The sequence below is a fragment of the Phasianus colchicus genome, chromosome 32 (assembly GCF_987193195.1).
Source record: "Phasianus colchicus chromosome 32, bPhaCol1.hap1.1, whole genome shotgun sequence".
In the NCBI taxonomy this organism is placed as follows: domain Eukaryota; kingdom Metazoa; phylum Chordata; class Aves; order Galliformes; family Phasianidae; genus Phasianus; species Phasianus colchicus.
In genome coordinates this window covers 1,842,920-2,053,600 of record NC_143467.1, presented here as the reverse complement: position 1 = coordinate 2,053,600, position 210,681 = coordinate 1,842,920, and the positions used below count along the sequence as shown (strand labels likewise).

At 54.9% G+C, this 210,681-nt stretch overlaps 6 protein-coding genes and 1 pseudogene across 8 annotated transcripts; all 7 read right to left on the bottom strand.

Moving 5' to 3' along the window:
- Positions 1–13,720: 13,720 nt before the first annotated feature.
- SCN1B (sodium voltage-gated channel beta subunit 1) lies at positions 13,721–29,650 on the bottom strand. The gene is made up of 5 exons (XM_090128211.1): positions 27,888–29,650; positions 24,287–24,453; positions 22,096–22,336; positions 17,375–17,513; positions 13,721–13,821 (listed from the first exon to the last, which is right to left on the bottom strand). The coding sequence occupies exons 1-5, from the start codon at positions 27,931–27,933 to the stop codon at positions 13,755–13,757; spliced, it is 660 nt and encodes a 219-aa protein (XP_089984337.1). The 5' UTR covers positions 27,934–29,650; the 3' UTR covers positions 13,721–13,754.
- Positions 29,651–32,341: 2,691 nt separating this feature from the next.
- Positions 32,342–77,139, bottom strand: PSMC4 (proteasome 26S subunit, ATPase 4). Of its 2 annotated transcripts, XM_090128210.1 has the most exons (11): positions 76,985–77,139; positions 71,970–72,062; positions 63,915–64,101; positions 60,702–60,848; positions 53,835–53,944; positions 45,606–45,699; positions 41,975–42,142; positions 38,229–38,305; positions 36,903–37,071; positions 33,979–34,034; positions 32,342–32,587 (listed from the first exon to the last, which is right to left on the bottom strand). In XM_090128210.1, the coding sequence occupies exons 1-11, from the start codon at positions 77,018–77,020 to the stop codon at positions 32,474–32,476; spliced, it is 1,251 nt and encodes a 416-aa protein (XP_089984336.1). In that variant the 5' UTR covers positions 77,021–77,139; the 3' UTR covers positions 32,342–32,473. The 2 variants fall into 2 exon arrangements, with proteins under 2 accessions (XP_089984336.1, XP_089984335.1); XM_090128209.1 differs by lacking the exons at positions 63,915–64,101; positions 71,970–72,062; positions 76,985–77,139 and adding an exon at positions 62,767–62,892.
- Positions 77,140–88,266: 11,127 nt separating this feature from the next.
- APOC2 (apolipoprotein C2) lies at positions 88,267–99,403 on the bottom strand. Its single transcript, XM_090128122.1, has 4 exons — positions 99,334–99,403; positions 95,701–95,763; positions 88,458–88,626; positions 88,267–88,368 (listed from the first exon to the last, which is right to left on the bottom strand). Exons 1-4 carry the CDS (start codon positions 99,335–99,337, stop codon positions 88,278–88,280), a joined length of 327 nt encoding a protein of 108 aa, XP_089984248.1. The 5' UTR covers positions 99,338–99,403; the 3' UTR covers positions 88,267–88,277.
- Positions 99,404–106,122: 6,719 nt separating this feature from the next.
- On the bottom strand, positions 106,123–115,081 carry LOC149914035 (uncharacterized). The gene is made up of 3 exons (XM_090128162.1): positions 114,940–115,081; positions 109,505–109,631; positions 106,123–106,409 (listed from the first exon to the last, which is right to left on the bottom strand). The coding sequence occupies exons 1-3, from the start codon at positions 114,983–114,985 to the stop codon at positions 106,160–106,162; spliced, it is 423 nt and encodes a 140-aa protein (XP_089984288.1). The 5' UTR covers positions 114,986–115,081; the 3' UTR covers positions 106,123–106,159.
- Positions 115,082–126,992: 11,911 nt separating this feature from the next.
- On the bottom strand, positions 126,993–165,518 carry TOMM40 (translocase of outer mitochondrial membrane 40). 2 transcript variants are annotated; one of them, XM_090128170.1, is made up of 10 exons: positions 165,384–165,517; positions 159,718–159,953; positions 158,517–158,584; positions 151,328–151,420; positions 149,454–149,555; positions 145,676–145,781; positions 141,284–141,406; positions 137,345–137,421; positions 131,225–131,327; positions 126,993–127,498 (listed from the first exon to the last, which is right to left on the bottom strand). In XM_090128170.1, the coding sequence occupies exons 2-10, from the start codon at positions 159,947–159,949 to the stop codon at positions 127,359–127,361; spliced, it is 1,044 nt and encodes a 347-aa protein (XP_089984296.1). In that variant the 5' UTR covers positions 159,950–159,953; positions 165,384–165,517; the 3' UTR covers positions 126,993–127,358. The 2 variants fall into 2 exon arrangements, with proteins under 2 accessions (XP_089984296.1, XP_089984297.1); XM_090128171.1 differs by lacking the exons at positions 126,993–127,498; positions 131,225–131,327 and adding an exon at positions 134,927–135,058 and having other exon boundaries at positions 165,384–165,518.
- On the bottom strand, positions 159,960–165,344 carry LOC149914034 (uncharacterized; annotated as a pseudogene).
- Positions 165,519–176,711: 11,193 nt separating the features above from the next.
- On the bottom strand, positions 176,712–209,648 carry LIPE (lipase E, hormone sensitive type). Its single transcript, XM_090128169.1, is given in 10 exon segments — positions 176,712–176,934; positions 181,777–182,063; positions 183,115–183,231; positions 188,747–188,974; positions 191,844–192,062; positions 192,065–192,137; positions 194,181–194,369; positions 199,892–200,037; positions 206,531–206,621; positions 209,112–209,648. Coding segments are annotated over 10 exon segments (1,938 nt in total). The 3' UTR covers positions 176,712–176,883.
- Positions 209,649–210,681: the final 1,033 nt, after the last annotated feature.

The window sequence follows — 210,681 nt, the reverse complement described above, 5'->3', positions numbered from 1 at the left end:
CCATTTTCAGCCCCAAAATGGAGTCCCCAAATCCCAAAATTGAGATTTTCAGCCCCAAAATGAGGGAACCAAAATCCCAAAACAGACATTTTCAGCCTCAAAAAGATGGACCCCAAAATGGGATTTTCAGCCCCAAAATTGACATTTTCAGTCCCAAAAAGATGGACCCAAAAACGGGATTTTCAGACCCCCCAAAATTGACATTTTCAGCCTCAAAAAGATGGACCCAAAAATGGGATTTTCAGCCCCAAAAGCACCATTTTCAGCCCCAAAATGATGGACCCAAAACGGGATTTTCAGCCCCAAAATTGACATTTTCAGCCCCAAAACAATGAACACAAAAATGGGATTTTCAGCCCCAAAAGTGAGATTTTCAGCCCCAAAATGATGGACCCCAAAATGGGATTTTCAGCCCCAAAATTGACATTTTCAGCCCCAAAACACGGACCCAAAAATGGCATTTTCAGACTCCAAAAATTGACATTTTCAGCCCCAAAAAGATGGACCCCAAAATGGGATTTTCAGACACAAAGTGGAATTTTCAGCCCCAAAAGTACCATTTTCAGCCCCAAAATGGAGTCCCCAAATCCCAAAATTGAGATTTTCAGCCCCAAAATGGAATCCCTGAATCCCAAAAAAGGCATTTTCAGCCCCAAAAGTGGGATTTTTTGCCCCCCAAAATGGCATTTTCAGCCCCAAAAGTGGGATTTTCAGCCCCAAAAGCACCATTTTCAGCCCCAAAATGGAGCCCCTGAAACCCAATATTGAGGTTTTCAGCCCCAAAATGGAATCCCTGATCCCAAAAAAGGCATTTTCAGCCACAAAAGTGGGATTTTTTGCCCCCTAAAATGGGATTTTCAGCCCCAAAATTACGTTGATCCCAAAAATGGCATTTTCAGCCCTGCAAAATTGGACCCAAAATGGGATTTTCAGCCCCAAAAGTGGCATTTTCAGACCCAAAAGCACCATTTTCAGCCCCAAAATGAAGCCCCTGAAACCCAAAATGGAGATTTTCAGCCCCAAAATGGAATCCCTGAATCCCAAAAAAGGCATTTTCAGCCCCCAAAGTGGGATTTTTTGCCCCCCAAAATGGGATTTTCAGCCCCAAAATTACGTTGATCCCCAAAATGGCATTTTCAGCCCCGCAAAATTGGACCAAAATGGGATTTTCAGCCCCAAAAGTACCATTTTCAGCCCCAAAATGGAGCCCCTGAAACCCAATATTGAGATTTTCAGACCCAAAATGGAATCCCTGATTCCAAAAAAAGGCATTTTTAACCCCAAAAGTGGGATTTCTTTGTCCCCAAAAATGGGATTTTCGGCCCCAAAATGGGGTGACCCCAAATCCCAAAATTGCAATTTTCAGCCCCAAAATGGAGTCCCTGATTCCAAAAAAAGGCATTTTCAGCCCCAAAAGTGGGATTTTTTGCCCCACAAAATGGGATTTTCAGCCCCAAAATTACGTTGATCCCAAAAATGGCATTTTCAGCCCCCCCCAAATGAACCAAAAATGGCATTTTCAGCCACAAAAGTGGGATTTTCAGACCCAAAAGTACCATTTTCAGCCCCAAAATGGAGTCCCCAAATCCCAAAATTGAGATTTTCAGCCCCAAAATGGAATCCCTGAATCCCAAAAAAGGCATTTTTAGCCCCCAAAGTGGGATTTTTTGCCCCCCAAAATGGGATTTTCAGCCCCAAAATTACGTTGATCCCAAAAATGGCATTTTCAGCCCTGCAAAATTGGACCCAAAATGGCATTTTCAGCCACAAAAGTGGGATTTTCAGACCCAAAAGTACCATTTTCAGCCCCAAAATTAAGTCCCCAAATCCCAAAATGGAGATTTTCAGCCCCAAAATGGAATCCCTGAATCCCAAAAAAGGCATTTTTAGCCCCAAAAGTGGGATTTTTTGCCCCCCAAAATGGGATTTTCAGCCCCAAAATTACGTTGATCCCAAAAATGGCATTTTCAGCCCCGCAAAATTGGACCAAAAATGGGATTTTCAGCCACAAAAGTGGGATTTTCAGACCCAAAAGTACCATTTTCAGCCCCAAAATGGAGCCCCTGAAACCCAAAATTGAGATTTTCAGCCCCAAAATGGAATCCCTGAATCCCAAAAAAGGCATTTTTAGCCCCAAAAGTGGGATTTTTTGCCCCCAAAATGGGATTTTCAGCCCCAAAATTACGTTGATCCCAAAAATGGCATTTTCAGCGCTGCAAAATTGGACCCAAAACCGGGATTTTCAGCCCCAAAAGTGCAATTTTCAGCCCCAAAAGTGCAATTTTCAGCCCCAAAATGGAGCCCCTGAAACCCAAAATTGAGATTTTCAGCCCCAAATGGAATCCCTGGTCCCAGAAAAAGGCATTTTTAGCCCCAAAAGTGGGATTTTTTGCCGCCCAAAATGGGATTTTCAGCCCCAAAATTACGTTGATCCCAAAAATGGCATTTTCAGCCCTGCAAAATTGGACCAAAAATGGCATTTTCAGCCCCAAAAGCGGGATTTTCAGACCCAAAAGTACCATTTTCAGCCCCAAAATGGAGCCCCTGAAACCCAAAATGGAGATTTTCAGCCCCAAAATGGAATCCCTGATCCCAAAAAAGGCATTTTTAACTCCAAAAGTGGGATTTTTTGCCCCCCAAAATGGGATTTTCAGCCCCAAAGTGGAATTTTCAGAACCAAAAGTACCATTTTCAGCCCCAAAATGGAATCCCTGATTCCAAAAAAAGGCATTTTTAACCCCAAAAGTGGGATTTTTTGCCCCCCAAAATGGGATTTTCAGCCCGAAAATTACGTTGATCCCAAAAATGGCATTTTCAGCCCCCCCCAAATGGACAAAAAATGGGATTTTCAGCCACAAAAGTGGGATTTTCAGCCCCAAAAGTACCATTTTCAGCCCCAAAATGGAGCCCCTGAAACCCAAAATTGAGATTTTCAGCCCTAAAATGGAGTCCCTGATTCCAAAAAAAAGCGTTTTTAGCCCCAAAAGTGGGATTTTTTGCCCCCCAAATTGGGATTTTCAGCCCCAAAAGCGGGATTTTCAGACCCGAAAGTACCATTTTCAGCCCCAAAATGGAATCCCTGATTCCAAAAAAAAGCATTTTCAGCCCCAAAAGTGGGATTTTTTGCCCCCTAAAATGGGATTTTCAGCCCCAAAATTACGTTGATCCCAAAAATGGCATTTTCAGCCCTGCAAAATTGGACCCAAAATGGGATTTTCAGCCCCAAAAGTACCATTTTCAGCCCCAAAAGTACCATTTTCAGCCCCAAAATGAATTCCCCAAATCCCAAAATTGAGATTTTCAGCCCCAAAATGGAGTCCCTGATTCCAAAAAAAGGCATTTTTAGCCCCAAAAGTGGGATTTTTTGCCCCCCAAAATGGGATTTTCAGCCCCAAAATTACGTTGATCCCAAAAATGACATTTTCAGCCCTGCAAAATTGGACCCAAAACCGGGATTTTCAGCCCCAAAAGTACCATTTTCAGCCCCAAAATGGAGCCCCTGAAACCCAAAATTGAGATTTTCAGCCCCAAAATGGAAACCCTGATTCCAAAAAAAGGCATTTTCAGCCCCAAAAGTGGGATTTTTTTGCCCCCCAAAATGGGATTTTCAGCCCCAAAGTGGAATTTTCAGAACCAAAAGTACCATTTTCAGCCCCAAAATGGAATCCCTGATTCCAAAAAAAGGCATTTTTAACCCCAAAAGTGGGATTTTTTGCCCCCCAAAATGGGATTTTCAGCCCCAAAATTACGTTGATCCCAAAAATGGCATTTTCAGCCCCCCCCAAATGGACCAAAAATGGGATTTTCAGCCACAAAAGTGGGATTTTCAGCCCCAAAAGTACCATTTTCAGCCCCAAAATGGAGCCCCTGAAACCCAATATTGAGATTTTCAGCCCCAAAATGGAATCCCTGATCCCAAAAAAGGCATTTTTAACCCCAAAAGTGGAATTTTTTGCCCCCCAAAATGGCATTTTCAGCCCCAAAAGCGGGATTTTCAGCCCCAAAAGTGGAATTTTCAGCCCCAAATTGAAGTCCCCAAATCCCAAAATTGAGATTTTCAGCCCCAAAATGGAATCCCTGAATCCCAAAAAAGGCATTTTTAGCCCCCAAAGTGGGATTTTTTGCCCCCCAAAATGGGATTTTCAGCCCCAAAATTATGTTGATCCCAAAAATGGCATTTTCAGCCCTGCAAAATTGGACGCAAAATGGGATTTTCAGCCCCAAAAGTGGGATTTTCAGACCCAAAAGTACCATTTTCAGCCCCAAAATGGAGCCCCTGAAACCCAAAATTGAGATTTTCAGCCCCAAAATGGAAACCCTGATTCCAAAAAAAGGCATTTTCAGCCCCAAAAGTGGGATTTTTTTGCCCCCCAAAATGGGATTTTCAGCCCCAAAGTGGAATTTTCAGAACCAAAAGTACCATTTTCAGCCCCAAAATGGAATCCCTGATTCCAAAAAAAGGCATTTTTAGCCCAAAAGGGGAGATTTTTTGCCCCCCAAAAGTGGAATTTTCAGCCCCAAATTGAAGTCCCCAAATCCCAAAATTGAGATTTTCAGCCCCAAAATGGAATCCCTGATTCCAAAAAAGGCATTTTTAGCCCCAAAAGTGGAATTTTTTGCCCCCCAAAATGGGATTTTCAGCCCCAAAGTTACGTTGATCCCAAAAATGCCATTTTCAGCCCCAAAATGGGGTCCCTAACACCCAAAATTGACATTTTCAGTCCCCCCAAATTGGACAAAAATGGGATTTTCAGTCCCAAAAGTGGAATTTCTGGACCCAAAAGTACCATTTTCAGCCCCAAAATGGAGTCCCCGAATCCCAAAATTGAGATTTTCAGCCCCAAAATGAGGGAACCAAAATCCCAAAACAGACATTTTCAGCCTCAAAAAGATGGACCCCAAAATGGGATTTTCAGACCCAAAATTGACATTTTCAGTCCCAAAAAGATGGACCAAAAAATGGGATTTTCAGCCCCAAAAGTGAGATTTTCAGCCCCAAAATGATGGACCCCAAAATGGGATTTTCAGACCCAAAATTGACATTTTCAGCCCCAAAACAATGAACACAAAAATGGGATTTTCAGACCCAAAATTGGGGTCCCTGAAACCCAAAATTGAGATTTTCAGCCCCAAAATTTGGACACAAAAATGGGATTTTCAGACCCAAAATTGACATTTTCAGCCCCAAAACAATGAACACAAAAATGGGATTTTCAGACCCAAAAATGGGATTTTCAGACCCCAAAATTTAGACCAAAAAAAAGAGATTTTCAGACCCAAAATTCACATTTTCAGCCCAAAAACAATGAACACAAAAATGGGATTTTCAGCCCCAAAAGTGAGATTTTCAGCCCCAAAATGATGGACCCAAAAATGGGATTTTCAGCCCCAAAATTGACATTTTCAGCCCCAAAACACGGACCCAGAAATGGCATTTTCAGACTCCAAAATTTGAGATTTTCAGCCCCAAAACGATGGACCCCAAAATGGGATTTTCAGACCCAAAAATGGGATCTTCAGACCCCAAAATTTAGACCAAAAAAAAAAGAGATTTTCAGCCCCAAAATTGACATTTTCAGCCCCAAAACAATGAACACAAAAATGGGAATTTCAGACCCAAAATTGGGGTCCCTGAAACCCAAAATTGAGATTTTCAGCCCCAAAATGATGGACCCAAAAATGGGATTTTCAGTCCCAAAATTGACATTTTCAGCCCAAAAACACGGACCCAGAAATGGCATTTTCAGACTCCAAAATTTGAGATTTTCAGCCCCAAAACGATGGACCCCAAAATGGGATTTTCAGACCCAAAATTGACATTTTCAGTCCCAAAAAGATGGACCAAAAAATGGGATTTTCAGACCCAAAAATGAGATTTTCAGCCCCAAAATTTAGACCAAAAAAAAGAGATTTTCAGACCCAAAATTCACATTTTCAGCCCAAAAACAATGAACACAAAAATGGGGTTTTCAGTCCCAAAAGTGAGATTTTCAGCCCCAAAATGATGGACCCAAAAATGGGATTTTCAGACCCAAAATTGACATTTTCAGCCCCAAAACAATGAACACAAAAATGGGTTTTTCAGACCCAAAATTGGGATCCCTGAAACCCAAAATTGAGATTTTCAGCTCCCCGAAATTTGGACACAAAAATGGCATTTTCAGCCCCAAAATTGACATTTTCAGCCCAAAAACACGGACCCAAAAATGGCATTTTCAGACTCCAAAAATTGAGATTTTCAGCCCCAAAACGATGGACCCCAAAATGGGATTTTCAGACCCAAAAATGACATTTTCAGCCCAAAAACAATGAACACAAAAATGGGATTTTCAGTCCCAAAAGTGAGATTTTCAGCCCCAAAATGATGGACCCAAAAATGGGATTTTCAGACCCAAAATTGACATTTTCAGCCCCAAAACAATGAACACAAAAATGGGATTTTCAGACCCAAAATTGGGGTCCCTGAAACCCAAAATTGAGATTTTCAGTTCCCCAAAATTTGGACACAAAAATGGGATTTTCAGACCCAAAATTGACATTTTCAGCCCCAAAACAATGAACACAAAAATGGGATTTTCAGACCCAAAAATGAGATTTTCAGCCCCAAAATTTAGACCAAAAAAAAAGAGATTTTCAGCCCCAAAATTGACATTTTCAGCCCCAAAACAATGAACACAAAAATGGGATTTTCAGACCCCCCAAAATTGACATTTTCAGCCCCAAAATATCATTATTCACTCAGGTGCTCATTTGCATACCGCTCATTTGCATAAACTACGCCACCCTTTTGTCAGCAAGTGATAAATATATATTTGCGCGTTGTGTCGTTTGCATATCATTTGCATATCGCCCCCGCTCCCTTTGGCATAGTTTGCACGCTGGCTCATTTGCATATCGCAGTCCTCATTTGCATATCGCAGTCCTGGTTCAGTTCTCTCTCCTTCCTCATTAACAAAGTGCTCATTTGCAGCGGTGCGAGGTGCTCATTTGCATGTCGTGCTCCTCATTTGCATGTCGTGCTCCTCATCTGCATGCAACACTCGTTTCCCACGTGGCTCTTCTCTCATTTGCATATCGCTTTCGGGTCATTTGCATATCACTCCGATGCTCGCTCGCGTGCTCATTAACATAACAACGCCTCATTTGCATACCATGGCTCTGATTGGTGTGTCACATTCATTTGCAGTGCTCATTTGCATATTGAGAGCTTTACCCCAAACCCCAAAACGCCCCCAAAAAAGCACAAAAATGACCCAAAAAAACCCAAAAATGCCCCAAAATAACCCCCAAAAAATCACAAAAATACCCACAAAAATGCCCTAAAAAGCCCCAAATGATCCCAAAATCGCCCAAAATTGCCCCAAAATCCACCAAAAATCCCAAAAATGACCCCCAAATAACCCCCAAAATCTCATAAATAGCCCAAAATGCCCCCAAATAACCCCAAAATCGGCTCAAAAAAACACAAAAATGGCCACAAATCCCCCAAAATCTCCTAAATTTCCTCCAAAAAATGAAAATGTCCCAAAATACCCCAAAATTACCCCAAAAATCACAAAAATAACCCCAAAATATCCCAAAAATGCCCCCAAATGACCCCAAAATTGCTTCAAAATTGCCCCAAAATCCACCAAAAATCCCAAAAATGACCCCAAAATAACCCCCAAAATCTCCTAAATAGCCCAAAGTGCCCCAAAATAACCCCAAAATCGGCTCAAAAAAACACAAAAATGGCCACAAATGCCCCAAAATCTCCTAAATTTCCCCCCAAAAACGAAAATGTCCCCAAATACCCCAAAATTACCCCAAAATTCACAAAAATAACCCCAAAAATATCCCTAAAAAGCCCCAAATGATCCCAAAATCGCCCTAAATTGCCCCAAATCCACCAAAAATCTCAAAAATGGCCCCAAAATAAACCCCAAAATCTCCTAAATAGCCCAAAATGCCCCCAAATAACCCAAAAATCGGCTCAAAAAAACACAAAAATGGCCACAAATGCCCCAAAATCTCCTAAATTTCCCCCCAAAAACGAAAATGTCCCCAAATACCCCAAAATTACCCCAAAAATCAGAAAAATACCCACAAAAAAATGCCCTAAAAAGCCCCAAATGATCCCAAAATCGCCCAAAATTGCCCCAAATCCACCAAAAATCCCAAAAATGGCCCCAAAATAACCCCCAAAATCTCATAAATATCCCCCAAAAAGTCTCAAAATATCCCCAAAATGCCCCAAAATGGCCCCAAATGCCCCAAGATTACCCCAAAATCACCTCAAAAAACCACAAAAACACCCAAAAAGCCCCAAATGACTCAAAAAAATCCCAAAGAAGCCCCAAAATGCCCCCCAAAAAGCCCCAAAATGAGCCCAGAATCGCCTCAAAAAAATGCAAAAATACCCCAAAATGCCCCAAAATTAACAAAAAAATCCCATAAACATCCCCAAAAAAGCCCCAAAATGATGCCAAAAAGTCTCAAAAATCCCCAAATTGCCCCCAAATTGCCCAAAATAACCCCAAAATCACCTCAAAAATACCCAAAATTGCCCCAAATCCTCATAAATATCCCCTAAATGGCCCCAAATTAAACCACAAAAAAACCCAAAAAGCCCCAAAATGACCCAAAAAAGTCTCAAAAATCCCCAAAATGCCCCAAAATTGCCCAAAAAAGCCCCAAAATTGAACAAAAAACCCACAAAAATGGCCCCCAAATCCTCATAAATATCCCCAAAAAGCCCCAAAATGACCCAAAATGACCCAAAAAAGTCTCAAATATCCCCAAAATGCCCCAAAATTGCCCAAAATAACCCCAAAATCTCCTCAAAAATACCCAAAAATGGCCCCAAAATTCCCATAAATATCCCCAAAAAGCCCCAAAATGACCCCAAAAAGTCTCAAAAATCCCCAGAATTGCCCTAAAATTGCCCCCAAATCCCCAAAATCACCCCAAAATCTCCTCTAAAAACCACAAAAACCCCCAAAAAGCCCCAAATCACGAAAAAAATTCACATAAAATCCCCCAAAATGCCCCAAAAAGACCCCAAAATCACCTCAAAAAATGGAAAAATATCCCAAAATGCCCAAAATTAACAATAAAATCCCATAAATATCCCCAAAAAGCCCCAAAAAGCCCTAAAATGACCCCAAAAAAGCCTCAAAAATCCCCAAAATGCCCCAAAATTGCCCAAAATAACCCCAAAATCGTCTCAAAAATACCCAAAAATGGCCTAAAAATCCCCATAAATATCCCCTAAATGGCCCCAAATTAAACCACAAAAAACCCCAAAAAGCCCAAAAAAGCCCCAAAAAGCCCCAAAAAGCCCCAAAATGACCCCAAAAAAGTGTCAAAAATCCCCAAAATGACCCAAAATTGCCCAAAATAACCCCAAAATCACCTCAAAAATACCCAAAAATGGCCCCAAAATTCCCATAAATATCCCCAAAAAAGCCCCAAAATGACCCCAAAAAAGTCTCAAAAATCCCCAAAATGCCCCAAAATTGCCCAAAATGCCCCTAAATCACCTCAAAAAGCCCAAAAAGCCCAAAAACGCCCCAAAACGAACCAGAAAAGTCTCAAAAATCCCCAAAATGACCCAAAATTGCCCCAAATATCCCCAAAATAATCTCAAAAATACCCAAAAATGGCCCCAAAATCCTCATAAAATTGCCCCCAAAAGGCCCAAAATGACCCAAAAAAGTCTCAAAAATCCCCAAATTGCCCCAAAATTGCCCAAAATGCACCAAAATCTCCTCAAAAATACCCAGAAATGGCCCCAAAATCCTTATAAATATCCCCCAAAAAGCCCCAAAATGACCCCAAAAAAGTCTCAAAAATCCCCAAAATGCCCCAAAATTGCCCAAAATGCCCCAAAATCACCTTAAAAAGCCCCAAAAGCCCCAAAATGACCCAAAATGACACAAAAAAGTCTCAAAAATCCCCAAAATTGCCCAAAATTGCCCAAAATAACACCAAAATAATCTCAAAAATACCCAAAAATGGCCCCAAAATTTCCATAAATATCCCAAAAAAAGCCCCAAAAAGCCCCAAAATGACCCCAAAAAAGTCTCAAAAATCCCCAAAATGCCCCAAAATTGCCCAAAATAACCCTAAAATCTCCTCAAAAATACCCCAAAATGGCCCCAAAATTCCCATATCCCCCAAAAATCCCCAAAAAGCCCCAAAATGACCCCAAAAAAGTCTCAAAATCCCCAAAATTACCCAAAATAACCCCAAAATAATCTCAAAAATACCCAAAAATGGCCCCAAAATTCCCATAAATATCCCCAAAAAAGCCCCAAAATGACCCCAAAAAAGTCTCAAAAATCCCCAAAATGCCCCAAAATTGCCCAAAATGCCCCTAAATCACCTCAAAAAGCCCAAAAAGCCCCAAAACGCCCCAAAACGACCCAAAAAAGTCTCAAAAATCCCCAAAATGACCCAAAATTGCCCCAAATAACCCCAAAATAATCTCAAAAATACCCCAAAATGGCCCCAAAATTCCCATATCTCCCAAAAATCCCCAAAAAGCCGCAAAATGACCCCAAAAAAGTCTCAAAAATCCCCAAAATGCCCCAAAATTGCCCAAAAAGCCCCAAAATTCCCCCAAAATCACCTCAAAAAACCACAAAAACCCCCAAAAGCCCCAAATCACGAAAAAAAATCCCATAAAACCCCCCAAAAACGCCCCAAATCACCCCAAAATCCCCCCCCCAACTCCCCACCCTCCTCATTACCATCTCATTTGCATACCCCCGTTCGCATTGCACATTTCCATCCCGGCTCATTTGCATACCCATTTGCATACCAACCACCATTTTCCCCCTTTTTTACCCCAAAATTCAGTGCAGCGTTGGGGGGGGAAAGTCGTTAAATTCCATTTTTCCCCCCCCCCAAAAAAATCCCAAATTACCCCAAAATCTTAATAATAATAATAATAATAATTAAGAATTATTTAATTATGATTATTATTCTCATTATTGCCCGTTTTTGTTTCCGTGCAAAAAGCCCCAAAATTCGCTTTTTTCGCCCTTTTTTTTCGACCCCCCCCCCCCCCAAAAAAAAAAAAAAAAAAAAAATGGAGGCGGCGCCCATGCAGAAAAAAATAATAATAATAATAATAAATAATATTAATAATGCTAATAATTAATTCATTAAGACGATCGGAGACCCGGAATCGGAAGATTTTGGCTCAAAAAATGACACCCATGGGTGCCCCCGCCCCAATTCATCCTATTGAGCACCCATGGGTGCCCCCGGACCCCATTAATCCCACAGGAGCACCCATGGGTGCCATCAGACCCCATTTATCCCATGGCAGCACCCATGGGTGCCCCAGACACCATTTATCCCATAGCAGCACCCATGGGTGCCATCAGACCCGATTAATCCCACAGGAGCACCCATGGGTGCCCCCAGACCCCATTAATCCCACAGGAGCACCCATGGGTGCCCCCAGACCCCATTAATCCCACAGGAGCACCCATGGGTGCCCCGGACCCCATTAATCGCACAGGAGCACCCATGGGTGCCATCAGACCCCATTTATCCCATAGCAGCACCCATGGGTGTCCCGGACACCATTTATCCCATAGCAGCACCCATGGGTGCCATCAGACCCCATTAATCCCACAGAAGCACCTATGGGTGCCATAAGACTCCATTTATCCAAGGCAGCACCCATGGGTGCCCCCGGACCCCATTTATCCCATAGCAGCACCCATGGTTGCCCCCAGCCCCAATTCATCCTATAGGAGCACCCATGGGTGCCCCCCTAACCCCATTTATCCCATAGCAGCACCCATGGGTGCTCCCAGACCCCATTTATCCCACAGGAGCACCCATAGGTGCCATCAGACCCTATCTATTCTATAGCAGCACCCATGGGTGCCATCAGACCCCATTTATTCTACAGCAGCACCTATGGGGCTCCCAGACCCCATTTATCCCATTGCAGCACCCATGGGCACCCTAAAATCCCAAATCCTCCATAGCAGCACCCATGGGTGCCCCTGGATCCCATTAATCCCATAGGAGCACCCATGGGTGCCCCCAGATCCCATTTACTCCATAGGAGCGCCCATGGGTGCCCCCGGATCCCGATTATTGCACAGGAGCACCCATGGGTGCCCCCAGAACCTGAATATAAGTGAGGAGCACCCATGGGTGCCCCAAATCCCAAACTATTTTAAGGCAGCACCCATGGGCGCCCCCGGACCCAATTTATTCCATAGGAGCACCCATGGGTGCCCCCCAAATCCCAAATCCTCCGTAGGAGCACCCATGGGTGCCCCCAGACCCCATCTATTGCACAGGAGCACCCATGGGTGCCCCCAGACCCTGGACATTGCTGAGGAGCACCCACGGGTGCCCCCAAATCCCACACATTCCAACGGAGCACCCATAGGTGCCCCCAGACCCCAATTATTGCACATGAGCACCCATGGGTGCCCCCAGGCCCCATTTCTCCCATAGGAGCACCCATGGGTGCTGCAGACCCCATTTACTTCATTGGAGCACCCATGGGTGCCCCCAAATCCTGTCTCTTTTCAGGCAGCACCCATGGGTGCCCCCAAATCCTGCACATGAGCATCCATGGGTGCCCCCCAAGCCCCACCTATTTTAACGCAGCACCCATGGGTGCCCCCAAATCCTCCACAGGAGCACCCATGGGTGCCCCCAAATCCTTCATAGGAACACCCATAGGTGACCCCAAACCCCGTATCATTTAGGGCAGCACCCATGGGTGCCCGCAAATCCTGCATAGGAGCACACATGGGTGCTCCCAAAATCCCAAATCCTTCATAGTAGCACCCATGGGTGTCCCCAGACCTCATTTATTGCACATGAACACCCATGGGTGCCCCCAAAACCCCGTATCCATTAAGGCGGCACCCATGGGTGCCCCAAAATCCTTTATAGGAGCACCCATGGGTGCCCCCCAGAACCCATTTATTGCACACGAGCACCCATGGGTGCCCCCCCCCAGAAGCCCGTATCCTTTAAGGCAGCACCCATGGGTGCCCCCATATCCTTTATAGGAACACCCATGGGTGCCCCCCAGAACCCATTTATTGCACACGAGCACCCATGGGTGCCCCCCCCCAAAAACCCCGTATCCTTTAAGGCAGCACCCATGGGTGCCCCCAAACCCCGTATCCATTAAGGCAGCACCCATGGGTGCCCCCAAATCCTTTATAGGAGCACCCATGGGTGCCCCCCAGAACCCATTTATTGCACACGAGCACCCATGGGTGCCCCCCCCAAAAGCCCCGTATCCTTTAAGGCAGCACCCATGGGTGCCCCCAAACCCCGTATCCATTAAGGCAGCACCCATGGGTGCCCCCAAATCCTTTATAGGAGCACCCATGGGTGCCCCCCAGAACCCATTTATTGCACACGAGCACCCATGGGTGCCCCCCCCAAAAAACCCCGTATCCTTTAAGGCAGCACCCATGGGTGCCCCCAAACCCCGTATCCATTAAGGCAGCACCCATGGGTGCCCCCAAATCCTTTATAGGAGCACCCATGGGTGCCCCCCAGAACCCATTTATTGCACACGAGCACCCATGGGTGCCCCCCCCCAAAAACCCCGTATCATTTAAGGCAGCACCCATGGGTGGGGGGGGAGGGACCCGAGCCAACCCCCCCCCCCCTCCCCCATCACCCCAAGTGGGGGGGGGGGGGATTTATTGCAAGGGGTGGAGGGGTGGGGTGGGGGGTGGGGGGGGGCGGGGAGTGGGGGGCACCCATGGGTGCTACTCGGCCACCTGCACCCCGGCGCAGTTCTCCTTGCTCTCGGAGGTGATGGCCAGGTACTCGGAGCTGGGGGGGGAGGAAATGGGGGGGAGAAATAATGGGGTCGGAATGAAAGCAGCCCTAAAATACCCCAAAACCAACCCCAAAACCAACCCCAGTGACACCCTAAAAAGACACCCCAATGACACCCCAAAAACACCCCATAAAGTCCCCTAATGACACCCCAAGGACACCCCAAGAACACCCCATAAACTCCCCTAATGAAACCCCCAAGGACACCCCAAAACCACCCCAAAAACAACCCCAAAACCAACCCCAATGACACCCCAAAAACAACCCTAAATAAACCCCAAAAACACCCCATAAACTCCCCTAATGACACCCACAATGACACCCCAAAAATGACCCCAAAAACAACCCGAATGACACCCCAAAAACAACCCGAATGACACCCCAAAAACAACCCTAATGACACCCCAAAACCACCCCATAGACTCCCCTAATGACACCCCAAAACAACCCCAATGACCAACCCTAAATACACCCCATAAACTCTCCTAATGACATCCCAGTGACACCCTAAAAACAACCCCAATGACACCCCAAAACCAACCCCAATGAAACCCCAAGAACACCCCATAAACTCCCCTAAGGACACCCACAATGACACCCCAAAAATGACCCCCAAACCAACCCCAATGACACCCTAAAAACACTCCAAAAATGACCCCAAAAACGACCCCAAAACCACCGCATAAACTCCCCTAATGACACCCCCAATGACACCCCAAAAACGACCCCAAAACCAACCCCAATGACACCCCATAAACTCCCCTAATGACACCCCAATGACACCCCATTAACGACCCCAAAACCAACCCCAATGACAACCCAAAACAAACACCCCAAAACCACCCCAAAAACGACCCGAAAACCAACCCCAATGACACCCAAAAAACACCCCAAAAATGACCCCAAAAACGACCCCAAAACCAACCCCAATGACACCCCAAAAACACCCCATAAACTCCCCTAATGACACCCCGAAACCACCCCAAAAACGACCCCAAAACCAACCCCAGTCACCCCAAAAACACCCCACAAATGACCCCAAAAACGACCCCAAAACCAACCCCAGTGACACCCCAAAAACACCCCATAAACTGCCCTAATGACACCCCAATGAAACCCAAAACCACACCAGAAACGACCCCAAAACCAACCCCAATGACATCCCGAAAACACCCCATAAACTCCCCTAATGACACCCCAAAAACACCCCAAAAATTCCCCTAATGACACCCCAGTGACACCCCAAAAACAACCCTAAATACAACCCCAAAAACACCCCCAATGACACCCCAAAACCAACCCCAAAACCAACCCGAATGACACCCCAAAACCACCCCATAGGCTCCCCTAATGACACCCCCAATGACACCCCAAAACCAACCCCAATGACACCCTAAAAACCCCAAAACAACCCCAATGACACCCCAAAAACACCCCATAAACCGCCCTAATGACACCCTTAATGACACCCCAAAAACAACCCCTCAAAACAACCCCAATGACACCCCAAAAACGACCCCAAAACCAACTCCAATGACACCCCAAAAACACCCCAAAAATGACCCCAAAAACGACCCCAAAACCACCACCAGACACCCCGAAAACACCCCAAAAATGACCCCAAAAACGACCCCAAAACCAACCCCAGTGACACCCTGAAAACACCCCATAAACTCCCCTAATGTCACCCCCATGATACCCCAAAACCACCCCAAAAACGACCCCAAAACCAACCTCAATGACACCCCATAAACTCCCCTAATGACACCCACAATGACACCCCAAAAACGACCCCAAAACCAACCTCAATGACACCCCAAAAACACCCCAAAAATGACCCCAAAAACGACCCCAAAACCAACCCCAGTGTCACCCCAAAAACACCCCATAAACTGCCCTAATGACACCCCAAAACCACCCCAAAACCACCCCAAAAACGACCCCAAAACCAACCCCAGCGACCCCAAAACCATTACCGTAATTACCCCCCAATTCCCTCCCCAACTTCCCCATTACCGTAATTACCCCCAGCTCCCCCCAAAATTTCCCCATTACCGTAATTACCCCCCAATTCCGTCCCCAATTTCCTCATTACCATAATTACCCCCCAATTCCCTCCCCAACTTCCCCATTACCATAATTACCCCCAGCTCCCCCCAAAATCTCCCCATTACCGTAATTACCCCCCAGCTCCCCTCAAAATCTCCCCATTACCGTAATTACCCCCAATTCCCTCCCCCAAATTTCCCCATTACCGTAATTACCCCCCATGCACCCCCCAAAATTTCCCCATTACCGTAATTACCCCCAGCTCCCTCCCCAATTTCCCCATTACCGTAATTAACCCCCAATTCCCTCCCCAACTTCCCCATTACCATAATTAACCCCCCCGCTCCCCCCAAAATTTCCCTATTACCGTAATTACCCCCAGCACGCCCCAAAATCTCCCCATTACCGTAATTACCCCAATTCCCCCCAAATTTCCCCATTACCGTAATTACCCCCCAATTCCCTCCCCAAAATTTCCCCATTACCGTAATTACCCCCCAATTCCCTCCCCAAAATTTCCCCATTACCGTAATTACCCCCCAATTCTCTCCCCAAAATCTCCCCATTACCGTAATTACCCCCCAGATCCCCACAAAATTTCCCCCTTACCATAATTACCCCCCAGCTCCCTCCCCAATTTCCTCATTACCATAATTACCCCCCAATTCCCTCCCCAACTTCCCCATTACCATAATTACCCCCAGCTCCCCCCAAAATTTCCCCATTACCATAATTACCCCCCAGCTCTCCTCAAAATCTCCCCATTACCGTAATTACCCCCCAATTCCCTCCCCAACTTCCCCATTACCGTAATTACCCCCAGCTGCCCTCAAAATCTCCCCATTACCGTAATTACCCCCCAATTCCCTCCCCAATTTCCTCATTACCATAATTACCCCCCAGCTCTCCTCAAAATCTCCCCATTACCGTAATTACCCCCAATTCCCTCCCCAAGATTTCCCCATTACCGTAATTACCCCCCAGCTCCCCTCAAAATCTCCCCATTACCGTAATTACCCCCAATTCCCTCCCCCAAATTTCCCCATTACCGTAATTACCCCCAATTCCCCCAAAATTTCCCCATTACCGTAATTACCCCCCAGCTCCCTCCCCAAAATTTCCCTATTACCGTAATTAACCCCCAATTCCCTCCCCAATTTCCCCATTACCATAATTACCCCCAGCTCCCCCCAAAATCTCCCCATTACCGTAATTACCCCCCAATTCCCTCCCCAACTTCCCCATTACCATAATTACCCCGAGCTCCCCCCAAAATTTCCCCATTACCGTAATTACCCCCCAGCTCCCCCCAAAATCTCCCCATTACCATAATTCCCCCCCCAATTTCCCACTTACCGTAATTAACCCCCCAGCTCCCCCCAAAATCTCCCCATTACCGTAATTCCCCCCCAATTCCCTCCCCTCATTACCGTAATTACCTCCAATCCCCCTATTTTCCCCCCCCAATCCCACCCCCCCCCCCCCCCCGAAAACTCACGCGCTGTCTGGGGGCGGTGCGGAGGCAGCTGCCACTTTCCTGTAGCAATACAGCATCTCAGCTGCCAGCCAAAGGGTGAGCAGCACGATCAGGACGTACATCAGCACCTCCGACACGATGCTCGCCAGGTCCCGGCGCTCTGTCGGTGCAAGCCACGCCCCCTCGTGTAAGCCACGCCCCTCCTCGTGCAAGCCACGCTAACTCCCAATCCACCTTTCCCCATTGCAAAGCCTTATGTGCATCACCGGTGCTTGGGAATAGGCCACGCCCCATCTGGCTTAGGCCACGCCCCTTCCTGCATAGGCCACGCCCCCTCGTGTAAGCCACGCCCCCCTCCCCTCGTGCAAACCGCCCTTACCCCCAACTCACCTTTCCCCATTGCAAAGCCCTATGGGCAGCAGCAGTACTTGGGAATAGCCCACGCTCCCTGAACACAAAGCCACGCCCCCTCTGGCTTTGGCCACGCCCCTTCCTGCATAGGCCACGCCCACTCGTGTAGGCCACGCCCTTCCTCGTGCAAGCCAAGCTAACTCCCAATCCACCTTTCCCAATTGCAAAGCCTTATGTGCATTGCCGGTGTTTGGGAATAGGCCACGCCCCCTCTGGCTTTGGCCACGCCTCCTCTTGTAAGCCACGCCCCTCCTCGTGCAAGCCACGCTAACCCCCGACCCACCTTTCCCCATTGCAAAGCCCTATGGGGCATCACCAGTGCTTTGGAATAGGCCACGCCCCCTGAACACAGAGCCACGCCCCTCTGGCTTTGTCCACGCCCCTTCCTGCATAGGCCACGCCCACTCGTGTAGGCCACGCCCCCCTCGTGCAAGCCACACTAACTCCCAACCCACCTTTCCCCATTGCAAAGCCTTATGTGCATTGCCAGTGCTTGGGAACAGGCCACGCCCCCTCTGGCTTTGGCCACGCCTCCTCTTGTAAGCCACGCCCCTCCTCGTGCAAGCCACGCTAACCCCCGACCCACCTTTCCCCATTGCAAAGCCCTATGGGCAGCACCAGTGCTTGGGAATAGGCCACGCCCCCTGAACACAAAGCCACGCCCCCTCTGGCTTTGACCACGCCCCTTCCTGCATAGGCCACGCCCACTCGTGTAAGCCACGCCCCTCCTCATGCAAGCCACGCTAAGCCCCAACCCACCTTTCCCCATTGCAAAGCCCTATGGGGCAGCACCAGTGCTTTGGATTAGGCCACGCCCCCTGAACACAAAGCCACGCCTCCTCTGGCTTTCGCCACGCCCCTTCCTGCATAGGCCACGCCCACTCGTGTAGGCCACGCCCCCCTCGTGCAAGCCACACTAACTCCCAACCCACCTTTCCCCATTGCAAAGCCTTATGTGCATTGCCGGTGTTTGGGAATAGGCCACGCCCCCTCTGGCTTTGGCCACGCCCCCTCGTGTAAGCCACGCCCCCCCTCCCCTCGTGCAAACCACCCGTACCCCTGACCCACCTTTCCCCATTGCAAAGCCCTATGGGGCATCACTGGTGCTTGGGAATAGGCCACGCCCCATCTGGCATAGGCCACGCCCCTTCCTGCATAGGCCACGCCCCCTCGTGTAAGCCACGCCCCTCCTCGTGCAAGCCACGCTAACCCCCGACCCACCTTTCCCCATTGCAAAGCCTTATGTGCATCACCGGTGCTTGGGAATAGGCCACGCCCCATCTGGCTTAGGCCACGCCCCTTCCTGCATTGGCCACGCCCCCTCGTGTAAGCCACGCCCCCCCTCCCCTCGTGCAAACCACCCGTACCCCCGACCCACCTTTCCCCATTGCAAAGCCCTATGAGCAGCACCGGTGCTTGGGAATAGGCCACGCCCCCTGAACACAAAGCCACGCCTCCTCTGGATTTGGTCACGCCCCCTCGTGTAAGCCACGCCCCCCCTCCTCTCGTGCAAGCCACACTAACTCCCAACCCACCTTTCCCCATTGCAAAGCCCTATGGGCAGCACCAGTGTTTCGGAATAGGCCACGCCCCCTGAACACAAAGCCACGCCCCTCTTGCTTTGGCCACGCACCCTCGTGTAAGCCACGCCCCCCTCGTGCTGGACACACTAACCCCCGACCCACCTTTCCCCATTGCAAAGCCTTATGTGCATAACCGGTGCTTGGGAATAGGCCACGCCCCATCTGGCTTTGGCCACGCCCCTTCATGCATAGGCCACGCCCCCTCGTGTAAGCCACGCCCCTCCTCGTGCAAGCCAAGCTAACTCCCAATCCACCTTTCCCCATTGCAAAGCCCTATGGGCAGCACCAGTGCTTGGGAATAGGCCACGCCCCCGAACACAAAGACACGCCTCCTCTGGCTTTCGCCACGCCCCTTCCTGCATAGGCCACGCCCCCTCGTGTAAGCCACGCCCCTCCTCGTGCAAGCCACGCTAACCCCCCACCCACCTTTCGCCATTGCAAAGCCCTATGGGGCAGCACCAGTGCATGGGAATAGGCCACCCCCCATCTGGCTTTTGCCACGCCCCTTCCTGCATATGCCACGCCCACTCGTGTAAGCCACGCCCCTCCTCGTGCAAGCCACACTAAACCCCGACCCACCTTTCCCCACTGCAAAGCCCTATGGGGCATCACTGGTGCTTTCGGAATAGGCCACGCCCCCTCTGGCTTAGGCCACGCCCCTTCCTGCATTGGCCACGCCCCCTCGTGTAAGCCACGCCCCTCCTCGTGCAAGCCACGCTAACCCCCGACCTACCTTTCCCCATTGCAAAGCCCTATGGGCAGCACCAGTGCTTCAGAATAGGCCACGCCCCCTGAACGCAAAGCCACGCCCCCACTGGCTTTGGCCACGCCTTCCTCTATAGCCACGCCCCTTTCGTGCAAGCCACGCCCCCTACCTCGCCCCCCCCCTTTCCCATTGCAAAGCCCTATGGACATCAGTGCACTTGGCTAGGCCACGCCCCACTAATCCAAAGCCACGCCCCTTGCTGGCACTGGCCACGCCCCCTTTCTCCTAAAGCCACGCCCACTCGTTTAAGCCACGCCTCCCCTCCATCCCCATTCCCTATTACAAAGCCCTATAGGCATCACCAGTGCTTTGGAATAGGCCACACCCCCAACACATAAAACACGCCCCCTTCTGGCTTTGGCCACACCCCCTTAACAGAAAGCCACGCCCATTTCCTTCCAGCCACGCCCCCTAACCCGCCCCCTTCCCCCCCAACCCATTGCAAAGCCCTACAGACACCAGCAGTGCTTGGGAATAGGCCACGCCCCCCTTGACCCAAAACCACGCCCCTTTCCTGCATAGGCCACGCCCCCTTAAAGCAACAGTACCCCCTCAAACCCTCCCTTCACTCCTCCCAACCCCCCACCCATCGCCCAATCAGGCCACGCCCCCTCCCTAAGCCACGCCCTCAGGCCACGCCCCCTCCCTAAGCCACGCCCTCTTAAAGCAACAGCGTCCCTTTTTAAACCCCTCCAACGCACCCCTACCACCCCCATCCCCTGATCCCTTAAAGCGACAGTCCCCCCCTTAAGCCCCCCTGCAACCCCACCCCCTTCCCCGGAGGCCACGCCCCCTTAAAGCAATAGTACCCCCATAAACCCCTCCAACCTCACCACCCCCCCACCTCCTACTCCCCTCCCTCAGGCCACGCCCCCCCCTTTAAGCCACGCCCCCTAAGACTCTTAAAGGCACAGTACCACTCCCCCCCCTCCAGCTCTCTTAAAGGCACAGTAGCACCCTCTTAAAGGCACAGTACCACTTCTCCCCCAGCTCCCTTAAAGGTACAGTACCACTCCCCCCCAGCTCTCTTAAAGGCACAGTACCACTCCCCCTCTCCAGCTCTCTTAAAGGCACAGTACCACCCTCTTAAAGGCACAGTACCACTCCCCCCCCAGCTCTCTTAAAGGCACAGTACCGCTCCCCCCCCCAGCTCTCTTAAAGGCACAGTACCGCTTCCCCCACCCCCCCAGCTCTCTTAAAGGCACAGTACCACTCCCTCCCCCCAGCTCTCTTAAAGGTACAGTACCGCTCCCCCCCAGCTCTCTTAAAGGCACAGTACCACTTCTGCCCCCCCCAGCTCCCTTAAAGGCATAGTACCACTCCCCCCCCAGCTCTCTTAAAGGCACAGTACTGCTTCCCCTCCCCCCCATCTCTCTTAAAGGCACAGTACCACTCCCTCACCAGCTCTCTTAAAGGCACAGTACCGCTCCCACCCCCCAGCTCTCTTAAAGGCACAGTACCACCCTCTTAAAGGCACAGTACCACTTCCCCCCCCATCTCTCTTAAAGGCACAGTACCACTCCCCCCCAGCTCCCTTAAAGGCACAGTACCGCTCCCCCCCCAGCTCTCTTAAAGGCACAGTACCACTCCCCCCCAGCTCTCTTAAAGGCACAGTACCACTTCCCCCCCCATCTCCCTTAAAGGCACAGTACCACTCCCCCCCAGCTCCCTTAAAGGCACAGTACCGCTCCCCCCCCAGCTCTCTTAAAGGCACAGTACCACTCCCCCCCAGCTCTCTTAAAGGCACAGTACCACTCCCCCCCCAGCTCTCTTAAAGGCACAGTACTGCTTCTCCCCCCCCATCTCTCTTAAAGGCACACTACCACTCCCCCCCCAGCTCTCTTAAAGGCACAGTACCGCTCCCCGCCCAGCTCCCTTAAAGGCACAGTACCACCCTCTTAAAGGCACAGTACCACTTCCCCCCCCATCTCTCTTAAAGGCACAGTACCACTCCCCCCCCAGCTCTCTTAAAGGCACAGTACCGCTCTCCACCACGGCCAGCTTCACACTCTTGTTTCGGGCCAGGCTGTACGTGTAGCCCTCAAAGGTGAGGTTGCGACGCAGGCGACAGACGTAGAGCCCGGCGTGGGGCCTCCCCACGGCGGACAGACGAACAGACAGGTCCTGAATATCCCGAGTCCCACGGGAGCCATTCCACGACAGCAGCCCTTGGAAAGGGCCGGGGGCAACCCAGGCGCCCTCCTCTGGGGTGTAGTGGAGGATCTGTGGGGGGATGGAGAGCTGTAAATGTGGGGCTGGACCCACAGAGATCCAGAGGAATCTATGGGACCCCATAAGGGACGCATAGAGACCCATAGGGATGCATAGGGACCCACAGAGACCTATAGGGATCCATAGAACGCTACAGAGATCCCATAGAGACCCACAGAGACCCATAGGGACCCATAGGGACCCACTGAGATCCATAGAGACCCATAGAGACCCACAGGGACCCACAGGGACCCATAGTGACCCATAGGGACCCACAGGGACCCATAGTGACCCATAGGGACCCACTGAGATCCATAGGGACCCATAGAGACCCATAGAGACCCATAGAGACCCATAGGAACCCATAGGGACCCACTGAGATCCATAGGGACCAATAGAGACCCATAGAGACCCATAGGGACCCATAGGGACCCACTGAGATCCATAGGGAACCATAGAGACCCATAGGGACCCACTGAGATCCATAGGGACCCATAGAGACCCATAGGGACCCATAGGGACCCACAGGGACCCATTGAGATGCAGAGACCCATAGAAACCCATAGGGACCCATAGGGACCCATAGGGACCCATAGGGACCAACAGAAACCCATAGGGACCCATAGGGACCCACAGAAACCAGTAAGGACCCATAGGGACAAACAGGGACCCATAGGGACCCCATAGGGACCCACAGAAACCAGTAAGGACCCATAGGGACAAACAGGGACCCATAGGGACCCCATAGGGACCCACAGCAGCCCTTGGAAAGGGCCGGGGGCAACCCAGGCGCCCTCCTTTGGGGTGCAGTGGAGGATCTGTGGGGGGATGGAGAGCTCTAAATGTGGGGCTGGACCCACAGAGATCCCATAACCCCCTCCCACCACCCCATAACCCCCCCACATCCCCACCAACCACCCCATAGCCCCCTGCAATCACCCCATAACTCCCCATAACCCTCTCCAATCACCCCATAACCCCCCCTTTTCCCCCCATAACCCCCTCCCATCACCCCATAAGCACCCATAAACCCCCTCCCATCACCCCATAACCTCCCATAACGCCTTCCCATCACCCCATAACCCCCCTCTTCTGCCCCATAACCCCCTCCAATCACCCTATAACCCCCCCCAAATCCCCACCAATCACCCCATAACCCCCCCTCCTCCCCCTCTAACCCTCTCCAATCACCCCATAACCCCCAGTAACCCCCTCAGATCACCCCATAACCCCCCTCTTCCCCCCCATAACCCCCTCAGATCACCCCATAAGCCCCCATAAACCCCCTCCAATCACCCCATAACCCCCTCCGATCACCCCATAAACCCCATAACCCCCTCCCATCACCCCAAAACCTCCCATAACCCCTTCTCATCACCCCATAACCCCTCCAGTCACCCCATAACCCCCCTCCTCCCCTTCCAATCACCCCATAACCCCCTCTCATCACCCCATAACCCCCCTCCCATCACCCCATAACCTCCCATAACCCCCTCCAACCACCCCATAACCCCCTGCAATCACCCCATAACTCCCCATAACCCTCTCCAATCACCCCATAACCCCCCTTTTCCCCCCCATAACCCCCTCCCATCACCCCATAAGCCCCCATAAACCCCCTCCAAACACCCCATAACCTCCCATAACCCCTTCCCATCACCCCCTAACCCCCTCCAATCACCCCATAACTCCCCTCCTCCCCATCTAACCCTCTCCAATCACCCCATAACCCCCCATACCCCCCTCCCATCACCCCATAACCCCGCATAACTCCCCCAATCACCCCATAACCCCCCCAAATCCCCACCAATCACCCCATAACCCCCTGCAATCACCCCATAACCCCCCTCCTCCCCCTCTAACCCTCTCCAATCACCCCATAACCCCTCATAAACCCCTCCAACCACCCCATAACCACCCCATCACCCCCTCCCCGTGCCCCACACACCCCCCCCACCTCACCTTGGTGAACTCGGGGGCTCCCTCAGCCCTAAAGAACCATTCCCCCTCTGCCTCTGCTGGGGTCTCGCTTCGTCGCTTGCAGGCGATGCAAAGCAGTTTGAATGGAGCTCCCAGCACGGCTTCTGTCTCCGAATCCACCTCCACGCAACCCCCCAGGACCCCCGGGGCTGGAGGGGGGAAAAGAATTAAGGGAGAAGACCCCAAAAGTTTGGGGTGAAAAAGTGGGATTTGAGGGATTTGAAGGGGGGGGGGGGGGGGTTGAGGTCACCCATCCAAGGGCTGAACGGGGCGGACCCTGCTTAGCTTCTGAGGTGTTACAGGGGGGAAAATTGGGGTAAAAACCCAAAATTAACCCCAAAAACATGAATGGGGAAATGTGGGGGGGCAACAAGGGGCTAAGAATTAGGGGAGCCCCAAAACTTGGGGATTTTGGGATGAAAAATGGAAGTTTTGGGGTTCAGGTCACCCATCCAAGGGCTGAACGGGGCGGACCCTGCTTAGCTTCGGAGGTGCTACAGGCGGAAAATTGGTGAAAAAACCCAAAATGAACCCAAAAATGGACACCCCCCCAATATTACTGATGTCATTAAAGGGGGTTGGGTGAGGGGGACCCCAAAAATTCAAGATTTTGGGGTGAAAAATGGAAGTTTTGGGGTTCAGGTCACCCATCCAAGGGCTGAACGGGGCAGAGCCTGCTTAGCTTCTGAGGTGCTACAGGGTGAAAATTGGTGAAAAACCCCAAAATGAACCCAAAAATGGACACCCCCCCAATATTACTGATGTCATTAAGGGGGGTTGAGGAGGGGGACCCCAAAAATTCAAGATTTTGGGGTGAAAAATGGAAGTTTTGGGGTTCAGGTCACCCATCCAAGGGCTGAATGGGCGGACCCTGCTTAGCTTCTGAGGTGCAACAGGGGGAAAATTGGTGAAAAACCCAAAATGAACCCAAAAATGGACACCCCCCCAACATTACTGATGTCAGTAAGGGGGGCTGTCGGAGGGGGACCCCAAAAACTGGGGATTTTGGGGTGAAAAATGGAAGTTTTGGGGTTCAGGTCACCCATCCAAGGGCTGAACGGGGCGGACCCTGCTTAGCTTCTGAGGTGTTACAGGGGGGAAAATTGGTGAAAAACCCCAAAATGAACCCAAAAATGGACACACCCCCAATATTACTGATGTCATTAAAGAGGGTTGGGTGAGGGGGACCCCAAAAATTCGGGATTTTGGGGTGAAAAATGGAAGTTTTGGGGTTCAGGTCACCCATCCAAGGGCTGAATGGGGCGGACCCTGCTTAGCTTCGGAGGTGTTACAGGGGGGAAAATTGGGGTAAAAACCCAAAATTAACCCCAAAAACATGAATGGGGAAATGTGGGGTGGGGCAACGGGGGGCTAAGAATTAGGGGAGCCCCAAAACTTGGGGATTTTGGGGTGAAAAGTGGAAGTTTTGGGGTTCAGGTCACCCATCCAAGGGCTGAACGGGGCAGAGCCTGCTTAGCTTCTGAGGTGCAACAGGGGGAAAATTGGTGAAAAACCCCAAAATGAACCCAAAAATGGACACCCCCCCAATATTACTGATGTCATTAAAGGGGGTTGGGTGAGGGGAACCCTAAAAATTCAGGATTTTGGGGTGAAAAATGGAAGTTTGGGTGTTCAGGTCACCCATCCAAAGGTTGAACGGGGCGGACCCTGCTTAGCTTCTGAGGTGTTACAGGGGAAGATTTAAGGTCCTGGAAGATTTATGGGGGGGTCATGGGAAGGTTATAAGGTCCTGGAAGATTTATGGGGGGGTCATGGGAAGGTTATAAGATCCTGGAAGGTTCATAGGAGGGTCATGGGGAGGTTATAAGGTCCTGGAAGGTTTATGGGGGGATCATGGGGAGGTTTAGGGTCCTGGAAGGTTCATGGGAGGTCCTGGAAGGTTCATAGGAGGGTCATGGGGAGGTTATAAGGTCCTGGAAGGTTTATGGGGGGGTTCTGGGAAGATTAGAAGGTCCTGGAAGGTTCATAGGAGGGGGTTGTGGGGAGGTTATAAGGTCCTGGAAGGTTCATAGGAGGTCCTGGAAGATTCATAGGAAAGTCCTAAGGGGGCTTTAGGTCCTGGAAGGTTTACTTGGGGGGGGTCCTGGGGAGGTTATAAGGTCCTGGAAGGTTCATGGGGGGGTCATGGGGAGGTTATAAAGTCCTGGAAGGTTCATAGGAGGGTCATGGGAAGGTTATAAGGTCCTGGAAGGTTCATGGGAGGTCCTGTAAAGTTCCTGGGGAGGTCCTGGGGGGTCTTTGGGTCCTGGAAGGTTCATGAGGGGGTCGTGGGGAGGCTTTTTGGGGTCCTGGAAGGTTTATGGATGGGTTCAGGGCAGGTTTGAGGTCTTGGAAGGTCCATGGGGGGGTCCTGGGATGGTTATAAGGTCCTGGAAGGTTCACGGGGGGGTCATGGGAAGGTTATAGGGTCCTGGAAAGCTATTGGGGGGGTGCTGGAAGGTTCATAGGGAGATCCTAAGGGGGCTTTTGGGTCCTGGAAGGTTTATGGGGGGGATCTTGTGGAGCTTATAGGGTCCTGGAAGGTTCATGGGGGGGATCCTAAGGAGGTTTGGGGTCCTGGAAGGTTGATGGGGGGGTCATGGGAAGGTTATAGGGTCCTGGAAGGCTCTTTGTGGGTCCTGGAAGGTTCTTGGGGGAGTCCAGAGCAGGTTATAAGGTCCTGGAAGGTTCATGGGGGGCTTCTAAGGGGGTTAGAGGGTCCTAGAAGGTTCATGAGGGGGTCCTGGGAAGGTTTGGGGTCCTGGAAGGTTGATGGGGGGGGTCATGGGAAGGTTATAGGGTCCTTGAAGGCTCCTTGTGGGTCCTGGAAGGTTCTTGGGGGGGTTCTGAGCAGGTTATAAGGTCCTGGAAGGTTCATAAGGGGTCATGGGGAGGTTTGAGGTCCTGGAAGGTTCATGGGGGGGGTCCTAAGGGGGTTAGAGGGTCCTGGAAGGTTCATGAGGGGGTCGCGGGGAGGTTTGAGGTCCTGGAAGGTTCATGGGGGGGTCCTAAGGGGGCTTTTGGGTCCTGGAAGGTTTATGGGGGGGATCTTGTGGAGCTTATAGGGTCCTGGAAGGTTCATGGGGGGGTCCTGGGACAGTTTGGGGTCCTGGAAGGTTGATGGGGGGGGTCATGGGAAGGTTATAGGGTCCTGGAAAGCTATTGGGGGGGTCCTGGAAGGTTCATAGGGAGATCCTAAGGGGGCTTTTGGGTCCTGGAAGGTTTATGGGGGGGATCTTGTGGAGCTTATAGGGTCCTGGAAGGTTCATGGGGGGGTCCTGGGGAGGTTTGGGGTCCTGGAAGATTTATGGGGAGGTCATGGGAAGGTTATAGGGTTCTTGAAGGCTCTTTGTGGGTCCTTGAAGGTTCTTGGGGGGGTCCAGAGCAGGTTATAAGGTCCTGGAAGGTTCATAAGGGGGTCATGGGGAGGCTTGAGGTCCTGGAAGGTTCATAAGGGGGGGGGAGGGGCGGGGACACGACGACTTTGAGAGGTCCTTGAAGGGATCCTTTGAGGGGTCGGGGGGGTCCCGTGGTGGGTGGGGGTTATTTGGGGGTGGGTTTGGGGGTCTGAAGTCGCGCTCACCCATCAGGAGGCCGAGGAGGAACAGCGCGGGGCCGCTGAAGGCCATGGCGGGCCGGGCCCGGTTCGGGCCTCTTCGGGGAGACCCTTCAGAACGCTTCGGGATTCTTCGGGTCCGGTTCGGGTCCGTTCGGCAGCGTTCGGGTCACTGCAGATCGCTTCGGGTCTCTTCGGATCCGTTCGGAGGCGTTCGGGTGGCCGCAGATCACTTCGGGTGTCGTCGGGTCCGGTTCGGGTCCGTTCGGCAGCGTTCGGGTCACTGCAGATGGCTTCGGGTGTCCTCGGGTCCGTTCGGAGGTGTTCGGGTCACTGCAGACCGCTTCGGGTGTCCTCGGGTCCGGTTCGGGTCCTTCCGGATCCCTTCGGAAGTGTTCGGGTGACCGCAGACCGTTTCGGGTGTCCTCGGGTCCGATTCGGGTCCGTTCGGAGCCGTTCGGGTCACTGCAGACCGCTTCGGGTGTCCTCGGGTCCGGTTCGGGTCCTTCCGGATCCCTTCGGAAGTGTTCGGGTGACCGCAGACCGTTTCGGGTGTCCTCGGGTCCGATTCGGGTCCGTTCGGAGCCGTTCGGGTCACTGCAGATCGCTTCGGGTCTCTTCGGCTCCGGTTCGGGTCCTTCCGGATCCGTTCGGCGGCATTCGGGTGACCGCAGACCGTTTCGGGTGTCCTCGGGTCCGATTCGGGTCCGTTCGGATCACTGCAGATTGTTTCGGGTCTCTTCGGCTCCGGTTCGGGTCCTTTCGTATCCCTTCGGAGATGTTCGGGTGACCGCAGACCGCTTCGGATGTCCTCGGGTCCGATTCGGGCCCGTTCGGAGGCGTTCGGGTCACTGCAGATTGTTTCGGGTGTCCTCGGGTCCGATTCGGGTCCTTCCGGATTCGTTCGGAAGCATTCGGGTGACCACAGACCTCTTCAGGATTCTTCGGGTCCGATTCGGGTCCTTCCGGATCCGTTCGGAGGCGTTCGGGTCACTGCAGACCGCTTCGGGATTCTTCGGGTCCGGTTCGGCTCCCTTCGGAGGCGTTCGGGTCCCCTCAGGCCGCTTCGTGTCCCTTCGGAGATCTTCGGCTCCCTTCGGACACCTTCGGGTCCCCTCAGACCACTTCGTGTCCCTTCGGAGACCTTCGGCTCCCGTTCGGCTCCCTTCGGACGCCTTCGGGTTCCCTCAGCCGCTCCGATTCCTTTCGCCCATCCCAGCGCTGCCTCCTCCGCTCGGCCGCCCCCCCGCCGCCCCGTTCCCGGCCCATGGACCCCCCGGAGGGGGCGGAGCGAAACCCGGGGGGCGACCGGAGAAGCTGAGAATCCGCAGTGAAGAAAAAATGGGGGAGGGGGGGAAGGGACGGAAGTCACGCCATGGCCGCTCGGAGCGCTTCGGAGCCCTTCGGGTACCGACTTCCGGTTCCGAGCGCCGTTCGGGTATTGACTTCCGGTTGCCGAAGAACTTCGGTTCTTTCCGGAGGAGCTCCGCCTATTGACCCCATTATCCCCAACCCATCCGCTCTCAGACCAGCAGTGACCAACGGCTGACCGCCCCGTCCAACCCCAAAACCGCCCCACAGAACCCCAAAACCGCCCCATAGAACCCCACACCGCCCCATAGGGCCCCACAGAGCCCCACACCAACTCCAATGTTTTCACATTGACCCCAACGTTCCCATTGACCCCAACGTCCCCATTGACCCCAAAGATCCCATTGACCCCACTGATCCCATTGACACCATTGACCCCAATGACCCCATTGATCCCAATGCCCGCATTGATCCTATTGACCCCATATCCCCCAGTGACCCCAAGGCAGCAGTGACCAACGGCTGAGCTTTATTGGACCGCCCCGTCCAACCCCAAAACCACCCCACAGAACCCCAAAACCGCCCCATAGCGCCCCATAGGACCCCAAAACCGCCCCATAGCACCCCATAGAGCCCCATAGGACCCCAAAACCACCCACAGAACCCCACACCGCCCCATAGAGCCCCATAGAGCCCCACAGCAACCCCAATGCGTACCCATTGACCCCAATGATCCCACTGACCCTATTGATCCCATTGACCCTATTGACCCCAATGTCCCCATGGACCCCAATGTCCCCATTGCCCCCATATCCCCTGTTGACCCCAATGTCCCCATATCCCCCCCATTGACCCCAATGTCCCCATTGACCCCGATGTCCCCATTGCCCCCACATCCACCGTTGACCCCAATGCCCCATATCCCCCCCATTGACCCCATATCCCCCCCATTGACCCCAATGTCCCCAATGTCCCCATTGACCCCAGTGATCCCATGGACCTCATTGACCCCATTGATCCCAATGTCCCCATTGACCCCATTGCCCCCATCGACCCCAATGACCCCACATCCCCCATTGACCCCATTGTCCCCAACCCATCCACTCTCACACCAGCAGTGACCAACGGCTGAGCTTTATTGGACCGCCCCGTCCAACCCCAAAACCACCCCACAGAACCCCAAAACCGCCCCATAGGGCCCCATAGAGCCCCATAGGACCCCAAAACCACCCCACAGAACCCCAAAACCGCCCCATAGGGCCCCACACCACCCCATAGGGCCCCATAGAGCCCCATAGGACCCCAAAACCACGCCACAGAACCCCACACCGCCTCATAGAGCCCCACAGAGCCCCACAGCAACCCCAATGTGTCCCCATTGACCCCAATGATCCCACTGACCCTATTGATCCCATTGCCCCCATTGACCCCAATGATCCCATTGACCCCGATGTCCCCATTGCCCCCATATCCCCTGTTGACCCCAATGTCCCCATATCCCCCCATTGACCCCATTGACCCCAATGTCCCCATTGACCCCAATGGTCCCATTGACCCCAACGTCCCCATTGACCCCAATGATCCCATTGACCCCACTGATCCCATTGACACCATTGACCCCAATGACCCCATTGATCCCAATGCCTGCATTGATCCTATTGACCCCATATCCCCCCAGTGACCCCAAGGCAGCAGTGACCAACGGCTGAGCTTTATTGGACCGCCCCGTCCAACCCCAAAACCTCCCCACAGAACCCCAAAACCGCCCCATAGGGCCCCACACCACCCCATAGGGCCCCATAGAGCCCCATAGGACCCCAAAACCACCCCACAGAACCCCAAAACTGCCCCATACGGCCCCATAGAGCCCCACAGCAACACCAATGTGTCCCCATTGACCCCAATGTTCCCATTGACCCCAATGATCCCATTGACCCCATTGACCCCATTGACCCTATTGACCCCAATGTCCCCATTGCCCCCATTGACCCCAATGATCCCATTGACCCCGATGTCCCCATTGACCCCGATGTCCCCATTGCCCCCATATCCCCCGTTGACCCCAATGTCCCCATATCCCCCCATTGACCCCATTGACCCCAACGTCCCCATTGACCCCAATGATCCCATGGACCCCATTGATCCCAATGTCCACATTGACCCCATTGCCCCCACTGACCCCAATGACCCCACATCCCCCATTGACCCCATTGTCCCCAACCCATCCACTCTCACACCAGCAGTGACCAACGGCTGAGCTTTATTGGACCGCCCCGTCCAACCCCAAAACCACCCCACAGAACCCCAAAACCGCCCCATAGGGCCCCATAGGACCCCAAAACCACCCCACAGAACCCCACACCGCCCCATAGAGCCCCATAGAGCCCCACAGCAACCCCAATGCGTCCCCATTGACCCCAATGTTCCCATTGACCCCAATGATCCCACTGACCCTATTGATCCCATCGACCCTATTGACCCCAATGTCCCCATTGACCCCGATGTCCCCATTGCCCCCATTGACCCCATCGACCCCAATGACCCCACATCCCCCAAAGCCCCCCTCCAACCCATCCACTCTCACACCAGCAGTGACCAACGGCTGAGCTTTATTGGACCGCCCCGTCCAACCCCAAAACCACCCCACAGAACCCCAAAACCGCCCCATAGCGCCCCATAGGACCCCAAAACCACCCACAGAAACCCACACCACCCCATAGAGCCCCATAGAGCCCCACAGCACCCCCAATGTTTCCCCATTGACCCCAATGATCCCATTGACCCCAGTGATCCCACTGACCCTAATGATCCCATTGACCCTATTGACCCCAATGTCCCCATTGACCCCGATGTCCCCATTGACCCCAATGTCCCCATTGACCCCAATGTCCCCATTGACCCCGATGTCCCCATTGACCCCAATGGTCCCATTGACCCCAACGTCCCCATTGACCCCAATGATCCCAATGACCCTATTGACCCCATTGATCCCAATGTCCCCATTGACCCCATATCCCCCATTGCCCCTGTTGACCCCACTGACCCCATTGACCCCACATCCCCCATTGACCCCATTGATCCCAATGTCCCCATTGACCCCATTGCCCCCAATGACCCCACATCCCCCATTGACCCCATTGTCCCCAACCCATCCACTCTCACACCAGCAGTGACCAACGGCTGAGCTTTATTGGACCGCCCCGTCCAACCCCAAAACCACCCCACAGAACCCCAAAACCGCCCCATAGGGCCCCATAGGACCCCAAAACCGCCCCATAGCGCCCCATAGCGCCCCCTGCAGGTCACTTGTAGAACTCGTGCTCCTGCTCGTCCTTTTTGATGACGGTCTTGTAGGCCTTCTCAAAGTCTTTGGCCAACACGATGTAACGGTTCTCCCTCACCGCCAGCATCCCGCCCTGATGTCGTGACGGACATTATCGTGACATGGCGACGCCGTCATCGCGACGTCGCACCCCACGTCGACCCCGCAAACCCCCCATCGCTGCGCCGTGACCCCAATGTTTCCCTAGGGCTGATCCCAGCGATGGCCCAAACGCGGCCCCACATCTCCATATCCGCCCCATATCCCACCCCATATCCCCAATATGCCCCATATCCCCATATCCCACCCCATATCACCCCTCACATCCCCCATATTCTACCCCATATCCCCATATCCCACCCCGTATCTCCCATATCCCACCCCATATCACCCCTCACATCCCCCATATTCGACCCCATATCCCCATATCCCACCCCATATCCCCATATCTCCCCCCATATCCCACCCCATATCCCCCCCATATCCCCATTTTCCACCCCATATCTCCCCAAATCCCCCCATATCCCACCCATATCTCCCCATATCCCACCCCATATCCCCATATCCCCCCACATCCCACCCCATATCCCCATATCCCACCCCATATCCCACCCATATTTCCCCATATCCCCCCCCATATCCCACCCATATCCCCCTTCATATCCCCCATATCCCCCTGTATCCCCTCCCATATCCCCCCCCATATCCCCATATCCCACCCCATATCTCCCCATATCCCCCCATATCCCACCCCATATCCCCAAATCCCACCCATATCCCCATATCCCACCCCATATCTCCCCATATCCCCCCATATCCCACCCCATATCCCCAAATCCCACCCATATCCCCATATCCCACCCCATATCCCCATATCCCCCCATATCCCCCCCAATATCCCCATATCCCCCCATATCCCCCCCATATCCCCCCATATCCCACCCCATATCTCCCCATATCCCACCGCATATCCCACCGCATATCCCCATATCCCCCCATATCCCCCCATATCCCACCCCATACCCCCATATCCCCCCATATCCCCCCCCACATCCCACCCCATATCCCCATATCCCCAAATCCATCCCCATATCCCCCCCAATATCCCCATATCCCCCCATATCCCCCCCAATATCCCCCCATATCCCACCCATATCTCCCCATATCCCACCCCATATCCCCAAATCCATCCCCATATCCCCCCCAATATCCCCATATCCCCCCATATCCCCCCCAATATCCCCCCATATCCCACCCATATCTCCCCATATCCCACCCCATATCCCCATATCCCCCCATATCCCACCCCATATCTCCCCATATCCCACCCCATATCCCCATATCCCACCCCATATCCCCATATCCCCCCATATCCCCCCACATCCCACCCCATATCCCCATTTCCCCCCCCATATCCCACCCCATATCCCCATATCCCCATACCCCCCCCATATCCCACCCCATACCCCCCCCAGCCCCCCCCACCTCCTGGCAGATGGAGTTGATGTCGGCTCCTGAGATCTTATCGGGCCGCGCCACGTCTGTGGGGTCGGGGTGAAGGAAAGGGCTGCTGCTCCGGCACACAGGGCCCCACTGACCCCATAGAGACCCCACTGACCCCATAGAAACCCCACAGACCCCATAGAGACCCCATAGAGACCCCACTGACCCCATAGAGACCCCACTGACCCCATAGACCCCACTGACCCCAGAGAGACCCCACTGACCCCATAGAAACCCCATAGACTCCATAGAAACCCCATAGACTCCATAGAGACCCCACTGACCCCATAGAGACACCACTGACCCCATAGAAACCCCATAGACTGCATAGAGACCCCACTGACCCCATAGAGACCCCAGTATCTCTTTAGAGACCCCACTGACCCCATAGAGACCCCACTGACCCCATAGACCCCACTGACCCCAGAGAGACCCCACTGACCCCATAGAAACCCCACAGACCCCATAGACCCCACTGACCCCATAGAAACCCCATAGACTCCATAGAAACCCCACTGACCCCAGAGAGACCCCAATATCTCTTTAGAGACCCCACTGACCCCATAGAGACCACACTGACCCCAAAGAGACCCCACTGATCCCATAGACCCCATTGACCCCAGAGAGACCCCACTGACCCCATAGAAACCCCAATGACCCCATAGAAACCCCACGGACCCCATAGAGACCCCACTGACCCCATAGAAACCCCACTGACCCCATAAAGACCACACTGACCCCATAGAGACCCCACTGACCCCATAGAAACCCCAATGACCCCATAGAAACCCCACAGACCCCATAGACCCCACTGACCCCATAGAAACCCCATAGACTCCATAGAGACCCCAATATCTCTTTAGAGACCCCACTGACCCCATAGAGACCACACTGACCCCATAGAAACCCCAATTAACCCATAGAAACCCCACTGACCCCATAGAGACCCCAATTAACCCATAGAGACCCCACTGACCCCATAGAGACCACACTGACTCCATAGAGACCCCACTGACCCCATAGAGACCCCAATATCTCTTTAGAGACCCCACTGACCCCATAGAGACCCCACTGACCCCATAGACCCCATAGAGACCCCACTGACCCCATAGAAACCCCAATTAACCCATAGAAACCCCACTGACCCCATAGAGACCCCAATTAACCCATAGAGACCCCACTGACCCCATAGAGACCACACTGACTCCATAGAGACCCCACTGACCCCATAGAGACCCCAATATCTCTTTAGAGACCCCACTGACCCCATAGAGACCCCACTGACCCCATAGACCCCATAGAGACCCCACTGACCCCCGAGAGACCCCAATTAACCCATAGAAACCCCACTGACCCCATATAGACCTCACTGACCCCATAGAGACCCCACTGACCCCAGAGAGACCCCAATTAACCCATAGAAACCCCACTGACCCCATAGAGACCCCACTGACCCCATAGAGACCCCATAGACTCCATAGAGACCCCACTGACCCCATAGACCCCATAGAGACCCCACTGACCCCCGAGAAACCCCAATTAACCCATAGACACCCCACTGACCCCATAGAGACCCCACTGACCCCATAGAGACCCCACTGACCCCAGAGAGACCCCAATTAACCCATAGAAACCCCACTGACCCCATAGAGACCCCACTGACCCCATAGAGACCACACTGACTCCATAGAGACCCCAATTACCCCATAGAGACCCCACTGACCCCAGAGAGACCCCAATTAACCCATAGAAACCCCACTGACCCCATATAGACCCCAATTACCCCATAGAGACTCCACTGACCCCATAGAGAGCCCACTGACCCCATAGAGACCCCAATGACCCCACTGACCCCAATGTTCCCAATGACCCCATTCCCCTTAATGTCCCCATTGACCCCAATGTTCCCAATGACCCCATTCCCGTTAATGTCCCCATTGACCCCAATGTTCCCAATGACCCCATTCCACTCAATGTCCCCATTGACCCCATTCCCCTCAATGTCCCCATTGAGCCCATTGCCCCCATTGACCCCAATGCCCCCATTGACCCCAATGTTCCCAATGACCCCAATGTTCCCAATGACCCCATTCCCCTTAATGTCCCCATTGACCCCAATGTTCCCAATGACCCCATTCCCCTCTATGTCCTCATTGACCCCATTACCCCCATTGACCCCAATAACCTGATTACCCCCATAGCCCCCAATGTCCCCATTGACCCCATTGTCCCCAATGACCCGTGACCCCATTCCCCTCAACGCCCCCATTGACCCCAACGCCCCCATTGACCCCAATGCCCCCAATGCCTCCAATGTCCCCATTTACCCCAATGCCCCCATTGACCCCATTCCCCTCAACGCCCCCATTGACCCCAACGCCCCCATTGACCCCAATGCCCCCAATGCCTCCAATGTCCCCATTTACCCCAATGCCCCCATTGACCCCATTGTCCCCATTGACCCCAATGCGCCCATTGACCCCAATGTTCCCAATGACCCCATTCCACTCAACGTCCCCATTGACCCCATTCCCCTCAATGTCCCCATTGACCCCATTACCCCCATTGACCCCAATAACCTGATTAACCCCATAGCCCCCAATGTCCCCATTGACCCCATTGTCCCCAATGACCCGTGACCCCATTCCCCTCAACGCCCCCATTGACCCCAATGCCCCCAATGCCTCCAATGTCCCCATTTACCCCAATGCCCCCATTGACCCCATTACCCCCATTGACCCCAATAACCTGATTACCCCCATAGCCCCCAATGTTCCCATTGACCCCATTCCCCTCAACGTAACCATTGACCCCAATGCCCCCGTTGACCCCATTCCCCTCAACGCCCCCATTGACCCCATTGCCCCAATTGCCCCCATCGACCCCATAACCCCCATTTAGGATACAGTCCTCCAGGTCCACCTCCTCGGAGAGGTTCATTTTCCCAGTGATGGTGGAGAAAATGAGTCGTTTTTGGCGTCGGTCCGGTAACGGGAATTCGATTTTGCGGTCCAATCGGCCGGGACGCAGCAGAGCCGGGTCCAACGTGTCGGCACGGTTAGTGGCCATGATCACCTGGGGACATCGCGGGGACATCGGGGTGATGGGACACCACGGGGACGCTGGGGTCAGTAGGGTTGATGGGGACAATGGGGTCGATGGGGGCAATGGGGTCAATGGGGACATTGGGGTCATTGGGGTGATGGGACACCATGGGGACACTGGGGTCATTAGGGTCGAGGGGGACATTGGGGTCAATGGGGTCGATGGGGACATTGGGGTCATTGGGGTGATGGGACACCACGGGGACACTGGGGTCATTAGGGTCGATGGGGACATTGGGGTCAATGGGGACACTGGGGTGATGGGACACTATGGGGACACTGGGGTCAATGGGGACATTGGGGTCGATGGGGACATTGGGGTCATTGGGGACACTGGGGTCATTGGGGTGATGGGACACCATGGGGACACTGGGGTCATTAGGGTCGAGGGGGACATTGGGGTCAATGGGACACTATGGGGACACTGGGGTCAATGGGGACATTGGGGTCATTGCGGTGATGGGACACCATGGGGACACTGGGGTCATTAGGGTCGAGGGGGACATTGGGGTCAATGGGACACTATGGGGACACTGGGGTCAATGGGGACATTGGGGTCATTGGGGTGATGGGACACCATGGGGACACTGGGGTCATTAGGGTCGATGGGGACATTGGGGTCAATGGGGACATTGGGGTCAATGGGGACACTGGGGTCAATGGGGACACTGGGGTCATTAGGGTCGATGGGGACATTGGGGTCAATGGGGACACTGGGGTGATGGGACACTATGGGGACACTGGGGTCAATGGGGACATTGGGGTCATTGGGGACATTGGGGTCATTGGGGTGATGGGACACCATGGGGACACTGGGGTCATTAGGGTCGATGGGGACATTGGGGTCAATGGGGACATTGAGTTCAATGGGGACATTGGGGTCATTAGGGTCGATGGGGACATTGGGGTCAATGGGGACATTGGGGTGATGGGACACTATGGGGACATTGGGGTCAGTAGGGTCGATGGGGACATCAGGGTGATGGGACACTATGGGGACACTGGGGTCAATGGGGACGCTGGGGTCAATGGGGACGCTGGGGTCAATGGGGTGATGGGACACCATGGGGACACCGTGGGGACACCGTGGGGACAGGGAGGTGACAGGAGGTGGCCATGGGGCCCCACCTTGACGTTGACGTTCTGGTCGAAGCCGTCCATCTGGTTGAGGAGCTCCAGGAGGATCCGCTGCACCTCGCGGTCGGCTGTGGGGACACGGGGGGGGGACAGCGGTGGCACCCGGGGGACGACGGGAGGTCCTCCCAGATGGTCCTCCAAGGAGGTCCTCCAAGGGTCCCCAACCCCAATCCCAAAGCCATCCCATAACATAGGGACAACTTTGGGGTCCCACTTTGGGTCCTTTCGGTGCCCCATTTGGGGTCTCCCCCTCCCCAACTTTGGGTCCTTTCAGTGCCCCCTTTGGAGTCCCTTTTGGGGTCCCATTGTTGCCCCATTTTGGTGCCCCTTTTGGGGTCCCTTTGTACCCCTTTTGGGGTCCTATTTAGGATCCCTTTGTGCCCCATTTCGGTGCCCCACCGGGGGTCCTTTTGCCACCCCTTTTGCTGCCCCATTTGGGGTCTCCCCTTCCCCAACTTAGGGGTCCGTTTCAGGGCCCCATTTGGGCTCCCTTTTGAGCCCCTTTTGGGGTCTCATTTAGGGTCTTTTGAGCCCCTTTTGGGGTCCTATTTAGGATCCCTTTGCGCCCCATTTCGGTACCCCACCAGGGGTCCTTTTCCCACCCCTTTCGCTGCCCCATTTGGGGTCCCTTTTGAGCCCCTTTTGGGGTCCCACTTTGGGGTCCCTTTTGAGCCCCTTTCGGGGTCCTATTTAGGACCCCATTGCGCCCCATTTCAGTTCCCCACCGCCGGTCCTTTTCCCACCCCTTTCGGGGTCCTATTTGGGGTCCCTTTTGAGCCCCATTTGGGGTCTCCCCCTCCCCAACTTGGGGGTCCCACTTTGGGGTCCCTTTTGAGCCGCATTTGGGGTCTCCCCCTCCCCAACTTTGGGTCGTTTCGGTGCCCCCTTTGGGGTCTCATTGTTGCCCCACTTCGGTGCCCCTTTCGGTGCCCCTTTCGGGGTCCCTTTTGGGGTCCCATTGTTGCCCCATTTCAGTGCCCCTTTTGGGGTCCCTTTGTGCCCCATTTCGGATCCCATTGCGCCCCATTTCAGTTCCCCACCGCCAGTCCTTTTCCCACCCCTTTTCTGCCCCATTTGGGGTCCCTTTTGAGCCCCATTTGGGGTCTCCCCCTCCCCAACTTTGGGGTCCCACTTTGGGTCCTTTCGGTGCCCCTTTTGGGGTCCCTTTTGAGCCCCATTTGGGGTCTCCCCCTCCCCAACTTTGGGTCCTTCCGGTGCCCCCTTTGGGGTCCCTTTTGGGGTCCCACTGTTGCCCCATTTCGGTGCCCCCTTTGGGGTCCCTTTGTGCCCCATTTCGGATCCCATTGCGCCCCATTTCAGTTCCCCACTGCCGGTCCTTTTCCCACCCCTTTTCTGCCCCATTTGGGGTCCCTTTGTGCCCCATTTGGGGTCTCCCCCTCCCCAACTTGGGGGTCCCACTTTGGGGTCCCTTTTGAGCCCCTTTTGGGGTCCTATTTAGGACCCCATTGCGCCCCATTTCAGTTCCCCACCGCCGGTCCTTTTCCCACCCCTTTTCTGCCCCATTTGGGATCCCTCCTTCCACCCCATCCGCTCTCCCATTGCCTCCCCTTTCAGACACCTTTCAGCGCCCCCCCTTTTGGGCTCCCATTTAGGATCCCTTTGTGCCCCATTTCGGTGCCCCACCGGGGGTCCTTTTGCCACCCCTTTTGCTGCCCCATTTGGGGTCTCCCCTTCCCCAACTTGGGGGTCCCTTTCAGTGCCCCATTTGGGTCCCTTTTGAGCCCCATTTGGGGTCTCATTTAGGGTCCTTTGAGCCCCTTTTGGGGTCCTATTTAGGATCCCTTTGCCCCCATTTCGGTACCCCACCGGGGGTCCTTTTCCCACCCCTTTCGCTGCCCCATTTGGGGTCCCTTTTGAGTCCCTTTTGGGGTCCCACTTTGGGGTCCCTTTTGAGCCCCTTTTGGGGTCCATTTAGGACCCCATTGCGCCCCATTTCAGTTCCCCACTGCCGGTCCTTTCCCCACCCCTTTTCTGCCCCATTTGGGATCCCTCCTTCCACCCCATTCGCTCTCCCATTGCCTCCCCTTTCAGACACCTTTCAGCGCCCCCCCTTTTGGGGTCCCATTTAGGATCCCTTTGTGCCCCATTTCGGTGCCCCACCGGGGGTCCTTTTGCCACCCCTTTTGCTGCCCCATTTGGGGTCTCCCCTTCCCCAACTTGGGGGTCCGTTTCAGTGCCCCATTTGGGGTCCCTTTTGAGCCCCATTTGGGGTCTCCCCCTCCCCAACTTTGGGGTCCCACTTTGGGTCCTTTCGGTGCCCCATTTGGGATCCCTTTTGGTGCCACATTTGGGGTCTCCCCCTCCCCAACTTTGGGTCCTTCCAGTGCCCCCTTTGGAGTCCCTTTTGGGGTCCCATTGTTGCCCCATTTCGGTGCCCCTTTTGGGGTCCCTTTTGGGGTCCCACTGTTGCCCCATTTCGGTGCCCCTTTTGGGGTCCCATTGTGCCCCTTTTGGGGTCCATTTAGGACCCCATTGCGCCCCATTTCAGTTCCCCACCGCCGGTCCTTTTCCCACCCCTTTTCTGCCCCATTTGTGATCCCTCCTTCCACCCCATTCGCTCTCCCATTGCCTCCCCTTTCAGACACCTTTCAGCGCCCCCCCTTTTGGGGTCCCATTTAGGATCCCTTTGTGCCCCATTTCGGTGCCCCACCGGGGGTCCTTTTGCCACCCCTTTTGCTGCCCCATTTGGGGTCTCCCCTTCCCCAACTTGGGGGTCCCTTTCAGTGCCCCATTTGGGTCCCTTTTGAGCCCCATTTGGGGTCTCATTTAGGGTCCTTTGAGCCCCTTTTGGGGTCCTATTTAGGATCCCTTTGCCCCCATTTCGGTGCCCCACCAGGGGTCCTTTTCCCACCCCTTTCGCTGCCCCATTTGGGATCCCTTTTCTGCCCCATTTGGGGTCTCCCCCTCCACACCTTTGGGTCCTTTCGGTGCCCCATTTGGGGTCCCATTGTTGCCCCATTTGGGGTCTCCCCCTCCCCAACTTGGGGGTCCCACTCTGGGGTCCATTTTGAGCCCCATTTGGGGTCTCCCCCTCCCCAACTTTGGGTCCTTCCAGTGCCCCCTTTGGAGTCCCTTTTGGGGTCCCATTGTTGCCCCATTTCGGTGCCCCTTTTGGGGTCCCTTTTGGGGTCCCACTGTTGCCCCATTTCGGTGCCCCTTTTGGGGTCCCTTTGTGCCCCATTTCGGATCCCATTGCGCCCCATTTCAGTTCCCCACCGCCGGTCCTTTTCCCACCCCTTTCGCTGCCCCATTTGGGATCCCTTTTCTGCCCCATTTGGGGTCTCCCCCTCCCCCATTTGGGGTCCCTTTTGAGCCCCATTTGGGCTCTCCCCCTCCCCAACTTGGGGGTCCCAATTTGGGGTCCATTTTGAGCCCCATTTGGGGTCTCCCCCTCCCCAACTTTGGGTCCTTTCGGTGCCCCATTTGGGGTCCCATTGTTGCCCCATTTCGGTGCCCCTTTTGGGGTCCCACTGTTGCCCCATTTCGGTGCCCCTTTTGGGGTCCATTTCGGACCCCATTGCGCCCCATTTCAGTTCCCCACCGCCCGTCCTTTTCCCACCCCTTTTCCGCCCCATTTGTGATCCCTCCTTCCACCCCATCCGCTCTCCCATTGCCTCCCCTTTCAGACACCATTCAGCGCCCCCCCCCTTTTTGGGCTCCCAAATTTGGGGGTGGGGGGATCTTTCCCCCCTCCCTCCCCACTTTGGGGTCCCCACCTCCGGTCTGCGCGTCGAAGCGCTTGGTGGCGATGGCGTCGATCTCGTCGATGAAGATGATGGCGGGCGCGTTTTCCTTGGCCAACCTGAAGACGTCCCTCACCATGCGAGGACCCTCCCCCAAATATTTCTGCACGAACTCCGAGCCCACCACCCGGATAAAGGCAGCTGGGGGGGGGGTGGGGAGGGAGAAAGAAAGGGTCAACCCTAAAAACCCCTAATAGACATCCCGTATCATCCCAAAGGGTCCCGTAACCTTGGTGTGATTCAGAAAGACCCCAAAACCCCCCCAAAAAAATCCCCAAAGGTCCCAGAAACACCATAAGACTCCCCCGAAGATCCCATAAGACCCCCAAAGACCCCATACCCACCCCAAAGACCCCGTAACCCCCACAAAGATCCCCAAAGACCCCATAAACCCCATAAGACCCCCCAAAGATCCCATACCCACCCCAAAGACCCTACAACCCCAAATAATCCCCTCAAAGACCCCATACCCACCCCAAAGATCCCATAACCCCAAATAAGACCCCAAAAGACCCCATAACCCCCCAAAAATCCCCAAAGGTCCCATAAACCCCATAAGACTCCCCCAAAGACCCCATAAGACCCCATAAGACCCCCAAAGACCCCATACCCACCCCAAAGATCCCATAACCCCGCTAAAGACCCCAGACCCAGCCCATAACCTCATATACACCCCAAAGATCCCATAACCCCCCTAAAGACCCCATACCCACCCCAAAGATCCCATAACTGCCCTAAAGACCCCATACCCACCCCAAAGATCCCATAACCCCCCTAAAGACCCCATACCCACCCCATAACCCCAAATAATCCCCTCAAAGACCCCATAACCACCCCAAAGACCCCATAATACCAAATAAGACCCCCAAAGACCCCATAAGCCCCAAAAATCCCCAAAGGTCCCATAAACCCCATAAGACCTCCCAAAGACCCCATACCCACCCCAAAGACCCTATAACACCAAATAAGACCCCAAAAGACCCCAAAACCCCAAAAAAATCCCCAAAGGTCCCAGAAACACCATAAGACTCCCCCAAAGATCCCATAAGACCCCCAAAGACCCCATACCCACCCCAAAGACCCCGTAACCCCCACAAAGATCCCCAAAGACCCCATAAACCCCATAAGACCCCCCCAAAGATCCCATACCCACCCCAAAGACCCTACAACCCCCGTAAAGATCCCATAACCCCAAATAAGACCCTAAAAGACCCCAGAACCCCAAAAAAATCCCCAAAGGTCCCATAAACCCTATAAGACCTCCCAAAAACCCCATAAGACCCCCAAAGACCCCAGACCCAGCCCATAACCCCATATACACCCCAAAGATCCCATAACCCACCCCAAAGACCCCATACCCACCCCAAAGATCCCATAACTGCCCTAAAGACCCCATACCCACCCCAAAGATCCCATAAACCCCCCTGAAGACCCCAGACCCACCCCATAACCACCCCAAAGACCCTACAACCCCAAATAATCCCCCTGAAGACCCCATACCCACCCCAAAGATCCCATAATACCAAATAAGACCCCCAAAGACCCCATAAGCCCCCAAAATCCCCAAAGGTCCCATAAACCCCATAAGACCCCCCAAAGACCCCATAACCCACCCCAAAGACTCCCAAACCCACCCCAAAGACCCTATAACACCAAATAAGACCCCCAAAGACCCCAGAACCCCCAAAAAATCCCCAAAGGTCCCATAAACCCCATAATACCCCCAAAGACTCCATAAGACCCCCAAAGACCCCATACCCACCCCAAAGATCCCATAACCCCCCTAAAGACCCCAGACCCACCCCATAACCTCATATACACCCCAAAGACTCCATAAGACCCCCAAAGACCCCATACCCACCCCAAGAGTCCCATAACCCCCATAAACCCCCAAAAGATCCCATGACAACCCCATAACCCCATACCCACCCCAAAGATCCCATAATCCCCCCAAAGACCCCATACCCACCCCATAACCCCCCATAAGACCCCCTAAGACCCCATAACCCCCTGACCCCATAGTGATCCCATAAGGACCTCATACCCCCCCCCCATAGTGACCCCATAGTGACCCCATAGCCCTCCAACCCCATAGTGACCCCATACCCCCACCATAACCCCACAGTGACCCCATACCCCCTCCACAACCCCAGTGACCCCATAATGACCCCATACCCCCTCTACCACCCCACAGTGACCCCATAGTGACCCCATACCCCCCCCAAACCCACAGCGACCCCACAAAAACCCCATAAAGACCCCATACCCCCCCCAACCCCATAGTGACCCCATAGTGACTCCATACCCCCCCAACCCCATAATGACCCCATAGTGACCCCATACCCCCTCCACCACCCCAGTGACCCCATACCCCCTTCACAACCCCACAGCGACCCCATACCCCCTCCACAACCCCACAGCGACCCCATAATGACCCCAAACCCCCTCCACCACCCCACAGTGACCCCATACCCCCTCCACAACCCCACAGCAACCCCATAATGACCCCATACCCCCTCCACCACCCCACAGCGACCCCATACACCCCCGACCCCACAGCGCCCCCACAAAAGCCCCATAGTGATCCCATACCCCCTCCACAACCCCACAGTGACCCCATAGCCCCTCCACAACCCCACAGTGACCCCATAGTGACCCCATACCCCCTCCACCACCCCACAGTGACCCCATACCACCTCCACAACCCCACAGCGACCCCATACACCCCCGACCCCACAGCGCCCCCACAAAAGCCCCATAGTGATCCCATACCCCCTCCACCACCCCACAGTGACCCCATACCCCACCAACCCCATAATGACCCCATAGTGACCCCATACCCCCTCCACAACCCCACAAAGACCCCATAGTGACCCCATACCCCCACCATAACCCCACAGCGACCCCATACCCCACCAACCCCATAATGACCCCATAGTGATCCCATACCCCCTGCACCACCCCACAGTGACCCCATACCCCCACCATAACCCCATAGTGACCCCATACCCCCTCCACAACCCCACAGTGACCCCATAGTGACCCCATACCCCCTCCACAACCCCACAGCGACCCCATAGTGACCCCATACCCCCTCCACAACCCCACAGTGACCCCATACCCCCCCCCAACCCCACAGCGACCCCACAAAAACCCCATAATGACCCCATACCCCCCCCAACCCCATAGTGACCCCATAGTGACCCCATACCCCCTCCACAACCCCGCAGCGACCCCATACCCCCTCCACAACCCCACAGCGACCCCATAGTGACCCCATACCCCCTCCACCACCCCACAGTGGCCCCATAGTGACCCCATACTCCCCCAACCCCATAATGACCCCACAGTGACCCCATACCCCCTCCACAACCCCACAGCGACCCCATAGTGACCCCATACCCCCACCATAACCCCATAGTGACCCCATACCCCCTCCACCACCCCACAGTGACCCCATACCCCCTCCACAACCCCACAAAGACCCCATAGTGATCCCATACCCCACCAACCCCATAATGACCCCACAGTGACCCCATAGCCCCCGACCCCACAGCGCCCGCACAGAAACCCCACAAAAACCCCACAAAAACCCCGTACCCACCGGTGGTGTGATGCGCCACGGCCTTGGCCAGCATGGTTTTCCCGCAGCCCGGCGGTCCGTACATCAGCACCCCGCGAGGGGGGTCGATCCCGATCTGCGACCCCATAAGGACACCGTGTGACCCCATAAGGACGCCATGGTGACCCCACAAGGACACCGCAGGCACCCCATAAGGACAGCACATGACCCCATAAGGACACCATGGTGACCCCATAAGGACAGCACATGACCCCATAAGGATGCCATGGTGACCCCATAAGGACACCGCAGCTACCCCATAAGGACACCGTGTGACCCCATAAGGATGCCATGGTGACCCCACAAGGACACCGCAGCCACCCCACAAGGACACCGCAGCCACCCCATAAGGACACCGTGTGACCCCATAAGGATGCCATGGTGACCCCACAAGGACACTGCAGCCACCCCATAAGGAAACCGCGTGACCCCATAAGGATGCCATGGTGACCCCATAAGGACACCGTGTGACCCCATAAGGACGCCATGGTGACCCCATAAGGACACCGCAGCCACCCCATAAGGACACCCCGTGACCCCATAAGGATGCCATGGTGACCCCACAAGGACACCGCAGAGACCCCATAAGGATGCCATGGTGACCCCATAAGGACACCGCAGCCACCCCATAAGGATGCCATGGTGACCCCACAAGGACACCGCAGCCACCCCATAAGGACACCGCAGCCACCCCATAAGGATGCCATGGTGACCCCACAAGGACACCGCAGCCACCCCATAAGGACACCGCAGCCACCCCATAAGGATGCCATGGTGACCCCACAAGGACACCGCAGCCACCCCATAAGGACACCGCAGAGACCTCATAAGGACAACGCGGCGACCCCATAAGGACACCGCAGAGACCCCATAAGGACAGCACATGACCCCATAAGGACAGCACATGACCCCATAAGGATGCCATGGTGACCCCATAAGGACACCGTGTGACCCCATAAGGACGCCATGGTGACCCCATAAGGACACCGCAGCCACCCCATAAGGACACCACACAGACCCCATAAGGACACCACACAGACCCCATAAGGACGCCACACAGACCCCATAAGGACAGCACATGACCCCATAAGGACGCCATGGTGACCCCACAAGGACACTGCAGCCACCCCATAAGGAAACCGCGTGACCCCATAAGGACGCCATGGTGACCCCATAAGGACACCACAGCCACCCCACAAGGACGCCATGGTGACCCCATAAGGACAGCGCAGCCACCCCACAAGGACACCGCAGCCACCCCATAAGGACAGCACATGACCCCATAAGGATGCCATGGTGACCCCATAAGGACACCGCAGCCACCCCATAAGGACACCATGGTGACCCCATAAGGACAGCACATGACCCCATAAGGATGCCATGGTGACCCCATAAGGACACCGCATGACCCCATAAGGACACCGCAGCCACCCCATAAAGACACCACATGACCCCAGAAGCCCCACAAACACCCCATAGCACCATAACCCCCCCAAAGACCCCATAACCCCCCTAAAAACCCCATAACCCACCTGCTTGTAGAGCTCGAAGTGCGTGAGCGGCAGCTCCACCCCATAACCCCATACAAACCCCATAACCCCATACAAACCCCATACAAACCCCATAACACCCCATAACCCACCTGCTTGTAGAGCTCGAAGTGTGTGAGCGGCAGCTCCACCCCATAACCCCATACAAACCCCATACAAACCCCATACAAACCCCATACAAACCCCATAACCCCATACAAACCCCATAACCCCATACAAACCCCATAACCCCATACAAACCCCATAACACCCCATAACCCCATACAAACCCCATAACACCCCATAACCCCATACAAACCCCATACAAACCCCATAACACCCCATAACCCCATACAAACCCCATACAAACCCCATACAAACCCCATACAAACCCCATACAAACCCCATAACCCCATACAAACCCCATACAAACCCCATACAAACCCCATACAAACCCCATGACCCCATACAAACCCCATACAAACCCCATACAAACCCCATAACACCCTATAAGCACCTGCTTGTAGAGCTCGAAGTGCGTGAGCGGCAGCTCCACCCCATAACCCCATACAAACCCCATAACCCCATACAAAGCCCCATAACCCACCTGCTTGTAGAGCTCGAAGTGCGTGAGCGGCAGCTCCACCCCATAACCCCATAACCCCATAACCCCATACAAACCCCATACAAACCCCATAACCCCATACAAACCCCATACAAACCCCATACAAACCCCATAACACCCCATAAGTACCTGCTTGTAGAGCTCGAAGTGTGTGAGCGGCAGCTCCACCCCATAACCCCATACAAACCCCATACAAACCCCATACAAACCCCATAACACCCCATAACCCCATACAAACCCCATATCACCCCATAAGCACCTGCTTGTAGAGCTCGAAGTGCGTGAGCGGCAGCTCCACCCCATAACCCCATACAAACCCCATAACCCCATACAAACCCCATACAAACCCCATAACCCCATACAAACCCCATACAAACCCCATAACCCCATAGAAACCCCATACAAACCCCATAACCCCATACAAACCCCATAACCCCATACAAACCCCATACAAACCCCATAACACCCTATAAGTACCTGCTTGTAGAGCTCGAAGTGCGTGAGCGGCAGCTCCACCCCATAACCCCATACAAACCCCATACAAACCCCATAACACCCCATAACCCCATACAAACCCCATACAAACCCCATACAAACCCCATACAAACCCCATACAAACCCCATAACCCCATACAAACCCCATACAAACCCCATAACCCCATACAAACCCCATAACCCCATACAAACCCCATACAAACCCCATACAAACCCCATACAAACCCCATAACCCCATACAAACCCCATACAAACCCCATACAAACCCCATACAAACCCCATAACCCCATACAAACCCCATACAAACCCCATAACCCCATACAAACCCCATACAAACCCCATAACCCCATACAAACCCCATACAAACCCCATACAAACCCCATAACCCCAATGACCCCACCTGCTTGTAGAGCTCGAAGTGCGTGAGCGGCAGCTCCACCCCATAACCCCATACAAACCCCATACAAACCCCATATCACCCTATAAGCACCTGCTTGTAGAGCTCGAAGTGGGTGAGCGGCAGCTCCACCCCATAACCCCATACAAACCCCATACAAACCCCATAACCCCATACAAACCCCATACAAACCCCATAACCCCATACAAACCCCATACAAACCCCATAGAAACCCCATAACAGCCCATAACCCCATAAGCACCTGCTTGTAGAGCTCGAAGTGCGTGAGCGGCAGCTCCACCCCATAACCCCATACAAACCCCATACAAACCCCATACAAACCCCATACAAACCCCATAACACCCTATAAGCACCTGCTTGTAGAGCTCGAAGTGTGTGAGCGGCAGCTCCACCCCATAACCCCATACAAACCCCATAACCCCATACAAACCCCATACAAACCCCATACAAACCCCATACAAACCCCATAACACCCTATAAGCACCTGCTTGTAGAGCTCGAAGTGTGTGAGCGGCAGCTCCACCCCATAACCCCATACAAACCCCATAACACCCCATAACCCCATACAAACCCCATAACCCCATAACCCCATACAAACCCCATACAAACCCTATAAGCACCTGCTTGTAGAGCTCGAAGTGCGTGAGCGGCAGCTCCACCCCATAACCCCATACAAACCCCATACAAACCCCATACAAACCCCATACAAACCCCATAACACCCCATAACACCCTATAAGTACCTGCTTGTAGAGCTCGAAGTGCGTGAGCGGCAGCTCCACCCCATAACCCCATACAAACCCCATACAAACCCCATAACCCCATACAAACCCCATACAAACCCCATACAAACCCCATAACCCCATACAAACCCCATACAAACCCCATACAAACCCCATACAAACCCTATACAAACCCCATAACCTACCTGCTTGTAGAGCTCGAAGTGCGTGAGCGGCAGCTCCACCCCATAACCCCATACAAACCCCATAACACCCCATAACCCCATACAAACCCCATACAAACCCCATAACACCCCATAACCCCATACAAACCCCATACAAACCCCATACAAACCCCATACAAACCCCATAACCCCATACAAACCCCATACAAACCCCATACAAACCCCATACAAACCCCATGACCCCATACAAACCCCATACAAACCCCATACAAACCCCATAACACCCTATAAGCACCTGCTTGTAGAGCTCGAAGTGCGTGAGCGGCAGCTCCACCCCATAACCCCATACAAACCCCATAACCCCATACAAACCCCATACAAACCCCATACAAACCCCATACAAACCCCATAACCCCATACAAACCCCATACAAACCCCATACAAACCCCATACAAACCCCATACAAACCCCATAACCCCATACAAACCCCATACAAACCCCATACAAACCCCATAACACCCCATAACCCCATACAAACCCCATATCACCCCATAAGCACCTGCTTGTAGAGCTCGAAGTGCGTGAGCGGCAGCTCCACCCCATAACCCCATACAAACCCCATAACCCCATACAAACCCCATACAAACCCCATACCCCCATACAAACCCCATAACCCCATAGAAACCCCATACAAACCCCATAACCCCATACAAACCCCATAACCCCATACAAACCCCATACAAACCCCATAACACCCTATAAGTACCTGCTTGTAGAGCTCGAAGTGCGTGAGCGGCAGCTCCACCCCATAACCCCATACAAACCCCATAACACCCCATAACCCCATACAAACCCCATACAAACCCCATAACACCCCATAACCCCATACAAACCCCATACAAACCCCATACAAACCCCATACAAACCCCATAACCCCATACAAACCCCATACAAACCCCATACAAACCCCATACAAACCCCATGACCCCATACAAACCCCATACAAACCCCATACAAACCCCATAACACCCTATAAGCACCTGCTTGTAGAGCTCGAAGTGCGTGAGCGGCAGCTCCACCCCATAACCCCATACAAACCCCATAACCCCATACAAACCCCATACAAACCCCATACAAACCCCATAACCCCATACAAACCCCATACAAACCCCATACAAACCCCATACAAACCCCATAACCCCATACAAACCCCATACAAACCCCATACAAACCCCATAACACCCCATAACCCCATACAAACCCCATATCACCCTATAAGCACCTGCTTGTAGAGCTCGAAGTGCGTGAGCGGCAGCTCCACCCCATAACCCCATACAAACCCCATAACCCCATACAAACCCCATACAAACCCCATACAAACCCCATAACCCCATAGAAACCCCATACAAACCCCATAACCCCATACAAACCCCATAACCCCATACAAACCCCATACAAACCCCATAACACCCTATAAGTACCTGCTTGTAGAGCTCGAAGTGCGTGAGCGGCAGCTCCACCCCATAACCCCATAACCCCATACAAACCCCATACAAACCCCATAACCCCATACAAACCCCATACAAACCCCATAACCCCATACAAAGCCCCATAACCCACCTGCTTGTAGAGCTCGAAGTGCGTGAGCGGCAGCTCCACCCCATAACCCCATAACCCCATAACCCCATACAAACCCCATACAAACCCCATAACCCCATACAAACCCCATACAAACCCCATAACCCCATACAAACCCCATACAAACCCCATAACACCCCATAAGTACCTGCTTGTAGAGCTCGAAGTGTGTGAGCGGCAGCTCCACCCCATAACCCCATACAAACCCCATACAAACCCCATACAAACCCCATAACACCCCATAACCCCATACAAACCCCATATCACCCCATAAGCACCTGCTTGTAGAGCTCGAAGTGCGTGAGCGGCAGCTCCACCCCATAACCCCATACAAACCCCATAACCCCATACAAACCCCATACAAACCCCATAACCCCATACAAACCCCATACAAACCCCATAACCCCATAGAAACCCCATACAAACCCCATAACCCCATACAAACCCCATACAAACCCCATAACCCCATACAAACCCCATAACCCCATACAAACCCCATACAAACCCCATAACACCCTATAAGTACCTGCTTGTAGAGCTCGAAGTGCGTGAGCGGCAGCTCCACCCCATAACCCCATACAAACCCCATAACCCCATACAAACCCCATACAAACCCCATAACCCCATACAAACCCCATACAAACCCCATAACCCCATACAAACCCCATACAAACCCCATACAAACCCCATAACCCCAATGACCCCACCTGCTTGTAGAGCTCGAAGTGCGTGAGCGGCAGCTCCACCCCATAACCCCATACAAACCCCATAACCCCATACAAACCCCATACAAACCCCATAACCCCATACAAACCCCATACAAACCCCATAACCCCATACAAACCCCATACAAACCCCATACAAACCCCATAACCCCAATGACCCCACCTGCTTGTAGAGCTCGAAGTGCGTGAGCGGCAGCTCCACCCCATAACCCCATACAAACCCCATACAAACCCCATACAAACCCCATACAAACCCCATAACCCCATACAAACCCCATACAAACCCCATATCACCCTATAAGCACCTGCTTGTAGAGCTCGAAGTGGGTGAGCGGCAGCTCCACCCCATAACCCCATACAAACCCCATAACCCCATACAAACCCCATACAAACCCCATAGAAACCCCATAACACCCCATAACCCCATAAGCACCTGCTTGTAGAGCTCGAAGTGTGTGAGCGGCAGCTCCACCCCATAACCCCATACAAACCCCATAACCCCATACAAACCCCATAACACCCCATAACCCTATAACCACCCTATAACCCACCTGCTTGTAGAGCTCGAAGTGCGTGAGCGGCAGCTCCACCCCATAACCCCATACAAACCCCATAACACCCCATAACCCCATACAAACCCCATAACCCCATACAAACCCCATACAAACCCCATACAAACCCCATACAAACCCCATAACCCCATACAAACCCCATAACACCCCATAACCCCAATGACCCTATAACCCACCTGCTTGTAGAGCTCGAAGTGCGTGAGCGGCAGCTCCACCCCATAACCCCATACAAACCCCATAACCCCATACAAACCCCATACAAACCCCATACAAACCCCATACAAACCCCATACAAACCCCATACAAACCCTATAAGCACCTGCTTGTAGAGCTCGAAGTGCGTGAGCGGCAGCTCCACCCCATAACCCCATACAAACCCCATACAAACCCCATACAAACCCCATAACCCCATACAAACCCCATACAAACCCCATAACACCCCATAACCCCATACAAACCCCATAACCCCATACAAACCCCATAACCCACCTGCTTGTAGAGCTCGAAGTGCGTGAGCGGCAGCTCCACCCCATAACCCCATACAAACCCCATACAAACCCCATACAAACCCCATACAAACCCCATACAAACCCCATAACCCCATACAAACCCCATACAAACCCCATAAAAACCCCATAACCCCATACAAACCCCATACAAACCCCATACAAACCCCATACAAACCCCACACCCACCTGCTTGTAGAGCTCGAAGTGTGTGAGCGGCAGCTCCACCCCATAACCCCATACAAACCCCATAACCCCATACAAACCCCATACAAACCCCATAGAAACCCCATAACACCCCATAACCCCATAAGCACCTGCTTGTAGAGCTCGAAGTGCGTGAGCGGCAGCTCCACCCCATAACCCCATACAAACCCCATACACACCCCATACAAACCCCATACAAACCCCATAACACCCTATAAGCACCTGCTTGTAGAGCTCGAAGTGTGTGAGCGGCAGCTCCACCCCATAACCCCATACAAACCCCATACAAACCCCATACAAACCCCATAACACCCCATAACACCCCACACCCACCTGCTTGTAGAGCTCGAAGTGCGTGAGCGGCAGCTCCACCCCATAACCCCATACAAACCCCATAACCCCATAACCCCATACAAACCCCATACAAACCCCATAACACCCCATAACCCCATACAAACCCCATACAAACCCCATAACACCCCATAACCCCATAAGCACCTGCTTGTAGAGCTCGAAGTGCGTGAGCGGCAGCTCCACCCCATAACCCCATACAACCCCCATACAAACCCCATACAAACCCTATAACCCACCTGCTTGTAGAGCTCGAAGTGTGTGAGCGGCAGCTCCACGGCCTCGCGCACCTCCTGTTTCTGGATGTCCATCCCGCCGATGTCGGCGTACATCACGTCCGGCTTCTGCTCTGCGCCCGCAGCACAGCGCAGCGTTGGGGGGGGGGCAAGGGGGGGGGGGGAACCAAATGGGGGCACCCCAAAATGGGGGGGGAACCAAATGGGGGGGGGGGACCAAATGGGGGGGGGGGACCAAATGGGGGGGGGGGGATCCCAAATGGGAAGGATCCCAAATGGGGGGCAGACACAAATGGGAGGGGATCCCAAATGGGGGGGGGATCCCAAAATGGGGTGGATTCCAAATGGGGGGGGGGATCCCAAATGGGGGGGGAACCAAATGGGGGGGGTCCCAAATGGGGGGCAGACACAAATGGGAGGGGATCCCAAATGGGGCGGGGATCCCAAATGGGGGGGGGATCCCAAATGGGGGGATCCCAAATGGGGGGGGGGAACCAAATGGGGGGATCCCAAATGGGGGGGGGGAACCAAATGGGGGGGGGAACCAAATGGGGGGGGGATCCCAATTGGGGGCGGGATCCCAAATGGGGGGGGAATCCCAAAATGGGGGGGGGAACCAAATGGGGGGATCCCAAATGGGGGGGGGGGGAATCCCAAATGACGGGGGTCCAAAATGGGGGGGGGTCCAAAATGGGGGGGGAGCCCAAATGGGGGGGGTCCCAAATGGGGGGGCAGTCCCAAAATGGCGGGGGGAAGACCCCAAAATGGGGGGGGATCCCAAATGGGGGGGTATCCCAAAATGGGGGGGGATCCCAAAATGGGGTGAGCCCAAATGGGGGGGGGATCCCAAAATGGGGGGGGGGAACCAAATGGGGGGGGGAACCAAATGGGGGGGGGGGATCCCAAATGGGGGGGTCCCAAATGGGGGCACCCCTAAATGGGGGGGGGAACCAAATGGGGGGGGGGGTCCCAAATGGGGGGGATCCCAAATGGGGGGTGGGATCCCAAATGGGGGGGGTCCCAAATGGGAGGGGATCCCAAATGGGGGGGGGATCCCAAATGGGGGCACCCCAAAATGGGGGGGGAGCCCAAATGGGGGGGGTCCCAAATGGGGGGGGTCCCAAATGGGGGGGGGGATCCCAAATGGGGGCACCCCTAAATGGGGGGGGAGCCCAAATGGGGGGGGGGAACCAAATGGGGGGATCCCAAATGGGGGGGTCCCAAATGGGGGCACCCCTAAATGGGGGGGGTCACAAATGGGGGGGGATCCCAAATGGGGGGGGGATCCCAATTGGGGGGGGGATCCCAATGGGGGGGGGTCCCAAATGGGGGGGGGGGAATCCCAAATGGGGGCAGACCCTAAATGGGGGAGAATCCCAAATGGGGGGAGACCCTAAAGGGGGGGGATCCCAAATGGGGGGGGTCCCAAATGGGGGGGTCCCAAATGGGGGGGGGGATCCCAAAATGGGGGGGATCCCAAATGGGGAGAGACCCTAAATGGGGGGGGTCCCAAATGGGGGGGTCCCCAAATGGGGGGGGGGATCCCAAATGGGGGCACCCCTAAATGGGGGGGGGAGCCCAAATGGGGGGGGGGGAACCAAATGGGGGGATCCCAAATGGGGGGGTCCCAAATGGGGGCACCCCTAAATGGGGGGCGGATCCCAAATGGGGGGGGTCCCAAATGGGGGGGGTCCCAAATGGGGGGGTCCCAAATGGGGGGGTCCCAAATGGGGGCACCCCTAAATGGGGGGGGTCACAAATGGGGGGGGGGGATCCCAAATGGGGGGGGGAACCAAATGGGGGGGGGTCCAAAATGGGGGGGGGTCCAAAATGGGGGGGGGTCCAAAATGGGGGGGATCCCAAATGGAGGGGAGCCCAAATGGGGGGGAGCCCAAATGGGGAGAGACCCTAAATGGGGGGGATCCCAAATGGGGGCACCCCAAAATGGGGGGGATCCCAAATGGGGGGAGACCCTAAATGTGGGGGGGATCCCAAATGGGGGCACCCCAAAATCGGGGGCGATCCTAAATGGGGGGAGACCCCAAATGGGGGGCGGAGACCCCAAATGGGGGCGGGGATCCCAAATGGGGGGGGAAGACCCCAAAATGGGGGGGGATCCCAAATGGGGAGAGCCCAAATGGAGGGGGATCCCAAATGGGGGGAGATCCCAAATGGGGGATCCCAAATGGGGGGGGATCCCAAAATGGGGGGGGATCCCAAAATGGGGAGACCCCAAAATGGGGGGAGACCCCAAAGGTAGAGACCCCAAAATAGGAGACCCTAAAGGTAGGAAGACCCCAAAGGGAGGGGATCCCAAAATGGGGAGAGCCCAAAGGTGGGGAGACCCCAATTTTTCCCCACCCCCCCATTTTTCCCCCCCATTTCCCCCCAACCCCCCCCTATTTCCTCCCCATTACCCCCATATCCCCCCCCATTTCCCCTATTTCCCCATTTCCCCTATTTCCCCCCCATTACCCCCATATCCCCCCCATTACCCCCATATCCCCCCCCATTATTCCCCCATTTCCCCCCCAATCCCCCCCATATCCCCCCCCATCCCTCCCAAACTTTCCCCCCACGACTCCCCCCAATTTTTCCCCAACCCCCCCCATTTTTCCCCCCCATTTTCCCCCAACCCCCTCCATTTCCCCCCATATTCCCCCCCATTTCCCCCATTATTCCCCCAATCCCCCCCATTTTTCCCCCCATATCCCCCCCCCAACCCCCTCCAACTTTCCCCCCCCAACTCCCCCCCATTTCCCCCATTATTCCCCCATTCCCCCCCAATTCCCCCCATATCCTCCCCAATCCCCCTCCAACTTTCCCCCCCGACTCCCCCCCATTTCCCCCCACTTTTCCCCCATATTCCCCCCCAAGTTTTCCCCCATTCCCCCCGATATCCCCCCCCAACCCCCCCAACTTCCCCCCCCATTTCGCCCATTATTCCCCCATATCCCCCCCATTTCCCCCATATCCCCCCTCATTCCTCCCCAACTTTCCCCCCCCACACTCCACCCCATTTCCCCCCACCCCCCTCATTTTTTCCCCCCATTTCCCCCCAATCCCCCCATTTCCCCCCTATCTTTCCCCCCATATCTCCCCCCATTTCCCCCCTATCTTTCCCCCCATATCTCCCCCCATTTCCCCCCCATATCCCCCCCCACCCCCCTCCAACTTTCCCCCCCATTTCCCCCGACCCCCCCCCGAATTCCCAGCCCCCCCTCACCGGAGCTGAGCATCATGATGCTGCTGTCAGCCTCGGGGGGGGACCCCATTACCCCCATATCCCCCCCCATTACCCCTATTTCCCCCCATTACCCCCATATCCCCCCCCATTTCCCCCATATCCCCCCCCATTTCCCCTATTTCCCCCCCCATTACCCCCATATCCCCCCCCAACTCCCCCCCATTTCCCCCATTATTCCCCCATATCCCCCCCCATTTCCCCCATATCCCCCCCATTACCCCCATTTCCCCCCCATTTCCCCCATATCCCCCCCCATTTCCCCCATTTCCCCCCCATTACCCCCATATCCCCCCCCATTTCCCCCATTTCCCCCCCCAAACCCCCCCATATCCCCCCCATTCCTCCCCAACTTTTCCCCCACGACTCCCCCCAATTTTTCCCCAACCCCCCCCATTTTCCCCCCCATTTCCCCCCAACCCCCCCCATTTCCCCCCACTTTTCCCTCATATTCCCCCCAATTCCTCCCAAAGTTTTCCCCCATTTCTCCCCATTTTTCAACCTGATTCCCCCCCAACCCCCCGAACTTTTCCCCCCGACTCCCCCCATATCCCCCCCATCCCCCCCAACTTTCCCCCCCCAACTCCCCCCCATTTCCCCCATTATTCCCCCATATCCCCCCCATTTTTCCCCCCAACCCCCCCAACTTTCCCCCCCAACTCCCCCCCATTTCCCCCATTATTCCCCCAATCCCCAACATTTTCCCCCCAATTCCCCCCATATCCCCCCCCACCCCCCCCAACTTTTCCCCCCCCCGACTCCCCCCATTATTCCCCCAATTCCCCCCATATTCCCCCCATTATTCCCCCATTCCCCCCCCATATCCCCCCCCAACCCCCTCCAACTTTCCCCCACCAACTCCCCCCCATTTCCCCCATTATTCCCCCAATCCCCCCCATTTCCCCCCATATCCCCCCCCACCCCCCTCCAACTTTCCCCCCCCATTTCCCCCGACCCCCCCCCGAATTCCCAGCCCCCCCTCACCGGAGCTGAGCATCATGATGCTGCTGTCAGCCTCGGGGGGCACCCCATTACCCCCATATCCCACCCCATTTCCCCCATTTCCCCCCCATTTCCCCCATATCCCCCCCCATTTCCCCCATATCCCCCCCCATTACCCCCATATCCCCCCCCATTCCTCCCCAACTTTTCCCCCCACGACTCCCCCCAACTTTTCCCCACCCCCCCCATTTTTCCCCAACCCCTCCAACTTTCCCCCCCCAACTCCCCCCCATTTCCCCCATTATTCCCCCAATCCCCAACATTTTCCCCCCCAATTCCCCCCATATCCCCCCCCATTTCCCCCATATCCCCCCCCATCCCTCCCCAACTTTTCCCCCCACGACTCCCCCCAATTTTTCCCCAACCCCCCTCATTTTTCCCCTCCATTTTTCCACCATATTCCCCCCCATATCCCCCCCCATCCCCCTCCAACTTTCCCCCCCATTTCCCCCGACCCCCCCCCGAATTCCCAGCCCCCCCTCACCGGAGCTGAGCATCATGATGCTGCTGTCAGCCTCGGGGGGGCACCCCATTACCCCCATATCCCCCCCCATTTCCCCGATATCCCCCCCATTTCCCCCATATCCCCCCCCATTTCCCCGATATCCCCCCCATTTCCCCCATATCCCCCCCCATTTCCCCCATATCCCCCCCCATTTCCCCCATATCCCCCCATTACCCCCATATCCCCCCCGATTTCCCCCCCATTTCCCCCATATCCCCCCCCCATTTCCCCCATTTCCCCCCCATTACCCCCATATCCCCCCCATTTCCCCCATATTCCCCCCCATTACCCCCATTTCCCCCATATCCCCCCCATTACCCCTATTTCTCCCCCATTACCCCCATATCCCCCCCCATTTCCCCCATATCCCCCCCATTACCCGTATTTCCCCCCCATTACCCCCATATCCCCCCCATTTACCCCATATCCCCTCCCATTTCCCCTTTTTCCCCCCCATTACCCCCCCATTTCCCCCATATCCCCCCCATATCCCCCCCCATTTCCCCCCATACCCCCCCCCAACCCCTCCAACTTTCCCCCCCCCGACTCCCCGCCATTTCCCCCGACCCCCCCCCGAATTCCCAGCCCCCCCTCACCGGAGCTGAGCATCATGATGCTGCTGTCAGCCTCGGGGGGGGACCCCATTACCCCCATATCCCCCCCATTTCCCCCATATCCCCCCCATTACCCCCATATCCCCCCCCATTTCCCCCATTTCCCCCCCATTTCCCCTATTTCCCCCCCATTAACCCCATATCCCCCCCCATTTCCCCCATATTCCCCCCCATTTCCCCCATATTCCCCCCCCATTACCCCCATATCCCCCCCATTTCCCCCATATCCCCCCCATTTCCCCCATTTCCCCCCCATTTCCCCCATATCCCCCCCCATTTCCCCCATATCCCCCCCCATTACCCCCATATCCCCCCCCATTCCTCCCCAACTTTTCCCCCCACGACTCCCCCCAACTTTTCCCCACCCCCCCCCATTTTTCCCCAACCCCTCCAACTTTCCCCCCCCAACTCCCCCCCATTTCCCCCATTATTCCCCCAATCCCCAACATTTTCCCCCCCAATTCCCCCCATATCCCCCCCCATTTCCCCCATATCCCCCCCCATCCCTCCCCAACTTTTCCCCCCACGACTCCCCCCAATTTTTCCCCAACCCCCCTCATTTTTCCCCTCCATTTTTCCACCATATTCCCCCCCATATCCCCCCCCATCCCCCTCCAACTTTCCCCCCCCATTTCCCCCGACCCCCCCCCGAATTCCCAGCCCCCCCTCACCGGAGCTGAGCATCATGATGCTGCTGTCAGCCTCGGGGGGCACCCCATTACCCCCATATCCCCCCCCATTTCCCCTATATCCCCCCCCATTACCCCCATATCCCCCCCATTTCCCCCATATCCCCCCCATTTCCCCCATTTCCCCCCCATTTCCCCCATATCCCCCCCCATTTCCCCCATATCCCCCCCCATTTCCCCTATATCCCCTCCCATTACCCCCATATCCCCCCCATTTCCCCCATATCCCCCCCATTTCCCCCATTTCCCCCCCATTTCCCCCATTTCCCCCATATCCCCCCCCATTTCCCCTATATCCCCCCCCATTACCCCCATATCCCCCCCATTTCCCCTATTTCCCCCCCATTTCCCCCATATCCCCCCCCATTTCCCCCATATCCCCCCCCATTTCCCCCATATCCCCCCCCATTTCCCCCATTTCCCCCCCATTACCCTCATATCCCCCCCATTTCCCCTATTTCCCCCCCATTTCCCCCATTTCCCCCCCATTAACCCCATATCCCCCCCCATTCCCCCCATATCCCCCCCCATTACCCCCATATCCCCCCCATATCCCCCCCCATTACCCCTATTTCCCCCCCATTACCCCCATTCCTCCCATATCCCCCCCATTTCCCCCCCATTTCCCCCCCATTTCCCCCATTTCCCCAAATCCCCCCCTATTTCCCCCCCATTTCCCCCATATCCCCCCCCATTTCCCCCATATCCCCCCCATTTCCCCCATATCCCCTCCATTTCCCCCATATCCCCCCCCATTACCCCCATATCCCCCCCCATTTCCCCCGACCCCCCCCCGAATTCCCAGCCCCCCCTCACCGGAGCTGAGCATCATGATGCTGCTGTCAGCCTCGGGGGGCAGGACGTCCACCAGGGCGTTGCTGTGTTTATGGAGGGCGACCGAGGCGTTGGGCTTCAGCAGCTCCCGGTCGATGGTGCTCAGGATGCGCACGTAGTAATTGGAGCCTGCCCCAAAAACGACCCCAAAAACGGCCCTATAACTGCCCTATAGGTGCCCCAGAAGGGACCCCACAAGGAAACCCCACAAGGGACCCATAAGTGTCCCAAAAAGGCCCTATAAGTGACCTAGAGATGCCACAGAAGGGAACCCAAAAACGGACCCCATAAAGGAACCTGAAAGTGCCCCAAAAATGCCCCAAAACGGCCCTATAAGTGCTCTAGAGATGCCACAGAAGGGAACCAACAAGGAAACCCCACAAGGGACCCATAAGTGCCCCAAAAATGCCCCAAAACGGCCCTATAACTGCCCTATAGATGCCCCAGAAGGGAACCCAAAAGTGCCCCAAAAAAGGACCCCAAAATTGCCCCCAAAATGCCCCCAAACGGCCCTATAAGTGACCTAGAGATGCCCCAGAAGGGACCCCAAAAACGGACCCCAAAAAGGAACCCCAAAAGGGACCCATAAGTGTGCCAAAAAAGGACCCCAAAAGGGAGCCCCACAAGAGACCCGGAAGTGCCCCAAAAAGGACCCAAAACGGCCCTATAAGTGCCCTATAAATGCCCCAAAACAGACCCAAAAACGGTCCTATAAGTGCCCTATAGGTGCCCCAGAAGGGAACCCAAAAGTGCCCCAAAAAGGGACCCCAAAAGTGCCCCAAAAATGCCCCAAAACGGCCCTATAACTGCCCTAGAGATGCCCCAGAAGGGAACCCAAAAACGGACCCCATAAGGGAAACCAAAAGTGCCCCCAAAATGCCCCAAAACGGCCCTATAAGTGCCCTATAAATGCCCCAAAACAGACCCAAAAACGGTCCTATAAGTGCCCTATAGGTGCCCCAGAAGGGAACCCAAAAACGGACCCCATAAGGGAAACCAAAAGTGCCCCCAAAATGCCCCAAAACGGCCCTATAAGTGACCTAGAGGTGCCCCAGAAGGGACCCCAAAAACGGACCCCAAAAAGGAACCCCAAAAGGTACCCATAAAGGGACCCAAAATGACCCCAAAAGAGACCCCAAAAGGGGACCCTAAAAGGGACCCATATGGAAACCCATCAGTGACCCAAAAGGGAACCCATAAGAGACCTCGAAAATGACCCCAAAAGTGACCCTAAAAGGGAACCATAAGTGCCCCAAAACGGCCCTATAAGTGCCCCATAAGGGACCCCAAAAACAGACCCCATAAGGGGACCCATAACATCCACATCCACATCTCCCATCCCTACAGCAACCCCTGACCCCACAACACTTTCCTGACCCTATAACCCCCTTCCTGACCCCATAACCCTCCTCGCCTGACCCCACAGTGACCCCGTGACCCTATAAGCCCCCTCCTGACCCCATAACCTTCCTTCCTGACCCCATAAATCCCCCATACCCATACTGGACCCCAGAGTAGCTTTGTTCTCATCCACATCCACATCTCCCATCACTTTAGCATCGCCTGAACCCCATAACACCTCCCTGACCCTATAATCCCCCTCCTGACCCCATAACCCTCTTCTCCTGACCCCATAGCGTCCCGGTGACCCTATAAACCCCCTCCTGACCCCATAACCTTCCTTCCTGACCCCATAACCACCCCATACCCATACAGGACCCTACAAAAGCCGCGCTCTGATCCGCATCCACATCTCCCATCCCTACAGCATCCCCTGACCCCATAACACCTGCCTGACCCCATAAGCCCCCTCTCCTGACCCCATAGTGTCCCTGTGACCCTATAAACCCCCTCCTGACCCCATAACCTTCCTTCCTGACCCCATAAATCCCCCATACTCATACTGGACCTCAGAGTACCTTTGTTCTTACCCACATCCACATATCCCATCAGTTTAGCATCCCCTGACCCCAAAACACTTTCCTGACCCTATAACCCCCCTCCCGACCCCATAACCCCCCCTCCTGACCCCATAAATCCCCCATACCCGTGGTGGAGCCCACGATGGCCGTGTTCTGATCCACGGCCTCCAGGAACTGCCCTATAACCAGCGGGATGCTTTGGATCCTCTTCACCTCCTCCATCCCTACAGCATCTCCTGACCCCATAACGCCTCCCTGACCCCATAACCCCCTCTCCTGACCCCATAGTGTCCCCGTGACCCTATAAGCCCCCCTCCTGACCCCATAACCTTCCTTCCTGACCCCATAAATCCCCCATATCCATACTGGACCCCAGAGTACCTTTGTTCTCATCCACATCCACATCTCCCATCCCTACAGCAACCCCTGACCCCATAACACCTCCCTGACCCTATAACCACCCTCTCCTGACCCCATAGTGTCCTCGTGACCCTATAAACCCCCTCCTGACCCCATAACCTTCCTTCCTGACCCCATAACCACCCCATACCCATACAGGACCCTACAAAAGCCGCGCTCTGATCCACATCCACATCTCCCATCCCTACAGCATCCCCTGACCCCATAACACCTGCCTGACCCCATAAGCCCCCTCTCCTGACCCCATAGTGTCCCTGTGACCCTATAAACCCCCTCCTGACCCCATAACCTTCCTTCCTGACCCCATAAATCCCCCATACTCATACTGGACCTCAGAGTACCTTTGTTCTTACCCACATCCACATCTCCCATCGCTTTAGCATCGCCTGACCCCATAACGCCTCCCTGACCCTATAACCCCCCTCCCGACCCCATAACCCCCCCTCCTGACCCCATAAATCCCCCATACCCGTGGTGGAGCCCACGATGGCCGTGTTCTGATCCACGGCCTCCAGGAACTGCCCTATAACCAGCGGGATGCTTTGGATCCTCTTCACCTCCTCCATCCCTACAGCATCTCCTGACCCCATAACGCCTCCCTGACCCCATAACCCCCCTCTCCTGATCCCATAGCGTCCCCGTGACCCTATAAGCCCCCTCCTGACCCCATAACCTTCCTTCCTGACCCCATAACCACCCCATACCCATACAGGACCCTACAAAAGTCGCGCTCTCATCCGCATCCACATCTCCCATCAGTTTATCATCGCCTGACCCCATAGTGTCCCCATGACCCCATAAGCCCCCTCCTGACCCTATAACCTTCCTTCCTGACCCCATAAATCCCCCATACCCGTGGTGGAGCCCACGATGGCCGTGTTCTGATCCACGGCCTCCAGGAACTGCCCTATAACCAGCGGGATGCTTTGGATCCTCTTCACCTCCTCCTGGGCGTGCAGGAATTCCTTCTTCAGGTTCTTCTGCTCGTCTTTGATGTATTCCTCCTGCACCTCCAGGAACTCCAGCTCCTGCTGCAGCTTCTGCGGGGTTATAGGGTCGGTTATAGGGTCAGCTATGGGGTCAGCTATAGGGTCACTTATAGGGTCAGCTATGGGGTCGGTTATGGGGTCGGTTATGGGGATAGATATAGGGCTAGGAGTTGCTATGGAGCAGCGATGGGGTTGGGTTGGTCCTCCTGCACCTCCAGGAACTCCAGCTCCTGCTGCAGCTTCTGCGGGGTTATAGGGTCAGTTATAGGGTCGGTTATAGGGTCACTTATAGGGTCAGCTATGGGGTCGGTTATGAGGTAGATATAGGGCAGAAAGTGGCTATGGAGCAGCGATGGGGTTGGGTTGGTCCTCCTGCACCTCCAGGAACTCCAGCTCCTGCTGCAGCTTCTGCGGGGTTATAGGGTCGGTTATAGGGTCAGCTATAGGGTCAGCTATAGGGTCACTTATAGGGTCAGCTATGGGGTCGGTTATGGGGTAGATATAGGGCAGAAAGTGGCTATGGAGCAGCGATGGGGTTGGGTTGGTCCTCCTGCACCTCCAGGAACTCCAGCTCCTGCTGCAGCTTCTGCGGGATTATAGGGTCGGTTATAGGGTCGGTTATAGGGTCAGCTATAGGGTCACTTATAGGGTCAGCTATGGGGTCGGTTATGGGGTCGGTTATGGGGTAGATATAGGGCAGAAAGTGGCTATGGAGCAGCGATGGGGTTGGGTTGGTCCTCCTGCACCTCCAGGAACTCCAGCTCCTGCTGCAGCTTCTGCGGGGTTATAGGGTCGGTTATAGGGTCGGTTATAGGGTCAGCTATAGGGTCACTTATAGGGTCAGCTATGGGGTCGGCTATAGGGTAGATATAGGGCTAGGAGTGGATATAGGGCAGCTATGGAGCAGTGATGGGGTTGGGTTGGTCCTCCTGCACCTCCAGGAACTCCAGCTCCTGCTGCAGCTTCTGCGGGGTTATAGGGTCGGTTATAGGGTCAGCTATAGGGTCATTTATAGGGTCAGCTATGGGGTCGGTTATGGGGTCGGTTATGGGGTAGATATAGGGCAGAAAGTGGCTATGGAGCAGCGATGGGGTTGGGTTGGTCCTCCTGCACCTCCAGGAACTCCAGCTCCTGCTGCAGCTTCTGCGGGGTTATAGGGTCGGTTATAGGGTCAGCTATGGGGTCATTTATAGGGTCACTTATAGGGTCGGTTATAGGGTAGATATAGGGCTAGAAGTGGATATAGGGCAGCTATGGAGCAGCGATGGGGTTGGGTTGGTCCTCCTGCACCTCCAGGAACTCCAGCTCCTGCTGCAGCTTCTGCGGGGTTATACGGTCGGTTATAGGGTTGGTTATAGGGTCACTTATAGGGTCGGTTATAGGGTCAGCTATGGGGTCTGTTATGGGGTAGATATAGGGCTAGGCGTGGCTATGAGGCAGCAATGGGGTTGGGTTGGTCCTCCTGCACCTCCAGGAACTCCAGCTCCTGCTGCAGCTTCTGCGGGGTTATAGGGTCGGTTATAGGGTCAGCTATAGGGTCAGCTATAGGGTCACTTATAGGGTCAGCTATGGGGTCGGTTATGGGGTCGATATAGGGCAGAAAGTGGCTATGGAGCAGCGATGGGGTTGGGTTGGTCCTCCTGCACCTCCAGGAACTCCAGCTCCTGCTGCAGCTTCTGCGGGGTTATAGGGTCAGCTATAGGGTCGGTTATAGGGTCACTTATAGGGTCAGCTATGGGGTCGGTTATGGGGTAGATATAGGGCAGAAAGTGGCTATGGAGCAGCAATGGGGTTGGGTTGGTCCTCCTGCACCTCCAGGAACTCCAGCTCCTGCTGCAGCTTCTGCGGGGTTATAGGGTCAGCTATAGGGTCGGTTATAGGGTCACTTATAGGGTCAGCTATGGGGTCTGTTATGGGGTAGATATAGGGCTAGGCGTGGCTATGAGGCAGCAATGGGGTTGGGTTGGTCCTCCTGCACCTCCAGGAACTCCAGCTCCTGCTGCAGCTTCTGCGGGGTTATAGGGTCGGTTATAGGGTCAGTTATAGGGTCAGCTATGGGGTCACTTATAGGGTCAGCTATGGGGTCGGTTATGGGGTAGATATAGGGCTAGGAGTGGATATAGGGCAGCTATGGAGCAGCGATGGGGTTGGGTTGGTCCTCCTGCACCTCCAGGAACTCCAGCTCCTGCTGCAGCTTCTGCGGGGTTATAGGGTCGGTTATAGGGTCGGTTATAGGGTCAGCTATAGGGTCAGCTATGGGGTCGGTTATGGGGTAGATATAGGGCTAGGAGTGGATATAGGGCAGCTATGGAGCAGCGATGGGGTTGGGTTGGTCCTCCTGCACCTCCAGGAACTCCAGCTCCTGCTGCAGCTTCTGCGGGGTTATAGGGTCGGTTATAGGGTCGGTTATAGGGTCAGCTATAGGGTCACTTATAGGGTCAGCTATGGGGTCGGCTATAGGGTAGATATAGGGCTAGGAGTGGATATAGGGCAGCTATGGAGCAGTGATGGGGTTGGGTTGGTCCTCCTGCACCTCCAGGAACTCCAGCTCCTGCTGCAGCTTCTGCGGGGTTATAGGGTCGGTTATAGGGTCAGCTATAGGGTCATTTATAGGGTCAGCTATGGGGTCGGTTATGGGGTCGGTTATGGGGTAGATATAGGGCAGAAAGTGGCTATGGAGCAGCGATGGGGTTGGGTTGGTCCTCCTGCACCTCCAGGAACTCCAGCTCCTGCTGCAGCTTCTGCGGGGTTATAGGGTCGGTTATAGGGTCAGCTATGGGGTCATTTATAGGGTCACTTATAGGGTCGGTTATAGGGTAGATATAGGGCTAGAAGTGGATATAGGGCAGCTATGGAGCAGCGATGGGGTTGGGTTGGTCCTCCTGCACCTCCAGGAACTCCAGCTCCTGCTGCAGCTTCTGCGGGGTTATACGGTCGGTTATAGGGTTGGTTATAGGGTCACTTATAGGGTCGGTTATAGGGTCAGCTATGGGGTCTGTTATGGGGTAGATATAGGGCTAGGCGTGGCTATGAGGCAGCAATGGGGTTGGGTTGGTCCTCCTGCACCTCCAGGAACTCCAGCTCCTGCTGCAGCTTCTGCGGGGTTATAGGGTCGGTTATAGGGTCAGCTATAGGGTCAGCTATAGGGTCACTTATAGGGTCAGCTATGGGGTCGGTTATGGGGTCGATATAGGGCAGAAAGTGGCTATGGAGCAGCGATGGGGTTGGGTTGGTCCTCCTGCACCTCCAGGAACTCCAGCTCCTGCTGCAGCTTCTGCGGGGTTATAGGGTCAGCTATAGGGTCGGTTATAGGGTCACTTATAGGGTCAGCTATGGGGTCGGTTATGGGGTAGATATAGGGCAGAAAGTGGCTATGGAGCAGCAATGGGGTTGGGTTGGTCCTCCTGCACCTCCAGGAACTCCAGCTCCTGCTGCAGCTTCTGCGGGGTTATAGGGTCAGCTATAGGGTCGGTTATAGGGTCACTTATAGGGTCAGCTATGGGGTCTGTTATGGGGTAGATATAGGGCTAGGCGTGGCTATGAGGCAGCAATGGGGTTGGGTTGGTCCTCCTGCACCTCCAGGAACTCCAGCTCCTGCTGCAGCTTCTGCGGGGTTATAGGGTCGGTTATAGGGTCAGTTATAGGGTCAGCTATGGGGTCACTTATAGGGTCAGCTATGGGGTCGGTTATGGGGTAGATATAGGGCTAGGAGTGGATATAGGGCAGCTATGAGGCAGCGATGGGGTTGGGTTGGTCCTCCTGCACCTCCAGGAACTCCAGCTCCTGCTGCAGCTTCTGCGGGGTTATAGGGTCGGTTATAGGGTCGGTTATAGGGTCAGCTATAGGGTCAGCTATGGGGTCGGTTATGGGGTAGATATAGGGCTAGGAGTGGATATAGGGCAGCTATGGAGCAGCGATGGGGTTGGGTTGGTCCTCCTGCACCTCCAGGAACTCCAGCTCCTGCTGCAACTTCTGCGGGGTTATAGGGTCGGTCATAGGGTCGGTTATAGGGTCAGCTGTAGGGTTGGTTATAGGGTCACTTATAGGGTCTGTTATGGGGTAGATATAGGGCAGAAAGTGGCTATGGAGCAGCGATGGGGTTGGGTTGGTCCTCCTGCACCTCCAGGAACTCCAGCTCCTGCTGCAGCTTCTGCGGGGTTATAGGGTCGGTTATAGGGTCAGCTATGGGGTCAGCTATAGGGTCACTTATAGGGTCAGCTATGGGGTCGGTTATGAGGTCGGTTATGGGGTAGATATAGGGCAGAAAGTGGATATAGGGCATCTATAGACAGTGATGGGGTTGGGTTGGTCCTCCTGCACCTCCAGGAACTCCAGCTCCTACTGCAGCTTCTGCGGGGTTATAGGGTCGGTTATAGGGTCGGTTATAGGGTCAGCTATAGGGTCACTTATAGGGGCAGCTATGGGGTCGGTTATGGGGTCGGTTATAGGGTAGATATAGGGCTAGGAGTGGCTATAGAGGAGCGATGGGGTTGGGTTGGTCCTCCTGCACCTCCAGGAACTCCAGCTCCTGCTGCAGCTTCTGCGGGGTTATAGGGTCGGTTATAGGGTCAGCTATAGGGTCACTTATAGGGTCACTTATAGGGTCGGTTATAGGGTAGATATAGGGCTAGAAGTGGATATAGGGCAGCTATGGAGCAGCGATGGGGTTGGGTTGGTCCTCCTGCACCTCCAGGAACTCCAGCTCCTGCTGCAGCTTCTGCGGGGTTATAGGGTCGGTTATAGGGTCGGTTATAGGGTCAGTTATAGGGTCACTTATAGGGTCAGCTATGGGGTCGGTTATGGGGTCGGTTATGGGGTAGATATAGGGCAGAAAGTGGCTATGGAGCAGCGATGGGGTTGGGTTGGTCCTCCTGCACCTCCAGAACTCCAGCTCCTGCTGCAGCTTCTGCGGGGTTATAGGGTCAGTTATAGGGTCGGTTATAGGGTCAGCTATAGGGTTGGTTATAGGGTCACTTATAGGGTCGGTTATAGGGTAGATATAGGGCAGAAAGTGGCTATGGAGCAGCGATGGGGTTGGGTTGGTCCTCCTGCACCTCCAGGAACTCCAGCTCCTGCTGCAGCTTCTGCGGGGTTATGGGGTCGGTTATAGGGTCGGTTATAGGGTCAGCTATAGGGTTGGTTATAGGATCACTTATAGGGTCGGTTATAGGGTAGATATAGGGCTGAAAGTGGCTATAAGGCAGCTATGAGGCAGCGATGGGGTTGGGTTGGTCGGTCTGTATGGGGTGGTTATGGGGTCTCTATGGGGTGACTATGGGTACCTATGGGGGATCTATGGGGTGGCTATGGGGGATCTATGGGGTGGCTATGGGGTATCTAGTATCTATGGGGTGGCTATGGGGTATCTATGGGGCGGCTATGAGGTCTTTATGGGGTCCCTATGGGGTGGTTCTAGGGTCTCTATGGGGTGGCTATGGGGTCTCTATGGGGTCTCTATGGGGTGGCTATTGGGTCTCTATGGGGTGGCTATTGGGTGGCTATGGGGTCTCTATGGGGTGGCTATGGGGTCTCTAAGGGGTACCTATGGGGGATCTATGGGGTGGCTATAGGGGATCTATGGGGTGGATATGGGGGATCTAGTATCTATGGGGTGGCTATGGGGTATCTATGGGGCGGCTATGAGGTCTTTATGGGGTCCCTATGGGGTGGTTCTGGGGTCTCTATGGGGTGGCTATGGGGTCTCTAAGGGGTCCCTATGGGGGATCTATGGGGTGGCTATGGGGTCTCCATAGGGTGGCTATGGGGTCTCTATGGAGTGGCTATGGGGTCTCCATGGGGTCTCTAAGGGGTACCTATGGGGGATCTATGGGGGATCTATGGGGTGGCTATGAGGGATCTATGGGGTGGCTATGGGGGATCTATGGGGTGGCTATGAGGGATCTATGGGGTGGCTATGGGGGATCTATGGGGTGGCTATGGGGTCTCTATGGGGTCCCTATGGGGGATCTATGGGATGGCTATGGGGTACCTATAGGGAGGCTAAGAGGGATCTAGTATCTATGGGGTGGCTATGGGGTATCTACGGGGTGGCTATTGGGTCTCTATGGGGTGGCTATTGGGTGGCTATGGGGTCTCTATGGGGTGGCTATGGGGTCTCTAAGGGGTACCTATGGGGTGGCTATGGGGTCTCTAAGGGGTACCTATGGGGGATCTATGGGGGATCTATGGGGTGGCTATAAGGGATCTAGTATCTATGGGGTGGCTATGGGGGATCTAGTATCTATGGGGTGGCTATGGGGTGGCTATGGGGTGGCTATGAGGGATCTAGTATCTATGGGGTGGCTATGGGGGATCGAGTATCTATGGGGTGGCTATGGGGGATCTATGGGGAGGCTATGAGGGATCTAGTATCTATGGGGTGGCTATGGGGGATCTATGGGGTGGCTATGGGGGATCTATGGGGTGGCTATGGGGGATCTAGTACCTATGGGGTGGCTATGGGGGATCTATGGGGTGGCTATGGGGTACCTAGGGGGAGGCTATGAGGGATCTAGTATCTATGGGGTGGCTATGGAGGATCTATGGGGAGGCTATGGGGTCTCTATGGGACGGTTATGGGGGATCTATGAGAAGACTATGAGCTCTCTATGGGTCTCTATGGGGTGGTTATGGGGTCTCTATGGGGTGACTATGGGGACCTATGGGGGATCTATGGGGTGGCTATGGGGGATCCATGGGGTATCTATTGGATATCTATGGGGCAGCTATGGGATATTTATGGGGGATCTATAGGGGATCTATGGGGAGACTATGGGGTCTCTATGGGGTGGATATGGGGAGGCTATGAGGTCTCTATGGGGTGGCTATGGGGTATCTATGGGGTACCTATGGGGGATCTATGGTGTGGGTATGAAATCTCTATAGGGTCTCTATGGGGTGGTTATGGGGTCTCTATGGGGTGGCTATGGGGTGGCTATGGGGGATCTATGGGGTGGCTATGGGGGATCTATGGGGTCTCTCTGGGGTGTCTATGGGGTGGCTATGAGATCTCTATAGGGTCTCTATGGGGTGGTTATGGGGTCTCTATGGGGTGGCTATGGGGTACCTATGGGGTGGCTATGAGATCTCTATAGGGTCTCTATGGGGTGGCTATGGGGTATCTACGGGGTGGCTATGGGGTAACTACGGGGTCTCTATAGGGTCTCTATGGGGTGGTTATGGGGTCTCTCTGGGGTGGCTATGGGGTACCTATGGGTCTCTATGGGCTCTCTATGGGGTCTCTCTATTGGTCCCTATGGGGTCTCTATGGGGTGGCTATGGGGTCTCTATGGGGTGGCTATGGGGTATCTACGGGGTACCTATGGGGTGGCTATGGGATCTCTATAGGGTCTCTATGGGGTGGCTATGGGATCTCTATAGGGTCTCTATGGGGTGGTTATGGGGTCTCTATGGGGTCTCTATGGGGAGGCTATGAGTTCTCTATAGGGTGTCTATGGGGTGGCTATGAGGTCTCTATGGGGTGGCTATGGGGTATCTATGGGGTGGCTATGGGGTGCCTATGGGGTCTCTATGGGGTGGTTATGGGGTCTCTCTGGGGTGGCTATGGGGTACCTATGGGGTCTCTATGGGGTGGCTATGAGGTCTCTATGGGGTCACTATGCGGGATCTATGGGGTGGCTATGGGGGATCTATGGGGGATCTATGGGGTGGCTATGGGGTCTCTATGAAGTGGTTATAGGGTCTCTATGGGGTCTCTATGGGGTGGCTATGGGGTCTCTATGGGGTGGCTATGGGGTCTCTATGGGGTCGCTATGCGGGATCTATGGGGAGGCTACAGGGGATCTATGGGGGGTTATGGGGTCTCTGGGGGGTTATAGGGTATCTATGGGGTGGCTATGAGGTCTCTATGGGGCCGTTTTGGGGTCGTTTTGGGGTCGTTTTGGGGTCGCCCCCCCCACCTTATAACGGCTGTACAGATCCTCCAAATCTTCGGCCTCGGGGCCCAGGAAGGGCAGCGCAGGGTGGGGGCGGGGCAGGGAGGGGAGGTCCTCCTGGGGGGGGCAGGGCTGGGTGTGCAATTCTGCCCCAAATTCCACCCCAAAACCCCAAATCCCGCCCCAAAATCCACCCAAATTCCGCCCCAAAATCCCAAATTTCACCGCAAAACCCCTAATCCCCAAATTTCACCTCAAAATCCTAAATTCTGCCCCCAAAACCCGAAATTCTGCCCCAAATTCCACCCAAAAACCCCAAATCCCGCCCCCAAATCCCCAAATTTCACCCCAAAACCCCGAAATTCTGCCCCAAAATCCCCAAATTCCACCCCAAAATCCCCAAATTCCGCCCCAAAATCCACCCAAAAAACACAAATTCCATCCCAAAATCCCGAAATTCCACCCCAAAATCCCCAAATTTCACCCCAAAATTCTGCCCCAAATTTCACCCCAAAAATACCAAATTCCACCCCCAAAAATACCAAATTCCACCCCCAGAAATCCCCAAAATTCACCCCAAAACCCCAAATTCTGCCCCAAAATCCCCAAATTTCACCCCCAAAACCCCAAATTCCGCTCCAAAATCCACCCAAATTCCGCCGCAAAATCCCAAATTTCACCGCAAAACCCCCGAATTCCAACCCAAAAAACTCCAAATTTCACCCCCAAAACCCCTAATCCCCAAATTTCACCCCAAAATCCTAAATTCTGCCCCCAAACCCCGAAATTCTGCCCCAAATTCCACCCAAAAACCCCAAATCCCGCCCCAAAATCCCCAAATTTCACCCCAAAACCCCGAAATTCTGCCCCAAAATTCAAAATTCCACCCCAAAACACAAAATTCTGCCCTAAATTCCACCCCAAAAATCCCAAATTCCACCCCAAAAGCCCCGAATTTCACCCCAAAATCCCAAATTTCACCCCAAAATCCCCAAATTCCGCCCCAAAATCCACCCAAAAAACACAAATTCCGTCCCAAAATCCCGAAATTCCACCCCAAAATCCCCAAATTTCACCCCAAAATTCTGCCCCAAATTTCACCCCAAAAATACCAAATTCCACCCCCAAAAATACCAAATTCCACCCCCAGAAATCCCCAAAATTCACCCCAAAACCCCAAATTCTGCCCCAAAATCCCCAAATTTCACCCCCAAAACCCCAAATTCCGCCCCAAAATCCACCCAAATTCCGCCGCAAAATCCACCCAAATTTCACCGCAAAACCCCCAAATTCCAACCCAAAAAACTCCAAATTTCACCCCCAAAACCCCTAATCCCCAAATTTCACCTCAAAATCCTAAATTCTGCCCCCAAACCCCGAAATTCTGCCCCAAATTCCACCCAAAAACCCCAAATTCCGCCCCAAAATCCACCCAAATTCCGCCGCAAAATCCCAAATTTCACCGCAAAACCCCCAAATTCCAACCCAAAAAACTCCAAATTTCACCCCCAAAACCCCTAATCCCCAAATTTCACCTCAAAATCCTAAATTCTGCCCCCAAAACCCGAAATTCTGCCCCAAATTCCACCCCAAAACCCCCAAATTCCGCCCCCAAAACTCCAAATTTCACCCCCAAAACCCCAAATCCCGCCCCAAAATCCCCAAATTTCACCCCAAAACCCCGAAATTCTGCTCCAAATTCCACCCGAAACCCCCAAATTCCGCCCCCAAAACTCCAAATTTCACCCCAAAAACCCCAAATCCCGCCCTAAAATCCCCAAATTTCACCCCAAAACCCCGAAATTCTGCCCCAAAATTCCAAATTCCACCCCAAAACACAAAATTCTGCCCTAAATTCCACCCCAAAAACCCCAAATTCCACCCCAAAAGCCCCGAATTTCACCCCAAAATCCCAAATTTCACCCCAAAATCCCCAAATTCCGCCCCAAAATCCACCCAAAAAACACAAATTCCGTCCCAAAATCCCCAAATTTCACCCCAAAATTCTGCCCCAAATTTCACCCCAAAAATACCAAATTCCACCCCCAAAAATACCAAATTCCACCCCCAGAAATCCCCAAAATTCACCCCAAAACCCCAAATTCTGCCCCAAAATCCCCAAATTTCACCCCCAAAACCCCAAATTCTGCCCCAAAATCCCCAAATTCCACCCCAAAACCCCAAATTCCGCCCCAAAATCCACCCAAATTCCGCCGCAAAATCCACCCAAATTTCACCGCAAAACCCCCAAATTCCAACCCAAAAAACTCCAAATTTCACCCCCAAAACCCCTAATCCCCAAATTTCACCCCAAAATCCTAAATTCTGCCCCCCAAACCCCGAAATTCTGCCCCAAATTCCACCCGAAACCCCCAAATTCCGCCCCCAAAACTCCAAATTTCACCCCCAAAACCCCAAATCCCGCCCTAAAATCCCCAAATTTCACCCCAAAACCCCGAAATTCTGCCCCAAATTCCACCCAAAACCCCCAAATTCCGCGCCCAAAACTCCAAATTTCACCCCAAAAACCCCAAATCCCGCCCCAAAATCCCCAAATTTCACCCCAAAACCCTGAAATTCTGCCCCAAAATTCCAAATTCCACCCCAAAACAAAAAATTCTGCCCTAAATTCTGCACCAAAAATCCCAAATTCCACCCCAAAAACCCCAAATTCCGCCCCAAAATCCCAAATTCCGCCCCAAAATCCACCCAAAAAACACAAATTCCGTCCCAAAATCCCAAAATTCCACCCCAAAATCCCCAAATTTCACCCCAAAATTCTGCCCCAAATTTCACCCCAAAAATACCAAATTCCACCCCCAGAAATCCCAAATTCCGCCCCAAAATCCCCAAAATTCACCCCAAAACCCCAAATTCTGCCCCAAAATCCCCAAATTTCACCCCCAAAACCCCAAATTCTGCCCCAAAATCCCCCCCAAAACCCCAAATTCTGCCCCAAAATCCCCAAATTCCACCCCAAAACCCCCAAATTTCGCCCCCCAAACCCCAAATTCCTCCCTAAAATCCCCCCCAAAACCCCAAATTCCACCCCAAAATCCCCAAATTTCGCCCCAAAATCCCCAAATTCTGCCCCAAATTCCACAACAAAATTTCAAATTTTGCCCCAAAATCCCAAATTTCACCCCAAAACCCCAAATTCCCCCCCAAAAACCCCAAATCCGGCCCCAAAACCTCCAAATTCCACCCCAAAACACCCCAATTTCACCCCAAAAACATCAAACTCCAACCAAAAAACACAAATTCCGCCCCAAAACACCCAAATTACACCCCAAAATCCCAAAGTTCGCCCCAAAACCCCCAAAGTTCGCCCCAAAACCCCCAAAGTTCACCCCAAAACCCAAAATCCTGTCCCAAAATCCACAAATTTCACCCCAAAATCCCCAATTTCCTCCCTAAAATCCCCAAAACCCCAAGTTCTGCCCCAAAATCCCCAAATTCCGCCCCAAAACCCGAAATTCTGCCCCAAATTCCGCCCCAAAACCCGAAATTCTGCCCCAAATTCCGCCCCAAAATCCCAACTTTCACCACAAAAACCCCAAAATCCACCCCAAATTTCGCCCCCAAATCCCAAATTCCCCCCCCAAATCCCCAATTTTCACCCCGAAAAGCCCAAATTCCGCCCCAAAACCCCGAAATTCTGCCCCAAATTTCACCCCAAAAGCCCCAAATTTCACCCCAAAACCCCAAATTCCTCCCTAAAATCCCTCAAAACCCCAAATTCCGCCCCAAAATCCCCAAATTCCGCCCCAAAACCCGAAATTCTGCCCCAAATTCCGCCCCAAAATCCCAACTTTCACCACAAAAACCCCCAAATCCACCCCAAATTTTGCCCCCAAATCCCAAATTCCACCCCCAAATCCCCAATTTTCACCCCGAAAATCCACCCCAAATTTCGCCCCAAAACCCCGAAATTCTGCCCCAAATTTCACCCCAAAACCCCAAATTCCTCCCTAAAATCACCCCCAAACCCCTAAAAGCCCAAAATCCCCAAATTCCGCCCCAAAATCCCCAAATTCCGCCCCAAAATCCCCAAATTCCGCCCCAAAACCCAAAATTCTGCCCCAAATTCCACCCCAAAAAGCCCAAATTCCGCCCCAAAACCCCGAAATTCTGCCCCAAATTTCACCCCCAAAATACCAAATTTCACCCCAAAACCCCAAATTCCTCCCTAAAATCCCTCAAAACCCCAAATTCCGCCCCAAAAAGCCCAAATTCCGCCCCCAAATCCCAACTTTCACCACAAAAACCCCAAAATCCACCCCAAATTTCGCCCCCAAATCCCAAATTCCACCCCCAAATCCCCAATTTTCACCCCGAAAATCCACCCCAAATTTCGCCCCAAAACCCCGAAATTCTGCCCCAAATTTCACCCCAAAACCCCAAATTCCTCCCTAAAATCACCCCCAAACCCCTAAAAGCCCAAAATCCCCAAATTCCGCCCCAAAATCCCCAAATTCCGCCCCAAAATCCCCAAATTCCGCCCCAAAACCCAAAATTCTGCCCCAAATTCCACCCCAAAAAGCCCAAATTCCGCCCCAAAACCCCGAAATTCTGCCCCAAATTTCACCCCCAAAATACCAAATTTCACCCCAAAACCCCAAATTCCTCCCTAAAATCCCTCAAAACCCCAAATTCCGCCCCAAAAAGCCCAAATTCCGCCCCCAAATCCCAACTTTCACCACAAAAACCCCAAAATCCACCCCAAATTTCGCCCCCAAATCCCAAATTCCGCCCCCAAATCCCCAATTTTCACCCCAAAAAGCCCAAATTCCGCCCCAAAACCCCGAAATTCTGCCCCAAATTTCACCCCAAAACCCCCAAATTTCCCCCAAAACCACAGCAAAAAATCGCTATTTTCCCCCAACCCGCCCCATTTCACCCCCAAAATCCCCCAATTCCGCCCCAAACCCCGCCCCGTTTTCACTTTATGTTCCCCCCCCCTCACCCCCCTTTCCCAAAATTCCCCTCCGTGACCCAAAAACCCCGAATTTCACCCCAAAATCCGCCCCCCCCCCCACCTGGGCTTTCTCGCACAGCACCCCGATCTCCTCCATCGTGACGAGGCGGAAGTGACGGGCGCTGACCGGAAAAGGCGTGGCTAAAGCCGGAAATCGCGCGGTACTACGACCGGAAATTCCGGTACCGTTTTGCGAGGAATGCTGGGAAACAGAGTCCCATTGAATGATTGGGTGCATCGGCCAATAGGACTTCCCCCAACCGGAATGGGCGGGGCTAGGATCGGAAGTTCCGAGTTTACACCGCGGGGAATGCTGGGAAACGGAGTATCATTGAATGAATAGAGGCGTCGGCCAATAGGATTTCCCCAAACCGGAAAAGGGCTGGTGCTATGACCGGAAGTTGTGTTCTCATGCCGCGGGGAGTGCTGGGAAACGGAGTCCCATAGAATGAATGGAGAATTCGGCCAATGGGATTACACGGGACCGGAAGTGGCGGTGCTAAGACCAGAAAAAAGGCGGGGCCAAGACCGGAAGTTGCTCTATTGCGCCGCGGGGGGTGCTGGGAAACGGAGTCTCATTGAATGAATGGGACTCCAAAGGGATTTCCCCATTTCAGGGTTTTTCTGCCCAAATTTTGGGGTTTTTTCCTCCCCTTCCAGGACCGCCCCCGTTACAGCACTCCTCCGTCCATCGCATTGCCTTCATTTCATCCAATTCTCCCCATTTCCTACCATTTCTCCCCACTTTTTACCATTCCTCCCCATTTTTAAAACCATTTTCCCCCATTTTTCACCATTTCTTCAGGATTTTCCCCATTTTTTACCATTCCTCCCCATTTTTTACCATTTCTCCCCAATTTATGCCATTTTTCCCCTTCCAGGACTCCCATCGTTCCCCCCACCCCCTCACATTGCCCTCATTTTGTTAAAAAGTAGGAATGTTTGTCCTGAGCTGTATCTCTCTTCCCCCTGTTTGCCTGCCTTGCTCAGGATGACCTTTGCCCTGTATTGAGTATCAATCAGCCAGCAAGTTAGCAGCCATGCAGGAACAACAATTGTTTCCTCACACAGCAGGAAACTTGCATACCATAAAAGGGAAACCACCAGTCGGGGTTAAGGAGAGGGTATGAGGCCCATACGACCACCAGAAGGCAGGATAAGATAAGACCCCCTAGCAACAGCCAGATCATGCGCAGAGTACGCCACAATAGGAATGCGGGGGAGGACGCGAATACTGAAGATGAACTGCATAAAAGGACCGCGTACGGGTTAAAACTTTGCGGCAGTTGGTGGAACGCAGAGTCCCCTGTCGCCCAGCGCTGCATTGCCTCTTTGTTCTTTGCTCATTATAATCAATAAATTCAATTATTGGCTCCTTAACCTTTGGTCCATTATTTTATCGATAACAATTGGTGCCGTGACTCGGATAGGAATAGTGGCAGGATTCTGAGAGTTGGGGAGGCGCCCCGCCAGAACTGGCGGCCCCGCTCCTGATTCCTTGCCTTACTCCTACCGACGATCCGAAATTTAAGAGCAAAGAGGCAAGGAAGGACCGGTCGACCCCTTAAATTTTGTGCACAAAAGTCCGGACGAAGACGCAGGATGCGTAAGTAATTGCCGTTTTGGCAAGGGTTTTCCGTTCGGTCGGGGTCGGGTTTCCCGGAGTGTGACGAGTGGTGTGTGTGTGAGAGGGAGCCGGTAGCTCGGACTAACCCAAGCGAGTGTGGACCCTCTAGTAGTGCGGTTCTCATTGCCTGCGAAGGCGTGAGCCACAAACGAGGGGAAGTGAGTGAAACGCACACACGATTGAGTGAAGGCACTCCGGAAGATGGGACAGGGAAAGAGTAAGGACCCTGTGACCATGAAACGTTCCCCTCTAGCATTCAGGTTAGAAATGTGGAGGAAGACTAAGATGATTCACTATTGCATGAAAGTATGGGGAGATAAGGAGATTGGCCCCAATGTCCGGTGGCCAAAATTTGAGTCCAGTGAAGATTGGGTATAGCAACAATTAAACTTTTGTGTTAATGCTAAGACACCCTTTAGTCAGGAAGAGGGTGAATATGCAGCTGTCTGGGTTACACGCCCAGGGGGACCAGCAATCCCGATCCTTAAACTATCCCAGGCAGACAGAAAGACTGAGAAACAGAAACCTAGGAAGGAGGAGGATAGCCCCATGGGACCCCCACCATATATTCCACCACCACCGACAGCTCCTCCCCCTCCACAGCCCGAGGTAGATAACCAGGATAATTCAGATAATCAGGAAATAGACCCTAACTCGGGTCCCTAAACCAGGAGAAGGGCTCGTCAACAAAATCTATATCCATTGTGAGAAGTACCTATGGGGGGTTCCAATCCACAGATGGGATTTATGTCGGTACCTTTAAGTTCGGGGGATGTTAGGGAATTTAAGAAAGAAATGATTAAGGTACTTTTGCAGTTTTGTAAAGAGCACTGCGGTAAAAATACTCCTTCACGGAAGGAGATCGCCGCGGTGCTGTCGCTTTTAGAAGGAAAAAAAAAAAAAAAAAAAAAAAAAAAAAAAAAAAAGGGGAGCTGGACTCTTCCCAACAAGTGTTAGATTCATGCAGGTGGGATTCACTCACCTCGGCACTGTGCCAGCGTGCCATGAACAACCAGAAAGCCACGGAACTTAAAACGTGGGGTTTGATACTTGGAGCCCTTAAGGCGGCTAAGGGGGAGGGGCCGCGGGGAGCGGGACTTTGGAATCTTGCAGGTCCGGCGAACAAAGGACGGCGAGCGGGGTGGCGAACGGGGGCGGAGACATGAAGAAAGGATTAACCCTGAAGTATGGTATACAACCGAAAGTGTAGGGCGTCTAGAAATACCCCCCTTCTCCATTAAGCTCAGGGATCCTGAGATCCCTATAAAAATAAAACAGTATCCCATCTCGCTGGAAGGGAGGAGAGGCCTAAAGCCAGAAATAGAAAGACTCATAAAGCAAGGGTTATTGGAACCCTGTATGTCCCCATTCAATACTCCCATATTGCCGGTTAAAAAGCCTAATGGCACGTATCGCCTGGTACATGACTTGCGAGAAATAAATAAAAGAACCATTTCTCGCTTCCCTGTAGTTGCTAATCCTTACACCCTGTTGAGCAAATTAGGCCCTGAAAATTTATGGTATAGTGTGATTGATTTAAAAGATGCATTCTGAGCCTGCCCTCTAGATGAGTCTTGCCGGGATTATTTTGCCTTTGAATGGGAAGACCCGGACACAGGGAGGAAACAACAGTTGAGGTGGACAGTATTACCACAGGGCTTTACCGAATCCCCAAATTTATTCGGACAAGCCCTAGAACAGATTTTACAAGAATATCAACCAGCTCCAGAAATCACCCTTATCCAGTATGTGGATGACTTGCTAATCGCAGGAAAAGAGGAGGAAAAAGGGTTAAAGAGAAAGAGAGTTAATCCTTGCTGGTGTGAGAGCAACCCCTGCACCGTTCCCCCGCGAGCAGTACTTGGTGTGAGAGAGAGAGCCGGGACGGAGACTGCTGTTATTTGTGAAGGGGGAAGTGAGAATAGCCTCTGTAGAGGTCTGGGAAACCCGAAATCCCAGTGTTAGCACTGGAAGCCTCTGGAGAGGAGGAGGTAAAACTGAAATATGATGGTAGTAGTTTATGTAATGATGAGAGTTTGGAAAGTGAAAAGTTTGGGAAGGACACAGGCTGAGGAAGGCAAGGATGAGCAGGGTGTGACAGGGATGTAGAGGTGAGCGATATGAAGGAAAAACAAACAAACAAAAACTGATTGAGAAACAGAGATAGTAAGGAAATTGGGAATAACAGCAGCTGTTACTGTCGCAGCACTAGAGTAGGGCGTAGGACCCAGGAATCCACTCAGAGAGAGAGGGAAGGGGGGGGCTGGAAGAGCCCAGGGAGGGCTCCGCCCCACTGCAATGAAAGTAATGTGTGAATTACTGAGAAAGAGGGAACCGCCTCTGGTTGCAAAAATGAAGGATGGGAATTTGGGAAGTTTACCCTAGCAGATCCACTGGTTAAATTACAGCTAGGGAAGCAGAATAAAGAGGTAAAGAGATTAAATTCAGTAGAGACCCATAGAAGTTAGGTAAATCCTAAATCAGGCATACACAGGATTGCAGGCATCAGAAATGCCTGGCAGAGCCAAAATGCAGCCCAATAAAAGTTAAGTTAAAGACAGGAGCCAGCCCAACCAGGGTAAAGCAGTGCCCTTTGAGGATACAAGACTGTAGGAGGATAAAAGAAATAATAGATAACTTTATGAATTTTGGATTATTAATTGGATAGAAATCCAAATAGAACACCCTGATCTTGCAAATGAAAAATTGGATGGCAAGAGTTATAATTTGGTACAAGATTTGAGGGCAATTAATAGAAATGTTGAACCAAGTTAAGGAATAAGTAGGTGGGGTTTACCGTTCTGGATTTGAAGTACACCTTTTTCTGCCTGGTTTTGCCAAAGAAAGTCTACAGTATGTGGAACAAAGGAGGACTGTGTACAGTGGACTGAGTTTGCTGAATTTCTTGACTTAAATGGCTATCAAGCTTCTCAACAGAAAGCAGAACTGATCAAAGAGAAGGAAGCAGTTTGCTGAACACCCAGAACACCAACGCAGAGCTACCTCCAAGCCAGCAGTGTGCACTGCATGGAGACTGTTTATGCCAATTGCTCAGACCTACAGGAGGAACCACTGGATGATGCTGAGGACGGAAGCAGCTTTGTGAAACTGTAAGCAGGACATGCAGTAACTGCTACTGACAAGGTAATTGAAGCAAAACCATTACCTGTGGGGACTTCTGCTCAGAAGGCTAAAATAACTGCCTTGACAAGAACTAAATATGTTTTTGGGGTGGTACCTACTCATGGTACCATCTGGAAAGAGCGAGGTTTTCTTACACACATGGAAAACAAACTCAGTATGATGAAAATCTCCCAAAGAGCGGCGTGGCTATTATACATTGTAAAGGACATCAGAAGAGAGACACTGTACAGGCAACCAGGAATATGATGGTGGATCAGGTGGCAAAACAGGCAGCTGAAGGAAAAGAAATTGGTGAACTGGCTTTAATTCCAGACGGTAAACTTAAAATATTTGAACCTTAATCAGAACCTATAAGGTATTATGGACAGGATAGGAATTTATTGATTTAAAAGGGAAGAGAGCAAACTGACAGGTGGGTGCATACCCAGATGGACACATTATTGTGCCCTTTATTATTTTATAGAAATTGGTTCTAAGGGAACATAATAAAACATATGTGGGTACAGACATCAGAAAGTAACTGTACAGTCCTAGTACCAGGAACAGGGTACAAGTGGGGCTTGTTGGGAAAGGGAATCTTTTAGGACAACAATTGTAAATTGATTTTTTTTCAGAACTGTCAGGAAAAAGGTGGGTTTCAGTATATGCTGGTTCTAAGAAATACCCTTTTCAGGGTGACCAGAATCATTTCCTTGCAGGACCAATCAAGCCAAAGAAATAACCAAGGTATTGCTGCAGGAGATTATACCAAGGTTTGGGTGTCCTGCAGCAATACCCTTCAACCAGGGAACTCACTTGATTGCAGAGATGGTCCAATAGGTCAGTAAGCATTGGGAATACATTGGAATTAAATCACAGGTTGTAAAACTGGCCCAGGAAGCTGGACTATCCTGGCCACAGTTGTTACCTTTGGCTCTCCTTAGGAAACCTAGAGCCAAAGAGGGGTTAATTCTTTCAAAAGACTCTACAAAAGGCCTTATCTCTACCCAGGTAGGGAGTGAAATACTGAGTATGTGGTAAATCTACAAGAATAGCTTCAGGAAATAGAGAAACTGGTTCTAGGAACTAGAGCCCAAGGCCTTGGCTTGATCCCTCAAATACAATGGGAACTGAAGCCAGCTGGACCCTTAAAATTGTGAATCCAAAAACAGTAATATGGGCTCTTATAATTGTTAGAAATGTTAATTTGATTAAGTGCGGCATTTGATGTAAATGCTTATATATCTCTTCTGGAAAACATCATTGCAAAGTATACTTATATCAGTAATTGTTTGGTATGTGGGCTCTGTACATAGGTGTATATATGTATATTTTGTCTTACACGTTGCAAGAAGATCCTGCACAAGATCAAACCAGAGAACAAGGCATGGCATGCCCGAGGAAGCGCCTGAAGAAGACGGTCCGACCACAGTGGATTGCGAGGAGAAAGGACCCCTCCAACTAACAATTAAGAGAAATGTATAAACTATGCATTGTAATTAACCTTATAAGATTTGCTTTAGCCTGGGAAGGTAATAGCTACTCGGGCAGTGGCCCAAAATTTTAACCTAACAAATTGTTGGATATGTACGGCCCTCCCCAGAGCAGGGGGGTTGCCAGTCTATGGGGTAGTAGCACTTAATTGGACAATTCCAAATTGGGTGGAACACAAGGAACGAAATTTAACTGAGAGAATTTACTTTACCACAGGAATTTCCACCAAGGCAATAATGTAAAACAGATAAAAAGGAATGACTAATATAGTCCCTCCGGAGAAGCCACCTCAGTTCTGCTAAAGAAGCTAAATGGTCGGGGCATGGTTTGAACACCTACCTTTTGCTGTACAGTGCTTAATAGGATTTATAATAGCATTAATCTTGTCATTAATTTTGTATTTTTTGTGGAAGGTTGTCAAGTGCGGAAAGGGGGTTTGCGTTCACGAATAAAAGAGAGGTACTAAGTGAGATCAGCCTACCAAGTTTGCCCTGAATACAATGGGTGCACGGCTGTAAGGGTTGGCCGATTGTTGAAAAGGCTCCGGGATTAAACTCCAGAGACACTCTGTGGACAAGGGCCTGGATTACCCCAGGGGATTCAGTAGTGAATAAAACAGGCTGTGATGGGGAAAAGTCCACCTTCGAGTAGGTCCTCTGCTGCCGAGAAGATAAAGACCCCTGTAGCTGGCTGCAACCCAGTTGACAGGCGAGGCAGAGACGGACCTCAGGTGAAGGGACGATACTTGACCCCAAAGACAGTCATTTTGGTCTGTGCATCTGTTCTACTTCCAGGGGTACAGGCCAGCAATCCACATGAGCCCATGATATGGGAATTATTCAACATACAGCAAACTGACCAACCCTTGAAAAGCTGTTAAAACTGAACCTCTGTAAAAACCAAGCCCTGGAGTGGGACGAAAGGCAAATCAGGGAGGCCAGATAGGCATCAACTGCCTATCCTGTGGCTATTATGGCTAACATGTATAATGATTGTTGCTTTGGCATCACGGGCTGAGGGAGCACACCTCCTGCCCCAGCCAGGGAATGTGTGGGTCACCTGGGCAAACAGGACGGGGCAGAAGGATTTTTGCCTTAGCCTACAATCAGCAACCTCCCCTTTCCGCACCTGCCTAGTGGGCATCCCTCAATATACGTTAGGAGCTTTTGCGGGATACACCACGAACCATTCCAGTTGCCGTAATGACGGCGATCTAGCAAGCCAAACGGCATGTTTGATAAAATCTCTGAATGTATCTCTTCCATGGGATCCGTAGGAATTAGATATCTTGGGGTCGCCGCAGCAAAGAGTTCGCAGCAGATTGAACGACTAGCGTGTTGGTCAGTCAAGCAAGCAAACCTGACAACGTTAGTGTTAAATGCGATGCTAGAAGACACAAACAGTATTCGGCATGCTGTGTTACAGAATAGGGCGGCCATCGATTTCCTACTTTTAGCACAAGGGCATGGATGTGAGGATTTGGAAGGGATGTGCTGTTTCAACCTCAGTGACCATAGTGTGTCTATCCATAAGGCGTTGAAAGACCTACAAAACCATTCGCAAAAGGTTCGGGTGGAAGATGATCCTATTGGGAACTGGTTTAAGAATGTGTTTGGTAGTTTTGGGGGATGGATTGCTAAAGTTGTTAAAGTGATTGCGCTAGTATTGCTTGTAATAATTTGCATTGCGGCCATTCTGCCTTGTATAATTATGTGTTTCCAGAATTGTCTTTCCAGAATCATGTGGCAAGCAATGGATCAACGGATTCTGTATCATAAGGCGCAAGATCAGTTATGAGGAAGAAGAAATGTAATAGGTGTGGCGAGGAAGGTGGGATGTGACGGGGTCAGGCTTCAAAATAACGAACATATAGGGGAAAGGAATAAAACAAGCCTGGACAAACATTCAACGATAAAAGAAAAAGGGGGGAAATTGTTAAAAAGTAGGAATGTTTGTCCCGAGCTGTATCTCTCTTCCCCCTGTTTGCCTGCCTTGCTCAGGATGACCTTTGCCCTGTATTGAGTATCAATCAGCCAGCAAGTTAGCAGCCATGCAGGAACAACAATTGTTTCCTCACACAGCAGGAAACTTGCATACCATAAAAGGGAAACCACCAGTCGGGGTTAAGGAGAGGGTATGAGGCCCATACGACCACCAGAAGGCAGGATAAGATAAGACCCCCTAGCAACAGCCAGATCATGCGCAGAGTACGCCACAATAGGAATGCGGGGGAGGACGCGAATACTGAAGATGAACTGCATAAAAGGACCGCGTACGGGTTAAAACTTTGCGGCAGTTGGTGGAACGCAGAGTCCCCTGTCGCCCAGCGCTGCATTGCCTCTTTGTTCTTTGCTCATTATAATCAATAAATTCAATTATTGGCTCCTTAACCTTTGGTCCATTATTTTATCGATAACAATTTCATCCATTTTCCCCCCATTTTTCACTATTTCCCCCATTTTCCCCCATTTTCCCCCTTCCCCTCCCCCATTTTTTTGGGATTTCCCCCATTTTTTACCATTTCTCCCCAATTTTATGCCATTATTCCCCCTTCCAGGACCCCAATCGTTCCCCCCACCCCCTCACATTGCCCTCATTTCATCCATTTTCCCCCCATTTTTCACCATTTCCCCCCATTTCTCACCATTTTCCCCATTTTTTCCCTTCCCCTCCCCCATTTTTTGTAGGATTTCCCCCATTTTTTACCATTTCTCCCCATTTTTAACCATTTCTCCCCAATTTATGCCATTATTCCCCCTTCCAGGACCCCCATTGTTCCCCCCACTCCCTCACGTTGCCCTCATTTCATCCATTTTCCCCCCATTTTTCACCATTTTCCACCATTTTCCACCATTTCCCCCTTCTTTCGCCTTCCCCTCCCCTATTTTTTATAGGATTTTCCCCATTTTTTACCATTTCTCCCCATTTTTTACCATTTCTCCCCACTTTTTACCATTTCTCCCCTTCCAGGTCCCCCATCGTTCCCCTCACCCCCTCACGTTGCCCTCATTTCATCCATTTTCCCCCCATTTTTCACCATTTTCCCCCATATTTCCCCTTCCCCTCCCCCATTTTTTGTAGGATTTCCCCCATTTTTTACCATTTCTCCCCATTTTTTACCATTTCTCCCCAATTTTATGCCATTTTTCCCCTTCCAGGACCCCCATCGTTCCCCCCCACACCCTCACATTGCCCTCATTTCATCCATTTTCCCCCCATTTTTCACCATTTTCCCCCATATTTCCCCTTCCCCTCCCCTATTTTTTGTAGGATTTCCCCCATTTTTTACCATTTCTCCCCAATTTTATGCTATTTCTCTCCTTCCAGGACCCCTATCGTTCCCCCCAGCCCCTCACATAGCTCTCATTTTATCAACATTCCCCCATTTTTCACCATTTCCCCCCATTTTTCACCATTTTCCCCCATATTTCCCCTTCCCCTCCCCCATTTTTTGTAGGATTTCCCCCATTTTTTACCATTTCTCCCCAATTTTATGCCATTTCTCCCCTTCCAGGACCCCCATCGTTCCCCCCCACCCCCTCACATTGCCCTCATTTCATCCATTTTCCCCCCATTTTTCACCATTTTCCCCCATTTTCCCCCATTTTCCCCCATTTTCCCCCTTCCCCTCCCCCATTTTTTTGGGATTTCCCCCATTTTTTACCATTTCTCCCCAATTTTATTCCATTATTCCCCTTCCAGGACCCCCATCGTTCCCCCCACCCCCTCACATTGCCCTCATTTCATCCATTTTCCCCCCATTTTCCCCCATTTTCCCCCATTTTCCCCCATTTCCCCCCATTTTCCCCCATTTTCCCCCTTCCCCTCCCCCATTTTTTGTAGGATTTCCCCCATTTTTTACCATTTCTCCCCAATTTTATGCTATTTCTCTCCTTCCAGGACCCCTATCGTTCCCCCCACCCCCTCACATTGCTCTCATTTTATCAACATTCCCCCATTTTTCACCATTTTCCCCCATTTTCCCCCATTTTCCCCCTTTTTCCCCTTCCCCTCCCCCATTTTTTTGGGATTTTCCCCATTTTTTACCATTTCTCCCCAATTTTATGCCATTTCTCCCCTTCCAGGACCCCCATCGTTCCCCCCACCCCCTCACATTGCCCTCATTTCATCCATTTTCCCCCCATTTCCCCCCATTTCCCCCCATTTTCCCCCATTTTCCCCCATTTTCCCCCATTTTCCCCCATTTTCCCCCTTCCCCTCCCCCATTTTGATAGGATTTCCCCCATTTTTTACCATTTCTCCCCATTTTTAACCATTTCTCCCCAATTTATGCCATTATTCCCCCTTCCAGGACCCCCATTGTTCCCACACCCCCTCACATTGCCCTCATTTCATCCATTTTCCCCCCATTTTTCACCATTTTCCCCCCATTTTTCACCATTTTCCCCTTCTTTCCCCTCCCCCTCCCCCATTTTTTGTAGGATTTCCCCCATTTTTTACCATTCCTCCCCAATTTATGCCATTATTCCCCTTCCAGGACCCCCATCGTTCCCCCCACCCCCTCACATTGCCCTCATTTCATCCATTTTCCCCCCATTTTTCATCCATTTTCCTCCATTTTCCCCTATTTTCCCCCTTCCCCTCCCCCATTTTTTGTAGGATTTCCCCCATTTTTTACCATTTCTCCCCAATTTTATGCCATTTTTCCCCTTCCAGGACCCCCATCGTTCCCCCCACCCCCTCACATTGCCCTCATTTCATCCATTTTCCCCCCATTTTCCCCCATTTTCCCCCATTTTCCCCCATTTTCCCCCATTTTCCCTCTTCCCCTCCCCCATTTTTTGTAGGATTTCCCCCATTTTTTACCCCTTCTCCCCAATTTTACACCATTTCCCCCCCCCTTCCCCCCCCACACAGACACAACCCCCCCCCCACCCACCAGATTTTCCCATTTCCCCCCCCCATTCCCCCCCCCCCCATTCAATTTCAACACCCTCTATAGGATTTTGCCTCATTTTGGGGGGCATTTCCACCCCATTTGGGGAATTTTTTTTCCCCTTTAATGACATTGGTGGGGTCACCCCAATCTACGAGACCCCCCCCCAATTTAGGATTTTGGTTATTTTTCTTTTTTAGGGGGGGGGGGGTCTCAGTGCTCCCCCTGCCACCAATGATAGAGTTGGTCGGTCAGAATCCCGGTGTAGGTCAGCACCGCCGCCGTCCCCTTCTCATAGGCGTCCCTATAACGGCATCCCATAATATGTAAGGCGGTCCTATAGGATGAATAGGATTTGGGGAGGGGATGGGAAGGGGGGGGGGGGTCTCTCACCGGATGCTTTCTGGTGTTGTTGGGGGTTTCAGGCGTTCCAGGAGCCCCCCAGCCACCTTCACCCCACGACCCAGGAACCCCACAGCGGCCGACCCCAATTGGGTCAACTGGGAGGACTGGGGGGGTTGTGGGGTTTGGGGGGGGTCGGATGGGGGGCGGCTCGATGAGGCTGTAAGGGGGAGGAATGTGGGGGGTTTTATGGGGTGGGGGATTTGGGGGCGATGGGGGCGATAGGGTCAATGGGGGCAATGGGGCAATGGGGGCATTGGGGTCAATGGGGGCAATGGGGGAAATGGAGGCAATGGGGGCAATGGGGTCAATGGGGGCAATGGGTTCAATGGGGGCATTGGGGTTAATAGGGTCAATGGGGTCAATGGGGGCATTGGGATCGATGGGGTCAATGGGGGCATTGGGGTCAATGGGGGCAATGGGGACAATGGGGTCAATGGGGGCATTGGGGTCAATGAGGGGAATGGGGGCAATGGGATCAATGGGGTCAATGGGGTCAATGGGGTCAATGGGGGCAATGGGGGCAATGGGATCAATGGGGTCAATGGGGTCAACGGGGGCAATGGGGTAATGGGATCAGTGGGGACAATGGGGTCAATGGGAGCAATGGGGGCAATGGGTTCAATGGGGGCATTGGGGTTAATGGGGTCAATGGGGTCAATGGGGGCATTGGGATCGATGGGGGCAATGGGGACAATGGGGTCAATGGGGGCAATGGGGGCAATGGGGTCAATGGGGGCATTGGGGTCAGTGGGATCAATGGGGTCAATGGGGTCAATGGAAGCAATGGGATCAATGGGGGTGGGGACATTGGGGATCAATGGGGTCAGTGGGGTCGAAGGGGACAATGGGGGCAATGGGTTCAATGGGGGCATTGGGGTTAATGGGGTCAATGGGGGCAATGGGGGCAATGGGGGTATTGGGGTTAATGGGATCGATGGGGTCAATGTGGGCATTGGGGTCAATGGGGGCAATGGGGGCAATGGGAGCAATGGGGGCATTGGGGACATTGGGATCAATGGGGTCAATGGGGGGCAATGGGATCAATGGGGTCAATGGAGTCAATGGGGTCAATGGGGGAAATGGGGGCAATGGGGGCAATGGGGGGCAATGCGGACAATGGGGGCAATAGGGGCATTGGGGACATTGGGGGCAATGGGGGCAATGGAAGTAATGGGATCAATGGGGGTGGGGAAATGGGGATCAATGGGGTCAATGGGGGCAATGGGGTCGAAGGGGACAATGGGGACAATGGGTTCAATGGGGGCATTGGAGCTAATGGGGTCAATGGGGGCAATGGGGGGATTGGGGTTAATGGGATCGATGGGGTCAATGTGGGCATTGGGGTCAATGGGGGCAATGGGGGCAATGGGGCCAATGGGGGCAATGGGAGCAATGGGGGCAATGGGGGCAATGGGGGAAATGGGAGCAATGGGGGCAATGGGGGCAATGGGGGCATTGGGGTCAATGGGGACAATGGGGGCAATGGGGTCAATGGGGGCAATGGGGGCAATGGGGGCATTGGGGACATTGGGATAAATGGAGGAAATGGGGGCATTGGGGTCAATGGGATCAATGAGGGCAGTGGAGGCAATGGGATCAGTGGGGTCAATGGGGTCAATGGGAGCAATGGGATCAATGGGGGCAATGGGGGAAATGGGGGCAATGGGGGCATTGGGGTGAATGGGGGCAATGGGGCAGTGGGGTCAATGGGGGCATTGGGGTCAGTGGGATCAATGGGGTCAATGGGGTCAATGGAAGCAATGGGATCAATGGGGGTGGGGACACTGGGCATCAATGGGGACAATGGGGGCAATGGGTTCAATGGGGGCATTGGGGTTAATGGGATCGATGGGGTCAATGTGGGCATTGGGGTCAATGGGGGCAATGGGGGCATTGGGGTCAATGGGGGCATTGGGATCAGTGGGATCATTGGGGTCAATGGGGTCAATGGGGGCATTGGGGTCAGTGGGATCAATGGGATCAGTGGGGTCAATGGGGTCAATGGAAGTAATGGGATCAATGGGGGTGGGGACACTGGGGATCAATGGGGTCAATGGGGGCAATGGGGGCATTGGGGTCAATGGGGGCATTGGGGTCAATGGGGTCAATGGGGGCAATGGGGTCGAAGGGGGCAATGGGAGCAATGGGGGCATTGGGGACATTGGGATCAATGGGGTCAATGGGGGAAATGGAGGCAATGGGGGCAATGGGGTCAATGGGGGCATTGGGGTTAATAGGGTCAATGGGGTCAATGGGGGCATTGGGATCGATGGGGTCAATGGGGGCATTGGGGTCAATGGGGGCAATGGGGACAATGGGGTCAATGGGGGCATTGGGGTCAATGAGGGGAATGGGGGCAATGGGATCAATGGGGTCAATGGGGTCAATGGGGTCAATGGGGGCAATGGGGGCAATGGGATCAATGGGGTCAATGGGGTCAACGGGGGCAATGGGGTAATGGGATCAGTGGGGACAATGGGGTCAATGGGAGCAATGGGGGCAATGGGTTCAATGGGGGCATTGGGGTTAATGGGGTCAATGGGGTCAATGGGGGCATTGGGATCGATGGGGGCAATGGGGACAATGGGGTCAATGGGGGCAATGGGGGCAATGGGGTCAATGGGGGCATTGGGGTCAGTGGGATCAATGGGGTCAATGGGGTCAATGGAAGCAATGGGATCAATGGGGGTGGGGACACTGGGGATCAATGGGGTCAGTGGGGTCGAAGGGGACAATGGGGGCAATGGGTTCAATGGGGGCATTGGGGTTAATGGGGTCAATGGGGGCAATGGGGGCAATGGGGGTATTGGGGTTAATGGGATCGATGGGGTCAATGTGGGCATTGGGGTCAATGGGGGCAATGGGGGCAATGGGAGCAATGGGGGCATTGGGGACATTGGGATCAATGGGGTCAATGGGGGGCAATGGGATCAATGGGGTCAATGGAGTCAATGGGGTCAATGGGGGAAATGGGGGCAATGGGGGCAATGGGGGGCAATGCGGACAATGGGGGCAATAGGGGCATTGGGGACATTGGGGGCAATGGGGGCAATGGAAGTAATGGGATCAATGGGGGTGGGGAAATGGGGATCAATGGGGTCAATGGGGGCAATGGGGTCGAAGGGGACAATGGGGACAATGGGTTCAATGGGGGCATTGGAGCTAATGGGGTCAATGGGGGCAATGGGGGGATTGGGGTTAATGGGATCGATGGGGTCAATGTGGGCATTGGGGTCAATGGGGGCAATGGGGGCAATGGGGACATTGGGGTCAATGGCAGCAATGGGATCAATGGGGGTGGGGGCAATGGGGTCATTGGGGACATTGGGGTAAATAGGGTGTATGGGAGCAATGGGGGCAATGGGGTCATTGGGGTCAATGGGGGCATTGGGGTCAATGGGGTCAATGGGATCAATGGGGGCAATGGGACACTGGGGTCATTGGGGTTAATGGGGGCAATGGGGTAAATGGGAACATTGGGGTCATTGGGGAATGGGAAGCAATGGTGGTATTGGGGTCGATGGGGACATTGGGGTCATTGGGGTCAATGGGGGCAATGGGATCAGTGGGGTCCATGGGGTCAATGGGGGCAATGGGGCCAATGGGGAAATGGGGGCAATGGGATCAATGGGGGCAAGGGGGGCAGTGGGGTCCATGGGATCAATGGGGACAATGGGGGCAATGGGATCAATGGGATCAATGGGGTCAATGGGGTCAATGGGGTCAATGGGGAGATTGGGGTCAGTGGGGTCAATGGGGACCTTTGGGGTCACTGGGGGGATTGGGGTCAATGGGGAGATTGGGGTCAGTGGGGTCAAAGGGGATATTTGGGGTCGGGGGGGGATGGGGGTCAATGGGGTCGTTGGAGTCGATGGGGGCTTTGGGGTCAATGGGGTCAATGGGAGCAATGGGGTCATTGAGGTATTTGGGGTCAATGGTGACATTGGAGTTAATTAATAGGGGATATTGGGGGTCAAAGGGGTCATTGGGATCAATGGGGTCAATGGGGTCAATGGGGTATTTGGGGGCCAATGGGACATTGGGATCAATGGGGTCAGTGGGGTATTTGGGGTCAATGGTGATATTGGGGTTAATAGGGGATATTGGGGGTCAATGGAGTCATTGGGATCAATGGGGTCGATGGGGTCAGTGGGGTCAGTGGGGTATTTGGGGTCGATGGTGACATTGGGGTTAATAGGGGATATTGGGGGTCAATGGGGTATTTGGGATCAATGGGGTCTTTGAGGTCAATGGGGTCATTGGGGTATTTGGGGTCAATGGTGACATTGGGGTTAATAGGGGACATTGGGGGCCAATGGGACATTGGGATCAATGGGGTCAATGGGGTCGATGGGGTCAATGGGGTCATTGCGGTATTTGGGGTCAATGGTGACACTGGGATTAATAGGGGATATTGGGGGTCAATGGGGTCATTGGGATCAATGGGGTCAATGGGGTCAATGGGGTATTTGGGGGCCAATGGGACATTGGGATCAATGGGGTCAGTGGGGTATTTGGGGTCAATGGTGATATTGGGGTTAATAGGGGATATTGGGGGTCAATGGAGTCATTGGGATCAATGGGGTCGATGGGGTCAGTGGGGTCAGTGGGGTATTTGGGGTCGATGGTGACATTGGGGTTAATAGGGGATATTGGGGGTCAATGGGGTCATTGGGATCAATGGGGTCAATGGGGTATTTGGGGGCCAATGGGACTTTGGGATCAATGGGGTCATTGGGGTATTTGGAGTCAATGGTGACATTGGGATTCATAGGGAATATTGGGGGTCAATGGGGTCATTGGGATCAATGGGGTCAATGGGGTCAATGGGGACACATTTGGGTCAATGGGGACTTTGGGGTCAATGGGGTCATTGGGGTATTTGGGGTCAATGATGACATTGGGGTTAATAGGGGACATTGGGGGCCAATGGGGTCATTGGGATCAATGGGGTCAATGGGGTCAATGGGGACACATTTGGGTCAATGGGGACTTTGGGGTCAATGGGGTCATTGGGGTATTTGGGGTCAATGGTGACATTGGGGTTAATAGGGGATATTGGGGGTCAATGGGGTCATTGGGATCAATGGGGTCAATGGGGTATTTGGGGGCCAATGGGACTTTGGGATCAATGGGGTCATTGGGGTATTTGGGGTCAATGGTGACATTGGGGTTAATAGGGGATATTGGGGGTCTATGGAGTCATTGGGATCAATGGGGTCAATGGGGTCAATGGGGACACATTTGGGTCAATGGGGACTTTGGGGTCAATGGGGTCATTGGGGTATTTGGGGTCAATGATGACATTGGGGTTAATAGGGGACATTGGGGGCCAATGGGGTCATTGGGATCAATGGGGTCAATGGGGTCAATGGGGACACATTTGGGTCAATGGGGACTTTGGGGTCAATGGGGTCATTGGGGTATTTGGGGTCAATGGTGACATTGGGGTTAATAGGGGATATTGGGGGTCAATGGGGTCATTGGGATCAATGGGGTCAATGGGGTATTTGGGGGCCAATGGGACTTTGGGATCAATGGGGTCATTGGGGTATTTGGGGTCAATGGTGACATTGGGGTTAATAGGGGATATTGGGGGTCAATGGAGTCATTGGGATCAATGGGGTCAATGGGGTCAATGGGGACACATTTGGGTCAATGGGGACTTTGGGGTCAATGGGGTCATTGGGGTATTTGGGGTCAATGGTGACATTGGGATTCATAGGGAATATTGGGGGTCAATGGGGTCATTGGGATCAATGGGGTCAATGGGGTCAATGGGGACACATTTGGGTCAATGGGGACTTTGGGGTCAATGGGGTCATTGGGGTATTTGGGGTCAATGGTGACATTGGGGTTAATAGGGGATATTGGGGGCCAGTGGGACATTGGGATCAATGGGGTCAATGGGGTCCATGGGGTCAGTGGGGTCAATGGGGTATTTGGGGTCAATGGTGACACTGGGATTAATAGGGGATATTGGGGGTCAATGGGGTCATTGGGGTATTTGGGGTCAATGGTGACATTGGGGTTAATAGGGGATATTGGGGGTCAGTGGGGTCATTGGGATCAATGGGGTCAATGGGGTCAATGGAGACACATTTGGGTCAATGGGGACTTTGGGGTCAATGGGGTATTTGGGGTCAATGGTGACACTGGGATTAATAGGGGATATTGGGGGTCAATGGGGTCATTGGGATCAATGGGGTCAATGGGGTCAATGGGGTCAATGGGGTCAATGGGGTCATTGGGGACACATTTGGGTCAATGGGGACTTTGGGGTCAATGGGGTCATTGGGGTTAATAGGGGACATTGGGGGCCAATGGGACATTGGGGTCAATGGGGTCAATGGGGTATTTGGGGTCAATGGTGACATTGGAGTTAATAGGGGATATTGGGGGTCAATGGGGTCATTGGGATCAATGGGGTCAATGGGGTCATTGCAGTATTTGGGGTCAATGGTGACACTGGGACTAATAGGGGATATTGGGGGTCAATGTGGTAAATGGGGTCATTGGGGTCTTTGAGGTCACTGGGGGGATTGGGGACATTGGGGTCAATGGGGACATTGGGGCCAATGGGATCAGTGGGGGATTTGGGGTCAATGGGGGATTTGGGGTCTGTGGGGACATTGGTGGCTCAATGGGGCGGGGGGTGGAGATGGGGGAGCATTTGGGGCAATTTTGTCACATTTTGGGGTCATTTGGGGCCATTTTAGGGTCATTTTTGGGTCTTTTTGGCGAATTTTGAAACATTTTGGGGCCATTTTGTTGCATTTGGGGCCATTTGGGGGCCATTTTACAGACATTTTGGGGTCATTTGGGGCCATTTGAGATCATTTTGGGGTCATTTTGTCACATTTGGGGCCATTTTGGGGCCATTTTGGGGCCATTTTTGGCCATTTTTGGTCATTTGGGGCCATTCTGGGGTCTTTTGGGGGCCATTTTGGGGTCATTTTGTCACATTTGGGGCCATTTGGGGCCATTTTGGGGCCATTTTTGAACTATTTTAGGGCCATTCTGGAGCATTTTGGGGCCATTTTTGGCCATTTTGGGGTCATTTGGGGCCATTTTAGAGACATTTTGAGGCATTTTGGGGTCATTTTAGAGCCATTTTGGGGCCATTTGGGGCCATTTTGGGGTCATTTTGTCGCATTTGGGGCCATTTTTGGCCATTTTGGGGTCATTTGGGGCCATTTTGGGTCCATTTGGGGTCATTTTTGGGGCTGACCAGAGCAGAGCAGCAGCAGCAGCAGCGCCGTCGCCGTCACTTTGGGGTGCGCCATCCTCAGCCCTATGGGGGGAACCCAAAAAAACCCCAAAACCACCCCATTTTGGGGACAAAAAACCCCAAATTTGGGACATTTTGACCCCAAATCCCCATTTTTGACCATTTTTGGCAGCTCAAAATCCCCTTTTCTGCCACTTTTTGGGGTAAATCCCCCAATTCCTCCCACCCCATAGATAAAAACACCATTAAATCCCATTAAATCCCATTTCTTGCCCCATTTTGGGCTTAAAAGCTCCAAATTTGGGGCATTTTGACCCCAAAATCCCCATTTTTGACCATTTTTGGCAGCTCAAAATCCCCTTTTCTGCCACTTTTTGGGGTAAATCCCCCAAATCCTCCTACCCCATAGATTAAATCCCCCATTAAATCCCATACAAACCCCATTCAATCCCATTTCTTGCCTCATTTTGGGTTTAAAAGCTCCAAATTTGGGACATTTTGACCCAAAATCCCCATTTTTGAACATTTTTGGCAGCTCAAAATCCCCTTTTCTGCCACTTTTTGGGGTAAATCCCTCAATTCCTCCCACCCCAGAGATAAAACCCCACTTAAATCCCATACAAATCCCATACAATCCCATACAAACCCCATTCAATCCCATTTCTTGCCTCATTTTGGGGTTAAAAGCTCCAAATTTGGGACATTTTGACCCCAAATCCCCATTTTTGACCATTTTTGGAGTTCAAAATCCCCTTTTCTGCCACTTTTTGGGGTAAATCCCTCAATTTCTCCCACCCCATAGATAAAACCCCCCCAAATCCCATTAAATCCCATTCAATCCCATACAAACCCCATTCAATCCCATTTCTTGCCCCATTTTGGGCTTAAAAGCTCAAATTTTGGGACATTTTGACCAAAAATCCCCATTTTTGACCATTTTTAGCAGCTCAAAATCCCCTTTTCTGCCACTTTTTGGGGTAAAACCCCCAATTCCTCCCACCCCAGAGATTAAACCCCCCCAAAATCCCATACAAACCCCATTCAATCCCATACAAACCCCATTCAATCCCATTTCTTGCCTCGATTTGGGTTTAAAACCTCCAAATTTGGGACATCTTGACCCAAAATCCCCATTTTTGACCATTTTTGGCAGCTCAAAATCCCCTTTTCTGCCACTTTTTGGGGTACATCCCCCAATTCCTCCCACCCCAGAGATAAAACCCCCCAAAAATCCCATACAAACCCCATACAATCCCATACAAACCCCATTCAATCCCATTTCTTGCCTCATTTTGGGGTTAAATGCTCCAAATTTGGGACATTTTGACCCCAAATCCCCATTTTTGGCAACTTTTGGCAGCTCAAAATCCCCTTTTCTGCCACTTTTTGGGGTAAATCCCCCAATTCCTCCCACCCCATACATTAAACCCCCCTTAAATACCATACAAACCCCATAAATCCCAAACAAACCCCATTCAATCCCATTTCTTGCCTCGATTTGGGCTTAAAAGCTCCAAATTTGGGACATTTTGACCCCAAATCCCCATTTTTTGCAATTTTTGGGCTTCCCAAATCCCTCTTCTACCATTTTTGTGATTCCCCCCATAAAAACAAACCCCAAAATCCCATAAAATTCCCCAAATTCTCCCCCTCCCTTCTTCCCCCCCCCCCCCCCCCAGTTCTATTTCTCTCTCATTTTGGGTTAAAAACCCCCGATTTTGGTGCAATTTTTCCCGAAATCCCCATTTTTTTGGGGGGGGGGGGGGGCTGCTTCACTTTTTTTGGGTTCAAATTCCCCTTTTTCCTCATTTTTGGGGTGAAAAACCCCAATTTTGGATCATTTTTTGCTCCCTCCCCCCAAATAAAGACCCCCTCCCCACTATAAAAACCCTCCCCTTTCATCCCATTTTTGGGTTCAAATCTCCCATTTCGGGGCAAATTTTGGTCCAAAACCCTCATTTTTGGTAAATTTGGGGGCGCTCGTTTCATTTCTGACACTTTTTTGCCCCCCTCCCCCCTCAAAACCCCCCCAAATCCCCCCCCAAATTCAACCCCCTGCAGACGGTCCCTTTCAGCCCCCATTTCCCCCCCTCGATTTTGGGTTAAAAACCCCCAATTTTGGTTCATTTGGGGTCCAAATTTTTTCCTTTCAGATTCCGTCGTGACCCCCCCAAAATTTACACCCCCCCCCCAAAGAAAACCCTTCCACCCCACATCAAATTTGGGCTAAAATCTCCCATTTTAGGGCAAATTTTGGGCTCAAACTCCTCATTTTTGGTAAATTTGGGGGCGCTCATTTCATTTTTGACACTTTTTAGGGCCGCCCCCCCCTCAAAAAACCCCAAATCCCCCCCCAAAATCGACCCCCTGCAGACGGTCCCTTTCAGCCCCCATTTCCCCCCCCGTTTTTGGGTTAAAATCCCCCAATTTTGGTGCATTTGGCATCAAAACTTTTTTCTTTCAGATTCCGTCGTGACCCCCCCAAAAATTTACACCCCCCCCGAAAAAAAAACCCTTCCACCCCACGTCAAATTTGGGTTCAAATCTCCCATTTTGGGGCAAATTTTGGGCTCAAACTCCTCATTTTTGGTAAATTTGGGGGCGCTCGTTTCATTTTTGACACTTTTTTGCCCCCCTCCCCCCTCAAAACCCCCCCAAATCCCCCCCCAAATTCAACCCCCTGCAGACGGTCCCTTTCAGCCCCCATTTCCCCCCCCGTTTTTGGGTTAAAATCCCCCAATTTTGGTTCATTTGGGGTCCAAACTTTTTCCTTTCAGATTCCGTCGTGACCCCCCCAAAAATTTACACCCCCCCCCCAAAGAAAACCCTTCCACCCCACATCAAATTTGGGCTAAAATCTCCCATTTTGGGTCAAATTTTGGGCTCAAACTCCTCATTTTTGGTAAATTTGGGGGCGCTCGTTTCATTTTTGACACTTTTTTGCCCCCCCTCCCCCTCAAAACCCCCCCAAATCCCCCCCCAAAATCGACCCCCTGCAGACGGTCCCTTTCAGCCCCCATTTCCCCCCCCCGTTTTTGGGTTAAAAACCCCCAATTTTGGTTCATTTGGGGTCCAAACTTTTTCCTTTCAGATTCCGTCGTGACCCCCCCAAAAATTTACACCCCCCCCAAAAAAAATCCCTTCCCGTCCCACGTCAAATTTGGGTTCAAATCTCCCATTTTTGGGCAAATTTTGGGCTCAAACTCCTCATTTTTGGTAAATTTGGGGGCGCTCGTTTCATTTTTGACACTTTTTTGCCCCCCTCCCCCCTCAAAACCCCCCCAAATCCCCCCCCAAATTCGACCCCCTGCAGACGGTCCCTTTCAGCCCCCATTTCCCCCCCCGTTTTTGGGTTCAAAACCCCCAATTTCGGGAAAATTTAACTCTCAACTCTTTTCTTTCAGATTCCATCCTGCCCCCCCCAAAAAAAAACTTATCCAACCCCCCCAAACAGCCCCCTAACCCCCAAACTCAATTTTGGGCTGAAAACCTCCATTTTTAGCACTTTTCTTACATCCTCACCACCCACCCCCAATATTTGGGGGGTCCTCAAGCCGACCCCCCCCACATCACCCCTAAAATTCGGTCCCCCCCCCTCAAAATCTGGACCCCCCCCCACCCCTTTATACGCACCCATCACCACTCGATCTCGTCCCGGTTCCAAGGTTGGGGGCGACCCCGGTTATAGGGCGGGGGGGGGGCGGGGGGGGGGGGGAGGGGGGGGTCAAAGTCCGGGGGTGGGGAGGGGGAGGGGCTCCAGCGTGGCGGGGGAGGGGCTTAAATTGGGGGGGGGAGGGGATGGGGGGGGTCAAAGAGGAGGGGGAGGAGGGGGGGGGGTTTGAATGGGGTTAAATTGAGGGGGGGGGAAATAGGGGGGGGGGATCGGGGGTCTGGTGGGGTTGTAGTGGGATTGGATTGGGATTGAAATGGGGGGGTAATGGGGGGGGCAGTGGGGTTATAATGGGGTTATGCTGGGATTAGAGTGGGGTTGAACTGGGATTGAAATGGGGGGGTACTGGGATTAAACTGGGATTAGAATGGGGGGGGTAATGGGGTTATACTGGGATTAAAATGGGGGCCAATGGGGTTATAATGGGGTTATGCTGGGATTAGAATGGGGGGGCTGTGGGATTATACTGGGATTAGAGTGGGGGGGCAATGGGATTAAACTGGGATTAGAATGGGGGGGTAATGGGGTTATACTGGGATTAAAATTGGGGGCAATGGGGTTATAATGGGGTTATGCTGGGATTAGAGTGGGGTTGAACTGGGATTAAAATGGGGGGGTACTGGGATTAAACTGGGATTAGAATGGGGGGGTAATGGGGTTATACTGGGATTAAAATGGGGGGGCAATGGGGTTATAATGGGGTTATACTGGGATTAGAATGGGGGGGCTGTGGGATTATACTGGGATTAGAGTGGGGGGGCAATGGGGTTATAATGGGGTTATACTGGGATTAGAATGGGGTTGTACTGGGATTATACTGGGATTAGAGTGGGGGGGCAATGGGGTTATAATGGGGTTATACTGGGATTAGAGTGGGGTTGAACTGGGATTATACTGGGATTAGAATGGGGGGGCACTGGGATTAAACTGGGATTAGAATGGGGGGGGTAATGGGTTATACTGGGATTAGAATGGGGGGCAATGGGGTTATAATGGGGTTATACTGGGATTAGAGTGGGGTTGAACTGGGATTATACTGGGATTAGAATGGGGGGGTACTGGGATTAAACTGGGATTAGAATGGGGGGGTAATGGAGTTATACTGGGATTAGAATGGGGGGGCAGTGGGGTTATAATGGGGTTATACTGGGATTAGAGTGGGGTTGAACTGGGATTGAAATGGGATTAGAATGGGGGGGTAATGGGGTTATACTGGGATTAGAATGGGGGGGCACTGGGGTTATACTGGGATTAGAATGGGGGGGCAATGGGGTTATAATGGGGTTATACTGGGATTAGAATGGAGTTGTACTGGGATTATACTGGGATTAGAATGGGGGGCTTATTGGGGTTATACTGGGATTAAAATGGGGGGGCACTGGTGTTTTACTGGGATTATACTGGAATTACAATGGGGGGGCAATGGGGTAATAATGGGGTTATACTGGGATTAGAATGGGGTTGAACTGGGATTATACTGGGATTAGAGTGGGGGGGCAATGGGGTTATAATGGGGTTATACTGGGATTAGAGTGGGGTTGAACTGGGATTATACTGGGATTAGAATGGGGGGGCACTGGGATTAAACTGGGATTAGAATGGGGGGGGTAATGGGTTATACTGGGATTAGAATGGGGGGGCAATGGGGTTATAATGGGGTTATACTGGGATTAGAGTGGGGTTGAGCTGGGATTATACTGGGATTAGAATGGGGGGGCACTGGGATTAAACTGGGATTAGAATGGGGGGGTAATGGAGTTATACTGGGATTAGAATGGGGGGGCAGTGGGGTTATAATGGGGTTATACTGGGATTAGAGTGGGGTTGAACTGGGATTGAAATGGGATTAGAATGGGGGGGTAATGGGGTTATACTGGGATTAGAATGGGGGGGCACTGGGGTTATACTGGGATTAGAATGGGGGGGCAATGGGGTTATAATGGGGTTATACTGGGATTAGAATGGAGTTGTACTGGGATTATACTGGGATTAGAATGGGGGGGCAGTGGGATTAGAATGGGATTATACTGGGATTAGAATGGGGTTAAACTGGGATTAAAATGGGGGGGCTGTGTGATTATACTGGGATTAGAATGGGGGGGTAATGGGGTAATAATGGGGTTGTACTGGGATTAGAATGGGATTAGAATGGGGGGGCACTGGGATTATACTGGGATTAGAATGGGGGGGTAATGGGGTTATACTGGGATTAAAATGGGGGGGCAATGGGGTTATAATGGGGTTATACTGGGATTAGAATGGGGGGGCTGTGGGATTATACTGGGAGTAGAGTGGGGGGGCAATGGGGTTATAATGGGGTTATACTGGGATTAGAGTGGGGTTGAACTGGGATTATACTGGGATTAGAATGGGGTTATACTGGGATTAAACTGGGATTAGAATGGGGGGGGTAATGGGTTATACTGGGATTAGAATGGGGGGGCAAAGGGTTGATACTGGGATTAGAGTGGGGGGGCACTGGGGTTTTACTGGGATTATACTGGGATTAGAAGGGGGGGCACTGGGATTATACTGGGATTAGAGTGGGGGGGCAATGGGGTTATAATGGGGTCATACTGGGATTAGAGTGGGGTTGTACTGGGATTATACTGGGATTAGAATGGGGGGGCACTGGGATTAAACTGGGATTAGAATGGGGGGGCAATGGGGTTATAATGGTGTTATACTGGGATTAGAGTGGGGTTGAACTGGGATTATACTGGGATTAGAATGGGGGGGCTGTGGGGTTATACTGGGATTAAAATGGGGGGGCAATGGGGTTATAATGGGGTTATACTGGGATTAGAGTGGGGTTGAACTGGGATTATACTGGGATTAGAATAGGGGGGGGTAATGGGGTTATACTGGGATTAAAATGGGGGGGCAATGGGGTTATAATGGGGTTATACTGGGATTAGAGTGGGGGGGCTGTGGGATTATACTGGGATTAGAGTGGGGTGGAACTGGGATTGAAATGGGATTAGAATGGGGTTAAACTGGGATTAAAATGGGGGGGCAGTGGGATTATACTGGGATTAGAATGGGGGGGTAATGGGGTTATAATGGGGTTATACTGGGATTAGAGTGGGGTTGAACCGGGATTATACTGGGATTAGAATGGGGGGGCAATGGGGTAATAATGGGGTTATACTGGGATTAGAGTGGGGTTGAACTGGGATTATAATGGGGGGGTAATGGGGTTATAATGGGGTTATACTGGGATTAGAGTGGGGTTGAACTGGGATTGAAATGGGATTAGAATGGGGGGGTAATGGTGTTATACTGGGATTAGAATGGGGGGGCACTGGGATTATAATGGGATTATACTGGGATTAGAATGCGGGGGCAATGGGGTTATACTGGGATTAGAAGGGGGGGCACTGGGATTAAAATGGGATTAGAATGGGGGGGTAATGGGGTTATAATGGGGTTATACTGGGATTAGAGTGGGGTTGTACTGGGATTGAAATGGGGGGGTACTGGGGTTATACTGGGATTAGAGTGGGGGGGCACTGGGATTATACTGGGATGCATTGTGTTGGACATTTGCACCTCGTGCATGGCAATGCAAGCTCATTGCAACCCATGCATTGCAACCTGAACACCTCACACCCAGAGTGTTGCAATGTGTGCACTTTGCACCTCCTGCACCACTGCTGTGCATTGCAATGGGGATGCATTGTGTTGGACATTTGCACCTCGTGCATGGCAATGCAAGCTCATTGCAACCCGTGCATTGCAACCTTAACACCTCACACCCAGAGCATTGCAATGCGTGCACTTTGCACCTGCTGCACCGCTGCTGTGCGTTGCAACAAGCACATGTTCCCTCCAGCATTTGCAGCCTGTGCATCACGATGCAAGCTCATTGCAACCCGTGCATTGCACCCTGAATGCGTTGTACCTTCAGGATTGCAACGCAGCTGCTTTGCACCTCCTGCACCGCTGCTGTGCATTGCAACGGGGATGCATTGTGTTGGACATTTGCACCTCGTGCATGGCAATGCAAGCTCATTGCAACCCGTGCATTGCAACCTGAACACCTCACACCCAGAGCGTTGCAATGCGTGCACTTTGCACCTCCTGCACCGCTGCTGTGCGTTGCAACGGGGATGCATTGTGTTGGACATTTGCACCTCGTGCATGGCAATGCAAGCTCATTGCAACCCGTGCATTGCAACCTGAACACCTCACACCCAGAGCGTTGCAACGTGTGCACTTTGCACCTCCTGCACCACTGCTGTGCATTGCAATGGGAATGTATTGTGCTGGAGGTTTGCACCCCGTGCATCAGAATGCAACGTTATTGCAACCCGTGCATTGCAACACAAACACCTCACACCCAAAGCATTGCAACGTGAGCACTTTGGACCCCCTGTGTTACTCCTGTGCATTGCTATGGGAATGTAGTCTGCTGGGGATTTGCACCCCGTGCATCAGAATGCAACTTTATTGCAAGCCGTGCATTGCAACACAAACACCTCACACCCAGAGCGTTGCAACGTGTGCACTTTGCACCTCCTGCACCGCTGCTGTGCGTTGCAACGGGGATGCATTGTGTTGGACATTTGCACCTCGTGCATGGCAATGCAAGCTCATTGCAAGCCGTGCATTGCAACCTGAACACCTCACACCCAGAGTGTTGCAATGCGTGCACTTTGCACCTCCTGCACAGCTGCTGTGCATTGCAACAAGCATATGTTCCCTCCAGCATTTGCAGCCTGTGCATGGCAATGCAAGGTCATTGCAACCCGTGCATTGCACCCTGAATGCGCTGCACCTCGAGGATTGCAATGCAGCTGCTTTGCACCTCCTGCACTGTTCCTTTGCATTGCAACGGGGATGTATTGTGTTGGACATTTGCACCTCGTGCATGGCAATGCAAGCTCATTGCAACCCATGCATTGCAACCTGAACACCTCACACCCAGAGTGTTGCAATGCGTGCACTTTGCACCTCCTGCACCGCTGCTGTGCGTTGCAACGGGGATGCATTGTGTTGGACATTTGCACCTCGTGCATGGCAATGCAAGCTCATTGCAACCCGTGCATTGCAACCTGAACACCTCACACCCAGAGCGTTGCAACGTGTGCACTTTGCACCTCCTGCACCACTGCTGTGCATTGCAATGGGAATGTATTGTGCTGGAGGTTTGCACCCCGTGCATCAGAATGCAACGTTATTGCAACCCGTGCATTGCAACACAAACACCTCACACCCAAAGCATTGCAACGTGAGCACTTTGGACCCCCTGTGTTACTCCTGTGCATTGCTATGGGAATGTAGTCTGCTGGGGATTTGCACCCCGTGCATCAGAATGCAACTTTATTGCAAGCCGTGCATTGCAACACAAACACCTCACACCCACAGCGTTGCAACGTGTGCACTTTGCACCTCCTGCACCGCTGCTGTGCGTTGCAACGGGGATGCATTGTGTTGGACATTTGCACCTCGTGCATGGCAATGCAAGCTCATTGCAACCCGTGCATTGCAACCTGAACACCTCACACCCAGAGTGTTGCAATGCGTGCACTTTGCACCTCCTGCACCGCTGCTGTGCATTGCAACGGGGATGCATTGTGTTGGACATTTGCACCTTGTGCATGGCAATGCAAGCTCATTGCAACCCATGCATTGCAACCTGAACACCTCGCACCCAGAGTGTTGCAATGCGTGCACTTTGCAGCTCCTGCACCGCTGCTGTGCGTTGCAACGGGGATGCATTGTGTTGGACATTTGCACCTCGTGCATGGCAATGCAAGCTCATTGCAACCCGTGCATTGCAACACAAACACCTCACACCCAGAGTGTTGCAACGGGTGCACTTTGCAGCTCCTGCACCACTGCTGTGCATTGCAATGGGGATGCATTGTGTTGGACATTTGCACCTCGTGCATGGCAATGCAAGCTCATTGCAACCCATGCATTGCAACCTGAACACCTCGCACCCAGAGTGTTGCAATGCGTGCACTTTGCACCTGCTGCACCACTGCTATGCGTTGCAACGGGGATGCATTGTGTTGGACATTTGCACCTCGTGCATGGCAATGCAAGCTCATTGCAACCCGTGCATTGCAACCTGAACACCTCACACCCAGACCGTTGCAACGTGTGCACTTTGCACCTGCTGCACCACTGCTGTGTGTTGCAATGGGGATACATTGTGTTGGCCATTTGCACCTCGTGCATCAGAATGCAACTTTATTGCAACCCATGCATTGCAACACAAACACCTCACATCCAGAGCATTGCAACGCAAGTGCAGTGGAACCTCTGTGTTATTCCTGTGCATTGCAATGGGAATGTATTGCACTGGAGATTTGCACCCCGTGCATCAGAATGCAACTTTATTGCAACCCGTGCATTGCAACACAAACACCTCACACCCAGACCGTTGCAACGTGTGCACTTTGCAGCTCCTGCACCGCTGCTGTACGTTGCAATGGGGATGCATTGTGTTGGCCATTTGCACCCCGTGCATCAGAATGCAACTTTACTGCAACCCGTGCATTGCAACACAAACACCTCACATCCAGAGCATTGCAACGCAAGTGCAGTGGAACCTCTATGTTATTCCTGTGCATTGCAATGGGAATGTATTGCACTGGAGATTTGCACCCCGTGCATCAGAATGCAACTTTATTGCAACCCGTGCATTGCACCACAAACACCTCTCACCCTCCCCACCCCAACAACGCACGCACACAGCGCCGTGCACCGCTTTTACACCATTCCCCTCCCTCCATCCCCCCACGCTCCCTCCCCCCCCCCCCTTCCAAAGCAACTCGCTCAATCCTCCCCCATCGCCTCCTCTTCCTCCCCTTTCCTCCCCCTCCAGCGCTCCGTCCATTGCAGGACTTTGTCGTGCATCGCTTGACGGTATCGACCCCACCGGGAACGGAGCTCTTCGCCATCCCGGCTGAAGCGGCGGCGGAGCCGTTTGCCGAGAGAAGCGAAACTTTGTTCCACTTCCGCCCCGTAATCAGCAACGCGGAACCGCGCGTCCGCCGCTTCCGTGCGCAGCGCCGTCAGCATCGACCTATGGGGAGGGAGAGGGGGTGGGGTTAAGGGGGGGGAGGAGCCAATAGGATGCGGGGTTGAGGAGAGCGGGCGGGGCTTGAGGAAGGGGCGGGGTTAAGGAGAAAGCTGGGCCAATAGGATGCGGGGTAGAGGAGAGGGGGCGGGGCTTGAGGAGGGGAGTGGGGAAAGGGAAAAAAGCTGGGCCAATAGGATGCGGGGCTGAGGAAAGGGGGCGGGGCTTGATGAGGGGGCGTGGTCTGCCCCTCTGTGCGCAGAGCTGTCAGCATCGACCTATGGGGAGGGAGAGGGGGTGGGGTTAAGGGGGGTGAGGAGCCAATAGGATGAGGGGTTGAGGAGAGCGGGCGGGGCTTGAGGAGGGGGGTGGGGAAAGGGAAAAAAGCTGGGCCAATAGGATGCGGGGTTGAGGAGAGGGGGCGGGGTTACGGGGAGAGGGAGTGGCCAACAGGAAGAGGGGTAGAGGAAAGGGGGCGGGGCTTGATGAGGGGGCGTGGTCTGCCCCCTCTGTGTGCAGAGCTGTCAGCATCGACCTATGGGGAGCGAGAGGGGGTGGGGTTAAGGGGGTGAGGAGCCAATAGGATGCGGGGTTGGGGAGAGGGAGGGGATAGTGAAAAGAGAGTAGCCAATAGGATGCGGGGTTGAGGAGAGTGGGCGGGGCTTGAGAGGGGGTGGGGATAGGGAAGAGATGAGCCAATAGGATGCGGGGTTGAGGGGAGGGGGCGGGGTTACGGGGAGAGGGAGTGGCCAATAGGAAGCGAGGTTGATGAGAGAGGGTGGGGTTAAGGAGCTGGGCCAATAGGAAGAGGGGTTAAGGACAGGGGGCGGGGCTTGATGGGGGGGAGTGGTTTGCCCCCTCTGTGCGCAGAGCTGTCAGCATCGACCTATGGGGAGCGAGAGGGGGTGGGGTTAAGGAGGGGAGGAGCCAATAGGATGCGGGGTTGGGGAGAGTGAGGGGATAGGGAAAAGAGAGGAGCCAATAGGATGCGGGGTTGGGGAGAGGGGGTGGGGCTTGAGAGGGGGTGGGGATAGGGAAGAGATGAGCCAATAGGATGCGGGGTTGAGGGGAGGGGGCGGGGTTAAGGAGAGAGGGAGTGGCCAATAGGAAGTGAGGTTGATGAGAGAGGGTGGGGTTAAGGAGCTGGGCCAATAGGAAGAGGGGTTAAGGACAGGGGGCGGGGCTTGAGGAAGGGGCGGGGACAGGGAAGAGATGAGCCAATAGGATGTGGAGTTCAGGAGAGGGGGCGGGGTTATGGGGAGAGGGAGTGGCCAATAGGAAGTGAGGTTGATGAGAGAGGGCGGGCTAAAGGAGCTGGGCCAATAGGAAGAGGGGTTAAGGACAGGGGGCGGGGCTTGAGGAGGGGGCGGGGATAGGGAAGAGATGAACCAATAGGATGCGGGTTTGAGGAAAGGGGGCGGGGCTTGATGGGGGGGAGTGGTTTGCCCCCTCTGTGTGCAGAGCTGTCAGCATCGACCTATGGGGAGGGAGAGGGGGTGGGGTTAAGGGGGTGAGGAGCCAATAGGATGCGGGGTTGGGGAGAGGGAGGGGATTGTGAAAAGGGAGGAGCCAATAGGATGCGGGGTTGGGGAGAGGGGGCGGGGCTTGAGAGGGGGTGGGGATAGGGAAGAGATGAGCCAATAGGATGCGGAGTTGAGGAGAGGGGGTGGGGCTTGAGAGGGGGCGGGGATAGGGAAGAGATGAGCCAATAGGATGCGGGGTTGAGGGGAGGGGCGGGGTTAAGGGGAGAGGGAGTGGCCAATAGGAAGTGAGGTTGATGAGAGAGGGTGGGGTTAAGGAGCTGGGCCAATAGGAAGAGGGGTTAAGGACAGGGGGCGGGGCTTGAGGAAGGGGCGGGGATAGGGAAGAGATGAACCAATAGGATGCGGGTTTGAGGAAAGGGGGTGGGGCTTGATAAGGGGGCGTGGTTTGCCCCCTAAGTGCGCAGAGCTGTCAGCATCGACCTATGGGGAGCGAGAGGGGGTGGGGTTAAGGGGGGGAGGAGCCAATGGGATGCGGGGTTGGGGAGAGGGAGGGGATTGTGAAAAGGGAGGAGCCAATAGGATGCGGGGTTGAGGAGAGTGGGCGGGGCTTGAGAGGGGGTGGGGATAGGGAAAAAAGTTGGGCCAATAGGATGCAGGCTTAACGAGAGGGGCGTGGCCAGAGACACAGACGTGCTTAGAGGGGCGTGGCTTGATGGAGGGGGTGTGGCCATGGCATGGGGGCGTGGTTAGATGCAAGGGGGCGTGGCCATTAACTGGGGGCGTGGTCATTGGGTGGGGGCGTGGCTAGGGGTTGAAGGCGTGGCTAAACACTGGGGGCGTGGTCAGAGTCGGGGGGCGTGACCAGAGGGTTTGCCACCTCTGATTGGCGTAGTCAGGGTGGGGGCGTGACAGGATGGGCGTGGCCAGCGGGAGGGGGGCGTGGCCAGAGACAGAAGCGCGGTATGAGGCAAGGGGCGTGGCCTGATTCGGGGGCGTGGCCATAGCAAGGGGGCGTGGATAGATGGGGGCGTGGTCTGAAAGAGGGGGCGTGGCCAAAGACTGGGGGCGTGGCCAGGGGAATACACTGCCGGGGAGGGCGTGGTCAGGAGGGAGGCGTGGCCAGAAGAAGGGGGCGTGGCTAAAGGCGGTGGGCGTGGCCAGGGGTGCGTTGCCACTGGATGGGCGTGATCAGAAGGGGGCGTGGCCAGATTGAGGGGGCGTGACCAAAGACAGTGGGCGTGGCCAGGGGAATACAATGCCGGGGTGGGCGTGGTCAGGAGGGAGGCGTGGCCAGAAGAAGGGGGCGTGGCTAAAGGCGGTGGGCGTGGCCAGGGGTGCGTTGCCGCTGGATGGGCGTGGTCAGAAGGGGGCGTGGCCAGTTCGAGGGGGCGTGGCCAAAGACAGGGGGCGTGGCCAGGGGGAATACACTGCCGGGGTGGGCGTGGTCAGGAGGTGGGGCGTGGCAAGACGAAGGGGGCGTGGTCAAAGTCAGGGGGCGTGGCCAGGGTATGCGTTGCCGCTGGATGGGTGTGGTCAGAAGGGGGCGTGGCCAGTTCGAGGGGGCGTGGCCAAAGGCAGGGGGCGTGGCCTTCGCCCCCCACGTGGTCCCGCACTCACTGCACTGCCTGCCCCACATCGCTGCCCCACAGCCGGTCGCTGAAGTTCTTCGCCGCTTCCTCCACCCGACCCCACAGCGTTAATGGGGCCGGGGGCTCCTCCGAGTTGGGGGTCTCAGCCCCAGACACTGAGGGAGTCGGTTTTTGGGGGGTCAGCGGGGGGGGCAAAGAGATCCCAATGGGAGCCCCCGGCCCCATAGATTTCTATGGGGGACTCCATAGACCACCCTATAGGACCCAATGGAGACCCCATAGAACCCAATGGAGACCCCAGCCCCATAGATCTCAGTGTGGGACCCCATAGACCCCAATGGAGACCCCAGCCCCATAGATCCCAATGGAGACCCAAAAGACCCCAATGGAAACCCATAAACCCCAATGGAGACCCATAAACCCCAATGGAGACCCATAGACCCCAATGGAGACCCATAGACCCCAATGGAGACCCATAGACCCCAATGAGGGACCCCATAGATCCCAATGGAGACCCCATAGACCCCAAAGGAGACCTCAGCCCCATAGATCTTGGTGTGGGACCCCATAGACTCCAATGGAGACCCTATAGACCTCAATGGGGGACCCCAGCCCCATAGATCCCAATGCAGACCCCATAGACCCCAATGGAGACCCCAGCCCCATAGATCACTGTGTGGGACCCCATAGATCCCAATGGAAACCCCATACACCCCAATGAGGGCCCCATAGATCCCAATGGAGACCCCATAGAACCCAGTGGAGACCCCATAGACCCCAATGAAAACCCCATAGACCTCAATGGACATCCCAGCCCCATAGATTCCATTGCAGACCCCATAGACCCCAGTGGAGACCCGAGCCCTATAGATCTCGGTGTGGGACCCCATAGACCCCAATGCAAACCCCGGAGACCCCAAAGGCAACCCTATATACATCAATGGAGACCCCAGCCCTATAGATCTCAGTGTGGGACCCCATAGACTCCAGTGGAGACCCCATAGACCTCAATGGGGACCTCAGCCCCATAGATCTCAATGGATCCCCATAGACCCCAATGGGGGACCCTAGACCCATAGACCTCAATGGAGACCCCATAGACCCCAACGGAAATCCCATAGACCTCAATGGAGACCCCAGCCCCATAGATAACTGTGTGGGACCCCATAGACTCCAATGGAGACCCTATAGACCTCAATGGAGACCCCAGCCCCATAGACCCCAATGGAGACCCCATAGACACCAATGGAGACCCCAGTCCCATAGATCTCAGTCTGGGACCCCATAGAACCCAATGGAGACCCCATAGATTCCAATGGAGGACCCCAGCCCCATAGATCCAAATGCAGACCCCATAGACCCCAATGGAGACCCCATAGACCCCAATGGAAACCCCATACACCCCAATGAGGGCCCCATAGATCCCGATGGAGACCCCATAGACGTCAATGGAGATCCCAGCCCCATAGATTCCATTGCAGACCCCAATGGAGACCCCATAGACCTCAATGGGGACCCCAGCCCCATAGACTCCTATGCAGACCCCATAGACCCCAATGGAAACACCATAGACCTCAATGGAGACCCCAGCCCCATAGATTCCATTGCAGACCCCATAGACCCCAATGGAAACCCCATAGACCTCAATGGAGACCCCAGCCCCATAGATCTCAGTGTGGGATCCCATAGACTCCAATGGGGGACCCTATAGAACCCAATGGAGGCCCCAGCCCTATAGATCACTGTGTGGGACCCCATAGACCCCAATGCAAACCCCGGAGACCCCAAAGGCAACCCTATATACATCAATGGAGACCCCAGCCCTATAGATCTCAGTGTGGGACCCCATAGACTCCAGTGGAGACCCCATAGACCTCAATGGGGACCTCAGCCCCATAGATCTCAATGGATCCCCATAGACCCCAATGGGGGACCCTAGACCCATAGACCTCAATGGAGACCCCATAGACCCCAACGGAAATCCCATAGACCTCAATGGAGACCCCAGCCCCATAGATAACTGTGTGGGACCCCATAGACTCCAATGGAGACCCTATAGACCTCAATGGAGACCCCAGCCCCATAGACCCCAATGGAGACCCCATAGACACCAATGGAGACCCCAGTCCCATAGATCTCAGTCTGGGACCCCATAGAACCCAATGGAGACCCCATAGATTCCAATGGAGGACCCCAGCCCCATAGATCCAAATGCAGACCCCATAGACCCCAATGGAGACCCCATAGACCCCAATGGAAACCCCATACACCCCAATGAGGGCCCCATAGATCCCGATGGAGACCCCATAGACGTCAATGGAGATCCCAGCCCCATAGATTCCATTGCAGACCCCAATGGAGACCCCATAGACCTCAATGGGGACCCCAGCCCCATAGACTCCTATGCAGACCCCATAGACCCCAATGGAAACACCATAGACCTCAATGGAGACCCCAGCCCCATAGATTCCATTGCAGACCCCATAGACCCCAATGGAAACCCCATAGACCTCAATGGAGACCCCAGCCCCATAGATCTCAGTGTGGGATCCCATAGACTCCAATGGGGGACCCTATAGAACCCAATGGAGGCCCCAGCCCTATAGATCACTGTGTGGGACCCCATAGACCCCAATGCAAACCCCGGAGACCCCAAAGGCAACCCTATATACATCAATGGAGACCCCAGCCCTATAGATCTCAGTGTGGGACCCCATAGACTCCAGTGGAGACCCCATAGACCTCAATGGGGACCCCAGCCCCATAGATCCAAATGCAGACCCCATAGACCCCAATGGAGACCCCATAGACCCCAATGGAAACCCCATACACCCCAATGAGGGCCCCATAGATCCCGATGGAGACCCCATAGACGTCAATGGAGATCCCAGCCCCATAGATTCCATTGCAGACCCCAATGGAGACCCCATAGACCTCAATGGGGACCCCAGCCCCATAGACTCCTATGCAGACCCCATAGACCCCAATGGAAACACCATAGACCTCAATGGAGACCCCAGCCCCATAGATTCCATTGCAGACCCCATAGACCCCAATGGAAACCCCATAGACCTCAATGGAGACCCCAGCCCCATAGATCTCAGTGTGGGATCCCATAGACTCCAATGGGGGACCCCATAGAACCCAATGGAGGCCCCAGCCCCATAGATCTCAGTGTGGGATCCCATAGACCCCAATGGAGACCCCAGCCCAATAGATCCCAATGGAGACCCAAAAGACCCCAATGGAAACCCATAAACCCCAATGGAGACCCATAGACCCCAATGAGGGACCCCATAGATCCCAATGGAGACCCCATAGACCCCAATGGAGACCTCAGCCCTATAGATCTTGGTGTGGGACCCCATAGACTCCAATGGAGGCCCTATAGTCCTCAATGGGGGACCCCAGCCCCATAAATCCCAATGCAGACCCCATAGACACCAATGGAGACCCCATAGACCCCAATGGAAACCCCATACACCCCAATGAGGGCCCCATAGATCCCAATGGAGACCCCATAGACCTCAATGGACATCCCAGCCCCATAGATTCCATTGCAGACCCCATAGACCCCAGTGGAGACCCGAGCCCTATAAATCTCGGTGTGGGACCCCATAGACCCCAATGCAAACCCCGGAGACCCCAAAGGCAACCCTATATACATCAATGGAGACCCCAGCCCTATAGATCTCAGTGTGGGACCCCATAGACTCCAGTGGAGACCCCATAGACCTCAATGGGGACCTCAGCCCCATAGATCTCAATGGATCCCCATAGACCCCAATGGGGGACCCTAGACCCATAGACCTCAATGGAGACCCCATAGACCCCAACGGAAATCCCATAGACCTCAATGGAGACCCCAGCCCCATAGATAACTGTGTGGGACCCCATAGACTCCAATGGAGACCCTATAGACCTCAATGGAGACCCCAGCCCCATAGATTCCATTGCAGACCCCATAGACCCCAATGGAAACCCCATAGACCTCAATGGAGACCCCAGCCCCATAGATCTCAGTGTGGGATCCCATAGACTCCAATGGGGGACCCCATAGACCCCAATGGAGACCCCAGCCCCATAGATCACTGTGTGGGACCCCATAGATCCCAATGGAAACCCCATACACCCCAATGAGGGCCCCATAGATCCCAATGGAGACCCCATAGAACCCAGTGGAGACCCCATAGACCCCAATGAAAACCCCATAGACCTCAATGGACATCCCAGCCCCATAGATTCCATTGCAGACCCCATAGACCCCAGTGGAGACCCCAGCCCTATAGATCTCGGTGTCGGACCCCATAGACCCCAATGCAAACCCCGGAGACCCCAAAGGCAACCCTATAGACCTCAATGGAGACCCCAGCCCCATAGATCTCAGTATGGGACCCCATAGACCCCAATGGAGACCCCATAGACCCCAGTGGAGACCCCAGCCCTATAGATCTTGGTGTGGGACCCCATAGACTCCAATGGAGGCCCTATAGTCCTCAATGGTGGACCCCAGCCCCATAGATCCCAATGTAGACCCCATAGACGTCAATGGAGACCCTATAGACCCCAATGGAGACCCCAGCCCTATAGATCTCAGTCTGGGACCCTATAGACCCCAATGGAGACCCCATAGACCCCAAAGGACACCCCATAGACCTCAATGGAGACCCCAGCCCTATAGATCTCAGTGTGGGACCCCATAGACCCCAATGGAGACCCCATAGACTCCAATGGGGACCTCAGCCCCATAGATCTCAATGGATCCCCATAGACCCCAATGGGGGACCCTATAGACCCCAATCGGGGATCCCATAGACCCCAATGGGAGACCCCATAGACGCCAATGGAAACCCCATAGACGCCAATGAGGGACTGCATAGATCCCAATGGAGACCCCATAGACCTCAATGGAGACCCCAGCCCCATAGATCTCAGTGTGGGACCCCATAGACCCCAATTGGAGACCCTATAGACCCCAATCGGGGATCCCATAGACCCCAATGGAGACCCCAGCCCTATAGATCTCAATGGATCCCCATAGACCCCAATGGGGGACCCTATAGACCCCAATCGGGGATCCCATAGACCCCAATGGGAGACCCCATAGTCGCCAATGGAAACCCCATACACCCCAATGAGGGACCCCATAGATCCCAATGGAGACCCCATAGACCCCAATGGAGACCCCATAGACCTCAATGGAGACCCCAGCCCTATAGATCTCTGTGTGGGACCCCATAGACCCCAATGGAGACCCCAGCCCTATAGATCTCAGTGTGGGACCCTATAGACCCCAATGGAGACCCCATAGACCCCAAAGGACACCCCATAGACCTCAATGGAGACCCCAGCCCCATCGATCACTTTTGGACCCCATAGACCCCAATTGGAGACCCTATAGACCCCAATCGGGGATCCCATAGACCCCAATGGAGACCCCCCCCCCCATTGGAGGTCACTCACCCCCCCCCAGCAGCGCCGCGGCCGCCACCAACGTCACCAACAGCATGGCGCCACCTGGCGGCGGAACCGCGTTACTGCAGCGCCCGCATTGATCCCATTGTCCCCATTGTCCCCATTGACCCCATTGACCCCACTGACCCCAATGTCCTCATTGACCCCATTGACCCCATTGACCCCATAGACCCCAATGTACCCATTGTTCCCATCGTCCCAAATGTGTCCCCATTGTCCCCATAGACCCCAATGTCCCCATTGACCCCATTGACCCCAATGTTCCCAATGTCCCAAATGTGTCCCCATTGACCCCAATGCCCCCATCGTCCCCATAGACCCCATAGACCCCAATGTCCCCAATGTCCCCATCATCCCAAATGTGTCCCCATTGACCCTATTGACCCCCCATTGACCCAAATGGGTCCCCATTGACCCCACTGACCTCATTGTCCCCATCATCCCAAATGTGTCCCCATTGACTCCATTGACCCCAAAGCCCCCATTGACCCAAATGTGTCCCCATTGACCCCAATGCCCCCATTGTCCCCATAGACCCCATAGACCCATAGACCCCATTGTCCCCACAGACCCCATTGACCCCAATGTTCCCAATGTCCCAAATGTGCCCCATTGACCCCAGTGTCCCCATTGACCCCACAGACCCCATTGACCCCAATGTCCCCATTGTCCCCATCATCCCAAATGTGTCCCCATTGACCCCATAGACCCCAATGTCCCTATTGACCCCATTGACCCCGATGTTCCCAATGTCCCCATTGTCCCAAATGCGCCCCCATTGACCCCATTGTCCCCAAAGCCACCACTGACCCCAATGTCCCCATTGTCCCCATCATCCCAAATGTGTCCCCATTGACCCCAATGTCCCCATTGACCCCAATGTCCCCATTGTCCCCATAGACTCCATAGACCCCAATGACCCCAGTGACCCCATAGACCCCAAAGTCCCCATTGTCCCAAATGGGTCCCCATTGACCCCAATGCCCCCATTGTCCTCATTGACCCCATAGACCCTAATGTCCCCATTGTCCCCATCATCCCAAATGTGTCCCTATTGACCCCACTGACCCCAAAGCCCCCATTGTCCCAAATATGTTCCCATTGACCCCATTGACCCCATAGACCCCATTGACCCCAACGTCTCCATTGTCCCCATTGTCCCAAATGTGTCCCCATTGACTCCATTGACCCCAAAGCCCCCATTGACCCAAATGTGTCCCCATTGACCCCATAGACCCCACAGACCCCATAGACCCCAATGTCCCCATTGTCCCCATCGTCCCAAATGTGTCCCTATTGACCCTATTGACCCCCCATTGACCCAAATGGGTCCCCATTGACCCCAATGCCCCCATTGACCCCATAGACCCCATTGTCCCCATAGACTCCATTGACCCCATAGACCCCAACGTCCCCATTGTCTCCATTGTCCCAAATGTGTCCCCATTGACCCCATTGACTCCAATGCCCCCATTGACCCCATAGACCCCATAGACCCAAATGCCCCCATAGTCCCCATTATCCCAAAAGTGTCCCCATTGACCCCATTGTCCCCAAAGCCCCCATTGACCCAAATGTGTCCCCATTGACCCCATTGACCCCATAGACCCTAAAGCCCCCATTGTCCCCATTGACCCCAAAGCCCCCAATGTCCCCATTGACCCAAATGTGTCCCCATTGACCCCAATGTCCCCATTGACCCCATAGACCCCATTGTCCCTATAGACTCCATAGACCCCAATGACCCCAGTGACCCCAATGTCCCCCACCCCACTGTCCCCCATTGTCCCCATATCCCCCTATGTCCCCCATTGTCCCCCAATGTCCCCCATTGACCCCATATCCCCCAATGTCCCCCCACCCCAATGTCCCCCACTGTCCCCATTGACCCCAAATGTCCCCACTCCCCCCAGTATCCCTCATTGACCCCATATCCCCCAATGTCCCCCCCAATGTCCCCCATTGACCCCATATCCCCCAATATCCCCCCCCCATGTCCCCCATTTTCCCCATATCCCCCAATATCCCCCCCTCAATGTCCCCCATTGTCCCCATTGACCCCAATGTCCCCCATTGTCCCCATATCCCCCAATATCCCCCCCCCATGTCCCCCATTTTCCCCATATCCCCCAATATCCCCCCCCCATGTCCCCCATTGACCCCATATCCCCCAATGTCCCCCCCAATGTCCCCCATTGACCCCATATCCCCCAATGTCCCCCACTGATCCCATATCCCCCAATGTCCCCCCCCACTGTCCCCCATTGATCCCATATCCCCCAATGTCCCCCATTGATCCCATATCCCCCAATGTCCCCCCCCACTGTCCCCCATTGACCCCATATCCCCCAATGTCCCCCCCCACTGTCCCCCATTGACCCCATATCCCCCATTGTCCCCCCCCCATGTCCCCCATTGTCCCCATATCCCCCAATGTCCCCCATTGATCCCATATCCCCCAATGTTCCCCCCCAGTGTCCCCCATTGACCCCATATCCCCCAATGTCCCCCCCCAATGTCCCCCATTGTCCCCATATCCCCCAATGTCCCCCCCCAATGTCCCCCATTGTCCCCATTGACCCCAATGTCCCCCATTGTCCCCATATCCCCCAATGTCCCCCATTGACCCCATATCCCCCAATATCCCCCCCCAATGTCCCCCATTGTCCCCATATCCCCCATTGTCCCTCATTGTCCCCCAATGTCCCCCATTGACCCCATATCCCCCAATGTCCCCCATTGACCCCATATCCCCCAATGTCCCCCCACCCCAATGTCCCCCACTGTCCCCATTGACCCCAAATGTCCCCACTCCCCCCAGTATCCCTCATTGACCCCATATCCCCCAATATCCTCCCCCAATGTCCACCATTGACCCCATATCCCCCAATGTCCCCCATTGACCCCATATCCCCCAATGTCCCCCCCCAGTGTCCCCCATTGTCCCCATATCCCCCAATGTCCCCCATTGACCCCATATCCCCCAATGTCCCCCCCCAATGTCCCCCATTGTCCCTATTACCCCCCATTGTCCCCCATTGACCCCAATGTCCCCCATTGTCCCCATATCCCCCAATGTCCCCCCCCCAATGTCCCCCATTGTCCCTATTACCCCCCATTGCCCCCTATTGACCCCAATGTCCCCAAATGTCCCCCCCCTTCACCCCCCCACGGACCCCAATGTCCCCAACCCCCCCCTCCCCCCCCAAGTGACCCCAATGTCCCCCATTGTCCCCATATCCCCCAATGTCCCCCATTGACCCCATATCCCCCAATGTCCCTCCCACCCGTTGCCCCCCATTGACCCCAATGTCCCCAAATGTCCCCCCTCTTCACCCCCCCACGGACCCCAATGTCCCCAACCCCTCCCTCCCCCCCCAAGTGACCCCAATGTCCCCCATTGTCCCCATATCCCCCAATGTCCCCCATTGTCCCCATATCCCCCAATGTCCCCCCCACCCGTTGCCCCCCATTGACCCCAATGTCCCCAAATGTCCCTCCCCCCTCATGCCCCCCCCCCCCCCAACGGACCCCAATGTCCCCAACCCCCGTGACCCCAAAGTCCCCTCACCTCTCCTGGGTTCCCCTATAGGGCCGCTCTCCTCCGGCCCTTTAAATATTCTGGAGGGGGAGGGGGAGGGGGCGGAGCCTGGAGGGGGGGTCAAAGGTCAGCCGGGGGGGGGACAGTGGGGGACAGTGGGGGTCAATGGAGGACAATGGGGGGCAATGGGGACAATGGGGGATAATGGGGGGCAATGGGGGTCAATGGGGGGCAATGGGGGGCAATGGGGACAATGGGGGATAATGGGGGGCAGTGGGGGACAATGGGGGGCAGTGGGGGGCAGTGGGGGGCAATGGGGACAATGGGGGGCAGTGGGGGACAATGGGGACAATGGGGGACAATGGGGGGCAATGGGGGGCAATGGGGACAATGGGGGACAATGGGGACAATGGGGGACAATGGGGGGCAATGGGGGGCAATGGGGGTCAATGGGGGACAATGGGGGGGAATGGGGGACAATGGGGGACAGTGGGGGGGCAATGGGGGACAATGGGGGGCAATGGGGGGCAGTGGGGGGCAATGGGGGGCAATGGGGGACAATGGGGGGGCAATGGGGGGGCTTTGGGGACAATGGGGGGGAATGGGGGGCAGTGGGGGACAATGGGGGACAATGGGGGACAATGGGGGGCAGTGGGGGACAATGGGGGGGAATGGGGGCAATGGGGGACAATGGGGGACAATGGGGGACAATGGGGGGCAGTGGGGGACAATGGGGGGGAATGGGGGCAATGGGGGACAATGGGGGGCAATGGGGGGAAATGGGGGGCAATGGGGACAATGGGGGGCAATGGGGGTCAATGGGGGTCAATGGGGGACAGTGGGGGGCAGTGGGGGGCAGTGGGGGACAATGGGGGACAGTGGGGGGTCAATGGGGGGCAATGGGGAGAATGGGGGATAATGGGGGGCAATGGGGGACAATGGGGGGCAATGGGGGGCAATGGGGGACAATGGGGGGGCTTTGGGGACAATGGGGGGGAATGGGGACAATGGGGGACAATGGGGGGCAATGGGGGACAATGGGGACAATGGGGACAGTGGGGGGGCAACGGGGGCCTTTGGGGACAATGGGGGACAATGGGGGACAATGGCGGGGACAATGGGGGACAATGGGGGACAATGGGGGTCAATGGAGGACAATGGGGGACAATGGGGACAATGGGGGATAATGGGGGGCAATGGGGGGCAGTGGGGGGCAATGGGGACAATGGGGGGCAATGGGCGGCAATGGGGGACAATGGGGGACAATGGGGGGCAATGGGGACAATGGGGGGTCAATGGGGGGCAATGGGGACAATGGGGGGGAGTGGGGGTCAATGGGGACAATGGGGGGCAATGGGGACAATGGGGGGTCAATGGGGGGCAATGGGGGACAATGGGGGGCAATGGGGGTCAATGGGGACAATGGTGGGCAATGGGGGACAATGGGGGGCAATGGGGATAATGGGGGGGCAATGAGGATAATGGGGGGCAATGGGGGGCAATGGGGGGCAATGGGGGACAATGGGGGACAGTGGGGGACAATGGGGGACAGTGGGGGACAATGGGGGGGAATGGGGGGCAATGGGGGGGAATGGGGGACAATGGGGGACAATGGGGGACAATGGGGACAAGGGGGGGCAATGGGGGGCAATGGGAGACAGTGGGGGGGATTTCGGGACAATGGGGGACAATGGGGGCAATGGGGGACAATGGGGGGCAATGGGGGGCAATGGGGGGCAATGGGGGACAATGGGGGGCAATGGGGGGCAATGGGGGACAAGGGGGGGCAATGGGGGACAATGGGGGGCAATGGGGGGCAATGGGGGTCAATGGGGGTCAATGGGGGGTCAATGGGGGACAATGGGGGACAGTGGGGGGTCAATGGAGGGCAATGGGGACAATGGGGGACAATGGGGGGCAGTGGGGGGTCAATGGGGGGAATGGGGACAGTGGGGGGGGCAATGGGGGGGCTTTGGGGACAATGGGGGACAATGGGGGGCAATGGGGGACAATGGGGAGGAATGGGGGACAGTGGGGGGGCAATGGGGGTCAATGGGGGGCAATGGGGGGCAATGGGGTCAATGGGGGACAATGGGGGGCAGTGGGGACAATGGGGTTAATGGGGACAGTGGGGGGGGCAATGGGGGGCTTTGGGGACAATGGGGGACAATGGGGGGCAGTGGGGGACAATGGGGGGGAATGGGGGCAATGGGGGGCAATGGGGGGGACAATGGGGACAATGGGGGCAATGGGGGTCAATGGGGGGCAATGGGGGGCAATGGGGGACAATGGGGGGCAGTGGGGGACAATGGGGACAATGGGGGGCAATGGGGGGGAATAGGGGGGAATGGGGACAATGGGGGACAATGGGGGGCAATGGGGTCAAAAGGGGGGGCTTTGGGGACAATGGGGGGCAATGGGGTCAAAAGGGGGGGCTTTGGGGTCAAAAGGGGGGGCTTTGGGGCCAATGGGGGGCAATGGGGTCAAAAGGGGGGGCTTTGGGTTCAAAAGGGGGGGCTTTGGGGCCAATGGGGGGCAATGGGGTCAAAAGGGGGGGCTTTGGGTTCAAAAGGGGGGGCTTTGGGGACAATGGGGGGCAATGAGGGGCAGTGGGGGACAATGGGGGGGCAATGGGGACAAGGGGGGCAATGGGAATAATGGGGGGGCAATGGGGGACAATGGGGGACAGTGAAGGACAATGGGGGGCAATGGGGTCAAAAGGGGGCCAATGGGGGCCAATGGGGGACAATGGGGTCAAAAGGGGGGGCTTTGGGGCCAATGGGGGGCAATGGGGTCAAAAGGGGGGGCTTTGGGTTCAAAAGGGGGGGCTTTGGGGACAATGGGGGGCAATGAGGGGCAGTGGGGGACAATGGGGGGGCAATGGGGACAAGGGGGGCAATGGGAATAATGGGGGGGCAATGGGGGACAATGGGGGACAGTGAAGGACAATGGGGGGCAATGGGGTCAAAAGGGGGCCAATGGGGGCCAATGGGGGACAATGGGGTCAAAAGGGGGGGCTTTGGGGACAGTGGGGGACAATGGGGTCAAAAGGTGGGGGGTTTGGGGACAATGGGGGGGCAATGGGGGGCAATGGGGGACAATGGGGTCAAAAGGGGGGGCTTAGGGGACAATGGGGGACAATGGGGGGCAATGGGGGCAATGGGGGGCAATGGGGTCAAAAGGGGGGGCTTTGGGGACAACGGGGGACAATGGGGTCAAAAGGGGGGGCTTTGGGGGACAATGGGGGGCAATGGGGGGCAATGGGGTCAAAGGGGGGGGCTTTGGGGACAATGGGGGGCAATGGGGTCAAAAGGGGGGGCTTTGGGGACAATGGGGGGCAATGGGGGGCAATGGGGGACAATGGGGGGCAATGAGGACATCGGGGTTCTTCCCTTCCCCCCCCCCAAACCCCAAATAAGGACTTTGCCCCATAGTGACGTATGGGGGGGATGGGGAGGAGGGGAGGGGGGGGTTGGGGACGAAGGTCGAAGTTTGGGGTCAAAGGGACGGGGACAGCGTGGAGGGGGTGGGGCATCGGGGGGGGGTGGGGGAAGGGACCCAAATGGGGGGGGTGGGGGACCCTAAATGTTTGTGGGGGGGGATGGGGGTGAACACCCAAATCTGTGGGGTCTGAGCCCCAAACGTGTGGGGTCCAAACCCCCAAATCTATGGGGTCCGAGCCCCCAAATCTATGGGGTCTGAGTCCCCATATGTGGGGGGAGGATCCCCAAATCTATGGGGTCTGAACCCCAAAATCTATGGGGTCTGAGTTCCCATATGTGGAGCAAATAATGCCAGATCTATGGGGTCTGAGCCCCAAATCTATGGGGTCAGAGCCCCCAAATGGGTGGGGAGAACCCCCAAATCTATGGGGTTTGAGCCCCCAAATGGGGGAGGAGAATCCCCAAATCTATGGGGTCTGAACCCCAAATCTATGGGGTCTGAGCCCCAAAATCTATGGGGTCTGAGCCCCCAAATGGGGGGGGAGAACCCCCAAATCTATGGGGTGTGAAACCCAAATCTATGGGGTCTGAGTTCCCATATGTGGAGCAAATAATGCCAGATCTATGGGGTCTGAGCCCCAAATCTATGGGGTCAGAGCCCCCAAATGGGGGAGGAGAATCCCCAAATCTATGGGGTGTTTAACCCAAATCTATGGGATCTGGACCCCAAATGTGGGGGGAGAACCCCCAAATCTATGGGGTCTGAACCCCAAATCTATGGGGTCTGAGCCCCCAAATGGGGTGGGGGAACCCCCAAATCTATGGGGCACGAACCCCAAATCTATGGGGTCTGAGCCCCCAAATGGGGGAGGAGAATCCCCAAATCTATGGGGTGTGAAACCCAAATCTATGGGGTCTGAGCCTCTAAATATGGGGGAATGAATGCCAGATCTATGGGGTCTGAACCCCAAATCTATGGGGTCTGGACACCAAAAGTGGGGGGGAAACCCCAAATCTATGGGGTCTGAGTCCCCATATGTGAGGTGAGGATCCCCAAATCTATGGGGCACGAACCCCAAATCTATGGGGTGTGAACCCCAAAATCTATGGGGTCTGAGCCCCCAAATGGGGGAGGAGAATCCCCAAATCTATGGGGTGTGAAACCCAATTCAATGGGTTCAGATCCCCTAAATATGGGGGAATGAATGCTAGATCTATGGGATCTGAACCCCAAATCTATGGGGTTGAACCCCAAATGTGGGGGAATGAAAGCCAGATCTATAGGGTCTGAGCCCCCAAATGGGGGGGAGAATCCCCAAATCTATGGGGTCTGAGCCCCTAAATATCTGAGGACCAACAGTGTCCCTTTGGAGGACCACGATGACATCTATGCCCCTTTGGAGGACCAACAATGTCCCTCTGGAGGACCACGGTGACACCCATAGGTGACAGTGATACCCATTTCCCTTTGGAGGACCACAGTGACATCTACCTCCCTTTGGAGGACCATCAACGTCCCTTTGGAGGACCAACAATGTCCCCTTGGAGGACCACGGTGACACCCATAGGTGACAGTGATACCCATTTCCCTTTGGAGGACCAACAATGTCCCCTTGGAGGACCGCGGTGACATCTACCTCCCTTTGGAGGACCATCAACGTCCCTTTGGAGGACCAACAATGTCCCATTGGAGGACCACGGTGACATCAATGCCCCCTTGGAGGACCAACAATGTCCCCTTGGAGAACCACAGTGACACCCATAGGTCACAGTGACACCCATTTCCCTTTGGAGGACCAACAATGTCCCCTTGGAGGACCGCGGTGACATCTACCTCCCTTTGGAGGACCATCAACATCCCTTTGGAGGACCAAAAATGTCCCCTTGGAGGACCACGGTGACATCAACCTCCCTTTGGAGGACCAACAACGAGGATTCCCCTCCCCCCAATGCTGACGATGATGATGGCGAGTCCTCCAACGACACCGATGATGAAGTCCTCCCGGTCACAGCGCCCCCCAGCGGCGACAACGAGAACCACAGCCCCCCCCCTCCCCCCCCGGGGGGCCACACCGTCGTTGCCACCCCCCCTATAAAGATGGCGACGACGATGATGAAGATGAGTCCTCCAAGGACGATGAAGGCTCTTCCCATGCCTGACCGCCGCAATGGCACCCAATGGGGACAATGATCACAGCGCCACCCTGTGGCCACAATAGGAATTACAGCCCCCATAATGGAAACAATGACGGTCACAGCGCCGCCCAGTGGCCACAATAGGAATCGCATTCATGTCTATGGTGGCAATGGCAGCAGCGCCACCCAGTGGCCACAATTGGAACTGCAGTCTCTCCAATGGAAACAATGGCGGTCACAGCGCTCCCCAGTGGCCACAATGGGAATCGCATTCATGTCTATGGTGGCAATGGCAGCAGCGCCACCCAGTGGCCAAAACGGGAATTACAGCCCCCAGAATGGAAACAATGGCGGTCACAGCGCTCCCCAGTGGCCACAATGGGAATCGCATTCATGTCTATGGTGGCAATGGCAGCAGCGCCCCCCAGTGGCCACAATTGGAACTGCAGTCTCTCCAATGGAAACAATGACGGCCACAGCGCCGCCCAGTGGCCACAATAGGAATCGCATTCATGTCTATGGTGGCAATGGCAGCAGCGCCACCCAGTGGCCACAATAGGAATTACAGCCTCCAGAATGGAAACAATGGCGGTCACAAGTGGCCAAAATGGGAACTGCATCCCCCCAATGGTGACAATAATAATCACAGCGCCCCCCAGTGGCCACAGTGAGAATTACATCCATTTATGGTGACAATAATTAATCACAGCGCCCCCCAGTGGCCAGAATGGGAACTGCATCCCCCCAATGGTAAGAATAATTAATCACAGCGCCCCCCAGTGGCCGCAGATTGGAACTGCAGTCTCTCCAATGGAAACAATGACGTCCCCCCAAGTGGCTGGAATGTGAATTGCAGCCCCTATAATGGAAACAATGGCGGTCACAGCGCCCCCCAGTGGTGACAATGAGAATTACACCCCCCAATGGAGACAATAATAATCAGAGCGCCCCCCAGAGGCTGGAGTGGGAATTACATTCACTCCAATGGAAACAATGGCGGTCACAGCGCCGCCCAGTGGCCACAATGAGAATTACATCCATCTATGGTGACAATAATTAATCACAGCGCCCCCCAGTGGCCACAATGAGAATCGCATTCATGTCGATGGTGGCAATGGCAGCAGCGCCACCCAGTGGCCACAATAGGAATTACAGCACCCATAATGGAAACAATGACGGTCACAGCGCCCCCCAGTGGCCACAGTGAGAATTACGCCCCCCCAGTGATGACAATAATTAATCACAGCGCCCCCCAGTGGCTGGAATAAGAATTACATCCATCTATGGTGACAGTAATTAATCACAGCGCCCCCCAGTGGCCACAATTGGAACTGCAGTCTCTCCAATGGAAACAATGACGGTCACAGCGCCCCCCAGTGGTGGCAATGAGAATTACATCCATCTATGGTGACAGTAATTAATCACAGCGCCCCCCAGTGGCTGGAATAAGAATTACATCCATCTATAGTGACAATAGTTAATTACAGCGCCCCACAGTGGCCACAATTGGAACTGCAGTCTCTCCAATGGAAAAAATGACGGTCACAGCGCCCCCCAGTGGTGACAATGAGAATTACATCCATCTATGGTGACAGTAATTAATCACAGCGCCCCCCATTGGCCACAATTAGAACTGCAGTCTCTCCAATGGAAACAATGACGGTCACAGCGCCCCCCAGTGGCCACAGTGAGAATTACGCCCCCCAGTGATGACAATAATTAATCACAGCGCCACCCAGTGGCCACAATGGGAACTGCATCCCCCCAATGGTGACGATAATTAATCACAGCGCCCCCCAGTGGCCACAATTAGAACTGCATTCTCTCCAATGGAAACAATGACGGTCACAGCGCCCCCAAGTGGCTGGAATGGGAACTGCATCCCCCATAATGGAAACAATGACGGTCACCGCGCCCCCCAGTGGTGACAATGAGAATTACATCCATCTATGGTGACAATAATTAATCACAGCGCCCCCCAGTGGCCACAATGGGAATCGCATTCATGTCTATGGTGGCAATGGCAGCAGCGCCACCAAGTGGCCACAATAGGAATTACAGCCTCCAGAATGGAAACAATGACGGTCACAGCGCCGCCCAGTGGCCACAATGGGAACTGCATCCCCCCAATAATGTCAATAATAAACACAGCGCCCCCCAGTGGCTGGAGTGGGAATTACATTCACTCCAATGGAAACAACGTCGGTCACAGCGCCCCCCAGTGGCCACAGTGAGAATTACATCCATTTATGGTGACAATAATTAATCACAGCGCTCCCCAGTGGCTGGAATGGGAACTGCAGTCTCTCCAATGGAAACAATGACGGTCACAGCGCCCCCAGTGGTGACAATGAGAATTACATCCATCTATGGTGACAGTAATTAATTACAGCGCCCTCCAGTGGCCAAAACGGGAATTACAGCCCCCAATGGAGACAATAATAATCAGAGCGCCCCCCAGAGGCTGGAGTGGGAATTACATTCACTCCAATGGAAACAATGGCGGTCACAGCGCCGCCCAGTGGCCACAATAGGAATCGCATTCATGTCTATGGTGGCAATGGCAACAGCGACACCCAGTGGCCACAATAGGAATTACAGCCCCCATAATGGAAACAACGTCGGTCACAGCGCCCCCCAGTGGCCACAATGGGAACTGCAGTCTCTCCAATGGAAACAATGACGGCCACAGCGCCCCCCAGTGGCCGCAGTGAAAATTACGCCCCCCAATGGTGACAATAATTAATCACAGCGGCCCCCAGTGGCTGGAATAAGAATTACATCCATCTATGGTGACAGTAATTAATCACATCGCCCCCGAGTGGTTGGAATGGGAATTACACCCCTCATAATGGAAACAGTGACGGTCACAGCGCCCCCCAGTGGCCACAATGGGAACTGCATCCCCCCAATGGTGACAGTATTTAATTACAGCGCCCCACAGTGGCCACAACGGGAATTACAGCCCCCATAATGGAAACAATGACGGTCACAGCGCCCCCCAGTGGCCACAGTGAGAATTACATCCATTTATGGTGACAATAATTAATCACAGCGCCCCACAGTGGCCACAATTGGAACTGCAGTCTCTCCAATGGAAACAATGACGGTCACAGCGCCCCCAAGTGGCCAAAATGGGAATTGCAGCCCCCCAATAATGACAATAATTAATCACAGCGCCCCCCAGTGGCCACAATAGGAACGACACCCCCCCCAATGGTGCCAAAGCCGACTCCCCCCCCCCAGTGACGACGACGATGATGATGATGATGATGATGGCGGCGGCGTTATCCAATGGTGAGGCCGAAGCCGCAGAGGAATTTGTCCTTGCGGTGGTTGATGAAGGCCCCCAAAGCCAAAGTGAGGGGGAGGGGGGGCAGCTTCTTCTCCAACACGGCCCCCACCTGCCAGCTGCTGTCCACTGAGCCTATGGAGGGGGGGGATACGGGGGGGGTCAGATGGGGGGGGTGTGGGGTAAGGGGGTGGGGGGGGGATGGGGGGGTCGTGGGGGGATGGGGGGATGAGGAAATGGGGGGATATGGGGGGTTGGGGGGGTGTAAGGGGGTGGGGGGGGGTCCTGGGGGGTTGTGGGGGGGTGGGGGGATGAGGAAATGGGGGGGGATGGGGGGGGATACGGGGGGTTGGGGGGTGTAGGGCGGTGGGGGGGTCGTGGGGGGGTCGTGGGGGGGACGAGGAAATGGGGGATATGGGGGGTCAAGGGGGGGGTGGGTGAGGGGGTGGGGGGGTGATGGGGGGGTCGTGGGGGGGTGGGGGGATGAGGAAATGGGGGGATATGGGGGGTTGGGGGGGTGTAAGGGGGTGGGGGGGGTCCTGGGGGGTTGTGGGGGGGTCCTGGGGGGGTGGGGGATGAGGAAATGGGGGGGATGGGGGGGGATACGGGGGGTTGGGGGGGTGTAGGGAGGTGGGGGGGGCGTGGGGGGGTCGTGGGGGCTGAGGAAATGGGGGATACGGGGGGTCAATGGGGGTGGGGGGGTTGTGGGGGGATGAGGAAATGGGGGGGGATAGAGGGGGTTGGGGGGGGTGGGTGTAAGGGGGTGGGGGGGTCGTGGGGGGGTCGTGGGATGAGGAAATGGGGGGGGATATGGGGGGGTCAGAGGGGGGGGTGGGGGTAAGGAGGTGGGGGGGTCGTGGGGCAGGAGGTGGATCTATGGGGCAGGGGGGATCTATGGGGCAGATCTATGAGGCAGGAAGGATCTATGGGGCGGATCTACGGGGCAGGGCTGATCTATGGGGCAGGGCGGATGTATGGGGCGGATGTATGGGGCAGGGAGGATCTATGGGGCGGATGTATGGGGCAGGGAGGATCTATGGGGCAGGGAGGATCTTTGGGGCAGGGAGGATCTATGGGGCAGGGCGGATCTATGGGGCAGGGGGGATCTATGGGGCAGGGAGGATCTATGGGGCAGGGAGGATCTATGGGGCAGATCTATGAGGCAAAGCAGATCTATGGGGCAGGAAGGATCTATGGGGCGGATCTACGGGGCAGAGCTGATCTATGGGGCAGGGCGGATGTATGGGGCAAATCGATGGGGCAGGGAGGATCTATGGGGCAGATTGGATCTATGGGGCAGGCGTATGGGGCAGGGTGGATCTATGGGGCAGATCTGTGTGGCAGGGTGGATCTATGGGGCAGATCTATGGCGTAGGACAGATCTATGGGGCAGGGTGGATGTATGGGACAGATGTATGGGGCAGGGCAGATGTATGGGGCAGATCTATGAGGCACGGCAGATCTATGGGGCGGATCTATGGGGCAGGGCTGATCTATGGGGCAGATTTATGGGGCAGGGCAGATCTATGGGGCAGGAAGGATCTATGGCGCGAATCTATGGGGCACGGCGGATCTATGGGGCGGATCTATGGGGCAGGGAGGATCTCTGGGGCAGATCTATGGGGCAGGGCTGATCTGTGGGGCAGATCTATAAGGCAGGGCGGATCTATGGGGCAGATCTATGGGGCAGGGCGGATCTATGGGGCAGGGCGGATCTATGGGGCGGATCTATGGGGCAGAGTGGATCTATAGGGCAGATCTATGAGGCACGGCAGATCTATGGGGCAGGAAGGATCTATGGGGCAGATCTATGGGGCAGGAAGGATCTATGGGGCAGATCTATGGGGCAGGGTGGATCTATGGGGCAGGGCGGATCTATGGGGCGGATCTATGGGGCAGGGCGGATCTATGGGGCAGATCTATGGGGCAGGGCGTATCTATGGGGCAAGGCGGATGTATAGGGCGGATCTATGGGGCAGGGCGGATCTATGGGGCAGATCTATGGGGTAGGGCAGATCTATGGGGCAGATCTATGGGGCAGGGCGGATCTATGGGGCAGGGTGGATCTATAGGGCGTATCTATGGGGCAGGGCGAATCTATGGGGCAGATCTATGGGGTAGGACAGATCTATGGGGCGGATCTATGGGGCAGGGCGGATCTATGGGGCGGATCTATGGGGCAGGGCAGATCTATGGGACAGGGCGGATCTATGGGGAGGATCTATGGGGCAGGGCGGATCTATGGGGCGGATCTATGGGGCAGGAGGATCTATGGGGCACATGTATGGGGCAGGGTGGATGAATGGGGCAGATCTATGGGGCAGGGCGTATATATGGGGCGGATCTATGGGGCAGATCTATGGGGCAGGAAGGATCTATGGGGCGGATCTATGGGGCAGGGCAGATCTATAGGGCGGATCTATGGGGCAGGGCGGATCTATGGGGCAGGGCGGATCTATGGGGCGGATCTATGAGGCATGGCAGATCTATGGGGCAGGAAGGACCTATGGAGGAGATCTATGGGGCAGGGCAGATGTATGGGGCAGGGAGGATCTATGGGGAGGATCTATGGGGCAGGAAGGATCTATGGGGCAGATCTGTGGGGCAGGGTGGATCTATGGGTCGGATCTATGGGGCACGTCAGATCTATGGGGCAGGGCGGATCTATGGGGCAGATCTATGGGGCAGGGCAGATCTATAGGGTAGTTGTATGGGGCAGGGAGGATCTATGGGGCAGGGCGGATCTATGGGGTGGATCTATGCGGCAGGGCGTATCTATGGGGCAGATCTATGGGGCAGATATATGGGGCAGGGCGGATCTATGGGGCAGGGCGGATCTATGGGGCGGATCTATGGGACAGGGCGGATCTATGGGGAGGATCTATGGGGCAGGGCAGATCTATGGGGCAGATCTATGGGGCAGGGCGGATCTATGGGGCAGGGTGGATCTATAGGACATATCTATGGGGCAGGGCGAATCTATGGGGCAGATCTATGGGGTAGGACAGATCTATGGGGCAGATCTATGGGGCAGGGTGGATCTATGGGGCAGGAAGGATCTATGGGGCAGATCTATGGGGCAGAGCGGATCTATAGGACAGGGCGGATCTATGGGGTGGATCTATGGGGCAGGAAGGATATATGGGGCAGGGCGGATCTATGGGGCAGATCTATGGGGCAGGGCGGATCTATGGGGTGGATGTATGGGGCAGGAGGATCTATGGGGCAGATGTATGGGGCAGTGTGGATCTATGGGGCAGATGTATGGGGCAGGGCGTATATATGGGGCGGATGTATGGGGCAGATCTATGGGGCAGGAAGGATCTATGGGGCAGATCTATGGGGTAGGACAGATCTATGGGGCAGATCTATGGGGCAGGGTGGATCTATGGGGCAGATCTATGGGGCAGAGCGGATCTATGGGGCAGGAAGGATCTATGGGGCGGATCTATGGGGCAGGGCGGATCTATAAGGCAGGGTGGATCTATGGGGCGGATCTATGGGGCAAGGCTGATCTATGGGGCAGGAAGGATCTATGGGGCAGAGCGGATCTATAGGGCAGATCTATGAGGAACGGCAGATGTATGGGGCAGGAAGGATCTATGGGGCGGATCTATGGGGCAGGGTGGATCTATGGGGCAGGGCGGATCTATGGGGCGGATCTACGGTGCAGGGCTGATCTATGGGGCAGGAAGGATCTATGGGACAGATCTATGGGGCAGGGCAGGGCAGATCTACGGGGCAGGAAGGATCTATGGGGCAGATCTATGGGGCAGGGAGGATCTATGGGTCAGATCTATGGGGCAGGGCGGATCTATGGGGCAGGGCGGATCTATGGGGCGGATCTATGGGGCAGCTGACCCCGGAAGAGCAGGTTGGCTCGCGGCAGCTCCAGCTGGTAGCCCAAAGCCACCGAGGAATCCCGCAGCCGGGAGCTCACCTCCAGCTCCACCCCCACCTGCAGCTGCACACCCAAAATCCCAGCGTTTCACCCCAAAATCCCATCATATCACCCCAAAATCCGCACAATTCAACCCAAAATCCCAGCGTTTCACCCCAAAATCCGCACAATTCACCCCAAAATCCACGCAATTCAACCCAAAATCCCATTTTCTGCACCCAGGAACCCCAAATCCCATCATTTCACCCCAAAATCCCATTATTTCATCTCCAAAACCCCCTTTTTCACCCCCAAAATCCCATTTTTGGCACTCAAGAACCCAAAATCCCATTATTTCACCCCAAAATCCACGCAATTCAACCCCAAAATCCCATTTTTGTCACCTAAGAACCCCAAATTCCCATCATTTCACCCCAAAATCCACACAATTCACCCCAAAATCCGCACAATTCAACCCAAAATCCACACAATTCACCCCAAAATCCCATCGTTTCACCCCAAAATCCGCACAATTCACCCCAAAATCCCATCATTTCACCCCAAAATCCCATCATTTCACCCCAAAATCCACAGAATTCACCCCAAAATCCAAACAATTCACCCCGAAATCCCATTTCTGCACCCCAAAATTCGCACAATTCACCCCAAAATCCCATTATTTCACCCCAAAATCCCCACAATTCACCCCAAAATCCCATCATTTCACCCCAAAATCCGCACAATTCACCCCAAAATCCCATTATTTCACCCCAAAATCCACACAGTTCACCCCAAAATCCCATCATTTCACCCCAAAATCCACAGAATTCACCCCAAATCCACGCAGTTCACCCCAAAATCCAAACAATTCACCCCAAAATCCCATTTCTGCACCCCAAAATCCGCACAATTCACCCCAAAATCCGCACAATTCAACCCAAAATCCCATCATTTCACCCCAAAATCCACACAATTCACCCCAAAATCCCATTATTTCACCCCAAAATCCACACAATTCACCCCAAAATCCCATTATTTCACCCCAAAATCCCAATTTTTCACCCCAAAATCCACAGAATTCACCCCAAATCCACGCAGTTCAACCCAAAATCCACAAAATTCACCCCAAAATCCGCACAATTCAACCCAAAATCCCATCATTTCACCCCAGAAATCCCCATTAATTCACCCCAAAATCCCCATTTTTCACCCCAAATCCAACTTTTGACACCCAAGAACCCAAAATTCCATTTTTTCACCCCAGAAATCCCCATTTATTCACCCCCAAATCCAATTTCCTGCACTCAAGAACCCCAAAATCCCATCATTTCACCCCAAAATCCCATTATTTCATCCCAAATTCCCCCTCTCACCCCCAAAAATCCCATTTTCTGCACCCAAGAACCCAAAATCCCATCATTTCACCCCAAAATCCGCACAATTCAACCCAAAATCCACGCAATTCACCCCAATATCCACACAATTCACCCCAAAATCCCATCATTTCACACCAAAATCCCATTATTTCACCTCAAAATCCAATCATTTCACCCCAAAATCCCATCATTTCACCCCCAAATCCCATTATTTCACCCCAAAATCCCATCATTTCACCCCAAAATCCCATTATTTTACCCCCAAACCCCTTTTTCTCCACTCAAGAACCCCAAAATCCCATCATTTCACCCCAAAATCCACACAATTCACCCAAAAATCCCATTATTTCACCCCCAAATCCCATTTTCTCCACTCAAGAACCCCAAAATCCAATCATTTCACCCCAAAAATCCCATTATTTCACCCCAAATTCCCCATTTTTCACCCCAAAATCCCATTTTCTCCACCCAAGAACCCCAAAATCCCATTATTTCACCCCAAAATCCCATTACTTCACCCAAAAAATCCCATTTTCTGCACTCAAGAACCCAAAATCCCATCATTTCACCCCAAATTCCCCATTTTTCAACCCCAAAATCCCCATTTTTCACCCCCAAATCCCATTTTCTCCACTCAAGAACCCAAAATCCCATTATTTCCCCCCAAAATCCCATTACTTCAACCAAAAAATCCCATTTTTTCCACTCAAGAACCCCAAAATCCCATCATTTCACCCCAAAATCCCCATTTTTCACCCCCAAATCCCATTTTGGTCACCCAAGAACCCAAAATCCCATTATTTCACCCCCAAATCCCCATTTTTCACTCCCAAATCCCATTTTCTCCACTCAAGAACCCCAAAATCCCATCATTTCACCCCAAAAATCCCCTTATTTCACCCCAAAATCCCCCTTTCTCAACCCTAAAATGCCTTTTTTGACACCCAAGAACCCCAAAATCCCATTATTTCACCCCAAAATCCCATTACTTCACCCCCAAAAATCCCATCTTTGTCACTCAAGAACCCAAAATCCCATTATTTCACCCCAAAATTCTTCTTTCTCACCCCCAAAATCCCATTTCTCCACCCAAGAACCCCAAAATCCCATTATTTCACCCCAAAATCCCCACCATTCACCCCCCAAATCCCATTTTCTCCACCCAAGAACCCCAAAATCCCATCATTTCACCCCAAAAATCCGCACAGTTCACCCCAAAATCCCATCATTTCACCCCAAAATCCACACAATTCACCCCAAAATCCCATTACTTCACCCCAAAAATCCCATTTTCTCCACTCAAGAACCCCAAAATCCCATCATTTCACCCCAAAATCCCCTTATTTCATCCCAAATCCCCCCTTTCTCACCCTCAAACCCCATTTTCTGCACCCTGGACTCCCAAAATCCCATCATTTCCCCCCAAATTCCCCCTTTTCCACCCCAAACTCCTCCATCACCTCCAGCTCCACCCCCACCTGCAGCTGCACACCCAAAATCCCATCATTTCACCCCAAAATCCGCACAATTCACCCCAAAATCCGCACAATTCAGCCCAAAATCCGCACAATTCAACCCAAAATCCCATCATTTCACCCCAAAATCCGCACAATTCACCACAAAATCCGCACAATTCAACCCCAAATCCACGCAATTCACCCCAAAATCCCATCATTTCACCCCAAAACCCCACAATTCACCCCAAAATCCCATTATTTCACCCCAAAATCCGCACAATTCACCCCCAAATCCCATTTCTGCAGCCCAAAATCCCATCATTTCACCCCAAAATCCCATCATTTCACCCCAAAATCCGCACATTCCACCCCAAATCCACGCAGTTCAACCCAAAATTCACACAATTCACCCCAAAATCCACGCAATTCACCCCAAATTCCGCACAATTCACCCCAAAATCCCATCATTTCACCCCAAAATCCCCACAATTCACCCCAAAATCCCATCATTTCAACCCAAAATCCGCACAATTCACCCCAAAATCCCCACAATTCACCCCAAAATCCCATTTCTCCACCCAAGAACTCCAAAATCCCATTATTTCACCCTCAAATCCCATTATTTCACCCCAAAATCCGCACAATTCACCCCAAAATCCCCCTTTTTCACCCCAAAATCCGCACAATTCACCCCAAAATCCACGCAATTCACCCCAAAATCCACGCAATTCAACCCAAAATCCCCCTTTTTCACCCCAAAATCCCATTATTTCACCCCCAAATCCCATTTTCTCCACTCAAGAACCCCAAAATCCCATCATTTCACCCCAAAAATCCCATTATTTCACCCCAAATCCCCCCTTTCTCACCCCCAAAATCCCAGTTCTCCACCCAGGAACCCCAAAATCCCATCATTTCCCCCAAATTCCCCCTTTTTCACCCCAAACTCCTCCACCACCTCCAGCTCCACCCCCACCTGCAGCTGCACACCCCAAATCCCATCATTTCACCCCAAAATCTGCACAATTCACCCCAAAATCCCCATTTTCACCCCAAAATCCCCACTTTCCCTCCAAAATCACCCCTTTCCCCCCCAAATCACCCCATTTTCCCCCAAATTTGCCCCAAATCACCCTGTTTCACCTCCAAAATCCCCATTTTTCACCCCAAAATCTCCACTTTCACCCCAAAATCTTCAGTTTTCACCCCAAAATCCCCACTTTTCCCCCCAAATCCCCACTTTTCACCCCAAAATCCCTTTTCCCCCCAAAATCCCATCTTTCCCCCCAAAATCACCCCATTTCCCCCCCAATTTGCCCCAAATTGCCATTTTTCACCCCAAAATCCCCACTTTTCTCCCCAAAATCGCCCCTTTTTGCCCCCAAAATCCCCAGTTTTCCCCCCAAAATCGCCCCATTTCCCCTCCTCCCCCCCCAAATTTGCCCCAAATCCCCATTTTTCACCCCAAAATCCCCAGTTTTCCCCCCAAAATCCCCACTTTCCCCCCAAAATTACCCCTTTTCCCCCCCAAATTGCCCAAAATTGCCCTTTTTCACCCCAAATCCCCAGTTTTCCCCCCAAAATCCCGTTTTCCCCCCAAAACTGCCCCAAATTGACCTTTTTCCCCCCAAAATCCCCACTTTTCCCCCCAAAATCGCCCCATTTCCCCTCCTCCCCCCCAAATTCGCCCCAAATCCCCATTTTTCACCCCCAAATTGACCTTTTTCCCCCCCAAAATCCCCACTTTCCCCCCCAAAATCACCCCATTTCCCCCCAAATTTGCCCAAAATTGCCCTTTTTCACCCCAAAATCCCCAGATTTGCCCCCAAAATTGCCCCTTTTTCCCCCCAAAATCCCAGTTTTCCCCCTAAAATCCCCATTTCTCCCCATTTCCCCTCCAAATTTGCCCCAAATCCTCACTTTTTCCCCCCAAAATCCCCACTTTCCCCCCAAATCACCCCATTTCCCACCCAATTTGCCCAAAATTGCCCTTTTTCACCCCAAAATCCCCAGTTTTCCCCCCCAAATCCCCACTTTTCCCCCCAAAATCCCCAGTTTTCCCCCTAAAATCCCCATTTCTCCCCATTTCCCCTCCAAATTTGCCCCAAATCCCCCATTTTTCACCCCAAAATCCCCACTTTCCCCCCAAAATAACCCCATTTCCCCCCCAATTTGTCCAAAATTGCCCAGTTTTCCCCCCAAAATCCCCACTTTCCCTCCAAAATCACCCCATTTCCCCCACAAATTGCCCCAAATTCCTCTTTTCACCCCAAAATCCTCAGTTTTCCCCCCAAATGCCCTTTTTCCCCCAAAAATCCCATGTTTCCTCCCCAAATCCCCTCTTTCCCCCCCAAAATCCCCAGTTTTCCCCCCAAAATCGCCCAATTTCCCCTCCTCCCCCCCCCCAAATTTGCCCCAAATCCCCATTTTTCACCCAAATTTGCCCCTTCTCCCCCCCCAATCCCCACTTTTCCCCCCAAAATCCCGTCTTTTCCCCCCAATTTGCCCAAAATTGCCCTTTTTCACCCCAAAATCCCCAGTTTTCCCCCCAAATCCCCACCTTTCCCCCCAAAATCGCCCCATTCCCCCCCCAAATCCCCACTTTTCACCCAAAAATTGCTCCTTTTTCCCCCAAAATCCCGTTTTCCCCCCAAAATCCCCTCTTTTCCCCCCAAAACTGCCCCAGATTGCCCTTTTTCATCCCAAAATCCCCAGTTTTCCCCCCCAAATCCCCATTTCCCCCCAAAATCGCCCCTTTTTCCCCCCAAAATCCCCTCTTTCCCTCCAAAATCGCCCCATTTCCCCTCCTCCCCCCCAAATTTGCCCAAAATCCCCATTTTTCACCCCAAAATCCCCACTTTCCCCCCCAAATCCCCATTTCTCCCCAATCCCCTCCAAATTTGCCCCAAAATCCCCAGATTTCCCCCCAAAATCCGCACTTTCCCCCCAAAATCACCCCATTCCCCCCCCAATTGCCCAAAATTGCCCTTTTTCACCCCAAAATCCCCAGTTTTCCCCCCAAAATCCCCATTTCCCCCCCAATTTGCCCAAAATTGCCCTTTTTCACTCCAAAATCCCCAGTTTTTCCCCCAAAATCGCCCAGTTTTCCCCCAAAATCCCATTTTCCCCCCAAAACTGCCCCAAATTGACCTTTTTCCCCCCGAAATCCCCACTTTTCCCCCCAAAATCACCGCATTTCCCCTCCTCCCCCTCCCCCCCCTCCCCCAAATTTGCCCCAAAATCGCCCTTTTTCACCCCAAAATGGCACCTGCTCATTGGCTCGGTGGTAATAGGTCACGTGAGCCCCCGCCTGGCCGACTGTCACCGTTCCGATCCAATCAGGAGCTGTAAAAACCCCCCCCCCCCAAAACCCCACATCGACCAATCAGATCTCAGCATTTTCCCTTTGTCCCGCCCAGGGTGGAGCTCCCAACCAATAGATTTCAAGGCTTTTCCTTTAGCCCCGCCCAGAGGTTGAGCCTACAGAGCTCTCAACCACTGAGATTTCAGCCCTTTCCGTTAGCCACGCCCGGGGGCGGTGCTTACGGAGCTCCCAACCAATGAGATTTCAAAGCTTTCCTTTAGCACCGCCCAGAGGTGGAGCCTACAGAGCTCTCGACCAATGAGATTTCAAAGCTTTCACTTAGCCCCGCCCTGGGGAGCTGCCTACAGAGCTCCCAACCAATGAGATTTCAAAGCTTTCCCTTAGTCCCGCCCGGGGGCGGGGGGGGGGGGCTACAAAGCTCTCGACCAATGAGATTTCAGACCTTTCCCTTAGCCCCACCCAGGGGCGGTACCTACGGAGCTCTCAACCAATGAGATTTCAGACCTTTCCCTTAGCCCCGCCCAGGGGTGCTGCCTACGGAGCTCCCAACCAATGAGATTTCAAAGCTTTCCCTTAGTCCCGCCCATGGGTGGAGCCTACAGAGCTACAGACCAATGAGATTTCAGACCTTTTCCTTAGCCCCACCCGGGGGCGGTGCTTATGGAGCTCCCAACCAATGAGATTTCAAAGCTTTCCCTTAGTCCCGCCCATGGGTGAAGCCTACAAAGCTCTCAACCAATGAAATTTCAGACCTTTTCCTTAGCCAGGCCAGGGGCGGTGCTTACGGAGCTCCCAACCAATGAGATTTCAAAGTTTTCCTTTAGCCCCGCCCAGAGGTGGAGCCTACAGAGCTCCGAACCAATGAGATTTCAGTCCTTTCCCTTAGCCCCGCCCAAGGGTGCTGCCTACAGAACTCCCAACCAATGAGATTTCACAGCTTTCCCTTAGTCCCACCTATGGGTGGAGCCTACAGAGCTCTCGACCAATGAGATTTCAAAGCTTTCCCTTAGCCCCGCCCAGGGGCAGTGCCTAAAGAGCTTCCAACCAATGAGATTTCAAAGCTTTCCTTTAGTCCCACCCATGGGTGGAGCCTACAAATCTCTCGACCAATGAGATTTCAAAGGTTTCACTTAGCCCCGCCCAAGGGTGCTGCCTACAGAACTCCCAACCAATGAGATTTCAAAGCTTTCCCTTAGTCCCACCCATGGGTGGAGCCTACAAAGCTCTTGACCAATGAGATTTCAGACCTTTCCCTTAGCCCCGCCCAGGGGCGGTACCTACAGAGCTCCCAACCAATGAGATTTCAAAGGTTTCCTTTAGCACCGCCCAGAGGTGGAGCCTACAAAACTCTCAACCAATGAGATTTCAGACCTTTCCCTTAGTCCCGCCCAGAGGTGGTACCTTCGGAGCTCTCAACCAATGAGATTTCAAAGCTTTCCCTTAGTCCCGCCCAGGGGCGGTGCCTACAGAGCTCCCAACCAATGCGATTTCAAAGCTTTCCCTTAGTCCCGCCCATGGGTGGAGCCTACAAAGCTCTCAACCAATGAAATTTCAGACCTTTTCCTTAGCCCCGCCCGGGGGCGGTGCTTACGGAGCTTCCAACCAATGAGATTTCAAAGCTTTCCTTTAGTCCCACCCATGGGTGGAGCCTACAGAACTCCGAACCAATGAGATTTCAGACCTTTCCCTTAGCCCCGCCCAAGGGCAGTGCCTTCAGAGCTCCCAACCAATGAGATTTCAAGGCTTTCCCTTAGCCCCACCCAGACGTGGAGCCTACAGAGCTCCCAACCAATAGGATCCCACTTCTTTCCTTTAGCCCCGCCCAGGATCTGCTTCTATGCACTTCCAACCAATGAGATCCTGCCCCTCCCCCCGAAGCCCCACCCAGAGGGCGGTACCTCCATGACTCGCTACCAATGAGATTCCACTCCGTCCCTGTAGCTCCGCCCATGGGTGGAACCTACAAACCTTCCAGCCAATGAGATCCTCCCTTTTTGTTTAGTCCCACCCAGGGGCGGGGCCATCACACCTCCCGACCAATGAGATCCTACCTCTCCCCCGAAGCTCTGCCTATAGGTGATGAATCCAGACCTCTCAACCAATCAGATGCCACCCTGTTTCTTTAGTCCCGCCTATGAGCAATGCCTCCACACCTCTCAACCAATGAGATCCCACCCCGTTTCTTTAATCCCGCCTAGGGGTGGGGCCTCCGTGCCTCCCAACCAATGAGATTTCTCCGTGTTTGTTAAGTCCCGCCTAGGGGCGGTGCCTCCACACCTCTCAACCAATGAGATCTCACCCTGTTTCTTTAGTCCCACCTATGGGTGACGCCTCCAGACTTCCCAACCAATCAGATCTCACCCTGTTTCTTTAATCCTGCCTATGGGTGATGCCTCCACACCTCTCAGCCAATGAGATCCCACCCTGTTCCTTTAGTCCCGCCTAGGGGTGGGACCATCACACCTCCCAGCCAATCAGATCCTGCCCTGTTTCTTTAGTCCCGCCTATGGGTGATGCCTCCAGACCTCTCAACCAATGAGATCCCGCCCTGTTTCTTTAGTCCCGCCTAGGGGCGGTGCCTCCACACCTCCCAACCAATGAGATCCCACCCTGTTCCTTTAGTCCCGCCTATGGGTAACGCCTCCAGACTTCCCAGCCAATCAGATCCCACCCTGTTTCTTTAGTCCTGCCTATGGGTGATGCCTCCACACCTCTCAGCCAATGAGATCCCACCCTGTTCCTTTAGTCCCGCCTAGGGGTGGGACCATCACACCTCCCAGCCAATCAGATCCTGCCCTGTTTCTTTAGTCCCGCCTATGGGTGATGCCTCCAGACGTCTCAACCAATCAGATGCCGCCCTGTTTCTTTAGTCCCGCCTAGGGGCGGTGCCTCCACACATCCCCACCAATGAGATTTCTCCGTGTTTGTTAAGTCCCGCCTAGGGGCGGTGCCTCCACACCTCTCAACCAATGAGATCCCGCCCTGTTTCTTTAGTCCCGCCTAGGGGTGGGACCATCACACCTCCCAGCCAATCAGATCCCGCCCTGGTTCTTCAATCCTGCCTATGGGCGGTGCCTCCACACCTCTCAACCAATGAGATCCCACCCTGTTCCTTTAGTCCCGCCTAGGGGTGGCACCATCACACCTCCCAGCCAATCAGATCCCACCCTGTTTCTTTAGTCCCGCCTATGGGTGATGCCTCCAGACCTCCCAACCAATGAGATCGCACCCTGTACCTTTAGTCCCGCCTAGGGGTGGGGCCACCACACCTCCCAGCCAATCAGATCCCGCCATGGTTCTTCAATCCTGCCTATGGGTGATGCCTCCACACCTCTCAACCAATGAGATCCCACCCTGTTCCTTTAGTCCCGCCTAGGGGTGGGACCATCACACCTCTCAGCCAATCAGATCCCACCCTGTTTCTTTAGTCCCGCCTAGGGGTGACGCCTCCAGACTTCCCAGCCAATCAGCTCCCGCCCTGTTTCTTTAGTCCCGCCTATGGGTGATGCCTCCACACCTCTCAACCAATGAGATCCCGCCCTGTTTCTTTAGTCCCACCTAGGGGCGGTGCCTCCACACCTCCCCACCAATGAGATTTCTCTGTGTTTGTTAAGTCCCGCCTAGGGGCGGTGCCTCCACACCTCCCAACCAATGAGATCCCACCCTGTTCCTTTAGTCCCGCCTAGGGGTGGGGCCACCACACCTCCCAGCCAATCAGATCCCACCCTGTTTCTTTAGTCCCGCCTATGGGTGATGCCTCCAGACCTCCCAACCAATGAGATCCCGCCCTGATTCTTTAGTCCCACCTAGGGGTGGGACCACCACACCTCCCAACCAATCAGATCCTGTCCCTCTTCTGAAGCCCCGCCTAGGGGGCGGTACCTGTGTATCGCCCAGCCAATGAGAGCACAGCTCCCTCCTCCCCAGGCCGGCGGTGGTAAACGAGTTCTCCCCCAAGGGCCAGTGCTGTGGTGATGCTCTGTAGGTAATGGGCAACTAAAATCCCTGTGGAATAAAAATAAAGGAGAGGAAAAGATGAAAATGAGTGGTGGAAGAGGAGAAGGAGGAGCTGAGCTGAAATTTGGGGGAAAAGAAGGAAATTTGGCAGAGAGAAAAATTACAAATGGGAAAAAACGGCCCCCCCCCAAAATAAAAGGTGGGGGAAAAATCGATGGGAAAATTTTTGTAAAATGGGAAATAAAAATGAAATCTGGGATAAAAGGAATGAAAAAACAAGAAAGAAATGGGGAAAAGGGGGGGAAAAAGGGGGAAAAATTCCAAAGAAGTGCTGAGGCCACAAATAATGGGGGAAAAAAAGAAAGCTGGGGGAAAATCATGGGGAAAAAGGGGGGAAAAGGGGGGGAAATATGGGGGAAAGGGGGGAAAAGGGGAAAAAGGGGGAAAAAGGGGGGAAAAAGGGGGGAAAAGGGGGAAAAGGGGAAAAAGGGGGGAAAAAGGGGGGAAAGGGGAGGAAATGGAGGGGAAAAGGGGGGAAAGGGGGGGAAAGGGGGGAAAGGAGGGGGAAAAGAGGGGGAAAGGAGGGGGAAAAGAGGGGGAAAGGAGGGGGAAAAGAGGGGGAAAGGAGGGGGAAAAGAGGGGGAAAAGGAGGGGAAATGGAGGGGGAAAAGGGGGAAATATGGGTGAAAAGGGGGAAAAAGAGGGGAAAAGGGGGGGAAATGGAGTGGAAAAGGAGGGGAAAAGGGGAAAAGGGGGGAAAAGGGGGGAAATGGAGGGGTAAAGTGGGAAAAGGGGGGGAAAAGGGGAGGAAAGGGGGGAAAAGGAGGGGAAAAGGGGGGAAAAGGGGGGGAAAGGGGAAAAAGGGGAAAAAGGGGAAAAAGGGGAAAAAGGGGGGGAAATGGAGGGGAAAAGGGGGAAAAGGGGGAAAAGGGGGGGAAAAGGGGAGGAAAGGGGGGAAAAGGGGGGAAAAGGGGGGAAAGGGGGGAAGAAAGAGCAAAAAGGGGGAAATATGGGGGAAAAGGGGGAAAAAAGTGGGGAAAAGGGGGGAAAAGAGGGGGAAAAGAGGGGGAAAAGAGGGGGAAATGGAGGGGAAAAAGGGGCAAAAAGGGGGAAATATGGGTGAAAAGGGGAAAAAAGAGGAGAAAAGGGGGGGAAATGGAGTGGAAAAGGAGGGGAAAAGGGGGAAAAGGGAGAAAAGGGGGAAAAGGGGGAAAGAGGGGGAAAGAGGGGGAAAGAGGGGGAAAGAGGGGGAAAGAGGGGGAAAGAGGGGGGAAAAGGGGGAAAAGGGGGGAAAAGGGGGGAAATAAGGGGAAAAGGGGGGGAAAGGGGGGAAAAGGGGGGAAAAGGGGGGAAAGGGAGAAAAGGGGGAAAAGGGGGAAAAGGGGGAAAGGAGGGGGAAAAGAGGGGGAAAAGAGGGGGAAAGAGGGGGAAAGAGGGGGAAAAGGGGGAAAAGGGGGAAAAGGGGGAAAAGGGGGGAAAAGGGGGGAATAAGGAGAAAAGGGGGGAAAAGGGAGGGAAAAGGGGGTGAAAAGGGGGGAAAAGGGGGGAAAAGGGGGGAAAAGGGGGAAATAAGGTGAAAAGGGGGGGAAAGGGGGGAAAAGGGGGAAAAAGGGAGAAAAGGGGGGAAAGGGAGAAAAGGGGGAAAAGGGGGAAAAGGGGGAAAAGGGGGAAAAGGGGGAAAAGGGGGAAAAGGGGGAAAAAAGCGAACAGGGGGAAAAGGGGGAAAAAGGGGGAAATGAAGGGGGAAAAAGGGGGAAATGAAGGGGGAAAAAGGGGGAAATGAAGGGGAAATAGAGAGGAAATGAAAGGGAAATAGAGGAAATGAAAGGGGAAATAAAAGGTGGAATAAAGGAGGAAGTAAAAGGGAAATAGAGAGAAAATAAAGGGGAAATAAAAAGGGGAATGAAGGGAAAATGAAGGGAAACGAAGGGGAAACAAAAGGGAAATAGAAAATAAAAGGGGAATAAAGGGGGGATAAAGAGGAAATAAAGGGGGAAATAAAGGGGAACTAAAAGGGAAATAAAAGGGAAATGGAAAATAAAGGAAAAATAAAGGGGAAATAAAGGAGGAAATAAGAGGGGAACAAAAGGGAAATAGAGAAAATGAAGTGGAAATGAAGGGAAAATGAAAGGGAAATGAAAGGGAAATAGAGAAAATGAAGGGGGAATGAAGGGGAAATAAAAGGGGGAATAAAAGGGAAATGAAGAGGAAATAAAGGGGATAAAGGGGAAATAAAGGGAAAATGAAACTGAAATGAAGGGGAAAATAAGAGGGAAATAAAAGGGAAATGGAGGAAATGAAGGGGAAACAAAAGGGGGAATAAAGGGGAAATGAAGAGGAAATGAAAGGGAAATAGAAAAACTGAAAGGGGAAAAGGGGGGAAATAAAAGGGAAATAGAAAATAAAGGGGAAATGGAGGAAATGAAGAGGAAATAAAAGGGGGAATAAAAGGGAAATGAAGAGGAAATGAAAGGGAAATAGAGAAAATGATGGGGGAAAAGGGGGGAAATAAAAGGGAAATAAAGAGGAAATAAAGGGGAAATAGTGAAAATAAAGGGGAAATAAAAGGGGGAATAAAGGGGAAATAAAGGCCCCCATTTTGAGATCGAAACCCCAAATCCTACAATTTTGGGGCCAAATTTCTGAATTTTCCCAATTTTTTGGTCTCATTGAAACCCCCCAATTTCAGGGTCCGATTTAGGGCTGAAATTTTGGGGTGAAAAAAGCAAATTTGGGGCAAATTTGGGCAATTTTGGGGTCCTCCACTTTGAGATCGAAACCCCAAAATACCCCAATTTTGGGGTCAGATTTGAGCCCCAATTTTGGGGCCAAATTTCGGAATTTTCCCAATTTTTGGGCCACAATGAAATCTGTCAATTTCAGGGTCTGATTTAGGGTTGAAATTTTGGGGTGAAAAAAGCAAATTTCGGGGAAATTTCGGGTTTCCCTTTTTGAGATCGAAACCCCAAAATCCTCCAATTTTGGGGTCAGATTTGAGTCCCAATTTTGGGGCCAAATTTCTGAATTTTCCCAATTTTTTGGTCTCATTGAAACCCCCCAATTTCAGGGTCCGATTTAGAGCCCCGATTTTGGGGTGAAAAAAAGCAAATTTGGGGCAAATTTGGGCAATTTTGGGGTCCCCCACTTTGAGATCGAAACCCCAAAATCCTCCAATTTTGGGGTCAGATTTGAGTCCCAATTTTGGGGCCAAATTTCTGAATTCCCCCAATTTTTTGGTCTCTTTTTGATCCTCCCATTATAGGGTCCGATTTAGGGTTGAAATTTTGGGGTGAAAAAAGCAAATTTGGGGCAAATTTCGGCAATTTTGGGGTCCCCCATTTTGAGATCGAAACCCCAAATCCTCCAATTTTGGGGTCAGATTTGAGCCCCAATTTTGGGGCCAAATTTCTGAATTCCCCCGATTTTTAGGTCTCATTGAAACCCCCCAATTTCAGGGTCTGATTTAGGGTTGAAATTTTGGGGTGAAAAAAGTAAATTTGGGGCAAATTTGGGCAATTTTGGGGTCCCCCACTTTGAGATCGAAACCCCAAAATCCTCCAATTTTGGGGTCAGATTTGAGTCCCAATTTTGGGGCCAAATTTCTGAATTCCCCCGATTTTTAGGTCTCATTGAAACCCCCCAATTTCAGGGTCTGATTTAGGGTTGAAATTTTGGGGTGAAAAAAGTAAATTTGGGGCAAATTTGGGCAATTTTGGGGTCCCCCACTTTGAGATCGAAACCCCAAAATCCTCCAATTTTGGGGTCAGATTTGAGTCCCAATTTTGGGGCCAAATTTCTGAATTTTCCCAATTTTTTGGTCTCTTTATGATCCTCCCATTATAGGGTCTGATTCGGGGCTGAAATTTTGGGGTGAAAAAAGCAAATTTGGGGCAAATTTGGGCAATTTTGGGGTCCCCCATGTTGAGATTGAAACCCCAAAATCCTCCAGTTTTGGGGTCAGAGTCCCAATTTTGGGGCCAAATTTCTGAATTCCCCCAATTTTTTGGTCTCATTGAAACCCCCCAACTTCAGGGTCTGATTTAGAGCCCCAATTTTGGGGTGAAAAAAGTAAATTTGGGGCAAATTTGGGCAATTTTGGGGTCCCCCACTTTGAGATCGAAACCCCAAATCCCACAGTTTTGGGGTCTCTTTTAGTGCCCAATTTTGAGGCCAGATTTCTGAATTCCTCCAATTTTTTGGTCTCTTTTTGATCCTCCCATTATAGGGTCCGATTTAGGGTTGAAATTTTGGGGTGAAAAAAGCAAATTTGGGGCAAATTTGGGCAATTTTGGGGTTTTTCAACCCCCCCAAACTCACCGGATCCCATGAGGACGTCGGGGTTCCCCAAGGTGAGCGCGGCTGTGAAATCGGCCCCCCGATATTCGGCGTCCATCTGCCAGTTCACAAACTTGGACTGCTGCGTCTGTGCCAAAAAAAGCCACAAAACGACCCAAAATGAGCCAAATTTGGGCAGATTTGGGAAAAAACATTACTTTCAGAAAACGAGCCTGAATGACATGGATTGAAGGCAATGAAAAGGACTGAAATGGCCCCAAAACGACCCCAAAAACTTCACCTAGAAGGTCACAAATGTGGAATCTTGTGTATTTGCCAAAAAAAAGCCAAAAAATGACCCAAAATGAGCTAAATTTGGGTGGATTTGGGAAAAAACATTACTTTCGGAAAACGAGCCCGAATGACACGGATTGAAGGCAATGAAAAGGACTGAAATGGCCCCAAAATGACCCCAAAATGATCCCCAAAATGTTCATCTTTTGGGTCAGAAATAGCATAGATCAAAACGGCTCAAAGTGACCCAAAATGAGCCAAATTTGGGCAGATTTGGGAAAAAACATTACTTTCGGAAAATGAGCCCGAATGACACGGATTGAGGGCAATGAAAAGGACTGAAATGGCCCCAAAATGACCCCAAAATTGTGTCAGGAATGTGAGAAATGCGGTCAACTGCGTCTGTGCCAAAAAACGCCACAAAACGACCCAAAATGAGCCAAATTTGGGCGGATTTGGGAAAAAACATTACTTTCGGAAAACGAGCCCAAATGATGCAAATTGAAGGCAATGAAAAGGACTGAAATGGCCCCAAAACGACCCAAAAATTGGGTCAGGAATGTGAGAAATGCGGTCAACTGCATCTGTACCAAAAAACACCAGAAAATGACCCAAAATGAGCGAAATTTGGGCAGATTTGGGAAAAAACATTACTTTCGGAAAACGAGCCCGAATGACAGAGATTGAAGGCAATGAAAAGGACTGAAATGGCCCCAAAATGACCCCAAAATTGTGTCAGGAATGTGAGAAATGCGGTCAACTGCGCCTGTGCCAAAAAACGCCACAAAACGACCCAAAATGAGCCAAATTTGGGGTGGATTTGGGAAAAAACATTACTTTCGGAAAACGAGCCTGAATGACACGGATTGAAGGCAATGAAAAGGGCTGAAATGGCCCCAAAATGACCCCAAAATTGGGTCAGGAATGTGAGAAATGCAGTCAGCTTCAGCTGTGCGAAAAAAAGCCAACAAATGACCCAAAATGAGCCAAATTTGGGCGGATTTGGGAAAAAACATTACTTTCGGAAAACGAGCCCGAATGACACGGATTGAGGGCAATGAAAAGGACTGAAATGGCCCCAAAATGACCCCAAAATGGTCCCCAAAATGTTCATCTTTTGGGTCAGAAATAGCATAGATCAAAACGGCTCAATGTGACCCAAAATGAGACAAATTTGGGCAGATTTGGGAAAAAACATTACTTCCGGAAAACGAGCCCAAATGACACGGATTGAGGGCAATGAAAAGGACTGAAATGGCCCCAAAATGACCCAAAAATTGGGTCAGGAACGCGAGAAATGCAGTCAGCTTCAGCTGTGTGAAAAAAAGCCAAAAAATGACCCAAAATGAGCCAAATTTGGGCGGATTTGGGAAAAAACATTACTTTCAGAAAACGAGCCCGAATGACACAGATTGAGGGCAATGAAAAGGACTGAAATGGCCCCAAAATGACCCCAAAATGATCCCCAAAATGTTCATCTTTTGGGTCAGAAATAGCATAGATCAAAACGGCTCAAAGTGACCCAAAATGAGCCAAATTTGGGCAGATTTGGGAAAAAACGTTACTTTCGGAAAACGAGCCCGAATGACACAGATTGAGGGCAGTGAAAAGGACTGAAATGGCCCCAAAACGGCCCCAAAAACTTCACCTAGAAGGTCACAAATGTGGAATCTTGTGTATTTGCCAAAAAAAAATGCCACAAAACGACCCAAAATGAGCCAAATCTGGGCAGATTTGGGAAAAAACATTACTTCCGGAAAACGAGCCCAAATGACACGGATTGAGGGCAATGAAAAGGACTGAAATGGCCCCAAAACGACCCCAAAATTGTGTCAGGAATGTGAGAAATGCCGTCAACTGCATCTGTGCCAAAAAACACCAGAAAATGACCCAAAATGAGCGAAATTTGGGCAGATTTGGGAAAAAACATTACTTTCGGAAAACGAGCCCGAATGACACGGATTGAGGGCAATGAAAAGGACTGAAATGGCCCCAAAATGACCCAAAAACTTCACCTAGAAAGTCACAAATGTGGAATCTTGTGTATTTGCCAAAAAAAAGCCAAAAAAAGACCCAAAATGAGCCAAATTTGGGCGGATTTGGGAAAAAACGTTACTTTTGGAAAACGAGCCCGTATGACACGGATTGAGGGCAATGAAAAGGACTGAAATGGTCCCCAAATGACCCCAAAATTGACCCCAAAATGTTCATCTTTTGGGTCAGAAATAGCATAGATCAAAACGGCTCAAAGTGACCCAAAATGAGCCAAATTTGGGCGGATTTGGGAAAAAACATTACTTTCAGAAAACGAGCCCGTATGACACGGATTGAGGGCAATGAAAAGGACTGAAATGGTCCCCAAATGACCCCAAAATTGACCCCAAAATGTTCATCTTTTGGGTCAGAAATAGCATAGATCAAAACGGCTCAAAGTGACCCAAAATGAGCCAAATTTGGGCAGATTTGGGAAAAAACATTACTTTCCCCAAACGACCCCAAATGGAACAAAAAATACCCATCTTTCACACCCAACTCCCCAAAAATGACCCAAAATTATGCAAAATTAACCAAAAATTCACATTTTTGGATCCCAGCGTTGATCAAAACGGCCCAAAGTCACCCAAAATCACCCAAATTCACCCAGATTTGGGAAAAAACATTACTTTCCCCAAACAACCCCAAAACAACCCCAAAACAACACCCCCCAAAATGACCCCATTTCTCCCCAATTTCAAACCTTCCAAAACCCCCCAAATGACCCAAAAACGACCCAAAATCGACAGAATTCAACCCAAAATTCTCCTTCTCCCTCCCCATCCCCGTTTTGGGGTGAAAAACAGCGATTTTGGGACCTGGCAGGCATGAATAGGATCACAGAAAGGACTCAAACTGACCCCAAAATGCCCACAAACGACCCCAAAATGACCCAAAATGACCCCAAAAATTCACATTTTTGGATCCCATCGAGGATCAAAACGGCCCAAAGTCACCCAAAATCACCCAAATTCACCCAGATTTGGGAAAAAACATTACTTTCCCCAAACGACCACGTTTTAAGCCCATTGAAAGGGACTGGAACGCTCCTAAATGACCCAAAATCGACAGAATTCAACCCAAAATTCCCCCTCACCCCCCCCGGCCCCGTTTTGGGGTGAAAAAGGTGGATTTTGGGACCTGGCAGGCATGAATAGGATCACAGAAAGGACTCAAACTGACCCCAAAATGCCCACAAACGACCCCAAAAAGACCCAAAATGACCAAAAACGACCCAAAAATTCACATTTTTGGATCCCAGCGTTGATCAAAACGGCCCAAACTCACCCAAAATCACCCCAATTCCCCCAGATTTGGGAAAAAACATTACTTTCCCCAAACGACCACGTTTTAAGCCCATTGAAAGGGACTGGAACGCTCCTAAATGACCCAAAATGATCCCAAATTGACCCAAAATCGACAGAATTCAACCCAAAATTCCCCCTCCCCCCCCCCGTCCCCGTTTTGGGGTGAAAAAGGTGGATTTTGGGACCTGGCAGGCCAGCTTTGCCCTGAGGTTTGGGGTGAGGAGATGCAGGAGCTGCGCGCTGAGGCTTCCGCTGCCATCCATGGATCCAACCAGCACTGGAAAAGCCTTTTTTTGGGGCAAAAAAAGGAGATTTTGGGGTTTTGGGGAGGTGAAAAAGTGGGGATTCTGGCGGATCGTTGGGATTTTGTGCCCAAAATCCCCAGTTTTCACCCCAAAATTCTCGTTTTTTACCTCAAAAACCTCACCTGTTCGATGCCCCCCAAACAAGAGCCAACCCCATTTCCCCCATTTGTTCCCAAAATCCCCATTTTTCACCCCAAATTTCCCCAAAATCCCCATTTTTAACCCCAAAACTCCCAATTTCCCCCCAAACCCCATTTTTCACCCCAAAATCCCCATTTTTCACCCCAAAATCCACATTTTTATGTCCCAAGATCCCACCCAATGCTGCCTCCCAACCCCCAAAAATCCCCCATTTCTCCCCATTTGTTCCCAAAATCCCCATTTTTCACCCCAAATTTGCCCAAAATCTCCATTTTTCACCCCAAAATCCCATATAATTGACCTCCCCCAGCCCCCCCAAAGCCCCTATTTCGCCCACTTCTTCCCAAAATCCCCTTTTTTCACCCCAAATTTGCCCCAAAACCCCCATTTTTCACCCAAAATTTGCCCCAAATCCCCATTTTCACCCCAAAACCCAAATGTCCCCAAATCCGCCCTTTTATGCCCCAAAATCCCCATTTTTCACCCCAAAATCCCACCCCAATGCTGCCCCCAACCCCCCAAATCCCCCATTTCCCCCATTTCTTCCAAAAATCCCAATTTTCACCCGAAATTCTCCCCAAATCCCCATTTTCACCCCAAAACCCAAATGTCCCCAAATCCGCCCTTTTATGTCCCAAAATCCCAATTTTTCACCCCAAAATCCCACCCTGATGCTGCCTCCCAACCCCCAAAAACCCCCATTTCCCCCATTTCTTCCCAAAATCCCATTTTTCATCCCAAATTCCCCCAAAATCCCCATTTTTTACCCCAAAACCCAAATGCCCCCAAATCCGCCCTTTTATGTCCCAAAATCCCCATTTTTCACCCCAAAATCCCAACCAATGCAGCCTCCTAACCCCCAAAATCCCCCATTTCTCCCCATTTGTTCCCAAAATCCCCATTTTTCACCCCAAAACTCCCAAAATCCCCATTTTTCACCCCAAAAGCCCCATTTTCACCCCAAAACCACATTTTTCACCCCAAAACCCAAATGTCCCAAATTCCCCATTTTTATGTCCCCAAAATCCCCATTTTTCACCCCAAAATCCCAAATAATTGACCTCCCCCAGCACCCCAAACCCCCTATTTTCCCCATTTCTTCCCAAAATCCCATTTTTCACCCCAAATTTGCCCTAAAATCCCCATTTTTCACCCCAAATTCTCCCCAAATCCCCATTTTCACCCCAAAACCCAAATGTCCCAAATTCCCCATTTTTATGTCCCCAAATCCCCATTTTTCACCCCAAAATCCCACCCAATGCTGCCCCCCGACCCCCAAAATCCCCTATTTCTCCCCATTTGTTCCCAAAATTCCCATTTTTCACCCCAAATTTGCCCCAAATACCCATTTTTTACCCCAAAACTCCCCATTTCCCCCAAAACCCCATTTTTCGCCCCAAATTCCCCATTTTTATGTCCCCAAAATCCCCATTTTTCACCCCAAAATCCCACCCCAATGCTGCCCCCAACCCCCAAAATCCCCCATTTCTCCCCATTTCCCCCATTTCTTCCCAAAATCCCCATTTTTCACCCCAAATTTCCCCCAAATCCCCATTTTTCACCCCAAAACCCCCGATTTGCCCAAAATCGCCCTTTTTCACCCCAAAACTGACCTCGTTGGGGCCCACTTGGTGCCCTCCCACGTAGGTGGCCCCAAAATGATAAGCCGACTCCCCGACGGTGCTCAGCGCCACGGTGTGGTTCACCTATGGACCAAAATCGCCCTTTTTGACCCCAAAAATCACTCCCCAAAATGGCTGCTTTTCAAAATGCCAAAAATCGACATTTTCAGACCCCAAATCCCAGCGTTTCGACCCAAAATTCCACCATATCCCCATAAGACACAACTCCCCAAAATTGTAGTGTCGGACCCCAAAAATCCACTAAAAAATATCCACATTTTGACCCCAAATCGCCCTTTCTTACCCCAAAAATCACTCCCCAAAATGGCTGTTTTTCAACGCGCCAAAAATCGACATTTTCAGACACAAAATTGCAGCATTTCGACCCAAAATTGCACTGTATCCCCATAGGACAGAGCTTCCCAAAATCGCAGTCTTATACCCCAAAAATCCAGCACCAAAAAATCGACATTTTGACCCCAAATCGCCCTTTCTTACCCCAAAAATCACTCCCCAAAATGGCTGTTCATCAATGCGCCAAAAATCGACATTTTCAGACACAAAATTGCAGTTTTTCGACCCAAAATTCCACCGTATCCCCATAAGATACAACTCCCCGAAATTCCCTTCTTTTAAACCAAAAATCTAGCACCAAAAAATCGACATTTTGACCCCAAATCGCCCTTTTTGACCCCAAAAATCACTTCCCAAAATGGCTGTTTTTCAACGCGCCAAAAATCGACATTTTCAGACACAAAATCCCAGCGTTTTGACCCAAAATTGCACTGCATCCCCATAAAACACAACCACCCAAAAGTGCACTGATTTACCCCAAAAATCCACTAAAAAATATCCACATTTTGACCCCAAATCGCCCTTTTTGACCCCAAAAATCACTCCCCAAAATGGCTGTTTTTCAATGCGCCAAAAATCGACATTTTCAGACCCAAAATCACAGCTTTTTGACCCAAAATTCCACCGTATCCCCATAAGACAGAACTCCCCGAAATTCCATTATTTTAAACCAAAAATCCACTACAAAAAATCGACATTTTGACCCCAAATCGCCCTTTTTGACCCCAAAAATCACTCCCCAAAATGGCTGTTTTTCAACACACCAAAAATCGACATTTTCAGACCCAAAATCCCAGCGTTTCGACCCAAAATTGCACTGTATTCCCATAGGAAACAACCACCCAAAAGTGCACTGATTTACCCCAAAAATGCGCTACAAAAAATTGACACTTTGACCCCAAATCGCCCTTTTTGACCCCAAAAATCACTCCCCAAAATGGCTGTTTCTCAACGCGCCAAAAATCGACATTTTCAGACCCAAAATCGCAGCGTTTTGACCCAAAATTCCACTGCATCCCCAACCTCATAAGAGCTCCCCCAACCCCATAAGAGCCTCCCCAGACCCCATAAGTTCCGATCCCATAAGAACCCCCCTGACCCCATAACCCCCCCCACCCCATAAGTCCCCCCGACCCCATAACCCCCACCCGACCCCGTAAGTTCCGACCCCATAACCCCCCCCGACCCTATAAGCCCCCCCCCAACCCCATAACCCCCACCCGACCCCATACGTTCCGACCCCATAACCCCCCCCGACCCCATAACCCCCCCGACCCCATAAGTTCCGACCCCATAAGAGCCCCCCTGACCCCATAACCCCCCCCGACCCCATAAGAGCCCCCCTGACCCCATAAGAGCCCCCCTGACCCCATAATGCCCCCCAAACCCGTAAGTTCTTACCCCATAAGAGGCTCCCTGACCCCATAACCCCGCCTGACCCCATAAGATCCCCCCTGACCCCATAACCCCCCCTGACCCCATAACCCCCACCTGATCCCATAAGAGCCCCCCTGACCCCATAACCCCCCCTGACCCCATAACCCCCACCTGACCCCATAAGAGCCCCCCTGACCCCATAACCCCCCCCGACCCCATAAGAGCCCCCCTGACCCCACAAGAGCCCCCCCAACCCCATAAGTTCCGACCCCATAAGAGCCCCCCCGACCCCATAATCCCCCCTGACCCCATAACCCCCCCTGACCCTATAAGAGCCCCCCCTAACCCTATAAGCCCCCTGACCCCATAAGTCCCCCCCTGACCCCATAAGTTCTGACCCCATAAGAGCCCCCCTGACCCCATATGTCCCCCTGACCCCATAATCCCCCCGACCCTATAAGAGCCCCCCTGACCCCATAACCCCCCCTGACACCATAAGAGCCCCCCAACCCCATAAGTCCCCCCCCGATCCCATAAGAGCCCCCCTGACCCCATAAGAGCCCCCCTGACCCCATAACCCTCCCTGACCCCAAAACACCCCCGACCCCATAAGAGCCCCTCCTGACCCCATAACCCCCCCTGACCCCATAACCCCCCCCGACCCCATAAGAGCTCCCCCGACCCCATAAGTTCCGACCCTATAAGAGCCCCCCTGACCCCATAACCCCCCCGGACCCCATAAGAGCCCCCCTGACCCCATAACCCCCACCTGACCCCATAACCCCCACCTGACCCCATAAGAGCCCCCCTGACCCCATAACCCCCCCCGACCCCATAAGAGCCCCCCTGACCCCACAAGAGCCCCCCCGACCCCATAATCCCCCCTGACCCCATAACCCCCCCCAACCCCATAAGAGCCCCCCTGACCCCATAACCCTCCCTGACCCCATAATCCCCCCTGACCCCATAACCCCCACCTGACCCCATAAGAGCCCCCCTGACCCCATAACCCCCCCCGACCCCATAAGAGCCCCCCTGACCCCACAAGAGCCCCCCCGACCCCATAAGTTCCGACCCCATAAGAGCCCCCCCGACGCCATAATCCCCCCTGACCCCATAACCCCCCCCAACCCCATAAGAGCCCCCCTGACCCCATAACCCCCCCGACCCTATAAGCCCCCCCCCGACCCCATAAGTTCCGACCCCATAAGAGCCCCTCCAACCCCATAACCCCCCCAACCCTATAAGAGCCCCCCCCCCAGACCCTATAAGATCCCCCTGACCCTATAAGCCTCCCCCGACCCCATAACCCCCCCCCGACCCCATAAGTTCCGACCCCATAAGAGCTGCCCCGACCCCATAACCCCCCCCGACCCCATAAGCACCCCCCCGACCCCATAACCCCCCGACCCCATAAGAGCCCCCGAACCCATAACCCCCCCGACCCTATAAGAGTCCCCCAACCCTATAAGCCACCCCCGACCCCATAACCCCCCGACCCCATAACCCCCACCCGACCCCATAAGTTCCGACCCCATAAAAGCACCCCTGACCCCATAACCCCCCCAGACCCTATAAGAGCCCCCCCGACCCCATAACCCCCACCCGACCCCATAAGAGCCCCCCTGACCCCATAACCCCCCCGACCCCATAAGAGCCCCCCCGACCCCATAAGTTCCGACCCTATAAGAGCCCCCCCGACCCCATAACCCCCCCCGACCCCATAAGTTCTGACCCCATAAGTTCTGACCCCTTAAGCCTCCTGACCCCATAAGAGCCCCCCTGACCTCATAACCCCCCCCGACCTCATAACCCCCCATGACCCCATAACCCCTCCTGATCCTATAAGCCCCCCCCGACCCCATAACCCTCCCTGACCCCATAAGAGCCCCTCTTGACCCCATAAGAGCCCCCCTGACCCCATAACCCCCCCCGACCCCATAACCCCCACCCGACCCCGTAAGTTCCGACCCCATAACCCCCCCCGACCCTATAAGCCCCCCCCAACCCCATAACCCCCACCCAACCCCATAAGTTCCGACCCCATAAGAGCCCCCCCAACCCCATAACCCCCGCTGACCCCATAACCCCCCCAACCCTATAAGAGCCCCCCCCCTGACCCTATAAGAGCCCCCCCTCAACCTATAAGCCCCCCGACCCCATAACCCCCCCCGACCCCATAAGAGCCCCCCTGACCCCACAAGAGCCCCCACGACCCCATAAGTTCCGACCCCATAAGAGCCCCCCCGACCCCATAACCCCCCCGAACCCTATAAGAGCCCCCCTGACCCCATAACCCTCCCCGACCCCATAAGTTCCGACCCCATAAGCCCCCCCCCGACCCCATAACCCCCCCGACCCCATAAGAGCCCCCCTGACCCCATAACCCCCCCCGACCCTATAAGATCCCCCCGACCCTATAAGCCCCCCCCCCGACCCCGTAAGTTCCGACCCCATAACCCCCCCCGACCCTATAAGCCCCCCCCCAACCCCATAACCCCCACCCGACCCCATACATTCCGACCCCATAAGAGCCCCCCTGACCCCATAACCCCCACCGACCCTATAAGAGCCCGACCCTATAAGCCCCCCCCGACCCCATAACCCCCCCGACCCCATAAGTTCTGACCCCATAAGAGCCCCCCTGACCCCATAACCCCCCCTGACCCCATAAGAGCCCCCCTGACCCCATAACCCCCCCTGACCCCATAACCCCCCCCGACCCTATAAGAGCCCGACTCTATAACCCCCCCCGACCCCATAAGTTCCGACCCCATAAGAGCCCCCCTGACCCCATAACCCCCCCGACCCCATAAGAGCCCCCCCTGACCCCATAACCCCCCCGACCCTATAAGAGCCCGACCCCATAACCCCCCCGACCCCATAAGTTCCGACCCCATAAGAGCCCCCCTGACCCCATAACCCCCCCCAAACCCATAAGAGCCCCCCTGACCCCATAACCCCCCCTGACCCTATAAGCCCCCCCCAACCCCATAACCCCCCCTGACCCCATAAGAGCCCCCCCGACCACATAAGTTCTGACCCCATAAGTTCTGACCCCTTAAGCCTCCTGACCCCATAAGAGCCCCCCTGACCCCATAAGAGCCCCCCCGACCCCATAACCCCCCCCCGACCCCATAAGTTCCGACCCCATAAGCCCCCCCCCGACCCCATAACCCCCCCGACCCCATAAGCACCCCCCCAACCCCATAACCCCCCCCAACCCCATAAGAACCCCCCCAACCCCATAAGTTCTTACCCCATAAGAGCCCCCCCGACCCCATAACCCCCCCCGACCCTATAAGCCCCACCCCGACCCCATAACCCCCACCCGACCCCATAAGAGCCCCCCTGACCCCATAACCCCCCCAGACCCTATAAGCCCCCCCCAACCCCATAACCCCTCCTGACCCCATAAGACCCCCCCGACCCCATAAGTTCTGACCCCATAAGCCCCCCCGACCCCATAAGTTCTGACCCCATAAGTTCTGACCCCTTAAGCCTCCTGACCCCATAAGAGCCCCCCTGACCCCATGAGCCCCCCTGACCCCATAACCCCCCCTGACCCCCTAACCTCCCCTGACCCCATAACCCTCCCTGACCCCATAACCCCCCCCAGCCCTATAAGAACCCCCCGAACCCATAACCCCCCCGACCCCGTAAGTCCCCCCCCGACCCCATAACCCCCCCTGACCCTATAAGAGCCCCCCCTAAACCTATAAGCCCCCCGACCCCATAAGTTCCGACCCCATAAGAGCCCCCCTGACCCCATAACCACCCCTGACCCCATAACCCCCCCCGACCCCATAACCCTCCCTGACCCCATAAGAGCCCCCCCTGACCCCATAAGTTCCAACCCCATAAGCCCCCCCCCGACCCCATAACCCCCCCGACCCCATAAGTTCCGACCCCATAAGAGCCCCCCCGACCCCATAACCCCCCCTGACCCTATAAGAGCCCCCCCTGACCCCATAACCCCCCCGACCCCATAAGAGCCCCCCTGACCCCATAAGAGCCCCCCCGACCCCATAAGTTCCGACCCTATAAGAGCACCCCCGACCCCATAACCCCCCCCGACCCCATAAGTTCTGACCCCATAAGTTCTGACCCCTTAAGCCTCCTGACCCCATAAGAGCCCCCCTGACCCCATAACCCCCCCTGACCCCATAACCCCCCCGACCCCATAAGAGCCCCTCCTGACCCCATAACCCCCCCTGACCCCATAACCCCCCCCGACCCCATAAGAGCCCCCCTGACCCCATAAGAGCCCCCCCGACCCCATAAGAGCCCCCCTGATCCCATAACCCCCCCTGACCCCATAACCCCCACGACCCCATAAGAGCCCCTCCTGACCCCATAACCCCCCCTGACCCCATAACCCCCCCTGACCCCATAAGAGCCCCCCTGACCCCATAAGAGCCCCCCCGACCCCATAAGTTCTGACCCCATAAGTTCAGACCGCTTAAGCCTCCTGAGCCCATAAGAGCCCCCCTGACCCCATAAGAGCCCCCCCGACCCCATAACCCCCCCCGACCCTATAAGAGCCCCCCTGACCCCATAACCCTCCCTGACCCCATAAGATCCCCCCTGACCCCATAACCCCCCCTGACCCCATAACCCCCCCGACCCCATAAGTTCCGACCCCATAAGAGCCCCCCTGACCCCATAACACCCCCCCGACCCCATAATCCCCCCTGACCCAATAACCCCCCCCAACCCCATAAGACCCACCCTGACCCCATAACCCCCCCAGACCCTATAAGATCCCCCCGACCCTATAAGTCCCCCCCCGACCCCATAACCCCCCCGACCCCATAAGAGCCCCCCGACCCCATAAGTCCCCCTCCGACCCCATAAGAGCCCCTCCTGACCCCATAAGAGCCCCCCTGACCCCATAACACCCCCCCGACCCCATAATCCCCCCTGACCCAATAACCCCCCCCAACCCCATAAGACCCACCCTGACCCCATAACCCCCCCAGACCCTATAAGATCCCCCCGACCCTATAAGTCCCCCCCCGACCCCATAACCCCCCCGACCCCATAAGAGCCCCCCGACCCCATAAGTCCCCCTCCGACCCCATAAGAGCCCCTCCTGACCCCATAAGAGCCCCTCCTGACCCCATATGTCCCCCTGACCCCATAACCCCCCCCGACCCCATAAGAGCCCCCCCGACCCCATAAGTTCTGACCCCATAAGAGCCCCCCTGACCCCATAACCCCCCATGACCCCATAACCCCCCCCGACCCCATAACCCCCACCCGAGCCCATAAGTTCCGACCCCATAAGAGCCCCCCTGACCACATAACCCCCCCCAACCCCATAAGAACCCCCCCAACCCCATAAGTTCTTACCCCATAAGAGCCCCCCCGACCCCATAAGCCCCCCCGACCCTATAAGATCCCCCCGACCCTATAAGCCCCCCCCCCAACCCCATAACCCCCCCACCTGGAAGTGGTTGCTGAGCCCTTTGTTCACCGTCAGCTTCACGCCCTCCATCTGCACCGGGAACAGCTCTGGCGGGGGGGGGGGGCATCAAACCCCCACCCATGGGTGCTCCCCCAACACCCCCCCCCCACCCATAGGTGCCCCCCTACGCCCCTCCCCCCCCACCCTAACCCCCCCCCACCCAAAGCCCCCCCTCATGCTGCCCCCCCCCCCCCATTCTCCTCTCAGCCCCCCCCCCCCCCCCACCCATGGGTGCCCCCCCCACGGCCCACCAACCCATAGGTGCCCCCCCACCCTACGCCCCACCCCGCCCCAAACCCCCACCCATGTGTGCCCCCCCCCCCACTCTCCCCATTGCCCCCACATGCTCCACCTCCCCCCCCACCCTAAGACCCCCCCCCACCCATGGGTGCCCCCCCACCCTATGCGCCCCCCCACTCCCCCCACTCACCTAAAGCCCCCCCCCACTCTAAGCCCCCCCTCTCCCCCCCCGCCCTAAGCCCCCCCCCACCCATGGGTGCCCCCCCCACCCTATGCCCCCCCCCACTCCCCCACCAACCTTAAGCCCACCCCCTCTCTAAGCCCCCCCACCCATGGGTGCCCCCCCACTCTATGTGCCCCCCCCCCATCTCCCCATTGCCCCCCCACCCTAAGCCCCCTCCTCCCCCCCCACCCTAACGCCACCCCCCCCCACCCATGGGTGCCCCCCCCCCCACCCTATGCCCCCCCCCACTCCCCCCACTCACCTTAAGCCCCCCCCCACTCTAAGCCCCCCCCTCTCCCCCCCCGCCCTAAGCCCCCCCCCACCCATGGGTGCCCTCCCCACCCTAAGCCTCCCCCCCACCCCAAGACCCCCCGCAACCCCACCCTAAGGCCCCCCCCCCAAGTTCCCCCGCCCACCCTCAGCCCCCCCCCCAAGTCCTCCCCCTCTTCCCCCACCCCCCCCCCACCCATGGGTGCCACCCGCCACCCTCAGCCCCCCCCCCCAAGTCCTCCCCCCCTTCCCCCCCACCCATGGGTGCCCTCCCCACCCTAAGCCTCCCCCCCACCCAAGCGCCCCCCCAACCCCACCCTAAGCCCCCCTCCCCCACCCCCAAGTCCCCCCCCCCACCCTCAGCCCTTTCCCCCCCCCCCAAAGTCCTCCCCACCTTCCCCCCCAACCCCCCCCCCGCCCCCCCACCCATGGGTGCCCCCCCCTCACCCTTGCAGCGCCGATGGCACTCCTCAAACGTCCCCGGATTCGGCAGCGTCGTCGTCGTCGTCGCTCCCCCCTCAGAATTTGGGGACCCTCCGGGGGGGCTCAACCCCCCACCCATCGCCGCCCCCCCCCCACCCATCGGGAGCCCCGGGGGGGGGGGCAGAGGGGGAGGCAGCAGCCCCATTGATGGGGGAGGGGGGGGGGGAGGGGAACCGGCGGCCAACACCGAACCCATGGAGCTGGGGGGGAAACGGGGACAGCCGTCAGTGACCCCATAAGGGGGACCCCATAAGTGGGACCCCATAAGGGGGACCCCAGACCCATAACTAACCCCATAAGGGAGACCCCATAAGTGGGACCCCATAAGTGGGACCCCAGACCCATCAGTGACCCCATAAGGGAGACCCCAGACCCATCAGTGACCGCATAAGGGAGACCCCATAAGGGAGACCCCAGACCCATCAGTGACCCCATAAGGGAGACCCCATAAGTGGGACCCCAGACCCATCACTGACCCCATAAGTGGGACCCCATAAGTTGGACCCCAGACCCATAAGGGAGACCCCATAAGTGGGACCCCATAAATGGGACCCCAGACCCATCAGTGACCCCATAAGGGAGACCCCATAAGGGGGACCCCATAAGTGGGACCCCAGACCCATCAGTGACCCCATAAGGGAGACCCCATAAGGGAGACACCAGACCCATCACTGACCCCATAAGGGAGACCCCAGACGGATAAGGGAGACCCCATAAGTGGGACCCCATAAGGGAGACCCCAGACCCATCACTGACCCCATAAGTGGGACCCCAGACCCATCAATGACCCCATAAGGGAGACTCCATAAGGGAGACCCCATAAGGGAGACCCCAGACCCATCAGTGACCCCATAAGGGGGACCCCATAAGGGGGACCCCAGACCCATCAGTGACCCCATAAGGGGGACCCTATAAGAGAGACCCCAGACCCATCAGTGACCCCATAAGGGAGACCCCAGAACCATAAGGGAGACCCCATAAGTGGGACCCCATAAAGGAGACCCCAAACCCATAAGTGAGAGCCCAAAAGTGGGACCCCAGACCCATCACTGACCCCATAAGGGAGACCCCAGAACCATCAGTCACCCCATAAGGGAGACCCCATAAGGGAGACCCCAGACCCATCACTGACCCCATTAGGGAGACCCCAGGCCCATAAGGGAGACCCCATAAGTGGGACCCCATAAGTGGGACCCCAGACCCATCAGTGACCCCATAAGGGAGACCCCAGACTCATCAGTGACCCCATAAATGAGATCCCATAAGTGGGACCCCATAAGGCAGACCCCAGACCCATCACGGACCCCATAAATGGGACCCCATAAGGGAGACCCCATAAGAGAGACCCCAGACCCATCAGTGACCCCATAAGGGAGACCCCAGACCCATAAGTGAGACCCCATAAGGGAGACCCCATAAGGGAGACCCCATAAGGGAGACCCCAGACCCATCAGTGACTCCATAAGGGAGACCCCATAAGGGGGACCCCATAAAGGGGACCCCAGACCCATCACTGACCCCATAAGGGAGACCCCATAAGTGGGACCCCATAAAGAAGACCCCAAACCCATAAGTGAGAGCCCAAAAGTGGGACCCCAGACCCATCACTGACCCCATAAGGGAGACCCCAGAACCATCAGTCACCCCATAAGGGAGACCCCATAAGGGAGACCCCAGACCCATCACTGACCCCATTAAGGAGACCCCAGACCCATAAGGGAGACCCCATAAGTGGGACCCCATAAGTGGGACCCCATAAGTGGGACCCCAGACCCATCAGTGACCCCATAAGGGAGACCCCAGACTCATCAGTGACCCCATAAATGAGATCCCATAAGTGGGACCCCATAAGGCAGACCCCAGACCCATCACGGACCCCATAAATGGGACCCCATAAGGGAGACCCCATAAGAGAGACCCCAGACCCATCAGTGACCCCATAAGGGAGACCCCAGACCCATAAGTGACTCCATAAGGGAGACCCCATAAGGGGGACCCCATAAGTGGGATCCCAGACCCATCAGTGACCCCATAAGTGGGACCCCAGACTCATCACTGACCCCATAAGGGAGACCCCATAAGGGGGACCCCAGACCCATCAGTGACCCCATAAGGGAGACCCCATAAGGGGGACCCCAGACCCATCAGTGACCCCATAAGGGAGACCCCAGAACCATAAGGGAGACCCCATAAGTGGGAACCCATAAGTAGGAACCCAGACCCATCAGTGACCCCATAAGGGAGACCCCATAAGTGGGACCCCATAAGGGAGACCCCAGACCCATCACTGACCCCATAAATGAGATCCCATAAGTGGGACCCTATAAGGGGGACCCCAGACCCATCAGTGACCCCATAAGGGAGACCCCAGAACCATAAGGGAGACCCCATAAGTGGGACCCCATAAGGGAGACCCCAGACCCATCACTGACCCCATAAGGGAGCCCCCATAAGGGAGATCCATAAGTAAGACCCCATAAGAGAAACCCCATAAGTGGGACCCCAGACCCATCAGTGAACCCATAAATGGGACCCCATAAGGGAGACCCCAGATCCATAAGTGACGCCATAAGGGAGACCCTATAAGGGAGACCCCAGACCCATCAGTGACCCAATAAGTGGGACCCCAGACCCATCACTGACCCCATAAGGGAGACCCCATAAGGGAGACCCCATAAGGGAGACCCCAGACGGATAAGGGAGACCCCATAAGTGGGACCCCATAAGGGAGACCCCAGACCCATCACTGACCCCATAAGTGGGACCCCATAAGTTGGACCCCAGACCCATAAGGGAGACCCCATAAGTGGGACCCCATAAGTGGGACCCCAGACCCATCAATGACCCCATAAGGGAGACTCCATAAGGGAGACCCCATAAGGGAGACCCCAGACCCATCAGTGACCCCATAAGGGGGACCCCATAAGGGGGACCCCAGACCCGTCACTTACCCCATAAGTGGGACCCCATAAGTGAGACCCCATAAGTGAGATCCCAGACCCATCAGTGACCCCATAAGGGAGACCCCAGACCCATCAGTCACCCCATAAGGGGGACCCCATAAGGGAGACCCTATAAGTGGGACCCCAGACCCATCACTGACCCCGTAAGGGAGACACATAAGACCCCATAAGAGAAACCCCATAAGTGGGACCCCATAAGTGGGACCCCATAAGTGGGACCCCATAAGTGGGACCCCATAAGTGGGACCCCAGACCCATCACTGACCCCATAAGGGAGCCCCCATAAGGGAGATCCATAAGTGAGACCCCATAAGAGAAACCCCATAAGTGGGACCCCAGACCCATCAGTGAACCCATAAATGGGACCCCATAAGGGGGACCCCATAAGGGAGACCCCAGACCCACCAGTGACCCCATAAGGAAGACCCCATAAGTGGGACCCCAGACCCATCAGTGAACCCATAAATGGGACCCCATAAGGGGGACCCCAGACCCATAAGTGACCGCATAAGGGAGACCCCAGACCCTTCAATGAGATCCCATAAGTGAGACCCTATTACTGACCCCATAAGCGGGACCCCATCGGTGACCCCATAACCGACCCCAGACCCACGTGCGCCCCACAGCCGCCCCATAAGTGACCCCTAAGCGCCCTTCCCGCCCCACATCCCCCCACATCCCCCCACGTGCCCCATAGCCGACCCCATAGCCGACCCCATAAGCGACCCCATAAGCGACCCCATAGCCGACCCCTGACCCATAAGTGAGACCCCAGACCCATCAGTGACCCCATAAGGGAGACCCCATAAGTGAGACCCCATAAACGAGACCCTATAAGTGGGATCCCAGACCCTGAGACCCCATAAGTGAGACCCCAGACCCATCAATGACCCCATAAGTGGGACCCCATAAGTGAGACCCCATAAGTGAGACCCCATAAGGGAGACCCCAGACCCAAAACTGACCCCATAAGTGGGACCCCATAAGTGAGATCCCAGACCCATAAGTGACCCCATAAACGAGACCCCATAAGCGAGACCCCATCAGTGACCCCAGACCCACGTGCGCCCCATAGCCGCCCCATAAGCGACCCCATAAGCGAGAGCCCAGACCCATCAGTGACCCCATAAGCGACCCCATAAGCGAGAGCCCAGACCCATCAGTGACCCCATAAGTGACCCCACAAGGGAGACCCCATAAGGGACACCCCATAAGTGGGATCCCAGACCCCGAGACCCCATAAGTGACCCCATAAGTGACCCCATAAGGGAGACCCCATAAGTGAGACCCTATAAGTGGGATCCCAGACCCCGAGACCCCATAAGTGACCCCATAAGTGACCCCAGACCCATCAATGTGATCCCATAAGTGGGACCCCATAAGTGGGATCCCAGACCCCAAGACCCCATAAGTGACCCCATAAGTGACCCCATAAGGGAGACCCCATAAGTGAGACCCCATAAGTGAGATCCCAGACCCATAAGCGACCCCATAAGTGACCCCATAAGTGGGATCCCAGACCCTGAGACCCCATAATTGAGACCCCAGACCCAAAACTGACCCCATAAGTGGGACCCCATAAGTGAGATCCCAGACCCATAAGTGACCCCATAAACGAGACCCCATAAGGGAGACCCCAGACCCACGTGCGCCCCACAGCCGCCCCATAAGTGACCCCATAAGCGAGACCCCAGACCCATCAGTGACCCCATAAATGACCCCATAAGTGAGACCCCATAAGGGAGACCCCATAAATGGGATTCCAGACCCCGAGACCCCATAAGTGACCCCATAAGTGACCCCATAAGTGAGACCCCAAAAAGGAAACCCCATAAATGGGATCCCAGACCCCAAGACCCCATAAGTGACCCCATAAGTGACCCCAGACCCATCAATGAGATCCCATAAGTGAGACCCCATAAGTGGGATCCCAGACCCCAAGACCCCATAAGTGACCCCATAAGTGAGACCCCATAAGGGAGACCCCATAAGTGGGATCCCAGACCCCGAGACCCCATAAGTGACCCCATAAGTGACCCCATAAGTGACCCCATAAGTGACCCCAGACCCATCAATGAGATCCCATAAGTGAGACCCCATAAGTGGGATCCCAGACCCCAAGACCCCATAAGTGACCCCATAAGTGAGACCCCATAAGGGAGACCCCATAAGTGGGATCCCAGACCCCGAGACCCCATAAGTGACCCCATAAGTGACCCCATAAGTGACCCCAGACCCATCAATGAGATCCCATAAGTGCGACCCCATAAGTGGGATCCCAGACCCTGAGACCCCATAAGTGACCCCATAAGGGAAACCCCATAAGGGAGACCCCATAAGTGAGACCCCATAAATGGGATCCCAGACCCCGAGACCCCATAAGTGACCCCATAAGTGACCCCATAAGTGACCCCAGACCCATCAATGACATCCCATAAGTGAGACCCTATTACTGACCCCATAAGCGGGACCCCATCGGTGACCCCATAACCGACCCCAGACCCACGTGCGCCCCACAGCCGCCCCATAAGTGACCCCTAAGCGCCCTTCCCGCCCCACATCCCCCCACATCCCCCCACGTGCCCCATAGCCGACCCCATAAGCGACCCCATAAGCGACCCCATAAGCGACCCCATAAGGACCCCCCCCCGCCCCACCCCCACTCACTCCGCTCCGCTCCTCCGAGTCCGCGCGCGGCTGTGCGCAAACCCCGCCCCTTCCGGTGAAGGATCCGCCTCTTCCGGCGTGACGCGAGGCTGTTTCCGCTCCCCGGCAGCGTCACTTCCGCTCTGCGGTAACGCCCCCACCAGCCTCAATCTTCGTCACTTCCGGATGCGTCGCCATTGGGCGAGAGCTGAAGGGGGCGGGACTTCAGATAGAAACCACGCCCCCCTCCGCCCCATAAATCCCCCAAAGCTGTGGGGTCCATCAGAACCCCATAAATCCCGGCCCCATAAATCCCAGCCCCATAGATCCCACCCCAAATCTATGGGGTCCCACCTGGCCCCATAGATCCCAGCCCCATAAATCCCAGCCCCATAGATCCCACCCCAAATCTATGGGGTCCCAAATGGCCCCATAGATCCCAGCCCCATAAATCCCAGCCCCATAGATCCCACCCCAAACCTATGGGGTCCCAAATGGCCCCATAGATCCCAGCCCCATAAATCCCAGCCCCATAGATCTATGGGGCACATCAGAACCCCATAGATCCCACCCCAAATCTATGGGGTCCCACCTGGCCCCATGGATCCCAGCCCCATAAATCCCAGCCCCATAGATCTATGGGGTCCATCAGAACCCCATAAATCCCAGCCCCAAATCTATGGGGTCCCAAATGGCCCCATAGATCCCAGCCCCATAAATCCCAGCCCCATAGATCTATGGGGTCCAATCTGGCCCCATAAATCCCAGCCCCATAAATCCCAGCCCCATAGATCCCACCCCAAATCTATGGGGTCCCACCTGGCCCCATAGATCCCAGCCCCATAGATCCCAGCCCCATAAATCTATGGGGTCCATCAGAACCCCATAAATCCCACCCCAAATCTTTGGGGTCCCAAATGGCCCCATAGATCCCAGCCCCATAAATCCCAGCCCCACAGATCTATGGGGTTCATCATAACCCCATAAATCCCAGCCCCATAGATCTATGGGGTCCCACCTGGCCCCATAAATCCCACCCCAAATCTATGGGGTCCCATCTGGCCCCATAAATCCCAGCCCCATAGATCTATGGGGTTCATCAGAACCCCATAAATCCCACCCCAAATCTATGGGGTCCATCAGAACCCCATAAATCCCAGCCCCAAATCTATGGGGTCCCAAATGACCCCATAGATCCCAGCCCCATAGATCTATGGGGTCCCATCTAGCCCCATAAATCCCAGCCCCACAGATCTATGGGGTCCCACCTGGCCCCATAAATCCCAGCCCCAAATCTATGGGGTCCATCAGAACCCCATAAATCTCAGCCCTATAGATCCCACCCCAAATCTATGGGGTCCCACCTGGCCCCATAGATCCCAGCCCCATAAATCCCAGCCCCATAGATTTATGGGGCACATCAGAACCCCATAGATCCCACCCCAAATCTATGGGGTCCCACCTGGCCCCATGGATCCCAGCCCCATAAATCCCAGCCCCATAGATCTATGGGGTCCATCAGAACCCCATAAATCCCAGCCCCAAATCTATGGGGTCCCAAATGGCCCCATAGATCCCAGCCCCATAAATCCCAGCCCCATAGATCTATGGGGTCCCACCTCGCCCCATAAATCCCAGCCCCATAAATCCCAGCCCCATAGATCCCACCCCAAATCTATGGAGTCCCAAATGACCCCATAGATCCCAGCCCCATAGATCCCAGCCCCATAGATCTATGGGGTCCCACCTCGCCCCATAAATCCCACCCCAAATCTGTGGGGTGCATCAGAACCCCATAAATCCCGGCCCCATAGATCCCAGCCCCACATCTGTGGGTCCCGCCCCACATCTCCCCACAAATCCCAGCCCCACATCTGTGCCCCACATCACCCCCCAGATCCCAGCCCCACATCTGTGGGTCCCAGCCCCACATCACCCATGGATCTTAGCCCCACATCTGTGGGTCCCACGTCACTCCATAGATCCCAGCCCCACATCTGTGGGTCCCACATCTCCCCACAGAATCCCAGCTCCACATCTGTGGGTCTGCCCCACATCTATGGGTCCCAAATCACCCCATAGATCCCAGCCCCACATCTGTGAGTCCCACAGCCCCCCACAGATCCCAGCCCCACATCTGTGGGTCCCGACCCACATCCATGGGTCCCACACCCCCCCCAGATCCCAGCCCCACATCTATGGGTCCCACCCCAAATCTATGGGTCCCACGTCGCCCCACAGATCCCAGCCCCACATCTGTGGGTCCCGCCCCACATCTCCCCACAGATCCCAGCCCCACATCTATGGGTCCCACATCACCCCACAGATCCCAGCCCCACATCTCTGGGTCCCAGCTCCACATCTGTGCCCCACACCCTCCAACAGATCCCAGCCCCACATCTGTGGGTCCCAACCCCATATCTGTGGGTATCACCCCACATCACCCCCCAGATCCCAGCCCCACATCTGTGGGTCTGCCCCACATCTATGGGTCCCAAATCACCCCATAGATCCCAGCCCCACATCTGTGGGTCTGCCCCACATCTATGGGTCCCAAATCACCCCATAGATCCCAGCCCCACATCTGTGGGTCCCACACCTCCCCACAGATCGCAGCCCCACATCTGTGGATCCCAGCCCCACATCTATGGGTCCCACCCACCCCCCCACACACCTCAGCCCCACATCTATGGGTCCCACCCCCCCACACAGATCGCAGCCCCACATCTGTGGGTCCCAACCCACATCCATGGGTCCCACACCCCCCCCAGATCCCAGCCCCACATCTATGGGTCCCACCCCAAATCTGTGGGTCCCACATCTCCCCACAGATCCCAGCCCCACATCTGTGGGTCCCACCCCAAATCTATGGGTCCCACATCTCCCCACAGATCGCAGCCCCACATCTGTGGGTCCCACCCCACATCTATGGGTCCCACAACCCCCCCGATCCCAGCCCCACATCTGTGGGTCCCACCCCACATCTATGCGCCCCATGCCACCCCACAGATCCCAGCCCCACATCTATGGGTCCCAGCCCCACATCTGTGGGTCCCACATCACCCCATAGATCGCAGCCCCACATCTGTGGGTCCCGCCCCAGATCTCCCCACAAATCCCAGCCCCACATCTGTGCCCCACATCACCCCCCAGATCCCAGCCCCACATATGTGGGTCCTGCCCCACATCTCTGTGTCCCACATCTCCCCACAGATCCCAGCCCCACATCTGTGGGTCTGCCCCACATCTATGGGTCCCAAATCACCCCATAGATCCCAGCCCCACATCTGTGCCCCACACCACCCCATAGACCCCACATCTATGGGTCCCAGCCCAAATCTATGGGTCCCAAATCACCCCACAGATCCCAGCCCCACATCTATGGGTCCCACCCCCGCCCCAGATCACAGCCCCACATCTATGGGTCCCCTCCCCCCACAGATCCCAGCCCCACACCTATGGGTCCCAGCCCCACATCTATGGGTCCCACCCCCGCCCCAGATCGCAGCCCCACATCTATGGGTCCCAGCCCCACATCTGTGCCCCACACCACCCCACAGATCGCAGCCCCACATCTATGGGTCCCAGCCCCACATCTGTGCCCCACACCACCCCACAGATCGCAGTCCCATATCTATGGGTCCCGCCCCACATCTCCCCACAGATCGCAGCCCCACATCTGTGGGTCCCAGCCCCACATCTATGGGTCCCACCCCCCCACCAAACCGCAGCCCCACATGTGTGGGTCCCAGCCCCACACTTTGGACTCGCCCAGGCTCTCAGTCGCATCTCTTTATTTCCCCTGCCCCAGACGTGTGGGTCGACGGCGGCCCCCCAGATGTGGGGCTCAGGACCCCACCTCGCGCCCCATGGGGCCGCTGGGCCGGCGGTTGTGGGGCGGACGGGGGGGGCTGGGGCCGGCCCCACAACAAGGGGGGACCCCGCCGGGGGTCGGGGCAGCGATTTGGGGGGCTGTGGGGCCGGGGTTATGGGGCAGAGCTGCCCCACTGATGCTGTGGGGCAGAGCATCGCCGCTATGGGGCGGAGCATCGCTGCTATGGGGCAGAGCTGCCCCACTGCTGCTATGGGGCAGAGCATCGCCGCTATGGGGCGGAGCATCGCCGCTCTGGGGCGGAGCATCGCTGCTATGGGGCGGAGCATCGCCGCTATGGGGCAGAGCATCGCTGCTATGGGGCAGAGCATCACTGCTATGGGGCAGAGCATCGCTGCTATGGGGCAGAGCATCGCCGCTATGGGGCGGAGCATCGCCGCTATGGGGCGGAGCATCGCTGCTATGGGGCAGAGCTGCCCCACTGCTGCTATGGGGCAGAGCATCGCCGCTATGGGGCAGAGCATCGCTGCTATGGGGCGGAGCATCGCCGCTATGGGGCTGAGCATCGCTGCTATAGGGCAGAGCTGCCCCACTGCTGCTATGGGGCAGAGCATCGCCGCTATGGGGCAGAGCATCGCCGCTATGGGGCGGAGCATCGCTGCTATGGGGCAGAGCTGCCCCACTGCTGCTATGGGGCAGAGCATCGCCGCTATGGGGCGGAGCATCGCCGCTATGGGGCGGAGCATCGCTGCTATGGGGCGGAGCATCGCCGCTATGGGGCAGAGCATCGCTGCTATGGGGCAGAGCATCGCCGCTATGGGGCAGAGCATCGCTGCTATGGGGCGGAGCATCGCCGCTATGGGGCAGAGAAACGCCGCTATGGGGCAGAGCTGCCCCACTGCTGCTATGGGGCAGAGCATCGCTGCTATGGGGCGGAGCATCGCCGCTATGGGGCGGAGCATCGCTGCTATGGGGCAGAGCTGCCCCACTGCTGCTATGGGGCAGAGCATCGCCGCTATGGGGCGGAGCATCACCGCTATGGGGCGGAGCATCGCCGCTATGGGGCAGAGCATCACTGCTATGGGGCGGAGCAGCACCGCTATGGGGCACAGCATCACTGCTATGGGGCAGAGCATCGCCGCTATGGGGCGGAGCATCACCGCTATGGGGCGGAGCATCGCCGCTATGGGGCGGAGCATCATTGCTATGGGGCGGAGCAGCACCGCTATGGGGCAGAGCATCACTGCTATGGGGCAGAGCATTGCTGCTATAGGGCAGAGCATCGCCGCTATGGGGCAGGGCAACACCGCTATGGGGCAGAGCATCGCCGCTATGGGGCAGGGCAACACCGCTATGGGGCAGAGCATCGCCGCTATGGGGCAGGGCAACACCGCTATGGGGCAGAGCATCGCCGCTATGGGGCAGGGCAACACCGCTATGGGGCAGAGCATCGCCGCTATGGGGCAGGGCAACACCGCTATGGGGCAGGGCATCGCCGCTATGGGGTGGAGCAGCACCGCTATGGGGCAGGGCATCGCCGCTATGGGGTGGAGCAGCACCGCTATGGGGCAGGGCATCGCCGCTATGGGGTGGAGCAGCACCGCTATGGGGCAGAGCATCGCTGCTATGGGGCAGAGCATCGCCGCTATGGGGCAGGGCATCACCGCTATGGGGCAGCCCCATAGTCTCCTTTCTGCCCCCCATGTCTGCCCCATAACTTATGGGTCCCATGGGTGCTTCACTCTCCCTCCTCCCCCCCACCCCACAACTTATGGGTCCCACGGGCGCCTCGCTCCCCCTCCTGCCCCCCACCCCACAACTTTGGGGTCCCATGGGTGTTTCACCTATGGGTGCCTCGCTCCCCCTCCTGCCCCCCACCCCGTAACTCCGGGGTCCCATGGGTGCTTCACCCATGGGTGCTTCACTCCCCCTCCTGCCCCCCACCCCACAGTTTTGGGGTCCTTGTGGATCTGTGCTCTCCCTCCTCCCCCCCACCCCGTAACTTTGGGGTCCCATGGGCGCCTCACTCCCCCTCCTATCCCCCACCCCATAACTTTGGGGTCCCATGGGTGCTTCACCCATGGGTGCTTCACTCCCCCTCCTCCCCCCCACCCCACAACTCTGGGGTCCCATGGGTGCCTCACTCCCCCTCCTCCCCCCCACCCCATGACTTATGGGTCCCATTGATGCTCCGCTCTCCCTCCTGCCCCCCACCCCGTAACTCTGGGGTCCCATGGGTGCTTCACCCACGGGTGCCTCACTCCCCCTCCTCCCCCCCACCCCACAACTCCGGGGTCCCATGGGCGCCTCACTCTCCCTCCTATCCCCCACCCCACAACTTATGGGTCCCATGGGTGCCTCGCTCCCCCTCCTGTCCCCCACCCCACAGTTTTGGGGTCCCATGGGTGCCTCGCTCCCCCTCCTATGCCCCACCCCACAACTTTGGGACCCTATGGGTGCTTCACTCTCCCTCCTGCCCCCCACCCCGTAACTCTGGGGTCCCATGGGTGCTTCACCCACGGGTGCCTCACTCCCCCTCCTCCCCCCCACCCCACAACTCTGGGGTCCCATGGGTGCCTCACTGCCCCTCCTGCCCTCCACCCTGTAACTCCTGGGTCCCATGGGTGCCTCACTCCCCCTCCTGTCCCCCACCCTGTAACTCTGGGATCCCACGGGTGCCTCACTCCCCCTCCTCCCCCCACCCCACAACTCCGGGGTCCCACGGGCGCCTCACTCCCCCTCCTATCCCCCACCCCATAACTTTGGGGTCCCATGGGTGCCTCGCTCTCCCTCCTGCCCCCCAGCCAGTAACTCTGGGGTCCTTCACTCCCCCTCCTGCCCCCCACCCCAGAGTTTTCGGGTCCCATGGGTGCTTCACCCATGGGTGCTTCACTCCCCCTCCTCCCCCCCACCCCACAACTCCGGGGTCCCGTGGGTGCTTCACCCACGGGTGCCTCGCTGCCCCTCCTCCCCCCCACCCCACAACTCCGGGGTCCCATGGGTGCTTCACCCACGGGTGCCTCACTCCCCCTCCTCCCCCCCACCCCACAACTCCGGGGTCCCATGGGTGCTTCACCCACGGGTGCCTCACTCCCCCTCCTCCCCCCCACCCCACAACTCCGGGGTCCCATGGGTGCTTCACCCACGGGTGCCTCACTCCCCCTCCTACCCCCCACCCCACAACTCCGGGGTCCCGTGGGTGCTTCACCCACGGGTGCCTCGCTGCCCCTCCTCCCCCCCACCCCACAACTCCGGGGTCCCGTGGGTGCTTCACCCACGGGTGCCTCGCTCCCCCTCCTCCCCCCCACCCCACAACTCCGGGGTCCCATGGGTGCTTCACCCACGGGTGCCTCACTCCCCCTCCTCCCCCCCACCCCACAACTCCGGGGTCCCATGGGTGCTTCACCCACGGGTGCCTCGCTGCCCCTCCTCCCCCCCACCCCACAACTCCGGGGTCCCATGGGTGCTTCACCCACGGGTGCCTCACTCCCCCTCCTCCCCCCCACCCCACAACTCCGGGGTCCCATGGGTGCTTCACCCACGGGTGCCTCACTCCCCCTCCTCCCCCCCACCCCACAACTCCGGGGTCCCATGGGTGCTTCACCCACGGGTGCCTCACTCCCCCTCCTACCCCCCACCCCACAACTCCGGGGTCCCGTGGGTGCTTCACCCACGGGTGCCTCGCTGCCCCTCCTCCCCCCCACCCCACAACTCCGGGGTCCCGTGGGTGCTTCACCCACGGGTGCCTCGCTCCCCCTCCTCCCCCCCACCCCACAACTCCGGGGTCCCATGGGTGCTTCACCCACGGGTGCCTCACTCCCCCTCCTCCCCCCCACCCCACAACTCCGGGGTCCCATGGGTGCTTCACCCACGGGTGCCTCGCTGCCCCTCCTCCCCCCCACCCCACAACTGCGGGGTCCCACGGGCGCCTCGCAGCCCCCCGCCAGCACCCTGCGGATGAGGCGGGTGCAGAGCGCGGCGGCGCCCCGCGCCTCGGGGCAGAGCGGGGAGAGGCTGAGGAAGCCGTGCGGCAGCGCGGGGACAACGCGCAGCGACACCGCGACACGCAGCGACCGCAGCCGCCGCGCCAGGGACACCGCGTCGTCCAGCAGCGGGTCCTGCTCACACGCCTGGGGGGAGATGGGGGATATGGGGTGATTTGGGGTCTCTATGGGGGGATATGGGGGGATATGGGGGGATATGGGGGGAGATGGGGGGAGATGGGGTCCCTATGGGGGGATATGGGGGGATATGGGGGGAGATGGGGGGATATGGGGTCCCTATGGGGGGATATGGGGGGAAATGGGGTCTCTATGGGGGGATATGGGGGGATAAGGGGGGATATGGGGGGAGATGGGGGGAGATGGGGGGATATGGGGTCTTATGGGGGGATATGGGGGGAGATGGGGGGAGATGGGGGGATATGGGGTCTCTATAGGGGGATATGGGGAGATATGGGGGGATATGGGGAGAGATGGGGGGATATGGGGGGAGATGGGGTGATTTCGGGTTTCTATGGGGGGAGATGGGGGGATATGGGGCTCTATGGGGCCAGGGACACCGCGTCGTCCAGCAGCGGGTCCTGCTCACACGCCTGGGGGGAGATGGGGGATATGGGGTGATTTGGGGTCTCTATGGGGGGATATGGGGGGATATGGGGGGATATGGGGGGAGATGGGGGGAGATGGGGTCCCTATGGGGGGATATGGGGGGATATGGGGGGAGATGGGGGGATATGGGGTCCCTATGGGGGGATATGGGGGGAAATGGGGTCTCTATGGGGGGATATGGGGGGATAAGGGGGGATATGGGGGGAGATGGGGGGAGATGGGGGGATATGGGGTCTTATGGGGGGATATGGGGGGAGATGGGGGGAGATGGGGGGATATGGGGTCTCTATAGGGGGATATGGGGAGATATGGGGGGATATGGGGAGAGATGGGGGGATATGGGGGGAGATGGGGTGATTTCGGGTTTCTATGGGGGGAGATGGGGGGATATGGGGCTCTATGGGGCCAGGGACACCGCGTCGTCCAGCAGCGGGTCCTGCTCACACGCCTGGGGGGAGATGGGGGATATGGGGTGATTTGGGGTCTCTATGGGGGGATATGGGGGGATATGGGGGGATATGGGGGGAGATGGGGGGAGATGGGGTCCCTATGGGGGGATATGGGGGGATATGGGGGGAGATGGGGGGATATGGGGTCCCTATGGGGGGATATGGGGGGATATGGGGGGATATGGGGGGATATGGGGTGATTTGGGGTCTCTATGGGGGGATATGGGGGGATATGGGGGGATATGGGGGGAGATGGGGGGAGATGGGGGGAGATGGGGGATATGGGGTGATAAGGGGGGATATGGGGGGATATGGGGGGATATGGGGGGAGATGGGGGGAGATGGGGGGAGATGGGGGGATATGGGGTCCCTATGGGGGGATATGGGGGGATATGGGGGGAGATGGGGGGATATGGGGTCCCTATGGGGGGATATGGGGGGAAATGGGGTCTCTATGGGGGGATATGGGGGGATAAGGGGGGATATGGGGGGAGATGGGGGGAGATGGGGGGATATGGGGGGAGATGGGGGGATATGGGGTCTTATGGGGGGATATGGGGGGAGATGGGGGGAGATGGGGGGATATGGGGGGATATGGGGTCTCTATAGGGGGATATGGGGAGATATGGGGGGATATGGGGAGAGATGGGGGGATATGGGGGGAGATGGGGTGATTTCGGGTTTCTATGGGGGGAGATGGGGGGATATGGGGCTCTATGGGGCCAGGGACACCGCGTCGTCCAGCAGCGGGTCCTGCTCACACGCCTGGGGGGAGATGGGGGATATGGGGTGATTTGGGGTCTCTATGGGGGGATATGGGGGGATATGGGGGGATATGGGGGGAGATGGGGGGAGATGGGGTCCCTATGGGGGGATATGGGGGGATATGGGGGGAGATGGGGGGATATGGGGTCCCTATGGGGGGATATGGGGGGATATGGGGGGATATGGGGGGATATGGGGTGATTTGGGGTCTCTATGGGGGGATATGGGGGGATATGGGGGGATATGGGGGGAGATGGGGGGAGATGGGGGGAGATGGGGGATATGGGGTGATAAGGGGGGATATGGGGGGATATGGGGGGATATGGGGGGAGATGGGGGGAGATGGGGGGATATGGGGTCCCTATGGGGGGATATGGGGGGATATGGGGGGAGATGGGGGGATATGGGGTCCCTATGGGGGGATATGGGGGGAAATGGGGTCTCTATGGGGGGATATGGGGGGATAAGGGGGGATATGGGGGGAGATGGGGGGAGATGGGGGGATATGGGGGGAGATGGGGGGATATGGGGTCTTATGGGGGGATATGGGGGGAGATGGGGGGAGATGGGGGGATATGGGGGGATATGGGGTCTCTATAGGGGGATATGGGGAGATATGGGGGGATATGGGGAGAGATGGGGGGATATGGGGGGAGATGGGGTGATTTCGGGTTTCTATGGGGGGAGATGGGGGGATATGGGGCTCTATGGGGCCAGGGACACCGCGTCGTCCAGCAGCGGGTCCTGCTCACACGCCTGGGGGGAGATGGGGGATATGGGGTGATTTGGGGTCTCTATGGGGGGATATGGGGGGATATGGGGGGATATGGGGGGAGATGGGGGGAGATGGGGTCCCTATGGGGGGATATGGGGGGATATGGGGGGAGATGGGGGGATATGGGGTCCCTATGGGGGGATATGGGGGGAAATGGGGTCTCTATGGGGGGATATGGGGGGATAAGGGGGGATATGGGGGGAGATGGGGGGAGATGGGGGGATATGGGGTCTTATGGGGGGATATGGGGGGAGATGGGGGGAGATGGGGGGATATGGGGTCTCTATAGGGGGATATGGGGAGAGATGGGGGGATATGGGGAGAGATGGGGGGATATGGGGGGAGATGGGGTGATTTCGGGTTTCTATGGGGGGAGATGGGGGGATATGGGGCTCTATGGGGCCAGGGACACCGCGTCGTCCAGCAGCGGGTCCTGCTCGCATGCCTGGGGGGAGATGGGGGATATGGGGTGATAAGGGGGGATATGGGGTGATTTGGGGTCTCTATGGGGGGATATGGGGGGAGATGGGGGGATATGGGGTCTTATGGGGGGATATGGGGGGAGATGGGGGGAGATGGGGGGATAAGGGGTGATTTGGGGTCTCTATGGGGGGATATGGGGGGAGATGGGGGGATATGGGGTGATAAGGGGGGATATGGGGTGATTTGGGGTCTCTATGGGGGGATAAGGGGGTATATGGGGGGAGATGGGGGGATATGGGGCTCTATGGGGCCAGGGACACCGCATCGTCCAGCAGCGGGTCCTGCTCACACGCCTGGGGGGCACAAGGGTGAGATTAGGGGGGATTTGGGGGGATATGGGGTCTCTATGGGGGGATATGGGGGGAGATGGGGGGAGATGGGGGGAGATGGGGGGATATGGGGGGATATAGGGGGATATGGGGGGAGATGGGGGGATATGGGGTGATATGGGGTGATTTGGGGTCTCTGTGGGGTCCCTATGGGGAGATATGGGGGCAGATGGGGTGATTTGGGGTCTCTATGGGGGGATATGGGGGGATATGGGGGGATATGGGGTGATATGGGGGGAGATGGGGGGATATGGGGGGATATGGGGGGATATGGGGCTCTATGGGGCCAGGGACACCGCGTCGTCCAGCAGCGGGTCCTGCTCGCAGGCCTGGGGGGAGATGGGGGATATGGGGTGATAAGGGGGGATATGGGGTGATATGGGGGGAGATGGGGGGAGATGGGGGATATGGGGTGATAAGGGGGGATATGGGGTCCCTATGGGGGGATATTGGGGGATATGGGGGGAGATGGGGGGATATGGGGTCCCTATGGGGGGATATGGGGGGAAATGGGGTCTCTATGGGGGGATATGGGGGGATAAGGGGGGATATGGGGGGATATGGGGGGATATGGCGGGATATGGGGGGATATGGGGGATATTGGGGGATATGGGGGGATATGGGGGGATATGGGGGGATATGGGGTCTCTATGGGGGGATATGGGGGGAGATGGGGGGATATGGGGGGATATGGCGGGATATGGGGGGATATGGGGGTGATAAGGGGGGATATGGGGGGATATGGGGGGATATGGCGGGATATGGGGTGATATGGGGGGATATGGGGTCTCTATGGGGGGATATGGGGGTGATATGGGGTCTCTATGGGGGGATATGGGGGTGATATGCGGGGATATGGGGGGATATGGGGTGATTTGGGGTCTCTATGGGGTCCCTATGGGGAGATATGAGGGGAGATGGGGTGATATGGGGGGATATGGGCGGATATGGGGGGATATGGGGGGAGATGGGGGGATATGAGGGGATATGGGGGGATATGGGGTCTCTATGGGGTCCCTATGGGGAGATATGGGGGGATATGGGGGGAGATGGGGGGAGATGGGGGGATATGGGGGGATATGGGGTGATTTGGGGTCTCTATGGGGTTCCTATGCGGATATATGGGGGGAGATGGGGCTCTATGGGGGCATATGGCGGGATATGGGGTCTCTATGGGGGGAGATGGGGGGATATCGGGGGATATGGGGGAATATGGGGTCTCTATGGGGTGATAAGAGGGGATATGGGGGATATGGGGCTCTATGGGGCCAGGGACACCGCGTCGTCCAGCAGCGGGTCCTGCTCACACGCCTGGGGGAGCAAGGATGGGATTCGGGGGGATTTGGGGTCCCTATGGGGGGATATGGGGGGATATGGGGGGATATGGGGTCTCTATGGGGTCCCTATGCGGAGATATGGGGGGATAAGGGGGGATATGGGGCTCTATGGGGCCAGGGACACCACGTTGTCCAGCAGCGGGTCCTGCTCACACGCCTGGGGGGCACAAGGATGGGATTCGGGGTCTTATGGGTTGATTTGGGGTCTCTATGGGGGGAGATGGGGGGAGATGGGGGGATATGGGGGGGATATGGGGGAATATAGGGAGATATGGGGGGATATGGGGGGGATATGGGGGGATATGGGGTCATATGGGGGGGATATGGGGGGATAGGGGGGAGATGGGGGAATATGGGGCTCTATGGGGCCAGGGACACCACGTCATCCAGGAGGGGGTCCTGCTCGCATGCCTGGGGGGAATAATGGGGTTGGGGGGGGTTTGGGGTCCCTATGGGGTCACCATAGGGCTCTATGGGGTGATATGGGGGGATATGAGGGGATATGGGGAGAAGGGACTCTATGGGGCCAGGGACACCGCATCGTCCAGCAGGGGGTCCTGCTCACACGCCTGGGGGGCACAAGGATGGGGTTGGGGGGGGTTTGGGGTCCCTTTGGGGTGATATGGGGGGATATGGGGCTCCGTGGATCCCTATGGGGCTCTATTGGACTCTATGGGGCTCTATGGAGTCTCTATGGGGGGATATGGGGGGATATGGGGGCAGATGGGGGCATATGGGGGGGATAATGGGGTTGGGGGTCTTATGGGGTCTTATGGGGTGATATGGGGTCTCTATGGGGGGATATGGGGGGATATGGGGGGATATGGGGGTGATATGGGGGGATATGGGGGGATATGGGGTCTCTATGGGGGGATATGGGGTGATATGGGGGGATATGGGGGGATATGGGGTCTCTATGGGGGGATATGGGGGTGATAAGGGGGGATATGGGGGGATATGGGGGGATATGGCGGGATATGGGGTGATATGGGGGGATATGGGGTCTCTATGGGGGGATATGGGGGTGATATGGGGTCTCTATGGGGGGATATGGGGGGATATGGGGTCTCTATGGGGGGATATGGGGGTGATATGGGGGGATATGGGGGGAGATGGGGGGATATGGGGTCTCTATGGGGGGATATGGGGGTGATATGGGGGGATATGGGGGGATATGGGGTCTCTATGGGGGGATATAGGGGGAGATGGGGGGATATGGGGGGATATGGCGGGATATGGGGGGATATGGGGTCTCTATGGGGGGATATGGGGGGAGATGGGGGGATATGGGGCCAGGGACACGGTGTCGTCCAGCAGGGGGTCCTGGTCACACGCCTGGGGGGGAGAATGGGGTTGGGGGTCTCTATGTGTGGATATGGGGAGATATGGAGCTCTTTGGGGGGACATGGGTCTCTATGGGGCTCTATAGGGTGATATTGGGGTCTATGGGGTGATATGGGGAGATATGGGGAGATATGGGTCTCTATGGGTCTCTATGGCTCCCTTTGGGTCCCTATGGGTCTCTATGGGTCGCTATGGGTCTCTATGGGGTCTCTATGGGTCTCTGTGGGGTCCCTATGGGTCCCTATGGGTCACTATGGGGTCCCTATGGATCTCTATGGGTCTCTCTGGGGCCCTTTTTGTCTCTATGGGTCCCTATGTGTCTCTGTGGGTCTCTATGGGACTCTATGGGGTCTCTATGGGTCTCTATGGGTCCCTATGGGGTCCCTATGGCTCTCTATGGGTCACTAAGTGTCTCCATGGGTCTCTATGGGCCGCTATGTGTCCCTATGGGTCTCTATGGGTCTCTGTGGGTCCTTATGGGTCTCTATGGGTCACTATGGGTCCCTACGGGTCACTACGGGTCGCTATGTGTCGCTATGTGTCCCTATGGGTCCCTATGGGTCTCCATGGGTCCCTATGGGTCTCTATGGGTCACTACGGGTCGCTATGGGTCCCTATGGGTCTCTGTGGGTCCTTATGGGTCTCCATGGGTCTCTATGGGTCCCTATGGGGTTCGTATGGGTCTCTATGGGTGTCCATGGGGTCTTTGGGGTCCCTATGGTCCCTGTGGGTCTGTATGGGGTCTCTATGGGGTGATATGGGGCTCTATGGGGTCTCTATAGGCCTCCTTGGTCCCTATGGGTCTCTGTGGGTCCCTATGGGTGTCCATGGGGTTTCTATGGGTCCCTATGGGTCCCTATGGGGTCCCTATGAGTCCCTATGGGTCTCTATGGGTCTCTATGGGTCCCTACGGGTCTCTATGGGTCCCTACGGGTCCCTATGGGTCTCTATGGGTCCCTATGGGTCTCTATGGGTCGCTATGGGTCTCTATGGGTCTCTATGGGTCTCTATGGGTCTCTGTGGGGTCCCTATGGGTCCCTACGGGTCCCTATGGGTCTCTATGGGGTCCCTATGGATCTCTATGGGTCTCTCTGGGGCCCTTTTTGTCTCTATGGGTCCCTATGTGTCTCTGTGGGTCTCTATGAGTCCCTATGGGTCCCTATGGGGTCCCTATGGCTCTCTATGGGTCACTAAGTGTCTCTATGGGTCTCTATGGGTCCCTATGGGTCTCTGTGGGTCCTTATGGGTCTCTATGGGTCTCTATGGGTCCCTATGGGGTTCGTATGGGTCTCTATGGGTGTCCATGGGGTCTTTGGGGTCCCTATGGTCCCTGTGGGTCTGTATGGGGTCTCTATGGGGTGATATGGGGCTCTATGGGGTCTCTATAGGCCTCCTTGGTCCCTATGGGTCTCTCTGGGTCCCTATGGGTGTCCATGGGGTTTCTATGGGTCCTTATGGGTCTCTATGGGGTCTCTATGAGTCTCTATGGGTCCCTGTGGGTCTCTATGGTTTCCTATGGGTGCCTACGTGTCTCTGTGGGTCGCTATGGGTCTCTATGTCTCCCTATGGTTCCCTATGGGTCTCTATGTCTCCCTATGGTTCCCTATGGTTCCCTATGGGTCTCTATGGGGTCTCTATGGGGCCCTATGGGTCCCTATGGGTCTCTATGGTTCCCTATGGGTCGCTATGGGTCCCTATGGGTCTCTATGGTTCCCTATGGGTTCCTATGGGTCTCTATGGGTCTCTATGGGTCGCTATGGGTCTCTATGGGTCCCTATGGGTCTCTGTGGGTCCTTATGGGTCTCTATGGGTCCCTATGGGTCGCTATGTGTCCCTACGGGTCTCTATGGGTCTCTATGGGGTCTCTATGGTTCCCTATGGTTCCCTATGGGTCTCTATGGGGTCTCTATGGGGCCCTATGGGTCCCTATGGGTCCCTACGGGTCTCTACGGGTCTCTATGGGTCCCTATGGGTCGCTATGGGTCCCTATGGGTCCCTATGGGTCCCTATGGGTCGCTATGGGTCCCTATGGGTCCCTATGGGTCTCTATGGGTCGCTATGGGTCGCTATGGGTCCCTATGGGTCCCTATGGGTCCCTATGGGTCGCTATGGGTCTCTATGGGTCCCTATGGGTCCCTACGGGTCTCTACGGGTCTCTATGGGTCCCTATGGGTCGCTATGGGTCCCTATGGGTCGCTATGGGTCCCTATGGGTCTCTATGGGTCCCTATGGGTCGCTATGGGTCCCTATGGGTCCCTATGGGTCCCTATGGGTCGCTATGGGTCTCTATGGGTCCCTATGGGTCCCTACGGGTCTCTACGGGTCTCTATGGGTCCCTATGGGTCGCTATGGGTCCCTATGGGTCCCTATGGGTCCCTATGGGTCGCTATGGGTCCCTATGGGTCCCTATGGGTCTCTATGGGTCGCTATGGGTCGCTATGGGGCAGTTCTGGGGTCCCCATGTGTCCCTGTGCCCCCGGTGCCGCTCACCACGATGTGCACCGGCGGCAGGCCGCGCAGCGCCCCGTCTGTCGCGAGCAGCGGCGATACGAGCGGATGTCGCGACAGCGGCGGGGGCGGGGTTGGGGGAGAGGCGGGGGGAGGGCGGCGCGAGCGGAGCGGCCGGAAGTCCGCCGGGTACGACCCCGCCCCCGGGGTGACGTCACTTCCGCTGCCCCCCGCCTCCTCTTCTTCTTCCTCCTCCTCCTCCTCGCCCCTCTCGGGGTCACGTGGTACCGCCATGCTGGGGCGGGGGCCGGCGAGGGGGGGGCGGGGAACTGCGGGGAGGGGGGGGGGGGGAATCCTCTCGTTAGCCACGCCCACTTAATTAGCACCGCCCACCTAATGAGCCACGCCCTCTCATTAGCCCCACCGTCAATTAGCCACGCCTACAATTAGCCCCGCCCTCTCATTAGCCCCGCCCGCTCAATTAGACTCGCCCGCTTCATTAGCACCGACCAATTAGCCCCACTCCCTCAATTAGCCCCGTCCGATTAGCCCCACCCTCTCAATTAGCCTCGCCCTCCCCATAGCCCCGCCCACGGCTGTCCCCTTCGCCACGCCCATCACTAAGCTCCGCCCACTCCGGCACAGCCAATCAGGTAGCCTCGCCCCCTTTCCTTAGCCCCGCCCCTATGCAACCAATTATATGAAGCCCCGCCCCTCCGTAGCCCCGCCTTCAACCGTAGCCCCGCCCCTTTCCATTACAACCCATCAACCATAGCCCCGCCCCCAGCCTTCGCCCCGCTCCCTGCCATTACAACCCATTACAACCCATTGCCCGTAGCCCCGCCCCCTTCCCGTACCACCAATGACCCGCCGGCCCGCGGCCGTAGCCCCGCCCCCAACCGTAGCCCCTCCCCCTGCCATTACAACCCATTACCCGTAGCTCCGCCCCCTTCCCGTACAGTCAAAGACCCGGGGCCCCGCCCCTCCGTAGCCCCGCCTCCAACCGTAGCCCCGCCCCCTTCCCTTACAGCCAATGTCCGTAGCCCCGCAACTCAGTTGCCCCGCCCCCTTCCCTTACAGCCAATGTCCGTAGCCCCGCCCTCACCCGTAGCCCCGCCCCCTTCCCTTACAGCCAATGTCCGTAGCCCCGCCCCCCATAGCTCCGCCCCCTGCCATTACGACCCATTACCTGTAGCCCCGCCCCCTTCCCATACAGCCAATGACCCGCGGCCCCGCCCCTCCGTAGCCCCGCCCCCTTCCCTTACAGCGCAAGTCCGTAGCCCCGCCCCCCATAGCCCCGCCCCCTGCCATTACTACCCATTGCCCGTAGCCCCGCCCCGTCTCCCTTACAGCCAATGAGCCGCAGCCCCGCACCCTTACCTGGCCCCGCGCCCCGCAGCAGCGCCCCAAGCCACGCCCCCGCCCCAGTGCGCAGGCGCCGCAGGATCCCCCCCTCGGGGGGTGGGGGAGGGGCGGGGTCCTCATCTCCGTCGCTGCCTGGGGGGGGGAGGGGAGGGAGAGGGGTCAGCGCCTGCCCTACAACTGCTATGGGGCTGCCCCACAGCTTCCGGGAGCACCTATAGGGCCGCCCCATAGCATCTATAGGGCGGCCCCATAGCACCCATAGGGCAGCCCCATAGCACCCATAGGGCCGCCCCATAGCACCCATAGGGCAGCCCCATAGCACCCATAGGGGCATCTGATAGCATCTATAGGGCCGCCCCATAGCACCCATAGGGCCGCCCCATAGAACCCATAGGGCCGCCCCATAGAAGCCATAGGGCAGCCCCATAGCACCCATAGGGGCACCCCATAGCACCCATAGGGGCATCCCATAGCACCCATAGGGCAGCCCCATAGAACCCATAGGGCAGCCCCATAGCACCCATAGGGCTGCCCCATAGCACCCATAGTGCTGCCCCATAGCACCCATAGGGCAGCCCCATAGAACCCATAGGGCAGCCCCATAGCACCCATAGGGCTGCCCCATAGCACCCATAGGGCTGCCCCATAGCACCCATAGGGCAGCCCCATAGAACCCATAGGGCAGCCCCATAGCACCCATAGGGGCATCCCATAGCACCCATAGGGCCGCCCCATAGCACCCATAGGGCAGCCCCATAGCACCCATAGGGGCATCCCATAGCACCCATAGTGCTGCCCCATAGCACCCATAGGGGCATCCCATAGCACCCATAGGGCCGCCCCATAGCACCCATAGGGGCATCCCATAGCACCCATAGTGCTGCCCCATAGCACCCATAGGGGCATCCCATAGCACCCATAGGGCAGCCCCATAGAACCCATAGGGCATCCCATAGCACCCATAGGGCCGCCCCATAGCACCCATAGGGCAGCCCCATAGCACCCATAGGGGCATCTGATAGCATCTATAGGGCCGCCCCATAGCACCCATAGGGCCGCCCCATAGAACCCATAGGGCCGCCCCATAGAAGCCATAGGGCAGCCCCATAGCACCCATAGGGGCACCCCATAGCACCCATAGGGGCATCCCATAGCACCCATAGGGCAGCCCCATAGAACCCATAGGGCAGCCCCATAGCACCCATAGGGGCATCCCATAGCACCCATAGGGCCGCCCCATAGCACCCATAGGGCAGCCCCATAGCACCCATAGGGGCATCCCATAGCACCCATAGGGCCGCCCCATAGCACCCATAGGGCAGCCCCATAGCACCCATAGGGGCATCCCATAGCACCCATAGTGCTGCCCCATAGCACCCATAGGGGCATCCCATAGCACCCATAGGGCAGCCCCATAGAACCCATAGGGCATCCCATAGCACCCATAGGGCTGCCCCATAGCACCCATAGGGCAGCCCCATAGCACCCATAGGGGCATCTGATAGCATCTATAGGGCCGCCCCATAGCACCCATAGGGCCGCCCCATAGAACCCATAGGGCCGCCCCATAGAAGCCATAGGGCAGCCCCATAGCACCCATAGGGGCACCCCATAGCACCCATAGGGGCATCCCATAGCACCCATAGGGCAGCCCCATAGAACCCATAGGGCAGCCCCATAGCACCCATAGGGCTGCCCCATAGCACCCATAGGGCTGCCCCATAGCACCCATAGTGCTGCCCCATAGCACCCATAGGGCAGCCCCATAGAACCCATAGGGCAGCCCCATAGCACCCATAGGGGCATCCCATAGCACCCATAGGGCCGCCCCATAGCACCCATAGGGCAGCCCCATAGCACCCATAGGGGCATCCCATAGCACCCATAGTGCTGCCCCATAGCACCCATAGGGGCATCCCATAGCACCCATAGGGCAGCCCCATAGAACCCATAGGGCATCCCATAGCACCCATAGGGCCGCCCCATAGCACCCATAGGGCAGCCCCATAGCACCCATAGGGGCATCCCATAGCACCCATAGTGCTGCCCCATAGCACCCATAGGGGCATCCCATAGCACCCATAGGGCAGCCCCATAGCACCCATAGGGGCATCTGATAGCATCTATAGGGCAGCCCCATAGCATCTATAGGGCGGCCCCATAGCACCCATAGTGCCGCCCCATAGCACCCATAGGGCAGCCCCATAGCACCCATAGGGGCATCTGATAGCATCTATAGGGCAGCCCCATAGCACCCATAGGGGCCCCATAGAACCCATAGGGCCGCCCCATAGAAGCCATAGGGCAGCCCCATAGCACCCATAGGGGCACCCCATAGCACCCATAGGGCAGCCCCATAGCACCCATAGGGGCATCCCATAGCACCCATAGGGCAGCCCCATAGAACCCATAGGGCTGCCCCATAGCACCCATAGGGCCGCCCCATAGCACCCATAGGGCAGCCCCATAGCACCCATAGTGCTGCCCCATGGCACCCATAGGGCTGCCCCATAGCACCCATAGGGGCATCTGATAGCATCTATAAGGCAGCCCCATAGCATCTATAGGGCGGCCCCATAGCACCCATAGTGCCGCCCCATAGAACCCACAGGGCAGCCCCATAGCACCCATAGGGGAACCCCATAGCACCCATAGGGCTGCCCCATAGCACCCATAGGGGCGTCCCATAGCATCTACAGGGCAGCCCCATAGCACCCATAGGGCAGCCCCATAGCACCCATAGGGCCACCCCATAGCAGCCCAATAGAGATCCAGAGACCCAGAGATGCCCCATAGCGACCCATAGAGACATATAGGGACCCATAGAGACCCCATAACTGCCCCATAGACACCCACAGAGACCCCATAGAGTCCCATAGGGACCCATAGAGACCCCATAGAGACCCCATAGGGACCCCATAGAGAGACCCATAGAGAGACCCCATAGAGACCCATAGAGAGACCCCATAGAGACCCATAGAGAGACCCCATAGAGACCCATAGAGACCCATACGGACCCCATAGAGACCCCATAGAGAGAGCCATAGAGACCCCATAGAGACCCCATAGAGAGACCCATAGAGACCCCATAGAGACCCCATAGAGACCCCATAGGGACCGATAGAGACCCCATAGAGACCCCATGGAGAGACCCCAAAGAGACCCATAGAGACCCATAGAGACCCATAGAGACCCATAGAGAGACCCCATAGAGACCCATAGAGAGACCCCATAGAGACCCATAGAGACCCATACGGACCCCATAGAGACCCCATAGAGAGAGCCATAGAGACCCCATAGAGACCCCATAGAGAGACCCATAGAGACCCCATAGAGACCCCATAGAGAGACCCATAGAGACCCCATAGAGACCCCATAGGGACCGATAGAGACCCCATAGAGACCCCATGGAGAGACCCCAAAGAGACCCATAGAGACCCATAGAGACCCATAGAGAGACCCCAAAGAGACCCAGAGAGACCCCATAGGGACCCCATAGAGAGACCCATAGAGAGACCCCATAGAGACCCATAGAGAGACCCATAGAGACCCCATAGAGACCCATAGAGCCCCATAGGGACCCCATAGAGACCCCATAGAGACCCATAGAGACCCCATAGAGACCCCATAGAGAGACCCCAAAGAGACCCATAGAGACCCATAGAGACCCCATAGGGACCCCATAGAGACCCCATAGAGAGACGCATAGAGCCCCATAGAGACCCCAAAGAGACCCGTAGGGACCCCATAGAGACCCATAGAGACCCCATAGAGACCCCACAGAGCCCCATAGAGATACATAAGGACCCATAGAGACCCCATAACTGCCCCATAGAGACCCACAGAGACCCCATAGAGACCCCACAGAGACCCAGAGCTGCCCCAGAGACCCCATAGAGACCCCACAGAGACCCAGAGCTGCCCCAGAGACCCCATAGAGACCCACAGAGCCACAAAGAGACCCATAGAGGCCCCATAGAGCCCCATAGAGGCCCCATAGAGCCCCATAGAAACCCATAGAGACCCCATAGAGAGACCTCATAACTGCCCCATAACTGCCCCATAGCGACCCACAGACACCCCATAGCGACCCATAGCGACCCACAGAGACACATAGGAACCCATAGAGAGACAGAGACCCATGGAGACCCACAGAGATCCCACAGCTGTCCCATAGAGACCCATAGAGACCCATAGAGACCCATAGTGACCCATAGAGACCCATAGGAACCCATAGAGACCCATAGAGACCCATAGTGACCCATAGAGACCCATAGAGACCCATAGAGACCCATAGGGACCCCATACCTGCCCCATAGAGACCCATAGAGACCCACAGAGAGACCACAGGGAGACCCCATAGAGACCCATAGAGACCCATAGGGACCCCATACCTGCCCCATAGAGACCCATAGAGACCCACAGAGAGACCACAGGGAGACCCCATAGAGACCCATAGAGACCCATAGGGACCCATAGAGACCCATAGCAACCCATAGGGACCCAAAGAGCCCCATAGAGACCCATAGAGACCCATAGTGACCCATAGAGACCCATAGAGACCCGTAGCAACCCATAGGGACCCAAAGAGCCCCATAGAGACCCACAGCGACCCATAGGGACCCATAGGGACCCATAGAGCCCCATAGAGAGACCCATAGAGACCCATAGAGACCCATAGAGACCCTTAGTGACCCCATAGAGCCCCATAGAGACCCACAGAGACCATAGAGACCCTATAGAGACCCTTAGTGACCCCATAGAGACCCATAGAGACCCCATAGAGACCCCACAGAAAAACCACATAGAGACCCATAGGGACCCATAGGGACCCCATATCTGCCCCATAGCGACCCGTAGAGCCCCATTGAGACCCAGAGAGACCCCATAAAAACCCCATAGAGACCCATAGAGGCCCATAGAGAGCCACAGAGACCCCATAGAGACCCATAGAGACCCCATAGAGACCCCATAGAGACACATAGGGACCCCATACCTGCCCCATAGAGACCCCATAGAGACCCATACAGACCCATAGAGACCCCATGGAGACCCCAGAGACCCCATACCTGCCCCATAGTGACCCATAGAGACCCCACAGAGATCCCACAGCTGTCCCATAGAGACCCATAGCGACCCATAGAGACCCATAGAGACCCCATAGAAACCCCATAGCGACCCATAGAGACCCCATAGAGACCCCATAGAGACCCATAGCGACCCATAGCGACCCATAGAGACCCATAGAGACCCCATAGAAACCCCATAGCGACCCATAGAGACCCCATAGAGACCCCATAGAGACCCATAGCGACCCATAGAGACCCATAGAGACCCCACAGAAGAACCACATAGAGACCCATAGGGACCCCATATCTGCCCCATAGCGACCCGTACAGCCCCACTGAGATCCAAAGAGACCCCATAAAAACCCCATAGAGACCCACAGAGACCCCATAGAGACCCATAGAGACCCATAGGGACCCCATAGAGACCCATAGAGCCCCATAGAGACCCGTAGGGACCCCATAGAAACCCATAGAAACCCATAGAGACCCCATAGAGAGACCCCATAGAGAGACCCCATAACTTCCCCCTAGCGACCCACAGAGCCCCATAGCGACCCCATAGTGCCCCCCCCCCCCACCTGTGTAAGCACTCAGACACTTGAGCAGCACCCCGAGGGGCAGCAGGGGGTCGAAGAGGGTGAGGAGGCGCGATGGGGACGCGGCCGCCTGCACCAAGGTGACGGGATAAGCCGCCATGATTCCGTCGGGTCGCTGCACCCCCATGGCCGCCGCCCGCAGCGCCACCGTCACGCACAGGTTCCCCCCGGCGCTGTCTCCCGCCAGGCACACGCGCTGCGCTGTCGAACCTATGGGAGAGCCCGTGTCGCGATAGCGCCCCACTGTCGTCGCGATATCGCATGCTATCGTGGCGATATCGGATGCTATCGTGGAGATATTGCATGCTATTGTGAAGATATTGCATGCTATTGTGGCGATATCGGACACTATCACGATATTGGCTATCATCATCATGATATTGAATGCTATTGTGGTGATATCGGATGCTATTGTGGCGATATCGGATGCTATTGTGGAGATATTGCATACCATCGTGGCGATATCAGATGCTATCACGATATTGGCTATCATCATCATGATATTGAATGCTATTGTGGTGATATCGGATGCTATTGTGGCGATATCGGATGCTATTGTGGAGATATTGCATACCATCGTGGCGATATCAGATGCTATCACGATATTGGCTATCATCATCATGATATTGAATGCTATTGTGGTGATATCGGATGCTATTGTGGCGATATCGGATGCTATTGTGGAGATATTGCATACCATCGTGGCGATATCAGATGCTATCACGATATTGGCTGTTATCATCATGATATTGAATGCTATTGTGGTGATATCGGATGCTATTGTGGCGATATCGGATGCTATTGTGGAGATATTGCATACCATCGTGGCGATATCAGATGCTATCACGATATTGGCCATCATCATCATGATATTGAATGCTATTGTGGCGATATCGGATGCTATTGTGGAGATATTGCATACCATCGTGGCGATATCAGATGCTATCATGATATTGGCTGTTATCATCATGATATTGAATGCTATTGTGGTGATATCGGATGCTATTGTGGCGATATCGGATGCTATCGTGGAGATATTGCATGCTATCGTGGCGATATCGGACACTATCACGATATTGTCTGTTATCATCACGATATCGGATACTATTGTGGCGATATCGGATGCTATCATGGAGATATTGCATGCTACTGTGGCAATATCAGACACTATCACGATATTGGCTGTTATCATCATGATATCAGATGCTATTGTGGCGATATCGGATGCTATTGTGGAGATATGGCATGCTATCGTGGCAATATCGGACACTATCACGATGTTGGCTGTTATCATCATGATTTTGGATGCTATCATGGCGATATTGGCTGCTATCATCATGATATCAGTCTCTGTTGCGGTGATATTGGACACTACCATCTTATCGCCTCCTACCGCCCCAACATTGCCCCAACACCACCCCATATCGCCTCCCCCACCCCTTATCACCCCGATATGACCCGATATCACCCCAACACGACCCCATATCGCCCCCCACCACCCCCTATCACCCCGATATGACCCGATATCACCCCAACACCCCCACATATCACCCCCTTCTGCCCCAATATCACCCCCTATCGCCCCAACACGACCCCATATCGCCCCCTATCACCCCCTATCACCCCGATGTGACCCAATATCACTCCAACACCACCCCATATCGCCCCCCACCACCCCCAGTCACCCCGATACGACCCGATATCACCCCAACACCACCCCACATCGCCCCCAATCGCCCCCTATCACCCCGATATGACCCGATACCACTCCAACATGACCCCATATCGCCCCCAATCACTCCCTATCACCCCGATATGACCCGATATCACCCCAACACCACCCCATATCGCCCCCAATCGCCCCCTATCACCCCGATATGACCCGATATCACCCCAATACCACCCCATATCGCCCCCAATCGCCCCCTATCACCCCGATATGGCCCGATATCACTCCAACCTGACCCCATATCGCCCCCTACTGCCCCAATATCACCCCAACCCGACCCCATAATGCCCCCAATCGCCCCCTATCACCTCAATATGACCCGATATCACCCCAACACCACCCCATATCACCCCCTTCTGCCCCAATATCACCCCCTATCATCTCAACATGACCCGATATCGCCCCCCACCACCCTCTATCACCCCAATATGACCCGATATCACCCCAACACCACCCCATATCGCCCCCAATCGCCCCCTATCGCCCCAATATGACCCGATACCACCCCAACACCACCCCATATCACCTCCTACTGCCCCAATATCACCCCAACACCACCCCATATCGCCCCCAATTGCCCCCTATCACACCGATATGACCCGATACCACCCCAACACAACCCCATATCGCCCCCTACTGCCCCAATATCGCCCCAACACGACCCCATATCGCCCTTAATCGCCCCCTATCACCCCGATACGACCCGATATCACCCCAACACCACCCCATATCGCCCCCCCCCACCCCCTATCACCCCGATATGACCCGATATCACCCCAACACCACCCCATATCACCCCCAATCGCCCCCTATCACCCTGATATGACCCAATATCACCCCAACATCACCCCATATCGCCCCTTATCAGCCCTTATCACCCCGATATGACCCGATACCACCCCAACACAACCCCATATCACCCCCTTCTGCCCCAATATCACCCCCTATTGCCCCAACACAACCCCATATCACCTCCTACTGCCCCAATATCACCCCAACACCACCCCATATCGCCCCCAATTGCCCCCTATCACCCCGATATGACCCGATACCACTCCAACACAACCCCATATCGCCCCCTACTGCCCCAATATCGCCCCAACACGACCCTATATCGCCCTTAATCGCCCCCTATCACCCCGATACGACCCGATATCACCCCAACACCACCCCCTATCGCCCCCAATCACCCCCTATCACCCCGATATGACCTGATATCACCCCAACACCACCCCCTATCACCCCAATATGACCCGATACCACTCCAACACGACCCCATATCGCCCCCAATCGCCCCCTATCACCCCGATATGACCCCTTCCCCCCATCCTCCCCCCCAAAACCCCTCACCCAGCAGGCGGCAGTGGCGCAGGGCCCAGCAGTAGGCGTAGAAGCATTCCTCCAGGGCTCTCGGGAACGGAGCTTCGGGGGCCAGGGAATAATCCACCGACAGGATGGGGACCCCCAGATCCCGAGCCCAGCCCCGCAGGTACGGCTCGTGGGACAGAGACGTCTGGGCCACGAAACCCCCCCCGTGAAAATGGACCACGAGGGCGGGGGAGGGGGGAGAAGGGGGGTCTGACATCGGCGGGGGGGGGCGCGGGAAGAATCTGGGTGGGAGAGGGAGGTGAGAGCCGGGCTGTCCTGGAGGGTGGGGGGGGGTTAAATGGGGGGGGGGGAGGGAAAGGGGTTGGGGGGGGTTAATGGGGAAGGGGGAATTGGGGTTGGGGGATTAAATGGGGGGGGGAGAGGGGAGTGGGGTTGAGGGGGTGTTAAATGGGGAGGGGGGAATTGGGGTTGGGGGATTAAATGGGAAATGGGGAGGGGAGGAGGGGAGGGGGTTGTGGGGGGGTTAAATGGGGAGGGGGGAATTGGGGTTGGGGGATTAAATGGGGGGGGAGGGAAGGGGATTGTGGGGGGGTTTAATGGGGGGGGAGGGGGGAATTGGGGTTGGGGGGTTAAATGGGGGGGGAGAGGGGAGGGGGTTGTGGGGGGTTAAATGGGGAGGGGAGGGGGGAGAGGGGGTTGTGGGGGGGTTTAATGGGGGGGGAGGGGGGAATTGGGGTTGGGGGGGGTTAAATGGGGAGGGGGGAATTGGGGTTGGGGGGTTAAATGGGGGGGGAGAGGGGAGGGGGTTGTGGGGGGGTTAAATGGGGAGGGGGGAATTGGGGTTGAGGGGTTAAATGGGAAATGGGGAGGGGAGGAGGGGAGGGGGTTGTGGGGGGGTTAAATGGGGAGGGGGGAATTGGGGTTGGGGGGTTAAATGGGAAATGGGGAGGGGAGGAGGGGAGGGGGTTGTGGGGGGGTTAAATGGGGAGGGGGGAATTGGGGTTGGGGGATTAAATGGGGGGGGAGGGAAGGGGATTGTGGGGGGGTTTAATGGGGGGGGAGGGGGGAATTGGGGTTGGGGGGTTAAATGGGGGGGGAGAGGGGAGGGGGTTGTGGGGGGGTTAAATGGGGGGGAGGGATTTGGGGTTGGGGGGTCAAATGGGGGGGAAGGGAAGGGGGTTGAGGGGGGGTTAAGTGGGGAGGGGGGAATTGAGGTTGGGGGGTTAAATGGGGGGGAGGGAAGGGGGTTGTGGGGGGGTTAAATGGGTAGGGGGGAATTGGGGTTGGGGGATTAAATGGGGAGGGAAAATGGGGAGGGGGTTGTGGGGGGTTAAATGGGGAGGGGAGGGGGAATTGGGGTTGGGGGGATGAATGGGGAGGGAAAATGGGGGAATTGGGGTTTGGGGGGTTAAATGGGGAGGGGAGGGGGGGAGGGGGTTGTGGGGGGGTTTAATGGGGAGGGGAGCAGGGGAAATTGGGGTTGGGGGGGTTAAATGGGGAGGGGGATATGGGGGGAATTGGGGTTGGGGGGTTAAATGGGGGGGGTTGTGGGGGGTTAAATGGGGGGGGTTAAGTGGGGAGGGGAAGGGGGGGAATTGGGGTTGGGGGGTTAAATGGGGGGGGAAGGGGGGGGAAGTGGGGTTTTGGGGGCATGGGGGGATAAAGGGGGGGATTTGGGATATTGGGGGGGGGAAAGGGGGAGAAAATGGGGGGAAAGGGGGGAAAAGGGGGGAGTGGGGGGTTATCAGTAATATAGGAGATAAGAATGCAATAAATCCCATAAAAACCCCATAACCCCATAAAAACCCCACAAGTTATGGGGCCGTACCTGCCCCTCTCACAGCTGGTAGGACAGCAGCCCCAAATCACCCACATAATCCCATCTGGAACCCCATTTATAACCCCATAATCCCACATATAACCCGATAATCCCGCATATAACCTCCTAATCCCATAAAAACCCCATAATCCCATAAAAACCCCACAATCCCATAAAAACCCCATAAGTTATGGGGCCGGACCTGCCCCTCTCGCAGCTGGTAGGACAGCAGCTCCAAATCACCCACATAATCCCATCTGGAACCTCATTTATAACCCCATAATCCCACATATAACCCTCTAATCCCATAAAAACCCCATAATCCCATAAAAACCCCACAAGTTATGGGGCCATACCTGCCCCTCCCTCAGCTGGTAGGACAGCAGCCCCAAATCACCCCACATAATCCCATATAATCCCACATATCCCTGTATATAACCCCATAATCCCATGTATAACCCCATAATCCCACATATAACCCTCTAATCCCATAAAACCCCCCTAATCCCATAAAAACCCCACAAGTTACGGGGCCGTACCTGCCCCTCCCTCAGCTGGTAGGACAGCAGCCTCATATGGACGGGCCCGGGCCCGGTGTGCGCCACGGGGGGGGGGATGGTGACGGTGGCTCCGGGGTCGCCCCCCACTTGGGGCAGCTCTATGGGGTCGGGGGGAACGGCCAGGACCCGGCACAACCCCACAGGGGGGGACGTCACCGCCGCCACCGACTGTGGGGGGGGATTTGGGGTCAGGGACCCCCGTGTGGGGCGGGGGGAACCTCGTAATCCCATATAGGAACCCCACAATCCCATATAGGAGATAGAACAACCGTAATCCCATATAGGAACCCCATAATCCTATATAGGAATCCCGTAATCCCATATAGGAACCCCATAATCCTATGAAGAAGATAGAAGACCTGTAATCCCATATAGGAACCCCGTAATCCCATATAGGAGATAGAACACCCATAATCCCATATAGGAACCCCATTATCCTATATAGGAATCCCGTAATCCCATATAGGAATGCCATAATCCTATGAAGAAGATAGAAGACCTGTAATCCCATATAGGAACCCCATAATCCCATATAGGAGATAGAACAACCATAATCCCATATAGGAACCCCACAATCCCATATAGGAGATAGAACACCCATAATCCCATATAGGAACCCCATAATCCTATATAGGAATCCTGTAATCCCATATAGGAATGCCATAATCCTATGAAGAAGATAGAATACCCATAATCCCATATAGGAACCCCATAATCCCATATAGGAGATAGAACACCCATAATCCCATATAGGAACCCCATTATCCTATATAGGAATCCCGTAATCCCATATAGGAACCCCATAATCCTATGAAGAAGATAGAAGACCTGTAATCCCATATAGGAACCCCATAATCCCATATAGGAGATAGAACACCCATAAACCCATATAGGAACCCCACAATCCCATATAGGAGATAGAACAACCGTAACCCCATATAGGAACCCCATTATCCTGTATAGGAATCCTGTAATCCCATATAGGAACCCCATAATCCCATGAAGGAGATAGAATACCATTAATCCCATATAGGAACCCCGTAATCCCATATAGGAGATAGAATACCATTAATCCCATATAGGAACCCCGTAATCCCATGAAGGAGATAGAACAGCCGTAATCCCATATAGGAACCCCGTAATCCCATATAGGAGATAGAACACCCATAATCCCATATAGGAACCCCATAATCCCATGAAGGACATAGAAGACCTGTAATCCCATATAGGAACCCCATAATCCCATATAGGAGATAGAACACCCATAATCCCATATAGGAACCCCATAATCCTGTATAGGAATCCTGTAATCCCATATAGGAACCCCATAATCCTATGAAGGAGATAGAACAGCCGTAATCCCGTATAGGAACCCCATAATCCTATGAAGGAGATAGAACAGCCGTAATCCCGTATAGGAACCCCATAATCCCATATAGGAGATACAACATCCGTAATCCCATATAGGAACCCCATAATCCCATATAGGATCCCCATAATCCCACATGGGAGATAGAAAACCCATAATCCCATATAGGAACCCCATAATCCCGTATAGGAGCCCCATAATCCCATGAAGGAGATAGAAGACCCATAATCCCATATAGGAACCCCATAAACCCATATAGGATCCCCATAATCCCACATGGGAGATAGAAAACCCATAATCCCATATAAGAACCCCATAATCCCGTATAGGAATCCTGTAATCCCATGAAGGAGATAGAACACCCATAATCCCATACAGGAACCTCATAATCCCGTATAGGAGATACAACACCCGTAATCCCATATAGGAAACCCATAATCCCATATAGGAACCCCATAATCCCGTACAGGAACCCCATAATCCCATGTAGGAGATAGAACACCCGTAATCCCATATAGGAACCCCATAATCCCATGTAGGATCCCCATAATCCCACATGGGAGATAGAATACCCATAATCCCATATAAGAACCCCATAATCCCGTATAGGAGCCCCATAATCCCATATAGGAGATAGAACACCCATAATCCCATATAGGAACCCCATAATCCCATATAGGAACCCCATAATCCCACTTAGGAACCCCATAATCCCACAAAGGACCCCATAATCCCACAAAGGAACCCCATAATCCCATAAAGGAACCCCATAATCCCATAAAGGAACCCCATAATCCCATACAGGAACCCCATAATCCCATAAAGGCACCCCATAATCCCATACAGGAACCCCATAATCCCACAGAGGAACCCCATAATCCCATACAGGAACCCCATAATCCCACAAAGGACCCCATAATCCCATACAGGAGACAGAAAACCCATAATCCCACATAGGAACCCCATAATCCCATAGAGAAACGCCCATAATCCCACAAATGAACCCCATAATCCCATACAGGAGATAGAAGCCCCATAATCCCACAGAGGAATCCCGTAATCCCATATAGGAACCCCATAATCCCATAGAGAAACGCCCATAATCCCACAAAGGACCCCATAATCCCACAAAGGAACCCCATAATCCCATTTGGGAACCCCATAATCCCACAAAGGACCCCATAATCCCACAAAGGAACCCATAATCCCATACAGGAGATAGAAGCTCCATAATCCCACAGAGGAATCCCGTAATCCCATATAGGAACCCCCATAATCCCACAGAGGAATCCCGTAATCCCATACAGGAACCCCATAATCCCATATAGGAACCCCATAACCCCATACAGGAGATAGAAAAAGCATAATCCCATATAGGAACCCCATAATCCCATTTGGGAACCCCATAATCCCATACAGGAACCCCATAATCCCACAAAGGAACCCCATAATCCCACATAGGAACCCCATAATCCCATACATGAACCCCATAATCCCACAAAAGGACCCCATAATCCCATACAGGAACCCCATAATACCATAAAGGAACCCCATAATCCCATATAGGAACCCCATAATCCCATACAGGAGATAGAACCCCAATAATCCCACAGAGGAATCCCATAATCCCATATAGGAACCCCATAATCCCATACAGGAGATAGAACCCCAATAATCCCACAGAGGAATCCCATAATCCCATATAGGAACCCCATAATCCCATACAGGAACCCCATAATCCCACAAAGGAACCCCGTAATTCCATATAGAAGATAGAACCCCCATAATCCCATACAGGAACCCCATAATCCCACAAAGGAACCCCATAATCCCACAAAGGACCCCATAATCCCACAACGGAACCCCATAATCCCATACAGGAACCCCATAATCCCATATAGGAACCCCATAATCCCATAAAGGAACCCCATAATCCCACAGAGGAATCCCGTAATCCCATACAGGAACCCCATAATCCCATACAGGAACCCCATAATCCCACAAAGGAACCCCGTAATCCCATATAGAAGATAGAACCCCCATAATCCCATACAGGAACCCCATAATCCCATACAGGTACCCCATAATCCCACAAAGGACCCCATAATCCCACAACGGAACCCCATAATCCCATACAGGAACCCCATAATCCCATATAGGAACCCCATAATCCCATACAGGAACCCCATAATCCCACAGAGGAATCCCATAATCCCATACAGGAACCCCATAATCCCATACAGGAACCCCATAACCCCACTTAGGAACCCCATAATCCCACAAAAGACCCCATAATCCCACAACGGAACCCCATAATCCCATACAGGAACCCCATAATCCCATATAGGAACCCCATAATCCCATAAAGGAACCCCCTAATCCCACAGAGGAATCCCGTAATCCCATACAGGAACCCCATAATCCCATACAGGAACCCCATAATCCCACAAAGGACCCCATAATCCCATACAGGAGACAGAAAACCCATAATCCCACATAGGAACCCCATAATCCCATAGAGAAACGCCCATAATCCCACAAATGAACCCCATAATCCCATACAGGAGATAGAAGCCCCATAATCCCACAGAGGAATCCCGTAATCCCATATAGGAACCCCATAACCCCATACAGGAGATAGAAAACCCATAATCCCATATAGGAACCCCATAATCCCACATAGGAACCCCATAATCCCATTTAGGAACCCCATAATCCCACAAAGGAACCCCATAATCCCATATAGAAACCCCATAATCCCACAGAGAAACACCCATAATCCCACAAAGGAACCCATAATCCCATATAGGAGATAGAACCCCCATAATCCCCCATCCATAAGCCATTTTGGGGTCATTTTGGGGCCATTTTAGGGCCATTTTGGGGTCATTTTAGGGTCCTTTTAGGGTCATTTTGGGGCACCATTCTCCCACCCGTTTGGGGCTGAATTTTGGGTTGAATTCAGGCGATTTTGGTCCATTTTGGGCAGATTTGGTGTCATTTCAGGGCTGCCCTCAGTCACATCCCACAGCCATTTTGGGGCCATTTTAGGGCCATTTTGGGGTCATTTTAGGGCCATTTTGGGGTCCTTTTAGGGTCCTTTTAGGGTCATTTTGGGGCACCATTCTCCCATCCATTTGGGGCTGAATTTTGGGTTGAATTCAGCCAATTTTGTTCCATTTTGGGCAGATTTGGGGTCATTTCAGTGCTGGGCTGCCCTCAGTCACATCCCATAGCCATTTTGGGGCCATTTTGGGGTCATTTTAGGGCCATTTTGGGGTCATTTTAGGGTCATTTTAGGGTCATTTTGGGGCACCATTCTCCCATCCATTTGGGGCTGAATTTTGGGTTGAATTCAGGCGATTTCGGGTCACTTGGGGCAGATTTGGGGTCATTTCAGGGCTGGGCTGCCCTCAGTCACATCCCACAGCCATTTTGGGGCCATTTTTGGGTCATTTTAGGGCCATTTTGGGGCCATTTTGGGGTCATTTTGGGGTCCTTTTAGGGTCATTTTGGGGCACCATTCTCCCATCCATTTGGGGCTGAATTTTGGGTGAAATTCATCCAATTTTGGTCCATTTTGGGCAGATTTGGTGTCATTTCAGGGCTGGGCTGCCCTCAGTCACATCCCACAGCCATTTTGGGGCCATTTTGGGGTCATTTTGGGGTCCTTTTAGGGTCATTTTGGGGCACCATTCTCCCATCCATTTGGGGCTGAAATTTGGGTTGAATTCAGCCAATTTTGGTCCATTTTGGGCGGATTTGGTGTCATTTCAGTGCTGGGCTGCCCTCAGTCACATCCCATAGCCATTTTGGGGCCATTTTGGGGTCATTTTGGGGTCATTTTAGGTCCATTTTGGGGCCATTTTAGGGTCCTTTTAGGGTCATTTTGGGGCACCATTCTCCCTTCCATTTGGGGCTGAATTTTGGGTGAAATTCATCCAATTTTGGTCCATTTGGGGCAGATTTGGGGTCATTTCAGGGCTGCCCTCAGTCACATCCCACAGCCATTTTGGGGCCATTCTGGGGCCATTTTGGGGCCATTTTGGGGTAATTTTGGGGCCATTTGTAGCACCATTTTCCCTTCCATTTGGGGCTGAATTTTGGGTTGAATTGAGGCGATTTCGGTTCACTTGGGGCAGATTTGGGGTCATTTCAGTGCTGGGCTGCCCTCAGTCACATCCCACAGCCATTTTGGGGCCATTTTGGGGTCATTTTGGGGTCCTTTTAGGGTCATTTAGGGGCAGCATTCTCCCACCCGTTTGGGGCAGAATTTTGGGTTGAATTCCGGCGATTTTGGTCACTTGGGGCAGCTGCTCACCGCCAGCAGCTGGCTCTCGGTCAGGTTCCAGAAACTCTTCCAAAACCCCACATCCAGTTTTTGGGTCAGCCGCTCAAATTCCTCCCCACGGAGCTCCGGGTCCAACGCAAAGCGGCTGCCGGACAGCAGCGAGCCGGCGGCTGCGCCTGCCCCACAAGTGCCCCATAAGTGCCCCATAAGTGCCCCATAAGTGCCCCATAAAGACCCCACAAGTGCCCCACAAGTGCCCCATAAGGACCCCATAGAGACCCCATAAGTGCCCCACAAGTGCCCCACAAGTGCCCCACAAGTGCCCCATAAGTGCCCCATAGGGACCCCATAAGTGCCCCATAACTGCCCCACAAGTGCCCCATAAAGACCCCACAAGTGCCCCACAAGTGCCCCATAAGTGCCCCATAGAGACTCCATAAGTGCCCCATAAGTGACCCCATAAATGCCCCATAGAGACCCCATAAGTGCCCCACAAGTGCCCCATAGGTGCTCCATAGAGATCCCATAAGTGCCCCATAAGTGCCCCACAAGTGCCCCATAAGTGCCCCATAGAGACCCCATAAGTGCCCCATAAGTGACCCCATAAGTGCCCCATAAGTGCCCCATAAGTGCCCCATAGAGACCCCATAGGGACCCCATAAGTGCCCCATAAATGCCCCATAACTGCCCCACAAGTGCCCCACAAGTGCCCCATAAGTGCCCCACAGAGACCCCATAGAGATCCCACAAGTGCCCCATAACTGCCCCACAAGTGCCCCATAAAGACCCCATAAGTGCCCCATAGGGACCCCATAGAGACCCCATAGAGACCCCACAAGTGCCCCACAAGTGCCCCATAGAGACCCCATAAGTGCCCCATAGAGACCCCATAAGTTCCCCATAGAGACCCCATATGTGCCCCATAGAGAACCCATAAGTTCCCCATAGAGACTCCATAAGTGCCCCATAAGTGACCCCATAAGTGTCCCACAAGTGCCCCACAAGTGCCCCATAAGTGCCCCATAGGTGCTCCATAGAGACCCCATAAATGCCCCATAAGTGACCCCATAAGTGCCCCATAGAGACCCCACAAGTGCCCCACAGAGACCCCATAGGGACCCCATAGAGATCCCACAAATGCCCCATAACTGCCCCATAAGTGCCCCATAGGGACCCCATAGAGACCCCATAAGTGCCCCACAAGTGCCCCATAAGTGCCCCATAGAGACTCCACAAGTGCCCCATAAGTGACCCCATAAGTGCCCCACAAGTGCCCCATAGAGACCCCATAGAGACCCCATACGTGCCCCATAAGTGCTCCATACAGACCCCATAGAGATCCCATAGAGACCCCATAAGTGCCCCATAACTGCCCCATACAGACCCCATAAGTGCCCCATAAGTGCCCCATAAGTGCCCCATAGAGACCCCATAAGTGCCCCATTACTGCCCCATAAGTGCCCCATAAAGACCCCATAAGTACCCCATAAGTGCTCCATAGGGACCCCATAGAGACCCCATAAGTACCCCATAACTGCCCCACAAGTGCCCCATAGAGACCCCACAAGTGCCCCACAAGTGCCCCATAGGGACCCCATAGAGATCCCACAAATGCCCCATAACTGCCCCATAAGTGCCCCATAGGGACCACATAGAGATCCCACAAGTGCCCCATTCAGACCCCATAGAGACCCCATAAGTGCCCCATAGAGACTCCATAAGTGCCCCATAAGTGACCCCATAAGTGCCCCACAAGTGCCCCATAGAGACCCCATAGAGATCCCACAAGTGCCCCATAGAGATCCCACAAGTGCCCCATAGGTGCTCCATAGGGACCCCATAGAGACCCCACAAGTGCCCCACAGAGACCCCATAAGTGCCCCATAAGTGTCCCATACAGACCCCATAGAGACCCCACAAGTGCCCCACAGAGACCCCATAAGTGCCCCATAAGTGTCCCATACAGACCCCATAGAGATCCCATAAGTGCCCCACAAGTGCCCCATAGGGACCCCATAGAGATCCCACAAGTGCCCCATAAGTGTCCCATAAAGACCCCACAAGTGCCCCATAAAGACCCCATAGAGACCCCACAGAGACCCCATAAGTGCCCCATAGGGACCCCATAGAGACCCGATAAGTGCCCCATAAGTGTCCCATAGAGACCCCACAAGTGCCCCATAAAGACCCCATAGAGACACCACAGAGACCCCATAAGTGCCCCATACAGACCCCATAGAGATCCCACAAGTGCCCCATAACTGCCCCATAGAGACCCTACAAGTGCCCCAAAGTGCCCCATACAGACCCCATAGAGACCCCATAAGTTCCCCATACAAACCATATAAGTGCCCCATAAGTGTCCCATAGAGACCCCATAAGTGCCCCACAAGTGCCCCATTCAGACCCCATAGAGACCCCATAAGTGCCCCATAAGTGCCCCATAGAGACCCCATAACTGCCCCACAGAGACTCCATAAGTGCCCCATAAGTGACCCCACAAGTGCCCCATAGGTGCCCCATAGAGACTCCATAAGTGCCCCACAAGTGCCCCATAAGTGCCCCATAGAGACTCCATAAGTGCCCCATAAGTGACCCCATAAGTGCCCCATAACTGCCCCACAAGTGCCCCATAGAGACCCCACAAGTGCCCCACAAGTGCCCCATAGGGACCCCATAGAGATCCCACAAATGCCCCATAACTGCCCCATAAGTGCCCCATAGGGACCACATAGAGATCCCACAAGTGCCCCATTCAGACCCCATAGAGACCCCATAGGTGCTCCATAGAGACTCCATAAGTGCCCCATAAGTGACCCCACAAGTGCCCCACAAGTGCCCCATAGAGACCCCATAGAGATCCCACAAGTGCCCCATAAGTGCTCCATACGGACCCCATACAGACCCCATAAGTGCCCCATAAGTGCCCCATAGAGAGACCCCATAAGTGCCCCATAGAGACCCCATAGAGACCCCATAAGTGCCCCGTAAAGACCCCATAGAGACCCCATAGAGACCCCACAAGTGCTCCACAAGTGTCCCATAGAGACCCCATAAGAGCCCTATAGAAGCCCCATACAGACCCCATAGAGACCCCATAGGAGCCCCATAAGGACCCCATAACTGCCCCATAGGGACCCATAGAGAGACCCTTGACCCTATAACCCCGTGACCCCGTGACCCCGTGACCCTTGACCCCACAACTCACCCAGCCCCACCCCCCCGCTCTCATACAGCTCCCCATAGGACAACACACCCCGTGACCCTGTGACCTTTGACCCCGTGACCTTTGACCCCATGACCCCGCACTCACCCAGCCCCGCCAACCCGCTCCCGTACAGCTCCCCATAGAACAACACCCCCCATAACCCCATAACACCCCCCATAACCCTGTGACCTCTGACCCCGTGACCCCGTGACCCCGTGACCTTTGACCCCGCACTCACCCAGCCCCGCCCCCCCGCTCTCGTACAGCTCCCCGTAGGACAACACACCCCATAACACCCCATAACCATGTGACCTTTGACCCCGTGACCCCATGACCCCGTGACCCCGTGACCCTGTGACCACGTGACCCCGCACTCACCCAGCCCCGCCAACCCGCTCCCGTACAGCTCCCCATAGAACACCACACCCCATAACCCCATAACACCCCCATAACCCTGTGACCTCTGACCCCGTGACCCTTTGACCCCGTGACCCCATGACCTTTGACCCCGCACTCACCCAGCCCCGCCCCCCCGCTCTCGTACAGCTCCCCGTAGGACAACACACCCCACAACCCCATAACACCCCCCATAACCCTGTGACCTTTGACCCCGTGACCCCGTGACCCCGTGACCTTTGACCCCGCCCTCACCCAGCCCCGCCCCCCCGCTCTCGTACAGCTCCCCGTAGGACACCACACCCCACAACCCCATAACACCCCATAACCCCATAACACCCCCATAACCCTGTGACCTTTGACCCCGTGACCCCGTGACCCCGTGACCTTTGACCCCGCCCTCACCCAGCCCCGCCCCCCCGCTGTCGTACAGCTCCCCGTAGGACACCACACCCCACAACCCCATAACACCCCATAACCCCATAACACCCCCATAACCCTGTGACCTCTGACCCCGTGACCCCGTGACCTTTGACCCCGCACTCACCCAGCCCCGCCCCCCCGCTCTCGTACAGCTCCCCGTAGGACACCACACCCCACAACCCCATAACACCCCATAACCCCATAACACCCCCATAACCCTGTGACCTCTGACCCCGTGACCCCGTGACCCCGTGACCTTTGACCCCGCACTCACCCAGCCCCGCCCCCCCGCTCTCGTACAGCTCCCCGTAGGACACCACACCCCACAACCCCATAACACCCCATAACCCCATAACACCCCCATAACCCTGTGACCTCTGACCCCGTGACCCCGTGACCTTTGACCCCGCCCTCACCCAGCCCCGCCCCCCCGCTCTCGTACAGCTCCCCGTAGGACACCACACCCCACAACCCCATAACACCCCATAACCCCATAACACCCCCATAACCCTGTGACCTCTGACCCCGTGACCCCGTGACCCCGTGACCTTTGACCCCGCACTCACCCAGCCCCGCCCCCCCGCTCTCGTACAGCTCCCCGTAGGACACCACACCCCACAACCCCATAACACCCCATAACCCCATAACACCCCCATAACCCTGTGACCTTTGACCCCGTGACCCCGTGACCCCGTGACCTTTGACCCCGCCCTCACCCAGCCCCGCCCCCCCGCTCTCGTACAGCTCCCCGTAGGACACCACACCCCACAACCCCATAACACCCCATAACCCCATAACACCCCCATAACCCTGTGACCTTTGACCCCGTGACCCCGTGACCCCGTGACCTTTGACCCCGCCCTCACCCAGCCCCGCCCCCCCGCTGTCGTACAGCTCCCCGTAGGACACCACACCCCACAACCCCATAACACCCCATAACCCCATAACACCCCCATAACCCTGTGACCTCTGACCCCGTGACCCCGTGACCTTTGACCCCGCACTCACCCAGCCCCGCCCCCCCGCTCTCGTACAGCTCCCCGTAGGACACCACACCCCACAACCCCATAACACCCCATAACCCCATAACACCCCCATAACCCTGTGACCTCTGACCCCGTGACCCCGTGACCCCGTGACCTTTGACCCCGCCCTCACCCAGCCCCGCCCCCCCGCTGTCGTACAGCTCCCCGTAGGACACCACACCCCACAACCCCATAACACCCCATAACCCCATAACACCCCCATAACCCTGTGACCTCTGACCCCGTGACCCCGTGACCTTTGACCCCGCACTCACCCAGCCCCGCCCCCCCGCTCTCGTACAGCTCCCCGTAGGACACCACACCCCACAACCCCATAACACCCCATAACCCCATAACACCCCCATAACCCTGTGACCTTTGACCCCGTGACCCCGTGACCCCGTGACCTTTGACCCCGCCCTCACCCAGCCCCGCCCCCCCGCTCTCGTACAGCTCCCCGTAGGACACCACACCCCACAACCCCATAACACCCCATAACCCCATAACACCCCCATAACCCTGTGACCTTTGACCCCGTGACCCCGTGACCCCGTGACCTTTGACCCCGCCCTCACCCAGCCCCGCCCCCCCGCTCTCGTACAGCTCCCCGTAGGACACCACACCCCACAACCCCATAACACCCCATAACCCCATAACACCCCCATAACCCTGTGACCTCTGACCCCGTGACCCCGTGACCCCGTGACCTTTGACCCCGCACTCACCCAGCCCCGCCCCCCCGCTCTCGTACAGCTCCCCGTAGGACACCACACCCCACAACCCCATAACACCCCATAACCCCATAACACCCCCATAACCCTGTGACCTCTGACCCCGTGACCCCGTGACCTTTGACCCCGCCCTCACCCAACCCCGCCCCCCCGCTCTCGTACAGCTCCCCGTAGGACACCACACCCCACAACCCCATAACACCCCATAACCCCATAACACCCCCATAACCCTGTGACCTCTGACCCCGTGACCCCGTGACCCCGTGACCTTTGACCCCGCACTCACCCAGCCCCGCCCCCCCGCTCTCGTACAGCTCCCCGTAGGACACCACACCCCACAACCCCATAACACCCCATAACCCCATAACACCCCCATAACCCTGTGACCTCTGACCCCGTGACCCCGTGACCCCGTGACCTTTGACCCCGCACTCACCCAGCCCCGCCCCCCCGCTCTCGTACAGCTCCCCGTAGGACACCACACCCCACAACCCCATAACACCCCATAACCCCATAACACCCCCATAACCCTGTGACCTCTGACCCCGTGACCCCGTGACCCCGTGACCTTTGACCCCGCACTCACCCAGCCCCGCCCCCCCGCTCTCGTACAGCTCCCCGTAGGACACCACACCCCACAACCCCATAACACCCCATAACCCCATAACACCCCCATAACCCTGTGACCTCTGACCCCGTGACCCCGTGACCCCGTGACCTTTGACCCCGCACTCACCCAGCCCCGCCCCCCCGCTCTCGTACAGCTCCCCGTAGGACACCACACCCCACAACCCCATAACACCCCATAACCCCATAACACCCCCATAACCCTGTGACCTCTGACCCCGTGACCCCGTGACCCCGTGACCTTTGACCCCGCACTCACCCAGCCCCGCCCCCCCGCTCTCGTACAGCTCCCCGTAGGACACCAACCCGATGGCGATGGTTTGCAGCACCGGCCGCATGGACGGCACAAACTGACGGGGGGGGGGGGGAGAATAAACGTCACCGCCTGATGACGTCAGCAGTCGCCGGGTGATGACGTCACGGCGCCGGCACAGCATCACGTGACGCAGCTCCCATTGAGACCAATGGCTCCATTGACCCCATTACTCAACATTGACACCAATGGCCCCAATGATCCCATTGCCCCCATTGACCCCAACGATCCCAATGACCCCATTGACCCCAATGATCCCATTGACCCCATTGACCCCAATGACCCCATTGACCCCAATGATCCCATTGACCCCATTGACCCCAATGGCCCCATTGACCCCAATGATCCCATTGACCCCATTACTCACCATTGACCCCAATGACCCCAATGGCCCCATTGACCCCATTGACCCCAATGATCCCAATGACCCCATTGACCCCAATGATCCCATTTGACCCCATTACTCACCATAGCCCCCAATGGCCCCCAATAATCCCATTGCCCACATTGACCCCAATGATCCCATTGACCCCATTACTCACCATTGCCCCCAATGACCCCAATGGCCCCATTGACCCCATTGACCCCAATGATCCCAATGACCCCATTGCCCCCAATGGCCCCACTGACACCAATGATTCCAATGACCCCATTGCCCCCAATGAGCCCACTGCCCCCATTGACCCCAATGGCCCCATTGACCCCAATGATCCCATCGACCCCATTACTCACCATTGCCCCCAATGGCCCCAATGATCCCATTGCCCCCATTGACCCCAATGATCCCAATGACCCCATGGCTCCCAATGACCCCATTAACCCCATTGACCCCAATGCCCCATTGACCCCAATGATCCCATTGACCCCATTGCTCCCAATGACCCCATTAACCCCATTGACCCTAATGCCCCATTGACCCCATTGACCCCATTGACCCCAATGATCCCATTGACCCCATTACTCACCATTGCCCCCAATGACCCCAATGGCCCCATTGACCCCATTGACCCCAATGATCCCAATGACCCCATTGACCCCAATGACCCCATTGACCCCATTGACCCCAATGCCCCCAATGACCCCAACGACCCCATTGGTCCCATTCACCCCATTGCCCCCAATGACCCCATTGTCCCCAATGGCCCCATTGACCCCATTGGTCCCATTGCCCCCAATGACCCCAACGACCCCATTGGTCCCATTGCCCCCATTGCCCCCATTGGCCCCAACGACCCCATTGGTCCAAATGACCCCAATGAACCCATTGACCCCAATGGTCCCATTGCCCTCATTGACCCCAATGAACCCATTGACCCCAATGACCCCATTGGTCCCAACGACCCCATTGACTCCAATGACCCCATTGATCTCATTGGCCCCAATGCTGCCATTGACCCCAGTGACCCCATTGGTCCCAATGCCCCCATTGTCCCCAATGACCCCGACGACCCCATTGTTCCCATTGCCCCCAACGACCCCATTGTCCCCATTGGTCCCATTGCCCCCAATGACCCCATTGACCCCATTGACCCAATGACCCCAATGCCTCCATTGCCCCCAATGCCCCCATTGGTCCCAATGTCCCCAATGTCCCCATTGACCTCAATGAACCCATCATCCCCAATGGCCCCATTGCCCCCAATGACCCCATTGGCCCCATTGCCCCGATTGGCCCTAACGACCCCATTGATCCCATTGTCCCCAATGACCCCAATCGCCCCATTGTCCCCAATGGCCCCATTGACCCCATTGGTCCCATTGCCCCCAGCGACCCCATTGTCCCCATTGGTCCCATTGCCCCCAATGACCCCATTGACCCCATTGACCCAATGACCCCAATGCCTCCATTGCCCCCAATGCCCCCATTGGTCCCAATGTCCCCAATGTCCCCATTGACCTCAATGAACCCATCATCCCCAATGGCCCCATTGCCCCCAATGACCCCATTGGCCCCATTGCCCCGATTGGCCCTAACGACCCCATTGATCCCATTGTCCCCAATGACCCCAATCGCCCCATTGTCCCCAATGGCCCCATTGACCCCATTGGTCCCATTGCCCCCAACGACCCCATTGTCCCCAATGGCCCCATTGACCCCATTGGTCCCATTGCCCCCAATGACCCCATTGTCCCCAATGGCCCCAATGGCCCCAATGACCCCATTGTCCCCATTGGTCCCATTGCCCCCAATGACCCCATTGCCCCCAATGACCCCATTCACCCCATTGCCCCCATTGACCCCATTGGTCCCATTCACCCCATTGCCCCCATTGCCCCCAATGACCCCATTGCCCCCAACAACCGCATTCACCCCAATGCCCCCATTGACCTCAATGACCCCAATGGCCCCAATGGCCCCATTGCCCCGATTGGCCCTAACGACCCCATTGGTCCCATTGCCCCCAATGACCCCATTGACCCAATTGGTCCCATTGACCCCATTGCTCCCAATGACCCCATTGTCCCCAATGACCCCAACGACCTCATTGCCCCCATTGCCCCCAACGCCCCCAACGCCCCCACTGACCTGAAATCCCAGACACCTCCCGTAGAAGCACCCGCAATGCATGGTGCTGTACTCCCTCAGCACCGCCTCCCCCAAACCCGATTCCTCGGCCGCGAACAGCGCCCCCTGCGGGCCGGAGGCCAACAATCCCTGAGCCAAACACAGCAGAGCCCTCAGCTGCCCCAGGGCCGCCCCGTAGGCCTCCAGCTCGGCGGCGTTGTGCTCCCTCCGGAAGAAGACGCTCTGCCTGCGGGCCGCCACGTAACGGCATTTGGCCACGGCGTGGGCCACGCAACGCCGGGTGGCGGCTACCAAACTGCGGTAGCCGTTGCCCGGGCTGGATGGATCGAGGTCGAAAAGGTGTTGGAGGCGTTGGAGGTGCCTTAAAGGAGCTTCCAGGCGGTCGCCGTGATGGCGGAGGAGGCGGAAGGCGGCGGCGAAGCGCAGCCCCACGGCCGTGTGCGTGGCGTGGAAGAACGAGGCGTTGTCCGATGCCAGCGTGGAAAGGGCGCGGAATAAAGGGCGGGGGTCCGGGCTGGGGGGGGGGGGGGGGTCCATGAGGGGGTTGTGGGGGGGGGGGGGGTCAGAGATGGGGGGTGGGGGGGAGAGATGGGGCTGGGGGGTCAGAGATGGGGGGAGAGATGGGGGGGGAGATGGGGCTGGGGGGGTCAGAGATGGGGGGAGAGATGGGGCTGGGGGGTCAGAGATGGGGGGTGGGGGGGAGATATGGGGGGAGAGATGGGGGGGGAGATGGGGCTGGGGGGTCAGAGATGGGGGTGGGGGGGAGATATGGGGGGAGAGATGGGGCTGGGGGGTCAGAGATGGGGGGTGGGGGAGAGATATGGGGGGAGAGGTGGGGTCAGAGATGGGACTGGGGGAGAGATATGGGGCTGGGGGGGTCAGAGATGGGGCTGGGGGGGAGAGATGGGGGGTGGGGGGAAGAGATGGGGGGAGAGATGGGACTGGGGGGGTCAGAGATGGGGGTGGGGGGGAGAGATGGGGGAAGAGATGGGACTGGGGGGGTCAGAGATGGGGCTGGGGGGTCAGAGGTGGGGCTGGGGGGTCAGAGATGGGGGGCGTCAGAGATGGGGCTGGGGGGAGATATGGGGGGAGAGGTGGGGCTGGGGGGTCAGAGATGGGGGCTGGGGGGAGATATGGGGGGAGAGGTGGGGCTGTGGGGGTCAGAGTGGGGCTGGGGGGTCAGAGATGGGGGGTGGGGGGGAGAGATGGGGGGAGAGGTGGGGGGTGGGTGGTGAGATGGGGCTGGGGGGGAGATATGGGTGGTGAGATGGGGCTGGGGGGTCAGAGATGGGGCTGGGGGGTCAGAGATGGGGGGAGAGATGGGGCTGGGGGGTCAGAGATGGGGCTGGGGGGGAGATATGGGGGGAGAGGTGGGGGTGGGGGGTCAGAGGTGGGGCTGGGGGGTCAGAGGTGGGGGCTGGGGGGGAGAGATGGGGGGAGAGATGGGGGGAGAGATGGGGGGAGAGATGGGGCTGGGGAGGTCAGAGTGGGGCTGGGGGGTCAGAGATGGGGGGTGGGGGGGAGATATGGGGGAAGAGATGGGACTGGGGGGGTCAGAGATGGGGCTGGG

Excerpts from the sequence above, each read along its gene's own strand:
- SCN1B (XM_090128211.1), bottom strand. The coding sequence starts at position 27,933 with ATGGCCTTCAGCGGCCCCGCGCTGTTCCTCCTCGGCCTCCTGATGG. Across the intron at positions 24,454-27,887 it reads CCTCCTCGGCCTCCTGATGG|CCCCGGGGGTCCTGGGGGGT; the intron begins GTGAGCGCGACT and ends TCCCCCCTCCAG. Across the intron at positions 17,514-22,095 it reads GCTGGCCGTGGTGGAGAGCG|AGCGCCGGGACCTGGCGAGC; the intron begins GTACTGTGCCTT and ends TTGCACCGACAG.
- PSMC4 (XM_090128210.1), bottom strand. The coding sequence starts at position 77,020 with ATGGAGGAGATCGGGGTGCTGTGCGAGAAAGCCCAG. Across the intron at positions 64,102-71,969 it reads ATCTGTACAGCCGTTATAAG|AAGCTGCAGCAGGAGCTGGA; the intron begins GTGGGGGGGGCG and ends ATAACCCCGCAG. Across the intron at positions 60,849-63,914 it reads CATCGTGGGCTCCACCACGG|GCTCCAATTACTACGTGCGC; the intron begins GTATGGGGGATT and ends TTTTTGGGGCAG.
- APOC2 (XM_090128122.1), bottom strand. Across the intron at positions 88,627-95,700 it reads GCTGCTGCTGCTCTGCTCTG|CCTCATCGAGCCGCCCCCCA; the intron begins GTCAGCCCCAAA and ends TCCCCCTTACAG. Across the intron at positions 88,369-88,457 it reads ACAACACCAGAAAGCATCCG|GGACGCCTATGAGAAGGGGA; the intron begins GTGAGAGACCCC and ends ATGCCGTTATAG.
- LOC149914035 (XM_090128162.1), bottom strand. The coding sequence starts at position 114,985 with ATGCTGTTGGTGACGTTGGTGGCGGCCGCGGCGCTGCTGGGGGGGG. Across the intron at positions 109,632-114,939 it reads CGCGGCGCTGCTGGGGGGGG|TGTCTGGGGCTGAGACCCCC; the intron begins GTGAGTGACCTC and ends CGACTCCCTCAG. Across the intron at positions 106,410-109,504 it reads GATGTGGGGCAGGCAGTGCA|GTCGATGCTGACGGCGCTGC; the intron begins GTGAGTGCGGGA and ends CCCTCCCCATAG.
- TOMM40 (XM_090128170.1), bottom strand. The coding sequence starts at position 159,949 with ATGGGTTCGGTGTTGGCCGCCGGTTCCCCTCCCCCCCCCCCTCCCCCA. Across the intron at positions 158,585-159,717 it reads GTGCCATCGGCGCTGCAAGG|AGCTGTTCCCGGTGCAGATG; the intron begins GTGAGGGGGGGG and ends CCCCCCCGCCAG. Across the intron at positions 149,556-151,327 it reads ACCAAGTGGGCCCCAACGAG|GCTTTTCCAGTGCTGGTTGG; the intron begins GTCAGTTTTGGG and ends CCCCAAAAAAAG.